The sequence below is a fragment of the Oncorhynchus masou genome, chromosome 13, assembly GCF_036934945.1.
Source record: "Oncorhynchus masou masou isolate Uvic2021 chromosome 13, UVic_Omas_1.1, whole genome shotgun sequence".
In the NCBI taxonomy this organism is placed as follows: Eukaryota; Metazoa; Chordata; class Actinopteri; order Salmoniformes; family Salmonidae; genus Oncorhynchus; species Oncorhynchus masou.
In genome coordinates, this window is record NC_088224.1 from 49,418,290 (window position 1) to 49,706,647 (window position 288,358).

The 288,358-nt window shown below is 43.0% G+C and overlaps 5 protein-coding genes and 1 long non-coding RNA gene across 22 annotated transcripts in view; all 6 read left to right on the plus strand.

Annotated features, from left to right (window-relative positions):
* The first annotated feature begins 10,218 nt into the window (after positions 1-10,218).
* Positions 10,219-85,981, plus strand: LOC135552480 (DISP complex protein LRCH3-like). Of its 6 annotated transcripts, XM_064984143.1 has the most exons (21): positions 25,011-25,091; positions 25,653-25,737; positions 26,041-26,705; positions 35,180-35,306; positions 35,478-35,583; positions 37,550-37,686; positions 37,857-37,966; positions 42,107-42,200; positions 50,124-50,244; positions 56,313-56,455; positions 57,446-57,522; positions 57,870-57,909; positions 58,177-58,317; positions 58,586-58,633; positions 65,694-65,747; positions 68,247-68,283; positions 68,542-68,655; positions 69,348-69,448; positions 69,737-69,874; positions 70,215-70,292; positions 70,854-80,384. In XM_064984143.1, the coding sequence occupies exons 3-21, from the start codon at positions 26,686-26,688 to the stop codon at positions 71,052-71,054; spliced, it is 1,887 nt and encodes a 628-aa protein (XP_064840215.1). In that variant the 5' UTR covers positions 25,011-25,091; positions 25,653-25,737; positions 26,041-26,685; the 3' UTR covers positions 71,055-80,384. The 6 variants fall into 6 exon arrangements, with proteins under 6 accessions (XP_064840213.1, XP_064840211.1, XP_064840212.1 ...); XM_064984141.1 differs by lacking the exons at positions 25,653-25,737; positions 26,041-26,705; positions 70,854-80,384 and adding exons at positions 10,219-10,503; positions 80,852-85,981 and having other exon boundaries at positions 24,947-25,091; XM_064984139.1 differs by lacking the exons at positions 25,653-25,737; positions 26,041-26,705 and adding an exon at positions 10,219-10,503 and having other exon boundaries at positions 24,947-25,091.
* Positions 85,982-105,300: 19,319 nt separating this feature from the next.
* Positions 105,301-116,165, plus strand: rpl35a (ribosomal protein L35a). 2 transcript variants are annotated; one of them, XM_064984145.1, is made up of 5 exons: positions 105,301-105,373; positions 105,826-105,865; positions 111,896-112,048; positions 113,019-113,163; positions 116,098-116,165. In XM_064984145.1, exons 2-5 carry the CDS (start codon positions 105,855-105,857, stop codon positions 116,119-116,121), a joined length of 333 nt encoding a protein of 110 aa, XP_064840217.1. In that variant the 5' UTR covers positions 105,301-105,373; positions 105,826-105,854; the 3' UTR covers positions 116,122-116,165. The 2 variants fall into 2 exon arrangements, with proteins under 2 accessions (XP_064840217.1, XP_064840218.1); XM_064984146.1 differs by lacking the exon at positions 105,301-105,373 and adding an exon at positions 105,417-105,441.
* Positions 116,166-118,277: 2,112 nt separating this feature from the next.
* abcc5 (ATP-binding cassette, sub-family C (CFTR/MRP), member 5) lies at positions 118,278-175,611 on the plus strand. Of its 7 annotated transcripts, XM_064984148.1 has the most exons (30): positions 118,278-118,366; positions 119,183-119,254; positions 119,390-119,574; positions 131,669-131,814; positions 133,750-133,905; positions 134,247-134,391; positions 138,692-138,925; positions 139,300-139,473; positions 139,747-139,894; positions 141,498-141,646; positions 142,091-142,198; positions 144,504-144,806; positions 145,483-145,554; positions 146,295-146,419; positions 146,755-146,827; positions 152,031-152,234; positions 154,171-154,314; positions 155,991-156,087; positions 156,689-156,873; positions 158,929-159,075; positions 160,521-160,650; positions 164,558-164,840; positions 170,361-170,547; positions 171,634-171,723; positions 172,002-172,191; positions 172,421-172,580; positions 172,784-172,862; positions 173,088-173,201; positions 173,348-173,512; positions 173,879-175,611. In XM_064984148.1, the coding sequence occupies exons 3-30, from the start codon at positions 119,446-119,448 to the stop codon at positions 173,978-173,980; spliced, it is 4,239 nt and encodes a 1,412-aa protein (XP_064840220.1). In that variant the 5' UTR covers positions 118,278-118,366; positions 119,183-119,254; positions 119,390-119,445; the 3' UTR covers positions 173,981-175,611. The 7 variants fall into 7 exon arrangements, with proteins under 7 accessions (XP_064840220.1, XP_064840219.1, XP_064840221.1 ...); XM_064984147.1 differs by lacking the exon at positions 119,183-119,254; XM_064984149.1 differs by lacking the exons at positions 119,183-119,254; positions 158,929-159,075.
* Positions 175,612-187,315: 11,704 nt separating this feature from the next.
* Positions 187,316-246,878, plus strand: rnpepl1 (arginyl aminopeptidase like 1). Of its 3 annotated transcripts, XR_010457454.1 has the most exons (12): positions 187,316-188,195; positions 203,703-203,843; positions 207,514-207,665; positions 229,844-229,960; positions 230,731-230,966; positions 231,297-231,410; positions 232,831-232,943; positions 233,043-233,151; positions 233,312-233,536; positions 234,422-234,564; positions 234,703-235,201; positions 243,324-243,423. XR_010457454.1 is itself a non-coding variant. In XM_064984154.1 (11 exons), exons 1-11 carry the CDS (start codon positions 187,734-187,736, stop codon positions 243,615-243,617), a joined length of 2,106 nt encoding a protein of 701 aa, XP_064840226.1. In that variant the 5' UTR covers positions 187,317-187,733; the 3' UTR covers positions 243,618-246,878. The 3 variants fall into 3 exon arrangements, 2 of the variants coding, with proteins under 2 accessions (XP_064840227.1, XP_064840226.1); XM_064984154.1 differs by lacking the exon at positions 234,703-235,201 and having other exon boundaries at positions 187,317-188,195; positions 243,324-246,878; XM_064984155.1 differs by lacking the exons at positions 234,422-234,564; positions 234,703-235,201 and having other exon boundaries at positions 243,324-243,488.
* Positions 246,879-267,282: 20,404 nt separating this feature from the next.
* LOC135552485 (zinc finger protein 883-like) lies at positions 267,283-277,109 on the plus strand. Its single transcript, XM_064984156.1, has 2 exons — positions 267,283-267,836; positions 272,660-277,109. Exons 1-2 carry the CDS (start codon positions 267,515-267,517, stop codon positions 274,066-274,068), a joined length of 1,731 nt encoding a protein of 576 aa, XP_064840228.1. The 5' UTR covers positions 267,283-267,514; the 3' UTR covers positions 274,069-277,109.
* A 6,595-nt stretch (positions 277,110-283,704) lies between these two features.
* LOC135552489 (uncharacterized) overlaps positions 283,705-288,358 on the plus strand; it is a 21,087-nt gene continuing 16,433 nt past the window's right edge. The window contains exons 1-3 of one of the 3 annotated variants that reach the window (XR_010457456.1): positions 283,705-284,289; positions 284,626-284,757; positions 285,630-286,476. This is a non-coding gene — a long non-coding RNA (uncharacterized LOC135552489). The remainder of the gene's footprint in view (positions 284,290-284,625; positions 284,758-285,629; positions 286,477-288,358) is intronic. The other 2 variants (XR_010457457.1, XR_010457455.1) reach the window with 2 other exon arrangements.

Sequence of the window (288,358 nt, forward strand, 5' to 3'; positions counted from 1 at the left end):
TAGAGAGTTGGAAAGAGCAGGTCTGGGACAGGTAGCAAGTCCGGTAAACAGGTCAGTGTTCCATAGCAGCAGGCAGAACAGTTGAAACTGGAGCAGCAGCATGGCAAGGTGGACTGGGGACAGCAAGGAGTCATCAGGCCAAGTAGTCCCGAGGCATGGTCCGAGGGCTCAGGTCCTCCGAGAGAGAGAAAGAAAGTGAGAAAGACAGAAAGAGAGAGAGAGAATTAGAGAGAGCATACTTAAATTCACACGGGACACCGGATATACAGTGGGGCAAAAAAGTATTTAGTCAGCCACCAATTCTGCAAGTTCTCCCACTTAAAAAGATGAGAGAGGCCTGTAATTTTCATTATAGGCACACTTCAACTATGACAGACAAAATTAGAAGAAAAAAAATCCAGAAAATGACATTGTAGGATTTTTTATGAATTTATTTTCAAATTATGGTGGAAAATAAGTATTTGATCAATAACAAAAGTTTATCTCAATACTTTGTTAAATACCCTTTTTTTGGCAATGACAGAGGTCAAACGTTTTCTGTAAGTCTTTACAAGGTTTTCACACACTGTTGCTGGTATTTTGGCCCATTCGTCCATGCAGATCTCCTCTAGAGCAGTGATGTTTTGGGGCTGTTGCTGGGCAACACTGACTTTCAACTCCCTCCAAAGATTTTCTATGGGGTTGAGATCTGGAGACTGGCTTGGCCACTCCAGGACCTTGAAATGCTTCTTACAAAGCCACTCCTTCGTTGCCCGGGCGGTGTCTTTGGGATCATTGTCATGCTGAAAGACCCAACCACGTTTCATCTTCAATGCCCTTGCTGATGGAAAGAGTTTTTCACTCAAAATCTCACGATACATGGCCCCGTTCATTCTTTCCTTTACACGGATCAGTCGTCCTGGTCCCTTTGCAGAAAAACAGCCCCAAAGCATGATGTTTCCACCCCCATGCTTCACAGTAGGTATGGTATTCTTTGGATGCAACTCAGCATTCTTTGTCCTCCAAACACGACGAGTTGAGTTTTTACCAAAAAGTTATATTTTGGTTTCATCTGACCATATAACATTCTCTCAATCTTCTTCTGGATCATCCAAATGCTCTCTAGCAAACTTCAGATGGGCCTGGACATGTACTGGCTTAAGTAGGGGGACACGTCTGGCACTGCAGGATTTGAGTCCCTGGCGGCATGGTGTGCTACTGATGGTAGGCTTTGTTACTTTGGCCCCAGCTCTCTGCAGGTCATTCACTAGGTCCCCCCGTGTGGTTCTGGGATTTTTGCTCACCGTTCTTGTGATCATTTTGACCCCACGGGGTGAGATCTTGCGTGGAGCCCCAGATCGAGGGAGATTATCAGTGGTCTTGTATGTCTTCAATTTACTAATAATTGCTCCCACAGTTGATTTCTTCAAACCAAGCTGCTTACCTATTGCAGATTCAGTCTTCCCAGCCTGGTGCAGGTCTACAATTTTGTTTCTGGTGTCCTTTGACAGCTCTTTGGTCTCTTCCATACAGCCCCCTCATCAGCATACAAGATTACACTCACCCCCTGTCCCACCTTTTTATATATATCATCTATCATCAGGGTGTACAACACCAGACTAACCACACTTCCCTGAGGAGTATCATTGTCCACTTCAAACCTCATTGACAATTCTGACCCCACCCTCACCCGCATGACCCGATCAAAGAGGAAGTCCATGATCCAGTTATACAGACGTCCACCAATGCCCAATGCACTCAGCTTGATCAACTACCTATCCCTCCACATGGTATAGTAATCTTTCTCAATGTCCAAATACACAACACTCATCACCTCTTTTATCGTCAGGGCCTTGGCCATCTCTGTACTGACCTCGCCTTCTGGATGATAGCGGGGTGAACAGGCAGTGGCTCGGGGGGTTGTTGTCCTTGATGATCTTTTTGGCCATCCTGTGACATCGGGTGGTGTAGATGTCCTGGAGGGCAGGTAGTTTGCCCCCGGTGATGCGTTGTGCAGACCTCACTACCCTCTGGAGAGCCTTACGGTTATGGGCAGAGCAGTTGCCATACCAGGCGGTGATACAGCCCTACAGGATGCTCTCGATTGTGCATCTGTAAAAGTTTGTGAGTGTTTTTGTTGAATAGCCAAATTTCTTCAGCCTCCTGAGGTTGAAGAACTTAAAACTTTCCACCCTCTCCACTACTGTCCCGTCGAAGTGGATAGGGGGGTGCTACCTCTGCTGTTTCCTGAAGTCCACGATCATCTCCTTTGTTTTGTTGACATTGAGTGTGAGGTTATTTTCCTGACACCCCACTCCGAGGGCCCTCACCTCCTCCCTGTAGGCCGTGTCGTCGTTGTTGGTAATCAAGCCTACCACTGTAGTGTCATCTGCACACTTGATGATTGAGTTGGAGGCGGGCATGGCCACGCAGTCGTGGGTGAACAGGGAGTACAGGAGAGGGCTGAGGACGCACCCTTGTGGAGCCCCAGTGTTGAGGATCAGCGGGGTGGAGATGTTGTTACCTACCCTCACCACCTGGGGGCGGCCCGTCAGGAAGTCCAGGACCCAGTTGCACAGGGCTGGGTTGAGGCCCAGGGTCTCGAGCTTGATGGCGAGTTTGGAGGGTACTATGGTGTTAAATGCTGAGCTGTAGTCGATGAGCAGCATTCTTACATAGGTATTACTCTTGTCCAGATGGGTTAGGGCAGGATGATTGTGATTGCGTCGTCTGTGGACCTATTGGGGCGGTAAGCAAATTGGAGTGGGTCTAGGGTGCCAGGTAGGGTGGAGTTGATATGGTCCTTGACTAGTCTCTCAAAGCACTTCATGATGACGGAAGTGAGTGAAATGGGGCGGGTCAATTTGCTCATTTACCTTAGCTTTCTTGGGAACAGGAACAATGGTGGCCCTCTTGAAGCATGTGGGAACAGCAGACTGGGATAAGGATTGATTGAATATGTCCATAAACACACCAGCCAGCTGGTCTGCGCATGCTCTGAGGACGCGGCTGGGGATGCCGTCTGGGCCTGCAGCATTTCGAGGGTTAACACGTTTAAATGTTTTACTCACGTTGGCTGCAGTGAAGGACAGCCCGCATGTTTTGGTAGCGGGCCGTGTCAGTGGCACTGTATTGTCCTCAAAGCGAGCAAAGAAGTTGTTTAGCCTGTCTGGGAGCAAGACATCATGGTCCGCGGTGTGGGCTGGTTTTTCTATTGTAGTCCGTGATTGACTGTAGACCCTGCCACATACCTCTCATGTCTGAGGTGTTGAATTGTTCCTCTACTTTGTCTCTATATTGACGCTTAGCTTGTTTGATTACCTTGCGGAGGGAATAGCTACACTGTTTGTATTCGGTCATGTTTCGGTCACTGTCACGAGAATTTCTATCTCAATGTTCTGAATTAACTATTTTATAACTATCTGTATACTGGAGGTTGTAAAGCTCCAGTTGTAAGAAACAGAAATATTCCCAGCATACAAAGGATCAGATCTTTATTCAGAGAGCGCTCTGCCCCCCTAGTGCAGAGCAAGTCTTTTTATACACACACACACACACAATTTCTTATCATAAGCTTCTCCCTGCTTAGAAAGGCAGTATTTTCCCACCACCCCCATACATAGTTATCTCGTCTCACAGTTGCACCCTGCTTGCATAGCTACCAAAGAATACAATGCCCTAATTCTTACCAAGCTACACACATCATCAGACTATATTCTTATGATTCTAACACATTTCACACAGTTATACAGGTTCGGGTTGGAATATCTTAGAATAATTTATATGTTTAAGGTAGTGACTATCAGTCACCTTGCCCTGACTAAAAGCAGTGGTTCGCTCTTTCAGTTTTGCGCGAATGCCACCATCAATCGATGGTTTCTGGTTGGGGAATGTTTTAATAGATGATGTGGGTACAACATCACGATGCACTTGTTAATAAACTTGCTCATCGAATCAGCGTATTCATCAATGTTGTTATTCGACGCTATGCGGAACATATCCCAGTCCACGTGATCGAAGCCAACTTTAAGCGTGGAATCCGATTGGTCGGACCAGCGTTGAACAGACCTGAGTGCGGGTGCTTCCTGTTTTAGTTTCTGTCTATAGGCTGGGAACAACAAAATGGAGTCATGGTCAGCTTTTCCGAAAGGAGGGCGGGGGAGGGTCTTATATGCGTTGCAGAAGTTAGAATAACAATGATTTAGTGTTTTGCCAGCCCGGGTCGCGCAATCGATATGCTGATAGAATTTAGGGAGCCTTGTTTTCAGATTAGCCTTGTTAAAATCCCCAGCTACAATAAATGCAGCCTCAGGGTATGTGGTTTCCAGTTTACAAAGAGTCGAATTAAGTTCTTTCAGGGCCGTCGATGTGTCTGCTTGGGGGGGAATATACACGACTGTGATTATGATCGAAGAGAATAGCTCTCTTTCCTTCCCATATTTCTGGCACTGAAATAGAGCACGTTCCACTGTCCTCCCGAATGGCACAGTGGTCTAAGGCACTGCATCGCAGTGCACGAGGTGTCACTACAGACCCGGGTTCGATCCCGTGCTGTATTACAACTGGCCGTGACTGGGAATCCCATAGGGTGGCACAAAATTGGCCCAGTGTAGAGCGAGTTAGGGAAGGGTTTGGCTGGGGGGCTTTACCTGGCTGATCATGCTCTAGCGACTCCTTTTGGTGGCCGGGCGCCTGCAGGCTGACCTCGGTTGTCAGGTGAACCTTGATTCCTCCGACAAATTGGTGTGGCTGGCTTCCGGGTTAACCGGGCGGATGTTAAGAAGCGTGGTTTGGCGGGTCATGTGTCGGAGGACGCATGACTCAACCTTCGCCTCCCGAGCCCGTTGGGGAGTTTCAGCGATGAGACAAGATCGAAATATATCGAAAAACGTGTTCCATTGTCTCCATCTCCTCCTGACAATGAGCACCCCTCCCATTCGGATGTTTCTTCGCCAATTTCAATGTACTATTGAGCATTCTGGGTCCCAGTCTCAGCCGTGTGATTACACTTCTCTCTCGGCCTGATGACCTCCCTGACCCATCCTTTACCTGAATCTTAAACAGGTATCTTCTCTTTCCCTCCCTTTTCCACAACAACTCTTGCCACTGTTTTTATCAACCCCTTGACTTTTCCTTTACTGATTGACAATTCCATCTTAACAATAGGATGTTTAAGAGCCTGCTTGGTGATACCATTCACCTCCTCCTTCCCTTCTACTCCCACATGAGCTGGTACCCAGAGGAAAATCACAAATACCCCCATCTGTCTCAACCTATATAAGCACTGAAAAACCACATACAATACATCCTGTCAAAAATGTATTTAAGCTCATCACTGCTGTACAGGAGTTGGGGCAGGTGACAACTCTGTCTGGCCTCACCTCCTCCACCCATTCTGCAGCCAAAAGTATGGCCTTCAACTCCATTGTGTAAACAGATAAATGATCCGTTTCTCTTTTTGTCACTGCCACCTTAAACTCAGGATGCATCAGTTTTGTTCCTAAACAACCAACCCGTAAATAGAAATCCGTGTCCATTGAGGTCATTTACAAAATTAGACTGATTGGCCAGATGGTGGCGCTATAAACAGAGATTGAAAATGCTTCATTTGACAGGTCAAGGGCCTAACCCTGTTTGATCATTCAATTTGGTAGATGTGTTCCTTGTGAGGTGAGGGACCTATGTTCCAAAGACCAGGGACCAATAAGGTTCGCCATGATGAATTTTCCGCTATTTTGAATTTTGTGAAAAACACTTAAACCACTACCAAAGATTTTTACAACTGTTCTGTCTGTGACGGTACTCTTCTGGCACCGAATGTCCGATCTGCACGAAAGTATTCACACCCCGTGACTTTTTCCACATTTTGAGGTGTTACAGGCTGAATATAACATTTATTCACCTTTGATTTTTTTTTGTCACTGGCCTACACACAATACCCCATAATGTAAAAGTGGAATTATGTTTTTTGAAATGTTTACAAAAAATAAAAAAATGAAAAGCTGAAGTGCCTTTAGTTTGTAGGTATTCAACCCCTTTTTAATGGCAAGCCTAAATAAATTCAGGAGTAAACATTTGCTTAGCAAGTCACATAATGAGTTGCATGGACTCTGTGGTGTAATAGTGTTTAACATATTTTTGAATGACTACCTCATTTCTGTACCCCACACATACAATTATCTGTAAGGTCCCTCAGCTGAGCAGTGAATTTCAAACTGAAGTGCAACCACAAAAAAATACTTTGATATCCTTTAGAACAGTAGCCTGGGTTTTTCTAATGACTGCCTTGCCTGGTTCACCAACTACTTTGCAGACAGAGTTCAGTGTGTAAAATCGGAGGGCATGTTGTCAGGTCCTCTGGCAGTCTCTATGGGGGTGCCACAGGGTTCAATTCTCGGGCCGACTCTTTTCTCTGTATATATCAATGATGTTGCTCTTGCTGCGGGCGATTCCCTGATCCATCTCTACGCAGACGACACCATTCTGTATACTTCTGGCCCTTCCTTGGACACTGTGCTATCTAACCTCCAAACGAGCCTCAATGCCATACAACACTCCTTCCGTGGCCTCCAACTGCTCTTAAACGCTAGCAAAACCAAATGCATGCTTTTCAACCGTTCGCTGCCTGCACCCGCACGCCTGACTAGCATCACCACCCTGGATGGTGCCGACCTAGAATATGTGGACATCTAAAAGTACCTAGGTGTCTGGCTAGACTGTAAACTCTCCTTCCAGACTCATATCAAACATCTCCAATCTAAAATCAAATCTAGAGTCGGCTTTCTATTCCGCAGCAAAGCTTCATTCACTCACGCCGCCAAACTTACCCTAGTAAAACTGACTATCCTACCGATCCTCAACTTCGGCAATGTCATCTACAAAACAGCTTCCAATACTCTACTCAGCAAACTGGATGCAGTTTATCACAGTGCCATTCGTTTTGTTACTAAAGCACCTTATACCACCCACCACTGTGACCTGTATGCTCTAGTCAGCTGGTCCTCGCTACATATTCGTCGCCAGACCCACTGGCTCCAGGTCATCTACAAGACCATGCAAGGTAAAGCTCCGCCTTATCTCAGTTCACTGGTCACGATGGCAACACCCACCTGTAGCACGCCTTCCAGCAGGTGTATCTCACTGACCATCCCTAAAGCCAACACCTCACTTGGCCGCCTTTCCTTCCAGTTCTCTGCTGCCTGTGACTGGAACGAATTGCAAAAATCGCTGAAGTTGGAGACTTTTGTCTCCCTCACCAACTTTAAACATCTGCTATCTGGGCAGCGAACCAATCGCTGCAGCTGTACATAGTCCATCGGTAAATAGCCCAACCAATTTACCTACCTCATCCCCATACTGTTTTTATTTATTTACTTTTCTGCTCTTTTGCACACCAATATCTCTACCTGCACATCACCATCTGATCATTTCACTCCAGTGTTAATCTGCTAAATTGTAATTATTTGCCTACCTCCTCATGCCTTTTGCACACAATGTATATAGACTCTTTTTTATTTTTCTACTGTGTTATTGACTTGTTTATTGTTTACTCCATGTGTAACTCTGTGTTGTTGTCTGTTCACACTGCTATGCTTTATCTTGGCCAAGTCGCAGTTGTAAATGAGAACTTGTTCTCAACTAGCATACCTGGTTAAATGAAGGTGAAATACAATTTAAAAAATAAAAATAAAAACATGGTCAAGTTATTAATTACACTTTGTATGGTGAAGCCTGGTGGTTAAGAGCATCAGGCCAGTAAAGGAAAGGTCACTGGTTAGAATTCTGCCATTCTGCCCTTGAGCAAGGCAGTTAAGCCACAACAACAACTGTTCCCTGGGTGCCGATGACGTGGACGTTGATTAACGCAGCCCCCCGCACCTCTCTAATTCAGAGGGGTTGGGTTAAATGCAGAAGACACATTTCGGTTGAATGCATTCAGTTGTGCAACTGACTAGGTATGCCTTTTCCCTTTCCCAATAGACCCAGTAACTACAAAGATAAAGGCGTCCTTCCTAACTCAGTTGACCGAGAGGAAGGAAACCGCTCAGGGATTTCACGATGAGGTCAATAGTGACTTTAAAACAGTTACAGAGTTTAATGGCTGTGATGGGAGGAAACTGAGGATGGATAAATAACATTGTAGTTACTCCACAATACTAAGCTAATTGACAGTGAAAAGAAGGAAGCATGTACAGAATAAAAATGTTCCAAAACATGCATCCTTTTTGCAACAAGGCACTAAAGTTATACTGAAAAGAATGTGGCCAAGCAATTAACTTTTTTCCCCCTGAATAGAAACTGTTATTGTTGTGGTAAATTCAATACAACACATTACTCTGTGCCACTCTCCATATTTTAAAGCATAGTAGTGGCTGCATCGTGTTATGGGTATGCTTGTAATCATTAAGGACTGGGGAGTTTTTCAGGATAAAAATTTAACGTAATGGAGCTAAGCACAGGCAAAATCCTAGAGGAAAATCTGGTTCAATCTGCTTTCCACCAGACACTTGGGGAAGAATTCACCTTTCAGCACGAAAATAACCTAAAACACAAGGCCAAATCTAATCGAATAAATAATACACTGGAGTTGCTTACCAAGAAGACAGTGAATGTTCCGGAGTGGCCGAGTTACAGTTTTGACAAATCTACTGGAAAATCTATGGCAACTCCTGAAAACGGTTGTGATCAACAACACATTTGACAGAACTTTAAGAATTTTGAAAAGAACAATGGGCAAATATTGCACAATCCACATGTGGAATGCTCTTAGAGACTTTGCCAGAAAGATTCACAGCTGTAGTTGCTGCCAAAGGTGCTTCTACATAGTATTGACTCGCATGTGACTACTTATGTAAATTAGATATTTCTGTATTTCAATACATTTGCAAAAATGTCAAAAAGCATGTTTTCACTTTCTCATTATGGGGTATTGTATGTAAATGGGTGAGAAACAAAATATTTAATCCATTTTGAATCCAGGTGGTGAAACACAACAAAATGTGGAACAAGTCAAGGGGTATGAATGAAAACTTTCTGAAAGCATCTATGGACAAAGGTCTCTCAAAACACAATATTTTCCAGACTTGTACCTAAAACAACATCATTCGTGGGGGTCAACATGTTTACTGTTGACCAATAATAATTCACATGGTCTGGCACATAAATTCAAATAAATCAGTTAAGGATATTCATATTGTAACAAAATTTGGTGCACATGTTGCAAACACTGTCAAGACTCAACAAGATTCATATCGACCACATGGTGGCGCATGGGCACAAGCAAGGGCACAGAGTGATGAAATTTTGGCAAACAGCCCACCTACGAAATATCTCAGACACCACTGGCCTGATTTTGACTAAACGATGTTGACTAAACGTTTTGTCATAGAGATCCATCATTTACAAAATTACACTGAGTGGCCCAACGGGGGGCACTGCATCATTCGTGGGGGACAACATGTTTACTGTTGCCTTGTTTTTTATTAACTTTGTAAACATGGTCTTATTGTGGTTATTCTCATTGATCATTTGAGCACTGACTGATACCTGTTGAGTAAACTCTGTATTGTTGCAATACAATTAATTAGTACTGTAGTGGGATAGTGGACAGTTCAGTGAAGGATGTTTTTATGTTTTGTTTGTTTGTTTTGCTCTTGAATGTGATTTGACCTTGTTACCTTTTGGATTATAAAAGTTTCAACCAATCTAGCTGTTTTCATTAGTGGTTAGGCAGACCAATGGTTGGTCAGATACACTTGCATTGTTGGGCTATAGTATCATTATAGGTCATGACCTAACTACTATTGCTGGGGTTCTCAAACGTTTCCTTTCTGAGGCCCACTACTTAGTTAGATTTATATTATGGTTCTTCTGTTTCATCTCTGCTTTTTCAGGGACCCCTGTAAACAACTCTTTTGGGCCCCCTATTGAGAACCACTGCTCAATAGACATAATTTTTAGGCTATGAAATGCCTAATGATAGCTTAGTGAACAGTGACAAAGTTCAAAGTAACATTCACACAAGATGATTGTGAGAGTAAAATCCAAATCAGTCAGGAACGTCACACCAAGGGTAGATGATGTCATTCATATATCATTACTTTGAAAGTATGGATGGGATGAGGAGAGCTTACATTTGTATTATCACTGCGCATAGACAATTCCCAAACTAGCCTCTCCCTTCTACGACGCTTCAGTCTGCCCTCACATTCTGCGCTTGCGTATTATCAACCTAGTGGCTGCAGGGTAGGGAGAATCGGTGGGAGTTGGCTTGGTGTGTAATGGCGGCTTCGGTGTTGCTGTCTGTGGAGAACACCGGACCGACTTTTGCGGTCGGCAATTCTGGAGTGGTCGGGTCTCCCGGTAATGGAGTAGGGGCACCTGGTCCTGCGTCTTGGAATCGGTCTCTCGACAGGGCATTAGACGAAGCCTCCGCAACTGGTTGTCTCAACCTCAGCGGCAGGAAACTGAAGGAGTTCCCGAGGAGCGTCGCCAATCACGACCTCACAGACACAACTCGGGCCGGTGAGTGGGGATCGAGACACGCGCAGTAGAATAGATGGAAATGTTTATATAAACCCGAACAGTCACTTCGACGATGGCTGTGGGTATCTAACTAGCCAGCATAGGCTCGAAAATAGACTTGTTTTGACTTGGAGTAGCTACCAAGTTAGCCTGCTAGCTAACGTCACGACACTGTCCGGCCAACATTAGCAAGCTAGCTGACGTTAGCCAGCCAGCTAGCGAGGGTCCAGACGTCTCCAGACAGCGGAGTTAGTCAACACTGGTTTGAATGAGTTACATTTTCTGATGAACGATGTTGCTTGTTTTGGCTGCTAGCAAACTATTTAGCTAATTTAGTTAGCTTACTATTTGCTTTGGGAAGTTGGCAAAGTATCGCTCAACGAGCTAACGTGTTAAGCATGTCGCTATGTAACTGCTCCTGTTCATTTGGAGAGCTACTCAGCTAGCTAACGTTAGCGGTAACCTTAAGTTAGAGAACTGGCTAGCTAGACCATAACGTTAGTTATTTGACGGGTGGCGAGTTGCCTAAGTTATTTACTTGCCAGCCTAACTTTCGTCAGCTCATGTTTTCATATGGATGTAGGTAGTTATAACATGCTGAAAATACATTCCCAGGCGCACTCAAAACGTTATAATACGTGGCGCGAGAATTGACAGATTTGCACCCTCATGGAATGTGGTAGGACTCTTATCAAGAACCAGTTTAGTCACCATTACCTGTTTTTGCAGGTAACTCGTGGCACAGAAAATGAGGGAGGGAATGCGGTGAACTATTTGTTCTTGTTTGTGATACGATGTTCATCTTTGGCATGGTGCATTGCATCGTCCCTCACAGCTCATATGAGGTGGACAGTCATTTGTGGGACTGTGGCAGGCCTGGGGTTGGGCTTTAACACGATATCGCACATTCCTGAACTCGCTCCAGACTGTCACTAACGGCCACTAAACACACGACATGACATGTATAATTTGGATGGCTCATGCCATACCAGTATTTCCCCTTTTACCCATTTCACGTTTTTTTTTATCTCTGTCTCCTATAGGCACAATGAATGCAATAATTAGCATCTTATGAGATTTTTTTTCCTCCCCTGGACCCTTACACAGACCCCTACCCCACACACACTTGCAGGGGTTGACTCATAACCCGAAGTCCCCTTAGTTATATCCATGGGCCAGGTGGCTTTAGGGTAATTAAAGTGGAACTGACATTATTTTATCAACTTAATCTTATTAACATCGGTTCAAATACACACCAAGAATAATATGACACTTAAAAAAATATATATAAATATATATTTTCTGACAAGGGAGCACTTAGATATGGCCATTATCATGTTTTCATAAATTCTTACAATGTTTGGGAATTACCTATACTAACACATTTGTGAAAATTCTGTAGCAATATAGAGTGGGGAAACAGCCTTACTTTTGGATAATGAATAGACACTGCAGTAAATAAAACCTAATAAAACATCTCTCTGGTCCAGCACCGTAGTCTACGCATTACCTGTTCACTATAGTAGGCCTTTATGAAAACAATCCATTTGCCACAGGCCTGGGATAATTCACTTTGATCTGGACTGTGTGTTTACAGGCAGTTGCAACAGCGTGACTTTAGATAATTAGAAATCATTTGCCAAAAGCCACAAAATACACCTGGATGGATTCCTGCAAATACCAGGGGAGTCCCTTACATTTGGCAACTTTACAGTCCTTTTGAACAAACAACCATGAAAAGGCAGGCTCTCTTCCTCAGTTACAGTGGGGCAAAAAAGTATTTAGTCAGCCACCAATTGTGCAAGTTCTCCCACTTAAAAAGATGAGAGGCCTGTAATTCTCATCATAGGTACACTTCAACTATGACAGACAAAATTAGAAAAAAAATCCAGAAAATCACATTGTAGGATTTTTAACGAATTTATTTGCAAATTATGGTGGAAAATAGGTATTTGGTCACCTACAAACAAGCAATATTTCTGGCTCTCACAGACCTGTAACTTCTTCTTTAAGAGGCTCCTCTGTCCTCCACTCGTTACCTGTATTAATGGCACCTGTTTGAACTTGTTATCAGTATAAAAGACACCTGTCCACAATCTCAATCAGTCACACTCCATACTCCACTATGGCCAAGACCAAAGAGCTGTCAAAGGACACCAGAAACAAAATTGTAGACCTGCACCAGGCTGGGAAGACTGAATCTGCAATAGGTAAGCAGCTTGGTTTGAAGAAATCAACTGTGGGAGCAAATATTAGGAAATGGAAGACATACAAGACCACTGATAATCTCCCTCGATCTGGGGTTCCACGCAAGATCTCCCCTGTGGGGTCAAAATTATCACAAGGACGGTGAGCAAAAATCCCAGAACCACATGGGGGGACCTAGTGAATGACATGCAGAGAGCTGGGACCAAAGTAACAAAGCCTACCATAAGTAACACACTACGCCGCCAGGGACTCATCCTGCAGTGCCAGACGTGTCCCCCTGCTTAAGCCAGTACATGTCCAGGCCCGTCTGAGTTGCATCCAAAGAACACCATACCTACTGTGAAGCATGGAGGTGGAAACATCATGCTTTGGGGCTGTTTTTCTGCAAAGGGACCAGGACGACTGATCCGTGTAAAGGAAAGAATGAACGGGGCCATGTATCGTGAGATTTTGAGTGAAAACCTCCTTCCATCAGCAAGGGCATTGAAGTTGAAACGTGGCTGGGTCTTTCAGCATGACAATGATCCCAAACACACCACCGAGCAATGAAGGAGTGGCTTCGTAAGAAGCATTTCAAGGTCCTGGAGTGGCCGAGCCAGTCTCCAGATCGCAACCCCATAGAAAATCTTTGGAGGGAGTTGAAAGTCCGTGTTGCCCAGCAACAGCCCCAAAACATCACTGCTCTAGAGGAGATCTGCTTGGAGGAATGGGCCAAAATACCAGCAACAGTGTGTGAAGACTTACAGAAAACGTTTGACCTCTGTCATTGCCAACAAAGGGTATATATATTGAGATAAACTTTTGTTTTTGACCAAATACATATTTTCCAGCTAACCAAATGACTCTTGCATCTCCAGCTGTGTATAGCCACAGAAAAACAATATCACTTGCCCACTCCTCCAATGACATCTTCCTAGTAGCTCCAGAACCAGTCAAAAGTTTGGATACACCTACTCATTCTTTATTTTTACTATTTCCAACATTATAGAATAATAGTGAAGACATCAAAACTTTGAAATAACACATGGAATCATGTAGTAACCAAAAAAGGGTTAAACATATCAAAATATATTATATTTGAGATTCTTTAAAGTAGCCACCCTTTGTCTTGATGACAGCATTGTACACTCTTGGTATTATCTCAACCATCTTTGTGAATTAGTCACCTGGAATGAATTTCAACTAACAGGTGTGTCTTGTTTATTTGTGGAATTTCTTTCCTTAATGCTTTTGAGCCAATCAGTTGTGTTGTGACAAGGCAGGGGTGGGATACAGAAGATAGCCCAATTTGGTAAAATACCAAGTCCACATTATAGCAAGATCAGTCCAAATAAGCAAAGAGAAACAAAACTACATCATTACTTAAAGACATAAAGGTCAGTCAATATGGAACATTTCAAGAGCTTTGAACGCTTCTTCAAGTGCAGTCGCAAAAACCATTAAGCACTATGATGAAGCTGGCTCTCATGGGGACCGCCACAGGAAAGGAAGACCTTGAGCCAAGTTAATTCGTTACCAGCCTCAGATGGGCTTGGTGTTCTTAGCTTGGTACATAAATAGATACACTAGCCTATTAGACACATTATTACTGACTTGTGATAATTTCCCTTGCTAGTCAGATTTAGTTGATATTCCCAGCCTTAATTACATTCATCTGTTTTTGTCCAAAATATTGAGTCAGTGAAACTGAAACTGTGAATCCCGACTGGAGGCAGTAAGCAATGTACCAGGCCAGCTGTGATTTAGTGTGGAATGTTGAGTCAAATAGAACCTTAAGTACCAGTCAATAGTTTCGACACAGCTACTCATTCAAGGGTTTTTCTTTATTTTTACTATTTCCTACATTGTAGAATACTAGTGAAGACATCAAAACTATGAAAAAACACATATGGAATCATGTAGTAACCAAAAGTGTTAAACATATCAAAATATATTTATTTGAGATTCTTCAAAGTAGCCACCCTTTGCCTTGATGACAGCTTTGCACACTCTTGGCGTTCTCTCAACCAGCTTCACCTGGAATTATTTTCCAACAATCTTGAATGAGTAACACATATGCTGAGCACTTGTTGGATGCTTTTCCATCACTGCTGTCTAACTCATCCCAAACCATCTCAATTGGGTTGAGGTTAGGGGATTGTGGAGGCAAGGTCATCTGATGCAGCACCATCACGCTCCTTCTTGGTTAAATAGACTTTACACAGTCTGAAGGTGTGTTTTGGGTCATTGTCCTGATGAAAAACAAATGATAGTCCCACAGCGCAAAGATGGGATGGTGTATCGCTGCTGAATGCTGTGGTAGCCATGCTGCTTAAGTGTGCCTTGAATTCTAAATAAATCACTGACAGTGTCACCAGCGAAGCACCATTACTCCTCCATGCTTCACGATAGGAACCACACATCCGGAGATCATCCGTTAACCTACTCTGCTCTCACAAAGAAACAAAAATCTCAAATTTGGAACAAAGGACAGATTTCCACCGTTCTAATTGCTTGTGTTTCTTGGCCCAAGCAAGTCTCTTCTTCTTATTGGTGTCCTTTAGTAGTGGTTTCTTTGCAGCAATTCGACCATGAAGCCCTGATTCACCCAGTTTCTGAACAGTTGATGTTGAGATGTCTTACTTAGACTGCTGCGGCAATCGGGAGCCCAAGGCACTGCATCTCAGTGCAAGAGGCGACACAACAGTCCCTTGTTCGAATCCAGGCTGAATCACATACGGTTGTGATTGGGAGTTCCATAGGGCGGTGCACAATTGGCCCGGGTTTGGCCGGGGTAGGCTGTCATTGTAAATAAGAATTTGATCTTAAACGACTTGCCTAGTTAAATAAAGGTTTAAAAAAATATTTTTTTTCAACTCTGAAACATTTATTTGGGCAGTAATCTGAGGTGCAGTTAACTCGAATAAACTTAACCTCTGCAGCACGTGTAACTCTGGGTCTTCCTTTCCTGTGGCGGTCATCATGATAGCCATTTTCACCATAGCGCTTGATGGATTTTGCGACTGTGCTTGAAGAAAATTAAATTTCCCAGATTGATTGACCTTCATGTCTTAAAATAATGCTGGACTTTCGTTTCTCTTTGCTTGTCTGAGCTGATCTTACCATAAAATTGACTTGGTCTTTTACCAAATAGGGTAATCTTCTTTGTACAATTCCATTAGTGAAATATATTTCCTTCTTAATAAATCCTCTTAGAGATCGGGCTACTTTTTTCAACATTCTGTTAAAAATCGCGCAACATTTCAACGTCCTGCTACTCATGCCAGGAATATAGTATATGCATATGATTAGTATGTGTGCATAGAAAACACTGAAGTTTCTAGAACTGGTTCAATGGTGTCTGTGACTATAACAGAACGAGTTCCGTGGTCAAAATCGCCAGAAAACCTGGTCACTAAATCGACGGAGAAAAAATCAATCCGCCAGTCCATGTATTGTCTATTGGAAGGAAAAATACTTAAGGCTGAGAATACAGTTCCTATAGCTTCCACACGATGTCGCCAGTGTTGTGATTTCGATTCAACTAAATTGTTGGTCATCTGAGTAATAGCCACATCCGGTTGTCAAGTCCACAGCTGTAAACAATGGAACCGGAAAAGTTGACGTTTCCCAAACTTGTGCCTATTGAATACAGATCGTTCCGTGATCAATTTGATCGTTTATTAACGTTTAGTAATACCTAAAGTTGGATTACAGAAGTAGTTTGAAGTGTTTTGTCAAAGTTTATGGGCAACTTTTTTAATTTAAAAAAATAACGTTGCGTTTAAAAAAAAGTGTTTTTACTGGATCTGACGGTCTTCATAAATTGACATTTTGGTTACACAAGGACCGATTTAATCGAAAAAAAGACCCAATTGTGATGTTTACGGGACATATAGGAGTGCCAACAAAGAATCTCGTCAAAGGTAATGAATGTTTTATATTTTATTTCTGCGTTTTGTGTAGCGCCGGCTACGCTAATTCCTTTGTTTACGTCCCCTTCTGGTATTTCGGCGTGTTGCCTGCTATCAGATAATAGCTACTCATGCTTTCGCCAAAAAGCATTATACAAATCTGACTCGTTGGCTAGATTTACAACGAGTGTAGCTTGAATTGACTACCCTGCATGTGAATTTTAATGAACGTTTGAGTTTTAACGAGTGCTATTAGCATTTGGCGTAGCGCATTTGCATTTATTGTTGGCAGGGGGTGCGGTTGCGTCCCGCGTGGGCCAGACAGGTTAATGCGTTTGAGCCAATCAGTTGTGTTGTGACATGGTAGAACTTTTAACAAGGCACACCTTTTAATTTAAATTAATTCCAGGTGACTACCTCATGAAGCTGGTTGAGAGAATGCCAAGAGCTGTCATCAAGGCAAAGGGTGGCGACTTTGAAAAATCTAAAATATAATTTGTTTTGTTTCACTTTTTTTAGTTGATGCTTGATTCCATGTGTTATTTCATAGTTTTGATGTCTAAACTAATATTCTACAATGTAGAACATAGTACAAATTAAGAAACGCCCTGGAATGAGTAGGTGTCCATACTTTTGACTGGTACTGTATTTGTAAAACCTCTTTATAAAGTGTGTTTTGTAGCGTAAACTATGAATTTGATATTTTTGACTGATATTATGATTCTATTTCATATATGCAAAGTAGGTAAAATGCTGTCAGTTCCACTTTTATAGCCAAAAGAGAAAATAATACCTTTTAAACGAACCAGAAATGTTTTGTTCTTGTGCAATTTATATCTATAGGCTATATTTAACGTAAAATAATTTAAGAAAAGCCTATCTGTCATTAGTGCATACATCTTTAAGCTTTAGGCCCTATAACCGTGTGCATGTTAAATAACCTACACGCCAAATGCTTTGGGGAACAGCAGATAAAGTGAACATCGTTCACGTCGGAAAATAATCAGTTTAATTGAAAAACAGTAACGCTGCGAAATGGAGAGTTAAAAGTAAAGAGAAGGGAGGGCCAGACATTGTTTGGGAAAGTAGTAAAAGAGGATGATGCCAGTCCCAGCTATCTTATATGTGATGATGATTGTGAGGAGCTATACAAATTTGACAGTCACAAGACAGGGACTTCAAATAGGCCTATCGCAGTAGCCTGCTGTTCAGAGGTTAAATGGAAACTGAAATCTGGACACTGACTGTAGGTCTATAACCTCTAGGAGCCTTAATATTAACTCCTGTAGAATTAACAATTTCTTGCAGTAAAATTATACACCAAATGTAGATACGATTGGGACTTGGAAACAAGAGGTTGACCGAATATTTTTATTTTATTTTTATTTATTTTTTGTAATGATTTTTCAATACCGATACTGATTATTGGAGAAACAAAAAAAAGCCGATACCGATTAATCGGCCGATTTGTAAAATTATATATATATTTCTTTTAATTTAGAGGTTTTAGGTTGTAGTTAATATAGTATTTATAGGACTCTCTCTCTCTACCATTTGTATTTCATATACCTTTGACTATTGGATGTTCTTATAGGCACTTTAGTATTGTCAGTGTAACAGCATAGCTTCCGTCCCTCTCTTCGCCCTTACCTGGGCTCGAACCAGGAACACATCGACAACTGCCACCCTCGAACCAGCTTTACCCATCGCTCCACAAAAGCTGCGGCCCTTGCAGAGCAAGGGGAACAACTACTCCAAGTCTCAGAGCGAGTGATGTTTGAAACGCTATTAGCGCGCACCCCACTAACTAGCTAGCCATTTCACACAGGTTACACCAGCCTAATCTTGGGAGTTGATAGGCTTGAAGTTATAAACAGCGCTGTGCTGGTGAAAAGCTGCTGGCAAAACACACGAAAGTGCTGTTTGAATGAATGCTTACGAGCCTGCTGCTGCCTACCATCTCTGTCAGACTGCTCTAACAAATATCAAATCATAAACTTAATTATAACATAATAACACACAGAAATACGAGCCTTTAGTTATTAATATGGTCGAATCCGGAAACTATAATGAAACTAAAAAATTTTATTTCAGTGAAATATGGAACCGTTCGGTATTTTATATAACGGGTGGCATCCCTAAGTCCTAAATATTCTTGTTTCATTGTACAACCTTCAATGTTATGTCATAATTAAGTAAAATGGGAGCTTGTGAAGTTGAGTCTTCATTTGATCAATGATCAAACACTTGTGTGAAACTCACTGTTTGCCAGCTATATATCTCATAACTATTAAGTTAATTATCTAAGATGTGCCAAATGCATTCTCTCCAGCTGGGTTTTGCTAATGTTTGCTCAGTGGCTAACGTGAGCTTGCAAGATCAAGCTTCCTGGTAACGGCAGCAGAGACAAACCCCTCCTGGATTGAGATCACTGCTGCCTAATATTTGTTTTGTGCATGCTGCAAACTGTGTTGAGATAACTTTGAGTTGGGTTGTCTGTCCTTGTAGTGAATGTTTGCATGCTCTCGTTAGCAATTGCCGAGCATCCGCTGAGAATACCTTAGTACTTCTTAGAATTTTGTTAGCATTCTGGTAAGGGATGTTTTTTGGCTTTTTATTTATTTGAAATGAAATTGCACCCCTTGTGTACACTACCAGTAATACCGTAAATCCCAGGATGGCACAGGCACGGTATGAAGATATGGAAATCTGGTTAACACCCAACCAGTAGCGGTTATTTGCATAACCTTATTTCTATTACAGCATGTTGGATGACTCATTCCATTCACCCAGTTCAATGTAACAGTGACAGGTTTAGGCTACTACATGCTATTCAAATTTTCCCTATACCTATCATGAGGTTGCTACAACCAAGCATATGAGAAGTTTACAATGTAGGTGCACACAGGTCGAGAGAAATTTGAAATGACACATGGACAGACGGTGACATTCAATACCGTCTTGCACACACTTCCCTGCATCTAGCTGATATAGTGTGTAATCATTAGTCCAACAGTTGTAAATGAGTTTCTATTGGACAAATTCAGGTATGTTTATCCCCGTTTTGTTCTGTTTGCTTCTGTTTAAGAAATGTTTTTCAACAGGAACAGTGGAATGAATACACCCCTGATCACAAGCAAACAGTTCACTTTCATAGCAGCCATGTTGCATTCCTTGTTTCATCTATGCACTCTCCTCCTAAACTCTTCGCTTGTGGACTTCAATGCACAACACATCAACTGTATGTGACCAGGCTCAAAACCCTTTCCAAGCCAAACCATATAACTTCAACACACAGCCTACATGGTTGTAACCATATTAGCTAAAGTAACGTCTTCGTCAACCTAGCTAATAGAACTAAAGTGTTAGTCAACCCATACAATCATGCTGTGACGGTGTAGTCAGTAAACCGTTACACCGGCAGGCCCCGGTGGCAATAAATGAGGAAAACCAAAAGCTTACCTTGACTTGGGGCGGCAGGGTAGCCTAGTGGTTAGGGCGTTGGGCTAGTAACCGGAAGGTTGCGAGTTCAAACCCCCGAGCGGACAAGGTACAAATCTGTCGTTCTGCCCCTGAACAGGCAGTTAACCCACTTCCCAGGCCGTCAATAAGAATTTGTTCTTTGTTCTTGGTTAAATAAAGGTAAAATTAAAAACTTGGAAAGAGTTCCAGTGTTGTGTTGGATAGTCATATCCAACTAGCTAACATGGCATCCCTCTGTTTGATCAGGGTGTTACAGTAGGCCGAAGTAGTTAGCTGTTTTTTTTCACTTTCAATCTCTCTCTTTCTCTTGCTTCTTCTTTTTGTAACAGTATTTTTATTGGAATTTCATAATTTTCACCCATATTAAGAGATACAACAACAGAGACAAAGCACACAGAAAAAAAACTAGAAAAACAGTACCCACTTACACATCTATGCGCATATTCTTGCTTCTTCTTAATTTTGGAAGATTATAATTTTGAATTAGTTCAAAACTGTTCAATGATTGTCTTTCTCTCTTTTGAGTCAACTACCCACCACATTTTGTACACTGCAGTGCTAGCTAGCTGTAGCTTATCCTTCAGTACTAGATCAATTCTCTGATCGTTTGATTAGGTGGACAAGATGTTAGTTCATGCTGCAAGAGCTCTGGTAGGTTGGAGGACGTCCTCCGGAAGTTGTCATAATTACTGTGTATGTCTGGAAGGGGGTGGGAACCATTAGCCTCCTAGGTTTCGTATTGAATTCAATGTACCCAGAGGAGGACGGAAGCTACCTGTCCTCTGGCTACACCCTGGTGCTACCCTACAGAGTGCTGTTGAGGCCACTGGTAGATCTTCTTTGCAAAATAGTGTTTTTAATTATTTGGTGGCTTGATTATATTTAGAATAGTTGTATCTTTTTTTAAATGTTTTACAATGCATTAAAAAAATGATGGTCCTCCCCTTCTTCCACTGAGGAGCCACCACTGCACCCAACCCTAGTATGTTCTACATTTTGGGAGATGAGACATAAAAAAGGTATTGTTAGAAAGGTTTAGTTCAAGTCTACGATATGTCTTTGGTGTCAGAATGGCCTACCTGTTGGACCAAACCTAAAATGTAAATCGCTAGTTTAAATGGCTCGTTGTCAGAGAGGAAGAAGTCAGCTTTTGTCTTTGTTTTTGAGTGGTAGGTGGGGCTTGGTGTCTACGAGTCGCAAGGCCAAGGAGACAAGGCCAAAAAGACGTAACGCTTATAAAAATGCAGTAGAGGCATTTGGAACATGCCGCTAAAACATGCGTTCAAATGAATTTGAATTATTGCCGTCCCTAACTGTATAGAGAGAGCGAGACAGAGGGGGTATACATGTCCTTGTCTGACTAAGTCTGTAATGCTCTTGCCTGGGTGCTCCACTGATCAGTGTTGTCTGTGTGCACTGACTGAGGAATTGGAGTGTAGTCAATGCAGTGTGTATGTGCCCTGCCAGTTTGGCGATGCTTGGGGGCTACATCCAGACACAGTTCACACTGCCAGACCCTTACAAAGGAAAAGAGGAAAACGGAGATCGAGACTGAGGCCTGACTTGGTTAACTTGGCAGAGGCCTCACTTGTTGTTCTCTCTCCCTCTGTGTTTTGTTCCGCCAGACCCATGTCTCTGTGGCCAGTCCACACCCGGTTATCTAAGGCAGGAGCTCGCTGGAAGAAATTAAAGGGGAACTGCACCCACTCATTTGGTATAGTTTCTTTTGGCTTTCTCAAGAAATGCTGGCTGCCGTGACAGAAGCCAAACGTGAGTTGGGTTGTGATTTGTCAGTGTTTCTTGGTTGTGTACTTGCCACCACCAAGACACACCCAGTATTCATATAAAGAGTAGGCTACCCTGTAAATTAGTCGTATTTAGAAAGGTTCTGCTCACTTCTGCAGCCATATAAAGAGTAGGCTACCCTGTAATTGGTCATATTTAAAAAAGGTTCTGCTCATTTCTGCAGCCATATAAAGAGTAGGCTACCCTGTAATTAGTCTTATTTAAAAAGGTTCTGCTCATTTCTGCAGCCATATAAAGAGTAGGCTACCCTGTAATTAGTCGTATTTAAAAAGGTTCTGCTCATTTCTGCAGCCATATAAAGAGTAGGCTACCCTGTAATTGGTCATATTTAAAAAGGTTCTGCTCATTTCTGCAGCCATATAAAGAGTAGGCTACCCTGTAATTAGTCGTATTTAAAAAGGTTCTGCTCATTTTTGCAGCCATATAAAGAGTAGCAAAATTGCGTGACATGCTATATGTGCTCGGCAATGTGTTGAAAGTTTTTCTTTTTGTGAACAGTGATTGAGTTAGCTTAAATTATGACCATGCCATCTACTCTTCACATTACGAATAGTTGGCTGTCTTATACAAGTCTGTTGAACATTTTGCTTCCCCCAACTTGAACACACCACCTACGCATAGGCTAATGATTTTGTTTGTTACTGGTCTTGTTTAAAAATTGTTTAAAAGGTAAATGTGGACAGTTATTCTAACATCTTCAAAGTACCCGGTAAGGGCACTCGTCATTGCATCCTCGACTTCTGTCTCCTCTGAAGATGAATTACCATATTCTAAATGTCATTTCTGTCACTCTGAACATGCCCTAGTCAGGTTATACACCCGATGCATTTGGGACCGGTCATTTTCTCAAATGTCCGCCGCCACATTTTCAGAATGGAAACTTCTGATGCCTAGTTACCTTGCCCCTATTCATATCTTACCTCTATAACTCCAGTATCTCTGCACAATGTAAATATGGTATTGGAACTGTCCCTGTAGGTTGCTTACTTTCTCGTGTTTTTGTTTTTACCTCATGTTATTTTTGCTACATTGATATTGGTTACTGATTGTTTGGGTTTAGAACTTGCAAGAAAGGCATTTCACTGTGCATGTGACATTAAAATCAGTGAAGGGAAGTGAGTAAGTGTGCACACTTTGGGATGAAGGAGAGAGAATTTGGACTTAGCCCATATTTCTGTCATTGGGCATCTTTCGGCGTGGTTGTGTCTGTTCGGAGGGAGAGCCTGGCTGGGGTAGGAAGCAGACAGCGTTGCGGAGAGCAGCAGCTTCCTGTATCCTGGATCCTCACACAGCTGCAGGGGATAAATATAGACGACTTGGCTGGGATTGCCATCGGGATACAGCAACACTCACTGCACAGTATTACTGAACAATATGTGACACACATACAGATATAGTTGCTCGCAGATGATCACAAACTCCTGAAAAGCTATCCCTTTTTTCTGTCTGTGGCCCAAAATGTTGGGATATACTGGTCAAGTTAACAGGTAGTTAGTTAGCTAATAAGGTAACATGACGGAGCAAAGTGTAAAAAAATGGTTAACAACGTGCAAGTAGTTTTAGAACTGCCCACGGCATGGTTTATGAATGGAAAATGCGGTCCCGGCGATCCACTATAGGAAGATAAAAATGAGCTCGGAGGCTCGCTCGGCATTACTTATTTAGACAAGCACAAGAAGAGCTGCATAAAGATACTGAGGCCTTTGCTCTGACTGGAGGGAGAAGAACATCCCTTTATCTGTCAGCTTGGTGGCTATTTTCAGACGTCACGGGTGTGTGTGTGATGGAAATGGTCTTTTGTGTTGCTGTCTGTAACATAGGCCTACTCTTATTTAAACACCCAACAAAACACATTTAGTCAGAATGAGTGGTCTATTAAAATACCTGTAGTTGTAAAATGAGTACTACTGTTGATAAGTTTTCCAGCATTCACCCCGAGTTCTTATCACAGTATTACATCACGATAAGCAGTGGAGAAAGTAAAGACCTATGCTTGGGAATAGGATAGCAAAATCACCAAATCATATCTTTAACTTAAATGTATGTCTTCACTGTACCATATTTTTACGCAGCGAGCGTAACACTAAGAAATTACCAGCTTTTAGGCTAGCAAACAGAGTGGACTCAGAAGCCATGTGGATTGAGGGAGGGGATAGGGGTTGAATTTGGCTTTACAGCTGCTGTTCGGGGATGTTTTTTGTCAGATATTTAGTAGTGATGGGCGTTTGAAAGAATGTCTGTGTTGGAGTACTCTCTTGAAAATAATTTTGAGTACTCGTGTTAGCGTGAAACAGGGCTGAAGGTATTTACAGTGTTGTTCCTTTTACTTCTTTCAGCTGTTCTGATACAGCTGAAAGTAAAAATAACAATTTTACTGCATTTCACATACTCCACAGGCAATAAGCACATCTCTTTGACATTCCAACAGTGTTTATAAATGTAACCTGCTAATTGAGTGGACTTGTACATTTAGTATACTTGTATTAGGTTATTGGCAAACCAAAGCATTCGTGATATCTATAAACAATTCTGATTTACACTTTTGAAAGGAACAAACTAAAATTAAATCTGTTTTATTCATTAAGGACATTGACCATTTAGGCCTACAGAACACATGGTAAATGTAACTGCTGTGCAGGGTTTTCCCCAGGACAGTGACTAGGGACACTGCCCTGTAAAGGGTGCTGTCCATCAGTCGAGATGACAACTGATGTCCTTACAGATCCCATGGCACTTGTCACAGGAGTATGGGTTGGGTTGGGCCCAAATGTCCTGAGTTTTATTTATTAGTGCCTACCAAGTTCAAGTAATCACTCCTTGTTTCAGTACAATTTCTTCTATTTGGTACCGAGTGAATTACATCCCTGGCTAGATCCCAACACAGCCTTTCTTGCCGTTGAGAATGTGTTCTTAACCAACTTCAGTCTACCTAACGGCCCAACACTAGAACACCTACAGGTGTGAAAACAACCAGCCAAATCACCTGCTCAAATAAAGGGTTGAATAAATGAAATAAACTGTAGCGTGACGTATGTCTCTCTCCCCTTGTTTAGATCTGTCCCGTAATCGTCTGCCAGAACTGCCCGTGGAGGTGTGTATGTTTGTTTCTCTGGAACACCTTAACCTCTACCAGAACTGCCTGCGCTCACTGCCTGAGAGTCTTCTCAATCTCCAGGCCCTCACCTACCTAAACATAAGGTAACGGACGTGCACACACACAAGTGGTGTAAGCTACTTAGTTGTAATATACAAAAATTGCTATGTCAAACCAGGAACTATTTTGATCCCCCCCCCCCAAAAAAAAGAAAATAAAAATAAAATATTGGACCCGAGATGCAAAAACTCCCAAATGCAATTTCCCAAGAAGGAAGTTAGCCCACCAAAATAATACAAAAGTATCACCTCGAGTGAAATTTGTACAATGAGCTCAATATGAATTCAATACATCAACAGTACAATAGCCTTCGATATCGGCTATGTATCCTGCGTAGGGTTGCAAGGGTCTGAAACGTTCCAGTAAATTTCCCATGGGAAGTTCTGCCTGGGAGTTCTGGGAATTTTGCTAAAATTCATTTCTTTTTAAAGTTAGCTTATAACAGTGATTTTTTTTTTGTGTGTGTGGGATGGGATACACAAGGCAATTCTAGATCTTGTGGCATATTTTGGTTAAACTCCCCAGTTCAAGGGAATTACAACCCTCTGCATGCACAGTGCATTCTTCCATCACATGTGCAGTACACTCTTCTGTCACATGTACAGCTGATTCTCAAGATCTTGCGCACTAATGAGATGCTATTGAGCCCACACTACTACACTGTCTGAGCAAAGGACTACATGCTCTCTGGTAAGTTTTGATTACAATACTGGGCGGGGTGAATATATTTTATGACATACATGATTTTTTGTTAACGAGTAAATAGTAGCCTACAGCAAAGTGTGTTTAAATCATTTTTAACTTGTTAACAAGTTCTGCTCGTTAGTTTTTGCTACCACGTGGGGTTTAGCTTGCTTGAGCCTACTAACTGAGGATTGTTAATTCACCTGTATGGAAACATGTTTAATTTTTAAACAACTCCTTTGTAAGATAATACATTTATCTAATTGTGTATATATATATATATATAATATTAATTAAGTGTTTTTCTAGTCTTTACAGGAAAATGCCACGGGCACTATCTGATGGGTGGAGACATTTCGCTGCAGCTAATGTAGAAGGAAAAGCTGTGTACATTTGCAAATACTGTGCCAAATCATATGTGAAGAATGTAACAAAGGTGCAGAGTCATCTGGCCAAGTGCATTAAAGTTCCCTCAGCGCTCACAACAAGCAACCTCTATTTGAGGTGAAAATAATGAATCAGACACCTTATCGATAGCAACAGCTCATGGTCCTCCTGGAATCAAAGGTTTTTTTGACTCAATGGCGGAACGTAGTAAGAGAACTGCTGACTAATGTCTTGCTCAAGCTGTGTATGCAGGTTCACCTCTGATCCTCACAGGCAATGTGTGTTGGAAGAGATTTCTGAATGTTCTTCGTCCAGCGTGTACACCCCTCCAACCAGACATGCTTTATCTACTAATTTAATCGATGCAGAGTTCAAGTGAAGGTCAAGCAAATCGTAGTGCAAGCAGACTATATTGCAATCATCTCTGATGGGTGGTCGAATGTTCTTGGGCAAGGAATAATTAACTACATCTCCACCCCTCAACCAGTATTCTACAAGAGCACAGACACAAGGGACAACAGACACAATCCGGTCTCTACATTGCAGATGAGCTGAAGTCAGTCATCAATGACCTTGGACAACCGAAGGTATTTGCACTGGTGACAGACATAATCCTGATAGGTATTAGTCTGGTTTCTTCAGTAATGACCTTAGTGATCACTGTTTTTTACCGCCTGTGGTAGTAATGGCTGCTCAGTGAAACAACCTGTCCTGGTTTGTCATAGATACTTGCTAAAAAAACTTTAATGAGCAAGCCTTCCTTCATGAACTGGCCTCTGTAAAATGGTATAGAATCAGCTTGATCCCCTCAATCAAAGATGCTTGGACCTTCTTTTTTTATATTTTCAGTGGTATTGGTAACAAACACGCCCCCATAAAGAAAATGAGAATTAAAAACAGGTTCAGGCCCTGGTTCGACCGTGATCTTCCAGAGCTACTCCACCTCAAATTGCATTTGGCAAAAGGCTCGGCACACGCATACTCAGGCTGACTGGCTCACGGTCAGGCAAATGAGAAATAAGAGAACTCAGGCTATACGGAAGGCCTAAGTTCGTTACTTTAAGGAGCCGTTCTCTCTCTGTACATCTATCCCCAAGAAGTTCTGTAAAACAGTTAAAGACCTGGAGAATAAAACCCTCCTCACAGCTGCACATGTCCCTTAAAGTTGATGATGGGGTTGTTACTGACAAGAATCACATGGCTGAGTTCTTTAATCACTCCTTCATTAACTCAGGATTCCTATTTGACTCAGCCATGCCTCCTTGCCTGTCCAACATTTCCTCATCTGCCACCCCTTTTAATGTGACTATACCCGATGCTTCTCCCTCTTTTCCCCTGCCCAGCTAAAAAGTTTCTCCCTGCAGGCAGTCACTGAGTCTGAGGTGCTAGAGGAGCTCCTTAAACTTGACCCCCCCAAAAAACATCTGGGTCAGATGGTTTAGACCCTTTCTTCTTTAAGGTTGCTTCCCCTATGATCGCCAAGCCTATCTCCAACCTTTTTAATCTGTCTCTCCTCTCTGGGGAGGTTCCCTTTGCTTGGAAAGCAGCCACGGTTTGTCCTTTATTTAACTTGGCGCACCAATCCCGTTAGCGGGATCATTTTCGTCAACATCCGCTCAATTGTAGTGCGCCATATTCAAATTAAATTACCAAAAATATTTAATTTTCATGAAATCACAAGTGCAATATAGCTTAACACAGCTAAGCTTTTGTTAATCCACCTGGCGTGTCAGATTTCAAAAAAGCTTTACAGCTAAAGCAAACCAAGCGTTTATGTAAGGACATCTCTCAGCAGACAAAACATTACGAGCAGCTTGCAGCCAAGTAGATTGGTCAGAAAAGCAATCAAATTAATCGCTTACCTTTGATCTTCGGATGTTTGCACTCACGAGACACCCAGTAACACAATAAATGTTCCTTTTGTTCCATAAAGATTATTTTTATATCCAAAATACCTCCATTTGGTTGGCACATTTTGTTGAGTAATCCACAGGCTCGAGCGGCCACAACAGGGCAGACGAAAATTCCAAATAGTATCCGTAAAGTTCGTAGAAACATGTCATACGGTTTTTATAAATCAATCCTCAGGTTATTTTTACAATAAATATTTAAACCGGACCATAGCTGTTTCAATAGGAGAGAGAGAAAATGTCTGCTCCAAGTTGTTGCTCATGCAAAACTCTGCTGGCGCCCAGCCATCCACTGACACAATGTGTCGTTCTCGCTCATTTTTTCAGGAATAAAAGGCTGAAACTATGTCTAAAAGACTGTTCACACCATGTGGAAGCCATAGGGAAATGAATCTGGTTGCTATCCCTTTAATTGGAGGGAAGGCATGCAATGGAACAGGGAGGGTTCAACATAAGAGGCACTTCCTAGTTGGATTTTCCTCAGGTTTTTGCCTGCAATATCAGTTCTGTTATACTCACAAACAATATTTTGACAGTTTTGGAAACTGTCCAAAACTGTCAATTATAATCTGACAATTATATGCATATTCTAGATTCTGGGCCTGAGAAATAGGGAGTTTCATTTGGGTATGTTTTTCATCCTAACATGAAAATACTGCCCCCAGCACTCAACAGGTTAAAGTGGGATATCAAGCTGATCCTAACTTATAGGCCTATTTCTTGATGTCTATAGTTTTCTGTCTGGTATGCAATCTGGTTTTTGCTCAGGTTATGGATGTGTCACTGCAACCTTGAAGGTCCTCAATGACATCACCATTGCCCTTGATTCTCAGCGATGTTGTGCTGCTGTCTTTATGGACTTGGCCAAAGCTTTTGATACGTTAGGCTAAGGAGTATTGGTGTCTCTGAGTGGTTTTTGGCCTTGTTTGCTAACTACCTTTCTCAAAGAGTGCAGTGTATAATGTCAGAACATCTGCTCTCTCAGCCACTGCCTGTCACCAAGGGAGTCCCCAAGGCTCGATCCTTGGCCCCACGCTCTTCTCAATTTACATCAACAACATAGCTCAGGCAGTAGGTATCGCTCTCATCCATTTATATGCAGATGATACAGTCTTGTACTCAGCTGGCCCCTCCACAGATTTTGTGTCGTATGCTCTACCACAAAGCTTTCTTAGTGTCCAACAAGCTTTCTCTACCCTTAACTTCATACAGATCATTGGGACGCTAGCTTCCCACCTTGACAACATCTGGTGAAATTGCAAAGCGACAAAATTCAAATTACAGAAATCATAATGTTAAACATTCATGAAGATACATCATACATCGTCGTCATACATCATTTAAAAGCTTAACTTCTTGTTAATCCAGTCGCTTTGTCAGATTTCAAAAAGGCTTTACGGCGAAAGCACACCATGCCATTATCTGAGGACAGTGCCCTGCACACAAAAGCATTACATACATTTTCCAACCAAGCAGAGGTGTCACGAAAGTAAGAAATAACAATAAAATAAATCACTTTGCAACCAGATGAAGATCTTCAAAGCTATCACAAGGAGTTTAGTTACATAACAAATGGTCCTTTTGTTCGATAAAGTCCTTCATATCCCAAAAAAGTAAGTTTCATTGGTGCACTTTGCTCAGTAATCCACCGGTTTCCGCAACAAACACTACAGCCAAAATTGGAGCCACTTAGCAGAACTACAAATTCTAGCTAATTAAAAAAACAAAACAAGCCTGGCTCTTTCTAAAGACTGTAGACATCTAGTGGAAGCCCTATGAACTGAAATCTTGGAGGTCTTCCTTTTATATTCCCATTCCCAGCCATTGTAATCAGTGGTGAGCTGGGGGAAAAAAATACTTAATGGATTGTCCTCGGGTTTTCGCCTGCCATATCAGTTCTGTTATACTCAGACATTATTTTAACAGTTTTGGAAACGTTAGAGTTTTCTATTCAATACTACCAATTATATGCATATCCTAGCTTCTGGGCTTGAGTAACAGGCTGTATTCTTTGGGCACCTCATTCATCCAAACTTCCGAGTACTGCTCCCTAGCCCGATGAAGTTAACCTTGTTCTGAACACCTCCAAAACAAAGATCATGTGGTGTGGTGAGAAGAATGCCCATCCACACAGGTGTGATTGCTGCCTCTGAGGGTTTAGAGCTTGAGGTAATCACCTCATACAAATACTTTCGAAGTATGGCTTGACTGTGCACTGTCCTTCTCTCAGCACATATCAAAGCTGTGGGCTAAAGTTACATCTAGACCTGGTTTCCTCTATCGTAATCGCTTGTCATTCACCCCAGCTGCCAAACTAACCCTGATTCAGATGACCATCCTACCCATGCTAGATCTCTTCATTCATAGACTCAATCATGGACACGTACTGACAGTTGTGGCTGCTTTTTTCAAATCTGTGTAAGATTACTGCAATAATCCCATTCTACTTAATGCACTCAAAGCATGGAGGAGGCCCGTTCAAAGTGTTTTGGGAAGGTCCAAACTAACCTCTGCTCTTACCCCAATTCTTAACAACCCATATTTGTATCAGGATTGCTGGATGCTGTCTTTAACGTTTGGCTTAATAAGGGCATAGGCAGACTAAATGATTTTGTCACTGATAGGATTTTATTGTTATTTGAGCAGTTGATTGAGAAATATTAACTCCATAAATAGGACTCTTTTCACTTTCTACAAGTTAGACCTATTTTGAAGAGCACCACCTTCATTGGCAACCCTGATGTCTTGTCATTGAAATAATTATTTTATGATGCTTTAAGGTCCATTTCTACTGTTGACACACAGGTGGTCAAACAGGTGTGGGAGAAATAACTGTCTGTTACTATTGATGAGGAGATGTGGGAGGACATTTGGAGATGTGCAAAAACAATATCTATCTGTTATGGTACTTGAGCAATCCAATTAAGAATAATACACAGATTGCATATATCCCAGAATGCCATACATGCTTTTAGCCCCCCCTCGTCCTCTCCTCAGTGTCTTAAATGTACAACTTATACAAGCACCCCAACACATTTATGGCCATGTTCCAAATTACAAAGGCACTGGTCTAATGTTCTTTAAGAAATGGAAAAATAGTCTAACGGACATATACACACACACACACAACTGTTCTACATCAGTGTTGTCATCAATAGCCAGGGAAAAATGCTCAGCCTGATTGAGCCCCTCCAGAACAATCCTATGCACGTCATCCACCAGTGCATGGACGTGGCGGCCTTTTTTTTTTTTTTACCTTTTATTTAACCAGGGGCAGAACGACAGATTTGTACCTTGTCAGCTCAGGGGTTTGAACTCGCAACCTTCCGGTTACTAGTCCAACGCTCTAACCACTAGGCTACCCTGCCGCTCCAGGCTACCCTGCCGCCCCTGCTGTTGATGCAGACAGGGGCACCTGTTTGACAGTCTCAATTATACTATCCATAGACTTGTCCGAAGTCAATTCCACCAAAGCTGTCACCGTGCACTTTTTAAACACCTCCACGTCTGTGATGGGCATGTTGTGTTGGGTTTGAACCCAGGACGCTTTTAATGGAGGCACTTGTGACCTTCTGTTGTTGAGTCAGGTCACAAACGAGGATTCTGCTTCTGTGTGTTAACTCTTACATTTTTCTACATCATGCCTCTCTGGAGTGGGAAGACCACTGAAAGTACCATGCTTAGATGCATAATGATTTATGAGATTGAATTCTTTGCAAACAACATTTTTGTTGCAAATAACCCACAGGTTTGGCATTGGGGTTATTTTTATTCTCCAACTTTTGATAGTTGAGATTAAAATTTCCTCTTGCTCGTTAGGGATCGGCGTCCCGTCAACAGGACCTTTGTAAATCATGCAGCGCCTTGTCACGATCGCAGATTTTAGAGAAACAATAAATGTTGGTACGTATAAGTGTCTTATATTGGTTGAAAGCGTAAGTTCTTGTTAATGTAACTTCACTGTCCAATTTACAGTAGCTATTCGAGCGAAAAAATGCCATGCTTTTATTGTCTGAGGTGAGCTCCAAACAACAAAACTTTTCACAGCGATATGTTTGATAAATACACCTCTGAAGGTGAAATGTGTGCTTACATTCTGAAATCTTGCACTGATTTATCATCCGAAGGGTCCCAGAGATAACATGGTGTTGTTTTGTTGGATAAAATAATTTTTCATATCCTAAAAAGGTCCATTTTTCATGCACCATAGATTTTGCATTTCCACTCGTTCCATTTGCAAAGAAGGGAATCTGAAAATCTAACCCTTAACGTTGTTTCAACCAGTCAAATTACATTTGTATGTATTCCTCAGAGATCATAGAACGTAACTAGACTTCACTGTATCATTAGTGGTGTAGTATATCCTATAGAACACCATATCTGATCAGAAAGCAATGCCTTCATGGCACGCCGATGACGCAGGCGGTCTTCACCTGAACGACTAAAACTGTGTCAAATAAGCACCAATCGGGGTCAAACAGCGCTAGCTAGATCGCCAATGAGCTGGGCTTTATGGGAGCATCCGGAAACCCTGTATCTGTTGTAAAATGCTAGCTACTAACCTTGTGTGACAGCGTACCTTTTCCTTTTGGGCAAAAGTTATGAAGTTATGAAAACTGGTTTTACAAATATTGAACTTATAATATGGCTACTAATACTGGAAAAGCTAAATCAAAGTCCAAGTATACAGATTGACGATAGTCTTTCAGAAAAATGTAATATGAATGCAAATGACTCCTACACGATTTGCCCAAATGTACCTGGGTGACTTCACACTAAATGTCATGTAGTTCGCTCATCTGTCTGAAACTTCGCACATACACTGCTGTCATCTTTTGGACACCATCGGAATTACAACCAGAGTGATGGCTAGAACTGGGACCTTTCTGTTGCATTTAAATAAATAAAAAGCGTTTTTTTTTTCTTATTTTCTTCTACCAGATCTATTGTTATATTATAATACATTCCTTTCACAATTCTGCATTTCATTGTTTCAAATGGTACCAAGAATATGCATATCCTTGCTTCAGGGCCTGAGCTATAGGCAGTTAGATTTGGTTATGTCATTTTAGGCAAAAATTGAAACGATTCATCCCTTAAACTTAAATTTTTATTCTCCACCTTTTGATGTTTGAGATTAAGGTTTCCTTTTGCTAGTAAGCTAATTGTTTTTAACAAATGTTGACGTTAAAGTATTGTAGACTTGTTTTTCCCCACCAATGTATTCAAAATAATAATTGAATAGAGACATTGGTGATTTTGAGGGAAATCAGATCGAAATTATTGGCATTGAATTTATGTTCAAGTCAGAAGTGTTAAAAATGTAGTGTAGGTCTATTAATTGTGCTAATATTGTATGCTAATTATGTTCTGACGTACCGACTATTAGCTCAGAAAACATTTGGCCCGAGGCCAAACCTAGTTGATGAACGAACCCTGGTGTTGAGCATCATTGTACCATCTGAACCCCTGTGAAATACACTACAAAAGTATGTGGACAGCCCTTCAAATGAGTGGATTCTGCTATTTAATCTCAGTGACTTATAACATGGCACCGTCATTGGATGCCACCTTTACAACAAGTCAGTTTGTCAAATTTCTGCCCGGCGAGAGTTTCCACGGTCAACTGTAAGTGCTTTTATTGTGAGGTGGGTACGTCAAGGAGCAACAATGGCTCGGCCGCAAAGTGGTATGCCACACAAGCTCACAGAACAGGACCACCGAGTGCTGAAGCCTGTCCTATGTTGTAACACACACTACGAGTTCCAAACTGCCTCTGGAAACAACGTCGGCACAAGAACGGTTTGTCGGGAGCGTCAAATGGTTTTCCATGACTGAGCAGCCGCACAAGTGTCGCCTGGAGCGGTGTAAAGCTCGCCTCCATTGGACTCTGGAGTGATGAATCACGCTACCTGCCCCAATGCATAGTGCCAACTGTAACGTTTGGTGGAGGAATAATGGTCTGTGGCTGTTTTTCATGGTTCGGGCAAGGCCCCTTAGTTCCAGTGAAGGGAAATCTTAACGTGACAGCGTACAATGACATTCTAGACGATTCTGTGATTCCAACATGGTGGCAACAGTTTGGGGAAGGCCCTTTCCTGTTTCAGCATGACAATGCCCCCGTGCACAAAATGGGGTCCATACAGAAATGTTTTTTTCAAGATCAGTGTGGAAGACCTTGACTGGCCTGCTCAGAGCCTGACCTCAACCCCATCAAACTGCTCAGGCATTACAGCAATATGGTCCTATATCAATAGAACACGTTGTCATCCCTACTGACACTGATTTGGAAGACTCACTTAACACAAATTCTGTGTTTGTAAATTACGTCTGAGTGTTTGTGGCCCCCTCTGTCCATAAATATATTAAAAGAACATTGTGCTGTCTGGTTTGCTTAATATAAAGAATTTGATGTATGGCTTTTAGTTTTAAATTATGTCAGTAGAGTACTTTCTCCACCACTGTACTTAAGTACATTTACAATCAGATACTTTTAGTCAAGTAATACTTCACTAGGTGACTCGCTTTTAATTGAGTCATTTTCTATTACTTTTACTCAAGTATGACAGTTGAGTACTTTTTCCACCACTGACACTCACATACCTGAACATATGGTGATAAACACAGAGTGAACTCTGATGGACACATCTATTTACAAATTTGACATAACACTTCTACACTTAACCATAGAAAGACGGCCTATGCATGCATATTACACACACCTGTGTGAAAATGTGTGATGCCTTAAACAGATGGTCAGCATCCCAAAGGCACACTATTCACTATAAAAGTAGTGCACTAAATATGGAATAGTGTGTCATTTGGAACAAAGCCCATGTTCATTCATAAACCAATATTAAAGCGATCTGTTTTGGGCATAGAGAAATGTCACAACATATCTGATTAACAGGTTTGAAAGACAGGTTTGGTAGGAAGTGTTCCCAGACAATAGCAAATTAATGTCAAGAACATCGTTGGAACATTGTAACTTTGTTTAATAATAAACAACATTTGCCATCTTGCCAGTACACTTAAAAAAAACATCCATCACAACTATTTGAATGGACAAATCTAAGCTTTAGTCAAAAACCTCTACATTTTCTCTCCGCCCTCTCTCCCGTTGGTCTGTTTTTCTTTCATCCGGATTTCAGTCGAAACCAGTTGTCGACCCTGCCCAGCCCGGTGTGCAGTCTGCCGTTGAAGGTCCTGATTGCCTGTAACAACAAGCTTGTCTCCCTTCCCGAAGAGCTGGGCCAACTACTACAGCTCACAGAACTGGTCAGTACAGACATACACACACACAGTTAGGGCTTAATTGACCGTGGGTTTTAGTGTCAAAACCACAATGTTGATTTGCCTGTTTTTACCCCCTTATTGGTAGTCTTTGTGTTGTGGTTTGATTACTGTTTAACCAGGTCATCCTTTCCTCTTTCTCATCCCTCTCTCCAGGACGTGAGTTGTAATGAGATCCAGACACTCCCTCCTCAGGTTGGTCGACTGGACTCGCTGCGAGACCTTAACATCCGCCGCAACCACCTGGCCCGCTTGCCCCCAGGTCAACACACACACTCAACCACCTGGCCCAAAGCAGTGTCTGCACTGCTCAACACACACACCAGTGGCGAGCAGTGCTGTTTAGGATGGAGATTATTTTATTTTTATGAGCATGGCCTTAATTCTATGACAGCATGTTGGATGACTCCCATTCATATTCCATTCACCCAGTACAACGTAGGTGCACACAGGCTGAGCGAGAATTTGAGGTGACTTTCAATACCGCTTTGCACACTTTTGCCAGCATCGAGCTGAAATAGGGTGTAATCAGTTGCAAACGAGGTTCTATTGGAGAAATTCAGGTATGTTTATCCCCGTTCGGTTGAAGAAACGTTTTTCAACAGTATCGGTGGAATGAATAGAGTTCACTCTCATAACAGCCACGTTGTATTCTTCTTCGCTTCGCTTGAGGACTTCAATGCGCAACAAATCCGCTGTATGTGACCAAGCGAGAGAGAAACTTTCCAAGCCAAACCATATCATAACTTCAACACACAGCCTACATCGTTGTAACCATATTAGCTAAAGTAACGTCTTAGTCAACATAGCTAATAGCACTAAAGTGTTAGTCAACCCATGCAATCATGCTGTGACAGTGTACAGTCAGTAAACAGTTGCACTGACAGGCCCTGGTGGCAATAAATTAGTAAAACCAAAAGCTTACCTTGACTTGGAAGAGTTCCAGTGTTGTGTTGGATAGTCATAGCTAGTTGGATAACATGGCATCCCTCTGTTTGAGCAGGGTGTTTCAGTAGGCCGAACTAGTTAGCTGTTTTTTTTTTCACTTTCAATCTCTATTTCTCTCTTGCTGCTTCTTAATTTTGGAAGAAATTAATTAGTTCAAAACTGTTCAACGATTGTCTTTCTCTCTTTTGAGTGGGGTGGGGCGGCAGGTAGCCTAGTGGTTAGAGCGTTGGACTTGTAACAAGGTAAAAAAGCTCACCAGGTCAAAATCTGTCTTTCTGCCCCTGAAAGAGGCAGTTAACCCACTGTGCTTAGGCCGTCATTGAAAATAAGAATTTGTTCTTTACTGACTTACCTAGTTAAATAAAATTGTGTACACTGCAGTGCTAGCTAGCTGTAGCTTTTGCTTCAGTACTAGATTAATTCTCTGATCCTTTGTTTGGGTGGACAACATGTTAACTGCCCCTCAAAGAGGCAGTTAACCCACTGTTCCTAGGCCGCCATTGAAAATAACGCACACACACACCCACACAACCACCTGGACCACACACAAGTATATTTTGAAATAATAAAAACACCATAATTGCTTGATTAGATAAATCTGGCATGTTAGAGCTTGACAACACATGTTGGGGGGTTAAATAAGAAGGATCAGGATTTAGTTGACCAATATTTAACCCCCCTTTTTTGGGCACTTAACTTCATCCATTAACACTGAGTATACAAACCATTAAGAGCCCCTGCTCTTTATGAAATATGACACCTGGTGAAATTTGATTCCTTATTGATGTCACTTGTTAAACCCACTTAATTTTATTTTAATTTTATTTTTTTTAACCTTTATTTAACTAGGCAAGTCAGTTAAGAACAAATTCTTATTTTCAATGATGGCCTAGGAACAGTGGGTTAACTGCCTGTTCGGGGGCAGAACGACATTTGTACCTTGTCAGTTTAAACTTGCTAGTCCAACGCTCTAACCACAAGGCTACCCTGCCGCCCCTCAGTGTAGATGAAGGGGAGAAGACAAGTTTAAGGATTTTTAAGCCTTGAGACAATTGAGACATGGATTGTGTATATGAACCATTAAGAGGGTGAATGGGCAAGACAAAATATTTAAGTGTCTTTGAACTGGTTATAGTTGAAGGTTCTAGGTTTGAGAGTCAAGAACTGCAGCGCTGCTGGGTTTTTTATGCTCAAGTCTCCCGTGTGTATCAAGAATGGAAGCATTGAAGACATGGACTCTAGGGGATTAAAGTTAACCTGTATGTCCTATGTCCATACAGAGCTGTCTGAGTTGCCCCTGGTGCGTCTGGACTTCTCTTGTAACAAGGTGACATCCATCCCTGTATGTTACCGCAACCTGCGCCACCTACAGAGCATCGTGCTGGACAACAACCCACTACAGAACCCACCTGCACAGGTAACACACGGACACAGTCTGACTATACAAACACACCTTTTGCTCCTAGTCAGTGACTAGGATACACACTCAGCTTGACAAAACAGTTGACCTGCACCTCACGTGTTAATATAACCTAGTGAAACTGTTCCTTCTATTGTCTATCATGTTTCTTTCCCTGTCATTCCCAGATTTGTATAAAGGGGATGATCCATATATTTAAGTATCTGAACAATGAGGCCAGCAAGACTCCACCTGAGCTCCCAGACTACGACAGGAGACCCCTCCCCTTCGGATCCTGGTGAGACACACTTGCACACACTTCCTCTGCTGTGTGCAGAGGAACAGCTGGAGAGAGGCAGAAAGAGGGGGCACTCTTTCCTCTAAATCTCCCTGCCCCTGCCTTTTTCTGTCTATCTCTACTTTTATCTCTCCCCCATCATTTTTATATTTTGTGCTCGACAATCGCTCTTGCTTTCTCAGAGCCCTCTGTAGATGTTAAAAGGTACTTTACTAGAAACTGTTTGGGGAGGAGAGATAGAAATTGAGATCAATGGGAAGTGAGGGAGTGTTAAAAAGAGAAGGTGGACAGGTAGGTAGAGTTTATGAGGGGAGCACAGCTGAAAGAGGGAGTTGAGAATGGGAGGTACCATAACAACAACCTTGCAAACACTCAAATACAAAATGAATCATGCTCACTGGATCCCAGGGGTGTATTTACTAGAAACGAAGCAGGTCAAAACAGGGAGGGACCAACCTGAATTTGTCCAATAAGAAAACTCTACATGTCCTTGCAAATAATTTTCTAATTCAAAAGGTTCTGCGACAGGTGGGTGTTGTGGACTGTCTTACACAGGGACACTCAAGTCAAACTTAAATGAATCATTGCTTATTATCCGCGGGCTGGAGAGGTTCCAACGAACTTGATGCACTATAGTGAACGTCTGTCAGGAGCACAAACAGGCCAGTCCCGTTTAGTTCCCTTATATAGGCATATTTCATAGTTGGTTCTGGCATTTCTGGCACCTATCTTAACTTAAAGAACATGTTCTGGGCTTTCTGCCAAATAGTTTAAAGGAGGAGGTCATGACAGCCCCTCATATCTTTACCAGGCACAGGCAGGAACCAAGGAATGTTTCTGACATCAAAGACAAGATGCACAAAGTAACATTTCCTTTACATAAGCTAACCAAGCAACTCACATGTTTATTTATCCAGACCTGCATTGTCACTCTAGTAGTTTTACACACACACCTTTCCCTTCAGTCACATAATAAACTCAGCAAAAAAAACAAACCTCCCTTTTTCAGCACCCTGTCTTCAAAGATAATAAGTAATAATCCAAATAATTTCACAGATATTCCTTGTAAAGGGTTTAAACATGCTTGTTTAATGAACCATAGACAATTAATGAACATGCACCTGTGGAACGGTCGTTAAGACACCAACAGCTTACAGACGGTTGGCAATTAAGGTCACAGTTATGAAAACGTAGGACACGAAAGAGGCCTTTCTACTGACTCTGAAAAACACTAAGAAAGATGCCCAGGGTCCCTGCTCATCTGCGTGAATGTGCCTTAGGCATGTTGCAAGTAGGCATGAGGACTGCAGATGAGGCCAGGGCAATAAATTGCAATGTCCGTACTGTGAGACGCCTAAGACAGTTCTACAGGGAGACGGGACAGACAGCTGATAGTCCTCGCAGTGGCAGACCACGTGTGACAACACCTGCACAGGATCGGTACATCCGAACATCACACCCGCAGGACATGTACAGGATGGCAACAACAACTGCCCGAGTTACACCAGGAATGCACAATCCTTCCATCAGACTGTCCCCTATAGGCTGAGAGAGGTTGGACTGAGGGCTTGTAGGCCTGTTGTCTGGTGAGGATCTGCCTTACATCACTGGCAACATCATCGCCTAAGTGCACAAACACACCGGCGCTGGACCAGACAGGCAAAAAGTGCTCTTCACTGACGAGTCGCGGTTTTGTCTCACCAGGGGTGATCGTCGGATTTGCGTTTATCGTCGAAGGAATGTGCGTTACACCGAGGCCTGTGCTCTGGAGCGGGATCGATTTGGGGTCCATCTGGGTCGGTGTGTCACAGCATCATCGGACTGAGCTTGTTTTCATTGTAGGCAATCTCTAAGCTGTGTGTTACAGGCAAGACATCCTCCTCCCTCATGTGGTTCCCTTCCTGCAGGCTCATCCTGACATGACCCTCCAGCATGACAACACAACCAGCCATACTGCTCATTATGTGTATGATTTCCTGCAAGACCGGAATGTCAGTGTTCTGCCATGGCCAGCGATGTGCCCTGATCTCAATCCCATTAAGAACATCGGGGACCTGTTGGATCAGATGGTGAGGACTAGGGCCATTCCCCCCAGAAATGTCTGGGAACTTGCAGGTGCCTTGGTAGAAGAGTGGGGTAACATACTTACAGCAAGAACTGGCAAATCTGGTGCAGTCCATGAGGAGATGCACTGCAGTACTTAATGCAGCTGGTGGCCACACCACATACTGACTGTTACTTTTGATTTTGACCCCCCTTTGTTCAGAGACACATTATTCCATTTCTGTTAGTCACATGTTTGTGGAACTTGTTCAGTTTGTCTCAGTTGATGAATCTTATGTTAATACAAATATTTACACATGTTAAGTTTGCTGAGAATAAACATAGTTGACAGTGAGGACGTTTCTTTTTTTGCTGAGTTTCGGAAAGTATTCAGACCCCTTCCCTTTTTCCCCATTTTTGTTACATTACAGCCTAATTCTAAAGCGTATTAAATTTTTGCCTCATCAATCTACACACAATACCTCATAATGACAAAGCGGAAACGGTTTAGAATGTTTTGCAAATGTATTACAAATAAAAATAACAAATACTTTTTACGTAAGTATTAAGACCCTTTGTTATGAGACTCGAAATTGAGCTCAGGTGCTTCCTGTTTCCATAGATCATCCTTGAGATCTTTCAACAACTTGATTGGAGTCCACCTGTTGTAAATTCAATTGATTGGACATGATTTGGAAAGGCGCACACACCTGTCTAAGGGCCCACAGTTGACTCTTCCTAGAGCTGTCTGCCCTGCCAAACTGAGCAATCGGGGGAGAAGGGACTTGGTCGGGAAGGTGACCAAGAACCCGATGATCACTCTGACCGAGCTCCAGGGTTCGTCTGTGGACATGGGAGAACCTTCCAGAAGGTCAACCATCTCTGCAGCACACCGCCAATCAGGCCTTTATGGAAGAGTGGTGAGATGGAATCCACTCATTAGTAAAAAGCACATGACAGCCCACTGAGTTTGCCAAAAGGCACCAAAAGGACTCTCAGACCATGAGAAACAAGATTCTCGTGTCTGATAAAACCAAGATTGAACTCTTTGGCCTGAATGCCAAGCGTCACATCTGGAGGAATCATGTCGATATCCCTGCCATAAAGACCTGATTGGTGGTTTTGCAGAGATGGTTGTCTTTCTGGAAGGTTCTTCCATCTCCACAGAGGAGTTCTGGAACTGTCAGTGACCATTGAGTACTTGGTGACCTCCCTTCTCCCCCGATTGCTCAGTTTGGCCGGGTGGCCATCTCTATGAAGAGTCTTGGTGGTTCCAAACTTCTTCCATTTAAGAATGATGGAGGCCACTGTGTTCTTGGGGACCTTAAATGCGGCAGACATTTTTTTATTACCCTTCCCCAGGTCTGTGCCTCGACACAATCCTGTCTCGTAGCTCTCTGGACAATTCCTTTGACCTTATGGCTTGGTTTTTGCTCTGATATGCAACTACGGGGCCTTAAAAAGACAGGTGTGTGCCTTTCCAAATCATGTCCAATCAATTGAATTTACCACAAGTGGACGCCAATCAAGTTGTAGAAACATCTCAATGATCATCAATGGAAAGAGGATGCACCTTAGTCTCATAGCAAAGGGTCTGAATACTTATAAATACATATTTTTTGCATTGTCATTATGGGGTATTGTGTGTAGATTACCGAGGAATGTTTTTTAAAATTTAGTCCATTTTAGAAAGCGGCTGTAACGTAACAAAATGTGGACAAAGTCAAGTGGCCTGAGAAGTTTCCAAGTGCACTGTCGATACTATCGCTGTCCCCATTCTCTGACAGACAGACATATCCACTCCTCAGTGACACAAACCGTACCTGGGTCAAGGGACTTCCTTGATTTTGCACTTGTACTGCAACTCAATAAATTGCTTTGTTTCAAATTATTGTGTTTTGCTTTTAGTGTTTTGTTTCCTGTTGATATATTGTGTATATAGGTATGTTAAGTGTAATGTTGTTTATTGATGTGTTCATGCAGGGCTCATCTGCAAAAGAAACCGTGATCTCTGCAGCTCAAGTGTCTGAAATCATTTGATGTTGTGTTTTGACCCACGTCCTGTTCTCAAGGTGATCTTATCTTCTGTACTCTTAGTGTGGAGGAGCTATACCCTGGCCGGCCATACGGCGCACTGGACTCTGGCTTCAATAGCGTGGACAGTGGAGACAAGAGATGGTCAGGCAACGAGGTGAGAATGAGCACACACACATGCAAGATGGTCAAGCAACGAGGTAAGGCACAGACACACAAGATGGTCAGGCATCTAGGTAAGGCACACACACACACAAGATGGTCAGGCAACGAGGTAAGGCACACACACACACAAGATGGTCAGGCAACTGGGTAAGACACACACACACACAAGATGGTCAGGCAACTGGGTAAGACACACACACACACACAAGATGGTCAGGCAACTGGGTAAGACACACACACACACAAGATGGTCAGGCAACTGGGTAAGACACACACACACACACACAAGATGGTCAGGCAACTGGGTAAGACACACACACACACACACACACAAGATGGTCAGGCAACTGGGTAAGACACACACACACACACAAGATGGTCAGGCAACTGGGTAAGACACACACACACACACACACACACACAAGATGGTCAGGCAACTGGGTAAGACACACACACACACACACAAGATGGTCAGGCAACTGGGTAAGACACACACACACACACACACACACACACACAAGATGGTCAGGCAAGTGGGTAAGACACACACACACACACACACACACACACACAAGATGGTCAGGCAACTGGGTAAGACACACACACACACACACACACACACACACAAGATGGTCAGGCAACTGGGTAAGACACACACACACACACACACACACAAGATGGTCAGGCAACTGGGTAAGACACACACACACACACACACACAAGATTGTCAGGCAACTGGGTAAGACACACACACACACACACAAGATGGTCAGGCAACTGGGTAAGACACACACACACACAAGATGGTCAGGCAACTGGGTAAGACACACACACACACACACAAGATGGTCAGGCAACTGGGTAAGACACACACACACACACACACAAGATTGTCAGGCAACTGGGTAAGACACACACACACACAAGATGGTCAGGCAACTGGGTAAGACAGACACACACACACACAAGATGGTCAGGCAACTGGGTAAGACACACACACACACACACAAGATGGTCAGGCAACTGGGTAAGACACACACACACACACACAAGATGGTCAGGCAACTGGGTAAGACACACACACACACACACAAGATGGTCAGGCAACTGGGTAAGACACACACACACACAAGATGGTCAGGCAACTGGGTAAGACACACACACACACACACAAGATGGTCAGGCAACTGGGTAAGACACACACACACACACACAAGATGGTCAGGCAACTGGGTAAGACACACACACACACACACACAAGATGGTCAGGCAACTGGGTAAGACACACACACACACACACACAAGATGGTCAGGCAACTGGGTAAGACACACACACACACACACACACACACACACACACACAAGATGGTCAGGCAACTGGGTAAGACACACACACACACACACAAGATGGTCAGGCAACTGGGTAAGACACACACACACACACACACACACACACACACACAAGATGGTCAGGCAACTGGGTAAGACACACACACACACACACACAAGATGGTCAGGCAACTGGGTAAGACACACACACACACACACACAAGATGGTCAGGCAACTGGGTAAGACACACACACACACACACACAAGATGGTCAGGCAACTGGGTAAGACACACACACACACACACAAGATGGTCAGGCAACTGGGTAAGACACACACACACACACACAAGATGGTCAGGCAACTGGGTAAGACACACACACACACACACAAGATGGTCAGGCAACTGGGTAAGACACACACACACACACACACACAAGATGGTCAGGCAACTGGGTAAGACACACACACACACACACAAGATGGTCAGGCAACTGGGTAAGACACACACACACACACACAAGATGGTCAGGCAACTGGGTAAGACACACACACAAGATGGTCAGGCAACTGGGTAAGACACACACAAGATGGTCAGGCAACTGGGTAAGACACACACACACACACACACAAGATGGTCAGGCAACTGGGTAAGACACACACACACACACACACACACACACACACACACAAGATGGTCAGGCAACTGGGTAAGACACACACACACACACACACAAGATGGTCAGGCAACTGGGTAAGACACACACACACACACACACAAGATGGTCAGGCAACTGGGTAAGACACACACACACACACACACAAGATGGTCAGGCAACTGGGTAAGACACACACACACACAAGATGGTCAGGCAACTGGGTAAGACAGACACACACACACACAAGATGGTCAGGCAACTGGGTAAGACACACACACACACACACAAGATGGTCAGGCAACTGGGTAAGACACACACACACACACACAAGATGGTCAGGCAACTGGGTAAGACACACACACACACACACAAGATGGTCAGGCAACTGGGTAAGACACACACACACACAAGATGGTCAGGCAACTGGGTAAGACACACACACACACACACAAGATGGTCAGGCAACTGGGTAAGACACACACACACACACACAAGATGGTCAGGCAACTGGGTAAGACACACACACACACACACACAAGATGGTCAGGCAACTGGGTAAGACACACACACACACACACACAAGATGGTCAGGCAACTGGGTAAGACACACACACACACACACACACACACACACACACACACAAGATGGTCAGGCAACTGGGTAAGACACACACACACACACACAAGATGGTCAGGCAACTGGGTAAGACACACACACACACACACACACACACACACACAAGATGGTCAGGCAACTGGGTAAGACACACACACACACACACACAAGATGGTCAGGCAACTGGGTAAGACACACACACACACACACACAAGATGGTCAGGCAACTGGGTAAGACACACACACACACACACACAAGATGGTCAGGCAACTGGGTAAGACACACACACACACACACACAAGATGGTCAGGCAACTGGGTAAGACACACACACACACACACAAGATGGTCAGGCAACTGGGTAAGACACACACACACACACACAAGATGGTCAGGCAACTGGGTAAGACACACACACACACACACACACAAGATGGTCAGGCAACTGGGTAAGACACACACACACACACACAAGATGGTCAGGCAACTGGGTAAGACACACACACACACACACAAGATGGTCAGGCAACTGGGTAAGACACACACACAAGATGGTCAGGCAACTGGGTAAGACACACACAAGATGGTCAGGCAACTGGGTAAGACACACACACACACACACACAAGATGGTCAGGCAACTGGGTAAGACACACACACACACACACACACACACACACACACACAAGATGGTCAGGCAACTGGGTAAGACACACACACACACACACACAAGATGGTCAGGCAACTGGGTAAGACACACACACACACACACACAAGATGGTCAGGCAACTGGGTAAGACACACACACACACACACACAAGATGGTCAGGCAACTGGGTAAGACACACACACACACACACACAAGATGGTCAGGCAACTGGGTAAGACACACACACACACACACACAAGATGGTCAGGCAACTGGGTAAGACACACACACACACACACACAAGATGGTCAGGCAACTGGGTAAGACACACACACACACACACACACAAGATGGTCAGGCAACTGGGTAAGACACACACACACACACACACAAGATGGTCAGGCAACTGGGTAAGACACACACACACACACACACACAAGATGGTCAGGCAACTGGGTAAGACACACACACACACACACACACAAGATGGTCAGGCAACTGGGTAAGACACACACACACACACACACACAAGATGGTCAGGCAACTGGGTAAGACACACACACACACACACACACACAAGATGGTCAGGCAACTGGGTAAGACACACACACACACACACACACAAGATGGTCAGGCAACTGGGTAAGACACACACACACACACACACACAAGATGGTCAGGCAACTGGGTAAGACACACACACACACACACACACAAGATGGTCAGGCAACTGGGTAAGACACACACACACACACACACACAAGATGGTCAGGCAACTGGGTAAGACACACACACACACACACACACAAGATGGTCAGGCAACTGGGTAAGACACACACACACACACACACACAAGATGGTCAGGCAACTGGGTAAGACACACACACACACACACAAGATGGTCAGGCAACTGGGTAAGACACACACACACACACACACACAAGATGGTCAGGCAACTGGGTAAGACACACACACACACACACACACAAGATGGTCAGGCAACTGGGTAAGACACACACACACACACACACACACACAAGATGGTCAGGCAACTGGGTAAGACACACACACACACACACACACACAAGATGGTCAGGCAACTGGGTAAGACACACACACACACACACAAGATGGTCAGGCAACTGGGTAAGACACACACACACACACACACAAGATGGTCAGGCAACTGGGTAAGACACACACACACACACACAAGATGGTCAGGCAACTGGGTAAGACACACACACACACACACACAAGATGGTCAGGCAACTGGGTAAGACACACACACACACACACACAAGATGGTCAGGCAACTGGGTAAGACACACACACACACACACAAGATGGTCAGGCAACTGGGTAAAGACACACACACACACACACACACACACACAAGATGGTCAGGCAACTGGGTAAGACACACACACACACACACACACACAAGATGGTCAGGCAACTGGGTAAGACACACACACAAGATGGTCAGGCAACTGGGTAAGACACACACACACACACACACACAAGATGGTCAGGCAACTGGGTAAGACACACACACACACACACACACAAGATGGTCAGGCAACTGGGTAAGACACACACACACACACACAAGATGGTCAGGCAACTGGGTAAGACACACACACACACACACACACACAAGATGGTCAGGCAACTGGGTAAGACACACACACACACACACACACACACAAGATGGTCAGGCAACTGGGTAAGACACACACACACACACACACACACACACACACACACAAGATGGTCAGGCAACTGGGTAAGACACACACACACACACACACACACACACAAGATGGTCAGGCAACTGGGTAAGACACACACACACACACACACACAAGATGGTCAGGCAACTGGGTAAGACACACACACACACACACACACAAGATGGTCAGGCAACTGGGTAAGACACACACACACACACACAAGATGGTCAGGCAACTGGGTAAGACACACACACACAAGATGGTCAGGCAACTGGGTAAGACACACACACACAAGATGGTCAGGCAACTGGGTAAGACACACACACACACACACACAAGATGGTCAGGCAACTGGGTAAGACACACACACAAGATGGTCAGGCAACTGGGTAAGACACACACACAAGATGGTCAGGCAACTGGGTAAGACACACACACAAGATGGTCAGGCAACTGGGTAAGACACACACAAGATGGTCAGGCAACTGGGTAAGACACACACATGATGTTCAGGCAACTAGGTAAGACACACATAAGATGGTGTCGTGTCTTTGGCTATGCCGGATAAAGTGATATGACATGCTTTTCTATAAAATAATTTCTCCGTAATTAATATTACCTGATTGAGCTTATCATGTAAACGTAATTAACTAGAGAGTCTGGGCACCGTGAAATAATATTTATAGAGCAGTTATCTTCCGAATAAACTCTTAAAGACCTAGTAATATTTTACCTCAATATAGCAGTCAATATTTATCGTCACCTTAATTCTGTCTCATCTGAAAGTTGTAAATTCTTGGTTATCTGCACGAACCCTGGCTGAATCAGCAATACAAAATTGGGTTTAATTATTTATTTACTAAATACCTAACTAATCACACAGAATTACATATACACATAATTAATCATAACTGATTACAAATTACGTCATAAAGGAAAACGCCATTAGCGGGTGGAACATATGACAGCTGGTTACACAAAAGAAAAGGGGCTGGGTGTGAGTAAAAGAGCGGGAAGACTGAGGGATACCGGGAGAAGCTGTGCTATCGTAAATACACTCTGATGCATTTTAAATTACCTCCCATTTGGTAAAGGAAAATGCAATAAATATTTACTCTGAGCTGCTCTTCGGGAAGGTTGGTGGTAGATGGAAGGCCATGTTGCCCAACCAAGTCCTATGTCCTTTGAAGAATGTCTCTGCTGGTAAATTGGATATGTTGTAGTAACATTGTGTGGTAGACAGGATACTCTGTCTGTTCCTTCCTAACCTGCGTTTGCAGCTGCTGTTGCTAACACAACGGCTAGGAGGTATCACTTCTGTAGTGAATATGAGTTCAAAGTTCATACCATTTGCAACCAAAGCTCACGCTGATGTTGGCTTCATTCTGTAGTTATTATCTGAACCATTCTGACATCGGACCGTCGTCCTCACATCCTCAGAACAGCAGGTTACATTGTCGTCAAGGCTTTATATAGGAAGGGAGAGAGGGGCGTCTTTGAAAAGTTTTATAGCCCATGTCCCTTCACAGGGGTGGGCCACTGATTGAGCAGGGCCCTATCTTACATTTTAGAAGCTAAAATCACATTTCATCCCATCACGAATAATTTAATATTCAAACATTTAAATTGAACAACAATTCCATGTGAATCCGATAACTCTGATGTGTAGACTTTCCACTGTAGAGTTTGTCATCTTATCATTGATGAGAATGTCTCAGATGACAACCGAACTGACATCATATTCATTAAGTACCACAGCATATGTTCAATTGGTCGGATTACCAGTATATAGTTCACTTCCCCCCTCCACCTTCTGATGTTCCCGGAATCTCTGTTAACCAAGGGTTTTGCAAATGTAATATCAGTAGGGTAAAGAGAGAAACGGGGGGGAAGAGGTATTTGACTGTCATAAACTTATCCCCAGGCCAACGTCATGACAGTAGACAACTGCTTGCTGTGAACCTGGGTTCCAAACTGTCATGGGAAAAACATATTGATGCAATGGTAGCTAAGATGGGGAGAAGTCTGTCCGTAATAAAGCACGGCTTTTCTTTCTTGACATTTCTATCAACAAAAGTCCTACAGGCCCTAATTTTGTCACCTGGACCAGTCATATGGTCAAGTGGTGGTCAAGCAAATATGGTCAAGCAAATTACAGTTGGCCCAGAACAGAGCAACATGTCTGACCCTTAAATTGTAAGTCGCTCTGGATAAGAGCGTCTGCCAAATGACTTAAATGTAAATGTACACAGAAAATGAACATCAATGATGTGCATGTCAACCTCTCCTGGCTCAAAGTAGAGAAGATACTGACTGCATCAGTACATGTCTTTGTTAGAGGTATTGACATGTTGACCACACCCAGCTGTCTTTTCGAACGACCAGCACACAGCTCAGACACCCATGCATACTAGACATGCCACAACGGGTCCCTTCACAGTCCCCAATTCCAGAACAGACTCCAGGAAATGTACTCTACTCCACAGAGACATGACTACATGGAACTCTTTTCCATATCAAGTTTTTACATGTAATGACACCGCTGAAGGTTCTTAGTGCGTCCCAAATGACAGATGGACTGAGTTCCAAGCGGTCAAAACCATTACATTTTAAGACAGGGGTGTCTCCAAAGCTGTGTTGTCGATAATTGTCAAAGATGCATTATGTTGCATTACAAGCGCAAAACATTTAACAAAGATGACAATTATGACAACTGTGGTGATAGACATTATCCAAAATTCCATGATCATCACAGCCCGACACCACACACGTGCACACGTCAGTTATCATGAATGGAAACAGAGCAATCACAAAGGTTCTATGATTGCAAGGTAGTGTAATATTTCAGTTATGTTGAAGCTAATCTCTCCATTCATGTGTTTATTCCTCTCCCATCCATTTTCGCTTTCATTCCTTGTGTACCTACAGCCCACAGATGAGTTGCCAGACCTGCCACTGCGTGTGGCAGAGATCACCAGAGAACAGAGACAGCGGAGGGAGAGGGAGGAGCACAGGACAACTGGCTCCCATCCGGTTACCAACGGCACATGTGAGAATCAAGGCCTGTCTGTGTGTGTACTGTACTCTAGTGTATCTCCAGTATTATTCTATGGTTTTCTAGCTTGGGAACCAGTCCGTCGGTTTAGCATGTCTCTCCCTGCCACTCCTTGTCATGTCAGACTTTTTGACATATGACACAGAGTACAAGGAGTGGAATGGTAGCACAATGGGCCTGGATTTCAGGCTAATAATATTATACATCTGTGGAAATATACACTGAACAAAAATATAAATGCCATGTTTCATGAGCAAAAATAAAAGATCCCAGAAATTTTCCACATGCACAAAAAGCTTATTTCACTCCAATTTTGTGCACAAATTTGTTTACATCCCTTTTTGTGGGCATTTCTCCTTTGCCAAGATAATCCTTCCACCTGACAGGTGTGGCATATCAAGCAGCTGATTAACCTTTCTCGCGCAACCCTTTGACAACATTCCGCTGAAAAGGCAGTGCGCAAAATTATTATTATTATTTTTTTTTAAATATGTAACTTTCACACATTAACCTCTTACATCTATGGGGTCGCTATTTCATTTTTGGATGAAAAACGTTCCCGTTTTAAACAAGATATTTTGTCACAAAAAGATGCTCGGCTATGCATATAATTGATAGCATTCGAAAGAAAACACTCTGACGTGTCCAGAAATACCAAGATATTCTCTGTGCGTGCCCTAGAACGTGAGCTTCAGGCAAAACCAAGATGAGATGGCATCCAGGAAATGACAAGGATTTTTGAGGCTCTGTTTTCCATTGTCTCCTTATATGGCTGTGAATGCGAGAGGAATGAGCCTGCCCTTTCTGTCGTTTCCCCAAGGTGTCTGCAGCATTGTGACGTATTTGTAGGCAGATCATTGGAAGATTGACCATAAGAGACCACATTTACCAGGTGTCCGCCCGGTGTCCTGCGCCGAAATTGGTGCGCAAAAGTCACCTGCCAGTATTTTTCCATGGGATACAGAGAGGAAAGCAAGCTTCCACGAACTGCATATCAATGAAGAGATATGTGAAAAAACACCTTGAGGATTGATTCCAAACAACGTTTGCCATGTTTCGGTCGATATTATGTAGTTAATCCGGAAAAAGTTTTACGTTGTAGGTGACTGAATTTTCGGTTCGTTTCGGTAGCCAGACGCAATGTAGAAAACGGAACGATTTCTCCTACACACAGACGCTTTCAGGAAAAACTGCGCATCTGGTATGTAACTGAGAGTCTCCTCATTGAAAACATCAGAAGCTCTTCAAAGGTAAATGATTTTATTTATTTGGTTATCTGGTTTTTGTGAAAATGTTGCGTGCTAAATGCTACTCAAAATGCTATGCTAGCTTTGCATACTCTTACACAAATTAGTCAATTTCTATGGTTCAAAAGCATATTTTGAAAATCTGAGATGACAGTGTTGTTAAGAAAAGGCTAAGCTTGAGAGCAGACGCATTATTTTCATTTTATTTGCGATTTTCAGAAATCGTTAACGTTGCGTTATGCTAATGAGCCTGAGGCTTTAGTCACAAACCCGGATCCGGGATGGGGAGTTTCAAGAAGTTAACAATACAGCAAATGAAAGATAAACATCTTGTTAATCTACCCATCATGTCCGTTTTCAAAAATACTTTACAGCGAAAGCACCACATATGATTGTTAGGTCATAGCCAAGTTGAAAAAACAGCCATTTTCCCAGCCAAAGATAAGAGTCACAAAAAGCAGAAATATGGATAAAATGAATCACTAACCTTTGATGATCTTCATCAGATACCACTCAGAGGACATCATGTTACACAATACATGTATGTTTTGTTAAATAATGTGCATATTTATATCCAAAAAGCTCAGTTTACATTGGCGCCTTACGTGCAGTAATGTTTTGATTCCAAAACATCCAGTGATTTTGCAGAAATACTCATAAATATTGATAAAAGATACCATTGTTATTAAACAGAATTAAAGATAGACTTCTCCTTAATGCAACCGCTTTGTCAGATTTTTTGTTTTTATTGCGGAAGAAGCATAATCTGAGAGTGGAGCTCAGAACCCAAAACAGCCAGAGGAATATCCGCCATTTTGGAGCCAACAAAGTTAGAAACAACACCATAAATATTCACTTTGATCTTCATCAGAAGGCACTCCCAGGAATCCCAGGTCGACAAATGACCGACTTGTTCAATAAAGTCCATAATATATGTCCAAAAAGCCACTTGTTGTTAGCGTGTTTTTTTAAATTTAATTTTATTTCACCTTTTATTTAACCAGGTAGGCTAGTTGAGAACAAGTTCTCATTTGCAACTGCGACCTGGCCAAGATAAAGCGTAGCAATTCGACACATACAACAACACAGAGTTACAAATGGAATAAACAAAACATACAGTCAATAATACAGTAGAACAAAAGAAAACAAAAAGTCTATATACAGTGAGTGCAAATGAGGTAAGTTAAGGAAATAAATAGGCCATGGTGGCGAAGTAGTTGCAATATAGCAATTAAACACTGGAATGGTAGATCGGCAGAAGATGAATGTGCAGGTAGAGATACTGGGGTGCAAAGGAGCAAAATAAATAAATATATATTAGTATGGGGATGAGGTTGGTAGATGGATGGGCTGTTTACAGATAAGTACAGGTACAGTGTTCTGTAAAATGCTCTGGCAGCTGGTGCTTAAAGCTAGTGAGGGAGATGTGAGTCTCCAGCTTCAGAGATTTTTGCAATTCGTTCCAGTCATGGGCAGCAGAGAACTGGAAGGAAAGACGACCAAAGGAGGAATTGGCTTTGGGGGTGACCAGTGAGATATACCTGCTGGAACGCGTGCTACGAGTGGGTGCTGCTATGGTGACCAGTGAGCTGAGATAAGGCGGGGCTTTACCTAGCAGAGACTTGTAGATAACCTGAAGCTAGTCGGGGTCGCAATGGTGGGTAGTGTATGGGGCTTTGGTGACAAAATGGAGTGCACTGTGATAGACTGCATCCAGTTTGTTGAGTAGAGTGTTGGAGGCTATTTTATAGATGACATCACCGAAGTCGAGGATCGGTAGGATGGTCAGTTTTACGAGGGTATGTTTGGCAGCATGAGTGAAGGATGCATTTTTGCGATATAGGAAGCAGATTGTAGATTTAATTTTGGATTGGAGATGCTTAATGTGAGTCTGGAAGGAGAGTTTACAGTCTAACCAGACACCCAGGTATTTGTAGTTGTCCACGTATTCTAAGTCTGAGCCGCCCAGAGTAGTGATGCTGGACGGGCGAGCAGGTGCGGGCAGCGATCAACTGAAAAGCATGCATTTAGTTTTACTTGCGTTTAAGAGCAGTTGGAGGCCACGGAAGGAGAGTTGTATGGCATTGAAGCTCGTCTGAAGGTTAGTTAACACAGTGACCAAGGAGGGGCCGGAAGTACACAGAATGGTGACGTCTGTGTGGAGGTGGATCAGAGAATCACCCACAGCAAGAGCAACATCATTGATGTATACAGAAAAGAGTCTTCCCGAGAATTGAACCCTGTGGCACACCCATAGAGACTGTCAGAGGTTCGGACAACAGGGCCCTCCGATTTGACACACTGAACTCTCTATCAGAGAAGTAGTTGGTGAACCAGGCGAGGCAATCATTTGAGAAACCAAGGCTGTCGAGTCTGCCAATAAGAATGTTGTGATTGACAGGGTCGAAAGCCTTGGCCAGGTCAATGAATATGGCTGCACAGTATTGTTTCTTATCGATGGCGGTTAAGATATTGTTTAGGGCCTTGAGCGTGGCTGAGGTGCACCCATGACCAGCTCTGAAACCAGATTGCATAGTGGAGAATGTATGGTGGGATTCGAAATGGTTGGTGATCCGTTTGTTAACTTGTCTTTCGAAGACCTTAGAAAGACAGGGTAGGATAGATATAGGTCTGTAGCAGTTTGGGTTTAGAGTGTCACCCCCTTTGAAGAGGGGGATAACCGCGGCAGCTGTCCAATCTTTGGGAATCTCAGACGATACGAAAGAGAGGTTGAACAGGCTAGTAATATGGGTTGCAACAATTTCGGCAGATAATTTTAGAAAGAGAGGGTCCAGATTGTCTAGCCCGTCTGATTTGTAGGGGTCCAGATTTTGCAGCTCTTTCAGAACATCGGCTATCTGGATTTGGGTAAAGGAGAAATGGTGGGGGCTTTGGCGGGTTGCTGTGGATGGTGCCGGGCAGTTGACCGGTGTAGGGGTAGCGATGTGGAAAGCATGGCCAGCCGTAGAGAAATGTTTATTGAAATTCTCAATTATAGCGGATTTGTCGGTGGTGACAATGTTTCCTAGCCTCAGAGCAGTTGGCAGCTGGGAGTTCAGCCCAGTAATCCATCTTCATGAGGCGCAGGCACTTCATCCAGACAAAATCTCAAAGTTCCATAAGTCTTTTAGAAATATGTCAAACGATGTATGGAATCAATCTTTAAGATGTTTTTAACATCCATTCCTTCGTCTTCAGAAAAGCACCGGAACGAGAAGTAACTCTGTTGGGAGCGTGCATCATGAGACCGAGGCTCTCTGCCAGACCACTGACTCAGAGGTTCCATGAGCCCCTCCTTTATAGTAGAGTCCTCATTCAAGTTTCTAAAGACGGTGACATCTAGTGGAAGCCGTAGGAAGTGCAACTTTATCGATATCTCAATGTGTATTCGGTTGGCCAAGAGTTGAAACTACAAACCTCAGATGTCCCACTTCCTGGTTGAATTTTTCTCAGGTTTTTGCCTGCCATGTGAGTTCTGTTATACTCACAGACATCATTCAAACAGTTTTAGAAACGTCAGACTGTTTTCTATCCAATACTAATAATAACATGCATATATTAGCATCTGGGACTGAGTAGGAGGCTGGGCACACTATTCATCCAAGAGTGAAAATGTTGCCCCCTATCCCAAAAAGGTTAAACATCATTACACAGGTGCACCTTGTGCTGGGGACATTAAAAGGCCACTCTAAAAGGTGAAGTTTGTCACACAAAACATTGCCACAGATGTCTCAAGTTTTGAGGGAGCGGGCAATGTTCATGATAACTGCAGGGATTTCCACCAGAGCTGTTGCCAGATAATTGAATTAATTTCTCTCCAACGTTGTTTTAGAGAAATTGGCAGTACATCCAACCGGCCTCACAACTGTAGTCCCCGTGTAACCATGCCAGCCCAGGGCCTCCACATCCGGCATCTTCACCTGAGACGAGCCACCCGGACAGCTGATGAAACTGTGGGTTTGCAGAAGCGAAGAATTTGTCATAAACTTTCTGAAACCGTCCCAGGAAAGCTCATCTATGTGCTCGTCATCCTCACCATGGTCTTGACATGACTGCAGTTCAGTGTCGTAACCGACTTCAGTGGGGAAATCACCTTTGATGGCCACTGGCACGCTGGAGAAGTGTGCTCTTCACGGATGAATCCCTGTTTCAACTGTACCGGCAAGACAGCGTATGGTGTCGTGTGGGCGAGCGGTTTGCTGATGTCAATTTTATGAAAAGAGTTCTCCAATGTGGCGGTGGGTGGGTTCCCCAATGTGGCGGCGGTTATGGTATGGGGAGGGAAAAGAGGTCAACGAACACAATTGTATTTTACCATAGGTCATTTTAATGCACAAAGATACTGTGACAAGTTCCTGAGACCCATTGTCATGCCATTCATCCGCCCACATCACCTTATGTTTCAGCATGATAATGCGCGACAGTGTGTTCCATATTCAGCAACTTTGCACATCATTGAAAAGGAGTGGGTCAACATTCCTCAATCAACAATCAACAGCTTGATCAACTCTATGCAAAGATGTCGCGCTGCATGAGGCAAATGGTGGTCACAGCAGATACTGACTGGTTTTCTGATCCACACCCGTGCCTTTTTATTTTGAAGGTATCTGTGACCAACAGATGCATGTCTGTATTCCCAGTCCTGAAATCCATGGAATTGGGCCTAATTTTATTTCAACTGACCAATTTCCTTATGAACTGTAAATCTTTGAAATTGTTGCATGTTGCATTCATATTTTTCTTCAGTGTATATTCGACATCTTTCGTCATCTTTGAACTGGTGGTAATCTGTCTTTCTGTTGTGTCTGTCTGTAGTAGAGGGAGAGCTGGAGCAGATAGACTTTATAGACAGTTTTGCAGGAGAGGAGGAAGAGGAGGGTAGGAGAGGAGAAGTAGCAGAAACCATCAGCCTCAGCTCCCAGTTCATGGCATACATCGAGCGCCGCATCACTGGAGAGGTGAGTGTGTGTGTGTGATATAAAATAGACTCTGATGAATGGCATATATTCTTTCATCCAATTGGACATGTTTGTATGGGTGACCCCAGTGGGAATCACTCACCCGTACAAGCGCCATACTCCGCCAACTGGACCAACTGTGTGTGTGTTCATGAGTGCGCTTGTGCGTGAGACTGGCCAGTGAGTACAGAACTGTATGTAGAAGGCTGCGGGCCTGTTCATCACGACAGAACAGTATGCCATGTTTAATTCAACAGAAACGGCCTCCCGAGTGGCGCACCAGTCAAAGGCACTGCATCGTTGTGTTGTGGCGTCACTACAGCCTGGGGTTCGATGACCGGGAGTCCTATAGGGTGGCGCACAATTGGCCCAGTGTCGTCCGGGTTAGGGGAGGGTTTGTTGGGTGGGCTTTACTTGGCCCATCGCATTCTAGAGTCTCCTTGTGGCGGGTCAGGTGCCAGCAAGCTGACTTCGGTAGTCAGTTGAACAGTGTTTCCTCCAACAGATTGACGCAGCTGGCTTATGGGTTAAGCGAGCGGGTGTTAAGATTCGAGGCTTGGTGGGTCATGTTTCGGAGTACTCATGACTCGACCTTCTCCTTTCCCAAGCCTGTTGGATTTGTAGCAATGAGACAAGATCACAATTATACATCGAGGGAGAATTATTATTTTTTTAATAATTCAACCGAAACTACTGTTCTGAATGACCAGTTGAAGAACCTGATTATGGAGACCAGGAGCGGTAGTGTATGGTGTTTTGCAATTTGTATTGATCAGGCCACACTCTCCAAACAGGAGCAAACGTACCTCCAAAAGGCTGTTGAAGAATGGTGCGCATCGTTTTAGGGAAACGTGTCAATCAGGGCAAGTCTTCACACAACATAGTAAACATTGAACCAAACTGAACACACTCCGTCTGTGTGTGCACGTTGGTGGTGTGTGGCGTTACAGCGAGATCGTGGCTGGTGTATTGATGACTGTCTCTTTGTAGAGCTCTCCAGTCAAGTCCAACTCCTCCAGAGACTCAAGGACAGATGACCCGAGACGACACAATTCTCTGCAGAACAGGTAGGAAGACGTGTGTGTGTGTGTGTGTGTGTGTGTGTGTGCGTGTGTACACACACACACACCCTATCTTTCTTGTAACTTGACCTATAGCAGTGTTGTATGTGACGTATAACACTCTCACGCAAACACATGAGCCAATCTCTATTGCAGATTCTCAGCCTGTGTTACTGTCGTGTCTCTGTTTCTGGTTTTTAACAAAACAAATTGACTTACCAAATGACTGTGCTCAACAGACCATACAGTCTCCAGTCTAAATAAAGATCCCTAATCTAATCTGTATTTAGTTCGATCACACATCTAACCCCCTCCCTTCCTCACTCTGTCTCCCACCCACCTCCCTCCCTCAGGACTGTCCATGATTCAACCTCTTCTACCTCTCATAATCAGGTAACCCGAGTATGTCTAAATGCTGGGTACAGCTTCCAATACTGTTTATTACTACGTAATTACTACCATGTTTTTAATCTTGATGTATTGAGTCTAAATGTTGATACCGCCTCTCTTCAACTCCGCTCTTCTCTTCCTCGTTCCGCCTCCTCTCCCTCTGTTTCCCCCCTATCTTCCATCCTTCATATTTCTCCTCTCTCTTGGTTTCTCTCCTCTCGTTGTGTTTCCTTCCCCTTCCTCGCTCCCCCCCTCCCTCTTTGTGTTCAGAGAGGGTCAGGGGCTGGGGTTAATGCAGGTCCGAGCGTGGAGCGCGTGCGGAGGATGGCCCAGTTGGCCGCCCTGCGGTACGAGGAGGAGAGGCAGAAGCCACGCTCAGTGCAGCGGGACGCCGTCATGACCTACGTCAAGGTTCCTCCGACTACTATTCAGTTTTATTGTTGATTTATGTCTTGCTCTTGTATCTCTGTTAGTGGGGGATTTAGTGGGGGAGTTGGTGGAACGTTATTGGAGTTTACACTGATGCTGTGTATGTCTGCAATAGCCTTATGTTTAAAAATGTTTAAGTAAAAGATAAATATGAATGGCCTCAAATGAATGACATTCTCTAGCGCTTTTTCTAAGTTGACCTGTTGGAGAGCATTGTGTATGACTGAGACTGGTCTCTCCGTCTCCACAGCACAAAGTGTCTCAAAGTCCTACCAAGCTGAGTCCCACAGAGAACGAGGTGAGTCCACACACTGCGCTCTCTAACTCGCTCTCTCACCTCTTTCCTCTGTTTTCTCTCACTCTAAAGGTCTCACCATGCTGAGTTAATGTATGTGTTGGCATGAAAGGTTCTAGAAAAACAACAAAAAGCACAAGTTTGAATAAACTTTCTCAAGGGCTCTCTGTTAACATGACTACGCATTTTCTTCAGCAGTCATGTCCGGTGTTCATTCCCCCATGAATTCTATGTCATCCCCCTTTCAATTGTCCTCCCCCTTTCAATTGTCCTCCATTAATCCTCCACCTCACCCCACACACACACACACACACCCCCACACACACACACCCCTCTCTTTTGCTCCTATTGTGGTCACGTGCCTTCCTTCACACTCCCTCCCCTTCAGTTATACCATCACTGATTCTTGAGGGTAAAGACGAAACATCTACAACCCTAGCAATGTATTGTCGTTTAACAATAGCAGTAAGATGTCTTTTTTTGTGCCTACTTTAAAATAGGCAGAGCTCTAGACTGCAACCATTTAGTCGCTTCTTGCGACCCTTTAACCTCGCCGGGCGAGTTACGTTTTTTATTGGTCGCACATTCTACCTGGACACCTCAATCAAAACGTCCTATTTTATGGGAGGATAAAACCATGAATTTGTTAAACAATAAAGTGCATTACCCTCATGTCTGTCCTGCTGCTGGTACAGCCTGTTTTGTTGGGGCACTCGCTCTACCCCCTTGTGGGCTCGCTCTACCCCCTTGTGGGCCTCTTGTGATTGTATTACATTGCAATATGCAAATACAGGAAGCAACTAGTTGTCCATTTTAAAGAGAGGAGGGTCTGAATGCGGTACAGATGACATTATTGTGGGAGCACCTTTTCTCAGAGTATGAATTGGGTTTGAATCCTAAGCAACCTGCATGCACATTGTTTGAAGTACAGTAGACTAACATAGCTACTGTAGTAGGTCAAAACTGTGTGCTAGAAACCCCTGGTAGAGCATGGGGTGGGTAGTGTGGTGCTCATATTAATCATGTTTTGGCTTCAGACCAATGCCTAAGTCTCACTTCAAACAGTTTTAATTTCCATATTTTTTTTACACTTTAGGTGATTGTCCAGCATGACACCAATACAAATAAAGTAAAATTACAGTGACAAATGGCAACCAAAGTAATGTAGTTATTAGTAATGATTTCATATTAACAGCTTATTTTCCAGATGGAGGTGAAAAAACAGAAACCCATTGAAGCCAATATGGAGTAAACTCTTTTAACAAGCCAATCGAGAGAGCTCCTGGAAAATACAGAAATAATCAACATGTAGCCAACCCATTATTTATTTACTTTCATTATTGACTGTCACATAAGGTGGCTCGGAGAGCAATGCATGAAGTGACACAAACTGCTCAGGGTTCTGCGCCAGCAGAGGGCCTGTGCTACTTCTCCCCCTGACATCCTGATCATCCACCTCGGTGGAAACGACTTGGGGTACGCCAAGGGGACGGCACTGGTGCGGCACATGCAAAGATTTACAGATGGTCATCCGAATGTTTCCCTGGACAACGGTGGTCTGATATCGCACAGCAGAGAAGCTGGATGTCCCAGTGGGACCAGAAGTGCATGGAGGTGGCCTGGCACTCAGTCAATCAGCAGGGAACACAATCCTCCACCCCACCCTGGGATGTAGGAGTGGAGTGCATCTGACGGAAGAGGGCATTGACGTATTCCTTGAGTTGGTCTCAAGTCGACACCATTCCCTCCATAGTAGCAAGATGGAGAAGGGTGCAATTGCAGTCCATAATTCGGGGCGTTCCTGCGTATGGGCATTCCTGCATCTTTAGGGCTCCTGAGTAGTGCAGCGGTCGAAGGCACTGCATCTCAGTAATACAGGCTGTATCACAACCGGCCGTGATTTGGAGTCCCATAGGGCGGCCCACAATTGGCCCAGCGTCGTCCGGGTTTGGCCGGTGAAGGCCGTCATTGTAAATAATAATTAGTTCCGCCTAGTTAAATCAAGGTTTCATTAAATCTGAAGGAATCTCTCATAATTCTATTGGTCCATTTTTAAGCTGGGACTCGGGGACACAGGCGGGAGCGCTCCAGTACAGTAGGTGGCGGGAATGCACCATCACGTTAGAAGCCAACGGCTGATAAACCCCACAGAAGAGGAGGTACGGGCGACATTGCCGGTAGCTAGCTAGGAGACTGTCTTTTGCCCCCGAAAAACTCAGATAATACTTGTATTTCCCTTTTGACGTAGACAATCAGGGGAAATCCCGACTGCAGAAACCAATGGGATGCTCGGGGTGGGCCTCAATCTCACACTATTGGCAAGACGCTCGCAGTAGTAGACACCACTGTCCCTGACTGTTGCCACATTGGACTGCAACAATGCACCGTGCCTGCGGGCCAATATGTGTGTCGGGACTGGAAAGAGAATGGTCAAAATGTCCTGAACCCAAGACCTTCAGATTGGTTACCACAGTCATAAAATTAGCCTATTTCTACCATTTCTCTTCAGTGGAACTGAAACCATTTAAATAAATAACCTAATACGATCACCAAGCATGTCCCAAACCCTAAAATTGCAAGAACTTGAAACTCTCACTGACCGACAGAGCACGGCCATCGTTAACTCTGTGAGGTCATCTTCGTGTTCACGTCTTGCTGACGGCTTCTTTAGATGGCAGCTAGCTCATAATGGCTTCAACAGAACCAGCTCAACAGATGCGTCAATGGGGACTTACTGTATAGCCCCAGGCTTAAGTAATGTACTTTACACAACAGAGGGATCCACTACCATGCCCTACCACTCAAGTGACATCAGTGAAGCGACAGTGGCTGTGAAGCATCAAAGCCCACCTGTTGTCCCTGGAGTCAGATTTAGCGGTAATAACTAAACAAACCCGTGTACACGAGGTTAGTAAAGGTATGAGCATTTACATGTTCTCTATGCATTAACACATCATTTAGTGCCAGGGAATGAACCATGTTACAGATATACAGTGGCGCAAACAAGTATTTAGTCAGCCGCATTTACATTACATTTAAGTCATTTAGCAGACGCTCTTATCCAGAGCAAGTTCTCCAATTGCAAGTTCTCCCACTTAAAAATATGAGGGGCTTTTAATTTTCATCATAGGTACACTCCAACTATGACAGACAAAATGAGGGAAAAAAATCCAGAAAATCACACTTTCTGGAAGGAGTTGCTGCAGCGGCTTGATTCTTTCTTTCTCTGGATCTGTTTGTTGTCCCTCCCTCCCTCTCTGTCTGGATCTGTTTGTTGTCCCTCCCTCCCTCTCTGTCTGGATCTGTTTGTTGTCCCTCCCTCCCTCCCTGTCTGGATCTGTTTGTTGTCCCTCCCTCCCTGTCTGGATCTGTTTGTTGTCCCTCCCTCCCTGTCTGGATCTGTTTGTTGTCCCTCCCTCTCTAGGTATGCTTGCTCTCTCATTTATACAGCTCGCAAGTTGGTCTCTGCCTTACAGAGAATTCTCTCTTTCTGCATGACCCTTTATGTTATCGTGGACATACTTTTGTTAGGTATAAATAAATTAAGACATGCTGTACACATTTAACTGAACGCTTAAACCTTTTTTTCTCACTAACCTTCATTAGACATGCTCCCTCAGCCCTGTCAGCCTCCAGCTTCTTTCCCTCATTCGTGTCTGCTGTGTTTTTTCCATGTATTGTTATTAAACTCATATTTACAACAACTTGAGGCTTAATAGGTGATTAATCTCAGTCTTAATTTGTTTGTCAAATCTTAATTTCTCATCGGATTGGCCTTCGGCAGAGGTGCTGGCACTGCCTCTCTTGAAGAATTTCTGTATATCCATCTGATGTTAGTCGTCAGCTAGCCTACAGCTGAGAAATTGAGGATAATACAATGATATTGTAAGGGACAGCTGGGAGAGACAACTCACCTTTTCAACACATGACCTACTGAATTGTTTTGCAATGGCCTACTGAATGAAAGCAATTGAGAATGAAAAGACGTGCATGATTTTACGTGGACACAGATCCAGTCGAGTTAACCTCTGAAGGATCGGACCCTTTTTCTTCTTCAATTTTCACCTAAAATGACATACCCAAATGTAACTGCCTGACGCTCAGGCGTTTAGCAAGGATATGCATGTTCTTGATATTATTTGAAAGGAGACAATTTGAAGTTTGTGGAAATGTGAAATGACTGTAGGATAATAGTTTTTTTTTTACTGAACCTTTATTTAACTAGGCAAGTCAGTTAAGAACATTGTTATTTACATTGAAGGTCTAGGAACAGTGGGTTAACTGCCTTGTTCAGGGGCAGAACAACAGATTTTTACCTTGTCAGCTCTGGGATTCAATCTTGCAACCTTCCGGTTACTAGTCCAATGCGCTAACCACTAGGCTACCTACGCCACAAATATAACACATTAGATCTGGTAAAAGATGATACAAAGAAACAAACATGCTTTTTGTATTTTTTTTAGTACTATCTTTGAAATGCAAGAGAATGGCCACAATGTTATTCCAGCCCTGGCGCAATTTATATTTTGGCCACTAGATGACATCAGTGTATGTGCAGTTTGTGACTGATCCAATCAACCATTGCATTTCTGTTCAAAATGTTGTATCAAGACTGCCCATTGTGCCTAATTTGTTTATTGATAACTTTTCATGTTCATAACTGTCCACTCTCCTCAAACAATAGCATGGTATTATTTCACTGAAATAGCTACTGTAAATTGGACGGTGGCGTTCGATTAACTTCTTGACGCACACATCCCGTTACCGGGATCATTTTCATCAACATCCACTGAATTGCAGCGGGCCAAATTCAAATTAGATGACTAAAGATATTTAATTTTCATGAAATCACAAGTGCAATATAGCTTAACACAGCTTAGCATGTTGGTAATCCACCTGGCGTGTCAGATTTCAATAAAGCTTTTCGGCGAAAGCATACCAAGCGTTTATGTAAGGACATCTCTCCCAGTAGACAAAATATTACAAACAGCTCGCAGCCAAGTAGATTGGTCACGAAAGTCCGAAAAGCAATAAATTAATCGCTTACCTTTGATGGTCTTCGGATGTTTGCACTCACGAGACACCCAGTAACACAATAAATGTTCCTTTTGTTCCATAACGATTATTTTTATATCCAAAATACCTCCATTTGGTTGGAACATTTTGTTGAGTAATCCACAGGCTTGAGCGACCACAACAGGGCAGACAAATTCCAAAAAGTATCCATAAAGTTTGTAGAAACATGTCATGTTTTTTATAATCAATCCTCAGGTTGTTTTTACAATAAATAATAAATAATATTTCAACCGAACCGTAGCTTTTTCAAATAGGAGAGAGAGAGAAAATGTCTGCTCCAAGCTGTTGCTCATGCAAAACTCTGCTGGCACCCAGCCATCCACTGATGCGATGTGTTGTTCTCGCTCATTTTTCAGAATAAAAGGCTGAAACTATGTCTGAAGACTGTTCACACCTTGAGGAAGCCATAGGAAAAGGAATCTGGTGGCTATCCCTTTAAATAGAGGGAAGGCATGCAATGGAACAGAGAGCTTTCAGGAAAAATAGCACTTCCTTATTGGATTTTCCTCAGGTTTTTGCCTGCAATATCAGTTCTGTTAAACTCACAGACAATATTTTGTTAGTTTTGGAAATTGTCCAAAACTGTCAATTATAATCTGACAATTATATGCATATTCTAGTTTCTGGGCCTGAGAAATAGGCCGTTTCAATTGGGTATGTTTTTCAGCCAATCACAAAAATACTGCCCCCTACACTTAACAAGTTAACAAGAATTGAAGCTTTCTGCCCATATCAGATATGTCTATGTCCTGAAATGTTCTTGTTACTTGCAACCTCATGCTAATCGCAGTACCCTACATTAGCGTAATTTCTGTGGCCAATGACCTTGAGCCTCCTTGGATGGACACTTCTAATATACATTTTCTAGCTCTAACTTTAGACTTGTACTGTCCCATGAGTGGTAGAAAACTGAGTCTAAGCAACGCTCTGTATTTTCTGCTGGCCCGCCCCACCACCACAGAAAGCCCTGAGCTTGGCTGAAACACCTGCATTTTGGAGCTGCCTTACTCAAGAAAACAAAAATGAGACTAAGTTTGTATGGGGCTTTATGAACTCAATTAATGTTTTTATTTTTTATTTTAAATTGTTTGAAAACTGATGTGGCAGGTATTAATGCCAAAAAACAAGCAAACCAGCCCCACATGCCCTGAATGACTGGTCGCCACTGGATACCTTATACGTTTCATTAACGGTTGCACCTACAAACTTATTCTATCCGAAAGGTGGCAAGTCTGATGCTCAATTTATGGACGCTGTGGACTCGTATGAATCCGACGTCTAGAATTTGAGCTATGTTTTTGAAAGAAATTATAGATCCGGTATAGTGGTTCCCGCCAAGGGCCGGACAAATCATGACCAGAGGCGTGGAGTGTGGTGTACCGCCAAACAAGTTAATTTGCTCATTTTCATCGACATTGGTGTCATATTGGTTTAGATATGATGGTATGTAAATTTGAATGTAACATTGAGCTTCAACCAATGCATATACTATAACCCAATAATATTAGAGCACATCAAGACAAAAAAACATCTGAATTCTGGAGCCCTATAGTGACAGTATAATATAACAAAAGTAGCTTAGTTGTCAACCCAAAATTCCTGACCATCACTGGTTTTGGGTTGTATATCACTATTTTTTTATCATGCATTCCTGCTTGGACATGTTAGATGTAGTAACTTATTTATTGAATGTCATCTCGGTTGTCTGACACTAATTAATAAAGCATTGTAAATTACTTTAATGACTTAAGATGCTGACTCAAATGTATTCTGTTGTGGCACGCTGCACAATTCTTTTGGGGGGGTGCCACCACATCATGTGCTGGTGCCACCAACTAAAGATGTTTGTGCCACCAGGGGAAAGTGTTAGTCTTGAGCCCTGGCTATATATCCTAGCTATCTCCCCCTCACCCCCTCTCCATCCTCACCTCCTGTCTTCCCTGTGTGTTCTTGTCCTCATTCCCCCTCTTCCACTCCTCCCTGCCAGAACGCGTACCCCTCCAGGCGTTCCACCCACACGGACGACTCGGCCCTCTTCATGGTAAGGCCCCGTTGCTGTGCTCCCCTTCTCTTCTTCCCTAAGCCAACAAATGTGCACTACTTCACTCTCTCTCCACTAATTTTAGAACAGTGGTCAATTTAGATTTTTACATCAACAAATGACCTTAAATTCATTGCATTTTCATCTCTTATCAAAATTAAAAGAAACCAATAAATACATTTATTTTTCGAGATATCTTTTTCAAAAACGTATCATTCCATACAATAATCTGTCATGTTAATTTAGAAATAATACTTGGCGACCCCATCTGCAGTTTCCGGTCGGCCACACAAGGGGTTTCTCTCGTGCCCTAATGAACACAACCCTGGGTATTATAACCTTTTCACAGTAACGTTCCTCCGACCCAAACTCTACCCCTCTGGCTCACTTTTCTCTGAGCACAGTACGGTGTAATCCAAGTATCAGCCTGCTTTTGTTACACATGGCTTATTTACAGCCTGGTTTGGCGTGACTTGTCGAGCTAACCATGCCCCTCGGCTCACTTAAAATGTTTATTTTACAACAAAAACTTCAAGTAGTTAGAGCACTTTCATTTACAGTCCTTCGTCTTGAAATGTTAAACTGTTGACATGCACAATTTGTGACTGTCAACAGTAGACTAATGAACAAAATACAATTTTTTTTTTGTATAATGTCCCTTTAAAAGGGGGCTGGCATCAGATACCTAATCGGGTGCATGGAAGGAAAATTGAAATATCTTCACCAGTTTGGGCCAGCACGGTCGTGTGAAAACGCTGTTAGTTTAGTTATGAGATGACCTGCTGCTTGGTTCTGGGTTTCAGCTGGCTGTTGGTATCCTTGCCTGTCCCCTTTCTTTCTGACTTTTTCACTAACCTGTTCCAGAGACAGGAGTTGTGTCCCAAATGGCACCTTATTCACTATATAGTGCACTACATTTTACCAACGTCCGTAGGGCACAACAAATAGGTCCCTTTTTCCTGGTGCATTGTAGCTTACACCTGTCCTGGCTTAACCCCTCTTCTCCTCCACTTCTGATTCCCCTCTTTCTGTATGTGTTCATTTTCTGTCTCTCTCTCTTCTCCGGCTGGTTCACTGTTAGAGCGAGTACCAGCCTCGCATGGTGTTTGAGATAGACACTGACACCAACACCATAAAGAGGAAACCTGGCACTCACAAGCAGGTGAAACACATCTTTGGTTACAGTCCTACACACATTTGACTTGTTTCACATGCACATTTAGGGATCAACTATGTGTACACAGCATACACACAGTCGCACATTGTTGGAGCACAGCAATACATACAAACAAACCAACCAAGTCATAGGCACTTAACCCAAATTGCACCTTTAATTTGCTCTAGATAAGAGCATCTGCTAAATTACTGAATTATAAAATGATATACGGGCTGTCTGCAAACATACCATCCCACACGCATACATGCACACAGTTGTTGTTTTGTGGCCTGTATCTGCAGCATGCTGTGTGTGCACTGTGCTTTACTCAATTAACAGAACAGTACTCCATTTTCTATCTCTCTGCTTATAAATCTCTCCATTATTCCACGTCTCTTTATTTTCCTTCACACTTCCTTGTTACTCTTTCTCCTCAATTGTCATTTTATTTTTAAATCCCTCAATCCACCTGTTGCCATTCCTTCCCTCGTCTCTCTCCTTATTTCTCCTTATATTTTTGTCCTCCTGCACTCTTTCTCTCCAACCACCTCCCCCAAGTCTCTTACTGTGTCTGGGATGTCCATAGATGGGTGTCTCTCCTATCCTGCCGATATTGCCCCAACTTGTCTACTGCATGTACTGCAACCTTGCACGTCGTCTTTTCAGAGGAACCTCCCTTTTCTGTCTCTGTCTTTTTATTTCCTTATGCTTTGGATTTTGGAGCATGCTGTTAAACACTGGTCCAGGGCCAGTTTCGTGATGGTTAGAGTTTGGCTCATGCATGTGTGGTGCGCTCCCCTGTGCAAAGTGCCTGCTGTGACACCACCCAGGTTTGAGCTACACTTTGGCTGTGGATGAGGTGAGTTTCCCCTGCATAATGGGAACGCGTTGAGCACCTATTAGGAAAGCACAAGGTGTCTAAATCTAATCCATGAATATATCATTATAAGCTGGCCCTAAGGGGCCACTCTACCTACCTGCAGCCAGAGAGTCCGCTCCATGGCTCTATGCCCACAGTCCACCCTCTTCTCTGTAACAGTTGCCCATCTTTGATGTAGTGGTAAAAGATAGGTTTGTTAACACCAAACGGTAAAAGATGAATGCTAATGCTAACAGCGCTAATGTTGGTGTCAAAAGGTGCTCTCGTGATATTTGCAGGCCTTTACTCTCCCTCATTACATCTCTGGTGTCAACAGAGGCGTGATATAAACCTGTGTATTGTTGAGAGAACCGTATGTGCATGAATGCCAGAGTTTCACTCCTGACTCCAGTTGAAAGTGGGATGAAATTAACCCTCTCTCTTCCTCTGTTTGCTCTCTGTCGGAACTTGAATGGCCACCCAGCAGGGCGAGGATCGCTGCTCCTCCCTGTCTCCCACAGGTAAGACACCAGTCACACTATTCCTGCTGCCCTTCACTGCTAGGTGCAGCTCGTGCCATTGGCTTCCAGGGAAACCAGAGTGTAAATGGGTGTGAACGAGAGCAGCTTCCAACGCACCCTTCCCCTTTCCTGACTCATTTTCTGTATCCCAAATTGACTACAACTCCCTAGACGTTCCTGTGGATCTGAAAGGGTTTTATAACACGCCATATTCACTCTATCACTCTCCCACCTGCTCACTTCCTCTTCTGCTTGCAGCCCTCCAATCACCTTCTTACCCCGGCCCTGTTACTCCGCCCTCCTGCTGTGGACCTGCCCAGCGGCCGGACAGCTTCTTGTTTCGCCTCAGCCAGAAGGAAGAGCAGAGGAGAGGTATGTCACTGGATCACAACCTCTAGATCTTGGCTGCATGGCCTGGGAGTTTTCAGAAGAGAGTGTTGGTACCTCTTGAGTGTGCAATGCGCATGTCGCAATTGGGTGTCAGTGACATTGCTCTTGTAACTAGCTGGGCTGATAGACACGTCTGGATGGGATCCTGCACAGTCACTGAGCGATACTGTGGATAGTCAAACAAAATAGATGCTTCACACCCTTAGAATTAATTTGGGGGTCGGGGAGGGGGGGTAGTAGTATTAGATCATTTTGCGTATATGGAAAGATTTCTATGTTTTAAATAGGGGAGGGGATATTGTCGGCTTTTGTTTTGACTTATGTATGCTGGTCTGCTCTGTTGGTTTTGTGATCCCATCTATGACTTTGATTTCTGTCTGTCTATAGGTCAGAGTTTTGTCTGTTTGGTTCAGTGACTAACATGCATCTGTGGCGTATAGTTTCGTAGCTCAGTTTTCTGTTGGTTTTGTTCCGACTCTCTATTACTTCAAGTTCCTTCTGTTGCTGTAGTTTGCCTTCTGGATTGTTTGCCAGCCGTCTGGTCATGCACTTGTATCCGTAGAGCTGGACTTTCCTCGTCTTCAGGATGAATGATTAGCACCCATTCTGCTTTCACCAGCTTTTGATCTTGTGTGTGTATGTTTGAGCCTGTCTGGTTCTGCCTTCCTCGCCAGGTGATGGTGCCGCCCCCAGGCCAGAGCCTGAAGATGTGACCCCTACCCAGGCTCAAGGCCCCATGGGAGAGGAGGCTGCTCTGGTGGAGCAACTGCGGAAGGTGAACAGATTCTCCCCCCCTTTTGAACAAGCTATTAGGGCCTGGAGTTTCTACTGGGTTCTTTGGCCCGTATTCATAAAGCATTTCAGAGTAGAAGTGCTGAACCAGAATCAGTCTTTCCTTTCAGATTGTAATGTGTACAATTATATGAACACGGGGACCTGATCCTAGATCGGCACTCCTACTCTCAGATGCTTCGTGAGCCCAGGTCAGATCACAAGGTCAGGAAGAACTCCAGTCCCGACATGTGCTGATCCCCCTGTAATTGTGTCCTGCTCTATTTTGTAGAACATAGAGTCACGTCTGAAAGTGTCCTTGCCAAGCGACCTGGGAGCAGCACTGACCGACGGGGTCGTCCTCTGCCATCTGGCAAATCACGTGCGGCCACGATCCGTACCCAGCATCCATGTGCCCTCCCCTGCTGTGGTGAGTGTTTGTGTGTTTGCGCACTTTGTGCGTGTGCTGTGCGTGCAAACCATGTGTGCATTGGTGAGATGTCAGTTTTAGAATACATTTTGTCAGTGTGTCTTTCTGTCAGGAACACTACACTTCAAGCATATCAATACAACAATGCTACTTTTTTGCATTTGGGTTATGATCAGACACTGCTTACATCCCAAATGGAACCCTATTCCCTATATGCTGTGACATAGCCCTTCAGGCCCTGGTCAAAAGTAGTGCACTTGACAGGGAATAGGGTGCCATTTGGGACACAACCGCTGTCATTGTGCTTACCATTGTCCCCGTTCTGTCTCTATCCATCAAGCCCAAACTGACGATGGCCAAATGTCGGCGGAACGTGGAGAACTTTCTGGAGGCGTGTCGCAGGATCGGGGTTCCACAGGTAAGACCTTCACACTAGTTGAATAAAGGACTGGCATACTCAACTCACTAGTCTTCATGCTAAAACGTCTGTGTGTTTGTGATGGGTTAGAAAAAGCATATGATCCAAGAGAACCTTTACTGACTGACTGTTCTTCAGATTTTAATTTGCTAGCAGCAGGCAGTGACCTAAACAAATGAATGAAATACCTGAAGGCTATTTTCAGACAGTGCAGGTTTTTCTCTTCTATCATAAGATGTTTTGTTCATAGTAGGGAGACAGACTCCCTCTACTACTCTGCTTTTTGTATCAACAACAGTTTAGCCTACTTCTCTGTCCCTGCTGTTTATCAGTTGACTCCAGCTAACTCAATTGACAAATGGGCAACCTGCATAGCTTTTGTAAACCGCTTAATAACAGTGACTTTCTCTCTCTCTCTCTCTCCGTTCCTCCGCTTCCCTCTCAAATGCATCTTCCATCCAAACACACAACTCCCCTATCTGTGTGATCTTATCCTTTGCCCACCCCACCTAACCCCTTCCTCCACCATTCTCTTCCCCCACTTCACCTCCCGTGGGACAGGAGAGGCTGTGCACAGTGGAGGAGGTTCTGGATGGCCGGGGAGGCTGTGTTTACGGGACGCTGGGGGTCCTGCTCTCCATGGCTCCTCCCCCCCTCCAAATGCCTTCTCCTCCGGCCCAGCTGGCAGGCTTCGCCCTCTTCTATCTGTCCATCATGTCTGTACTGTGTGCCCTGTACTGCCACCTGGTGCCCCACCTCTGAACTGTCTGTCTGGACAACACAATCCCTTCCTCACATTCCTCGTCCCACAACAAACGGACTCTCTACCACTTGTGCACACACTATCTCAAACACACACCACTCGCACTCCTCTGTGCTTCTCATTTCATATTGCGATGTTTTCCATCACTGCAGCATTATCTATTCAGACACAGCAGTCAGCAGAACTCAACAAGGGAAAAACACAAGAATAAGTGGACCGCTCCCTCTCTGTCCCACTCTGCCTTAACAAAGAGGAGCGCTCGCCACTGCCTGGTTTGCCATCCACTGAAACGGGCACAACTCCATATGCCAAATACCATATAGTAGGTTTTATCTTTTGTTGTTCCAGTTGTTTGTTGGGTAGGTTACTTGCGTCTCCTCAAGGAGTGGCAAGGTGGACCTTCAATGCTCCCTCGTTACCCTTCTGTCATGTACTGGCACTCCCCCCATTTGAGAGGGACAGCGAGACCCTGGAGCTGGCTGTGTTGTCACTGAACTGTCCGCTACTGTACCTACCTACTGAACCTCCGTCTGTGCCTTAAGTTTGTCCGCCTGCCAACGTGTGTTTCCGATGGAACATTCCCACCCGAAGCCACTTCCATTGCACTAATAACATCAATCAAGTCGGAGTGCTTGTCCAATGTAGCCTACGTGCTGCTTCCTCCCTCCTCCTGTCCCTGAGACGAACAAACCACTGACTAATCAATGCCGAGCGCTTCTCTTCTCTCCTGAATCTAGCACAGCTTAGCCTAAGCTGCAAAGTCAGTCTGAAGTTTTAGCCTAATCAAGAGAGCAGGTCGGCGAGGGTCATGTTAGCCTTTGAGTCTTTGCTGACGCACAATCAAGTTTCCGACAGGAACCCTTTTTATTTCCTTGACTGTCTGTGATCCAGCCCCCCTCTGTCATAATGCTCATTTTGTGGCTCCGGGGAGATCTTTCCGCTAGATATAGATCTAGGATCAGCTACACCTCCCCAATCCTAACCTTTAAAGAGGAACTGAAACGCTCAAATCACCCTACATTTTACAAGGTATGTACCCTGTTGAAGGTAATGTTCTGAAAATACTTCTAAAACATAATATGATAAATTCGTAGAGTTCCTAGCACAAGCTTCTTCAAAAAAGTCTTTATTTAACTTGGCAAGTCGGAGAGATATACCTGCTGGAACGCGTGTTTCAGGTGGGTGCTGCTATGGTGACCAGCGAGCTGAGAAAAGGGGGGACTTTACCTAGCAGGGTCTTGTAGATGACCTGGAGCCAGTGGGTTTGGCAACGAGTATGAAGCGAGGACCAGTCAACGGGAGTGAACAAGTCGCAGTGATGGGTAGTATATGGGGCTTTGGTGACAAAACGGATGGCACTGTGACAGACTGCATCCAATTTGTTGAGTAGGGTAATTGGAGGCTATTTTGTAAATGACATTGCCGAATTTGAGGATCGGTAGGATGGTCAGTTTTACAAGGGTATGTTTGGCAGCATGAGTGAAGGATGCTTTGTTGCGAAATAGGAAGCCAATTCTAGATTTAACTTTGGATTGGAGATGTTTGATGTGAGTCTGGAAGGAGAGTACAGTCTAACCAGACACCTAGGTTTTTGTAGTTGTCCACATATTATAAGTCAGAACCGTCCAGAGTAGTGATGTTGGGCGGGCAGGTGCAGGCAGCGATCGGTTGAAGAGCATGCATTTAGTTTTACTTGTATTTAAGAGCAATTGGAGGCCACGGAAGGAGAGTTGTATGGCATTGAAGCTCGCCTGGAGGGTTGTTGTCCAAAGAAGGGTCAGAGGTATACAGAATGGTGTCGTCTGCGTAGAGGTGGACAGAGAATCACCCGCAGCAAGAGCGACATCATTGATGTATACAGAGAAGAGAGTCAGTCCAAGAATTGAACCCCGTGGCACCCCCATAGAGACACACTGAACTCTCTATCAGAGAAGTAGTTGGTGAACCAGGCGACGCAATCATTTGTGATACCAAGGCTATCGAGTCTGCCGATGAGGATGTGGTGATTGAGTCGAAAGCCTTGGCCAGGTCAATGAATATGGTTGCACAGTATTGTTTCTTGTCGATGGCGGTTAAGATATTGTTCAGGGCCTTGAGCGTGGCTGAGGTGCACCCATGACCAGCTCTGAAACCAGATTGCATAGCGGAGAAGATACTGTGGGATTCGAAATGGTCGGTTATCTGTTTGTTGACTTGGCTTTCGAAGACCTTAGAAAGGCAGGGTAGGATAGATATAGGTCTGAAGCAGTTTGGGTCAAGAGTGTCCCCCCCTTTGAAGAGGGGGATGACCGCAGCTGCTTTCCAATCTTTGGGAAAGAGAGGTTGAACAGGCTAGTAATAGGGGTGGCAACAATTTTGGCAGATCATTTTAGAAAGAAAGGGTCCAGATTGTCAAGCCCGGCTGATTTGTAGGGGTCCAGATTTTGCAGCTCTTTCAGAACATCAGCTGACTGGATTTGGGAGAAGGAGAAATGGGGAAGGCTTGAGCGAGTTGCTGTGGGGGGTGCAGTTCTGTTGACTGGGGTAGGGGTAGCCAGGTGGAAAGCATGGTCAGCCGTAGATACAGTGGGGCGAAAAAGTATTTAGTCAGCCACCAATTGTGCAAGTTCTCCCACTTAAAAAGAGAGGCCTGTAATTTTCATCATAGGTACACTTCAACTATGACTGACAAAATGAGAAGAAAAAAACCCGAAAATCACATTGTAGGATTTTTAATGAATTTATTTGCAAATTATGGTGGAAATAAGTATTTGGTCACCTACAAACAAGCAAGATTTCTGGCTCTCACAGACCTGTAACTTCTTCTTTAAGAGGCTCCTCTGTCCTCCACTCGTTACCTGTATTAATGGCACCTGTTTGAACTTGTTATCAGTATAAAAGACACCTGTCCACAACCTCAAACAGTCACACTCCAAACTCCACTATGGCCAAGACCAAAGAGCTGTCAAAGGACACCAGAAACAAAATTGTAGAACAATGACTGTCTGTACCATGGTAGAAATTAATGAACTTATAGCCGGACTGGCAAATAGGGAGAGACGATGTGAGAACCATACAGCCATTGTACTGGAACGGAGATGACACGGGCTAGTACTAAAACTAATGATGTCATTTTCAGTTTATAATCTGTGGTAAAATGTGTAATGGGCAGTACTCTCGTGACTAAACGCTGCTGATTGACTTTAAGACTGGGCTCTGTCCATTTTATACTATCAAGAGTCATACAAATTCTTATGAATTGACAGTGTTTAATTTTAATTGGGTATTAAAGCAGAGGAATTTAATTCCTGCAACACACGGGGGGGGGGGGGGAGACCTAGTGAATGACCTGCAGAAAGCTGGGACCCAAGTAACAAAGCCTACCATCAGTAACACACTATGCTGCCAGGGACTCAAATCCTGCAGTGCCAGACGTGTCCCCCTGCTTAAGCCAATACATGTCCAGGCCTGTCTGAAGCTTGCTAGAGAGCATTTGGATGATCCAGAAGAAGATTGGGAGAATGTCATATGGTCAGATGAAACCAAAGTATAACTTTTTGGTCAAAACTCAACTCGTCGTGTTTGGAGGACAAAGAATGCTGAGTTGCATCCAAAGAACACCATACCTACTGTGAAGCATGGGGGTGGAAACATCATGCTTTGGAGCTATTTTTCTGCAAAGGGACCAGTAAGATTGATCCGTGTAAAGGAAAGAATGAATGGGGCCATGTATCGTGAGATTGAGTGAAAACCTCCTTCCATCAGCAAGGGCATTGAAGATGTAACGTGGCTGGGTCTTTCAGCATGACAATGATCCCAAACACACCGCCCGGGCAACGAAGGAGTGGCTTCGTAAGAAGCATTTCAAGGTCATGGAGTGGCCTTGCCAGTCTCCAGATCTCAACCCCATAGAAAATCTTTGGAGGGAGTTGAAAGTCCGTGTTGCCCAGCAACAGCCCCAAAACATCACTGCTCTAGAGGAGATCTGCATGGAGGAATGGGCCAATTTACAAGCAACAGTGTGTGAAAACCTTGTGAAGACTTACAGAAAACGTTTGACCTCTGTCATTGCCAACAAAGGGTATATAATAAAGTATTGAGAAACTTTTGTTTTCATAATTTGCAAATAAATTCATTAAAAATCCTACAATGTGATTTTCTGGATTTTTTTTCTTCTAATTTTGTCTGTCATAGTTGAAGTGTACCGATGATGAAAATTACAGGCCTCATCTTTTTAAGTGGGAGAACTTGCACAATTGGTGGCTGACTAAATACTTTTTTGCCCCGCTGTAAATGCGTAATGAAATTCTCAATTATAGTGGTTTTATCGGTGGTGACAGTGTTTCCTATCTTCAGTGCAGTGGGCAGCTGGGAGGAGGTGTTCTTATTCTCCATGGACTTTGAGTTTGTGTTGCAGGAAGCAAATTTATGCTTGAAAAAGCTAGCCTTGGCTTTTCTAACTGCCTGTGGATATTGGTTTCTAGCTTCCCTGAAAAGTTGCATATCATGGGGACTGTTCGATGCTAACGCAGAACGCCATAGGATGTTTTTGTGTTGGTTAAGGGCAGTCAGGTCTGGAGAGAACCAAGGGCTATATCTGTTCCTGGTTCTAAATTTCTTGAATGTGGCATGCTTATTTAAGATGGTGAGGTCAAGTTGGTTAGGATGATATCGATGAGGGTGTCCGTGTTTACGGCTTTGGGGTGGTACCTGTTAGGTTCATTGATAATTTGTGTGAGATTGAGGACATCAAGCTTAGATTGTAAGATGGCTGGGGTGTTAAGCATTTTCCAGTTTAGGTCGCCTAGCAGCACGAGCTCTGAAGATAGATGGGGGGCAATCAGTTCACATATGGTGTCCAGAGCATAGCTGGGGCAGAGGGTGGTCTATAGCAGGCGGCAACAGTGAGAGACTTGTTTTTAGAGAGGTGGATTTTTAAAAGTAGAAGTTCAAATTGTTTGGGTACAGACCTGGATAGTAGGACAGAGCTCTGCAGGCTATCTTTGCAGTAGATTGCAACACCTCCCCCTTTGGCCGTTCTATCTTGTCTGAAAATGTTGTAGTTAGGGATAAAGAGTTCAGAATTTTTGGTGGTCTTCCTATTGGCTTCCTAGTGGCTTCTAATGTTAACATGCATAAAACCAAGGCTATTACGGTTACAGAAGTCATCAAAAGATTGCGCCTGGGGAATAGGAGTGGAGCTTGGCACTGCAGGGCCTGGATTCACCTCAACATCAACGGAGTAGGATAAGGGTACGGCTAAAAGCTATGAGAATTGGTCGTCTAGAACGTCTGGAACAGAGAGTAAAAGGAGGTTTCTGGGGGCGATATAATGTACAGACAAAGATATGGTAGGATGTGAATACAGTTGAGGTAAACCTAGATATTTAGTGATATTGTCTCTAGAAACATCATTGAAACCAGGAGATGTCATCGCATGTGTGGGTGGTGGAACTAATAGGTTGGATAAGTTAAAGTGAGCAGGACTAGAGGCTCTACAGTGAAATAATCCAATAAACACAAACCAGAACAGCAATGGACAAGGCTTATTGACATTAAGAAGAGGCATGCTTAGTCGAGTGATCATAAGGGTCCGGTGAGTAGTGAGGTTGGTTGGGGTCGCAGCGATTCAGACAGCTCGCCGGGCCATCGGTAGCAGGCTGGCAGAGAATGGAGGTCTGTTTTTAGCTACCTCGTGCTTTTCCGTCGGTAGAATAGTGGGGTTCCGTGTGGTAGAGGGGATCAATCCAATTGGCAAAATAAATATAGTTATGGTGACCCAAGAAAAATTGTCCGATAGACCTATTCAGATAGCAGCCGATAAGACAGCTAACGATTTGTGGGCCACAGATGGGCGTTCAGGTAACGTCGCGATGGAGGGGCCAGTTGGATAACTCACTCGGGCAGATAACGTCTGTCGTCCAGTCGTGAAGCTCTGGTGGGCCTCCGCATCGGCAGTAAAACGGGTCCGGATAGGTGATTGTAGCCCAGGAGTGACTGATGGAACTCTTCAGCTGGCTAGCTCCGGAATAATTTATGTTTGCTCCGGGATCGACGTAAGCCAATAGTCACATGGATAGCAGCTAGCTAGCTGCAAGATCCAGGTGTAAATGTCCAGAGCTTGCGGTTGAAATCCGGGGGTATGGAGAGAAAAATAGGTCCGGTATGTTCTGGTCTGAGTCGCGTTGTACAAAACTGCCGATAGCTTTTCGAGCTTACAGTGAGGGACTTCAGATGTGCCAAACCTAAGAGAGGCTAGCTATTCAGTTAATGCAAGCTAACGTTAGATGCAGACATGTAGGTTGTTAGATGTCCACTCCTATTAAATCAATTGCAGCTAGTTGTGAGATTTACCAAATGATCCTGCCAGTATCCATAGTGAAATGAATCATCCATAGTAAAATTCTGCACTGAAGCAAGCTGATAACATCACAAGCTACTGTAGCTAACTGACCCATCAATGATAGCTGAGCTTGCCATGATTTTGGACTTGCTAGCGAGCTATGATAGCCCACCTTGCACAGTATATTTGTTTTTTATTTATTTGTTGGACATAAACACTACATAAAGAGAGACCTAAGACAACTGCACAACATGGCAACACATGACAATACAACATATTAGCAACCCATCATGACAACATTCACCACCATGGTAGCAACACCAACATGGTAGACAGCAATACATCACTCAAAGCAACCACAAGTGCCAGTAAGAGTGTCAATGGTGGGAGTCTTTGAATGTAAAGAGAACTGTCCAGTTTGAGTGTTTGTTGCAGCTCGTTCCAGTTGCTAGCTACAGCGAACTGAAAAGAGGAGCGACCCAGGGATGTGTGTGCTTTAGGGACCTTTATCAGAATGTGAGACTGGCAGCACGGGCGTTGTATGTGGAGGATGAGCGCTGCAGTAGATATCTCAGATAGGGGGGAGCAAGGCCTAAGAGGGTTTTATAAATAAGCATCAACCAGAGGGTCTTGCGAAGGGTATACAGAGATGACCAGATTACAGAGGAGTATAGAGTGCAGTTATGTGTCCTATAAGGAGCATTGGTGGCAAATCTGATGGCCAAATGGTGAAGAACATCTAGCCGTTCGAGAGCACCCTTAACTGCCGATCTATAAATGATGTCTCCATAATCTAGCATGGGTGGGTTGGTAATCTGATTCAGCGTTTGGCAGCTGGGGTGAAAGATAGAGAGAACTAATCCTGCAGCTTGGAAATGAAAACATTCTCAATAAAGCTACTAACATGCATTGTAATCTGGGCTGCCTGTCAGATGAACCATTCAAGTGATGTCATTTATGGCGGCCCGCATTAGTCAAAGAGCCAATTTTCTAATGTTTTTTGCAGCTACTTTAAGGGTAGGAACTTGCTTCTTTACCACATTTGACTTAATAAAATGTTTCAGTTCTTCTTTAACCATTAGTAGGGAAAACTGACCCACGATCAGTGTCAGGAGGCAACTTCAATTTACACCCATTTTAGCACTTGCCTGATCCCAGGTCTGTTTGTGTGTGAAAACAAATCTGGGACCAGTCTTGGTAGGCACAAGCTGTGGTAACAATCAGCCCCTGGATATGACTGGACTGCCTTCAGAAAGTATTCCCGCCCTGTGACTTTTTACAAATTTTGTTGTCTTACAAAGTGGGATTAAAATTAATTTAATTGTCATTTTTTTGTCTACGATCTACAGAAAATACTCTGACAAAGTGTGGGGGGGGATTATGAAAAATCAAACCCTAATCTTGACTAGGTATGTATTCAATACATAAGTCCAATGCTTGTTAGAAACCCCCTTGGCAGCGATTACAGATGTGAGATCTGTGAAATTGGATGTTGATCATTCGTAGACATCCATTTTCAGGTTTTGCCATAGATTTTCAAGCAGATTTGGGTCAGAACTACAATTATGCCACTCAGGAACATTCACTTTCTTCCTTGTAAGCAACTAAAGTGTAGATTTGGCCTTGTGTTTTAGGTTATTGTCCTGTTGAAAGTTGAATGTGTCACTCTCACCTGTGCTTAGCTCCATTCCATTTATTTATTTTATCCTGGAAAGTCCCCAGTCCTTAATTATTACAAGCATACCCATAACATGATGCAGCCACCACTATGCTTGAAAATATGTGGAGTGGCACAGAGTAATGAATGCATTACAGAGTAATGTATTCAGGACAAATTGTGTATTGATTTGTATTTTTTTTATGCAGTATTACTTTAGTGCCTTGTTGCAAACAGGATGCATGTTCTGGAATATTTTTCTGTACAGGCATCCTTTTCACTGTCAATTAGCTTAGTATTGTGGAATAACTACAATGTTGATCCATCCTCAGTGTTGTCCTATCACAGCCATTATTAAACTGTTTTAAAGTCACCATAAGGCTCATGGTGAAATCCCAGAGCGGTTTCCTTCCTTCCTGGGGCGTTGTGTGTTAGGAAGGTCACCTGTGTCTTTGTAATGACTGGGTGAATTGATGCACAATCCAAAGTGTAATTAATAACTTCACCATGTTCATGGGGATATGTAATATCTGCTTTGTTTTATTTTACCCTTCTACCAATAGGCGCCCTTCTTTGCGAGGCATTGGAAAATCTCCCTGGTCTTTGTGGTTGAATCTGTGTTTGAAATTCACTGCTCAACTGATGGACAGATAATTCTCTGTGTGTGGGGTACAGAGATGAAGTAGTCATTTAAAAATCATTATCAACACTATTATTATACACAGTGAGTTCATGCAACTTAATATGTGACTTGTTAAGGACATTTTTACTCCTGAACTTATTTTAGACTTGCAATAACAAAGGGGTTAGAAATTTCAGACTTTTATTTTGTAAAAAATCAAATTTTGACATGGGGCGTTGTGTGTAATCAGTTTTAAATTCAGGCTGTAACAAAATGTGGAAAGTCATGGCGTGTGAATAGTTTCTGAAGGCACTGCATATTGCAATGAGTGCTCTTATACTGCTCTATAGACAAAGCACATATTCTGAGAAAGAGCGAGCAAGTGACTCTGGGTTTGTCCCAAATGGAACCCTATTCCTTAGCGTGTACTACTTTTGATCTGAACCCTATGGGCCCCCTGGTTAAAAGTAGTGCGCTCAATAGGGAATAGGGTGCCATTCGGGGCGCAGGCTGCGTGTGTAGTTTGTTGTTGGTCTATGCTGAATGACAAGGAGTAATGTCTCCTTTGGCTCTCAAGAGCGGTGTGTATGTTCTCTGTGTCAGTGGTCTGTTTGGTTAGAGGATGTGTACCCACGTGCCGATCTCTACTGTTGTTGACCGTTCAACTCTTTCCCAGAGCTCCTCCTTTCACAATAAAATCAACCAAATATTTGGTGTTACTTCCTTTCTCTCTGCAGTCTGTCTTCTCTCTGTGCTACTTTAGATTGTGTTACCACATTTTCTCTCACTCACTCACTCACACTTGTATTTGCTCCTGTGGGATATGTTGTTCAGTGGGTATCTCAGTGCACCAGTCCCTACTTATTGTAATCACACCTCTGCTTCTTTTCCATGCTCTCCTCAAGGTCATGCCTTTGGATCCCATTCACATTTTCCATGCTCTCCTCAAGGTCATGCCTTTGGATCCCATTCACCTTTTCCATTATGTTGCGTTTGATGTCTTTACATTTTTGTTGATGATGATTTCTGTTATCTTTTGGTGGTGGTTTTTGATATTATTATTTACCCATCCATTGACATATCCATTTTTGTTCTCCCCTCTCCTGTTTTCCATCCTCCTTTTGCCTTGCGTGTGTGTTTCTGTGTGTGCGTGTTTTTATGTATGTGTGTGCATGTGCTCTTCGTCTGGCCTCAGACCCAGCTGTGCCTGCCCCTCCACATCCTGGAGGAGAGAGGGCTCCCTCAGGTGGCCGGGACGGTGTGTGCGCTCCTGGAGCTGGCCCCGCCCAAACACACAACTTCCCCCGCCACGACCATTACTACCCCTCTGGCCATTTAGTGCAGTGGAGTTCCACATTCACTCTCATGGATGGACAGACACAGGACCCACTCTCTCCCTCTCCGAGGGTATGTTACATGACTTTCCCTCTCGACCACCCCTGGCACAAGGGTGTGAAGAGAAGACACCCTAAAAAATACTATCCCATTTTCCCCCAGCCTCCTCAGCCATACAGGGGCACCCAGCCTTCCCAGAATGGTCTTCCCCAATGGAGAGAGAGAGAGAGGGAGAGAGAGGGGGGGAACACAAGTAGGTAAAAGAAAGGGTTGACTGTCTTTCCCCCAGTGTCCCCACAGACTGCTTATGACTTGCAGCCTCTAAAGAGAGACAGACAACCGAGATTGTTCCAGACAAACGGTCAGTTGGACGGCAAGGAAGAGGGTTCTTTTATTTTCTAATATTAGTCAGTTGTCTTCTCTCACTTCTCTCTCCATCCTCCTTTTACTGATGTTCACCAGGGATTATTTTATTTTATACCATTACTATTATTATTGCATCTCATTTCTCATATTCATTTTACTGTCACATGTCAGATTCTTGCAGGTCAGCGGGGTCAGGTAGGGGGAAGGGTTCGGAGACTAGGAACTTGTCGGTTGTCTAAGTAACACAGTCATGTGAGCAACAGTCACGTTGATGCTGCCAACACTTATAATGGCTGTTATGAAATGAACCCGTCTTCATTTTTTATTATGTTGTCAAATCACAGGCTCGCTGATTCAAAAGCGATGCTGGAGTAGAAAGAGAGAGGGAGCTATGGGAATCTCTGTTTTATCTTTCTCAGTGTTGTGTACAAATATATACTGAGTGAACAAAACATTAGGAACACTATCCTAATATTGAGTTGCACCCCCTTTTACCCTCAGATCAGCCTCAATTTGTTGGGGCGTGGACTCTACAAGGTGTTAAAAGCATTCCACAGGGATGCTGGCCCATGTTGACTCCAATGCTTCCTACAGTTGTCAAGTTAGCTGGATGTCCTTTGGGTGGTGAACCATTATTGATAAACCCAGCAGCGTTGCAGTTCTTGACACTCAAATCGGTGCGCCTGGCATCTACTACCATACTCCGTTCAAAGGCACTTAAATATTTTGTCTTGCCCATTCACCCTCTGAAAGCCACACATACACAATCCATGTCTCAATTGTCTCAAGGTTTAAAAATCCTTATTTAACCTGTCTCCTTCATTTACACTGATTGAAGTGGATTTACAAGTGACATCATAGCTTTCACCTGATCAGTCCGTCATGGAAAGAGGTGTTCCTGATGTTTTGTACACAGTGTAATATGGATCATTATACAGAAGTGGTGCAAATTGGGGGTTGGAAAAAATGCACATTTGTATCCTATTTTCCCCAAACTTTCTGCACACGTCTTCCAACATATGTCAGGGAGATATATATACATACACACACACACACAAACACTACTCACACTTTGTATTGCATATTTTAAATCTTTACCTTAACACTAGATGTAATTTCTGGAACACAGTGTAAAAAGGAGAACCAGCACTAGTGCTAATTTTGATTAACCTTATTACACATTCATTTGAGAAATGATTTGCATACCAAATTAACAAAATAACCTGTTTCAGTGTCAATAGAGGACTCAGGTGGATATAATTTGTTTTAGTATAGACATTGCTATTGAGGGCTTCAACCATTTAAAAGTAGTGAACTGGGTGTGCATTGCTATGGGTTTGGAGTTCAGCCAATGATCAGACAGTATTTTCTTTTTCAAATTGAAAACCAAAGACGAAAGTAATATCAAGGAGCCAAGACCGATATTTATACCAGGACATTGGTCCCAAGATCCAGACCCAGTGAGTTGAGATGATGACAAATAAAGACCAAATTTGTGGTCTTGAGTGTTTTATGGGGGGGGGGGCTCAGTCTGACTTTCAACTTACTCCTTAAAGTCGTAGTAGTGTATTGCACAAGGTGCCATTTTGAAAGTGGATAGTGCAAAAGCAGTTTCTCTTGTCATTGCAGACCTTAGAGAGCTCTATGTCAGAAATGTCCAGATCAACGAGCCCATGTCAGCTAAAATCTTTTAGCAATGTTTTTTAGTGTATTGATTTGCAGGAAATAGGATTTAAAATGGCAAAATGTTCTCTCAGCCAACAAGAGGGGTGTGAACAGTTTGTCAGTAATGTTCTTGTGCCACAGATGTTCCCCAATGCTGGAAGGGGGCCTGAGTAAAAAGTTTGGGAACCCTTGCAGTAGAGCATAGTACATTATAGGTCATCGATGTTTTGGCTAAATCGATGCTAATGTTTGGGGTCTTGGATAGTTGGATCGCCCTGCTGGATATTTTATTTATTTATTTTTATTTCACCCATGATATGCATCTCAATACAATAAAGTGTGGACTTGTCCCCTACCCACATGGTGGTCCTCTTGTAGCTCAGTCGGCAGAGCATGCCGCATGCAACTTTAAAATGGAGATAGCCTCAATAGCACTGCCCATGCTGTCAGATGCCATAATGGCATAGATACAAAAACGAGTCAATGTCCGTACAGTGAGACGCCTAAGACAGCTCTACAGGGAGACAGGATGGACAGTTGATCGTCCTCGCAGTGGCAGACCACGTGTAACAACACCTGCACAGGATCGGTACATCCGAACATCACACCTGCGGGACAGGTACAGGATGGCAACAACAGCTGCCCGAATTACACCAGGAACGCACAATCCTTCCATCAGTACTCAGACTGTCTGCAATAGCCTGAGAGAGGCTGGACTGAGGGCTTGTTGGCCAGTTGTAAGGCAGACCCTCAGTTGACAGTGAGAGAACGTTTCTTTTTTTGCTGAGTTTATATGGTGTCAATTGTTTTGGTTGTGACTGTTTCGGACTTAAAAGAATCCCCAAAGCTCTCTTTCATTTGGACAGATGTACATCCCACCAAACATGTAATTAATGACACTAACTCAAAATAGATGATGATTTACCAACTTGCTCACTCATTTTCTCCAAAATGTCTGCAGATGGACTACTCACCATGTGGCCATGCTGGAGAAGGGTGCAATCCCATCACCTGTTGATACTTGTAGGGGTGTGGCTTAAGGTACATTAATTCTATTGTCTTTTAATGTGTGCGTTTCGGTAGTGACATCAAAAGGTGGGACAGCATTTTTTTATAGAAAGATGTTTAGTAAAAATGAGATCAGTATCTTTCAATGTAATAATAGAACCATTCAAGATGTTCTATTGAAATAATAAAAACTACTTAAATGCTTTATTTAAAAAAATGATGTTTAGGAATCGGTGTAGGACAGCCAACTCAATAGAAATAGGTGTATAAAAAAATGACTTTGTACTATATGAATTGAACTATATTTGTTATTGACTTGGATTGAAATACAACACATCATGAAGTAAATAAAACATTTTTTTATATATATATTTTTTGGGGGGTGGGACTGCAATTTGCACCACTTCTGTAGAATCACTCGTATATATAGCTTCAATTTGTGTTTTGCCACAAGGAGTTGCAGTCTCATGTAGCTACATGGATTGGACACCGCACCCCAGGGTGTAGGTAGACACTGTCCCAAAGTGCTGTGCCAGGGCAAGTCAAATAAAAAGTTCTATAAGAAAACAAGCCTCTTAAAAGGTTTGTGTGGGATTGGTTCAAGCTGATCCTAGACCAGCGTTTACAGGCAAGTTATTCCTTGAGTGCAGCTTGTCAAGGGCCTATGTATGGGCAGGTTGACTGACAGCATGACATCATAGCCTGCACCTTTGCATTCGTCTCCGTGTTTCTATCCTGACGGTTCTTACTTATTATTGTCCACTCTAGTGATGAGCGGTTGGGGCTGGCCAGGGTTGGGCTAAACATGCACTAACTTTGTAGAAAATAAAAGTCTGTTTTATTTTTGTATTTTTTACAAACCACCTCATCACCTTCACCGTTGAGTTCAACATGGAGAGTTGAGACCATAGACAAGTAGTAGTGAACAGGACACTGTCTGCATCATGCACGGAACTCATCTTTTATCACTACATGTTGCTAAATTTGCATGAGATTAAAAGCGGTCTATAGATTTTGCTATTGACACTGTTCAAGACACCCTTCCGATTCTCATGATCAAGTTGTTTTTAGTGTATGGTTCAATCATTTTTTTATGGACACAAATGTGTCTCTTGCTGCACATGTTGCTAAGTTGGTCTGTTCATTAGGTGCCAAACAGAAGATAAAAAAACAGGGACTACCTGTTTTTGTCCAATAAGAAATGTTCATTTTTATTATCCATTGCAAAAGATTTTCAGTTGCAGTGTTACCTACAGAAAGACTGGTTAATGGACTGACTCTTAGTTCTGAGGCAGACACAACCTCTCGTTCCCAGGGAGGGGGATGAGGGAGTGCTAGCCACAGAGCTGACAATAATACTGGTCACGGGTTGACCCGAGGACAACAGATTGAATGGGCTCTTGTTGGCAGATTCCCAGCCTCCCTTTTCAGAACTCGTAGTCTATCGAAAATCAAGTTAAAATGGTAATATCTCTATGTAGGCAGCCTACATAGCTTTTACTATAAGGATGTGCATCGATGTAGGCTGGGATTCTGCCTACATAGCTTCTGAAGGGAAAAAAATATCATTGGTATGTGTTTACCATGAACTTTCTTTTGGATAGACTGAGTTGTGAAAAGGGAAGTTAAAGGTGTATAAATATAAATGTTTTGTATAGATATTTTAGTGTTTTTTTCCCCCCTGCCTGATTTGGACTTTCTCCAGCAGAAATCATGTGCCCCTACTGCTGGGTCTGGACACTGTGACATTTGTACAGTAAAATAGATGCATTCCATTTGTTTACAAGTATGTACTACTTCCCACATACAGAGAGGACCTTGTTAATGACCGTAACATGGTTTTTACATTTTTACAGTTTGCTGAAATTGTCCCCGAAAAACTGAATTATTTTCTGGAATTAATATTTGTCTTTATCGTTCAAGTGCATTAATAAAAGTTTCCCCATTTCAATCTCCTGATTGTGCTTCTTTATTACCATTCTTGACCTTGTTGGACTGTGAGGACCTTGGTGGTAGTTGTATTCAAAATAGCCATGCCAACTTTATACTCTAGATCAAAGAAAAACAGCATTTCTCATTGAATATATATTTAACTACAGGCCAAGTGTCGACTTCGATTGTCTGTAATCAGGAATTCAACACTGAAAAGTAACATGTCTGTATTGGGATCAATACTTTTTTGGAGTTTACTTTCACTGGAGCACCAGAAGCCTGAACCTTACTTTTTCTTTCATTTATTGGACTTGGGCTACTTGCTTTTCTTACAGGGGCCCAGGCTGCGTCGTACTAACATTCCTCTGCAGGCGACAGACAGGGAATAAGACTGTTGGGGTGTAATAAACAAAAGAGGGGACAATTGTGACTTATTTATTTTGCTTTCAGAGAATAGGAGCTGAAAATACTTGGTAGAGGGAACATGCAGTTGAAGTTGGAAGTTTACATACACTTAGGTTGGAGTCATTAACTAGTTTTTAACCACTCCTCACATTTCTTGTTAACAAACTATAGTGTTGGCAAGTCGGTTAGGACTTTGCATGACAAGTCATTTTTTTACAGAGATTATTTCACTTATAATTTACTATCACAATTCCAGTGGGTCAGAAGTTGACATACACTAGGTTGACTGTGCCTTAAAACAGCTTGGAAAATTCCAGATGATGTCATTGCTTTAGAAGCTTCTGATAGGCTAATTGACATTTCAGTCAATTGGAGGTGTACATGTGGCTGTATTTCAATGCCTACCTTCAAATTCAGTGCCTCTTTGCTTGACATCATGGGAAAATCAAAAGAAATCAGCCAAGACCTCATCATTGGGTCTGGTTCATCCTTGGGAGCCATTTCCAAACACCTGAAGGTACCACGTGTTCTATTTGTCCAGATGAATAAGTATAAACACCATGGGACCACACGGCTGTCATACCACGCAGGAAGGAGACTCATTCTGTCTCCTGGAGATTAACGTACTTTGGTGCGAAAAGTGCAAAACAATCCCAGAACAGCAGCAAATGACCTTGTGAAGATGCGGGAGGAAACCGATCCAAAATATCTACAGTTGTCAAAAATGAACATACACATTGGCCAAATACATTTAAACTCAGTTTTTCACTGACATTTGATCCTAGTAAACATTCCCTGTCTTAGGTCGGTTAGGATCACCACTTCATTTTAAGAATGAAATGTCAAAATAATAGTAGAGAGAAGGATTTATTTCAGCTTTTATTTATTTCATCACATTCCCAAGTGGGTCAGAACTTTACATACATTCAATTAGTATTTGGTAGCATTGCCTATGAATTGTTTAACTTGGGTTAAACATTTCTGGTAGCCTTCCACAAGCTTCCCACAATAAGTTGGGTGAATTTTGGCCCATTCCTCCTGACAGAGCTGGTATAACTGAATCAGGTTTTTAGGCCTCCTTGCTCGCACGCTTTTTCAGTTCTGCCCACATTTTATGTGGGATTGAGGTCAGGGCTTTGTGGTGGCCACTCCAATACCTTGACTTTGTTGTCCTTAAGCCATTTGCCACAACTTTGGAAGTACGCTTGGGATCATTGTCCATTTGGAAGACCCATTTGCAACCAAGCTTTAACTTCCTGACTGATGTCTTGGGATGTTGCTTCAATATATCCACATAATTTTCCTTCCTCATGAGTGCCATCTATTTCGTGAAGTGCACCAGTCCCTCGAGCAGCAAAGCACCCCCACAACATGATGCTGCCACCCCTGTGCTTCACGGTTGGGATGTTCTTCGGCTTGCAAGCCTCCCCCTTTTTCCTGCAAACATAATGATGTTCATTATGGCCAAACAGTTCAATTTTTGTTTCATCAGACCAGAGGACATTTCTCCAGAAAGTACGATCTTTGTCCCCATATGCAGGTTTTTGTTATGGTGATTTTGGACCAGTGGCTTCTTCCTTGCTGAGCAGCCTTTTAGGTTATGTCGATATAGGGCTTGTTTTACCATCACAAAATAGATGGCATCATGAGGGGGGAAAGGTATGTGGATATATTGAAGCAACATCCCAAGACAGTCAGGAAGTTAAAGCTTGGTCGCAAATGGGTCTTCCAAATGGACTTTGACCTCAAGCATACTTCCATACTCCGACATCAACTCTAGCAACAATAAGCCGTTCATCTAAACAAACAAACTAACAGGAGGGAATAAAAATGTGGCAATAGTTATCTCCTTTGAATTCAGAATGGGTTTTGTCGTGGAAATTTCCTCTATTTACCAAATCATGGAAGCAAACCACACACACAAGTCAGAGTTAGTTATTAAAGTCCATCTTTAATTATATGAGCTCTATCACAATCCTGTGACTCTCAGGTAATTCAGTGTCTCTCAGTGAATTCTCTGAGAACCCCTTCTGCATTGCAACTGCGATCCTTTAATAGCAAAGAACACACATAGTCAGACAGCATAGACATAATAAATCGTTCAGCTTTGTCTCCTTACTCAAACCCCAGAACCATAAACCAATCCTCCATATCAACAGACATATATCCAATTGTCATTTAGATACAACCAATTCTAAATACAACCAATCCTGGACAAGCTCACGGAGAGGAGAGTGAGGCTATAGGTTAAGATAAAAGGGAGCATGAGAATGATTCCAGACACTGCCATCCTCCTTTTCCCCGATGGGAAAAGTAGGGAGTGACTGGCACACACACAGTGGAGCAAAAGATATGTTTACACATGATGACACTTTGACCTCTCCCCTCTCTGCGGCCCATGCAACTTAGTCTTGACATAGAACAGATAACTGCAACCCCGCCACAGTATTATACAAAAATTCTGATGAGAAGTAACTTACAAACATATGATGAATATAAAACATCTTACCTATGTTACCAACAAATTCTGATTATTTCAACAACAGTTTTTTTGTCAATAGTGTCATAAAATAAAAGATGGATTTCATAAAACACTGCACTGCCACTAGATGTGATAGGCTTTAAACCACATTTGTCTAGCAAGGAAACCTATGTCCCAAATGAAACCATACAGTGCCTTGCGAAAGTGTTCTGCCCCCTTGAACTTTGCGACCTTTTGCCACATTTTAGGCTTCAAACATAAAGATATAAAACTGTATTTGTTTGTGAAGAATCAACAACAAGTGGGACACAATCATGAAGTGGAACGACATTTATTGGATATTTAAAACTTTTTTAACAAATCAAAAACTGAAAAATTGGGCATGCAAAATTATTCAGCCCCTTTACTTTCAGTGCAGCAAACTCTCTCCAGAAGCTCAGTGAGGATCTCTGAATGATCCAATGTGGACCTAAATGACTAATGATGATAAATACAATCCACCTGTGTGTAATCAAGTCTCCGTATAAATGCACCTGCACTGTGATAGTCTCAGAGGTCCGTTAAAAGCGCAGAGAGCATCATGAAGAACAAGGAACACACCAGGCAGGTCCGAGATACTGTTGTGAAGAAGTTTAAAGCCGGATTTGGATACAAAAAGATTTCCCAAGCTTTAAACATCTCAAGGAGCACTGTGCAAGCGATAATATTGAAATGGAAGGAGTATCAGACCACTGCAAATCTACCAAGACCTGGCCGTCCCTCTAAACTTTCAGCTCATACAAGGAGAAGACTGATCAAAGATGCAGCCAAGAGGCCCATGATCACTCTGGATGAACTGCAGAGATCTACAGCTGAGGTGGGAGACTCTGTCCATAGGACAACAATCAGTTGTATATTGCCTTTATGGAAGAGTGGCAAGAAGAAAGCAATTTCTTAAAGATATCCATAAAAAGTGTCGTTTAAAGTTTGCCACAAGCCACCTGGGAGACACACCAAACATGTGGAAGAAGGTGCTCTGGTCAGATGAAACCAAAATTGAACTTTTTGGCAACAATGCAAAACGTTATGTTTGGCGTAAAAGCAACACAGCTCATCACAATGAACACACCATCCCCACTGTCAAACATGGTGGTGGCAGCATCATGGTTTGGGCCTGCTTTTCTTCAGCAGGGACAGGGAAGATGGTTAAAATTGATGGGAAGATGGATGGAGCCAAATACAGGACCATTCTGGAAGAAAACATGATGGAGTCTGCAAAAGACCTGAGACTGGGACGGAGATTTGTCTTCTAACAAGACAATGATCCAAAACATAAAGCAAAATCTACAATGGAATGGTTCAAAAATAAACATATCCAGGTGTTAGAATGGCCAAGTCAAAGTCCAGACCTGAATCCAATCGAGAATCTGTGGAAAGAACTGAAAACTGCTGTTCACAAATGCTCTCCATCCAACCTCACTGAGCTCGAGCTGTTTTGCAAGGAGGAATGGGAAAAAATTTCAGTCTCTCGATGTGCAAAACTGATAGAGACATACCCCAAGCGACTTACAGCTGTAATCGCAGCAAAAGGTGGCGCTACAAAGTATTAACTTAAGGGGGCTGAATAATTTTGCACGCCCAATTTTTCAATTTTTGATTTGTTAAAGAGGCCCTGTGTAGGGCCTCTTTCTCCATCCTGTCCTTGATGACCACCTGCTCACTGTCTCTGTACTGGAACAGTAGAAAGATCAGAGTCAATATCCAGTGTACAATTTCAGTTCCATACAGGTATACTTTCTTAAAGCGGCAGTTTTCATTCAGTTTTAGTAAGAAGCTGAAGGATAGGGCTGGAGAGAAGTAACAAATCTCAAATTCATAGACGGCTATGTATGCAAAGACGGACCATCCATGATATCAAAATTATATAGTTGACCATGTTTTGTACAGTGTTTGTTTACATTTAAAATGTTTACAAACATTGGAGTTAATGAAGTCATGCACATTTATAAGTTATTCTTAGAGAATCAATGGGTATATACACATGACCAAAAGTATGTGACCTCATCGAACATCTCATTCCAAGGTCATGGTCATTAATATGGAGTTGTTCCCCCTTTGCTGCTTTAACAGCCTCCACTCTTCTGGGAAGGCTTTCCACTAGATGTTGAAACATTGCTGCGGGGACTTGCTTCCATTCAGCCACGAGCATTAGTGAGGTTGGGCACGGATGTTGGGCGATTCGGCCTGGTTCGGTCGGCATTCAAATCAAATCAAATTTTATTAGTCACATACACATGGTTAGCAGATGTTATTGCGAGTGTTGCGAAATGCATTCCAATTCATCCCAAATGTATTGGATAGGGTTGAGGTCAGGGCTCTGTGCAGGCCGGTCAAGTTCTTCAACATCAATCTCAACAAACCATTTCTGTATGAACCTCGCTTTGTGCATGGGGGCATTGTTATGCTGAAACAGGAAAGGACCTTCCCCAACTTGTTGCCACAAAGTTGGAAGCACAGGAATGTCTACAATGTCATTGGGTGCGTGCAACTCAACATTAGGAAGGTGTTCATAATGTTTGGTATACTTAGTGTACATTAGGCCTACTATGCTATTTATTCCCTCGTGTCAGTGCCCTGAACCGTATACTCCAGAGAGCAATGGGTTGCAAAACATGCAGAACATGCTGTATTCATTCAGGCACACCATAGAAACACATTATGCAACGGTTCACTCCAGACCTGACTGCCCTCGACCAGCACAAAAACATCCTGTGGCGGACTGCAATAGCATCGAATAGTCCCCGCGATATGCAACTGTTCAGGGAAGTCAGGAACCAATACACGCAGTCAGTCAGGAAAGCTAAGGTCAGCTTCTTCAGGCAGAAATTTGCATCCTGTTGCTCCAACTCCAAAAAGTTCTGGGACACTGTGAAGTCCATGGAGAACAAGAGCACCTCCTCCCAGCTGCCCACTGCACTGAGGCTAGGTAACACGGTCACCACCGATAAATCCATAATTATCGAAAACTTCAACAAGCATTTCTCAACAGCTGGCCATGCCATCCGCCTGGCTACTCCAACCTCGGCCAACAGCTCCACCCCCCCCCGCAGCTACTCGCCCAAGCCTCTCCAGGTTCTCCTTTACCCAAGGATTGGAAAGCTGCCACAGTCATCCCCCTCTTCAAAGGGGGAGACACCCTGGACCCAAACTGTTACAGACCTATATCCATCCTGCCCTGCCTATCTAAGGTCTTTCGAAAGCCAAGTCAACAAACAGGTCACTGACCATCTCGAATCCCACCGTACCTTCTCCGATGTGCAATCTGGTTTCCGAGCCGGTCACGGGTGCACCTCAGCCACGCTCAAGGTACTAAACGATATCATAACCGCCATCGATAAAAGACAGTACTTGTGCAGCCGTTTTCATCGACCTTGCCAAGGCTTTCGACTCTGTCAATCACCATATTCTTATCGGCAGAGTCAGTAGCCTCGGTTTTTCTGATGACTGCCGTGCCTGGTTCACCAACTACTTTGCAGACAGAGTTCAGTGTGTCAAATCGGAGGGCATGCTGTCCGGTCCTCTGGCAGTCTCTATGGGGGTGCCACAGGGTTCAATTCTCGGGCCGACTCTTTTCTCTGTATATATCAATGATGTTGCTCTTGCTGCAGGCGATTCCCTGATCCACCTCTACGCAGACGACACCATTCTATATACTTCCGGCCCGTCCTTGGACACTGTGCTATCTAACCTCCAAACGAGCTTCAATGCCATACAACACTCCTTCCGTGGCCTCCAACTGCTCTTAAACGCTAGTAAAACCAAATGCATGCTTTTTAACCGTCCGCTGCCTGCACCCGCACGCCTGACTAGCATCACCACCCTGGATGGTTCCGACCTTGAATATGTGGACATCTATAAGTACCTAGGTGTCTGGCTAGACTGTAAACTCTCCTTCCAGACTCATATCAAACATCTCCAATCGAAAATCAAATCTAGAGTCGGCTTTCTATTCCGCAACAAAGCCTCCTTCACTCACGCCGCCAAACTTACCCTAGTAAAACTGACTATCCTACCGATCCTCGACTTCGGCGATGTCATCTACAAAATAGCTTCCAACACTCTACTCAGCAGTTTATCACAGTGCCATCCGTTTTGTCACTAAAGCACCTTATACCCCACACCACTGCGACCTGTATGCTCTAGTCGGCTGGCCCTCGCTACATATTCGTCGCCAGACCCACTGGCTCCAGGTCATCTACAAGTCCATGCTTGGTAAAGCTCCGCCTTATCTCAGTTCACTGGTCACGATGGCAACACCCACCTGTAGCACGCGCTCCAGCAGGTGTATCTCACTGATCATCCCTAAAGCCAACACCTCATTTGGACGCCTTTCGTTCCAGTTCTCTGCTGCCTGTGACTGGAACGAATTGCAAAAATTGCTGAAGGTGGAGACTTTTATCTCCCTCACCAACTTCAAACATCTGCTATCTGAGCAGCTGACCGATCGCTGCAGCTGTACATAGTCTATCGGTAAATAGCCCACCCATTTTTACCTACCTCATCCCCATACTGTTTTTATTTATTTACTTCTCTGCTCTTTTGCACACCAATATCTCTACCTGTACATGACCATCTGATCATTTATCACTCCAGTGTTAATCTGCAAAAGTGTAATTATTCGCCCACCTCCTCATGCCATTTGCGCACAATGTATATTGACTCTCTTTTTTTGCTACTGTGTTATTGACTTGTTAATTGTTTACTCCATGTGTAACTCTGTGTTGTTGTCTGTTCACACTGCTATGCTTTATCTTGGCCAGGCCGCAGTTGCAAATGAGAACTTGTTCTCAACTTGCCTACCTGGTTAAATAAAGGTGAAATAAAAAATACAAATAAAAATGTATTGCATAATGCATGACAAGTCGCAGAAATTATTCTTTGATTTAAGGTCACTCTTAGAACTATTTCTGGAACAAAGTCTTGGATACAAAGAGGTCATTTGGAAAGAATTTGTATGTCTTCAAGGTAATTCACCCAGAAAAATACCAAAGTATTTGAAGGAAGTTCCAGGTTTGTCACAAGTTTTTATCAAGCAAGCACTGAATATTGTGGGTGAAGAGTGTGTAAGATTGGCCAGTATTAAGGTGGACTCAATACCACAGCAGTTCCTCAGCACTGAGAGTGTTCATGGGATAAGGTTTTAGATGAGTAAAAAAAAAGTTTTGCAATGTGTAAGCACTTTCTCCATGGCTGTGGCTACAGGAACAAGGAAGAGGACTCCTGACTGCGCAAAGAACTGCACAATGGCTGTGGCAGGTGCCACCCTTTTAAGAGCACGTTTGAAATGTATGTGTGCACTAATGTTTCGTAATGCGCTTGTCATGCAAGATGGAATGCTTTGAACAACTATCCACACTCGCTGTCTGTGTGTTCAGGAAGAGTACAATGACAAAATTTAAACAGATTGGCGAGTCATGGGATGAGAAATGTACGTTCGAAATGTATGTGTGCATTAATGTTACGTAATGCGCTTGTCATGCATCAAGATGGAATGCTTTGAACAACTATCCACGCTCGCTGTCTGTCTGTTCGGGAAGAGTACAATGACAAAATTTAAACCGATTGGCGAGTCATGGGATGAGAAATGTCTCCAGGGGAAGAGAGATATGGAGGGTCCAGGTCCAGACTGCAGGGAGTGTAGCTTGTCCTGACAACACAATGATTGAATGGCACGTAGTGACTTATTCATGTCCCTTGACTTATTTTACATTTACATTTACATTTAAGTCATTTAGCAGACGCTCTTATCCAGAGCGACTTACAAATTGGTGAATTCACCTTCTGACATCCAGTGGAACAGCCACTTTACAATAGTGCATCTAAATCATTTAAGGGGGGGGTGAGAAGGATTGCTTTATCCTATCCTAGGTATTCCTTGAAGAGGTGGGGTTTCAGGTGTCTCCGGAAGGTGGTGATTGACTCCGCTGTCCTGGCGTCGTGAGGGAGTTTGTTCCACCATTGGGGGGCCAGAGCAGCGAACAGTTTTGACTGGGCTGAGCGGGAACTGTACTTCCTCAGTGGTAGGGAGGCGAGCAGGCCAGAGGTGGATGAACGCAGTGCCCTTGTTTGGGTGTAGGGCCTGATCAGAGCCTTGAGGTACTGCGGTGCCGTTCCCCTCACAGCTCCGTAGGCAAGCACCATGGTCTTGTAGCGGATGCGAGCTTCAACTGGAAGCCAGTGGAGAGAGCGGAGGAGCGGGGTGACGTGAGAGAACTTGGGAAGGTTGAACACCAGACGGGCTGCGGCGTTCTGGATGAGTTGTAGGGGTTTAATGGCACAGGCAGGGAGCCCAGCCAACAGCGAGTTGCAGTAATCCAGACGGGAGATGACAAGTGCCTGGATTAGGACCTGCGCCGCTTCCTGTGTGAGGCAGGGTCGTACTCTGCGGATGTTGTAGAGCATGAACCTACAGGAACGGGCCACCGCCTTGATGTTAGTTGAGAACGACAGGGTGTTGTCCAGGATCATGCCAAGGTTCTTAGCGCTCTGGGAGGAGGACACAATGGAGTTGTCAACCGTGATGGCGAGATCATGGAACGGGCAGTCCTTCCCCGGGAGGAAGAGCAGCTCCGTCTTGCCGAGGTTCAGCTTGAGGTGGTGATCCGTCATCCACACTGATATGTCTGCCAGACATGCAGAGATGCGATTCGCCACCTGGTCATCAGAAGGGGGAAAGGAGAAGATTAATTGTGTGTCGTCTGCATAGCAATGATAGGAGAGACCATGTGAGGTTATGACAGAGCCAAGTGACTTGGTGTATAGCGAGAATAGGAGAGGGCCTAGAACAGAGCCCTGGGGGACACCAATGGTGAGAGCGCGTGGCGAGGAGACAGATTCTCGCCACGCCACCTGGTAGGAGCGACCTGTCAGGTAGGACGCAATCCAAGCGTGGGCCGCGCCGGAGATGCCCAACTCGGAGAGGGTGGAGAGGAGGATCTGATGGTTCACAATGTCGAAGGCAGCCGATAGGTCTAGAAGGATGAGAGCAGAGGAGAGAGAGTTAGCTTTAGCAGTGCGGAGCGCCTCCGTGATACAGAGAAGAGCAGTCTCAGTTGAATGACTAGTCTTGAAACCTGACTGATTTGGATCAAGAAGGTCATTCTGAGAGAGATAGCGGGAGAGCTGGCCAAGGACGGCACGTTCAAGAGTTTTGGAGAGAAAAGAAAGAAGGGATACTGGTCTGTAGTTGTTGACATCGGAGGGATCGAGTGTAGGTTTTTTCAGAAGGGGTGCAACTCTCGCTCTCTTGAAGACGGAAGGGACGTAGCCAGCGGTCAGGGATGAGTTGATGAGCGAGGTGAGGTAAGGGAGAAGGTCTCCGGAAATGGTCTGGAGAGGAGGGGATAGGGTCAAGCGGGCAGGTTGTTGGGCGGCCGGCCGTCACAAGAAGCGAGATTTCATCTGGAGAGAGAGGGGAGAAAGAGGTCAGAGCACAGGGTAGGGCAGTGTGATCAGAACCAGCGGTGTCGTTTGACTTAGCAAACGAGGATCGGATGTCGTCGACCTTCTTTTCAAAATGGTTGACGAAGTCATCTGCAGAGAGGGAGGAGGGGGGAGGAGGATTCAGGAGGGAGGAGAAGGTGGCAAAGAGCTTCCTAGGGTTAGAGGCAGATGCTTGGAATTTAGAGTGGAAGAAAGTGGCTTTAGCAGCAGAGACAGAGGAGGAAAATGTAGAGAGGAGGGAGTGAAAGGATGCCAGGTCCGCAGGGAGGCGAGTTTTCCTCTATTTCCGCTCGGCTGCCCGGAGCACTGTTCTGTGAGCTCGCAATGAGTCGTCGAGCCACGGAGCGGGAGGGGAGGACCGAGCCGGCCTGGAGGATAGGGGACATAGAGAGTCAAAGGATGCAGAAAGGGAAGAGAGGAGGGTTGAGGAGGCAGAATCAGGAGATAGGTTGGAGAAGGTATGAGCAGAGGGAAGAGATGATAGGATGGAAGAGGAGAGAGTAGCGGGGGAGAGAGAGCGAAGGTTGGGACGGCGCAATACCATCCGAGTAGGGGCAGTGTGGGAAGTGTTGGATGAGAGCGAGAGGGAAAAGGATACAAGGTAGTGGTCGGAGACTTGGAGGGGAGTTGCAATGAGGTTAGTGGAAGAACAGCATCTAGTAAAGATGAGGTCGAGCGTATTGCCTGCCTTGTGAGTAGGGGGAAGGTGAGAGGGTGAGGTCAAAAGAGGAGAGGAGTGGAAAGAAGGAGGCAGAGAGGAATGAGTCAAAGGTAGACGTGGGGAGGTTAAAGTCGCCCAGGACTGTGAGAGGTGAGCCGTCCTCAGGAAAGGAGCTTATCAAGGCATCAAGCTCATTGATGAACTCTCCGAGGGAACCTGGAGGGCGATAAATGATAAGGATGTTAAGCTTGAAAGGGCTGGTAACTGTGACAGCATGGAATTCAAAGGAGGCGATAGACAGATGGGTAAGGGGAGAAAGAGAGAATGACCACTTGGGAGAGATGAGGATCCCGGTGCCACCACCCCGCTGACCAGAAGCTCTCGGGGTGTGCGAGAACACGTGGGCGGACGAAGAGAGAGCAGTAGGAGTAGCAGTGTTGTCTGTGGTGATCCATGTTTCCGTCAGTGCCAAGAAGTCGAGGGACTGGAGGGAGGCATAGGCTGAGATGAACTCTGCCTTGTTGGCCGCAGATCGGCAGTTCCAGAGGCTACCGGAGACCTGGAACTCCACGTGGGTCGTGCGCGCTGGGACCACCAGATTAGGGTGGCCGCGGCCACGCGGTGTGGAGCGTTTGTATGGTCTGTGCAGAGAGGAGAGAACAGGGATAGATAGACACATAGTTGACAGGCTACAGAAGAGGCTACGCTAATGCAAAGGAGATTGGAATGACAAGTGGACTACACTTATCGAATGTTCAGAACGTTAAGCTTACGTAGCAAGAATCTTATTGACTAAAATGATTGAAATGATACAGTACTGCTGGAGTAGGCTAGCTGGCAGTGGCTACGATGTTGACACTACACTAATCAAGTCGTTCCGTCGAGTGTAATAGTTTCTACAGTGCTGCTATTCGGGGGCTAGCTGGCTAGCTAGCAGTGTTGATTACGTAACGTTACGTTAAAAGAACGACAATAGCTGGCTAGCTAACCTAGAAAATCGCTCCAGACTACACAATTGTCTTAGATACAAAGACGGCTATGTAGCTAGCTAGCTACGATCAAACAAATCAAACCGTTGTACTGTAATGAAGTGAAATGAAAATGTGATACTACCTGTGGAGCGAGGCGGAATGTTGACCGGGTTGTTGAAGTTCAAATCGGAAGACGTTGGCTAGCTGTTGGCTAGCTAGCTAGCAGTAACTCCTACGTTAAGGACGACAAGTAGCTGGCTAGCTAACCTCGGTAAATTAAGATAATCACTCTAAGTCTACACACTCTAAACTACACAATTACCTTGGATACGAAGACAGCAAAGACAACTATGTAGCTAGCTAACACTACACTAATCGAGTCGTTGAGTGTAATAGTTTCTACAGTGCTAGTGGACGTTAGCTAGCTGCTGGGCAGATAGCAGTGTGGACTACGTTAGGACGACGAAATACGATAATTACGCAATTATCTTTGATACAAAGACGGCTATGTAGCTAGCTAAGAAGAAATTGCTAAGATTAGACAAATCAAACCGTTGTACTATAATGAAATGTAATGAAAAGTTATACTACCTGCGGACCGAAGTGTAGATGCGACCGCTCGCTCCAACCCGGAACCGGAAAACTGATTTTTACATTTTGTTGTGTTACAGTCTGAATTCAAAATTCCAATCTACACACAATACCCAATAATTACAAAGTGAAAATGTGTTAATTAAATTCAGAAATATCTAATTTACATAAGCATTCACTCCCCTGAGTCAATACATGTTATAATCTCTGGGTAACATGTTGACCACACCGATCGCATTATGTGTGAGAGTGTTGCAAAATAAAATATACACATCAATCATGTCATCCAAACTCACGATCGTCTGCGTAACCAGGTGCTAAAATAGAACTTGGTTCTTGTTTTTTTTACGCATGATGGGCTGCAAGTCCTGCCTCTCCCATCTCATCATTAGGTTTTAGGAGCATATACCCACGTGTGTGATTGAAAGCTGAACTGGCTTCAGTCCAGTTGGTGGTGGTAATACATCTTAAAGTTGTGTCGTGTCTATGACATGCTATTCTATAAAATCCTTCCGAATAAACTCTTAAAGACCTGGTAATATTTTACATCAATAGCAGTCAATATTAATCGTCACCTTATTTCAGTCTCATCTGAAAGTTGTAAATTCTTGGTTCACGAACCCTGGCTAACAAGTTGAATCAGCAATACAAAATTGGGTTTAATTATTTATTTACTAAATACCCAACTAATCACACAGAATTACATATACACAGAATGAATCATAGTGAATAAGAATTCAAAGTTCTTACCATTCACAACCAAAGCTCACGCTGAGGTTGGCTTAGTTCTGTAGTTATTTCTGAACCCTTCTGACATCGGATCGTCATCCTAATGTACCCGGAACAGGAGGTTACATTTTCTTCAAGAGCTTATATAGTGGAGGGAGAAGGGTGTGTTTCATAGGTTGTAAACTATGTCTCTTCACGTGGGTGGGCCACAGAGTCGGGCCTAATTCACTCATGAAACCCAATTCTCACATTTAAGAAGCTAAAATCACATTTCATCCCATCACGAATAATTTCATTTTCAAACATTTAAATTGCACAACAATTCCATGTTAATCTGATAACTATAATGTGCAGACTTTCCACTGTAGAGTGTATGTCATCCTATCATTGATGAGAATGTCTCAGATTACAACCAAACTGACATCATATTCATTAAGTACCAACGCATATGTTCAACTGGTTGGATTACCAAAATATAGTTCATTTCCCCCACCTTCTGATGTTCCCAGAATCTCTGTTAACCAAGGGATTTTCAATATTCACATCAGTAGGTTAGAGAGAGGAAAAAGGGGGAGAGGTATTTATGACTGTCATAAACCATACATTTTCTCGTCCTCCATCTCACTTTGACGGCGATCCCTTGAGAGTTAAGAACACTAACCTGATCCTCGGTTATTGACATCTGAGAAACTACTATTACCAATTAATTCTCCACTTTCATTTTCAATAAATCGCAGACTGCCAGCCACAGTTGATACACTAAACATTTACCAAAACGTCTCTTTTATTTGGTAAATTAGTGTTAATGCAGAGGAGCTGTAATGCCTTCAGCGACTATTTAAGGGATAATGCCCTCGAAGCCGGTGTTTGGATGATATATTCGTCTCGGCTGGCAAACCGTGCCAATATAACGTAAACTCACCCCATTCACCCCACAAATGTGCACAACTGCGACATTCATACGAGGCTGCAAAGAAAATTAATGGGACTGTAGCAACTGTGTTGACTTCAAAATCTGGGATGTGAACTATGTTTCTATTCAAGCGTTGATCGTCATGGTAATGGCTCTATAGTATTGGAGAAAAGTTCAAAAAACAGACCCTCCGTTACATCGTGACGCGCCGTAACGTACAGCAGGCATAAAGCAACTATCTCTTTCTTACAATCTCTCTCCACCAGGTGTAGCACTTCTCATCGTTTCAAAACAAGAAATGGACAATGACGGGGGTAGGGTGATACCTACCGGTAGTCATTTTTTTCGTCATCATTGCATGCGATCATCATTCTCAAAGCCGCTGTTTACTTCTAAGATCACTTCAGCACTGCCCTAAAAACCCAATTTCAAATTCGACACAAACCTTCAAATAGGTATGTAATGACACATTATATAAACTCTTTATAGTGTTTTATTTACATTTTAGAGGCGATAAGGTGATAAGTTGGACAGATCAAATGAAAAAAAGCAATTTTCCCACACAACTCCTCTCCTTCTCACTATCAGGTATTAGTTTCGCTTCCCCACCCGCCATTTTTAAAAGACCCTTTGGAGCTCATTGCCTTCTTGAATCATGCAAAAACGGGCATCGTGGAGGTCTCGGCATGGAATTTGTTGGAAAGGGGAGAAATTGTGCTTTACAATAGTATTGAAATTACAGTTGATCTGGAAGTATTACGTTTTTTGGGCGCTAAAATAAGGTCAATTGTACGGACCAAGGCGATGTACAAAAGTGCGTGAGTTTACGTTATCCTGCAAACACCGGCTTCCGAGGGCATTATCTGTTTTATACAATATACATTAAAAGCTTTATTTTTAGTAATTAATTCATACTATTTCATACTTTGACGTGACTGTAAGTTAGTCGTAGTTGGCTAGCTAGCAAACAAAATATAGTCCCGACACAAATCTAGGGTTCGGTTGCTAGAGACGCGACCCTGTCACTCAGTATCTATGAACGCGACCCAGTCGTTCGTTCTAAATGTTCCATACTGGTTGGCAACGTCTTATTGCTTGCTAGCTAGCCAACTATGGCTAACTTACAGTCACGTAAAACAGTACAGCCAGAATGTTTAAGCTGTTTTCAAGTTACTTTTATTTGGATGCTCTCGTCCTTCAGGGGAGCTACCCAACAACACTTTAAAAAAAACTTTTATTCCACTAGGTAAGTCAGTTAAGAACAAATTCTAATTCATGCTGGCGGACTACTGGGGAACTGCCTTGTTCGTTGGCAGAACGACAGATTTTTACCTTGTCAGCTCAGGGATTCGATCCAGCATTCTTTCCGGAGACACCTGAAACCCCACCTCTTTAAGGAATACCTGGGATAGGACAAAGTAATCCTTCTCACCCCCCTTAAATGATTTAGATGCACTATTGTAAAGTGGCTGTTCCACTGGATGTCATAAGGTGAATTCACCAATTTGTAAGTCGCTCTGGATAAGAGCGTCTGCCAAATGACTTAAATGTAAATGTAAATGTTATTGGCCCAATGCTCTAACCACTTGGCTACCTACCGCCCCACATCGACCACAATCTTTTCAAACTGAAGCTGGAAAGACTGCAAACTAGCTGTACTTTGTTTCATTTTACCTTTATTCAATTGACATTTCTTTGTATATATCCATAAAAATGATGCCAGCTGATTCATGATTTCGACCAGCTGAGAAACGCAGCATGCCTGTCTGTCTCGTCCCGACACGTTCTTTACTATGGGATAGAAGGAGATCAATTTTTAATATTGAAACCATGTTGCAAATGTCGAGACATACAGCAAGGTTTATACAAATCTTCACTGTTAAACTAAATGTTAGTCTAAAATAAATGTGAGAATGTCTAAATGCTTTTTATAGTGAATATAAAGTGCCTGGCTGGGCTGATGAGACAGTGGATTGCACAGTCAGAACAGAGTAAATATGCATTCTAACGTCAGAGTTCATTTGTGGAATAGATACCTGGAATGTGCTTTTAACCAATCAGCATTCAGGATTAGACCCACCTGCTGTATAATTTGTGTATAGAGCATAATTCAATTTCCCCCCCCATTTTATCTTCAATGTTCAGCAATATTGCAAACTAGCTAGCATATGGAACAACTTTCTACAAAATGTTTCCTACCCGGTCGGTGACAGTGATGAACATGTACCACCAGACAGAAGATTTAATGGCTCTTCATGGTTAATCTGATGTCTGCATTGGCTGTGCAGCATTTACAGTGATATGGCCTCTGCGTTGTGCCAGTAACCGATAGGTAGCTGGATCAAATCCCCCTGCTGACAATGTAAAAATCTGTCATTCTGCCCACGAACAAGGCAGTTAACCCACTGTTCCCCGGGCTCCGAAGACGTGGATGTTGATTAAGGCAACCCCCCGCATCTCTGTGATTCAGAGGGGCTGGGTTACACATTTCAGTTGAAGGCATTCAGTTGTATAATTGAATTGGTATCCCCCTTTCCTTTCACCCAGAGGCGGCGCTCCTAGTGGCCGGGGACTTTAATGCAGAGAAACTTAAATCCGTTTTACCTCATTTCTACCAGCATGTGCAACCAGAGGGAAAATAACTCTGGACCACCTATACTCCACACACAGAGATTCATACAAGATCTTCCTCACCCTCCATTTGGCAAATCTGACCATAATTTTATCCTCCGGATTCCTGCTTACAAGCAAAAACTAAAGCAGGAAGCACCAGTGACTTGGCCAATAAGGAAGTGTTAAGATGTCGCAGATGCTAAGCTACAGGATTGTTTTGCTAACACAGACTGGAATATGTTCCGGGATTCTTCTGATGGCATTGAGGAGTACACCACATCAGTCACTGGGTTCATCAATCAGTGCATCGATGACGTCATCCCGACAGTGACCATACACTCGTACCCCAACCAGAAGCCATGGATTACAGGAAACATCCGCACTGACCTAAAGGGCTGCCGCTTTCAAGGATTGGGACTCAAACCCGGACGCTTATAAGAAGTCCCGCTACGCCCTCAGACGAACCATCAAACAGGCAAAGCATCAATTCAGGACTCAGATTGAATCGTACTACACCGGCTCCGACACAACATTCACAAGGCCGCGGGCCAAACAGATTACCAGGACGTGTACTCGGAGCATGTGCTGACCAACTGGCAAGTGTCTTCACTGGCATTTTCAACATGTCCCTAACTGAGTCTGTATTACCAATATGTTTCAAGCAAACAACCATAGTCCCTGTGCCCAAAAACACTAAGGTAACCTGCCTAAAGGACCACCGACCCATAGCACTCACATCTGTAGCCATGAAGTGCTTTGAAAGGCTGGTCATGGCTCACATCAACACCATTATCCCAGAAACCCTAGACCCACTCATATTGAATTGTTACATTTATATGCACTTTGTTTACATACATTTTTGTTTTATTACCTTAAATGCACATGTGTCTACAGGGAGGAGGTGAGGGCCCTCGGAGTGTGGTGTCAGGACAATAACCTCACACTCAACGTCAACAAAACTAAGGAGATGATTGTGGACTTCAGGAAACAGCAGAGGGAACACCCCCCTATCCACATCGATGGAACAGTAGTGGAGAGGGTAGTAAGTTTTAAGTTCCTCGGCATACACATCACAGACAAACTGAATTGGTCCACTCACACAGACAGCATCGTGAAGAAGGCGCAGCAACGCCTCTTCAACCTCAGGAGGCTGAAGAAATTCGGCTTGTCACCAAAAGCACTCACAAACTTCTACAGATGCACAATCGAGAGCATCCTGGCAGGCTGTATCACCGCCTGGTACGGCAACTGCTCTGCCCACAACCGTAAGGCTCTCCAGAGGGTAGTGAGGTCTGCACAACGTATCACCGGGGGCAAACTACCTGCCCTCCAGGACACCTACACCACCCGATGTTACAGGAAGGCCACAAAGATCATCAAGGACAACACCCACCCGAGCCACTGCCTGTTCACCCCGCTATCATCCAGAAGGCGAGGTCAGTACAGGTGCATCAAAGCTGGGACCGAGAGACTGAAAAACAGCTTCTATCTCAAGGCCATCAGACTGTTAAACAGCAACCACTAACATTGAGTGGCTGCTGCCAACACACTGACTCAACTCCAGCCACTTCAAAAATGGGAATTGATGGGAAAGGATGTAAAATATATCACTAGCCACTTTAAACAATGCTACCTAATATAATGTTTACATACCCTACATTATTCATCTCATATGTATACGTATATACTGTACTCTTATCATCTACTGCATCCTTACGTAATACATGTATCACTAGCCACTTTAACTATGCCACTTTGTTTACATACTCATCTCATATGTATATACTGTACTCGATACCATCTACTGTATCTTGCCTATGCTGCTCTGCACCATCACTCATTCATATCTTTATGTACATATTCTTTATCCCCTTACACTGTGTATAAGAAAATAGTTTTGGAATTGTTAGTTAAATTACTTGTTGGTTATTACTGCATTGTCGGAACTGGAAGCACAAGCATTTCGCTACACTCACATTAACATCTGCTAACCATGTGTATGTGACAAATAAAATTTGATTTGATTTGATTAATAGCATCCTTCTTTTTTACATTTATTTCAATTTGTGGGATGCTGCAATTTTGCAAATTGTTATGTATTTTTCTTTGATATGGTGCAATATTCTATTATGCTGTTCAGATTGTATTCATTTAGAATGGTTAGATTTATACGCACTTTGTTTATATACATTAAAAAGTTATACTTTAAATGCAAATGTTTAATAGCATTCTTTTTCATAACAAACCAATGCATTTTTAAATACATTGTGGTTAAGGTAGAGTATGTTTTCATTTAATAATTTAATTAGAATTGTTTAACACCAATCATAGTCAAACTATCCCAAACTGTTTGACTTCAAAAAATACAAATCATGTTTTTTTTTTTAAAGAGCCGTTTGAGAGCCAAGAGAACGGCTCATTTTGGTGAGCTGAGCCGAACAAGCCGGCTCACTGAAAAGAGCCGGAATACCCGTCACAATCATGCGCTTCTGTCGTCACCGACTACGTACATTTCCCAGCATTCCGTTCCGACTTCCTTTTCCTCCATTTTTCTTACAGTGCAGGTGAGAAATATAAAAAGTCAATTTTCTAAAATCGAAATGTCAACGTTAAGTCTACTTTGGGCATAAATGTACGTCATTTTAACGATAAATATACTTACGCTTGTCATGTAGTCTGGTTTTTGAGTCCGAGAGGGTGTGATGACAAAGATATAACTTGGATAGTTTTACGAAACTAATGGGCAAGCGCCGGACTGCAGGGATGAGGTTAACGAAATGCATCTCTAGTTAGCCTAAGTATTTCAATGTTAATTAGGATACAACAGTATTCCCTTATTTTGTGTGTTGTGATTTAACGGACAATGGCTAGTTAGCGACAGCCATCTAGACCCAATGAGATCTCGTCAATGTCCTAGTCTTTAACGTTTTTGTAGCTAGCTAACGTAAGCTATGTAGTGTTCTAAGTTATCACGTTCACGTCGAGACCATACTACATTACATTTTTTTCTCATTAGGTTTTTCCGTGCCTGGGAATTGACTCAAGATGCCAGGAAGGTGAGTAGCCAATGTTAGCCTAACACTAATGATACTGAGTTGTTTAGGGCTGATCCTATTTGGTTGTTGGTCGAGCATATTTTTCTATGGTGAGCAAGACCCCTGTGATTCTCGCCTGTCTCAGTGGACTAATGCATTGTGGGTGGCACAGGCCATCACCAAGATATGTGGTACTGAAATAGTATAGATTATGTAAAAAAGAATGGTGTAACAATAAATATTATTTTCTAACAAATGCGCTTACCCAAACCGGATGCTTGTGCCAAATTTGATTTTGTCCCCCCACACCAAACGCGATCACAACATGCAGGTTGAAATATCAAAACAATCTCTGAACCAATTATATTAATTTGGGGACAAGTCGAAACCATTCAATTTACGTAAGCTAATTCGTCTTGGGATATAAACGTTATTTTAAAATGAAATGCACCAAATCCTATACACTGACTATTAATCCACACATTAAACAGTCAACCGAATTGTTTCTAGTCAAATCTCCTTCCAGGCATTTTCTTTTGGACATTATATGGCGATTGGCAACTAACTTTCATACGGTGTATGACCACCACTGACCTCCGTTCATCTTTCAGTCACCCACGTGGGTATAACCAATGAGGAGATGGCATGTGCACAAATGCTTCTAAAAGCCAATGAGGAGATGAGAGGCAGGACTTGAAAGCGCGTTCTGCACCACAAATAGAAGCAACCTCTATTTTTGCGTCTGGTAGAGCAAATTTATTTTGCAACACTTACACACGTGCCGCAATCAGTGAGATCAACGTGTAATTGTCTAAGACAATTGAGGACAGTGGAAACTCCAAATTATTTATGTCTATAATCAATAGCCTAATGCTTATTTATTTAACTAGGCAAGTCAGTTAACCTCTTTGGGATATGTGGAGTGTCCCACCTGGCCAAAAGCCAGGGAAAATGCAGAGCGCCAAATTCAAATAAATGACTATAAAAATCTAACTTTCATTAAATCACACATGCAAGATAGCAAATTAAAGCTACACCTGTTGTGAATCCAGCCAACATGTCAGATTTCAAAAAGGCTGGTCCAAATGTCAGTTGTGAAGCTAATAGCAGTGATGCCCAATCCAAGTAGCTCATGGGTGTGCGTTTCAACAGTACTGTGTAACGCCGGTAGGGCAACATCTGAAAAATAGCGCCTACTTGCTAGTGTGTACCCGTGCTCGACCATTCGGCGAAAGCCAACCTCATCCGCGGTAGAGAACGGTTGATTGTCAAAGGCAATGATTTCCATTATCTTGGCGTTAAAGGATTTTGCCTTTGCGTTATCTCGCTGAAATGTTCCTACTTTTTCAAATGACTGCTGCACTTGTTGACTGCTCGATCCACATAGCAGACATTTTTGGCTCGGTTAGGAATGCGATGTTGCGCGTGTCGCGCTATATTTGTCGTGGCGTTATTAGGTCATGGGCCTACGTTTTATAGGTAAGCGCGTCAGCTTTTTGACATTGGTTTTGCCCATCAGCGTGAAACTGGACATCGGACCGATGTTGGCATTTTTTAGCTAATATCGTCCGATTCTGATATGCTTACCAATATATCGTGCATCCCTTAAACAAATCTAAATATATTTGAGATTCTTTAAAGTAGCCACCCTTTGCCTTTGACAGCTTTCCACACTCTTGGCATTCTCTCTACCAGCTTCACCTGGAATGCAATTCCAACAGTCTTGAAGGAGTTCCCACATATGCTGAGCACTTGTTGGTTGCTTTTCCTAACCTCTGCAGTCCAACTCATCCCAAACCAGCTCAGTTGGGCTGAGGTTGGATGATTGAGGCGGCTGGATCCTCTGATGCAGCACTCATCACCCCATGGTCAACAATAAATGCAAATGCGCTACGCCAAATGCTAATAGCACTCGTTAAAACTCAAACGTTCATTAAAATTCACATGCAGGGTAGTCAATTCAAGCTACACTCGTTGTGAATCTAGCCAACGAGTCAGATTTGTAAAATGCTTTTCGGCGAAAGCATGAGTAGCTATTATCTGATAGCAGGCAACACGCCGAAATACCAGAAGGGGACGTAAACAAAGGAATTAGCGTAGCCGGCGCTACACAAAACGCAGAAATAAAATATAAAACATTCATTACCTTTGACGAGATTCTTTGTTGGCACTCCTATATGTCCCATAAACATCACAATTGGGTATTTTTTTTTTTCAATTAAATCGGTCCTTGTGTACCCAAAATGTCAATTTATGAAGACCGTCAGATCCAGTAAAAACACATTTTTTTAAATTAAAAAAGTTGCCTATAAACTTTGACAAAACACTTCAAACTACTTCTGTAATCCAACTTTAGGTATTACTAAACGTTAATAAATGATCAAATTGATCACGGAGCGATCTGTATTCAATAGGCACAAGTTTGGGAAACGTCAACTTTTCCGGTTCCATTGTTTACAGCTGTGGACTTGACAACCGGATGTGGCTATTACTCAGATGACCAACGATTTAGTTGAATCGAAATCACAACACTGGCGACATCGTGTGGAAGCTATAGGAACTGTATTCTCAGCCTTAAGTATTTTTCCTTCCAATAGACAATACATGGACTGGCGGATTGATTTTTTTTCTCCGTCGATTTAGTGACCAGGTTTTCTGGCGATTTTGACCACGGAACTCGTTCTGTTATAGTCACAGACACCATTGAACCAGTTCTAGAAACTTCAGAGTGTTTTCTATGCACACATACTAATCATATGCATATACTATATTCCTGGCATGAGTAGCAGGACGTTGAAATGTTGCACGATTTTTAACAGAATGTTGAAAAAAGTAGTCCGATCTCTAATTAATTAAACAGCCTGGAGGTGTGTCTTGGGTCATTGTCCTGTTGAAAAACAAATGATAGTGCCACTCAGCGTAAGCCAGATTGGATGGTGTATCGCTACAGAATGATGTGGTAGCCATGCTGGTTAATTATACCTCGAATTCTAAATAATTCCATGACAGTTTCACCAGCAAAGCACCCCTATACTGTCATACCACCTCCATGCTTCACGGTGGGAACCACTCATGTGAAGAGAATCTGTTGACCTACTGTCTCAAAAGACACGCCGGTTGGAACCAAAAATCTCAAAATTGGACTCATCAGACAAAAGGACAGATTTCCACCAGTCTAATCAATTACATGTATTTATAAAGTCCTCTACATCAGCAGATGTCACAAAGTGCTATACAGAAACCCTGCCTAAAACCCCTAACAGCAAGCAATGCAGATGTAGAAAAACAGTGGCTAGGGAAGTTCTTCCATAAGAGTACATGGCCACATAAGGCCAGATTGTTCTTCGTCATGTTCATAGCGGGCCAGCAGCATCATATAATAGTGGTAGACAGTCATTGTAAATAAGAATTAGTTCTTAGCGGACTTGCCTAGTTAAACAAGAGAGGGTCTACCTCAGGAGTAAATGTCCATTGCTCGTGTTTCTTGGCCCAAGCAAGTCTCTTCTTGCTGGGTCTTCCTTTCCTGTGGCGGTCCTCATGAGAGCCAGTTTCATCTTAGCGCTTGATGGTTTTTGCGACTGCACTTGAAGAAACGTTCAGAGTTCTTGAAATTTTCCGGATTGACTGACCTTCATGTCTTAAAGTAATGATGGACTGTCATTTGTCTTTGCTTATTTGAGCAATGCTTACCATAATATGGACTTGGTCTTTCACCAGATAGGGTCATCTTCTGTATACCACCCCTACCTTGTCACAACACAACTGATTGGATCAAATGCATTAACCGACTTGACTAGTTTTTTTTTCTCTTTTTTTTCCCACAACTAAGTCAAACTTTTTTTTAAAAACCTTTATTTATTAACTAGGCAAGTCAGTTAAGAGCTAATTCTTATTTTCAATGACGGCCTTGGAACAGTGGGTTAACTGCCTGTTCAGGGGCAGAACGACAGATTTGTCAGCTCGGGGGTTTGAACTTGCAACCTTCCGGTTACTAGTCCAACGCTCTAACCACTAGGCTACCCTGCCGCCCCAAATGTCTAACATAGTTCTGACTTCCCATTTTACCCCCTGAGCAACCAGTAAACATTAGCTTGTTTGTTTCTCATCCTCCGCATCCATTTTGCTGTCGACATTACTGTGTTATAACTAATTTAGTGATATCCCATAATGACAAAGTGAAAACAGGTTTTTAGATATGTTTGCAAATTTATTAATAAAAAAATCTGCCTTGCTTACATAAGTATTCAAACTTGAGACTCTATATTGAGCTCACAGCAAAAAACAGCCATTAAGTCAAAGCAATTGTCCATAGAGTTCCGAGACAGGATTGTGTCGAGGCACAGATCTGGGGAAGAGTACCAAAAAATATTTGCAGCATATAAGGTCCCCAAGAACAGAATGGCCTCCATTATTCTAATTGGAAGAAGTTTAGAACCATCAAAGTACTGAGTAAAAGGCTCTTCCAAGAGCTGGCCGCCCAGCTAAACTGAGCAATCGGGAGAAGGGCCTTGGTCACAGAGGTGACCAAGAACCCGATGGGCACTCTGACTGAGCTCCAGAGTTCGTCTGTGGAGATTGGAGAACCTTCCAGAAGGACAACCATTGTTGCAGCTCTCCACCAATTAGGCCTTTATGGTTGAGTGGCCAGAAGGAAACCGTTTGCCAAACGGCACCTAAAGGACTCTCAGATCACGAGAAACAAGATTCTCTGGTCTGATGAAACCAATACTGGACTCCTTGGCCTGAATGTCAAAAGTTACTTCTGGCGGCACCATCCTTACGGTGAAGCGTGGTGGCAGCAGCTGTGGGGGATGTTTTTCAGGGACTGGGAGATTAGTCGGGATCGAGAGAAAGATGAACAGAGCAAAGTACAGAGATCCTTGATGAAAACCTGCTCATCCCCAGTCAGGGGTCCTAAGGTTCATCTTCCAACAGGACAATGCCCTTAAGAACACAGCCAAGACAACGCTGGAGTGGCTTCAGGACAAGTCTCTGAATGTCCTTGAGTGGCAAAGCTAGAGCCCGGACAGAACATGAACCTGATCGAACATCTCTGGAGAGACCTGAAAATAGCTGTGCAACGACACTCCCCATCCAACCTGACAGAGCTTGAGAGGATCTGCAGAGAAGAATGGGAGAAACTCCCCAAATACAGTTGTGCCAAGCTTGTAGCGTCATACCCAAGAAGACTCAAGGCTGTAATCGCTGCCCAAGGTGCTTTACCAAAGTACTGAGTAAAAGGGTCGGAATACTTATGTAAATGTTATATTTCACATTTCTAAAAAAAAAACTGTTTTTGCTTTGTCATTATGGGGAATTGTGTGTAGATTGAGAGATGGGAAAAATTTATTTAATCCGTTTTAGAATAAGGCTGTAATGTAACAAAGTGGAAAAGGGCAAGGGATCTGAATACTTTCCAAATGCACTGTAGGTCAAGCCCTATTGGTCACGTAAAAGAGCAAGGATTGAGGCAATAAATAATATTTTTTGTAAACCAATTTAAGGATTTCGATAACCAAAGAAACAAACAAAATGGCTTAAATTGTTTTAGCTAAAGCATAGCCAGCGCAATATACACTTGCTGTGGTGCCTTTTAGCTGCAGTAGGGAGGAGAACGAGACAACCTGCGCCAGTCACACAGGCACTCACCTTTTCTTTCTTTTTTAAGTGTGACCATTGGGCTTTTAAGTAATTTGTGTCCATTATCATTAATCAGTGTGCATACACGAAGCTTGTCTGATGCTTTGTTTTTATTTTATTGAAACAGTGTCTGTGTATATATATGTTGAAACATTTAGACCAATCGATTGGTCAATAGCACAGGACAACGACTGTCGACCAAGATTTTTTTGTTGCTACTAGAAATATTTGCGAGTCAGTACTTAGCTTAGTAAGGTAAATGTTTCAAGCAAGTTTATACTTGTTTGATTCTGCTGAGTGTTTAGGGTATATGGTTGACTGACTGCTGACTGGATTACTATGGTTCCAGGATGTGGGACTGATGATACACCGGTTGAGTGCTCTGGTTTATGTATTCTTTTAATATTTCAGACTGTGGAGCAAGGCCATCTTTGCCGGGTACAAGCGCGGCCTAAGGAACCAGCGGGAGCACACCGCCCTGCTGAAGGTGGAGGGAGTGTACACACGGGAGGAGGTTGACTTCTACCTAGGCAAGCGCTGCGCTTACGTCTACAAGGCTAAGAAGTAAGTTTTACATCTTCTGTTTCATTGCGAATTTCAACTAAGGACACGGTAGTTTTTTACCAAAAAGACGGGCTTTTGCGTTTCCACCTCCATGGCCTGCCTCCAGTGCATCACATGGCCTCAGTGGACCTGCTTTGACTTGGGGCTGCTGGTACTTTCAGCTGGCATTTACATAACATTTAAATCGCTATGTACACAGTTTCCCAAAAATAACAGGACCCCAATAGAATTATAGAATGCTGCTGTAGATTACTGAGAATAAGATAAAGCTAATTTTCTCAAATTACAATTACAAGTTAATTTAGTTTTAAAGGGCACAACCTGTTCTTTAATAACAATTTGAGTAAATGTCACTAAATTGCTCACTTAAAATGTACCAAATATATTATACTTGTAATATTTAAATGTAAATAATAATTGTTATAATGTGACCAGAGGACAATATTCATAAACTATTTCAAAACCCACACAAAGTAGGCTATTTGATTAACTGCTATTCTTACTTCTGTAAAAATGCAAACAACTATTCAGAAACTATTTCAAAATGTAGATAACCTCAAATAGATTTAGTATAAACTAGGCCTTACACAATGTTGAAATAGTAGCCTACTTTGGCAACTCAGTGAATATAACTAGTATTAGAGACCGATTTAAAGAGATAAGATACAAAACACAACTGTTCAGAGACTAAAGATTTGTAGGACAAATACATATTTCACACTGTCACTTTGCATTCAGCGTACATGTTATGGAACTTCTGGGAGCATGGCCCCACCCTGCAAAGTGGCACTTAAGACTAGCCAAAGCAAAGGAGGTTTCAACATATCTCGCTCACTCTTTGACATGCGTCCACTCAGGATGCACATCAAACACCCTCTAGCAAGCTTATTTTTAGTTAATTTGTTCTTGTTTTAATTTAGTTCCATGACACAAGACTGATTCTGTTCACTGTCTCCTTCAATCTCATCAGGAACACAGTGACTCCTGGTGGCAAGCCCAACAAGACGCGGGTAATCTGGGGCAAAGTCATGCGTGCTCATGGCAACAGTGGAATGGTGCGGGCCAAGTTCAGCAGTAACCTCCCAGCAAAGGCCATGGGACACAGAGTCAGAGTGGTGAGTTGTACCATCTTCTGCTCTCCGCTGATGATTAGCGCAAGGTTTCTTCCAGACCCAGCAGACAGTCCAGTTTTGTTCTAGCCCTGCACAGCCCTTTTTTTGCACTGTGCTGGGTTTGAGCAAAAACTAATACAGCTCAAAGGAAGTGCTGCGAGCCAACAGTGTAGAATATTTTATCCGACCCTACCCGATTTTAAACTACACAGCTAATCCGTAGACTTTTGATTACTTAATTCAGGTGTGCTTTTTGTAGGGCTTGAACAACAATGTCTAATATCAGAGGTACTTTAGGAATGAATTTAGATATACTTTAACTTTTGTTAGTTCAAGGAACTACCATGTAATTCCAAATCCCCTCTTAAAAAATATTTTTTCAGGGGAAAAGGCCTTCTGTTCATTGGTTTAAACTTTGGATGAAAAGTATGTGACTTTGTTTGCAACATCCATTACAAATAACTTGTAGAATGGCAAAGTGCTTCATTTCCCAAATTTGGTTGGTTTGGCACGTTTTGTTTTTTAACCACCTTTGAGCAGGCAAATCACTTTACTACACTTTACCTGCCCATAGTTGTTTAAAATCACATGATGCAGTCTTGATGTCTTCAGTATCTCTCGATAATGTCATTGTGTAACTTGTTTTCTATCTTTTTGACTATGAAAGATAGAATCCCACTGTTTCCTGCAGCTTATTAACAGTGGCCATGTCCGAATACCCATACCAGCGCAGGGCTCGACATGTTGAAAGAATATAGATTGAAGGCTAAACGCCAGTCATGTTTGAAAAATGTAAGGAGGGTTAATTATCATTAATGTCGAAAAGCTTGATTCATTCAACATACTCGAGGCATGGTTCATTTAGATCAAATGCTCGTGACCAGAGACTGAAGGACAGTGTTTTCCGGCTAATTGCATTTTGGAACATTCTCGCACAGCCAATGTGTGCATTGTTATTCTTATAATATGAAGGATTGTAAACTTGATTAATACTTTAAGATAAACTGTCTAATTTGTTGCATCAGCCTCATTCCTTTTAAAATTTTACATAGTTCTATGAATTTTGTATGTGTCATTCCAGTCTATTTCAAATGTCTTTTTTTTGTTGTCCCAGGGACGACGGAACAACGCTAATTTTGAGCTTGGAGGGAATTTTTTTACGGAATTTTTTTAAGATGGTTTTACTGTGGATCGTTTAGCTATTTGATTTTCAATTTTAGCACCCCTTTAGGTAGCCCAAAATGATTTGATAAAATATTGAATTTGGCTTTTACTACTGTAGTCTATAGAAATGCATTGAATAAAACATTCAGTCAAAAAATAATCTTAGGAACAAGTTTGTTTCTGTCCTATATCTAGGAGATATAAGAAAGCTCAGGATTTTTTAAATGTTATTTCTTTACACTATTTACAACCCTTTTTTGGTTAGGCACAAAACTACCTCAATACTTCCATTTATTATTCTTTTAACTGTAACCTTAAAATGAGTCCCGTGACACTTGTGGGGGTCATAGAGCAAAACTGAGGACACCATTGTGTTTGTGAGTCTCCCATTTTCCATATAGTAGTCATAGTTTTGTAGGCCAAACTGTTCATACAGCATACGTTTTCGTGAAAATGCTTATTTTTAGGACTCCTCAGTCTGACAAACACTGCTTTTGCTCGGCTGCCTTCCACTGCAGATGTGGAAGGCTGCCATAGGCGGATGCGAATTGAGACACAGCCCGCTCAAAGAAACATATCTCTAACTTAAACTGATGGATTTGTTAGTGTTTTTTCGATTGACGCACTGGTCCATCAATCGACTAGGGGTTTTAAAGGGGCAGTTGTATTTTGAGACAGGCTTGAATATGCAAATCCAATAAGCAGAGTGTAGCCTTCATTTTTGTCTGAATTCCTATGTGAAATAGTAGGAAAGTGGTTCCCTGCATTATACAATGATGTAAAAATTGTAATACGGACCATTTTGGGGGGGGTTAGTTAGTGGACAAGTAAAAAAAAAAAACTGTCCTCTGGACAAGTGGCAAAAGTTAATTGTCAAGCCCTGTAAGGGTACTAAATTGTGTGTGTATATATTTTTTATTTATTTTACCTTTATTTAACTAGGCAGATTTTTACCTTGTCAGCTCGAAGATTTGATCTTGCAAACATTCGGTTACTAGTCAAACGCTCTAACCACTAGGCTATCTGCCGCCCCATATGCGCTGCTTATCGGCTGTTGTCAAGGCATGAGAGTCGGTAAAGACTAGTTAATTCTACTACATCAAACGCCAAAACGAGTATGCAGTTGAAGTATATAGTACGCTTGTATGGGTATTCGGACATGTCCAGTGACTGGTTGTGTATGAGGCCAGCTGGGAGGTGCTGGGATAAAAAATAAAGTTTTCAGATGTTGGGGTGGTGCTGTCGATCATACATTTTATGTTGAGAAAGGGTAGGATTTCCCTGAAAGGCACGTCGGTTTCCTTGAAATGTTTCATTGGCAGAGTTACACCATGGGGCACTACTTATTATTGTTGTGGGGAGAAACAACGTACTACTGAAGCTACAAACGCTTTGGGAAACCCACTGCTGAAAAATAAAGGATATGTTTTCCTTTTTTATTTTATTTCACCTTTATTTAACCAGGTAGGCTAGTTCAGAACAAGTTCTCATTTGCAACTGCGACCTTACAAAAGTTAAAGCAAAGAAATCACTAACCTTTTCATTAGGTTTATTTAAATGCTACTTAATGGATTTGTTTTTAGTGATAAGAATGATGTAGGCCCCATTTTAATACTTACCCTCCCCACCTTTCCTACATGACCACTACATATTGGGCAAGTGCTTGGAAAAATATCTGGAAGAGCCAATTTCCTACTCACTGTATTGCTGTGGTTTGTATTGATTTGGTGCCTATGAACTCCACTCACTGCTCTCTCTGCTTTTGTCTTTCAGATGCTGTACCCATCTCGTGTGTAATGTGCTGTTTTTGTGTACATACAATAAACAAGTCAGGTCCACAATTGGTGTTCTGTGTTCTCTTGGCAGTTGGGAGGGTGGGAATCCATCACTGACCTCTACGGTAGCATGGCATGGGGGAGGGGTGAATATATTTTCAAATAATGTTATTTTCAGGGCTTTACAATATTTATTGTTTAGTTAACCTTCATTCTTTCTTGACCAGTCAAGTGTTTTTACACATAAACAAGTTACTGTTGTGCTTCCTGAATAGTGCTGGATTTTGAGGATTAAACTCAAGAAAATTAAGATTGGACAAAGGTATAGGTCAATGTCTTTGTTGGTTTAATCAGGGGAAATCATTTTGCCTTCCTAATACATTTTTCATATGCACAGTTGGGTAACAGGGTCTCAATTCTAAACCTTGGGGATGGCTATTTCATAGTATTAGTTTAAAACCTCATGTTTTAATGCCGGACAGGGTATTCTTTGTCTACAGATCTAAATTCTGTTCCTCAGTGTTTCAAAGCCGGCTATGGTGTCAAAAACATACAAAAATATATTGACAAAACACGGACGTCCAGGATTTGTTATGGGGGTGCCAAGTCTCCATAACTCAAACCTCTACTTTGCGATGACAATTTTACTGAGGTACAGTTAAAATAAGCAAATCTGTAAATTGAAATGAATTTATTAGGCTGTTATCTATGGATTTCACATGACTGGGCAGGGGCGCAGCCATGGATGGGCCTGGGAGGGCATTGGCCCACCCACCTGAGAGACAGGCCCAGCAAATCAGAATGAGTTTTTCCCCACAAGGGTTTTATTACAGACCGAAACACTCCTCCAGTTTCATCAGCTGTCCCGGGTGGCTGGTCTGAAAACCCTGCAGGTGGAGGTCCTGGGCTGGTGTGGTTACATGTGGTCTGTGGATGTGAGGCTGGTTGGAGGTACTGCCAAATGTTCTAAAAGGACATTGGATAAATGGCGTGGGTCGTTTGTAGCGTAGAAATGTGAGATTATGACCTTCCTAATGCTAAATAGACTAGCTAAAGATTTAGTTCATAATGTATTGTGCTGAAAATAAGGTTTCAGTCAAATGGGATATATATTTAACAATTGCAGCCTACCTTTTTTCGATCGCATATAAGACAATGATTTCAAGAGGGAATACTGGGGCTCCCATAGAGCCAACCTGGTTTTAAGAGCGTTTCGTATTCTGTATGTAAATCCGAGACATTTCATTGGATATGGTTGCATAAAACCGGTGGTTACTTAAACCAGAAATGAAAGGAAGATGGGTGGTCAGGGCATGTGTATAAGGTCTGGGTGGATGGGCGTGCGTATAACGCGAACATCTTGCAACCCAAAGGTTGAGAGTTCGAATCTCGTCACAGACAACATTAGCATTTTATGCCATTAGCAACTTTTCAACTACTTTCTACTTTGCAATGACTTAGCATGTTAGCTAACATGTACTCTTTAACCTAACTCCTAAACGTACGCCTAGCTAACTTAAGCCACCAAGCTAGAATTTGTAACATAAACGCTTGGCAAATTTTTTACGTATAATGGGTGATGGACATCCACAAATCAATAAATACCATAACTGAACATATACTAAATGGAGTATCTCGGATTTACATACAGAACAATACGAAATGCTCTGAGGCCAGGTTGGGAGGACATAAGGTGAGTCAAAAGGAACCCAATATAAATGGGCAACATGGTGAATATGACAAATACAACTTTTTAAATAGATTCTAATGACTAAAATTGGCATACTACTCGGTGTTTGTGAATTTACGCTCTTTTGCACTCAAAACGTTGATGCTGTTGAAGGCGTCTTTCCGTGTGCCTTAAATTGTCAAAATAACGGCAAACAGCCTAAGTATGCAGCGCACCAGGACCCAATTTGTACCAAGGAGATCAACCGATGGAAGTTAATTCGCAATCCCGGAATAGAAAAATAAACATTTGTTGAATGAATATTCTACTTCAATGTGCCAATGCAGCATCCAGACCACAGGGGCAGGATGATAGCAGAGCATAAATTACACCTACAATTTCTGTGCTCGCCATCAAGCGCACTTGGGAACTGTAGTCTCCTGGATTGTAGCCACCTCTTCCCGTAAATTATTAGGTATTTTTCTTGAACTACATTTCCGTTACAGTAACACAGCGACTGCATCAAAGAGCAGCTTTATAAATAAATTGTTATTCTGTGGCCACTGATCGGGTTCTGCTGGCTGACAACGAGACGCAGGTATTTGTCAACGAGATTCTCATTTTATTCACTTAAAAAAATATATTTTTAGACGTACAAGATTGTATAATCGGTAGACTTTATATTTTATAGTGACATTTTGCATGCTTACGTTTTATAAAACCTAATCGTTTTGCGCATGGTAGCATAGTCCTGAAAAGGTGGATTGTTAGTTCCGTCAATCGGGTTCTGCCAAAGCGGCCATACATAATTTGATGATTTTAAGATATTTGAGGATGCTTCTTTTGCAACTATGCTCAGGTTGTACAGCTCAGTCCGAAGCGGTGTCGTATGTCACGGGGTTCGTGAAGAACTGGTTGTTTTCCCTTTTATTTTTTTAGGTCGATTTTATAAATAGAAGACAAATTGAAGAATCGTGTGATGACACTATGAAGTTGGTTTACATAATGTCCTCAAATGTATAAATTCAAATGGCCACATCGACATTATAGAATCCTCCGATTATGTCACGTATCCCCCCCACCCTAATACAAATAATAATCCGGAACTTCATGTTCCCTTCTGTTTTTTGTAATATATGGGCAGGGAATCTGACACATGCGTAGCAAGAAAGCTTGGAAATAGACGAGTTTTTCAAAAATACCCCCCTAATCCATGTCGGAAATAGCTGGCCTAAAAACATTTGAGGATAACCCTTCTAGTTTGCAGTTGGCCCCTCTGCAACATCTGTATATATTTGGGACAGTATCAGTGGTAACCGGTACAGCCTCTGCATCACCAGTTATATTGCTTTGCTATCGAAAAAAACATGAGCATTTCTGAGTCATCCATCTCCACTCGCTCACCCCATACCAGGCAGCCTAGAAGGCTCATGGATAGGATGGGATCATCGTTCCTGTCCTTAATTGGAAAATACCCTATTTGATGGTGAGGTGCTGACCATTTCATCAAAAACCTGGCAAATGCAACCAAGCAATCCAACTTAACGTTGTTAATAACAATACTGATTGTCTAATTGTCCATGTTTTCCAAACACAACTCCCCTTGTTCCATATCAATTAGTTGAAAACAAAGCACAGAGTGGAAACACCAGTCAGCTCCTATGTTGGTGAAAGAAGATGAAAGAGCATGATTTGGGAAAGGACTACCTGGTACCTGGGCCTGTGTACCGGGCCGTGCCGAGCAGAGACACTACTTTACCAGGCACAGAGGTCACCCCATACCAGCTGGAGCTCGCCAAGATCCAGGTGAGTCTGTGTGGTGGTAGTTGAATGTTTGTGATGCTCTGTTATCATAATGGCCAGGATGAATTAGATGTTTCTTTCTCTGCACAACTTGTCACTCAGACTGGGAGTGTTTGAGTAATTGCAATAAAATATTGAATACTTTGAAAAGCACATGCTATTTAACTTGTTTGTTTTCTGCATCCAAGTTTAAAGTACCCACTGTCTTGTTTGTGGCATAAGGGTAATGAGCCTGAAGTTGATGTAGTTGAGGTACTGGGAGAGAACTGTAGAATTGTGAAGAGTCAGCTAAACATCTTGCCATTATTCAAATATCCCAAGTGTTGGTGGTTGTCCTAGTCATAACGTAGTCTTTTCTCAAGCTTAGTTCTGTCACAAAAATTCTGTGGCACCTTATTTGACAAAATGATCCATTATTTTATTTCATTATGGCATGTCGTGAACTGTTATTCATATTCATCCTATCTTTCTCTTAAATGTTAATTGTTTAGTGGGGCCAGTGGCTGTTCTCGGCTCTTGGCGGGGTCGTTTTGATGATGATGATGGGGGGGAGAGTGACCCCTTTTGGGGAAAATAAATGTCATCCTGACAAATGCACATGCGGAGTGGACCACTGTGATAAGGACCTGTGTCAGTTCCCCGTTAAAATGGAGGAACAGCTGTTTTGTCGCTCTAAGTGCTCAACCCTTTGTGTTTGGTCATTTTTGTCACCCCCCTCCTCGTTCCCTGTCAGCATTAGTCAGCAGGATAGGAAAGGGGTTTCTCTTACACTTTCATGGTAAATTGTACAAGTTATTTTATATTGTTCCCTGTCCTTTTTTATCTCCATCTCTCTGTCCTCCACCACACTAGATCTCTCGACATACTCACCAGTATATTTTTCGTTGTTCTCTATCTCTAGCAGCCCCTACATCCCCCTGCTGCCTGGCTTAAATTGTTTACATAATTTAGACCCTCCCACTTACAGCCTCACTGGCAGTGGCAGCCAATAGCATGTTTGCTTCCTGTGATGCAGGGGACTACTAGGCACCCTATTGGCTGTGGGTTGGCTGAATGGCTATAATGGCTGTTTGTGCAATGTGTGAGTAGAAACGTGAGCTGTGGGTGATTGGGAAGGGGAGGGCACACGTGCAGAGAAGCGCTTTGATGAAACTGACACGCTATGTGCCACATTCATTCAGGCAGATTTAAATATAGATTTTCACAACAAGGTACAGTTTTTTCATGACAGGGCATTAAATCTGCACATCACTATGAGGTTATTTGAGGTTATTTAAGCTGGGCATGCACCCTCTTTCTATATCCCCTCCTTGGCCTATGTTATCTGATTTAGAGGAGTAGATACTGGGTGGGTATTTCCTTGGCTTCCTCCACCGCTACAACGCAACATTCTTCAACCCTATTCCTGTTTTGTACCATGTGGTTTGAGATGTTTGAATTATTTTCCCAGTCACTATTGTAAAGTGTCTTGGTTTTTTTTCAAAGTGTTATATATACTCACGACTATTCAAAAGTTTGGGGTCATTTAGAAATGTCCTTGTTTTTGAACGAAGAGCAACTTTTTTTGTCCATAAAAATAACATAAAATTGATCAGAAATACAGTGTAGACATTGTTTATGTTGTAAATGACTATTGTAGCTGGAAATGGCTGATATTTAATGGAATATCTACATAGGCGTACAGAGGCCCATTATCAGCAACCATCACTCCTGTGTTCCAACAGCACGTTGTGTAAGCTAATCCAAGTTTATCATTTTAAATTGCTAATTGATCATTAGAAAACCCCTTTGTAATTATGTTAGCACAGCTGAAAACTTCTGATTAAAGAAGCAATAAAACTGGCCTCCTTTAGACAAGTTGAGTATCTGGAGCATCAGCATTTATGGGTACGATTACATGCTCAGAATGGCCAGAAACAAAGACCATTCTTCTGAAACTCAGTCTATTCTTGTTCTGAGAAATTAAAGCTATTCCATGCAAGAAATTGCCAAGAAACTGAAGATCTCATACAATGCTGTGTACTACTCCCTTCACAGAACAGCACAAACTGGCCCTAACCAGAACAGAAAGAGGAGTGGGAGGCCCCGGTGCACAACTGAGCAAGAGGACAATTACATTAGACTATCAAGTTCGAGGAACAGACGCCTCACAAAAGTCCTCAAATGGCAGCTTCATTAAATAGTACCCTCAAAACACCAGTCTCAACGTCAACAGTGAAGATGTGACTCTGGGATGCTGGCCTTAGAGGCAGAGTTCCTCTGTTCAGTGTCTGCTTTTTTGCCCATCTTAATGTTTATTTTTATTGGCCAGTCTGAGAGATGGCTGTTTCTTTGCAACTCTGCCTTGAAGGCCAGCATCTCGGAGTCACCTCTTCACTGTATATGTGTGTGTGTATATATATATATATATATATATATATATATATATATATATATATATATATATATATATATATATATATATATATATATATATATATATATATATTTGTGTGTGTGTGTGTATATGCACACTTTAACTGATTCACATAAAGAAGGGGTGTATTTTTCACACCCACCCATGTTCAATCTGAAAGCCACCACTCACCTATGCTAACTCACTACAAAATGGAGATTGTCTTGTTACAACAGGGTAGGGAGCTGAAGAACACCACGTTCTCTATTAATGAACTATTTCCTCATGAAATAGTGGGGAGACGACGTGCCCTGTGCCCCACTTTCAAAAGGCTCCGAGCAGAGAAGCAGAATTATCGACCACAAGATGAACAATTTTACGTAAACAACCAAAAGTTCAAGGACTCGAAGACTACAACGTGGCTTTGAATGGTAGCTAGCTCCTGCTGAAGGAGTACCCAATACACCTTTTGCACCACATTACAGTTATGGATCCATTTATGTATTAAAATGGTTTTATATACAGTGCCTTGCAAAAGTATTCGGCCCCCTTGAACTTTGCGACCTTTTGCCACATTTCAGGCTTCAAACATAAGATATAAAACTGTATTTTTTTGTGAAGAATCAACAACAAGCGGGACACAATCATGAAGTGGAACGACATTTATTGGATATTTCAAACTTTTTTAACAAATCAAAAACTGAAAAATTGGGCGTGCAAAATTATTCAACCCCTTTACCTTCAGTGCAGCAAACTCTCTCCTGAAGTTCAGTGATCTGATCTCTGAATGATCCAATGTTGACCTAAATGACTAATGATGATAAATGCAATCCACCTGTGTGTAATCAAGTCTCCGTATAAATGCACCTGCACTGTGATAGTCTCAGAGGTCCGTTAAAAGCGCAGAGAGCATCATGAAGAACAAGGAACACACCAGGCAGGTCCGAGATACTGTTGTGAAGAAGTTTAAAGCCGGATTTGGATACAAAAAGATTTCCCAAGCTTTAAACATCCCAAGGAGCACTGTGCAAGCGATAATATTGAAATGGAAGGAGTATCAGACCACTGCAAATCTACCAAGACCTGGCGCCGTCCCTCTAAACCTTCAGCTCATACAAGGAGAAGACTGATCAGAGATGCAGCCAAGAGGCCCATGATCACTCTGGATGAACTGCAGAGATATACAGCTGATGTGGGAGACTCTGTCCATAGGACAACAATCAGTCGTATATTGCACAAATCTGGCCTTTATGGAAGAGTGGCAAGAAGAAAGCCATTTCTTAAAGATATCCATAAAAAGTGTTGTTTAAAGTTTGCAACAAGCCACCTGGGAGATACACCAAATATGTGGAAGAAGGTGCTCTGGTCAGATGAAACCAAAATTGAACTTTTTGGCAACAATGCAAAACGTTATGTTTGGCGTAAAAGCATCACAGCTCATCACCCTGAACACACACCATCCCCACTGTCAAACATGGTGGTGGCAGCATCATGGTTTGGGCCTGCTTTTCTTCAGCAGGGACAGGGAAGATGGTTAAAATTGATGGGAAGTGGATGGAGCCAAATACAGGACCATTCTGGAAGAAAGCCTGATGGAGTCTGCAAAAGACCTGAGACTGGGACGGAGATTTGTCTTCCAACAAGACAATGATGCAAAACATAAAGCAAAATCTACAATGGAATGGTTCAAAAATAAACATATCCAGGTGTTAGAATGGCCAAGTCAAAGTCCAGACCTGAATCCAATCGAGAATCTGTGGAAAGAACTGAAAACTGCTGTTCACAAATGCTCTCCATCCAACCTCACTGAGCTCGAGCTGTTTTGCAAGGAGGAATGGGAAAAAATTTCAGTCTCTCGATGTGCAAAACTGATAGAGACATACCCCAAGCGACTTACAGCTGTAATCGCAGCAAAAGGTGGCTCTACAAAGTATTGACTTAAGGGGGCTGAATAATTTTGCACGCCCAATTTTTCAGTTTTTGATTTGTTAAAAAAGTGCGGGACTCTAACCCGGAAGTTTACAAGAAATCCTGCTATGTCCTGCGACAAACCATCAAACAGGCAAAGCGTCAATACAGGGCTAAGATTGAATTATACTACACCGGCTCCGACGCCAGTCTTATGTGGCAGGGCTTGCAAACTATTACAGACTACAAAGGGAAGCACAGCCGCGAGCTGCCCAGTGACACGAGCCTACCAGACGAGCTAAATCACTGTTACTGTAATTTAGGTATACCAATGTGTTTTCATTAATTTAATTCCCTTAATCTATTTCATGAGAATTTGTAAGATTCTTGTTTGCATAAAATAGACGGAGACCAGTCTTCTCAATAATAGGTAACAGAATTTATTCTCGGAGCGCGCTGCCACGTTCCCACGAGCAACAGTTTTTTAATTTCATTGCTTAACAGAATCCCCTCCTCTCGACCGGGGCAAAGTGAGGTTAATAGTTAATTCTAATTTACTAACACACACACAGGTCACACAACATAACTGAATTAACTTTTGACCCATCAACATTATCGATCACCACTTAGCTGACAGTTCTAATAAACAGAGAACCTAGAAATGCACTCACAGCCTTATCTAAAACACCCCAGAGCTCAGTTTCGTCGGTTCAACCATAGGTTAACTACCTTATCTGTTTACTTAATCCACACACCATTTCTTTCTTCCTAGTTGGAATGGTGTTCATTAACTTTAATTACTCCTTGTCTGTATCACACAATCCCTTCTTATGAACTCATATTGTTAATCAGATATAATACAACAGAGTATAAGTTTACTTAGTTACAGTTCCATTTAAAATTATTTGTTCAGTCATTTAATCATAATTTTCCCAACAATCACTTCTATGCTCACTTTGAAGCAAGCAACACTGAGGCATGCATGAGAGCATCAGCTGTTCCGGACGACTGTGTGATCACTCTCTCCGTAGCCGATGTGAGTAAGACCTTTAAACAGGTCAACATACACAAGGCCGCGGGGCCAGACGGATTACCAGGACGTGTGCTCCGGGCATGTGCTGACCAACTGGCAGGTGTCTTCACTGACATTTTCAACATGTCCCTGATTGAGTCTGTAATAACAACATGTTTCAAGCAGACCACCATAGTTCCTGTGCCCAAGAATACAAAGGCAACCTGCCTAAATGACTACAGACCCGTAGCACTCACGTCCTTAGCCATGAAGTGTTTTGAAAGGCTGGTAATGGCTCACATCAACACCATTATCCCAGAAACCCTAGACCCACTCCAATTTGCATACCGCCCAAACAGATCCACAGATGATGCAATCTCTATTGCACTTCACACTGCCCTTTCCCACCTGGACAAAAGGAATACTTATGTGAGAATTATATTCGTTGACTACAGCTCAGCGTTCAACACAATAGTACCCTCAAAGCTCATCACTAAGCTAAGGATCCTGGGACTAAACACCTCCCTCTGCAACTGGATCCTGGACTGGTGAGGGTAGGTAGCAACATCCTCAACACTGGAGCTCCCCAGGGGTGCGTACTCAGTCCCCTCCGTTACTCCCTGTTCACCCACGACTGCCTCCAACACCATCAAGTTTGCAGACGACACAACAGTGGTAGGCCTGATCACCGACGGCGACGAGACAGCCTATAGGGAGGAGGTCAGAGACCTGACCGGGTGGTGCCAGAATAACAACCTATCCCTCAACGTAACCAAGACTAAGGAGATGATTGTGGATGACAGGAAAAGGAGCACCGAGCATGCCCCCATTCTCATCGACAGGGCTGTAGTGGAGCAGGTTGAGAGCTTCAAGTTCCTTGGTGTCCACATCAACAACAAACTAGAATGGTCCAAACACGCCAAGACAGTCGTGAAGAGGGCACGACAAAGCCTATTCCCCCTCAGGAAACTAAAAAGATTTGGCATGGGTCCTGAGATCCTCAAAAGGTTCAACAGCTGCAACATTGAGAGCATCCTGACTGATTACATCACTGCCTGGTACGGCAATTGTTCAGCCTCTGACCGCAAGGCACGACAGAGGGTAGTGCGTATGGCCCAGTACATCACTGGGGCTAAACTGTCTGCCATCCAGGACCTCTATACCAGGCGGTGTCAGAGGAAGGCCCTAAAAATTGTCAAAGACCCCAGCCACCCCAGTCATAGACTGTTCTCTCTACTACCACATGGCAAGTGGTACCGGAGTGCCAATTCTAGTACAAAAAGCCTTTTTTTTCATTACCCACAAGCCATAAGACTCCTGAACAGGTAATCAAATGCCTACCCGGACTATTTTTGTGTGCCACCCCCAACCCCTCTTTTTACGCTGATGCTACTCTCTGTTTATCATATGCGTAGTCACTAACTATACATTCATGTACATACTACCTCAATTGGCCCAACGAACCAGTGCTCCCACACATTGGCTAACCGAGCTATCTGCATTGTGTCCCACCCACCCACCACCTACCAACCCCTCTTTTACGTTACTGCTAGTCTCTGTTCATCATATATGCGTAGTCACTTTAACCATATCTACATGTCCATACTACCTCAAATCAGCCTGACTAACCGGGGTCTGTATGTCGCCTTGCTACTTTTATAGCCTCTCTATTGTATATAGCCTGTCTTTTTACTGTTGTTTTATTTCTTTACTTACCTATTGTTAACCTAATACCTTTTTTGCACTGTTGGTTAGAGCCTGGAATTAAGCATTTCACTGTAAGGTCTACACCTGTTGTATTCAGCGCACGTGACAATTAAACCATAATTTGCAAATAAATTAATAAAAAATCCTACAATGTGATTTTCTGGATTTATTTTATCATTTTGTCTGTCAAAGTTGAAGTGTACCTATGATAAATTACAGGCCTCATCTTTTTAAGTGGGAGAACTTGCACAATTGGTGGCTGACTAAATACTTTTTTACCCCACTATGTATACATGCAGTGGGGAGAACAAGTATTTGATACACTACTGGTTTTGCAGGTTTTCCTACTTACAAAGCATGTAGAGGTCTGTAATTTGTTTTAATCATAGGTACACTTCAACTGTGAGAGCTGGAATCTAAAACAAATATCCAGAAAATCACATTGTATGATTTTTAAGTAATTAATTAGCATTTTATTGCATGACATAAGTATTTGATCACCTACCAACCAGTAAGAATTCTCACAGACCTGTTAGTTTTTCTTTAAGAAGCCCTCCTGTTCTCCACTCAACACCTGTATTAACTGCACCCGTTGGTGAGAAGGCAAAAACTGTTGGCGCAATTATTAGAAAATGGAAGAAGTTCAAGATGACGGTCAATCACCCTCAGTCTGGGGCTCCATGCAAGATCTCACCTTGTGGGGCATCAATGATCATGGGGTTGGTGAGGGATCAGCCCAGAACTACATGGCAGGACCTGGTCAATGACCTGAAGAGAACTGGAACCACAGTCTCAAAGAAAACCATTAGTAACACACTACGCCGTCATGGATTAAAATCCTGCAGCGCACGCAAGGTCCCCCTGCTCAAGCCATGTCCAGGCCCGTCTGAAGTTTGCCAATGACCATCTGGATGATCCAGAGGAGGAAATGGAGAAGGTCATGTGGTCTGATGAGACAAAAATAGAGCTTTTAGGTCTAAATTCCACTCGCGGTGTTTGGCGGAAGAAGAAGGATGAGTACAACCCCAAGAACACCATCCCAACCGTGAAGCATGGAGGTGGAAACATCATTATTTGGGGATGCTTTTCTGCAAAGGGGACAGGACAACTGCACGGTATTGAGGGAAGGATGGATGGGGCCATGTATCGCGAGATCTTGGCCAACAACCTCCTTTCCTCAGTAAGAGCATTGAAGATGGTTCGTGGCTGGGTCTTCCAGCATGACAACGACCCGAAACACACAGCCAGGGCAACTAAGGAGTGGCTCCATAAGAAGCATCTCAAGGTCCTGGAGTGGCCTAGCCAGTCTCCAGACCTGAACCCAATAGAAAATCTTTGGAGAGAGCTGAAAGTCCGTCTTGCCCAGCGACAGCCCCGAAACCTGAATGATCTGGAGTAGGTCTGTATGGAGGAGTGTGCCAAAATCCCTGCTGCATTGTGTGCAAACCTGGTCAAGAACTACAGGAAACATATGATCTCTGTAATTGCAAACAAAGGTTTCTGTACCAAATATTAAGTTCTGCTTTTCTGATGTATCAAATACTTGTCATGCAATAAAATGCAAATTAATTACTTAAAAATCATACAATGTGATTTTCTGGATTTTTGTTTTAGATTCCATTTCTCACAGTTGAAGTGTACCTATGATAAAATTACAGACCTCTACATGCTTTGTAAGTAGGAAACACTGCCGATTTTGCAGGTTATCAAATACTTGTTCTCCCCACTGTAAATAGAGAGATCTCTGTGGCGATGCACCGCTGCTAAATGCATATAGGGGAAACACTGCCATGTATTAATATAATTTACTAATTAAAGGCATTTTCACACTACAGTAAAGGGAAACTGAAATCTAGCAAACAATCCATATTCTGCAATAATTTATCCTTAAAAATGACCTCTCTCTGATTTCTACCTCCCTCTGTTTCCCTCACTCCTCTGAGCAGTATGAGCTGACATCTTTGCTGTCCCTCAGTCGTTCCCCAGGCCTTCTCTGTGACAGAATTACTCAATCAGGGCTGAGTTATAGCTCAGCTGGCGCAACAAATTACCATTTTTGTCTTTGTGTCTGCTGTTTCAAAAAAAAATTGTGCAAGTGTTACATACTGCCTCGTCACATGACATGTGTTTTAGTGATTTGTGTGTGTGTGTGTGTGTGTTTGAGACGAACGCTCCTCGTACGGCTGACTCCAGCATGGGTGCTCATTGTTCTCGTCCTGCTCTCTGCCTGAACGACCTCTGCATCTTCGCTTGGAGACTTTTCTATCAGCTTAAATCATCACGACTGGTTTATTCCCGCTACCCAACAAATACAGTGAGCTACAAAAGTATTGAGAGGGTGACACATTTTTTAAATAGTTCTTGCTTTGTATTCCAGCACTTTGGATTTGAAATGATACAATGACTGAGGTTAAAGTACAGACTGTCTGGTTTAATTTGAGGGTATTTGCCATCCATATTGTGTGAACCATTTAGAAATTACAGCACTTTAAAAAAACATTTTTTTTACATAGTCCCCCATTTTAGGGGAGCAGACGTTTTGGGACTAATTCACTAATGTGTGTATTAAAGTAGTCAAGTTTAGTATTTGGTCCCATATTCCTAGCATGCAATGTTTACATCAAGCTTGTGACTCTACAAACTTGTTGGATGCTTTAGCTATTTGTTTAAATTGTGTTTCAGATTATTTTGTGCCCAACAGAAGTTAATGGTAAATTATGTATTGTCATTCTGGAAATAAGAACGTGTTTCTAAACACTTCTACATGAATTGTGATAAATGAGTGCAAGTCAGACTCACTAATATCATACCCCAAGACATGCTAACATCTCACCATTACAATAACAGGGGAGGCTAGCTTTTTTTAGGGGGGGGGGTGGGTGGGATATTTGTACATCTAACTTTTTAACTTATCATTATTCAGTCTTCATTCAGGATTATCAATAATCATGGTTACATGCACATCAATGTAGAAGTGTTTAGAAACATTCTATTCTTATTTACAATAAAATGGTGGGACCATATACAAAACGTGCTGTCATTTCTAAACGGTTCACCCAAAATGGATGACAATACCCTCAAATTAAAGCAGACAATCTGCACTTTAACCTCAGTCATTATTTTATTTAAAATCCAAAATTTGAGTATAGAGTCAAAAGAAAAAAATGCTTCACTGCCCCAATAATTAGGAGGGCACTGTATTAGGTGACCATTGTGCCATCACTCATTCAAATGCTAAGCATGCTCAAAAGTAAGTGGACCGGTAGCCTAGATGGTATGGCCGAGCTACATTATTGCTGTGAGATAGGAGCATGACATCATAGCCTCTTTAAACTTGGAGCTGATACTGCATGCTGGCCACGGCATGCAGTTCTTGTTTTGAAAAAGTCACTGCAAAAGATGAACCATTCTGGCCACACCTTTACAGTTATGTGATAAAATTTGCTATTGCAATTTATTTTAGAAACTGACATGGCCCAATTCCAACATTTCCCAATCATAAAACAAATTAGGGTGTTTTTGTTACCATAAAACATTGTCAAATCTCAATCCACGGAGGACTGAGTGTTTGTGGGTTTTTAATCCTCCCTTGTACTTGATTGGATAATTAAGGTCACAAATTATCAGAGATGTAAAGTACTTAAGTACAAATACTTTAAAGTACTACTTAAGTTGTTTTGAGGGGTATCTGTACTTTACTATTTATATTTTAGCTGACTTTTACTTCACTACATTCCTAAAGAAAATAATGTACTTTTTACTCCTTACATTTTACCTGAGACCTCAAATGTACTTGTTACATTTTGAATGCTTATCAGGACAGGAAAATGGTCTAATTCACACAATTATCAAGAGAACATACCTGGTCATTCCTACTGCCCCTGTTCTGGCACTCACTAAACACAAATGCTTTGTTTGTAAATTGTGTGAATGTTGGAGTGTACCCCTGGATATCTGTCAATTAAAAAAAAAAATAGTATGGTTTGGTTTGATTAATATAAGAAATGTTGAAATGGTTTGAGCAATTCCATTTACTTTTGATGCTTAAGTATATATTTATTTTTAGAAGAACGTGAGTGTCAGCCCTAATAACCCATTCTTGCGCCATATTAGACTCTGGAAACGCTAAATTGATGACGTGGTTCTATTCCAGAGCACAGCAGAGGTACTTCATCAATGCTCTTTTGCACACCGGTATTTGTACTTGCACATCCCCTTCTGCACATACCACTCCGTGCATCATATCCGCTATGGTCATGTGCGGTGAATGTTTTTTGGGATGTGAACACTGTGTGTTTGACCTGACGAAGATCCATTTCGGACCGAAACGGTGTCAATAAAGCGGTGAATTGGGAGCTTTAATTAACAGTATATGGCCAATATACCACGGCTTAGGGCTGTACATACCCACGACGCAAAACGGATGCCTTATTTCTAGTATAAACAGGTTACCAACGGAGTTAGAGCAGTAAGAATACATGTTTTATCATACCTGTGTTTGTGGATGCACCGTGGCTCTCGTGTTTAATCTGCCGGGGGGCTTTGTTAAGGGCGGCTCACATCAATACTTGAACCTAGTGCACTATTTTTGACTAGGGCTATGGTCAAAAGTAGGGCACTATGTAGGGTTCAGGGTGCCATTTGGGATGCATACTACAATGTTCTGCTTTCTCTGCTCTCTAATGACCTAATACTTGATGACTGTCAACCAGTATTTTCCTCTCAAGTCATGTCTGAGTGAATTTATCAAATTTACTGTCATCAAACTAGGACTGATGCAACAAAAATAAATGAGTGCAAGTGTAACAGATGGGGATTTGTAAACTCACTACTGAGCCTGATGTATCCACTTGTTGCTAATTTGAATCCCTTTTGGTGGCGCAATTGGCTAAGGAGGTGGTCACGTGTTTGGATAAAAAGGTCCCAGGCTCTAGTCTCAGTGGGAGAAAGTGGTATGGCTAGCACTGTAACATCCGCCACAAGCTAAATGCATCCAACTCTTGATAATTCAACATGTCAATGTTTTAAAATGTATCTGCTCTTATCGACAATACATTTCTCTCAATCAATCCCAGGATGCTTTGGAGACGGCAGCAAGGGCAGAGGGCGGTTTGTCCCTGGAGGGTGGCGCTCCCTACATGAAAGAGCTGGAGGAGGAAGCAGTGCGGAGCAAATACCTACACAGCGTCGGCGTCCTCAAACCTATCCGCTCCACCAGCAAGTAAGCAAGCAGCACCACCACTGTTGGTGAGGCCTATAGTTGTTCCTCGTCAGGCCAAGTGGTCAGGAAAGACTGGGTCCTAGTTACAGTGCCTTGCGAAAGTATTCGGCCCCCTTGAACTTTGCGACCTTTTGCCACATTTCAGGCTTCAAACATAAAGATATAAAACTGTATTTTTTTGTGAAGAATCAACAACAAGTGGGACACAATCATGAAGTGGAACGACATTTCTTGAATATTTCAAACTTTTTTAACAAATCAAAAACTGAAAAATTGGGCGTGCAAAATTATTCAGCCCCCTTAAGTTAATACTTTGTAGCGCCACCTTTTGCTGCGATTACAGCTGTAAGTTGCTTGGGGTATGTCTCTATCAGTTTTGCACATCGAGAGACTGAAATTTTTTCCCATTCCTCCTTGCAAAACAGCTCGAGCTCAGTGAGGTTGGATGGAGAGCATTTGTGAACAGCAGTTTTCAGTTCTTTCCACAGATTCTCGATTGGATTCAGGTCTGGACTTTGACTTGGCCATTCTAACACCTGGATATGTTTATTTTTGAACCATTCCATTGTAGATTTTGCTTTATGTTTTGGATCATTGTCTTGTTAGAAGACAAATCTCCGTCCCAGTCTCAGGTCTTTTGCAGACTCCATCATGTTTTCTTCCAGAATGGTCCTGTATTTGGCTTCATCCATCTTCCCGTCAATGTTAACCATCTTCCCTGTCCCTGCTGAAGAAAAGCAGGCCCAAACCATGATGCTGCCACCACCATGTTTGACAGTGGGGATGGTGTGTTCATTGTGATGAGCTGTGTTGCTTTTACGCCAAACATAACGTTTTGCATTGTTGCCAAAAAGTTCAATTTTGGTTTCATCTGACCAGAGCACCTTCTTCCACATGTTTGGTGTGTCTCCCAGGTGGCTTGTGGCAAACTTTAAACAACACTTTTTATGGATATCTTTAAGAAATGGCTTTCTTCTTGCCACTCTTCCATAAAGGCCAGATTTGTGCAATATACGACTGATTGTTGTCCTATGGACAGAGTCTCCCACCTCAGCTGTAGATCTCTGCAGTTCATCCAGAGTGATCATGGGCCTCTTGGCTGCATCTCTGATCAGTCTTCTCCTTGTATGATTAGAGGGACGGCCAGGTCTTGGTAGATTTGCAGTGGTCTGATTCTCCTTCCATTTCAATATTATCGCTTGCACAGTGCTCCTTGGGATGTTTAAAGCTTGGGAAATCTTTTTGTATCCAAATCCGGCTTTAAACTTCTTCACAACAGTATCTCGGACCTGCCTGGTGTGTTCCTTGTTCTTCATGATGCTCTCTGCGCTTTTAACGGACCTCTGAGACTATCACAGTGCAGGTGCATTTATACGGAGACTTGATTACACACAGGTGGATTGTATTTGTCATCATTAGTCATTTAGGTCAACATTGGATCATTCAGAGATCCTCACTGAACTTCTGGAGAGAGTTTGCTGCACTGAAAGTAAAGGGGCTGAATAATTTTGCACGCCCAATTTTTCAGTTTGTGATTTGTTAAAAAAGTTTGAAATATCCAATAAATGTCGTTCCACTTCATGATTGTGTCCCACTTGTTGTTGATTCTTCACAAACAAATACAGTTTTATATCTTTATGTTTGAAGCCTGAAATGTGGCAAAAGGTCGCAAAGTTCAAGGGGGCCGAATACTTTCGCAAGGCACTGTATAGGTGCTCTCTCACCTCTATTGAAATAGCCCTTTTTAAAATAATATTTGTCACACAGTTCTTTACAGTAACCCAGCCTAAACCACCAAAGAGCAAGCAGCAACATGGTGGCAAGGGATAACTAAGCAGGAAATCTTGAGGGAGACTCCTCTTGCTGTTCCAGTGTAGACGTTCCTCTCTCTAAATGATCTGTCCCCCACAACTCCACCCCCCCTCCACCCCACAGACACGAGCACCCAGTGGACAACGCGGGTCTCTTCTCCTTCATGACCTTCAACTGGCTGACTCCGTTGGCCGTGCACGCCCACCGCAAAGGCCAGCTACTGCTGGAGGACGTGTGGTCCGTGTCCCAGTTTGAGAGCTGCGAGGTTAACCACCGCAGGTCAGTACTGATCGCTGTATATACGGGGTCAAAAAAGTCACCCTTCCAAGGACAGTTTATTGAAAAATACCACGATTGTGCTTGGCCTGGGTCTCTGCCTCGGTCTTATTTCTCAACGTTATAACCGGTCTTGTTCTCGTTACACCTGAGTTTTGGTCTCAAGGTTTTAGGTCAGAGATCTCGACAGTTCCAGTTTATGAACTGTGATAACCAGAATGTAGAGGAAGACCGAGACAAGGCTGAGACGGGATTTGTATCTATTTGAGGTGCCTGACTCCGGCACGACAGTTCCAGCCAGTGACTGTTGGTCGACTGTGGTTTGATCGCCTGTGTGTGCGCAGGTTGGCCGGGCTGTGGGAGGAGGAGCGCAGGGTGAAAGGGGACGAGGCCTCCCTGTGCGGTGTGGTCTGGGCCTTCTGTCGGACGCGCCTGCTTCTCTCCATCCTCTGCCTCATGGTCACCCAGCTAGCCGGCTTCAGTGGCCCAGTAAGTAACGCCATCTCACCCTCCCCTGGGGAGGCTTTTGTCGTTCAATAGCTCGCTCTTGCTCTCTCTCACTCTCGCTCTCTCAAATGTTATTAGCAGGGTGTGTCAATCCCCTGCCTCTGTCCCCTTCCCTCCATCAAGGCTGAGGCCTACAGGTGAGTGTTACATGTGTTAAGATTCTTCTGTCTCAATGTTAACCCTTTACACTCGTCGTGGCAATTGGCCTATATGGATGGGGCTCAATTGAAATGTTTCTTACAGAAATATGAAAAGCATAAGCATGGTAGCTATTGAAAGGGAAGAGTTTGGACCAAAGTTGAGTACACAATCTTTCACCTGACACCAGACTGAATCCAAACATTACACTGTTGATTTTATATGCATTTAATATTTACTGTATTTTTCACCCATATTTGTTGATATCAAAGTCTGAAAAAACTCTGGTTACATTCAATAACATGATAATAATATTCATGGGAAAGTTGGGGAAGATGCAACATGACAAGGGTTTGAGTGAGGGGTCTAACTAGTGTTTCCAAGGGGCCACACACCTCTCCAATGTGGGCAGTTCCTAGATGATTTCAATGCACTTTTATGACTCAAAGAATAGTATTTTTGAGCTTTCCTAAATGTGCCATTGATGAACTAGAGCAAGCACACTTATATTTATTTTGTTTGGAACACAAACCTTGCATCCCTGCCATCACACAATTACTGTTGTTTACACAATCCGGGTCAGGTGGGCATCATTTGATAGCTTGTTCTGCTGGCAACATGACTAGCTAAGTTATAAAATAAGATCTTAGTGTTAGGCTTTCGCTAGGCAATTCAGAGAAACAGATGGTCATTTTAGTGTGCTTAGAAAGGAGTCGGGAGTGCATCCAGGTGTATATTTTGCAGTGAATTTTCTCCACAATAGATAAACTTAGGCTCATTCTGTTCAGAACAACCCATGGTATGATGTCGTGTCACCTTGGAACTGCACGTCAAACATAGTCATCAAAACACTATATATGATATTGAAATGTGAAGTGCACATTTGGACTCATGGGTGTTTGGCTTGACAACAAAACTGTATTTATAATCCTCAGAGTCCTCTTAATTTACAGCATTCCCCTCACTCAGACAACTATTTTATTTGATCAAAAGTTGTGCAATTAGCGGGAGGGGTGGGGGCCAACTTCTTGTCGTGAGCGGTGCTCAAGTTCCGAGAGGCTGTCAGTCAAATCCCACACAGCGTTGGGAAGCTCCAATGTTATAAACTGGGTGGTTCGAGGCCTGAATGTGAATGCTGATTGACTGACAGCCAAGGTTTACGGTCTGATATACTACGGCTGTCAGCCAATCAGCATTCAGGGCTCGAACCACCCAGTTTATAAATGCCGTAAAGGTTATGACAAAACATTTATTTTTACTGCTCTAATTACATTGGTAACCATTTAATAATAGCAAAAAGGAGTTTGTGGTATATGGCCAATATTTCACGGCTAAGGGCTGTGTCCAGTTACTGTATAGCCACTGCGTTCCAATTTAGGTGCTTAACAGTGTCCAACTCTGCCATTTTCAACCCGTATACGGTTATGAGTGTAAAGGGCTACACTGGGCTCTTAAAATTGCCTTACTGACGACTCATTCGAAACAAATGAACTGGATACTGGAGGAGAGTTATTGGGTAGGGTATTGTTTTTGTGTTTTTACCAGTCCCACTCAGTTTCTTTTTGATTCAATGGTGGCATCTTGGATCCATTGTGTGGCTTAAGGAGATGTTAAGGAAATGTTCTGTGTTATGGAAATTGTGAATCTTTGTTCTTTAGTTAACAACACCTAGTCAGAAACTGTACTCCTGTCTGTCACCCTCTGGAGGGTCTCTGTGAATAGATAGATGACACTTGTTGCAATTGTTCATCTACAGCTGTTTTTTAATGTTATTCTGGTGTTTGTAGGACTGTCCTAGATGAGAACAGGTGCTTTAGAGGGAAGGGTTGTGTTCATTAGGTACCAAATGGAAGAAAACAGAGAAACAGGGAGGGGCTACCTGGACTTGCCCAATAAGAAATGCTAATTTTAGTTTTCTGTTGCATAGCGCTTTCTGTTGCGTGTCCTAATGAACACGACCCAGGTGTTAGGGTTAATCAGTTCCATTTTTCCTAGGATAGCCTCTGTCATCCTCCTCTCTTCCACAGGGAACACAGTGAGCCGTCTCTACCTCTGTGCTGTGAAGGGTTGCTAAATTCTGAAATGGAATTTTCATGAAAACCTAGGAACTTTGGGAAAGTTTCAGGAATTATGCAACCCAATTACTGTCTCATCTGCTCTTACTATAGCAGCACAGCAACACACCTGTGTCTCTCACCCAGGTTAAATCAACCCAGCTAGCACAGAACGTTCCTGTTACGTTTCCTCGTGGTTCTCCTTTGATAATTAGAAAAATAATTTGCGTTTTGGTAACGTTATGTTGGCTCAGGAACCTTCCCACAACCTCGTTTTTTTTCCTTCCTAGAACATAAACCAAAATTTGTTAGCTGGGAAGATAATATGGATGGGCAGTTAGGGGTGGGGTGAGGGCATGGCATACAAGTGTTTGTGCTCACTGCTCCCCCCATGCAAGGTGGCGTGTGACAGAGGCTGTTCTTCAGATTCCACAGGGTGTCCGTTTAAACCCCTCGGCGAGAAATAGAGAATGAAGCGGGCAGAGACCCTGGGGGAAGAAAGCCGGAGAGGTAAGGGCATGTTTCTCATGCAGGGATGGATCAAAGTTATCTTTCTCTGAAACGCTTTTGTCTCTCGCTCTCTCTTGCTCGCTCTCTCTTGCTCGCTCTCTCTTGCTCGCTCTCTCTTGCTCACTCTCGCTCTCTCTCGCTCTCTCTCTCGCGCTCTCTTGCTCTCTCTCGCGCTCTTGCTCTCTCTCTCTCTCTCTCTCTCTCTCTCTCATATAAAAATGTATTCATAAAAATATTTGATAGGTTACCACAATGCACTGTAAAATGCTGTTTGATGTTAACATTGTTTTTATTTTGATGTTTATTTCCAATGTCCAACGCTGTTTTGTTTTATTGCTGATAAAATATCTAGTGTTAACCTGAAACTTTCACCCAAATGATCAGTCAGACTTTCATATTAGTGTCTCAGAGAATCGGACCGGTTTTCCCCTTAAATGCGAGGTGTTGTTGGACTGTTTAACCTCTCAGGCTGGTGGGGGGGGGGGTGAAAAAAGTACTTGACTTGTATCAACAGACTCTACCTCTTACTAAAAGCCTTGTTGGCCTGGTCTGCTGTTGGAACACAATTCCTGTAGGATCAGTGCCAGTGAGGCAGGGCAGAGGGGCTTCGGCCTTCCTCCTCTCTGGATCTTTGGACAATGACCTAAGGGGAGACGCAACTAATATGAGATGTCACTTATCTCAACCCAGAGGACTAGAAACGTAAATAAATAGAAAACTGAGGCTGAACCTTACAAAAGACTCTGTTGACCTGAACTTGTGCCTCTAATGTGAATTGCGTTTGATACTCTTTCCTGTTGGATCTGATCAGCTAATTATTATTTTTACATGAGTGCTGTTTGTGCAATTAAAAGAAATTGTTTACACATGGTTTCACGGTTTCTTTTTGCCTGTTTCAATAAAACATGCATTTATCAACAATGTAGGTTTGCTGACACTCCCTGTTTGTGGACTGATTCACTTTACTCTGGAATTGATTGTTGGTCCATCGTATGTGTGTGTGTCAGTATGTGTGTGCGAGATTCAACACTTTTTCCCCCTATTCGTTATGCTTTGTCACTCTCCTTCTGTATAGTCTGCTGCCGTTAACTTCCAGACCTTTTAAGCATAACTGAATGGCCCCATACCCGCTGTGACTGTAGGTATAATGTCTGAAGGTATCATCTCTGAATGTTTGGATCCGCTTACATGATGCAAACAATAGGAAATTATATGTTGGAATGGGATTCTGTGTCCGTGCCAAAAAACAGCCGTGTCAAAATCTTTCACTGTTTCTCTCGTTCTCTTTTAAAGGATCTTATCAAAATCTTAGTAAAAGGACAACAGAGGTAAAGGGTGAGAGCTGAAACTAAAGGAAAATTGTATTCTATCTCAAATCAGTAGAGCCTCTTCAGATGATTATCGGTAGTCATGGCATGACGGCTTTAGCTAGTCTTGATTTAGTAGATGTCCATGATAATGACTGCAGTGGTAGTTATGTAGATGTCTCTTGGACATGGTGCTGCTGTCAGTCATGTGGCCTGTGCTCATCTTTCCCTCTCCTCATCCCCGTCCTCTCCTGCCCTCTCTTCTCCTGCTAGGCCTTTGTGGTGAAGCGGCTGTTGGAGTACACAGAGCAGGCGGAGCCCGACCTGCCCTACGGCCTGCTGCTGGTCGTGGGGCTGCTATGCACCGAGCTGGTCCGCTCCTGGTCACTGGCGCTCACCTGGGCCCTCAACTACCGCACAGGCACCCGCCTGCGGGGAGCCATCCTCACCATGGCCTTCCACAAGATCCTGCGGCTCCGCAGCATCCGAGACAAATCCATGGGACAGGTGAGATCACCAGACAGGGTTCGCACGAATGTTTTTTTCTTTAAGAGAACTGGGCAGGTGAGATGGGGTGGGGGGAAATGGGTGAGATAATGGTCAGCATCACAATAATGCTAGCTCCCATTTAGACAAAGCCGTGTTTCGGGTTTTCAGATGTTGCTTATCGTTAGTGTGACTGAGAAAGTGCCAAGCACTCCTTTTATTGTATTTGAGACACACCTTTAATACAATGCTAGCAAGGGCAAAACAGTCTGCTGTTGTTGCCAAAACACATGATTTGCAACACAGTACATGTGCATGCAGAGTAAGAGATAAAGATGGTGTAGTTCTGTACTGCTGTAATGTGTCTCTCGCTTACTCTGTTGCTCTCTCTGCAGTTGATCAACATGTGTTCTAATGACGGCCAGCGGATGTTTGAGGCGGCGGCTGTGGGTAGTCTGCTGGCAGGCGGGCCTCTTATTGCTGTGCTGGGGATGGGCTTCAACCTGGCTATCCTGGGGCCCACCTCCTTACTGGGCTCTGCAGTCTTTATCCTCTTCTACCCTGCTATGGTAAGGAGCCCACTTGCATGCATACATACAGTACCAGTCAAACGTTTGGACACACATACTCATTCCAGGGTTTTTCTTTATTTTTACTATTTTCTACATTGTAGAATAATAGTGAAGACATCAAGTAGAAAATAGTAAAAAAATAAAGGAAAACCCTTGAATGAGTAGGTGTGTCCAAACATTTGACTGGTACTCTACATGCATGCAGACTTGGATATTAACAAACACACAGAACAGTGAAAAGACAACCTTTCTCTGTGTTGCCTGCTGCAGATGTTCAGTTCGAGGCTGACGGCCTACTTCAGGAGGAAGGGCGTGGCCGTGACGGACCGTCGGGTCCAGAAGATGAACGAGATACTTAACTACATCAAATTCATCAAGATGTATGCCTGGGTCAAGGCCTTCTCCCAGGATGTGCGCAGTAAGTGCTGTGTGTGAGATTTAATTGAACAATTAGCTGGTTGATTAATTACTGACTGAATGGCGAGTGGTATTCCATGTAAACTTTTTCGCAGAATATCAGATGTGATCTAGTGTTTTAATCTCTGGTCAATGTTCTTAGATGAACACTAGTGACTGACGGACTGGCTGGCTGACTCATTGGGCACATTCGAGCTGTTAAGTTTTGTGAAGTCTGTGCCCAACGTTGGTCACCGCTTTGCGAAGTTGTGTTGCATTATGGGGATAAACGATTGGCAAAATGTACCTCTCCTGTCGACTTCCATCTGTAGTCGTATGCATGGGATACGACCGTTATTTTACTGACTGACTGATTTATTGTTTGACTGGCTGGCTGGCTCGTTGATGAGTGACTGACTGAGTCATTGATTGGCTGGCTGGCTGGTTGGATGACTGATGGACCCGTTGTTTGACGGACCCGTTGTTTGACGGACTCGTTGTTTGACGGACTCGTTGTTTGACGGACTCGTTGTTTGACGGACTCGTTGTTTGACGGACTCGTTGTTTGACGGACTCGTTGTTGGACGGACTCGTTGTTGGACGGACTCGTTGTTTGACTGACGGACTGACTGACTCATTGTTTTACTGACGGACTGACTGACGGACTCGTTGTTTGACGGACTCGTTGTTGGACGGACTCGTTGTTTGACTGACGGACTGACTGACTCATTGTTTGACTGACGGACTGACGGACTCGTTGTTGGACGGACTCGTTGTTTGACTGACGGACTGACTGACTCATTGTTTTACTGACGGACTGACTGACGGACTCGTTGTTTGACGGACTCGTTGTTTGACGGACTCGTTGTTTGACTGACGGACTGACTGACTCATTGTTTGACTGACGGACTGACGGACTCGTTGTTTGACGGACTCGTTGTTTGACTGATGGACTGACTGACTCATTGTTTGACTGACGGACTGACTGACGGACTCGTTGTTTGACGGACTCGTTGTTTGACTGACGGACTGACTGACGGACTCGTTGTTGGACGGACTCGTTGTTGGACGGACTCGTTGTTGGACGGACTCGTTGTTGGACGGACTCGTTGTTGGACGGACTCGTTGTTTGACGGACTCGTTGTTTGACTGACGGACTGACTGACTCATTGTTTGACTGACGGACTGACTGACGACTCGTTGTTTGACGGACTCGTTGTTTGACTGACGGACTGACTGACTCATTGTTTGACTGACGGACTGACTGACGGACTCGTTGTTTGACGGACTCGTTGTTTGACTGACGGACTGACTGACTCATTGTTTGACTGACGGACTCGTTGTTTGACGGACTCGTTGTTTGACTGACGGACTGACTGACTCATTGTTTGACTGACGGACTGACTGACGGACTCGTTGTTTGACGGACTCGTTGTTTGACTGACGGACGGACTGACTGACGGACTCGTTGTTTGACGGACTCGTTGTTTGACGGACTCGTTGTTTGACTGACGGACTGACTGATGGACTTGTTGTTTTACTCATTGTTTGACTGACTGACTCGTTGTTCGACTGACTGACGGACTCGTTGTTTGTCTGACTGACTGATATATTTGCCCCTGCAGGGATTCGAGAGGAGGAGCGCATCATCCTAGAGAGGACTGGTTACTTCCAGAGCATCACAGTGGGCGTGGCTCCCATCGTCGTGGTGATCGCCAGCGTTGCCACGTTCTCCACTCACATGTTGCTGGGCTACGACCTCACCGCCGCTCAGGTAGCTTCCAGGTCTCTGGTCCAATCCCAGTCTGCCTCCCAAATGGCATCCTATTCCCTATTTAGTGCACTAGACTTGACCAGGGCTTTACTTTGGTGCACTAAATAGGGAATAAGGTGCCATTTGATTCTCCCTAGACACTCCAGTAGATCTGAGAGTATTGAAAGCAACACTCCAACCCTGCCAGTGAGAAGAAAGGCATGTTGAGGTGATGATCATATTGCTTGATATAGCCAACATTTTCACCTCCCAACTACAGCAACATTATGAACAGGGGGGGTATTTTCTTTGGTAGTTGGGTTGTTGAACCCATTAAGCCAGTAGGGGGGGGGGGGTTCTCCAGGACAGGATTTGATGGATGATTTGAATGACAGGAGCTGGTCACCCAGGTCTGCACTACTGAAACAAATCATGGACGGTATTGGATCTTTCTTCCCCTCGCAGGCATTTACAGTGGTGACTGTTTTCAACGCCATGACCTTTGCCTTGAAGGTCACCCCTTTCTCTGTCAAGTCCCTGTCAGAAGCATCAGTAGCCATGGAGAGGTTCAAGGTAAGATCTCTCCCCTTTTTTTTTCTCTGTCTGTCGCTGTCTTGTTTGTCTGTCGCTGTCTTGTTTGTCTGTCGCTGTCTTGTTTGTCTGTCGCTGTCTTGTTTGTCTGTCGCTGTCTATTCGGCTGTCGCTGTCTATTCGGCTGTCGCTGTCTATTCGGCTGTCGCTGTCTATTCGGCTGTCGCTGTCTATTCGGCTGTCGCTGTCTATTCGGCTGTCGCTGTATTGTTTGTCTGTCTATTCGGCTGTCGCTGTCTATTCGGCTGTCGCTGTCTATTCGGCTGTCGCTGTCTATTCGGCTGTCGCTGTCTATTCGGCTGTCGCTGTCTTGTTTGGCTGTCGCTGTCTTGTTTGGCTGTCGCTGTCTTGTTTGGCTGTCGCTGTCTATTCGGCTGTCACTGTCTATTCGGCTGTCGCTGTCTATTCGGCTGTCGCTGTATTGTTTGTCTATCGCTGTCTATTCGGCTGTCGCTGTCTTGTTTGTCTGTCGCTGTCTTGTTTGTCTGTCGCTGTCTATTCGGCTGTCGCTGTCTATTCGGCTGTCGCTGTCTATTCGGCTGTCGCTGTCTTGTTTGGCTGTCGCTGTCTTGTTTGGCTGTCGCTGTCTTGTTTGGCTGTCGCTGTCTTGTTTGGCTGTCGCTGTCTTGTTTGGCTGTCGCTGTCTTGTTTGGCTGTCGCTGCCGTCTGTTTGGCTGTCGCTGCCGTCTGTTTGGCTGTCGCTGCCGTCTGTTTGGCTGTCGCTGCCGTCTGTTTGGCTGCCGTCTGTTTGGCTGTCGATGCCGTCTGTTTGGCTGTCGATGCCGTCTGTTTGGCTGTCGATGCCGTCTGTTTGGCTGTCGATGCCGTCTGTTTGGCTGTCGATGCTGTCTAGTTTGGCTGTCGCTGTCCTGTTTGGCTTTCGCTGTCCTGTTTGGCTGTCGCTGTCCTGTTTGGCCGTCGATGCTGTCTGTTTGGCCGTCGATGCTGTCTGTTTGGCCGTCGATGCTGTCTGTTTGGCCGTCGATGCTGTCTGTTTGTCCGTCGATGCTGTCTGTTTGTCCGTCGATGCTGTCTGTTTGTCCGTCGATGCTGTCTGTTTGGCTGTCGATGCTGTCTGTTTGGCTGTCGATGCTGTCTGTTTGGCTGTCGATGCTGTCTGTTTGGCTGTCGATGCTTTCTGTTTGGCTGTCGATGCTGTCTGTTTGGCTGTCGATGCTGTCTGTTTGGCTGTCGATGCTGTCTGTTTGGCTGTCGATGCTGTCTGTTTGGCTGTCGATGCTTTCTGTTTGGCTGTCGATACTGTCTGTTTGGCTGTCGATGCTGTCTGTTTGGCTGTCGATGCTGTCTGTTTGTCTGTCGATGCTGTCTGTTTGTCTGTCGATGCTGTCTGTTTGTCTGTCGATGCTGTCTGTTTGGCCGTCGCTGTCCAGTTTGGCCGTCGCTGTCCAGTTTGGCCGTCGCTGTCCAGTTTGGCCGTCGCTGTCCAGTTTGGCCGTCGCTGTCCAGTTTGGCCGTCGCTGTCCAGTTTGGCCGTCGCTGTCCAGTTTGGCCGTCAGCTGTCCAGTTTGGCCGTCAGCTGTCCAGTTTGGCCGTCGCTGTCCAGTTTGGCCGTCGCTGTCCAGTTTGGCCGTCGCTGTCCTGTTTGGCCGTCGCTGTCCAGTTTGGCCGTCGCTGTCCAGTTTGGCCGTCGCTGTCCAGTTTGGCCGTCGCTGTCCTGTTTGGCCGTCGCTGTCTTGTTTGGCCGTCGCTGTCTATTCGGCTGTCACTCTCAGTTTGTCTGCCACTGTCTGTTTGTCTGGCGCTGTCTGTTCATTTGGCTCTGTGTGGTATGTGAGTGGGATGTGTTGGTTCTGCCTGTCTGTTGGTCTGGTTGGCTCTGTGGAATATAATTGGGGTGTGTTTGAGTCTGGGTATGTTGGCAGGACAGTGTTTGTCCTGGACCAGGAAGGGGCTGTGTTTCTCCTAATCCCCCTCTCGATCCTCTGAGAAACACACACACACCCACATTAATTCATAACACACATTCACAGACACACAATAATTCAGCACCTCCCTGAACTATGGGCAGGAAGCGATGCGGTGCCAAGCAGCTCTAGTTGCAGTGGAAATAAAGAGTTTTACATAAACCAAATAGATAGGTTTGAACTGCTTGAACCTTTACATCAATGACCTTGACATTGTCATCATGACTAGACTCCTATATGCATGTGAGCCTGTACTGTGAGTGTTTGTTCTCTGACACCTCTCTCCTCTCTCCCTGGCCTACCAGAGCCTGTACTGTGTGTGCTTGTTCAGACACCTCTCTCCTCTCTCCCTGGCCTACCAGAGCCTGTTCCTGATGGCGGAGGTGGAGATGATCCGGGACAAGCCCCTGAACCCCCAGGTTGCCGTGGAGATGATGGGCGCCAGCTTAGCTTGGGAGACGGCGGGTCACAGTGCCCAGCCCACGCCCCGCGGCACCCCTTCGGTTGGCTCCACCCAGAGGCACGGGTGCCGGAGGCCCGCCCAGGAGGACGAGGCAGGGGAGCAGGCAGGACGTCTGCTGAAGGTGGGGGAGATCCCTCCCATCCCCTCCGTCAGCCAGCGGCTGCAGAGGACCCTGCACTGTGTGGACCTCACCGTTCGGCAGGTAGCTAACTAGCCGCGGGACGGGAGTGTATGGTTGTGAAAGGACAGAGAACATTTCACGTACAGTAGTACACAGTGCACACATTCAGGGGTTTGAAGCAGGTGGTGGAGGTCAAAGAATATGGCATGCGTCCCATTTGCTACCCTATATAGTGCACTTCTTTTGACCAGGGCCCGTACAAGTAGGTGGGGAATAGTGTGCCATTTGGGATGCATCCCATGTTCAGCAAAAAGTCAAATAAGACTGTGGTCTTCGTATCAATGTGTGGTTGAAAGGCCAATGGGCTGTACAGTTCGAAGAGTTATTGTGGTTAACTGACCAGGGAAAATTCGGGTCTCTATTTATGGGCTAAAACTAAGGGTAAGAAAACATCATAAACTTGAGTTAGTTTTATTGTGCACTGCGATTCGTCTTTTCACTGCCAATGTGTACATTTTGTTAAGTTCATGTTTTAAGTATCCCTATATTTCTGTTAATACGGCGCTATCACTCTGTCAAGAGTGCGCCTGCGCAGGAAGTTTGGTTGTCAATGGACCTAGCCTTGAGTGGAATGGCTACCTTGTAGTGTGTTCATACGGTATAGTACACTTTGTTAAACTGGAACCTTGTCGTTGTGTCATTTCGAGATAACACATTGTACAACACAAATATCCACCATACTACCCTGTGTCTCCAGGGGAAGCTGACTGGGATCTGTGGAAGCGTGGGCAGTGGGAAGACCTCTCTGATCTCTGCCATCCTTGGACAGGTAAGATACGTCTAACAGGCCTGCTACACTGGACGTGTCATTTTTGCAGAGCGTTTAGGCGCTCCTATTCATTCAAATGAAACCTGGCTGTAAGCAGGACAGGTCCGTGAGAGGCTCGAGCTGCTCAGCGTAAACTTGCGCTCTGGTTCTATATTTAAGAATCCGACGGTGCAGCTCACGTCTGAGAGAACTTGGTAAAGTGATATGCGCTCTGCTCAAACGGCAAACGATAAACGTACTGTTTTAGCAACGGCCCCCTGTTGTAAGAAATATGGTGTAAACTCTTGTTGGCCCATGAGTACACCAATTTAATAACAGGCACACACTGCAGCCCCTGTGGCCCTCCCTTACTCTATAGACACCCGATGACAAAGCTGGATGATGCCCTGGGGCCTGTTGGAGAGGGTGCAACTTTACTGAACGTTATACGTAACTGTGTTATGTAGAGCACAAGATTGCCTTGTCCGGTAGACTGGGGAGTTGTTGGCTCTATCGTTCACATTTCTATCTGAACGTTTCACTTCACTCAATATAACCCCCGGGTGTGAATGGTTTTAGGGTGAAGTTGCCCCTAGATGCTGATCTGGGGTCAGTTTTGCATTTGCCCCACTAATGATTAAGGTTTAAATTAGTGGAGTGGAAGCTGATCCTAGATCTGTACTTAGGGGCAAACTTCACCGCGGAGCAAGTGAGTGATTGGCGGATGACCTGTAGTGACCTGTGACCTTTATGACCTTTAGATGACCCTGCTGGAGGGCAAGGTGGCGGTGAACGGGGACTTTGCCTATGTGGCCCAGCAGGCCTGGATCCTCAATGCCACGCTCAGGGACAACATCCTCTTTGGGAAAGAGTATGAGGAGGAAAGGTAACGGAGTGAAACTACAGTTTTTTTTTGGGGGGGGGGGGGTTTCAAGTATATCTTTATTTCATTGAAGTAGGACAGTGAAGAGGAGACCAGAAAGCTCGGTGAGTTTGCGGGTCAAAAGGGCAGAGGGTCGCATTCAAACCCATGCCTACACTGGTAGCCTAGGCTGCCTGTACATGGGTACTGGGGTCCACAGCACTAACCACTGGTGCACACAGGCCACAGGAATGATACTACTGTGAGAATCGATTGGATTCATGTACATAGTGATTTCTAAGACGCTCCTCCACTACCCAATGTAGCTCTGAAGTATAATTCCACTGTGTATTTTCCAGGTTCCAGGCTGTTCTGAGTGCATGCTGTCTGAGACCTGACCTGGCTATCCTGCCCAACGCCGATCTGACTGAGGTGAGCGTTATGAATTGTTTATCCACCATGGAAATACTACTTTGGGCTTTATTGTGTCTAGATGAGAAAAAAATGTTATAGTTCGTACTAAGGCTGTTGTGGCGGTCATGACATTTTGGCAGCCGGTAGGTGTCAAGCAAATGACTGTCGGTATCACAGTAACTCATTGTTTAATTAATATCAATACGTTTAGCATCTCCAGGCCTCCACGTATTCAGGCCTCATACAAGCCACAAATGAGGGCCTTTTGGAACATCTATATTTTTAAAAAGTCTAATAAATCCATTTAATATAAACCATCACAATAAATCCATTATTTATTTTAGGCAGATCTAAAGAAACATGATATGAGGACAATGTGTTTTAGAAGAACAGAATATGAGTTGACCTTAATGTATGTTGTCTGGCTCTGTGCCATGCTGTAGGCTAGTTAATTTAGCAGATAGGATATACTTATAAGTCCCGTGCCGTTATTGTATGTTACATGATTTTATAGTAAGAAGAATGAAATAGAAAGGATATTTGTCCCATTCCGGGAGCGAGTATGCATTTGAAGTGGCTGTGTTGAGTGTAAAAGTGATAATTTGAAACAAGTCCTATATGCTAGATTTAGAGTTATTTGGCAACTTTAGTGAATGATACAAACCTTAGAATGACTTAGAAATCAAAACATATATATGGGTCTTTCTATAAACTAGGACACCATTGAGGATTCCCGACACTGGACCACTTGTTACAACTGTTGATAAGTCATTGATAATAATCTGCAAATGTTTTTCATGTCATTACAATAAAATAGGGGGAGGTCATAGCTTTGTATATTCAATACAATTCACAAGTTGATTTAAAACCTATGTTTAAGCTTTTATAATGCTTGGTATCCTGATTTGTCCAAAGAGGCAACTGGCAACTGACCTTCTAGGCAGAGTTACTCTAGCCAGTGTCTGTTCTTTTTCCCATCTTGATCTTTTATTGGCCAGAGATATGGCTTTTTCTTTACAACTCTGCCAAGAAGGCCGGTGTAGTGACTTAGCTCTTATTACTTATTTATATAATAAGAAAGACTCTGAATACAAGAAATTGAACTGGAGCTTCACATTTACTCAAACGAGTTAGTACCAGAATAACATAGAACAACACTGCGCATGATGAGGTGGTTCTTCCTTAAAGGGGACATCAGTAATTAACAGAACATAACAGCCGGCATCCCGGAGTCGCCTCTTCACTATTGACGTTGATACTGGTGTTTTGTGGGTACTATTTAATGAAGCTGCCAGTTGAGGACTTGTGAGGATTCTGTTTCTCAAACTAGACACTAATGTACTTGTCCTCTAGCTCAGTTGTGCACCGGGGCCTCCCACTCCTCTTTCTGTTCTGGTTAGAGCCAGTTTGTGCTGTTCTGTGAAGGGAGTAGTACACAGCTTTGTACGAGAGCTTCAGTTTCTTGGCAATTTCTCGCATGGAATAGCCTTAATTTCTCAGAACAAGAATAGACTACTGAGTTTCAAAAGAAAGGTCTTTGTTTCTGGCCATTCTGAGCATGTAATCGTACCCACAAATGCTGATGCTCCAGATACTCAACTTGTCTAAAGGAGGCCAGTTTTATTGCTTCTTTAATCAGAAGTTTTCAGCTGTGCTAACATAATTGCAAAAGGGTTTTCTAATGATCAATTAGCCTTTTTAAAATGATAAACTTGCATTAGCTAACACAAGGTGCCATTGGAACAGAGGAGTGATGATTGCTGATAATGGGCCTCTGTATGCCTATTTAGATATGGACACGTGGATTTTTACTGCGGTCATGACTCATGTGGCTGGTGTGAAGGTAATACTGTCACCGCAACAGCCCTATTCCGTACTTAAAAATGTTACAAAGTGTTGTTTTTCACTGCATCAGATTAGCATACACATACGTTTTGGCTTAACAGTGTTCAGTGTGTAGGTTCAACATTTAAACAACATTAATATGGAACACAATTGAGCAACAGGTGCTTCAATCAAGGTAGTTGCCAGTCAGGGATGTTGTCAATATTGTTTTTAAAGGATGTAATATTATCTTCAACTGGAGCACCCTCATAAGGGCGGAGTGGGACAAGAATCTGGCCCTGGCATTTTATCCACAACAGCCCACATCACTGCACGTGCTGCCAACTCACCCCCCATACACACACCCATTCCCCACACATATAGCCTACACTCAGACCCAAGACAACCCTACTTACGCAGGCAGCAAACACAAAACACACACACATCTATATTGACTCCACACACATTCACTCTTTCACACTCTTCCCATATGCTGCTGCCACTCTATTCATTATCTATCCTGATTGCCTAGTCACTTTTACCCCTACCTACATGTACATATTACCTCAACTACCTGGTACACCTGCACATTGACTCGGTACCACAACTCCTTGTATATAGCCTCCTTATTGTTCTTTTATTGTGTTACTATTTCCTTTTTTATACTGAACAAAAATATAAATGCAACTTGCAACAATTTCAAAGATTTGACTGAGTTACAGTTCATACAAGAAAATCAACCAATTGAAATGAATGAATTAGGCTCTAAACTATGGATTTCACATGACTGGGAATACAGATATGCATCTCTTGGTCACAGATACCTTTAACAAAAAGGTAGGGCGTGGATCCAGTGGTGGAAAAAGTACCCTATTGTCAAAAGTAAAGATACCTTAATAGAAAAATTACTCCAGTAAAAGTGAAAGTCACCCAGTAAAATACTACCTGAGTAAAAGTCTAAAAGAATTTGGTTTTAAATATTGAAGTATCAAAAGTAAATGGAATTGCTAAAATGTACTTTATAAGTATCAGAAGTACAAATCAAATCAAGTACAAATTAAAATAATAAATCTTTTCAAATTCCTTCTATTAAGCAAAGCAGATGGCCACATTTTCTAGTTATTTATTTATTTATTTACGGATATCCAGGGGCACGCTCCAACTCAGACATCATTTACAAATGAAGAATATGTTTAGTGAGTCTGCTAGAACAGAGGCAGTTGGGATGACCAGGGATGGTTTCTTGATAAGTGTGTGAATTAGACCATTTTCCTGTCCTGATAAGCCATAATTCCTGTCCTGACACTTTTGGGTGTCCGGGGAAAATGTATGGAGTAAAAAGTACATACGTCATCGCATTCCTGAAGAAAATGAAGAGTAAAAGTTGTCAAAAATATTAATAGTTAAATCAAGTACAGATTACCCCAAAAAACTACGTAACTAGTACTTTCAAGTATTTTTACTTAAGTACTTTACACCACTGCATGGATCAGAAAACGAGTTGTCTGGTGTGACCAAGATGTGTCGAGCTCATGCAGCGTGACATCTCCTTCACATAGAGTTGATCAGGCTGTTGTTGATTGTGTAATGGTGTCCCACTCCTCTTCAATGGCTGTACGAAGTTGCTAGATATTGTCGGGAATTGTAACACGCTGTCATACACTTCGATCCAAAGCATCTCTAACATGCCTAATGGATGACATGTCTTGAGTATGCAGGCCATGGAAGAACTTGACCACTTGACCACACGACGGTTCTGAGGTCAGTTATACTTACTGCCAAATTCTCTAAGATGGTGTTGAAGGCGGCTTATGGTAGAGAAATTAACATCCAATTCTCTGCCAACAGCTCTGGTGTAAATTCCTGCAGTCAGCATGTTAATTGCACACTCCCTTAAAACATCTATGGCATTTGCACATTTGAGTGGCCTTTTATTGTCCCCAGCACAAAGTGCACCTGTGTAATGATCATGCTGTTTAATCAGCTTCTTGAAATGCAACACCTGTCAAGTGGCTGGATTGTCTTGACATGGGAGCAATGCTCACTAACAGGGATGTAAACAAATTTGTGCGCAACATTTTAGCAAAATTGGCTTTTTTTGTGCGTATGGAACATTTCTGGGATATTTAATTTCAGCTCATGAAACATGGGACCATTGTTTGGAAAGGCCTCTTAAGTAAGCATTTCATGGTGAAGTGTACACCTGTTGTATTTGGCGCACGTAAGAAATAACATTTTTAATTGAATTGACTACATCTTTATGTGCACTAACTAATATCATAGGCTATGTAGGGGTTCATCAACCAAGGAAGTGAAAACTCAAAACATTAACTAGATAGCTAACTTCTAAATAATACCCACTGCTGGTCGTAGTCATGCGTTCATCCATCATTACATTCGTGGTCCTAAAAAACTTTGCAGTTGTAGGCTACTACCCATGGCACCTGCAGGTCTATGCCCTCACAATGGCCGTTGTTTCTTGTGAACGCCGCTCCGTATCTCAAAGCCATATCAAATATCTTAGTTGTAAAATAGTAGCTGTTGAGAAAAATATATATCTACAGCAGGCACCAGCAAAACAGGCACAAGGGCAGTGCACCATCTTCCATTACAGCAATCATGTGTGACCAAATCATGGTTTTAGCTGCCCAAACAATAGTACATTTTGAGTGAGGTGACAATGTAGAATGTGCTTTTTCTAAGTTCATAGGCACCCTTTCCGTTTTTTTTACGGTCCATGATCTTGGCTGTCTAACCGATTACAGTCGGAGCAGGTCTTTTTGCTGATGCCATGTTTGACTTTGAAAGTAGGCTGAGCTCACACAAAGTCTATCAGAAGAACGGAACGGCCCATCTTGGTAGGTGGGCTGGGTGTTGCCTACTGATCAGCCAAAGGCTCATTATAGATTAGTATAACAGAGAAATTGAGCAACAAATTGGAAAACAGATCTTGATACACTGCTTGCTTAACCTGGAATCCAGCCGCACCAATGTGTCGTAGGAAACACCATACAACTGGCGACTGAGGTCTGTGTGCAAGGAGTCGCTAGAGTGCTATGGGACAAGTACATCTCGGTTGGGAAAATTCTCCCCTAACCCAGACGACGCTGGGCCAATTGTGCGCCGCCTCATGGGTCTCCCGGTCACGGCCGGCTGCGACACAGCCCGGGATCGAACCCGGATCTGTAGTGATGCTTCTAGTACTGCAATGCAGTGCCTTAGACTGCTGCGCCACTCGTCAGGCGGTGTTTGTCCATTTTTAACCAGCCTACCCAACTGAAAAATGCCCCAGCCCATCTGGCATTTGCCTCAAATGCCAGATGGCCAATTCACCCCTGCACCTTCATATGTATTGTTATTATATTAACCGATCAATGAGTCCGTTATGTCCCCTCAGATCGGAGAGCGTGGCGCCAACCTTAGTGGTGGGCAACGCCAGCGGATCAGCCTGGCGCGTGCCCTGTACAGTGACCGAGCCATCTACATCCTGGACGACCCGCTCAGTGCACTGGATGCCCACGTGGGCAACCACATCTTCAACAATGCCATCAAGAAGCAGCTCCGCCACAAGACCATCGTCTTCGTCACTCACCAGCTGCAGGTGAAGACTTAATACATTTCATATTGTTTGCAAAGCACTGCCGATTTTGCAGGTTTTCCTACTTACAAAGCATGTAGAGGTCTGTAATTTTTGTCATAGGTACACTTCATCTGTGAGAGACGGAATCTAAAACAAAAATCCAGAAAATCACATTGTATGATTTTTAAGTAAATAATTTGCATTTTATTGCATGACATAAGTATTAGATCACCTACCAACCAGTAAGAATTCTGGCTCTCACAAACCTGTTAGTTTTTCTTTAAGAATCCCTCCTGTTCTCCACTCATTACCTGTATTAACTGCACCTGTTTGAACTCGTTACCTGTATAAAAGACACCTGTCCACACACTCAATCAAACAGAACTCCAACCTCTCCACAATGGCCAAGACCAGAGCGCTGTGTAAGGACATCAGGGATTGACATCAGGGATAAAACACCTGCACAAGGCTGGGATGGGCTACAGGACAATAGGCAAGTAGCTTGGTGAGAAGGCAACAACTGTTAGCGCAATTATTAGAAAATGGAAGAAGTTCAAGATGACGGTCAATCACCCTCGGTCTGGGGCTCCATGCAAGATCTCAACTTGTGGGGCATCAATGATCATGAGGAAGGTGAGGGATCCGCCCAGAACTACACAGCAGGACCTGGTCAATGACCTGAAGAGAGCTGGGACCACAGTCTCAAAGAAAACCATTAGTAATACACTACGCCGTCATGGATTAAAATCCTGCAGCGCACGCAAGGTCCCCCTGCTCAAGCCATTGACCATCTGGATGATCCAGAGGAGGAAATGGAGAAGGTCATGTGGTCTGATGAAACAAAAATAGAGCTTTTAGGTCTAAATTCCACTTGCCGTGTTTGGAGGAAGAAGAAGGATGAGTACAACCCCAAGAACACCATCCCAACCGTGAAGCATGGAGGTGGAAACATCATTATTTGGGGATGCTTTTCTGCAAAGGGGACAGGACAACTGCACGGTATTGAGGGAAGGATGGATGGGGCCATGTATCGCGAGATCTTGGCCAACAACCTCCTTTCCTCAGTAAGAGCATTGAAGATGGTTCGTGGCTGAGTCTTCCAGCATGACAACGACCCGAAACACACAGCCAGGGCAACTAAGGAGTGGCTCCGTAAGAAGCATCTCAAGGTCCCGGGGTGGCCTAGCCTGTCTCCAGACCTGAACCCAATAGAAAATCTTTAGAGGGAGCTGAAAGTCCTTATTGCCCAGCGACAGCCCCGAAACCTGAAGGATCTGGAGAAGGTCTGTATGGAGGAGTGGGCCAAAATCCCTGCTGCAGTGTGTGCGAACCTGGTCAAGAACTACAGCAAATGTATGATCTCTGTAATTGCAAACAAAGGTTTCTGTCCCAAATATTAAGTTCTGCTTTTCTGATGTATCAAATACTTGTCATGCAATAAAATGCAAATGAATTACTTTTAAATCGTACAATGTTATTTTCTTGATTTTTGTTTTAGATTCACAGGTTCCGGCGCCGACAGAGATGGCCGCCTCGCTTCGCGTTCCTAGGAAACTGCAGTTTTTTGTTTTTTTACGTGTTATTTCTTACATTAGTACCCCAGGTCATCTTAGGTTTCATTACATACAGATCCCCTTACACTGTGTATAAGACAGTAGATTAGGAATTGTTAGTTAGATTACTTGTTGGTTATTACTGCATTGTCGGAACTAGAAGCACAAGCATTTCGCTACACTCACATTAACATCTGCTAACCATGTGTATGTGACAAATAAAATTTGATTTGATTCCGTCTCTCACAGTTGAAGTGTACCTATGATAAAAATTACAGACCTCTACATGCTTTTTAAGTAGGAAAACCGGCAAAATCGGCACTTGTTCTCTCCACTGCATATATATAATTGCTTGTTAGACTTCTCTCATGGATAGGTTGGGTTAAATCTCTGTGTATGTGTAGTACCTGGTGGACTGCGATGATGTCATCTTCATGAGGGAGGGCAGCATCACGGAGCAGGGCAGCCACGAGGACCTGATGCGTCTCAATAGAGACTACGCAGCCATGTTCAACAACCTACAGCTGGGAGAGACGCCCTTCGTGGAGGTGAGAGGGACAGTGTGTGTGTGTGTGCATAGACTGTTATGCTAAAAACAAAGTCCACCACAGATGTCTTGTTTAAATTTAGTTTGCATATGTCATGTACACTGCTTAAAAAAATAAAGGGAACACTTAAACAACACAATGTAACTCCAAGTCTATCACACTTCTGTGAAATCAAACTGTCCACTTATGAAGCAACACTGATTGACAATACATTTCACATGCTGTTGTGCAAATGGAATAGACAACAGGTGGAAATTATAGGCAATTAGCAAGACACCCCCAATAAAGGAGTGGTTCTGCAGTTGGTGACCACAGACCACTTCTCAGTTCCTATGCTTCCTGGCTGATGTTTTGGTCACTTTAGAATGCTGTCAGTGTTTTCACTCTAGCGGTAGCATGAGACGGAGTCTACAACCCACACAAGTGGCTCAGGTATTGCAGCTCATCCAGGATGGCACATCAATGCGAGCTGTGGCAAGAAGGTTTGCTGTCAGCGTAGTGTCCAGAGCATGGAGGCGCTACCAGGAGACAGGCCAGTCCATCAGGAGACGTGGAGGAGGCCGTAGGAGGGCAACAACTCAGCAGCAGGACCGCTACCTCCGCCTTTGTGCAAGGAGGAGCAGGAGGAGACCTGCCAGAGCCCTGCAAAATGACCTCCAGCAGGCTACAAATGTGCATGTGTCTATTCATACAGTCAGAAACAGACTCCATGAGGGTGGTATGAGGGTTCCGACGTCCACAGGTGGGGGTTGTGCTTACAGCCCAACAACGTGCAGGACGTTTGGCATTTGCCAAAGAACACCAAGATCGGCAAATTCACAACTGGCGCCCTGTGCTCTTCACAGATGAAAGCAGGTTCACACTGAGCACATGACAGAGTCTGGAGACGCCGTGGAGAACGTTCTGCTGCCTGCAACATCCTCCAGCATGACCGGTATGGTGTGGGGTGGCATTTCTTTGGGGGGCCGCGCAGCCCTCCATGTGCTCGCCAGAGGAAGCCTGACTGCCATTAGGTACCGAGCTGAGATCCTCAGACCCCTTGTGAGACCATATGCTGGTGCGGTTGGCCCTGGGTTCCTCCTAATGCAAGACAATGCTAGACCTCATGTGGCTGGAGTGTCAGCAGTTCCTGACACACTTCAAGAGTAAGGCATTGATGCTATGGACTGGCCCGCCTGTTCCCCAGACCTGAATCCAATTGAGCACATCTGGGACATCATGTCTCGCTCCATCCACCACAGACTGTCCAGGAGTTGGTGGATGCTTTAGTCCAGGTCTGGGAGGAGACCCCTCAAGAGACCATCTGTCACCTCATCAGGAGCATGCCCAGGCATTGTAGGGAGACCACACACACTACGGAGCCTCATTTTGACTTGTTTTAAGGACATTACATCAAAGTTGGATCAGCCTGTAGTGTGGTTTTCCACTTTAATTTTGAGTGTGACTCCAAATCCAGACCTCCATGGGTTGATAAATTTGATTTCCATTGATAATCTTTCTGTGATTCAACTATGTAAAGAAAGAAGTATTTAGTAATAATATTTCATTCATTCAGATCTAGGATGTGTTATTTTAGTGTTCCCTTTATTTTTTTGAGCAGTGTATATTGAGTGTGGTCTGTATTGTGGTTGAATTGTGGTTCATGTTACTTGTAACATGTCATTGTTCCTCAAAAGGTGCCAACTAACAAGTCTGGGAACTCCTTAAAGATACCCCCAGAGAACACAAAGTCTGGATCTGTAAAGAAGGACAAGCCTGTTAGCAAAGACAACGGTACGGAACCATTGTACTAGCCACAGAGTGTGTGAGTGCATATGTGTGCATGCATGCAGACTACTGATGTGTGTGTGCTTCGGGGATGTGTGGGGCTGTATCTCAAATGTTTTAATTGGCTTCCTGTCCTCAGCTTCTTTCCCTTAGTCATAACCACAAAGTACTTGATGAATGAGAGCCATGTGGTGGAATGCTATCCATCCTTTATACCTTCTAGTGCTTTAGTAGAAAAGGAGACTGTTAAGGAGTATTGAGACAGAGGACAATGCATTATGTCTGCAAAACCATCCTCACAAAGCCACGAGCAAAGTTGACCAAAATAACCATCACACTTGTAATACACAAGACAGCATTTAATACACAACTTGTTTATTATGTAAATAATTGTTGTCCTGTCATGGAGATATGAGTGAAGTTCATAATTCTTTCCACAATTAGTACCGGTATTAACGCTTTTCCCCAGAGTTCAGTGCTATTCTGTCAATTAGAAAATGTCACCCACCTTAAACTCGTCCCCAGCTGCAAGGTGGACTGAAGTGTCTGGGAACGAGATCCCACCCAGCGCAACCTCTCTTACTCAACCTCCCTCCTTGTCCCCCAGGCCAGCTGATGCAGGTGGAGGAGCGTGGGCGGGGTTCAGTTCCCTGGTCTGTGTACGGCGTCTACATCCAGGCCTCGGGTGGAGCGCTGGCTTTCCTCCTAATCCTGGCCCTCTTCGTCCTCAACGTGGGCAGCACGGCCTTCAGCAACTGGTGGCTCAGCTACTGGATCAAGCAGGGCAGCGGGGTGAGTGGCACAGGTGGCATTGGGTGGCAGGGTTGGGGGAGGGTCATTGTAATTTCAGTGTAGTTGTCGATTCTGGAAGAGAATTAGATTTGAGAGTAGAAAATCTGACTGGAAAGTGAATGGCACTTTTGAATTTCAATGAATGCATTTTATATACTCTGGGCGTTGATTTGAGTTGGAACATTTAAAAAACATGAGTGATGATTTGGAAAATCAACTTTATTGTTTACAACGGTGTTGCCTTTGATCCGCCCGTTTTAAATCAATATGCAGATATGATAGTGATGTGAAACCCAATACTGTTGGTTGTGGGTCAATTCCTTTTCTATTCAGTCAATTCAGGAGATTGGAATTCCTTTTTAAGAATTGGAAAGTGCCATTCTCTTTCGAGGTTGATTTGTCAACACGAATTCTATCTTCAAGAGAGAGCCTGATTACTTACAGAGATAAGTTTTTTAGACTTTGTTTAGGCCTAAACTTTTTTGGGGGGTAAGTTGAACATTCTGGAAAACTACCAGAAAAGTACAAACTGAACATGTCTTTGTTAGAAACTGTAACAACAATAACTCAGAAGTAGTAGTCTTTAAACTCCCCAACACAATTAACTGACAGTTCTCACACACTAGTGTTGGTGTGTGAGTGAGATATGGACATAAGCTGCTCAACTAATTAGTGGTGAGAGCAGGTGTAAGGGGAGCGGTATACTTAAATATTGAATGTGTAAATTTGTCCTTGATCATTAACTGTGTGTGTGCGCGGTGTTGCTGGTGGGTTAGGTTTAGTATATTCTTATCTGTGTACACCACCAGTCAAAAGTTTGGACACACCTACTCAGTCCAGGGTATTTTTTCATTTTTACTATTTTCTACATTGTAGAATAATAGTGAAGACATCTAAACTATTAAATAGCACATATGGAATCATGTAGTAACCAAAAAAGTGTGAAACAAATCAAAATATATTTGAGATTCTTCAAAGTAGCCACCCTTTGCCTTGATGACAGCTTTGCACACTCTTGGCATTCTCAACCAGCTTCACCTGGAATGCTTTTCCACATATGAGTTCCCACATATGCTGAGCGGTGGTTGGCTGCTTTTCCTTCACTCTGCGGTCCAACTCAAACCAAACCATCTCATTTGGGTTGACGTCGGGTGATTGTGGAGGCCAGGTCATCTGATGCAGCACTCCATCACTCTCTGAGGAGACAGACTGTTTACCTTGCCCTTTGAACTGAATAACAGCTCGCTGGATGGGCAATTTAAGGGTCAGTAGACAAACTGCTCTTCCAAGGACTTCCCAAGGCCTCTACCAGAGCCGCTCCCCCATGCATTCACCTGCCAGAGAGAGAGGCTGTTAGAACAATTAATTTGTTTCATATAATGCTTTTCCAGATGCTCCTCTAACCATTTGTCATTCAGTGCTTTTAGGGGTTAGGGGCCTTTCAAAGGCACAACAGCAGAAGATACCTGCGGTCAGAAGCCATTAGCCTGGGCCTATCAAGTGGAGCAGCAGTTTAAGGCACTGCATTGCGGTGCTAGAGGCGTCACTACAGACCCGGGTTCGATCCTGGGCTGTGCCAGGAGACCCATTAAGCGCCGCACAATTGGCCCAGTGTCGTCCAAGTTAGGGGAGGGTTTGGTCGGCCGGGATGTCCTTGTCACATTGTGCACAAGCAACCCCTGTGCAACCCCTGGGCGCATGCACACTGACATGGTCGGCAGTTGTACAGTGTTTTCTCCGACACATTGGTGCGGCTGTCTTCCGGATTAAGCTAGCAGTGTGGCTTGGCAGGGTCGTGTTTTGGAGGACGCATGGCTCTTGACCTTCGCCTCTCCCGAGTCCATATGGGAGTTGCAGCGATGGGACAAGACTGCAACTACCAATTGGTTATCATGAAATTGGGGAGAAAAACGGGGTAAAAAGTAACCAAAAAAAGCCTGCTTGTTGCCAGGTCAACTCCCACCTTTATTGATTGACCTGGGATTTGAACCATCAACCACACCCCAGAATACTCCCTTATCTGAGTATTGAATATGCTGTCCTGTGTGTGTGTAGAATACCACAGTGTTGGTGGGGAACAGTTCGGTGGTGAGCGAAAGCATGAGGGACAACCCCCTGATGCAGCACTACGCTGGAGTCTACGCCTCGTCTATGGGTGTCATGCTGCTGCTCAAACTTCTGCGCGGCATCATATTTGTCAAGGTAAAGGATCAGATAAGCATTTCACTGTGAGGTGAATGTGACAAATCAAATTTGATGTGGTTTTGTTGTGCTTGTTATGTCTGGTATTGTATTGTGTGTGGTTGTGTTAACCCCAGTGAGATTACTGATTAGGACTGATGGATGAATCTTAGTAAACTAAACTACTTAACTAAAATAGATAATGCATAAAGTACACTGATCAAAAATATAAATGCAACATGCAACAATTTCAAAGATTTTATTGAGTTACAGTTCATTTAAGGAAATCAGTCAATTTAAATAAATTCATTAGGCCCTTATCACCTATAGATTTCACATGACTGGGCATAATATGCATCTGTTGGGTTTTTTTTAAAGGTAGGGGCATGGATCAGAAAACCAGTCAGTATCTGGTGTGAACACCATTTGCCTCATGCTGCATATCCTTCACATAGAGTTGATCAGGCTGTTGATTATGGTCTGTGGAATGTTGTCCCACTCTTCAATGGCTGTGCAAAGTTGCTGGATTTTAACGGGAACTGGAACACACTACTGTACACTTTGATCCAGAGCATCCCAAATATATTCATTTTGTGACATGTCAGGTCAGTATGCAGGCCAAGAACGGGGATATTTTCAGCTTCCAGGAATTGTGTACAGATTCTTGCGACACAGGACCGTGTATTATCATGCTGAAAGATGATGTGATGGAGGATGAATGGCACAACAATGGGCCTCAGGATCTAGTCACGGTATCTCTGCATTCAAATTGCCATTGATGAAATGCAATTATGTTCATCGTCTGTAGCTTATGCCTGCCCATGCCATAAGCCCACCATGGGCCACTCTGTTCACAACGTTGACATCAGCAAACCGCTTGCCTACACGACACCATACACGTGATCTGCGGTTCTGAGGGCGGTTGGACGTACTGCCAAATTCTCTAAAATGACGAAGGCGTCTTATGGTAGAGAAATTAACATTATCTGGCAACAGCTCTGGTGGAAATTCCTGCAGTCAGCATAAAAATTGCACACTCCCTCAAAACATGAGACATCTGTGACATTGGGTTGTGTGACAAAACTGCACATTTTTTTGAGTGGCCTTTTGTCCAAAGCACAAGGTACACCTGTGTAATCAGCTTCTTGATATGCCACACCTGTAAGGTGGATGGATTGTCTTGGCAAATAATACATTCTCACTAACAGGGATATTTATTTTACCTTTATTTTATGTAATGTAAACAATTTTGTGCACAAAATTTGAGAGAAATAAGCTTTTTGTGCGTATGGAACATTTTTAGAATAATTTATTGAAACATGAGACCAACACTTTACATGCTACGTTTCTATTTCTGTTCAGTGGAGTATGGTCACGTCTGTCTAAAACATTTGAGCTATGTGATATAGAAAAAGTGTCGCTTTAAAAATCCCAAAATGGAATGACTACTATTATTGTACCCTCAGGGCACTTTGCAAGCTTCGTCCAGGCTGCACGAGGAGCTCTTCAGGAAGATTCTCCGCAGCCCCATGAAGTTCTTTGACACTACGCCCACTGGACGGATCCTCAACCGCTTCTCTAAAGACATGGACGAGGGTATGGACCACCTGGAGCAGTCCTCTGACACGTACTTGGGTTGTGTTCATTAGGCATCAAACGTTAGAAACCCGACTGAAACAGGGAGGGACCACCTGGAGCAGTCCTTTGACATGTACCTGGGTTGTGTTCATTCGGCATCAAATGGAAGAAAACAGACAAACAGGGAGGGACTGCCTGGAGGTCACTCATTTTGATTTTCCGTTATAAAATGTTTCAAATTGCTTTCTGGCGCATGCCCTAATGAACACAAACCTATTGTACTGTACGAATCTACAAACCCGCAAATGAAAAAGGATAACAATAAAAGGGACAGTTTGATATTTTGGCAATGAAGCCCTTTATCTACCTCCCCAGAGTCAGATTAACTTGCGGATACCATTTTTGTCAATGTGTCCAGTATGAAGGAAGTTTCTCAAAACAATGCTAACTGGTGTTAGCGCAGTGACTGGAAGACTACAGCAAGGTTTTTTTCAATCGGAGGTACTGCAGGGGGTCCGTAAAAAAAATGTTGACACATGAATATTACATCCCACTTAAAAAATGCATAATATACAGTACTGTTCAAAAGTTTGTGGTCACTTAGAAATGTCCTTGATTTTGAAAGAAAAGCACATTTGTTATGTCCATTAAAATAACATCAAATTGATCAGAAATACAGTGTAGACATTGTTAATGGTGTAATTGACTAGTGTAGCTGGAAACGGCTTATTTTTAAAAATTCAATATCTACGTAGGCGTACAGAGGCCCATTATCAGCAACCATCACTCCTGTGTTCCAATGGCACGTTGTGTTAGCTAATCCAAGTTTATTATTTTAAAAAGGCTAATTAATCATTAGAAAACCCTTTTGCAATTATGTTAGCACAGCTGAAAATATGTGCTGATTTAAAGAAGCAATTAAACTGGCCTTCTTTAGACTTGTTGAGTATCTGGAGCATCAGCATTTGTGGGTTCGATTACAGGCTCAAAATGTCCAGAAACAAAAAAACTTTCTTCTGAAACTCTTCAGTATTCTTGTTCTGAGAAATGAAGGCAATTCAATGTGAAAAATTGCCAAGAAACTGAAGATCTCGTACAATACTGTGTACTACTCCCTCCACAGAATAGCACAAACTGGCCCTAACAGAATAGAAAGAGGAGTGGGAGGCCCCGTTGCACAACTGAGCAAGAGGACAAGTACATTAGTGTCTAGTTTCATAAACAGATGCCTCACAAGTCCTCAACTGGCTGCTTCATTAAATAGTACCCGCAAAACACCAGCCTCAATGTTAACAGTGAAGAGGTGATTCCAGAATGCTGAGACTAGGGTTTTGCACGTACTATTTAATGAAGTTTCCAGTTGAGGACTTGTGAGGCATCTTTCTCAAACTAGACATTCTTGTCCTCTTGCTCAGTTGTGCACCGGGGCTTCCCAACCCTTTTTGTACCCAATTTCGTGATATTGAATTGGTAGTTAGTCTTGTCCCATCGCTGCAACACCCCTATGGACTCGGAAGAGGCGACGGGGAGAGCACTGCTTGCTTAACCCGGAAGCCATCCACACCAATGTGTCGGAAGAAACACCATCTCGTGGGTCTCCCAGTCATGGGATCAAACCCGGGTCTGTAGTGACTCCTCCTTAGAACGCTGCGACACTCCAGAGGCCTGCCTAGCTCTACTTCTATGTGTAAGTAGGTGCATGTCCTTACTCAAGTTTGATTGGAGCGCTCCAAACCAAAGACAATGAATAAATTGACAACTTGTAAATGGAAGGAAATAAACAAACTATTTGCTCACGAGTGTAGCCTAGGTTATGCGCTCTGCAAACAACGTGTCCACTCCAATGATGACAAGAATGTAATAATAATGTATTGAAATTACCGCAACAAACATTGTAGATTAGACATTATGGGATGTAACTGTGAATGGACTACTGGTGTGCAATCCCCTCGGCATCAGCAATGGATTAGTCCACTGAAACAGGCGTGAATCAGACAGGTGTCTCGTGTGCCATATATACAGTGGGGCAAAAAAAGTATTTAGTCAGCCACCAATTGTGCAAGTTCTCCCACTTAAAAAGATGAGAGGCCTGTAATTTTCATCATAGGTACACTTCAACTATGACAGACAAAATGAGAAAAAAAATCCAGAAAATTGTAGGATTTTAATGAATTTATTTGCAAATTATGGTGGAAAATAAGTATTTGGTCAATAACAAAAGTTTATCTCAATACTTTTATGTACCCGTTGTTGGCAATGACAGAGGTCAAACATTTTCTGTAAGTCTTCACAAGGTTTTCACACACTGTTGCTGGTATTTTGGCCCATTCCTCCATGCAGATCTCCTCTAGAGCAGTGATGTTTTGGTGGCTGTTGCTGGGCAACAAGGACTTTCAACTCCCTCCAAAGATTTTCTATGGGGTTGAGATCTGGAGACTGGCTGGGCCACTCCAGGACCTTGAAATGCTTCTTACGAAGCCACTCCTTCGTTGCCCGGGCGGTGTGTTTGGGATCATTGTCATGCTGAAAGACCCAGCCACGTTTCATCTTCAATGCCCTTGCTGATGGAAGGAGGTTTTCACTCAAAATCTCACGATACATGGCCCCGTTCATTCTTTCCTTTACACGGATCAGTCGTCCTGGTCCCTTTGCAGAAAAACAGCCCAAAGCATGATGTTTCCACCCCCATGCTTCACAGTAGGTATGGTGTTCTTTGGATGCAACTCAGCATTCTTTGTCCTCCAAACATGACGAGTTGAGTTTTTACCAAAAAGTTATATTTTGGTTTCATATGACCATTTGACATTCTCCCAATATTCTTCTGGATCATCCAAATGCTCTCTATCAAACTTCAGACGGGCCTGGACCTGTACTGGCTTAAGCAGTGGGACACGTCTGGCACTGCAGGATTTGAGTCCCTAGCGGCGTAGTGTGTTACTGATGGTAGGCTTTGTTACTTTGGTCCCAGCTCCCTGCATGTCATTCTCTAGGTCCCCCCGTGTGGTTCTGGGATTTTTGCTCACCGTTCTTGTGATCATTTTGACCCCACGGGGTGAGATCTTGCGTGGAGCCCCAGATCGAGGGAGATTATCAGTGGTCTTGTATGTCTTCCATTTCCTAATAATTGCTCCCACAGTTGATTTCTTCAAACCACGCTGCTTACCTATTGCAGATTCAGTCTTCCCAGCCTGGTGCAGGTCTACAATTTTGTTTCTGGTGTCCTTTGACAGCTCTTTGGTCTTGGCCATAGTGGAGTATGGAGTGTGACTGTTTGAGGTTGTGGACAGGTATCTTTTATACTGATAACAAGTTCAAACAGGTGCCATTAATACAGGTAATGAGTGGACAGAAGAGCCTCTTAAAGAAGAAGTTACAGGTCTGTGAGAGCCAGACATCTTGCTTGTTTGTAGGTGACCAAATACTTACTTTCCACCATAATTTGCAAATAAATTCATTAAAAGAGGTTATTCATTTATTTTGTCCCTGGGCAAGAAAAAGTTGAAGACCCCTGGTCTACAGGAACAGCTAGCATGCTAGCTGTTCCCATAGAGTTCCAGTGCGTTAACGTTAGTTAGCATTTGCACTAATTCTAATTGGCAACTTCCTTCAAACTGCACGCAGAGACGTAAAAATGTTAACCATAAGTTCATCTGACTGGGGAAGTAGATAAAGGTCTTCATTGCCAAAATCCCAAACTATCACTTTAACATGAAGCTGCTATTGTACTTGTGCAATACACTAAATACACAATGTATATGAACAGATTTTTCCTTACAGAGCAATTTCCTAATGACTTTGTAACAGTAATGATAGTAATGAAGTTGAGTGTTTTTAGTGATTACACAAGTGGAATAAGTAACAGTCACTGACTGAACCATCTGTCTTCTTGTCTTTTCTCTTTCTCCCCCCTCTTCTTCCCTCCCAGTGGACACGCGGCTGCCGTTCCAGGCGGAGATGTTCATTCAGAACGTCATCCTGGTCTTCTTCTGCCTGGGCGTGATCGGCAGCATCTTCCCCTGGTTCCTAGTGGCTGTGGGCCCCCTGGTGCTGCTCTTCACCGTGCTCCACATGGTGTCGCGCGTGTTCATCCGCGAGCTCAAGCGCCTGGATAACGTCACCCAGTCGCCCTTTATCTCGCACATCACTTCCAGCATCCAGGGCCTCTCCACCATCCACGCCTACAACAGGGGCCACGAGTTCCTGGACAGGTGAGCTGTCGAGGTATAGGGTGAAGTTGCCTCTAGACACTTATCTTGGATCAGTTTCACATTTTTTCCACTAATTGTTAAAGGGATAGTTTGGGATTTTGGCAATGAAGCCCTTTGGCAAAGTACTGTAGATAGAGTCAGATGATGTGGATACCATTTTTATTTATCTGCATCCAGTATGAATAAAGTTGGAGGTAGTTTCAAGAGCCAATGCTAACTAGCTTAGCTCAAAGACTGGAAGTCTTTGGGTACAGCTGGCATTGCTAGCGCTAATGCTTGTTCACATTGGGTTGCAAAACTAACTCTATACCAGAGATGTTAAGTCACATGACTTGGACTCTGATACTACTCGAGTCACACATTTTGAGACTTGAAACTTTGACTTTGCGAAAAGATAAAGCACTTGCCACCCGACTTTGACTTGAGCATCTATGACTCGTGACTTAACTTGAGCTGTATGACTCGAGACTCGGGAGACTTGTTTAGATTTCCCCATCCCAAAATGGCATCCTCTTGCATCCTCTTGTTATTAGCCAACCAACCTCCACAGACTTCAACGTGGCTCCTGTGGGCAGGGGGGGCAACAACAACACTCGACTCTCATTGGAGATTTTTAGCTAAAGTGAGGTAATGTTATCGAACTTGCTAGCTTGCAATGGGGTCACCCCTATCATTTATGTCTGAAGTGGATAGCAAGTTCAGATTTTTGTATCAAATCAAGCTTTATTTGTTCAGCACATTTCAGACATGGTAATTTCCAATAAAGTTGTATTCATCAAGGACACGTCAAGTCAATTAGTCTTCAGCACAAGGGAGGAGGTTTGGGTGCAAAAGAGAATGTGTAGCAAGACGGCTCCTGATAAAGTTCTCAGAGGCTATTTCTGGGCATTCACCCAAGAAACTCAATGTTCTATCCTGGGTATTGTCTGCACAGACAGACAGACAGACAGACTTCCTCCTGTTGTGAGCACAAAGGGAACTAGTTATAAAATATGTATTACATTATAGCTACTAATACAGTGGTGATTTTAGCATGTAAATCTTGGTGGGGCAAACAAAACAAAGTGGGATGCCTGCCAGAAAAGCCACTACAAAACACTAAACAATACATTAATTGCACTATAACGATGACAAACGGTCCCGACAAACTGTTAGGGCCTACATATAGCTGTCGCAACAGTAGTCCCAACACCTTACCACTGCTACACCTGGCTATCAGCGGAGACTTGTCTGGCAGTGAAACCGTTCATTCAGCCTTGTTTACTGCCTATTAAAAAAACATAGCTGATATGGCTGACTTGCTTAAACAAATGTGGTTTCTCCTGACAATTGAGATGTTCAAACTATGGCATAAGGGGACGACAAGCAGGATAAGAGGCAATCTGTAATTTCAAAAGGCAGAAATGTTCGATTTCTACTTTTACTAAGGACTTACACTTGGCCTGTGATGTAGTGTCCCCATGAGTGACCGAACACTGAGGCAATCAACGCGCAATGCTCCCATTTCCTGCTGGCTTGCCCCACCACCACAGAAAGCCCTGAGCTAGGCTGAAACACCTGCATTTTGGAGCTGCCTTACTCAACAAAAAAGAGACAATGGTTGTATGCGGCTTTATTAACTTAATGATATATTTTTTTAACATTATTTGCAAACTGATATGTGACACGTATTAATGCCAAAATAACATGCAAAATAGGCCATTGTAAAGTGTGCTCGCCATATGGTCTTGGTCAGTGTCCTGCAGCATTCTGTAGGTTTTGCAGTTGACCAATGGCTTTCTTGGGTAGACCAGACAGGAGATCGTTACAGTAGTCAAGCCTGCTTGTAATAAAAGCATGGATGAGTCTTTCTGTATCAGTCTGAGAGAGAAACAGTCACACCTTGGCAATGTTCCTCAGGTGGTAAAAAGCTATTTTAGTCACATTCCTAATGTGTGATTTGAAATTGACTTCAGAATCTAAAATAACACCTAGGTTTTTTACCTGTAGGCATACTGTTAAAACATTTTTAAATAGAAATGTATCTAAATACATAAAGACAAATTACCTACTGAATAATATTAGGTTTCTTAAATATGATTTCAACAACTAAATATGGTGAGATGATAAAATCTCCATCATATAACAAAATGTTGCAATTTCTTTGTTTGAAAGGTATTTTCTAGCTTTGAATACCAGAAGAGTGATATGATCAGCAGTGAGTCTCAGCAACCTCACATTTCCAACTTCTGTACAACAAAAACCATCCACAGCAAAAAGCTATCACCAATTCCATAATGTCAGACCTGATTGTGGATTGTAACATGCCCCTGTCAATAAGTGAACACGAGCTTTAGTCACTTTTTGATAGTGGTTGAAAGTAAATACACCCAGTCTGTCACAGAGCCGTAACCTCCAAGATTTACAATCTGGTTGCCGACAGGCAGGCACAACTCAAAGACCAGATGACACAAGCTAACCACGTCTTTGTCACGGTAGACATATGATCTGACAGAAAGTTGAGAGGATTCCTTGGGGTCACCGCCCACTGGATTGAAATGGAGAATGAAGTCCAATCTGCTGGAATGGAATCGCTTTAGAGGATCACACACGGGAGCGAACATGCAAGCAGTTTGAAGGCATCTGTGACGAGAATGGGATCAACCACAAGCTAGATTGCATTATGTGACAATGCAGCTAACATGAAAACGGTGTTTACAGTGTGCTTCTCAAGTGAAGTGGAGGCTGTCCATGATGATCACCACCTAGATGATCCAGGCATATGGAATAACCTGGAAGTTGAAGAACAGGGGACCATCGACAATACTTTCAGTAAAAATGGTCATCAACAACATTTAAAGTGATTTGCACATATATTGCAACTAGTGGTGGGGGACGGGTTGAAGGAGACTGAAGTTTTCTGTCCAGCTCATTCTAAAGTGTCTAAGTTTAGCTCATTGCTCCACACTAGCACCACTTTAAGAGAGGCTTTTGGGGGCGTTTGGAGTGAGGGGAACTACTGCTGCAGTGAATATGTTGGAACTCTACACTAGCACCGCTTTAACAGAGGTGTTTGGAGTGAGGGGGACTACTGCTGCAGTGAATATGTTGGAACTCTACACTAGCACCACTTTAACAGAGGTGTTTGGGGGTGTTTGGAGTGAGGGCGAACTCCTGCTGCAGTGAACGTGTTGGAACTCTACACTAGCACCATTTTAACAGAGGCGTTTGGGGGTGTTTGGAGTGAGGGGGAACTCCTGCTGCAGTGAACGTGTTGGAACTCTACACTAGCACCGCTTTAACAGAGGTGTTTGGAGTGAGGGGGACTACTGCTGCAGTGAATATGTTGGAACTCTACACTAGCACCACTTTAACAGAGGTGTTTGGAGTGAGGGGGACTACTGCTGCAGTGAATATGTTGGAACTCTACACTAGCACCACTTTAACAGAGGTATTTGGAGTGAGGGGGACTACTGCTGCAGTGAATATGTTGGAACTCTACACTAGCACCACTTTAACAGAGGTGTTTGGAGTGAGGGAACTCCTGCTGCAGGGAATGTGTTGGAACTCCAGACTGAGGCAGGTGACAGCAGTGCTCCCATTACAACTACCTCAAGTTTTTGGATGCTTGAAGAGGAGGAGCATAAGGAATTCATATTTTCATTGATAGTGTGGAAACTACTGAAAGAGTTGGGCGACTTTCTTCAGCCTTTTGCAGAAACCACAGACATTACCCAGGCACAGAAGTTGTCACAATCAGTGCAATGGTTCCTTGCATTCTTTCCCTACACCATCATCTGGAGATGCAGAAACCACAAGTGAGCTACCTTACTGACCTGGTTCGAAGTCTCCAAGCATCACTGAACAGGAGATTTCTTTTAATCTTCATCCATGTCAAGATAGCACCCTTCTCAGACCATGTCCATCGTCAAGCAGCTGTGCTAGATCCATCCTTTACACTGATGTGGCTGGAACAACACGTTCTGGTGGATGATGGAATTAAGGACAAGGTGACTGAAATGGTGAAAGGTGTGTGTCTTTTTATCATAAAAACAGTCAAAGTTTACCAATATAATTAATACTTAGCTTAATTAATTTAATTTACACAACATTTCAATTTAAATGGTAAACTACTAAAAATAGTAAGACTAACCATTTTTGTGTGTCTTTTAATTTGTTTTAAATGTAATTCTGCAAGAGGCTTCAGAGACTAAGGAACCTGTGGATCCAACCACCACTGAGGAGGAGGGACTGTTGTCTGGGAGAGGAGTCAGGGCTGTTTTCAGCATATCGCTAAAGACAAAGGAGAGAACTGTGTGGCCTCTCCAGCTTCTCAGTGGCCACTCCAGCATCTCACTCACTAACTTGACGTTTGCAAAGGACAGAACAACCTCTGGGCTGTTCAGAAACACAATTCTTCCACTGTTCTGAGTGGCGATGAGGGTCTTGGCAGTTCCTGCATTAGTTGCTCCTGTGGAGCGTGTGTTCAACCATACTGTGGCCCTTTCACTCACAAACGGGTGATTGACTCTTGGGCAATTTCATATTTTTCAAAAGCAATGCATTGTCAGAGAGAGAGAGGAAATTAATGATGATAATCTAGCATAAAAGTCCTTAGAGGACATGCAATGTCTGCTCTGAAGGTTGCAGTCACAATACAACTTTTTGGATCTTTTGTTGTTGAAAACTAAAGTAACTTAAGACTAAAATTATTGCCATTGGTGCCATTTGTATTGCCTTTCTATCAGTAATAGTAATTATTTTAAAAATTATAACAAACAAACATGAAAAATTGTATAGCAAACATGATCTTTGACTCAAGTTTGTTATATAGTGTACTAGTAGTATAAGAAAAACAGGAAATAAAAAAATTGCATTGAAATTAGCATAAAACACTTGAGTTGATTACTCAAAACTCAAAATTAGGGAATTGTGACTTGACTCGACTTGAGCTGTGGAACTTTAATTGAGACTTGCCCATTATTACTTGGGACTTGAATTAAGAATCAAAGGTTGAGACTTGCTTAGGACTTGCAAAATTGTGACTTGGTCCCATCCCTGCTTTATACTGGATGCAGAGACATAAAAATGGTGTCCACGAGATAATCTGACTCAGGGGAGAAGTTAAGGTTAGTGTGGGGTGAGTGGAAGCTGATCCTAGATCTGTACTGGAAAACATGCTCCAACGAACCCCTCAGATCAGTCTCGTTAAAGATGCACTATGGAAGTTTAGTCTATAATTGTTTATGTCATATGTTCGCCTGAATGTTGCCTCTGTTTTTCATATGATGTCATATCAATCCGTTTATTATCTTGTGAAATCACACACCCTTAGTTCGAGGCAAACCAATATGCCTTTGTTCATGAGTATGGGGAGGCTTTACCCTTTCTGTACAGTGGGGTCATTATTGTGTCTTCTGTCCATTTAGGGCATCAGTTTTGGCTCAAGAGCACCCCCAGAGACAAAGTTTCACACAGCACATAGTATCTTAGTGACTTTTTCTCAAGGTTCCCGTCTGTCTGTCTGGTTGTGGCCTCCAGGTATCAGGAGCTCCTGGATCAGAACCAGGCTCCCTTCTACCTGTTCAGCTGTGCCATGCGCTGGCTGGCCGTGCGGCTGGACGTCATCAGTGTGGCTCTGATCAGCATCACCGCGCTCATGATCGTCCTCATGCATGGCCAGATCCCTCCGGCCTACGCTGGCCTGGCCATCTCCTATGCCGTGCAGGTCAGTGCTTCTCCTATTACCAAATCTGTCACTACGGGAGGGGGGAATCTTAACTTTCACTTAAATTAGTTAGATACTAGCTATCTAAAAATAAATGGGGAATGATGGGGGCATCCATACAATTTTCCCAATTTCATGGCCAAATCAACTGAAATAATGTTCGGTTTGACGTTACTTAAAGGTGATTTGGTCTTTTTTTCCCCCTATTCTTTTTTACGTTGCACTGATGCCCTTATCACTAAGCAATGCATAGGTTGTACGTTCAATTCATGCAGTGATCACATTTACATACAGTATGCAGTACATTCAAAGTACTGTAAATGGTTTAGGGTAAAAGTGTCTGCTTAAGTGGCAGATATATTATAAAATACATGCTTTTCTCTTACAACCACAGCTCTCCTCTGCCTTCTTCCCCTTACTTTTCTCTTCATTTAGCAGTATTACTCTCCTAGTCTTTCCCCTTTACTCTCTATTACTTCCTCTGTTTCTGTCACTTTTCTCTTCACTTAGCAGTATTACTCCCCAAGTCTTTCACCTTTACTCTGTTACTTCCTCTATCTTCTCCTCTGTTTCTGTCACTTTTCTCTTCACTTAGCAGTATTACTCTCCTAGTCTTTCCCCTTTACTCTCTATTACTTCCTCTGTTTCTGTCACTTTTCTCTTCACTTAGCAGTATTACTCTCCTAGTCTTTCTCCTTTACTCTCTGTTACTTCCTCTATCTTCTCCTCTGTTTCTGTCACTTTTCTCTTCACTTAGCAGTATTACTCTCCTAGTCTTTCCCCTTTACGCTCTGTTACTTCCTCTGTTTCTGTCACTTTTCTCTTCACTTAGCAGTATTACTCTCCTAGTCTTTCTCCTTTACTCTCTGTTACTTCCTCTATCATCTCCTCTGTTTCTGTCACTCCACTTTCCCTTCCTCACTCATCTTTCCCTTGATTGGCTGTTATATATCTAAACAGAGCTGCGTAGATCCATTATATTATACGTACTTGGTTAAAAGAGGAGTACATGGTTACAGTAGTATAGATGACATTAATGCGTTTAATTTGATAAATGTCTTCTCCCTCTCCCCCTTCTTCTCTCAGCTCACAGGGCTGTTCCAGTTCACAGTCAGACTAGCCTCTGAAACTGAGGCTCGCTTCACTTCTGTGGAGAGGATTCACCACTACATTGAGGTTACTGCACTACTAATACATGGCACTGCACTCTCACTGCATATGTTGTCTCACGACCACTGTGACCTACAGCGTGTTTTCATCATTCTCAAACTAGGAAACTCTAAGACACATCTTATAGCCGAGGCCTAGAGTTTCAGAGTTATTTATTTTAAACTTTGTTTTTAAAGCCTTTTGGGCCGCAATGTATACATTTGAAAGGTGCTAAAGAATTGAAGTGCAGTATTATTATTATTATTATTATGAACCCTAAAGCGGTCTCCTCTGCCTTCCCCCAGTCTCTAGCGCTGGAGGCCCCGGCCCGCATCAAGAACAAGGCGCCCCCGCCAGACTGGCCCCAGGAGGGCGAGGTGGTGTTTGACAGGACGGAGATGAGGTACAGAGACAACTTGCCGCTTGTTCTCAAGAAGGTGTCCTGCACCATCCGTCCCAAGGAGAAGATTGGCATAGTGGGCCGGACGGGCTCAGGTCAGTGGAAACAGTCAGTGAAACATCTCTTGAAGCCGTGCGCTGTTTGAACATGTATCTGAAAATCCTACTTATCCATAATATGATCTTGTGTTATATATCCAGGACCGAGGTACATTTCACTTCATTCCTATTGAAACCTACATTTCAAATTTAGCTCCGTATTTGTTTTATGGCTGGCGAATGTTACATAATTGTACAGCGTATGTCCCTCCTGCTCTGTCCACAGGGAAGTCTTCTCTGGGCGTAGCTCTGTTCCGTCTGGTGGAGCCCTGTGGCGGCTCCATCAAGATGGACGGCATCAACATCTGTGACATCGGCCTGGCCGACCTCCGCAGCAAGCTGTCCATTATCCCTCAGGAGCCTGTGCTGTTTAGCGGCACAGTCAGGTGGGCACGCCACTCAAACGCTCGCTGTACTATTGTGACTGTAAATGAACACGGTCACTCGCCTGATGGTCCCAAATGTGGTTGTGTGGTTTTGCTGAGTTCCCACGAGGGATTTTCCCTTTAGTCCCATCCACTGATCAATGTAATCTGGTGACTGTCGATGCATTGTCTTGAAGTTGTCCTTGTCCTGTATCCACCCCCAGGTCAAACCTGGACCCCTTTAAACAATACGCAGAGGAGCTGATCTGGGACGCTCTGGAGCGGACACACATGAAGGAGTGTGTGAGTATCCGGAACTCTGTTGTCCAGAGTAAGAGACTACACGAGAGAGTATGCTCATACTAGATGACTGGTTTTTAGAAAGATGCTTGTGTGCCAGCAGGTGGGGTGGAGTTATAGGCACAGAGGCTCAGAAGGGAAGAGGTAACACAGGACTGAGAAATTAGATCCATGTTTAATTTCCTGTCTTTGATTCAGTACTCTCTCCCTCTCTGTCCATCCCTCCAGGTGTCTCAGCTGCCCCTGAAGCTGGAGTCAGAGGTGGTGGAGAACGGAGAGAACTTCTCCATGGGAGAGAGACAGCTGCTCTGTGTTGCTAGAGTCCTGCTCAGACAGTGCAAGGTACCCTACAAAATGGGAATTTTCATGTGTGTTGACATCCAATAGTTTTCTGGGTAGTCAACCTTGTGGGTAGAAGGAGAACTTTAAGTCTTCTATGGTCACAGTGCTTTTCTGACTTAGCTCTCGGTGACCCCTCCCCCTCTCAGGTCTTGATCTTGGACGAGGCAACGGCAGCGATGGACTCGGAGACGGATTCTCTGATCCAGGAGACAATCCGCAATGCCTTTCAGGACTGCACCACCCTGACCATAGCCCACCGGCTGCACACCGTACTCAACTGTGACCGCATCATGGTGCTCAACCAGGGACAGGTACACACAGCACAAGCTCATCTACTGTACACTCACTCGCCTAGTACTATTTGTGTAGCAGAACTAGCTAGCTAGTGAGTCCAGAAGCTGTTGCCCTGTAGCTCAACCTTAGCATGGTTTTAGTAGGGCAGGAAGCTGCTTTGTGGTCGCAAAGTTGTTTCAAACAAGGGTTCGAATCTCGGGTCGGTCATACAGAGACGGACAATGAGGTTGCATACATTCACATTTCCTGTCTCTACAACAGGCTAATGGGCTTGGAAGGCTTTTAGGTCTTACTAAATCAACATGTATGTAGTGATACCCCACATGTATGCTCCAAGGAATCCCTAAAGCCTTGTTTTGTTTTGTTTTCTCCATTTCATTTAGGTGGTGGAGTTTGACGAGCCGTCCAACCTGCTGGCCAATGAGAACTCTCGATTCTGTTCCATGCTGGCTGCCGTGGAGAACAAGATCTCTGTGAAAGGCTAAAATGGGTACAGGAGGCACAGATGTGCCCTGGAGACGAGGAGAGGGGAGGACGCTCCCAAAGAGGTCCAGCCATCTGACCTCTTCCTCTGCATACCCACCCTGAGCTTACCGCTCAGCCTGTGGAGGAATGCAGCATCAGACCATGGAATTAGAATTCTACGGTTGCATCAGGTCCTTGGTATAAGGCAAGGGCTGCCCTGAGGAGATGCTTGCTCAGAAGCCATTTCAGCTGGAATGGTCAGGGAACCACTGATACTGTACTGTCTTTAGTAATATATAAGAAATAAAGCTTTACATGTAGCTATATTCATAGCATAACTGGTCTGTTTTATAGGATATATCTATATATACATATATTTACAGTGGTAAAATATGCTTTATTTTCTACTGACTCTATGTACAACGTAGTTGTATAAAATGTATTATTGTATATTCACTCGTGTTTTACCATCATTGCTGTCTAACTTTGCTGTTTATTTTTTTTTGCGGCTTGAAACATCTGTAATCCTTTCTCTTGTGACTTGAACCCACGAGCCCTTAAAACCTGGACCCTGGCACAAGTGGTGGATCTGTGGGGCCTAGTGGGATATAAGACTCTAGGAGAGAAATGGTGCTGCTTGTCCTCAGTGTTTTCACTGGGCAATCAAATGGACGTGCTTAAAGGTAGAGGGTATCACCCCTTCTTAAAGGTAGAAATAACCCTGCATAAAGGTAGAGGGTATCACCCCTTCTTAAAGGTAGAAATAACCCTGCATAAAGGTAGAGGGTATCACCCCTTCTTAAAGGTAGAAATACCCTGCTTAAAGGTAGAGGGTATCACCCCTTCTTAAAGGTAGAAATACCCTGCTTAAAGGTAGAGGGTATCACCCCTTCTTAAAGGTAGAAATACCCTGCTTAAAGGTAGAGGATATCACCCCTTCTTAAAGGTAGAAATACCCTGCTTAAAGGTAGAGGGTATCACCCCTTCTTAAAGGTAGAAATACCCTGCTTAAAGGTAGAGGGTATCACTCCTTCTTAAAGGTGGAGGGTATCACCCCTTCTTAAAGGCCTTGTATGTCTGCAGCCTAGTCCCTCTCTTAACTCTCTTTCTTCTGACTTGTTATTATCATGATTCTTTTGACTGCTGTTAACTTCAGTTTGTTGTTACTGTTTGTCACAGCCCTTTTGCACTGATGGTGAAGCTACAGGGGGTCGCCATCTGCTATTGGGGAGGTCCTGCGACTGTTCTACATTTATTATTATTATTATTATGGTGACATAAAAGATGCCTGTTGAGCACAAGGTCTTTGTGATTTGAACAAGATTTCATTCTCTTTGCCCTGACCCAGTGAATCTTTTATGTGTGTTGTCAATCTGCTCATTGACACTGTTTGGACCAGAACCACACAGATTATAACACTCCTGCACTGGGTGTAGTAGGGAACCTCTATCCTGTCTTTGCAGTATTGAGGTGATGCTCATACTTTAACTACGAATAACCTTGGCAAGCCTTGCAGAATGTGTGTTGTTCTGTCATTTCTATTACTTTTTATAGCCTTAGCATGACTTCATTATTGCCTTGTTAACAGGGTAGGATGAAGTGGAAAGGGATCGCTTTGAAATATTCTGTCAATAAAACTATTTTAGGTTTACCTGTGTGTTCTTTGTCAGTGTTGTTGATGGGTGAGGGAGAAAAGGAGAATATTTTTTTGGGGGGAGGGGTGGGGGGTTACAAGTTGCAGCAACATGCTGAATTGGGAGTACAATTTACATTTGAATATTGACATTTGCAATACTTAAACACAGAATATGTGGGAGAGAGGTGGTAGGCTATGCTTGAAGGGAGAACACAAGATCTACAATAAGAGGTGAAGCCAGGTCCTGCCAGATTGAATACTGGCCTACCCAATCAGGGGGTCTTAAAATATATATATTGACACAGTAAAAGTTAAAAGTTTGGACACACCTCAAGTTCTTTTTCTTTCTTTTTACTAGTGAAAACATCAAAACTATAACATAACACATATGGAATCATGTAGTAACCAAAAATGTGTGAAACAAATCTAAATATATTTGAGATTATTCAAAATAGCAACCCTTTGCCTTGATGACAGCTTTGCACACTCTTGGCATTCTCTCAACCAGCTTCATGAGGTAGTCACCTGTAATGCATTTCAATTAACAGGTGTGCCTTGTTAAAAGTACATTTCTGGAATTTCTTTCCTTAATAAGTTGGAGCCAATCAGTTGTGTTGTGACAAGGTAGGGGTGGTATACAGAAGATGACCCTATTTGGTGAAAGACAAAGTCCATATTATGGCAAGAACAGCTCAAATAAGCAAAGAGAAATTACTTTAAGACGGTCAATCTGGAAAATGTCAAGAACTTTAAACGTTTCTTCAAGTACAGTTGCAAATACCCTCAAGCGCTATGATGAAACTGGCTCTCATGAGGACCGCCACAGGAAAGGAAGACCCAGAGTTACTTCTTCTGCAGAGAATAAGTTCATTAGAGTTAATTGCACCGCAGATTACAGCCCAAATAAATGCTACAGAGTTCGACACATCTCAACATCAACTGTTCAGAGGAGACCGAGTGAATCAGGTGTTCATAGTCGAATTTCTGCAAAGAAACCACTACTGCATCCTTATGTAATACATGTATCACTAGCCACTTTAACTATGCCACTTTGTTTACATACTCATCTCATATCTATATACTGTACTCGATACCATCTACTGTATCTTGCCTATGCTGCTCTGCACCATCACTCATTCATATCTTTATGTACATATTCTTTATCCCCTTACACTGTGTATAAGAAATTAGTTTTGGAATTGTTAGTTAGATTACTTGTTGGTTATTACTGCATTGTCGGAACTGGAAGCACAAGCATTTCGCTACACTCGCATTAACATCTGCTAACCATGTGTATGTGACAAATAAAATTTGATTTGATTTAAAGGACACCAATAAGAAGAGACTTGTTGGGCCAAGAACATGAGCAAGGGACATTAGAGCGGTGAAAATCTGTCCTTTTCTGTGAGTACAAATTTGAGATTTTTGGTTCCAACCACCGTGTCTTTCTGAGACGCAGAGTAGGTTCATGGATGATCTCTGCATGTGTGGATCCCACCGTGAAGCACAGAGGAGAATGTGTGATGGTGTGGGGGTGCTTTGCTGATGACACTGATTTATTTAGAATTCAAGGCACACTTAACCAGCATGGCTCCTGTATCACAGCATTCTGCAGAGATACGCCATCCCATCTGGTTTGTGATTAGAGAGACTATTATTTGTTTTTGGCCACCACAATCACCTGACCTCAACCCAACAAGTGCTCAGCATATATGGGAACTCCTTCAAGACTGTTGGAATAGCATTCCTCATGAAGCTAGTTGAGAGAATGCCAAGAGTCTGCAAGCTGTCATCAAGGCAAAGTGTGGCTACTTTGAGGAATCTCAAATATAAATATCAAGTTACTACATGATTCCATGTGTTATTTCATATTTCAGTTTTGATGTCTTCACTATTCTACAATGTAAAAATAAAGAAAACGCTTGAATGAGTAGGTGTGTCCAAACTTTTGACTAGTACTGTATATATACTTGATTAGTTGGTTTTATTGTCTACTGGCTCATAAGAATGATTAAATACAGAAAAAGATTACGTGGATATAATAGGTTACATCGCAACCATATCGTAAATCACAAGCTCATAGCCTAAAGTCGGGAAGCCTGCAGTTTGCACAGCGTACGCGAAGCAAATATGAAATGGCTGATTGTAGCTGTCAGTGAGTAGCATCTAAAATATCCCTAGGCACAGTGGCGACCCGTCATTCACCTTTGTAGGGGTTGCCTGTTTTGCATGTTACATTGACAATAAGTGTCACACATCAGTTTGTAAACCATGTAAAAAAAAATGTTACAAAGAGTTAATAAAGCCACATAGTAACTTGGTCTCTTTTTTGCTTAAGGCAACTCCAAAATGCAGGTGTTTCAGCCAAGCTCAGTGCTTTCTGTGGTGTTGGGGCAGCCAACGGAAATGACGGACCGTAGGGGTAGGTAATGTTCTCTAGTTTTTTATGTTTTATTTATTTCACCTTTATTTAACCAGGTAGGCAAGTTGAGAACAAGTTCTCATTTACAATTGCGACCTGGCCAAGATAAAGCAAAGCAGTTCGACACATACAACGACACAGAGTTACAAATGGAGTAAAACAAACATACAGTCAATAATACAGTATAAACAAGTCTATATACGATGTGAGCAAATGAGGTGGTGACCCTCATTTGGGAGGTAAGGGAGGTAAAGGCAAAAAAGGCCATGGTGGCAAAGTAAATACAATATAGCAAGTAAAACACTGGAATGGTAGATTTGCAGAGGAAGAATGTGCAAAGTAGAAATAAAAATAATGGGGTGCAAAGGAGCAAAATAAATAAATAAATAAAATAATACAGTAGGGAAAGTGGTAGTTGTTTGGGCTAAATTATAGGTGGGCTATGTGTAACGGATGTGAAACGGCTAGCTTAGTTAGTGGTGCGCGCTAAATAGCGTTTCAATCGGTGACGTCACTTGTTATGATGACCTTGAAGTAGTAGTTCCCCTTGCTCTGCAAAAGCCGTGGCTTTTGTGGAGCGATGGGTAACGATGCTTCGAGGGTGACTGTTGTTGATGTGTGCAGAGGGTCCCTGGTTCGTGCCCGGGAATGGGCGAGGAGACAGTTTAAAATTATACTGTTACATTGATGCTGTTGACTCGGATCACTGGTTGCTGCGGAAAAGGAGGAGGTCAAAAGGGGGGGTGAGTGTAACGGATGTGAAACGGCTAGCTTAGTTAGCGGTGCACGCGAAATAGCGTTTCAATCGGTGACGTCACTTGCTCTGAGACCTTGAAGTAGTAGTTCCCCTTGCTCTGCAAGGGCCGCGGCTTTTGAGGAGCGATGGGTAACGATGCTTCGAGGATGACTGTTGTTGATGTGTGCAGAGGGTCCCTGGTTCGCGCGAGGGGACGGTTTAAAATTATACTGTTACATATGTACAGGTGCAGTATCTGTGAGCTGCTCTGACAGTTGGTGCTTAAAGCTAGTGAGGGAGATAAGTGTTTCCAGTTTCAGAGATTTTTGTAGTTCGTTCCAGTCATTGGCAGCAGAGAACTAGAAGGAGAGGCGGCCAAAGAAAGAATTGGTTTTGGGGGTGACTAGAGAGATATACCTGCTGGAGCGTGTGCTACAGGTGGGAGATGCTATGGTGACCAGCGAGCTGAGATAAGGGGGACTTTACCTAGCAGGGTCTTGTAGATGACATGGAGCCAGTAGGTTTGGCAACGATTATGAAGCGAGGGCCAGCCAACGAGAGCGTACAGGTCGCAATGGTGGGTAGTATATGGGGCTTTGGTGACAAAATGGATTGCACTGTGATAGACTGCATCCAATTAGTTGAGTAGGGTATTGAAGGCTATTTTGTAAATTACATCGCCGAAGTCGAGGATTGGTAGGATGGTCAGTTTTACAAGGGTATGTTTGGCAGCATGAGTGAAGGATGCTTTGTTGCGAAATAGGAAGCCAATTCTAGATTTAACTTTGGATTGGAGATGTTTGATGTGGGTCTGGAAGGAGAGTTTACAGTCTAACCAGACACCTAGATATTTGTAGTTGTCCACATATTCTAAGTCAGAACCGTCCTGAGTAGTGATGTTGGACAGGCGGGCAGGTGCAGGCAGCGATCGTTTGAAGAGCATGCATTTAGTTTTACTTGTATTTAAGAGCAATTGGAGGCCACGGAAGGAGAGTTGTATGGCATTGAAGCTTGCCTGGTTAACACAGTGTCCAAAGAAGGGCCAGAAGTATACAGAATGGTGTCGTCTGCGTAGAGGTGGATCAGAGACTCACCAGCAGCAAGAGCGACATCATTGATGTCTACAGAGAAGAGAGTCGGTCCAAGAATTGAACCCTGTGGCACCCCCATAGAGACTGCCAGAGGTCCGGACAGCAGACCCTCCGATTTGACACACTGAACTCTATCAGAGAAGTAGTTGGTGAACCAGGCGAGGCAATCAGTCAGGGCAGTCATCCGAAAAACCGAGGCTACTGAGTCTGCCGATAAGAATATGGTGATTGACAGAGTCGAAAGCCTTGGCCAGATCAATGAATACGTCTGCACAGCAATGTTTCTTATCGATGGCGGTTAAGATATCGTTTAGGACCTTGAGCGTGGCTGAGGTGCACCCATGACCAGCTCTGAAACCAGATTGATTGCATAGCAGAGAAGGTATGGTGAGGTTTGAAATGGTCAGTAATCTGTTTGTTGACTTGGCTTTCGAAAACCTTAGAAAGGCAGGATAGGATAGATGTAGGTCTGTAGCAGTTTGGGTAAAGAGTGTCCCCCCTTTGAAGAGGGGGATGACCACAGCTGCTTTCCAATCTTTGGGAATCTCAGACGACACGAAAGAGAGTTTGAACAGGCTAGTAATAGGGGTGGCAACAATTTCGGCAGATAATTTTAGAAAGAAAGGGTCCAGATTGTCTAGCCCGGCTGATTTGTAGGGGTCCAGATTTTGCAGCTCTTTCAGAACATCAGCTGACTGGATTTGGGAGAAGGAGAAATGGGGAAGGCTTGGGCGAGTTGCTGTGGGGGGTGCAGTGCTGTTGACCGGGGTAGGAGTAGCCAGGTTGAAAACATGGCTAGCTGTAGAAAAATGCTTATTGAAATTCTCAATTATGGTGGATTTATCAGTGGAGACAGTGTTTCCTGTCTTCAGTGCAGTGGGCAGCTGGGAGGAGATGTTCTTATTCTCCATGGACTTTACAGTGTCCCAGAACTTTTTTGAGTTAGTGTTGCAGGAAGCAAATTTCTGCTTGAAAAAGCTAGCCTTGGCTTTTCTAACTGCCTGTGTATAATGGTTTCTAGCTTCCCTGAACATCTGCATATCACGGGGGCTGTTCGATGCTAATGCAGAATGCCATAGGATGTTTTTGTGTTGGTTAAGGGCAGTCAGGTCTGGGGAGAACCAAGGGCTATATCTGTTCCTGGTTCTAAATTTCTTGAATGGGGCATGCTTATTTAAGATGGTTAGGAAGGCATTTAAAAAAAATACTCAGGTATCCTCTACTGACAGGATGAGATCAATATCCTTCCAGGATACCCCGGCCAGGTCGATTAGAAAGGCCTGCTCGCTGAAGTGTTTCACGGAGCATTTGACAGTGATGAGTGGAGGTCATTTGACCACTGACCCATTACGGATTCAGGCAATGAGGCAGTGATCGCTGAGATTTTGGTTGAAGACAGCAGAGGTGTATTTGGAGGGAAAGTTGGTTAGGATGATATCTATGAGGGTGCCCGTGTTTAAGGCTTTGGGGAGGTACCTGGTAGGTTCATTGATAATTTGTGTGAGATTGAGGGCATCAAGCTTAGATTGTAAAATGGCTGGGGTGTTAAGCATTTTCCAGTTTAGGTCGCCTAGCAGCACGAGCTCTGAAGATAGATGGGGGGCAATCAGTTCACATATGGTGTCCAGAGCACAGCTGGGGGCAGAGGGTGGTCTATAGCAGGCGGCAACGGTGAGAGACTTGTTTTTAGAGAGGTGGATTTTTAAAAGTAGAAGTTCAAATTGTTTGGGTACAGACCTGGATAGTAGGACAGAACTCTGCAGGCTATCTTTGCAGTAGATTGCAACACCGCCCCCTTTGGCAGTTCATTCTTGTCTGAAAATGTAGTTTGGGATGAAATTTTCAGACTTTTTGGTGGTCTTCCTAAGCCAGGATTCAGACACAGCTAGATCATCCGGGTTGGCAGAGTGTGCTAAAGCAGTGAATAGAACAAACTTAGGGAGGAGGCTTATAATGTTATAAAATGCATGAAACCAAGGCTATTACGGTTACAGAAGTCATCAAAAGAGAGCGCCTGGGGAATAGGAGTGGAGCTAAGCACTGCAGGGCCTGGATTCACCTCTACATCGCCAGAGGAACAGAGGAGGAGTAGGATAAGGGTACGGCTAAAAGCAATAAGAATTGGCCGTCTGGAACAGAGAGTAAAAGGAGGTTTCTGGGGGCGACAAAATAGCTTCATGGTATAATGTACAGACAAAGGTATGGTAGGATGTGAATACAGTGGAGGTAAACCTAGGTATTGAGTGATGAAGAGAGAGATATTGTCTCTAGAAACATAATTGAAACCAGGAGATGTCATCACATGTGTGGGTGGTAGAACTAATAGGTTGGATAAGGTATAGTGAGCAGGACTAGAGGCTCTACAGTGAAATAAGCCAATAAACTCTAACCAGAACAGCAATGGACAAGGCATATTGACATTAAGGAGAGGCATGCTTAGTCGAGTGATCAAAAGGGCCCAGTGAGTAGAGAGGTTGGTTGGGGTCACAGCGATTTAGACAGCTAGCCGGGCCATCGGTAGCAAGCTAGCATAGGATGGAGGTCTGTTATTAGCCACCTTGTGCGTTTCCATCGGTAGGATTAGTGGGGTTCCGTGTGGTAGAGGGGATGAATCTAAATCACACAAAAAAACAATAGATATAGTTATAGAGGCCCAAGAAAAAAAAAAAAATTGTCCGATAGGTCTATTCAGATAGCAGCCGATAAGACAGCTAACGGTTAGCGGACCGCAGATGGGCGTTCAGGTAACGTCGCGACGGAGGAGCCAGCCGGATAACTCCTTCGGGTAGATAACGTCGGTAGTCCAGTTGTGAAGGCCCGGTGGGGCTCCGCGTTGGCAGTAAATGGGTCCGGATAGGTGATTGTAGCCCAGGAGTGATTGATGGAACTCTTCAGCTGGCTAGCTCTGGAATAATTGATGTTTGTTCCGGAATCGACGAAAGCCGACAGTCACACGGATAGCAGCTAGCTAGCTGCGAGATCCAGGTATGAATGTCCAGAGTTAGCGGTTGAAATCCAGGGACATGGAGAGAAAATTAGGTCCGGTATGTTCCGATCCGCGTCGTACAAAACTGGTGATAGATTTTCGAGCTAAAGGATAGCTGATGACCACAAACCGTGGTTTGCTGAATACTAACGATTAGCCAGTAAAGAAGCTAACTAGCTTCTGATTAGCTTCTGATTTGCTTCTGGCTAGCCTCTGGATTAGCTTCTGGTTAGCTTCTGGTTAGCTTCTATGGAGGATTACAGATTTGAGGCAAATAATACTTTCTTTTTTTAAATAAATATAAATTGGTGAGGCGGGTTGCAGGAGAGTGTTTTGAAGATGAGTTTATGGAAAATAAAAAAATGTATATAAAAAGGTATGGATAGGTAAAGTGACTATGGATAGGTAAAGTGACTATGCATAGGTAAAGGGACTATGCGCAGAAAGTAGCAGCAGAGTAGAAATGGGGGGTGTGGGACAATGCTTAATAATCCAGGTAGCCATTTGATTAGCTGTTCGGGAGTCTTATGGCTTGGGTGTAGAAGCTGTTAAGAAGCCTTTTGGACCTAGACTTGGCGCTCTGGTACTGCTTGCCGTGCTGTAGCAGAGATAACAGTCTATAACTAGGGTGGCTGGAGTCTTTGGCAATTTTTTGGGCCTTCCTCTGACACCGCCTGGTATAGAGGTCCTGAATGGTAGGAAGCTTGGCCCCACTCACCTTACCGTGATGCTTAAAAGATAAAATGATACTGTCATTTATGTGGTTCTTCAAGAACGATGCATAATACTTGCACATTTGGTGTCCAGCTGATTAGTTACGCCATATTTTCACACATCATCATCTGTTCCATTGAGGAATTTTCCTAAATCAAGTAATGAACAGCTGTTGTGATAGTGCACGCAATGCAACAAAAGCCCAAGTTCTGGAAGAAATATTTTGCGAGGAATGTCCAGAATATTTGGTGCCTCATTCATTATGCCGGTGAAAACAGTTGTGCCTGTATCCAGGTTTGATATATACTGAACAAAAATATAAACGCAACATGCAACAATTGAACTGAGTTCATATGAGGACATCAGTCAATTGAAATAAATTCATTAGGCCCTAATCTATGGATTTCACATGACCGTGCAGGGGTGCATCCATGGATGGGTATAGGTAGGCCCACCCACTTGGGAAGTCCTGGGCTGGCGTGGTTACACAAGATCTTTGGTGTTGAGGCCAGTTGGATGTACTGCCAACTGTGTTGGCATTGTGTTGTGTGACAAAACTGCTTAAGTGGCCTTTTATTGTCCCAAGCACAAGATACACCTGTGTAATGATCATGCTGTTTAATCAGCTTCTTGAGATTTAATTGTATTTATTTCACCTTTATTTAACCAGGTAGGCAAGTTGAGAACAAGTTCTCATTTACAATTGCGACCTGGCCAAGATAAAGGAAAGCAGTTCGACACGAACAACAACACAGAGTTACACATGAGTCTGGAAGGAGAGTTTACAGTCTAACCAGACACCTAGGTATTTGTAGTTGTCCACATATTCTAAGACAGCACCTTCCAGAGTAGTGATGTTGGACGGGCGGGCAGGTGCAGGCAGCGATCGGTTGAAGATCATGCATTTAGTTTTACTTGTATTTAAGAGCAATTGGAGGCCACGGAAGGAGAGTTGATTGCCACACCTGTCAGGTGGCTAGATCTTGGGAAATGAGAAATGCTCACAAACAGGGATGCAAAAGAATTTGTGCACAAAACTTGAGATAAATATCAAGCAAATGTATTTATATAGCCCTTCTTACATCAGCGAATGTCACTAAGTGCTGTGTAGAAACCAAGCCTAAAATCCCAAACAGCAAGCAATGCAGGTGTAGAAGCATGGTGGCTTGGAAAATCTCCCTAGAAAGGCCAGAACCTAGGAAGAAACTTAGAGAGGAACCAGGCTATGAGGGGTGGCCAGTCCTTTTCTGGCTGTGCCAGGTGGAGATTATAACAGAACATGGCCAAGATGTTCAAATGTTCATAGATGACCAGCAGGGGCAAATAATAATAATCACAGTGGTTGTAGAGGGTGCAACAGGTCAGTGCCTCAGGATTAAATGTCAGTTGGCTTTTCATAGCTGATCATTCAGAGTATTTCAACCGCTTCTGCTGTCTGTCTGTTGAAAACAGCAGGTCTGGGACAGGTAGCACGTCCAGTGAACAGGTCAGGGTTCCATAGCCGCAGGCAGAACAGTTGAAACTGGAGCAGCAGCACGGCCAGGTGGACTGGGGACAGCAAGGAGTCATCACGCCAGGTAGTCCTGAGGCATGGTCCTAGGGCTCAGGTCCTCCGAGAGAGAGAAAGGAAGTGAGAAAGAGAGAGAATTAGAGCGAGGATACTTAAATTCACACAGGACACCGGATAAGACAGGAGAAATTCTCCAGATATAACAGACTGACCCTAGCCCCCCGACACAAACTATTGCAGCATAAATACTGGAGGCTGAGACAGGAGGGGTCAGGAGACACTGTGGCCCCATCTGATGATACCCCCGGACAGGGCCAAACAGGCAGGATATAACCCCACCCACTTTGCCAAAGCACAGCCCCCACACCACTAGAGGGATATCTTCAACCACCAACTTACCATCCTGAGACAAGGCCGAGTATAGCCCACAAAGATCTCCCCCACGACACAAACCCAAGGGGTGGCGCCAACCCAGACAGGAAGATCACGTCACTGACTCAACCCACTCAAGTGACGCACCCCTCCTAGGGACGGTGTGGAAGAGCACCAGTTAGCCAGTGAGCACCAGTTAGCCGCTGTAATAGGGTCAGAGGCAGAGAATGCCAGTGGAGAGAGGGGAACCAGCCAGGCAGAGACAGCAAGGGTGGTTCGTTGCTCCAGTGCCTTTCCGTTCACCTTCACACTCCTGGGCCAGACTACACTCAATCATAGGACCTACTGAAGAGATCTGAGTCTTCAGTAAAGACTGGTACCGGTTGAGACAGAGTCTGCGTCTCTCACATGGATAGGCAGACCTTTCCATAAAACTTTAGCTCTATAGGAGAAAGCCCTGCCTCCAGCTGTTTGCTTAGAAATTCTATGGACAATAAGGAGGCCTGCATCTTGTGACCGTAGCGTACGTGTAAGTATGTACGGCAGGACCAAATCGGAAAGATGGGTAAGAGCAAGCCCATGTAATGCTTTGTAGGTTTGCAGTAAAACCTTGAAATCAGCCCTTGCCTTAACAGGAAGCCAGTGTAGGGAGGCTAGCACTGGAATAATATGATCAAATTATTTGGCTCTAGTCAAGATTCTAGCAGCCATGTTTAGCACTAAATGAAGTTTATTTAGTGCTTTATCAGGGTAGCCGGAAAGTAGAGCATTGCAGTAGTCTAACATAGAAGTGACAAAAGCATGGATGAATTTTTCTGCATAAGTTTTGTCCAAAAAAGTTTGTGATTTTTGCAATGTTATGTAGATGGAAAAAAAGCTGTCCTTGAAATAGTCTTGATATGTTCGTCAAAAGAGAGATCAGGGTCCAGAGTAACGCCGAGGTCCTTCACAGTTGTATTTGAGACGACTGTTCAACCATCAAGATTGATTGTCAGATTCAACAGGAGAACTCTTTGTTTTTTGGGACCAAGAACTAGCATCTCCGTTTAGTCTGAGTTTAAAAGTAGAATACGCTTTTTGTGCGTATGGAAAATGTCTGGGATCTTTTTTTCAGCTCATGAAAAACGGGACCAACACTTTACATGTTGCGTTTATATTTTTGTTCAGTGTAATTTATCAATAGGGTCCATGTGACATTTTAGCTATTGTAATTAGCTGGGACGCCCAAACGGGGTCTCACATTTCATCACAGCTACAGTTGCAATGTCGATACAACCTCCATATGTTGTTTGCTCTGAAAATGTTGAAAGATGGGCTTGAATGTGGATCGTGGAGAAACTGGGGCATCATCTGGTTGACGTTTCGTCGTCATGCGCACCGCGGCATCCCCTCCATCGTCCTCCTGTAGAATTCCGGTCGGGAACACCCCTCCCCCCGCGTGCCCCCTGCAAACCGCTGAGCGCAAGCCAAGGACACCAACAACATATCCAGGGCAACGAGGAAACAATTACGAATAAAGGTTATCCATTGTAACTACTCTCATGGGATGGTGGTTTCCGGCTTGGCAAACGGATACCCATTGATACAAAGTATCACATTTACACTATGGCCGTCTACCTTTCTCTGCCATGAGTGTGAAATATGTATCAGTTTCCTGCATAATGCATGTCACTCACTGGTGCAACGCCAATTTGTTTCCCATTCAATGACTATTCGCTCCGTGGAATATGCGTTTTGTTAACGTCGAGTTAGAGCTGATGCTAAGGCTAATTAGGCTATAGGCTATGTTTAGGCTACCTTGCTGAGTCCACTCGTCTCTGTAGCGCCCCCCTACATTCTACAGCTCTAAAACTTTCCTGTCTCAAATATTTCCTCCCTCTTTTTTTTTTACTTCCTGTTTTCTACGGGAGTCACATAGCCCAAGCTCCTTTCATTTCAACTGTATGTTCACCCTTTTCTTGTTCTTTATTCGCGCTACATTGTTTTTCACAAGTCTGTCTAACCGGCTCCCAGATTCTTCTCTCTTTGCGTAAGTCGAGGACTTGGAAATGCACAACTCGTTCAACTTCGGTCCCGATGGATTTGACATATTTTTGATGTCCTTTTTCTCTACTGGTTTTTGTTGGTAATGTCACTCTGGAAGTAGTTGCCCAACCAAAGCCCCTTTTCTACAAAGTAACATGTCGGCAGCTAGCTCATTAGCTATGTGGCAGCTACTCTGGAGCTGACATATCTAGCTAATTTGCACATTTTATACGGTTGTTGTTCCTTTTTGCGCGTTCATTTATTCCCCACGGGAAGTTATAATGGCCCAATTCCAGCGTCCGACACTGTGTTGCTGCCGCAAAGTGCTCACAGTGCCTAGCAAGTCGTGTGAGGGTGGCCAAGGTCTGGGTCAGTGTCGCCTCGTCGACATCGCCTCTGCGTCCAACTTCCACTGCTTCAAGCTTCGCCACTTCCATCTCGACCTCCGCCTCAACTTTGCCGTAAAGGAGATCACTGGGTGGCAAGTCCTGGAACTTGTGGCTATCCAACCAGGAGTGCAGACTTTGGTTCTGGACACTCACCCATCCTTGCTAATTCAGTCCATAGACTGCAAGGTGCCTGGCACCACCGGTGCCCAGGACATTTCCCCGTCGCTCATCTACCGGGTAGACCCATTCACAGACTATGGATCTTCGCTGAATATCAGCCTCCCAGCCTACGCGATACGGCCGCACCGGGCTTTCCAGATCACCGTTCGCTACACAACAACAGACGGTCCTGCGGTAAGGTCACTATAAAGGTTCAGGCTACTGCACACTCTAGAGCGCACAGTTCAAATGAACTTAGGATCATTTTTAAACTCTCCATTGTTAACGTAGAAAGGCGTACTAAGTAAGCAATAGATGTAATTGTATTTTCTAAAACAATTTAATGAGTATGCTTCATTGTCATATGTTAAAGGCGCCCACCAGAGGGCAATGCCGCCCCTATTTCAACGTCATGTTTGCCCTAGAACGGAAATGCTTGTTTTGGTTCGACTTCCAAAGAATGACGTAGGCTACTTATACATATTCACGAATTGGGGTGGGGGAAGAACATCATGGTGATTTCCACGTGGAGTGGAGAAACGTCAACAAATAGGGAACTGACAGCATTAGCTAGCTATCTTCCTAAACGTATCTAGCTAGCCAATATTGTCTATTGTTTTTATTTTTTATTTTTTTACTACACCGTATTAAAAAGATTAGCCATCTGGCTAGGCTGGTTCTGGAGCTGGATTTGTCATAAGCATTTAGGGAAAACTTTGCCATAGATGGAAACCAAACCAGTATATTTAGCTTTGCCATTTATTGTTATTTTCAAAGTATCGACATTGTAATGGACAAGGCGCAACCTTTGGTAGGTAGTCTGCTGGCAGGTTATTCTGCAGTACAGCAAAGTCAGCCCGTGTCCAGGGTTCTCAAATGGGAAGTGAAATGATAGGCAAACAATAACTTTTCTCATGATACACTTTGCAAAGGACGTGAAAACACCCTGAGCTCATCGTTCACCAAACCCAAATGTAACAGCAAAACAAAATAAATAAAGAGGTTCCTTTTAATATTTTTTTTGCGGGTACCTGTTCATTATAGAAGAGAGGCCTATCATTTCACACTTTGGTTTAGTTGCACCAATCAGAGATATGAGGCATGACTTTAGTGGTCAAAACCATTCCCTAGATGAAGGCAGAACAGTTGAAACTGGAGCAGCAGCACACACAGGTGGACTGGGGACAGCCAGGAGTAATCAGGCCAGGTAGTCCTGAGGCATGATCCTAGGGCTCAGGTCCTCCGGTAGGAGACAGAGAGAATTAGAGGGAGCATACTTAAATTCACACAGGACACCTGATAAGACAGGAGAATTACACCAGATATAACAGACTGACACTAGCCCTCCGGCAAATAGACTATTGCAGCATAGATACTGGAGACTGGGACCAGGGGTGGGTCGGGGGACACTGGCCCCGTCCGACGATACCCCCGGACAGGGCCAACCAGGCAGGATATAACCCCACCCACTTTGCCAAAGAACAAGCCCCCACACCACTAGCACTAGAGGGATATCAACAGACCACAAACTTACTACCCTGAGACAAGGTTGAGTAAAGCCCACCCTGATCTCCTCCACTGCACGAGCCCAAGGGGGGGGGGGGGGGGTGCAAAACCGGACAGGAAGATCATGTCTGTGACTCAGCCCACTCAAGTGACGCACCCCTCCGGCATGGAAGAGCACTAGTAAGCCAGTGAGTGACTCAGCAGGCCAGGCTTAGACAGCAAGGGTAGTTCATTGCTCCAATGCCTTGCTGTTCACCTTGCACCCCTGGGCCAGACTACACTCAATCATAGGACCTACTAAAGAGATGAGTCTTCAGTAAAGACTTAATGGTTGAGACCGAGTCTGCATCTTTCACATGGATAGGCAGACCATTCCAAAAATTTGGAGCTCTATAGGAGAAAGCCCTGCCTCCAGCTGTTTGCTTAGAAATGTTTTGCTTCTGGTCAGGATTCTAGCAGCCGTGTTTAGCACTAACTGAATTTTTTTTGTGCTTTATCTGGGTAGCCGAAGAGTAGAGCATTGCAGTAGTCTTATCTAGAAGTGACAAAAGCATGGATTTGCTTTTCTGCATCATTTTTGGACAAAAAGTTTCAAATTTTTTGCAATGTTACGAAATTTGAAAAAAGCTGTCAATGAAATATTGATATGTTCGTCAATAGAGAAATCATTGTCCAGAGTAACACCGAGGGCCTTCACAGTTTTTTTGAGATGACTGTACAACCATCAAGATGAATTGTCCTATCCAACAGCAGATCTCTCTTGTTTCTTGGGACCTAGAACTAGCATCTCTGTTTAAACTCGGACAAAACAGATACTATTTCCAGGTCCCACGAAACAAAGAGATCTGCTGTTGGATCTGACAATTAATCTTGATTAGGGATGCACCGATATGACATTTTTGGCTTAAACCGATATATACAATATTTTCCTTGCCAAAAAAACACATACCGATGTTTACAGTTTTAGCGGCCTTTTAAGCATTCGAGTACAGTTAAATAGTTGAAACATATACACACACACACACTGACCAAACAATTATTTTGTTGCCATTTACATATGTCCCCATTACCAGTAAAACATAATCTAAACCTGTACTTACTTGTTGTTTCGCTGTTCATTTGTTCATTCTCAACCAGGATTTCATCATACATATCAAGCAGTGAAGTTTCAGCTCTGTCTGTCTGTGGTCTCTCTTCCTCAGTGCACACTGTCACTGTGTCTGTTTCCATCTTGTCCAGCTGTGTAGGTAACATTTACCATAAACCCTGTTTCTTGTCTGCATCAAAGTAGCGGTCCTTGTACCTAGCATCAAACATGATGGCGACACAGTAGAAGCTCAGAAAGAATGCTACTGAATTGCTTGTTCACGGCCTCTAGTAGAGTACTTTTCCAAGTTAACTTCCGACATGGACAGTGGGGTTTTGTTGAGCAGGTGTTTCAATGCCATGACAGAGGGTATCACGTCTGCTGCAGATGCAGTTGATGAGCTTATTTCTCGAGCCAGTTGTCAGACCCATGAGCATGCTGACATCACTGGTCCAAATGTCAGTCGTGAAGCTAATAGCAGTGTAGCTCACGGATGTGTGTTTCAAGAATACTATTGTAACTCCGGTAGGGCAACATCTGAAAAATAACGCATACTTGGTAGTGTGTACCGGGGCTCGAGGTGCTCGACCAGTCAGCGAAAGCCAACATCATCCACGTCAGAGAATGGCTGATTGTGAAGGGCAATGAATTCTATTGTCTTGGCAATAATGGATTTCAACTTTGAGTTGTCTCGCTGAAATTTTCTTACTCTTTCAAATGACTGTTCGACTTGTTGACTGCTCTATCCACACAGCAGAAATTGTGGGCTATGTTAGGAATGCTGTGTTGCATGTGTAGAGCTATATTTTTTTGTGGTGTCATTATGTCATCTACCTAGGTATGCACATCACCTTTGACATCGGCGTTAAACTAGACATTGGGCCCATACTGATGTTGGCATTTTCAGCTAATATCGGCCGATTCTGATATGCTTATCGATATATTGTGCATCCCTAATCTTGATGGTTGTTCAGTTCTCTCAAACAATTAATTATTGAATTCAATTGTTATGCAACATTGTGGGTAATCACTGGGGATCGTCTTTCAGTGAAAAAAGTGAATGTCTGCTTGTGGTACATTCATTATTTTATATTACACCAATTTGCCCAATGTGGACAGTTACTACATTACACAAGCTCACATTTTTACCACATAAAATGTTGTGGAATTACACAATAATTTGCTACTTTATAAAAGTTTATAGTCTTCACAAGTATATTGAATTGATTGCTTTAAACAGATTCATACAGTTGAAGTCGGGTAGTTTACATACATCTTAGCCAAATACATTTAAACTCAGTTTTTTACAATTCCTGACATTTAATCCTAGTAAAAATTCCCTTTCTTAGGTCAGATAGGATCACCACTTTATTTTAATAATGTGAAATGTCTGAATAATAGTAGGGAGAATTATTTATTTCAGTTTATTTTCTTTCATCACATTCCCAGTGGGTCAGAAGTTTACATCCACTCAATTAGTATTTTGTAGGATTGCCTTTAAATTGTTTAACTTGGGTCAAACGTTTAGGGTAGCCTTCCAGAAGCTTCCCACAATAAGTTGGGTGAATTTTGGCCCATTCCTCCTGACAGAGCTGGTGTAACTGAATCAGGTTTGTTGGCCTTCTAGCTCACACACGCTTTGTCAGTTCTGCCCACAAATGTTATATGGGATTGAGGTCAAGGCTTTGTGATGGCCACTCCAATAACTTGACTTTGTTGTCATTAAGCAATTTTGCCACAACTTTGGAAGTATGCTTGGGGTCATTGTCCATTTGGAAGACCCATTTGCGACCAAGCTTCAACTTTAACTCGACCGATAATGATTTTCAATACCGATACCGATTATTGGAGGACCAAAAAAGCAGATACCGGTTAATTGGGCAATTTTTTTAAAATTTATTGTCATTATTATTATTATTTTTTACATGTGTAATAATGACAATTACAACAATACTAAATGAGCACTTATTTGAACTTAATATAATACATCAATAAAATCAATTTAGCCTCAAGTAAATAATGAAACATGTTCAATTTGGTTTAAATAATGCAAAAAAGTGTTGGAGAAGAAAGTAAAAGTGCAATATGTGCTATGTAAGAAAGCTAACGTTTCAGTTCATTGCTCAGAACATGAGAACATATGAAAGCTGGTGGTTCCTTTTAACATGAGTCTTCAATATTCCCAGGTAAGAAGTTTTAAGTTGTAGTTATTATTGGAATTCTAAGACTATTTCCCTCTATACCATTTGTATTTCATTAACCTTTGACTATTTGATGTTCTTATAGGCACGTTAGTATTGCCGGTGTAACAGTATAGCTTCCGTCCCTCTCCTGGCTCGAACCAGCAACACAACGACAACAGCCACCCTCGAAGCAGCGTTACCCATGCAGAGCAAGGGGAACAACGACTAGAAGGCTCAGAGCGAGCGATCTTTGAAACGCTATTAGCGCGCGCTAACTAGCTAGCCATTTCACTTCGGTTACACCAGCCTCATCTCGGGAGTTGATAGGCTTGAAGTCATAAACAGCGCAATGCTTGACGCACAATAAAGAGCTGCTGGCAAAACGCACGAAAGTGCTGTTTCAATGAATGTTTACATGCCTGCTTCTGCCTACCACCGCTCAGTCAGATACTTAGATACTTGTATGCTCAGTCAGATTATATGCAATGCAGGACACGCTAGATAATATCTAGTAATATCATCAACCATGTGTAGTTAACTAGTGATTATGATTGATTGTTTTTTATAAGATAAGTTTAATGCTAGCTAGCAACTTACCTTGGCTTACTGCATTCGCATAACAGGCAGTCTCCTTGTGGAGTGCAATGAGAGAGAGGCAGGTCGTTATTGCATTGGACTAGTTAACTGTAAGGTTGCAAGATTTCTCCAAAAAGTATTATCGTTGTCCCCATGTGCAGTTGCAAACCAGAGTCTGGCTTTTTTATGGTGGTTTTGGAGCAGTGGCTACTTCCTTGCTGAGCGACCTTTCAGGTTATGTTGATATAGGGCTCGTTTTACTGTGGATATAGATACTTTTGTACCTGTTTCCTCCAGAATCTTCACAAGGTCCTTTGCTGTTGTTCTGGGATTGATTTGCACTTTTCGCACCAAAGTACGCTCATCTCTAGGAGACAGAACATTTCTCCATGCGTAGTCCCATGGTGTTTATACTAGCGTACTATTGTTTGTACAGATGAACGTGGTACCTTCAGGCGTTTGGAAATTGCTCCCAAGGATGAACCAGACTTGTGGAGGTCGAAAAGCACAGTTAACTTAGTGTATGTAAACTTCTGACCCACTGGAATTGTGATACAGTGAATTATAAGTTAAATAATATGTCTAAACAATTGTTGGAAAAATGACTTGTCATGCACGAAGTAGATGTCCTAACCGACTTGCAAAAAACTATTGTTTGTTAACAAGAAATGTGTGGAGTGGTTGAAAAAATGTGTTTTAATGACTCCAACCTAAGTGTATGTAAACTTCCAACTTCAACTGTATATTTGGCTTGGTACTGTTGATTTTGTATGCATCTGTCCGCCGCAGGACTATGAACGGCATTATAATTTGAATGCTTGAAATGGCACAGACAACTTGGGGCACTCTCTGTATAAAAGCCGATAGCCGCACGCCAATACACCGATTTGAGGGTCAAACCTGAATAACAGCCAGCCCTACTCAGTGTTGATATCCTGTGCCGGGTCGTAATTCGTTGAAGTTTTGTAACAAAGCAACTGACTTGTTTATGTCCCGTTTCTGCAGCCTCCCAGAATGTCCATCTAGATGACTGTTCAACAAATTCTCTTCTAACCAGTGATGTAAAAATGAGTGTTAATGAGTGGTAATCTCTTCCATGGATATCATATTGAAATCAATGTAACAGGAGGCAAAGGTTTTGGGTGTATGCTCCACCGGCGGGCCACCCATTAGGGGCGGTGCCCCACTTGTGATTGGTCACCAAATATTTGTAATAAAAAATTAGCAGTCTAATCCATTTGCTTTTGTCTTGTTTGTTAGTTTTTGTTGTAAATGTCGATCTTTTCTCGCACATCCCTCTCCTTTTTCCTGCCTGACTCCCTCCTTCCCTTTTATTGCTCTGTTGTCTGTACAAACACAACACTGGTTTAGTCATGCCATGGCTACATTAATTGGCCCAATGCCAGACAAGAACGCTAACCACCATCCCCAAAAAGTTGAAGAGCAACTGCCCCTAAAAAGCAACTAATCCCTTTTGAAACGGCCTATGTGGCATCGATATGAGCCAGACATTTATTCTAGCGCCCGGGAGGCAGCCCGGTTCTGAAATGAATGCAATCACTTTTCACCCGGGTCAAACTCCTCCCACCGGGGAAACCTGGGCCAGATAAATGAATCTCCTCATCCGATGGGTCGCTGTTATTTCATCGCCACCAGACAGTTCAAATCAAAGGATCACAGCCGTTTGAGACTGAAAAATGAGTATACCGGTAGCTAGACCATAGACTTTTGGTCATGTATCTGGTTATGCATATTTTGAGAATCAATTATCACTATCATCGCTAGCACCGTCACCGGTCTCAATCTAATCCAATCTGGAGCCAGCCTGTCTCCATCTGTGAAGCATAGAATTAGCTTCCAAACGCAGCTCAAGAAAACAAATGATTTCATCCACTGTTCTCTTGCTATTTTCACAGCTTGTCAGGCAAGACCTCAGAATAAAAGTGTGTCATGTGACACAAGTACCCTTGTGACACCTCTGTTGTTGCCAGTCTCCCTTGACTCTTAAGAAAAGGACATGCCATCATGAGGCCTCTAAAAGTGACAGGAGATACTGCCCTGATGTCACAGGCGGCTTCATAAACAACAACAGGTAATGTGTGTTATGTGATCATTCCAAGCTTGATAAACTAGTAAGCTAGTTCCCCAGCCAAGAAGAAACAACCAGTCAAGTCATTTTGGTTGTGGAGTGCATTAGCAAAAGGTGCTATCCTTTCTTTAGAACAAAATACAATTCATCACTTGGCTGTCTATTACATCACCCCGTTACAGGCCCTTGCAGTAAACACCACCTCATGAGATTGCCTGCTGCAGTGGTTCGAGAGATTTCCAGTTACAGCTGAAGACAAGCAAGTGGGCCCTCATCAGCATCATGCTGCCATGCCCTCGCTGGGAGCTTTCTTATGAATGGAACAGTCAGCCACATGTTTGCAACAGCTTTTATAGGCTCATTATTTGTACAAATATACAAAGTAACCCACTAAATTACTTGGATACATTTGATAAAGCAATTGTGAAATGTAATTTATGTAAACTGACTTAGATGCATATAATGTCCAGGGCATAACTTAGCCTGGTGGAACCAGCCTGATCACCATATAATGTCCAGGGTATAACCTAGCCTGATGGAACCAGCCTAATCACTGTGTTCACCATATAATGTCCAGGGTATAACCTAGCCTGGTGGAACCAGCCTGATCACCATATAATGTCCAGGGTATAAACTAGCCTGATGGAACCAGCCTGATCACTGTGTTCACCATATAATGTCCAGGGTATAACCTAGCCTGGTATAACCAGCCTGATCACCATATAATGTCCAGGGTATAACCAAGCCTGGTGGAACCAGCCTGATCACCATATAATGTCCAGGGTATAACCTAGCCTGATGGAACCAGCCTGATTACTGTGTTCACCATATAATGTCCAGGGTATAACCTAGCCTGTTGGGAACCAGCCTGATCACTGTGTTCACCATATAATGTCCAGGGTATAACCTAGCCTGGTGGAACCAGCCTGATCACCATGTAATGTCCAGGGTATGACCCAGCCTGGTGGAACCAGCCTGATCACCATATAATGTCCAGGGTATAACCTAGCCTGATGGAACCAGCCTGATTACTGTGTTCACCATATAATGTCCAGGGTATAACCTAGCCTGTTGGGAACCAGCCTGATTACTGTGTTCACCATATAATGTCCAGGGTATAACCTAGCCTGTTGGGAACCAGCCTGATCACTGTGTTCACCATATAATGTCCAGGCTATAACCTAGCCTGGTATAACCAGCCTGATCGCTGTGTTCACCATATAATGTCCAGGGTATAACCTAGCCGAGTGGAACCAGCGGATCACTGTGTTCACCATATAATGTCCAAGGTATAACCTAGCCTGATGGAACCAGCCTGATCACTGTGTTCACCATATAATCTCCAGGCTATAACCTAGCCTGGTATAACCAGCCTGATCGCTGTGTTCGCCATATAATGTCCAGGGCATAACTTAGCCTGGTGGAACCAGCCTGATCACCATGTAATGTCCAGGGTATAACCTTGCCTGGTGGAACCAGCCTGATCACCATATAATGTCCAGGGTATAACCTAGCCTGTTGGGAACCAGCCTGATCACTGTGTTCACCATATAATCTCCAGGCTATAACCTAGCCTGGTATAACCAGCCTGATTGCTGTGTTCGCCATATAATGTCCAGGGCATAACTTAGCCTGGTGGAACCAGCCTGATCACCATATAATGTCCAGGGTATAACCTAGCCTGTTGGGAACCAGCCTGATTACTGTGTTCACCATATTAGTCCAGGGTATAACCTAGCCTGATGGAACCAGGCTGATCACCATATAATGTCCAGGGTATAACCGAGCCTGATGGAACTAGCCTGATCACTGTGTTCACCATATAATGTCCAGGGTATAACCTAGCCTGTTGGTAACCAGCCTGATCACTGTGTTCACCATATAATGTCCAGGGTATAACCTAGCCTAGTGGAACCTGCCTGATCACCATATATTGTCCAGGGTATAACCTCGCCTGATGGAACCAGCCCGATCACCATATAATGTCCAGGGTATAACCTAGCCTAGTGTAACCAGCCTGATCACCATATAATGTCCAGGGTATAACCTAGCCTGGTGGAACCAGCCTGATCACCATATAATGTCCAGGGTATAACCTAGCCTGGTGGGAACCAGCCTGATCGCTGTATTCGCCATATAATGTCCAGGGTATAACCTATTCGAGTGAAACCAGCCGGATCACTGTGTTCACCATATAATGTCCAAGGTATAACCTAGCCTGATGGAACCAGCCTGATCACCATATATTGTCCAGGGTATAACCTAGTCTGTTGGGAACCAGCCGGATCACTGTGTTCATCATATAATGTCCAGGGTATAACCAAGACTGATGGAACCAGCCTGATCACCATAAAATGTCAAGGGTATAACCTAGCCTGTTGGGAACCAGCCTGATCACTGTGTTCATCATATAATGTCCAGGGTATAACCTAGCCTAGTGTAACCAGCCTGATCACCATATAATGTACAGTGAATAACCTAGCCTGGTGGAACCAGCTTGATCACTGTGTTCACCATATAATATCCAGGGTATAACCTAGCCTGGTATAACCAGCCTGATCGCTGTGTTCGCCATATAATGTCCAGGGTATAACCTAGCCTAGTGGAACCAGCCTGATCACTGTGTTCACCATATAATGTCCAGGGTATAACCTAGCCTGTTGGGAACCAGCCTGATCACTGTGTTCACCATATAATGTCCAGGGTATAACCTAGCCTGGTGGAACCAGCCTGATCACTGTGTTCACCATATAATCTCCAGGCTATAACCTAGCCTGGTATAACCAGCCTGATTGCTGTGTTCGCCATATAATGTCCAGGGTATAACCTAGCCTAGTGGAACCAGCCTGATCACTGTGTTCACCATATAATGTCCAGGATATAACCTAGCCTAGTGGAACCAGCCTGATCACTGTGTTCACCATATAATGTCCAAGGTATAACCTAGCCTGATGGAACCAGCCTGATCACCATATATTGTCCAGGGTATAACCTCGCCTGATGGAACCAGCCCGATCACCATATAATGTCCAGGGTATAACCTAGCCTGATGGAACCAGCCTGATCACCATATAATGTCAAGGTCATAACCTAGCCTGATGGAACCAGCCTGATCACTGTGTTCACCATATAATATTCAGGGTATAACCTAGCCAAGTGGAACCAGCCTGATCACTGTGTTCACCATAAAATGTCCAGGGTATAACATTGCCTGATGGAACCAGCCTGATCACCATATAATGTCAGGGGTATAACCAAGCCTGGTGGAACCAGCCTGATCTCCATATAATGTCCAGGGTATAACCTAGCCTGATGGAACCAGGCTGATCACTGTGTTCACCATATAATGTCCAGGGTATAACCTAGCCTGTTGGGAAACAGCCTGATTACTGTGTTCACCATAAAATGTCCAGGCTATAACATTGCCTGATGGAACCAGCCTGATCACCATATAATGTCAGGGGTATAACCTAGCCTGGTGGAACCAGCCTGATCTCCATATAATGTCCAGGGTATAACCTAGCCTGGTGGAACCGAGCCTAATCACTGTGTTCACCATATAATGTCCAGGGTATAACCTAGCCTAGTGGAACAAGCCTGATCACTGTGTTCACCATATAATGTCCAGGGTATAATCTAGCCTGATGGAACCAGCCTTATCACTGTGTTCACCATATATTGTCCAGGGTATAACCTAGCCTGGTGGAACCAGCCTGATCACCATATAATGTCCAGGGTATAACCGAGCCTGATGGAACCAGCCTGATCACTGTGTTCACCATATAATGTCCAGGGTATAACCTAGCCTAGTGTAACCAGCCTGATCACCATATAATGTCCAGTGCATAACCTAGCCTGGTGGAACCAGCTTGATCACTGTGTTCACCATATAATGTCCAGGCTATAACCTAGCCTGGTATAACCAGCCTGATCTCCATATAATGTCCAGGGTATAACCTATCCTAGTGGAACCAGCAAATCACTGTGTTCACCATATAATGTCCAGGGTGTAACCTAGCCTGTTGGGAACCAGCCTGATCAATGTGTTCACCATATAATGTCCAGGCTATAACCTAGCCTGGTATAACTAGCCTGATCACTGTGTTCACCATATAATGTCCAGGGTATAACCTAGCCCGGTGGAACCAGCCTGATCACCATATAATGTCCAGGGTATAACCTAGCCTGTTGGGAACCAGCCTGATCACTGTGTTCACCATATAATCTCCAGGCTATAACCCAGCCTGGTATAACCAGCCTGATCGCTGTGTTCGCCATATAATGTCCAGGGTATAACCGAGCCTGATGGAACCAGCCTGATCACTGTGTTCACCATATAATGTCCAGGGTATAACCTAGCCTGTTGGGAACCAGCCTAATCACTGTGTTCACCATATAATGTCCAGGGTATAACCTAGCCTAGTGGAACCTGCCTGATCACTGTGTTCACCATATAATGTCCAAGGTATAATCTAGCCTGATGGAACCAGCCTGATCACCATATATTGTCCAGGGTATAACCTCGCCTGATGGAACCAGCCCGATCACCATATAATGTCCAGGGTATAACCTAGCCTGTTGGGAACCAGCCTGATCACTGTGTTCACCATATAATGTCCAGGGTATAACCTAGCCTAGTGTAACCAGCATGATCACCATATAATGTCCAGTGCATAACCTAGCCTGGTGGAACCAGCCTGATCACTGTGTTCACCATATAATGTCCAGGGTATAACCTAGCCTAGTGTAACCAGCCTGATCACCATATAATGTCCAGTGCATAACCTAGCCTGGTGGAACCAGCTTGATCACTGTGTTCACCATATAATGTCCAGGCTATAACCTAGCCTGGTATAACCAGCCTGATCTCCATATAATGTCCAGGGTATAACCTATCCTAGTGGAACCAGCAAATCACTGTGTTCACCATATAATGTCCAGGGTGTAACCTAGCCTGTTGGGAACCAGCCTGATCAATGTGTTCACCATATAATGTCCAGGCTATAACCTAGCCTGGTATAACTAGCCTGATCACTGTGTTCACCATATAATGTCCAGGGTATAACCTAGCCCGGTGGAACCAGCCTGATCACCATATAATGTCCAGGGTATAACCTAGCCTGTTGGGAACCAGCCTGATCACTGTGTTCACCATATAATCTCCAGGCTATAACCCAGCCTGGTATAACCAGCCTGATCGCTGTGTTCGCCATATAATGTCCAGGGTATAACCGAGCCTGATGGAACCAGCCTGATCACTGTGTTCACCATATAATGTCCAGGGTATAACCTAGCCTGTTGGGAACCAGCCTAATCACTGTGTTCACCATATAATGTCCAGGGTATAACCTAGCCTAGTGGAACCTGCCTGATCACTGTGTTCACCATATAATGTCCAAGGTATAATCTAGCCTGATGGAACCAGCCTGATCACCATATATTGTCCAGGGTATAACCTCGCCTGATGGAACCAGCCCGATCACCATATAATGTCCAGGGTATAACCTAGCCTGTTGGGAACCAGCCTGATCACTGTGTTCACCATATAATGTCCAGGGTATAACCTAGCCTAGTGTAACCAGCATGATCACCATATAATGTCCAGTGCATAACCTAGCCTGGTGGAACCAGCCTGATCACTGTGTTCACCATATAATGTCCAGGGTATAACCTAGCCTGGTGGGAACCAGCCTGATCACTTTGTTCACCATATGATGTCCAGGGTATAACCTAGCCTGATGGAACCAGCCTGATCACCATATAATGTCCAGGGTATAACCTAGCCTGATGGAACCAGCCTGATCACTGTGTACACCATATAATATTCAGGGTATAACCTAGCCTCATGGAACCAGCCTGATCACTGTGTTCACCATCTAATGTCCAGGGTATAACCTAGCCTAGTGGAACCTGCCTGATCACTGTGTTCACCATATAATGTCCAAGTATAACCTAGCCTGATGGAACCAGCCTGATCACCATATAATGTCCAGGGAATAACCTAGCCTGATGGAACCAGCCTGATCACCATATAATGTCCATGGTATAACCTAGCCTGATGGGAACCAGCCCGATCGCTGTGTTCACCATGTAATGTCCAGGGTATAACCTAGCTTGATGGAACCAGCCCGATCGCTGTGTTCACCATATAATGTCCAGGGTATAACCGAGCCTGATGGAACCAGCCTGATCACTGTGTTGACCATATAATGTCCAGGGTATAACCTAGCCTGTTGGGAACCAGCCTAATCACTGTGTTCACCATATAATGTCCAGGGTATAACCTAGCCTAGTGGAACCTGCCTGATCACTGTGTTCACCATATAATGTCCAATTATAACCTAGCCTGATGGAACCAGCCTGATCACCATATAATGTCCAGGGAATAACCTAGCCTGATGGAACCAGCCTGATCACCATATAATGTCCATGGTATAACCTAGCATGATGGGAACCAGCGTGATCTCTGTGTTCACCATGTAATGTCCAGGGTATAACCTAGCCTGATGGGAACCAGCCCGATCGCTGTGTTCACCATGTAATATCCAGGGTATAACCTAGCCTGATGGAACCAGCCCGATCGCTGTGTTCACCATATAATGTCCAAGTATAACCTAGCCTGATGGAACCAGCTTGATCACCATATAATGTCCAGGGAATAACCTAGCCTGATGGAACCAGCCTGATCACCATATAATGTTCATGGTATAACCTAGCCTGATGGGAACCAGCGTGATCTCTGTGTTCACCATGTAATGTCCAGGGTATAACCTAGCCTGATGGGAACCAGCCCGATCGCTGTGTTCACCGTGTAATTTCCAGGGTATAACCTAGCCTGATGGAACCAGCCCGATTGCTGTGTTCACCATTCTATCTCACCTCACATTTTTTAATATCTGAAGTGAAATAGAAAGGTGAACGCAGCCATCAGGTTGGTTCCCCCAGGCTACTCATAACCACCATTTATAATGTAATCGGTGCTCTTTGTGTGTTTGTGTGTGACAGACCAGTATCTTTGGGGGACTAGGAGCTGATCTTTGCTGCTATGCCCATCAGTAGGGCTCTGTCAAATACCTCACCTCCAGCCTCACCTCAATGGGGAGAACAGAATTAGTAAGGTTTAGGACCTGTTCAAACTCCAACATAGTACCTGTTTGTGTGTCAGATATCACCTACCCCTTACTGCCATTGGTAATAGAACAGTGTGTGTATGTGTTCACAGAAACATGTATGGAGCCAGCACATGGAGACTTGCAAGATGATGCGATGAAGTCCAGATGGGCTTGATCCTGATGTGTATGAACAGAGAGAACTGGCACTCGGCATAAACATTTTACTAGACAACTTTAACTTGCATTGTCTTTTTTTTAAATGATTGAATTGGTTGATATCAGTCAATATGGGGAGGGAGAAACCTTGTGTATTGTGCACTAGGATCAGGGAACTCCGGTTGTATATGGGACACCATACAGGAAGGTATGACCACTCTGACGTGTTTGCCAAGGTAGCCCCATTACCACCTGATAAAATGCAGATAGGCACAGTATCTGTATCCGCTGGGAATGACATTGAAATATGAAAGGTGCACATTGTTATAGTAGTAGAACACTGATTCTATGGTATTATGTAAAGGGTTGTTAATTCTACAGGGACCTGTTACGACATTTGAAAGTTATCAAAACACTTAGTTTCGAATCACTACATAAATTCAGCAATCACATTCTCATATTACTCTGTTGGCTACTCGTATTCAATGGTTCCTCCAGCATCACACCATACATCAGTCTGTAGTTGTTGAACTCAACATGCAGGAGGTTTGTTTGTTGTGAATGAGTGTGGGGAAACTGGCCACCCTTGCCTTCGCCGCCAGAATGGTTGTGCGCCATGTCTATCATGTTAAACACCTATCAACGATTGTGAGATCTTGCATGCTTCTGCAGTGTAGTCAGCCTAGAACCCATCATTTACCATTTTCTTAATGTCGTGTGCAATGCCTCTTTTTAAAGGGACAGTTCACTCTAAAATCAGAAGTGGTCAAATGTTGATACATGTCAGTGTTGCATGGCATCTGTTACATTGAGCTATATGCCAAATTAAATGGAAAGATAGGCTTTGTAGTCTAATTTCCTGATTTAATTCGGAGAATACGCAAAGCTTGTAATTTGGACATCTCAAAGTTCGACCAAACATTGACTTCGAGAGTGTACTATCACTTTAAGTTTAACAAATGTATGTTTCTGATTGGTTCCTGGGCCCTCTAGATCTGGTGGCTGGACGCAGAGCTGACGTGTGGTCAGACTCGCCCGCTAGTCTTCACTCAGGGCCACTCTGTCTGCAACCGATCCTTCTTTCCCTGCTTCGACACACCCGCCGTCAAGAGCACCTACACCGCTACTGTCAGGGTGAGTGTCAACTGTCACACCTCTAGTGTTGGTTTCCAGAGAAACCTGACCCTATTGTTTTGATATTGACATAACATAAACCTTTGTGTTGAAAATGTGAATGTAATACACCTCGGCCGTCAAGAGCACCTACACTGCTACTGTCAGGGCAAGTCACCTCTCAAACCTGGGTTGTGTTGATGTAGATATTGTTTATTTAACCTTTATTAGGAGCTGAACCAAGGTCTCTTTTACAGATGAGCCCTGAATTACAGAAATGACTGAAAATACACACATCAAAATATAAATACAAAATGCAAGCAGAAAGAAAACAACAGTCATAAAACACATTCATCATAAGGTCATCATCATAATTAGCTTTCTGAATTGCCCGAGAGGCACTGGAATATCACATTTAAAAACATTTTGAGGATTGTTCCAAAAGTAAGGTGCACGAAAACTAAAAGCTGATTTACCACTTCCGTAGAGACCAAAAGGTCTCACCCCTGAGACCAGGTGTGGTAACTCCTTATGTCTAAAGTTTAGTCATGATGCTAGGAACAGTGGAACTATTTGTAAAAGGGCTTTATACATGAAAACATAGCAATGTATTCATCTATGTGACATCAAAGAGGGCCAACCAACTTTCTGGTACAGAATGCAGTGATGAGTACTTAAACTGTCACCTGTAATAAAGCACAGTGCTCTATGATAAACTGCATCTAACGGCTTTAATGAAGTGGCAGTTGAGTTCATGTAGATGACGTCGCAATACTCTAGGACCGATGGGAACGTCAACTGAATAATCTGCTTTCTATTATTTAGCGAGAGGCAGGGCCTGTTTCTATAGAAGAGGCACATTTGTATTCTCAGCTTCTTAACTAACTCATCAATATGCTTTTAAAAGACAGCTTTTCATCTATCCAGATGCCCAGATATTTGTAAGCAGAGAGATGGTCAATATGGACACCATCCAAAGTACATATGCTACAATCATCAGAATTATTTGTATGCGCTGTAGAGAACAACATATACTTAGTTTTACCTGTGTTCAGTACTAATTTACGGTCATTTCTGTAATACAATGAAGGCAGACTATAGTTCAGATAGAGCCTGGTAAACCGTGGGGGCAATAGCATACACAACAGTATCAATGGCATCAAATTGTGTTGGTCACATACACGTGTTTAGCAGATGTTATTGCGGGTGAAGCAATGTACTTGTGTTTCTAGCTCCAACAGTGCAGTAATATCTAACAAGTAATATCTAACCTTTCCACAACAATACACACAAAGCTAAAGTAAAGGAATGGAATCGGCATACAAGTGCAGGTACATTGTTTTTTACAGACAAGTTGATATTGTTCATGTAAAAAGTACAGGACCCAGAATTGACCCCTGCGGGACAGCTTTTGTGATATCCAGGAAACCTGATTTAATGTCGTTAGTAGATATACATTGAGTTCTATCTGTCAAGTAATTTTTAAACCAGTTACATGCAGTCTGTTCTAGGCCATTTAAGGAAAGCCTCAATTAGCGGTGAGGGATCAACCGTATCGAGGGCAGCACAATGTTTTATCCATTCAGTTAAAACTAAAACCACATTTAAAACTAGGGATGCAACAGAGATAGTGCTACCATCTGGTCTAAAACTCAACTGATGTACATTTAGAATACATTTCAAAGATAAGAAAGATCTTAGCTGAGAATTAATCAAAGATTCTAATATTTTAGTGGGGCAAGAAAGTTTAGAAATAGGTCGATAATTATTAGGTCACAGGGGTCAGCACCTTTTGTGAAGGGGGAGTACATAGGCTGCCTTCCAAACCTTAGGGATAGTACCAGATATTATCGTCAGGTAAAAAACATTGGTTAATGATTCATCAATTGGGGGCAGAGTTGCAGCAAAAATGGATCAAGCATATCAGCTTCAGTGGATTTTTTTTTACATTAATCTTACGCAAGGCATCTAGCACATCACATATAGTAAATTGTTTAAATAAAAAACAAAGATTTACTGGAAGTTGACAGGTTAACCGTTGAACCATCTAGTTAGTAGAGGTTGGCAGAGGGTAGAGCAGTCGATTAACTGACCTAGAGTCAACTACACCACCGTTTCTCTCAAATAGAAAGCCTGCAGAGATAAAATGATGATTTAAAAGCATAACTTATCTCTTCTCAGTTATGATGCCAGAGTCAGACAGAATTTAGGCAGGTACGAAGAGGAGTCAGAGAGACAGAGCTTAAAAAGTAGCTTGATTTAGCATTGTTAATTCAGATGGTACATATTTCTCTCAATTGTCTGAAAGATTAGTCAGTTTTCTTTGATTTGGCCCAGGCCTGATTTCTCCTCTGAATGAGCACAGGTAATTCCAAAGAAAACCAAAGGTTCAATCTATCTATTGTTTAAAAGGGGCGTGTTTATCTTCCAGAGGAATAAATATGGAGGATATATTTTCTAGACCCAACTCAGTGTCAGGAATACAGGAGACTGTGACTAAATCAGAGTAGAACATGTAACATCTTTAAAAAATGTCTTTTCTTAATTAAATGAGGATTAGTATGTTGCTGTTTCGTATCTAATACCATACTATGGGACAATGATCACATGAAAATACTCCACTAGACAAATATTTATGGGGGTTACATAAATATTGATTGTGATTGCCAACAAGGGTTTTGCCACCAAGTACTAAAGTCATGTTTTGCAGTAGGGGTCAAATACTTATTTCCCTCGTTAAAATGTAAATCAATTTATAAAATTTTTGACATGTGTTTTTCTGGATTTTGTTGTTGTTATTCTGTCTCTCACTGTTCAAATAAACCTACCATTAAAATGTATATAATTTCTTTGTCAGTGGGCAAATGTACAAAATCAGCAGGGGATCAAATACTTTTTTTCCTCACTGTATATTCAGAGACGACCTATCAGATATAAGAATTTGTTGGTGGGCCACTGGGGTGGTCAATCACCTTTTTCTTTTACCACAACATCACTGGTAAGAAAACCCTGGCTCTGTGATATCAGCTTTGCATTGCTCTGTTGATCTGTCTCTGTCTACCTGTCTTTCTCTACGTTTTTCATTCTCATTCACCCCACTGTTTTTGATTGAATGTAAATAATTGTATTTGTGGTGTTTCAAACTGAAGTGTTAATTCTGTCATTTGTAGTTTATTACATTTTTGCTGATAATTTTGTATTTGTTGTATTGTTGTCCTCATGAGAATTGAGACACTGGTCTCAATGGGTTTCCCGAAATAAGTAAAAGTTAAATAAAGAAAATAAACATACTGTAAATCTCACTTGGCGTTTTAATATAATTCCCAATGCTAATCTCTTGTTATAATCTCCCTTTCACCCCGTTAATCTCACTTTGTTGTAATCTTAATCTGGTATATTTGCTCCCACCCTCTGTCTTGGTTTCTCTCCATTTTAATCTGTTTTGTCTAAATAAAATGGCTTTTATAGAATTGCACCACTGTTTCTTTATTAATCTCACCCTGCTTTTCACAATCTACATCTCACTTTCCCTTCTGTTGTCTCGTTAGCACCCATTTTCCTGTGAAACTCCCCCTTTAACATAATCTCCCTTTGTCAAAATAAGTTTCATAATATGTTTCTGTGCGAGCGTGTGTACGTTCATGTCTGTGTGTGTACGTACATGTCTGTGAGCCTGTTTGTGTGTGTGCAGGTGCCGGAAGGTGTGACGGTGTTGATGAGTGCCTCCCGTAGTGCCTACTCCAAGCAGGACAGGGTGTTCCAGTTCTCCATGGAGTACCCCGTCCCAGCCTACCTGGTGGCACTAGTGGCAGGAGACCTGCAGCACGTCGACATCGGCCCCAGGTCAGTGCGAGTGACCTGACCGAGGTCCAGTACATTAATATTAAGCAGTATTTCCCATCCCTTCACTGATTTGAAAGGAAATGACTGGCATATATTGTGGACACTCCAACAAGCCAATGCCTCCACCAATCCAAAGCTTTAAGATTTGTGAGAAGTAGTGAATGAGGAGTGTTGACTTCAGGAGAAAGATACTGTATTAAAGATATTATTGTGATGCAAACTTTTGTCATGAATGTGTCAAACTCCAGACCTTGAGGCCTGCAGTTACTGTTGGTTGTCATTCCTCCCTTACCTTGTCATTGACAAATGAAGTCATTGATAAGCAAGTCCACACACCATTGTTTCCTAGGTGTAAATCAGACACCAATATAAAGGAAAGAACAACATCCAGCTGACACTGTGGCACTCTAGGACTTGAGTTTGATGCCCCTATACTGGTGCTATGCTTCTGCATATTATCATGTGTCAATGTCCAGACCTTCACATATTTGCAATAGTGACCAAATCAGCAGCATCACGAGATTTTCACATGCAAAGGGCCGATTCCACGCCAGCGTGGACAGTAAATATTTTTGGTGTCTCAGATTGTTCTGGCAATTCACATAAAAACTTAACTGGGAGGAAGGATGTTCAATGTGCTTTTTACATCTGTATCACAAACTATTTTTCAAAAATCACGATGTAAGTGGCATTTTAGACCTATACATGCCCTCCTGTAAGACCCTATGATCTGTGAACCGTACATGATACAGACAACATCTAGTCATTATCCTGTAAGACCCGATGATGTGTGAACCGTACATGATACGGACAACATCTTGGTGTCATTATACTGTAAGATGCTATGATGTGTGAACCGTACATGATACAGACAACATCTAGTCATTATACTGTAAGACCCTAAGACCCTATGATGTGTGAACCGTACATGATACAGACAACATCTTGGAGTCATTATACTGTAAGACCTTATGATGTGTGAACCGTACAGACAACATCTAGTCATATTATTATTATATTATTATACTGTAAGACCCTATGATGTGTGAACCGTACATGATACAGACACCATCTAGTCATTATACTGTAAGACTCTATGATCTGTGAACCATACATGATACAGACAACATCTAGTCATTATACTGTAAGACCCTATGATGTGTGAACCGTACATGATACAGACAACATCTTGGAGTCATTATACTGTAAGACCCTATAATGTGTGAACCGTACATAATACAGACATCTTGGAGTCATTATACTGTAAGACCCTATGATGTGTGAACCGTACATGATACAGACAACATCTTGGAGTCATTATACTGTAAGACCCTATGACGTGTGAACCGTACCTGATACAAACAACATCTAGTCATTATACTGTAAGACCCTATGATGTGTGAACCGTACATGATACAGACAACATGTTGTCATTATACTTTAAGACCCTATGATGTGTGAACCGTACATGATACAGACAACATCTTGGATTGATTTTACTGTAAGACCCTATGATGTGTGAACCGTACAGACAACATCTAGTCATTATACTGTGAGACCCTATGATGTGTGAACCGTACATGATACAGACAACATCTTCGATTCATTTTACTGTAAGACCCTATGATGTGTGAACCAAACAGACAACATCTAGTCATTATACTGTGAGACCCTATGATGTGTGAACCGTACATGATACAGACAACATGTTGTCATTATACTGTAAGACTCTATGATCTGTGAACCATACATGATACAGACAACATCTTGGTGTCATTATACTGTAAGACCCTATGATGTGTGAACCGTACATGATACAGACAACATCTTGGAGTCATTATACTGTAAGACCCTATGATGTGTGAACCGTACCTGATACAAACAACATCTAGTCATTATACTGTAAGACCCTATGATGTGTGAACCGTACATGATACAGACAACATCTAGTCATTATACTGTAAGACCCTATGATGTGTGAACCGTACATGATACAGACAACATCTTGGAGTCATTATACTGTAAGACTCTATGATGTGTGAACCGTACATGATACAGACAACATCTTGGAGTCATTATACTGTAAGTCCCTATGATGTGTGAACCGTACATGATACAGACAACATCTTGGAGTCATTATACTGTAAGTCCCTATGATGTGTGAACCGTACATGATACAGACAACATCTTGGAGTCATTATACTGTGAGACCCTATGATGTGTGAACCGTACATGATACAAACAACATCTAGTCATTATACTGTAAGACCCTATGATGTGTGAACCGTACATGATACAGACAACATGTTGTCATTATACTGTAAGACCCTATGATGTGTGAATCGTACATGATACAGACAACATCTAGTCATTATACTGTAAGACCCTATGATGTGTGAATCGTACATGATACAGACAACATCTAGTCATTATACTGTAAGACTCTATGATGTGTGAACCGTACATGATACAGACACCATCTTGGAGTCATTATACTGTAATACCCTATGATGTCTGAACCTTACAGACAACATCTAGTCATTATACTGTAAGACCCTATGATGTGTGAACCGTACATGATACAGACATCTTGGAGTCATTATACTGTAAGACCCTATGATGTGTGAACCGTACATGATACAGACACCATCTTGGAGTCATTATACTGTAAGACCCTATAATGTGTGAACCGTACATAATACAGACATCTTGGAGTCATTATACTGTAAGACCCTATGATGTGTGAACCGTACATGATACAGACAACATCTTGGAGTCATTATACTGTAAGACCCTATGACGTGTGAACCGTACCTGATACAAACAACATCTAGTCATTATACTGTAAGACCCTATGATGTGTGAACCGTACATGATACAGACAACATGTTGTCATTATACTGTAAGACTCTATGATCTGTGAACCATACATGATACAGACAACATCTTGGTGTCATTATACTGTAAGACCCTATGATGTGTGAACCGTACATGATACAGACAACATCTTGGATTCATTTTACTGTAAGACCCTATGATGTGTGAACCGTACAGACAACATCTAGTCATTATACTGTGAGACCCTATGATGTGTGAACCGTACATGATACAGACAACATCTTCGATTCATTTTACTGTAAGACCCTATGATGTGTGAACCGTACAGACAACATCTAGTCATTATACTGTGAGACCCTATGATGTGTGAACCGTACATGATACAGACAACATGTTGTCATTATACTGTAAGACTCTATGATCTGTGAACCATACATGATACAGACAACATCTTGGTGTCATTATACTGTAAGACCCTATGATGTGTGAACCGTACATGATACAGACAACATCTTGGAGTCATTATACTGTAAGACCCTATGATGTGTGAACCTTACATGATACAGACAACATCTAGTCATGATACTGTAAGACCCTATGATGTGTCAACCTTACATGATACAGACATCTTGTATTCATTATACTGTAAGACCCTATGATGTGTGAACCGTACCTGATACAAACAACATCTAGTCATTATACTGTAAGACCCTATGATGTGTGAACCGTACATGATACAGACAACATCTAGTCATTATACTGTAAGACCCTATGATGTGTGAACCGTACATGATACAGACAACATCTTGTATTCATTATACTGTAAGACTCTATGATGTGTGAACCGTACATGATACAGACAACATCTTGGAGTCATTATACTGTGAGACCCTATGATGTGTGAACCGTACATGATACAAACAACATCTAGTCATTATACTGTAAGACCCTATGATGTGTGAATCGTACATGATACAGACAACATCTAGTCATTATACTGTAAGACTCTATGATGTGTGAACCGTACATGATACAGACACCATCTTGGAGTCATTATACTGTAATACCCTATGATGTCTGAACCTTACAGACAACATCTAGTCATTATACTGTAAGACCCTATGATGTGTGAACCGTACATGATACAGACATCTTGGAGTCATTATACTGTAAGACCCTATGATGTGTGAACCGTACATGATACAGACACCATCTTGGAGTCATTATACTGTAAGACCCTATATTGTGTGAACCGTACATAATACAGACATCTTGGAGTCATTATACTGTAAGACCCTATGATGTGTGAACCGTACATGATACAGACAACATCTTGGAGTCATTATACTGTAAGACCCTATGACGTGTGAACCGTACCTGATACAAACAACATCTAGTCATTATACTGTAAGACTCTATGATGTGTGAACCGTACATGATACAGACACCATCTTGGAGTCATTATACTGTAATACCCTATGATGTCTGAACCTTACAGACAACATCTAGTCATTATACTGTAAGACCCTATGATGTGTGAACCGTACATGATACAGACATCTTGGAGTCATTATACTGTAAGACCCTATGATGTGTGAACCGTACATGATACAGACACCATCTTGGAGTCATTATACTGTAAGACCCTATAATGTGTGAACCGTACATAATACAGACATCTTGGAGTCATTATACTGTAAGACCCTATGATGTGTGAACCGTACATGATACAGACAACATCTTGGAGTCATTATACTGTAAGACCCTATGACGTGTGAACCGTACCTGATACAAACAACATCTAGTCATTATACTGTAAGACCCTATGATGTGTGAACCGTACATGATACAGACAACATGTTGTCATTATACTGTAAGACTCTATGATCTGTGAACCATACATGATACAGACAACATCTTGGTGTCATTATACTGTAAGACCCTATGATGTGTGAACCGTACATGATACAGACAACATCTTGGAGTCATTATACTGTAAGACCCTATGATGTGTGAACCGTACATGATACAGACAACATCTTGGAGTCATTATACTGTAAGACCCTATGATGTGTGAACCGTACAGACAACATCTAGTCATTATACTGTGAGACCCTATGATGTGTGAACCGTACATGATACAGACAACATCTTCGATTCATTTTACTGTAAGACCCTATGATGTGTGAACCGTACAGACAACATCTAGTCATTATACTGTGAGACCCTATGATGTTTGAACCGTACATGATACAGACAACATGTTGTCATTATACTGTAAGACTCTATGATCTGTGAACCATACATGATACAGACAACATCTTGGTGTCATTATACTGTAAGACCCTATGATGTGTGAACCGTACATGATACAGACAACATCTTGGAGTCATTATACTGTAAGACCCTATGATGTGTGAACCGTACATGATACAGACAACATCTTGGAGTCATTATACTGTAAGACCCTATGATGTGTGAACCGTACATGATACAGACAACATCTTGGAGTCATTATACTGTAAGACCCTATGATGTGTGAACCGTACATGATACAGACAACATGTTGTCATTATACTGTAAGACCCTATGATGTGCGAATCGTACATGATACAGACAACATCTAGTCATTATACTGTAAGACTCTATGATGTGTGAACCGTACATGATACAGACACCATCTTGGAGTCATTATACTGTAATACCCTATGATGTCTGAACCGTACATGATACAGACATCTTGGAGTCATTATACTGTAAGACCCTATGATGTGTGAACCGTACATGATACAGACCCTATGATGTGTGAACCTTACATGATACAGACAACATCTAGTCATTATACTGTAAGACCCTATGATGTGTCAACCTTACATGATACAGACATCTTGTATTCATTATACTGTAAGACCCTATGATGTGTGAACCGTACATGATACAGACAACATCTAGTCATTTTACTGTAAGACCCTATGATGTGTGAACCATACATGATACAGACAACATGTTGTCATTATACTGTAAGACTCTATGATCTGTGAACCATACATGATACAGACAACATCTTGGTGTCATTGTACTGTAAGACCCTATGATGTGTGAACCGTACATGATACAGACACCATCTTGGAGTCATTATACTGTAAGACCCTATGATGTGTGAACCGTACATGATACAGACAACATCTTGGATTCATTTTACTGTCAGACCCTATGATGTGTGAACCGTACAGACAACATCTAGTCATTATACTGTGAGACCCTATGACGTGTGAACCGTACATGATACAGACAACATCTTCGATTCATTTTACTGTAAGACCCTATGATGTGTGAACCGTACAGACAACATCTAGTCATTATACTGTGAGACCCTATGATGTGTGAACCGTACATGATACAGACATCTTGGAGTCATTATACTTTAAGACCCTATGATGTGTGAACCGTACATGATACAGACAACATCTTGGAGTCATTATACTGTAAGACCCTATGATGTGTGAACCGTACATGATACAGACAACATGTTGTCATTATACTGTAAGACCCTATGATGTGCGAATCGTACATGATACAGACAACATCTAGTCATTATACTGTAAGACTCTATGATGTGTGAACCGTACATGATACAGACAACATCTAGTCATTATACTGTGAGACCCTATGATGTGTGAACCGTACTTGATACAGACAACATCTTGGAGTCATTATACTGTAAGACCCTATGATGTGTGAACCGTACATGATACAGACAACATGTTGTCATTATACTGTAAGACCCTATGATGTGCGAATCGTACATGATACAGACAACATGTTGTCATTATACTGTAAGACCCTATGATGTGTGAATCGTACATGATACAGACAACATCTAGTCATTATACTGTAAGACCCTATGATGTGTGAACCGTACATGATACAGACAACATGTTGTCATTATACTGTAAGACCCTATGATGTGCGAATCGTACATGATACAGACAACATGTTGTCATTATACTGTAAGACCCTATGATGTGTGAATCGTACATGATACAGACAACATCTAGTCAATATACTGTAAGACCCTATGATGTGTGAACCATACATGATACAGACAACATCTAGTCATTATACTGTAAGACCCTATGATGTGTGAATCCTTTCATGATACAGACATCTTGGAGTCATTATACTGTAAGACACTATGATGTGTGAACCGTACATGATACAGACATCTTGGAGTCATTATACTGTAAGACCCTATGATGTGTGAACCTTACATGATACAGACAACATCTAGTCATGATACTGTAAGACCCTATGATGTGTCAACCTTACATGATACAGACATCTTGTATTCATTATACTGTAAGACCCTATGATGTGTGAACCGTACATTATACAGACAACATCTTGGAGTCATTATACTGTAAGACCCTATGATGTGTGAACCGTACATGATACAAACAACATCTAGTCATTATACTGTAAGACCCTATGATGTGTGAACCGTACATGATACAGACAACATGTTGTCATTATACTGTATGTCCCTATGATGTGTGAATCGTACATGATACAGACAACATCTAGTCATTATACTGTGAGACCCTATGATGTGTGAACCGTACATGATACAGACAACATCTTCGATTCATTTTACTGTAAGACCCTATGATGTGTGAACCGTACAGACAACATCTAGTCATTATACTGTGAGACCCTATGATGTTTGAACCGTACATGATACAGACAACATGTTGTCATTATACTGTAAGACTCTATGATCTGTGAACCATACATGATACAGACAACATCTTGGTGTCATTATACTGTAAGACCCTATGATGTGTGAACCGTACATGATACAGACAACATCTTGGAGTCATTATACTGTAAGACCCTATGATGTGTGAACCGTACATGATACAGACAACATCTTGGAGTCATTATACTGTAAGACCCTATGATGTGTGAACCGTACATGATACAGACAACATCTTGGAGTCATTATACTGTAAGACCCTATGATGTGTGAACCGTACATGATACAGACAACATGTTGTCATTATACTGTAAGACCCTATGATGTGCGAATCGTACATGATACAGACAACATCTAGTCATTATACTGTAAGACTCTATGATGTGTGAACCGTACATGATACAGACACCATCTTGGAGTCATTATACTGTAATACCCTATGATGTCTGAACCGTACAGACAACATCTAGTCATTATACTGTAAGACCCTATGATGTGTGAACCGTACATGATACAGACAACATCTTGGAGTCATTATACTGTAAGACCCTATGATGTGTGAACCGTACATGATAGAGACACCATCTTGGAGTCATTATACTGTAAGACCCTATGATGTGTGAACCGTACATGATACAGACATCTTGGAGTCATTATACTGTAAGACCCTATGATGTGTGAACCGTACATGATACAGACAACATCTTGGAGTCATTATACTGTAAGACTCTATGATGTGTGAACCGTACATGATACAGACAACATCTTGGAGTCATTATACTGTAAGACCCTATGATGTGTGAACCTTACATGATACAGACAACATCTAGTCATTATACTGTAAGACCCTATGATGTGTCAACCTTACATGATACAGACATCTTGTATTCATTATACTGTAAGACCCTATGATGTGTGAACCGTACATGATACAGACAACATCTAGTCATTTTACTGTAAGACCCTATGATGTGTGAACCATACATGATACAGACAACATGTTGTCATTATACTGTAAGACTCTATGATCTGTGAACCATACATGATACAGACAACATCTTGGTGTCATTGTACTGTAAGACCCTATGATGTGTGAACCGTACATGATACAGACACCATCTTGGAGTCATTATACTGTAAGACCCTATGATGTGTGAACCGTACATGATACAGACAACATCTTGGATTCATTTTACTGTCAGACCCTATGATGTGTGAACCGTACAGACAACATCTAGTCATTATACTGTGAGACCCTATGACGTGTGAACCGTACATGATACAGACAACATCTTCGATTCATTTTACTGTAAGACCCTATGATGTGTGAACCGTACAGACAACATCTAGTCATTATACTGTAAGACTCTATGATGTGTGAACCGTACATGATACAGACAACATCTAGTCATTATACTGTGAGACCCTATGATGTGTGAACCGTACTTGATACAGACAACATCTTGGAGTCATTATACTGTTAAGACCCTATGATGTGTGAACCGTACATGATACAGACAACATGTTGTCATTATACTGTAAGACCCTATGATGTGCGAATCGTACATGATACAGACAACATGTTGTCATTATACTGTAAGACCCTATGATGTGTGAATCGTACATGATACAGACAACATCTAGTCATTATACTGTAAGACCCTATGATGTGTGAACCGTACATGATACAGACAACATGTTGTCATTATACTGTAAGACCCTATGATGTGCGAATCGTACATGATACAGACAACATGTTGTCATTATACTGTAAGACCCTATGATGTGTGAATCGTACATGATACAGACAACATCTAGTCAATATACTGTAAGACCCTATGATGTGTGAACCATACATGATACAGACAACATCTAGTCATTATACTGTAAGACCCTATGATGTGTGAATCCTTTCATGATACAGACATCTTGGAGTCATTATACTGTAAGACACTATGATGTGTGAACCGTACATGATACAGACATCTTGGAGTCATTATACTGTAAGACCCTATGATGTGTGAACCTTACATGATACAGACAACATCTAGTCATGATACTGTAAGACCCTATGATGTGTCAACCTTACATGATACAGACATCTTGTATTCATTATACTGTAAGACCCTATGATGTGTGAACCGTACATTATACAGACAACATCTTGGAGTCATTATACTGTAAGACCCTATGATGTGTGAACCGTACATGATACAAACAACATCTAGTCATTATACTGTAAGACCCTATGATGTGTGAACCGTACATGATACAGACAACATGTTGTCATTATACTGTATGTCCCTATGATGTGTGAATCGTACATGATACAGACAACATCTAGTCATTATACTGTGAGACCCTATGATGTGTGAACCGTACATGATACAGACAACATCTTCGATTCATTTTACTGTAAGACCCTATGATGTGTGAACCGTACAGACAACATCTAGTCATTATACTGTGAGACCCTATGATGTTTGAACCGTACATGATACAGACAACATGTTGTCATTATACTGTAAGACTCTATGATCTGTGAACCATACATGATACAGACAACATCTTGGTGTCATTATACTGTAAGACCCTATGATGTGTGAACCGTACATGATACAGACAACATCTTGGAGTCATTATACTGTAAGACCCTATGATGTGTGAACCGTACATGATACAGACAACATCTTGGAGTCATTATACTGTAAGACCCTATGATGTGTGAACCGTACATGATACAGACAACATCTTGGAGTCATTATACTGTAAGACCCTATGATGTGTGAACCGTACATGATACAGACAACATGTTGTCATTATACTGTAAGACCCTATGATGTGCGAATCGTACATGATACAGACAACATCTAGTCATTATACTGTAAGACTCTATGATGTGTGAACCGTACATGATACAGACACCATCTTGGAGTCATTATACTGTAATACCCTATGATGTCTGAACCGTACAGACAACATCTAGTCATTATACTGTAAGACCCTATGATGTGTGAACCGTACATGATACAGACAACATCTTGGAGTCATTATACTGTAAGACCCTATGATGTGTGAACCGTACATGATAGAGACACCATCTTGGAGTCATTATACTGTAAGACCCTATGATGTGTGAACCGTACATGATACAGACATCTTGGAGTCATTATACTGTAAGACCCTATGATGTGTGAACCGTACATGATACAGACAACATCTTGGAGTCATTATACTGTAAGACTCTATGATGTGTGAACCGTACATGATACAGACAACATCTTGGAGTCATTATACTGTAAGACCCTATGATGTGTGAACCTTACATGATACAGACAACATCTAGTCATTATACTGTAAGACCCTATGATGTGTCAACCTTACATGATACAGACATCTTGTATTCATTATACTGTAAGACCCTATGATGTGTGAACCGTACATGATACAGACAACATCTAGTCATTTTACTGTAAGACCCTATGATGTGTGAACCATACATGATACAGACAACATGTTGTCATTATACTGTAAGACTCTATGATCTGTGAACCATACATGATACAGACAACATCTTGGTGTCATTGTACTGTAAGACCCTATGATGTGTGAACCGTACATGATACAGACACCATCTTGGAGTCATTATACTGTAAGACCCTATGATGTGTGAACCGTACATGATACAGACAACATCTTGGATTCATTTTACTGTCAGACCCTATGATGTGTGAACCGTACAGACAACATCTAGTCATTATACTGTGAGACCCTATGACGTGTGAACCGTACATGATACAGACAACATCTTCGATTCATTTTACTGTAAGACCCTATGATGTGTGAACCGTACAGACAACATCTAGTCATTATACTGTGAGACCCTATGATGTGTGAACCGTACATGATACAGACATCTTGGAGTCATTATACTGTAAGACCCTATGATGTGTGAACCGTACATGATACAGACAACATCTTGGAGTCATTATACTGTAAGACCCTATGATGTGTGAACCGTACATGATACAGACAACATGTTGTCATTATACTGTAAGACCCTATGATGTGCGAATCGTACATGATACAGACAACATCTAGTCATTATACTGTAAGACTCTATGATGTGTGAACCGTACATGATACAGACAACATCTAGTCATTATACTGTGAGACCCTATGATGTGTGAACCGTACTTGATACAGACAACATCTTGGAGTCATTATACTGTAAGACCCTATGATGTGTGAACCGTACATGATACAGACAACATGTTGTCATTATACTGTAAGACCCTATGATGTGCGAATCGTACATGATACAGACAACATGTTGTCATTATACTGTAAGACCCTATGATGTGTGAATCGTACATGATACAGACAACATCTAGTCATTATACTGTAAGACCCTATGATGTGTGAACCGTACATGATACAGACAACATGTTGTCATTATACTGTAAGACCCTATGATGTGCGAATCGTACATGATACAGACAACATGTTGTCATTATACTGTAAGACCCTATGATGTGTGAATCGTACATGATACAGACAACATCTAGTCAATATACTGTAAGACCCTATGATGTGTGAACCATACATGATACAGACAACATCTAGTCATTATACTGTAAGACCCTATGATGTGTGAATCCTTTCATGATACAGACATCTTGGAGTCATTATACTGTAAGACCCTATGATGTGTGAACCGTACATGATACAGACAACATCTAGTCATGATACTGTAAGACCCTATGATGTGTCAACCTTACATGATACAGACATCTTGTATTCATTATACTGTAAGACCCTATGATGTGTGAACCGTACATTATACAGACAACATCTTGGAGTCATTATACTGTAAGACCCTATGATGTGTGAACCGTACATGATACAAACAACATCTAGTCATTATACTGTAAGACCCTATGATGTGTGAACCGTACATGATACAGACAACATGTTGTCATTATACTGTATGTCCCTATGATGTGTGAATCGTACATGATACAGACAACATCTAGTCATTATACTGTAAGACCCTATGATGTGTGAACCGTACATGATACAGACAACATCTAGTCATTATACTGTAAGACCCTATGATGTGTGAACCGTACAGACAACATCTAGTCATTATACTGTAAGACCCTATGATGTGTGAACCGTACATGATACAGACATGTTGTCATTATACTGTAAGACCCTATGATGTGTGAATCGTACATGATACAGACAACATCTAGTCATTATACTGTAAGACCCTATGATGTGTGAACCGTACATGATACAGACAACATCTAGTCATTATACTGTAAGACCCTATGATGTGTGAATCGTACATGATACAGACAACATCTAGTCATTATACTGTAAGACCCTATGATGTGTGAACCGTACATGATACAGACAACATCTAGTCATTATACTGTAAGACCCTATGATGTGTGAACCGTACATGATACAGACAACATCTAGTCATTATACTGTAAGACCCTATGATCTGTGAACCATACATGATACAGACAACATCTTGGTGTCATTATACTGTAAGACCCTATGATTTGTGAACCGTACATGATACAGACACCATCTTGGAGTCATTATACTGTAAGACCCTATGATGTGTGAACCGTACATGATACAGACAACATCTTGGATTCATTTTACTGTAAGACCCTATGATGTGTGAACCGTACATGATACAGACACCATCTTGGAGTCAGTATACTGTAAGACCCTATGATGTGTGAACCGTACATGATACAGACACCATCTTGGAGTCATTATACTGTAAGACCCTATGATGTGTGAACCGTACATGATACAGACAACATCTTTGATTCATTTTACTGTAAGACCCTATGATGTGTGAACCGTACATGATACAGACATCTTGGAGTCATTATACTGTACGACCCTATGATGTGTGAACCTTACATGATACAGACAACATCTTGGAGTCATTATACTGTAAGACCCTGTGATGTGTGCACCGTACATGATACAGACAACATCCTGGTGTCATTATACTGTAAGACCCTATGATGTGTGAACCGTACATGATACAGACACCTTGGAGTCATTATACTGTAAGACCCTATGATGTGTGAATCGTACATGATACAGACATCTTGGAGTCATTATACTGTAAGACCCTATGATGTGTGAACCTTACATGATACAGACAGCATCTATTCATTATACTGTGAGACCCTATGCTGTGTGAAACGTACATGATACAGACAACATCTTGGAGTCATTATACTGTAAGACCCTATGATGTGTGAACCGTACATGATACAGACACCTCGGAGTCATTATACTGTAAGACCCTGTGATGTGTGAACCGTACATGATACAGACACCTTGGAGTCATTATACCGTAAGACCCTGTGATGTGTGAACCGTACATGATACAGACATCTTGGAGTCATTATACTGTACGACCCTATGATGTGTGAACCTTACATGATACAGACAACATCTAGGAGTCATTATACTGTAAGACCCTATGATGTGTGAACCTTACATGATACAGACAACATCTTGGAGTCATTATACTGTAAGACCCTGTGATGTGTGCACCGTACATGATACAGACAACATCCTGGTGTCATTATACTGTAAGACCCTATGATGTGTGAACCGTACATGATACAGACACCTTGGAGTCATTATACTGTAAGACCCTATGATGTGTGAATCGTACATGATACAGACATCTTGGAGTCATTATACTGTAAGACCCTATGATGTGTGAACCTTACATGATACAGACAGTATCTATTCATTATACTGTGAGACCCTATGCTGTGTGAAACGTACATGATACAGACAACATCTTGGTGTCATTGTACTGTAAGACCCTATGATGTGTGAACCGTACATGATACAGACACCATCTTGGAGTCATTATACTGTAAGACCCTATGATGTGTGAATCGTACATGATACAGACAACATCTAGTCAATATACTGTAAGACCCTATGATGTGTGAACCATACATGATACAGACAACATCTAGTCATTATACTGTAAGACCCTATGATGTGTGAATCCTTTCATGATACAGACATCTTGGAGTCATTATACTGTAAGACCCTATGATGTGTGAACCGTACATGATACAGACAACATCTAGTCATGATACTGTAAGACCCTATGATGTGTCAACCTTACATGATACAGACATCTTGTATTCATTATACTGTAAGACCCTATGATGTGTGAACCGTACATTATACAGACAACATCTTGGAGTCATTATACTGTAAGACCCTATGATGTGTGAACCGTACATGATACAAACAACATCTAGTCATTATACTGTAAGACCCTATGATGTGTGAACCGTACATGATACAGACAACATGTTGTCATTATACTGTATGTCCCTATGATGTGTGAATCGTACATGATACAGACAACATCTAGTCATTATACTGTAAGACCCTATGATGTGTGAACCGTACATGATACAGACAACATCTAGTCATTATACTGTAAGACCCTATGATGTGTGAACCGTACAGACAACATCTAGTCATTATACTGTAAGACCCTATGATGTGTGAACCGTACATGATACAGACATGTTGTCATTATACTGTAAGACCCTATGATGTGTGAATCGTACATGATACAGACAACATCTAGTCATTATACTGTAAGACCCTATGATGTGTGAACCGTACATGATACAGACAACATCTAGTCATTATACTGTAAGACCCTATGATGTGTGAATCGTACATGATACAGACAACATCTAGTCATTATACTGTAAGACCCTATGATGTGTGAACCGTACATGATACAGACAACATCTAGTCATTATACTGTAAGACCCTATGATGTGTGAACCGTACATGATACAGACAACATCTAGTCATTATACTGTAAGACCCTATGATCTGTGAACCATACATGATACAGACAACATCTTGGTGTCATTATACTGTAAGACCCTATGATTTGTGAACCGTACATGATACAGACACCATCTTGGAGTCATTATACTGTAAGACCCTATGATGTGTGAACCGTACATGATACAGACAACATCTTGGATTCATTTTACTGTAAGACCCTATGATGTGTGAACCGTACATGATACAGACACCATCTTGGAGTCAGTATACTGTAAGACCCTATGATGTGTGAACCGTACATGATACAGACACCATCTTGGAGTCATTATACTGTAAGACCCTATGATGTGTGAACCGTACATGATACAGACAACATCTTTGATTCATTTTACTGTAAGACCCTATGATGTGTGAACCGTACATGATACAGACATCTTGGAGTCATTATACTGTACGACCCTATGATGTGTGAACCTTACATGATACAGACAACATCTTGGAGTCATTATACTGTAAGACCCTGTGATGTGTGCACCGTACATGATACAGACAACATCCTGGTGTCATTATACTGTAAGACCCTATGATGTGTGAACCGTACATGATACAGACACCTTGGAGTCATTATACTGTAAGACCCTATGATGTGTGAATCGTACATGATACAGACATCTTGGAGTCATTATACTGTAAGACCCTATGATGTGTGAACCTTACATGATACAGACAGCATCTATTCATTATACTGTGAGACCCTATGCTGTGTGAAACGTACATGATACAGACAACATCTTGGAGTCATTATACTGTAAGACCCTATGATGTGTGAACCGTACATGATACAGACACCTCGGAGTCATTATACTGTAAGACCCTGTGATGTGTGAACCGTACATGATACAGACACCTTGGAGTCATTATACCGTAAGACCCTGTGATGTGTGAACCGTACATGATACAGACATCTTGGAGTCATTATACTGTACGACCCTATGATGTGTGAACCTTACATGATACAGACAACATCTAGGAGTCATTATACTGTAAGACCCTATGATGTGTGAACCTTACATGATACAGACAACATCTTGGAGTCATTATACTGTAAGACCCTGTGATGTGTGCACCGTACATGATACAGACAACATCCTGGTGTCATTATACTGTAAGACCCTATGATGTGTGAACCGTACATGATACAGACACCTTGGAGTCATTATACTGTAAGACCCTATGATGTGTGAATCGTACATGATACAGACATCTTGGAGTCATTATACTGTAAGACCCTATGATGTGTGAACCTTACATGATACAGACAGCATCTATTCATTATACTGTGAGACCCTATGCTGTGTGAAACGTACATGATACAGACAACATCTTGGTGTCATTGTACTGTAAGACCCTATGATGTGTGAACCGTACATGATACAGACACCATCTTGGAGTCATTATACTGTAAGACCCTATGATGTGTGAACCGTACATGATACAGACAACATCTTGGATTCATTTTACTGTCAGACCCTATGATGTGTGAACCGTACAGACAACATCTAGTCATTATACTGTGAGACCCTATGACGTGTGAACCGTACATGATACAGACAACATCTTCGATTCATTTTACTGTGAGACCCTATGATGTGTGAACCGTACATGATACAGACATCTTGGAGTCATTATACTGTAAGACCCTATGATGTGTGAACCGTACATGATACAGACAACATCTTGGAGTCATTATACTGTAAGACCCTATGATGTGTGAACCGTACATGATACAGACAACATGTTGTCATTATACTGTAAGACCCTATGATGTGCGAATCGTACATGATACAGACAACATCTAGTCATTATACTGTAAGACTCTATGATGTGTGAACCGTACATGATACAGACAACATCTAGTCATTATACTGTGAGACCCTATGATGTGTGAACCGTACTTGATACAGACAACATCTTGGAGTCATTATACTGTAAGACCCTATGATGTGTGAACCATACATGATACAGACAACATGTTGTCATTATACTGTAAGACCCTATGATGTGCGAATCGTACATGATACAGACAACATGTTGTCATTATACTGTAAGACCCTATGATGTGCGAATCGTACATGATACAGACAACATGTTGTCATTATACTGTAAGACCCTATGATGTGTGAATCGTACATGATACAGACAACATCTAGTCAATATACTGTAAGACCCTATGATGTGTGAACCATACATGATACAGACAACATCTAGTCATTATACTGTAAGACCCTATGATGTGTGAATCCTTTCATGATACAGACATCTTGGAGTCATTATACTGTAAGACACTATGATGTGTGAACCGTACATGATACAGACATCTTGGAGTCATTATACTGTAAGACCCTATGATGTGTGAACCTTACATGATACAGACAACATCTAGTCATTATACTGTAAGACCCTATGATGTGTCAACCTTACATGATACAGACATCTTGTATTCATTATACTGTAAGACCCTATGATGTGTGAACCGTACATGATACAGACAACATCTAGTCATTTTACTGTAAGACCCTATGATGTGTGAACCATACATGATACAGACAACATGTTGTCATTATACTGTAAGACTCTATGATCTGTGAACCATACATGATACAGACAACATCTTGGTGTCATTGTACTGTAAGACCCTATGATGTGTGAACCGTACATGATACAGACACCATCTTGGAGTCATTATACTGTAAGACCCTATGATGTGTGAACCGTACATGATACAGACAACATCTTGGATTCATTTTACTGTCAGACCCTATGATGTGTGAACCGTACAGACAACATCTAGTCATTATACTGTGAGACCCTATGACGTGTGAACCGTACATGATACAGACAACATCTTCGATTCATTTTACTGTAAGACCCTATGATGTGTGAACCGTACAGACAACATCTAGTCATTATACTGTGAGACCCTATGATGTGTGAACCGTACATGATACAGACATCTTGGAGTCATTATACTGTAAGACCCTATGATGTGTGAACCGTACATGATACAGACAACATCTTGGAGTCATTATACTGTAAGACCCTATGATGTGTGAACCGTACATGATACAGACAACATGTTGTCATTATACTGTAAGACCCTATGATGTGCGAATCGTACATGATACAGACAACATCTAGTCATTATACTGTAAGACTCTATGATGTGTGAACCGTACATGATACAGACAACATCTAGTCATTATACTGTGAGACCCTATGATGTGTGAACCGTACTTGATACAGACAACATCTTGGAGTCATTATACTGTAAGACCCTGTGATGTGTGAACCGTACATGATACAGACAACATGTTGTCATTATACTGTAAGACCCTATGATGTGCGAATCGTACATGATACAGACAACATGTTGTCATTATACTGTAAGACCCTATGATGTGTGAATCGTACATGATACAGACAACATCTAGTCATTATACTGTAAGACCCTATGATGTGTGAACCGTACATGATACAGACAACATGTTGTCATTATACTGTAAGACCCTATGATGTGCGAATCGTACATGATACAGACAACATGTTGTCATTATACTGTAAGACCCTATGATGTGTGAATCGTACATGATACAGACAACATCTAGTCAATATACTGTAAGACCCTATGATGTGTGAACCATACATGATACAGACAACATCTAGTCATTATACTGTAAGACCCTATGATGTGTGAATCCTTTCATGATACAGACATCTTGGAGTCATTATACTGTAAGACACTATGATGTGTGAACCGTACATGATACAGACATCTTGGAGTCATTATACTGTAAGACCCTATGATGTGTGAACCTTACATGATACAGACAACATCTAGTCATGATACTGTAAGACCCTATGATGTGTCAACCTTACATGATACAGACATCTTGTATTCATTATACTGTAAGACCCTATGATGTGTGAACCGTACATTATACAGACAACATCTTGGAGTCATTATACTGTAAGACCCTATGATGTGTGAACCGTACATGATACAAACAACATCTAGTCATTATACTGTAAGACCCTATGATGTGTGAACCGTACATGATACAGACAACATGTTGTCATTATACTGTATGTCCCTATGATGTGTGAATCGTACATGATACAGACAACATCTAGTCATTATACTGTAAGACCCTATGATGTGTGAACCGTACATGATACAGACAACATCTAGTCATTATACTGTAAGACCCTATGATGTGTGAACCGTACAGACAACATCTAGTCATTATACTGTAAGACCCTATGATGTGTGAACCGTACATGATACAGACATGTTGTCATTATACTGTAAGACCCTATGATGTGTGAATCGTACATGATACAGACAACATCTAGTCATTATACTGTAAGACCCTATGATGTGTGAACCGTACATGATACAGACAACATCTAGTCATTATACTGTAAGACCCTATGATGTGTGAATCGTACATGATACAGACAACATCTAGTCATTATACTGTAAGACCCTATGATGTGTGAACCGTACATGATACAGACAACATCTAGTCATTATACTGTAAGACCCTATGATGTGTGAACCGTACATGATACAGACAACATCTAGTCATTATACTGTAAGACCCTATGATCTGTGAACCATACATGATACAGACAACATCTTGGTGTCATTATACTGTAAGACCCTATGATTTGTGAACCGTACATGATACAGACACCATCTTGGAGTCATTATACTGTAAGACCCTATGATGTGTGAACCGTACATGATACAGACAACATCTTGGATTCATTTTACTGTAAGACCCTATGATGTGTGAACCGTACATGATACAGACACCATCTTGGAGTCAGTATACTGTAAGACCCTATGATGTGTGAACCGTACATGATACAGACACCATCTTGGAGTCATTATACTGTAAGACCCTATGATGTGTGAACCGTACATGATACAGACAACATCTTTGATTCATTTTACTGTAAGACCCTATGATGTGTGAACCGTACATGATACAGACATCTTGGAGTCATTATACTGTACGACCCTATGATGTGTGAACCTTACATGATACAGACAACATCTTGGAGTCATTATACTGTAAGACCCTGTGATGTGTGCACCGTACATGATACAGACAACATCCTGGTGTCATTATACTGTAAGACCCTATGATGTGTGAACCGTACATGATACAGACACCTTGGAGTCATTATACTGTAAGACCCTATGATGTGTGAATCGTACATGATACAGACATCTTGGAGTCATTATACTGTAAGACCCTATGATGTGTGAACCTTACATGATACAGACAGCATCTATTCATTATACTGTGAGACCCTATGCTGTGTGAAACGTACATGATACAGACAACATCTTGGAGTCATTATACTGTAAGACCCTATGATGTGTGAACCGTACATGATACAGACACCTCGGAGTCATTATACTGTAAGACCCTGTGATGTGTGAACCGTACATGATACAGACACCTTGGAGTCATTATACTGTAAGACCCTGTGATGTGTGAACCGTACATGATACAGACATCTTGGAGTCATTATACTGTACGACCCTATGATGTGTGAACCTTACATGATACAGACAACATCTAGGAGTCATTATACTGTAAGACCCTATGATGTGTGAACCTTACATGATACAGACAACATCTTGGAGTCATTATACTGTAAGACCCTGTGATGTGTGCACCGTACATGATACAGACAACATCCTGGTGTCATTATACTGTAAGACCCTATGATGTGTGAACCTTACATGATACAGACAACATCTTGGAGTCATTATACTGTAAGACCCTGTGATGTGTGCACCGTACATGATACAGACAACATCCTGGTGTCATTATACTGTAAGACCCTATGATGTGTGAACCGTACATGATACAGACACCTTGGAGTCATTATACTGTAAGACCCTATGATGTGTGAATCGTACATGATACAGACATCTTGGAGTCATTATACTGTAAGACCCTATGATGTGTGAACCTTACATGATACAGACAGCATCTATTCATTATACTGTGAGACCCTATGCTGTGTGAAACGTACATGATACAGACAACATCTTGGAGTCATTATACTGTAAGACCCTATGATGTGTGAACCGTACATGATACAGACACCTTGGAGTCATTATACTGTAAGACCCTGTGATGTGTGAACCGTACATGATACAGACACCTTGGAGTCATTATACTGTAAGACCCTGTGATGTGTGAACCGTACATGATCCAGACAACATCTTGGAGTCATTATCCTGCTTATAGTGTGCTCTAAAATATGGAGTGTGTCTAGATCCTGAAATGTCACAAATGTATTCAACATTCAAAAAAATAGGAATATCTCAATTACCCGTTTTGATTTTGTTCATTTTTAGACATATTGTTTTAAAACCATGAACTCTACAAGTAGTACATCACATTTCCAGAGTGGGCTGGTGTGGAATCACCCAAATAGCATGTCATTTTTAATATCTATCTATAGGGGAAATGTTTCACCTCACGAGGAACCAAATGGAAGCAAACGACCTGAAACTGGGAGGGACCTACCCATAAGAAACATTTTTGTTGTAAATGTTTTTGCTATGGTTTGCACTAACGAATAAATCCCGGCTATCATCCTCTGGCAGGAGCCGGGTGTGGGCAGAGCCGTGTGTACTGACCTGTGCTGTGAGCAAGCTCGGGGGTAGCGTGGAGCGTTGGCTGAATGTGGCCGAGGACCTCTTCGGACCCTATGTGTGGGGAAGGTTAGAGCAATACATTTATTTTTGCCTCACACAAAGAATCTCAACATCAAATACAGAACAATGCATGAAGGGTACAGGTCAAGTTTTTTGTGACATATTTATGCATAACACACACTTCAGCTACTCTATCCCTTAGGTCTGGGTAAGTTGGAGTGTCTATGTTTGTCCATGGCCTCTGTAGTATTTTGGTCGATTTGGTTTAGCTAGCCATACCAATTAATAATATAGAGTACAGACAGAACACACACAATCCCCAAAATACACTTACAGTAAGTGCCAAATTCACATGGCTAGACAGTCTTCAGATTTAAATTGTACAGTGTTCGCAGTTACAGATACAAATTCTCCATATCTACAAGTTTACATGAATTGTTAACTTTACAGGGCTTTTAAGTCATGCTATGGAGATGGAAGATGGAGCTCAAACCATACAAAACATGCTATAAAAGAGAACAAACCAGAAAACTGTCCCACTCAGTCAATTGAGGAGGTACACTTCATGTCTACTCATACATTGAAAAAGTTCTGTTATGTCCTAGTGAGAGTTGTATAATACATGAATTGAATTTCAATGCACTTCCTGGTCTGTGTCCCAAATGGCACCGTGTTCCCTATCTGGTGCACTACTTTCACCCTATTCCTTATATAGTGCACTTCATTTGACATCAATAGTATTGCACTATATAAGGAATAGTGTGTAATATTGGAAGCAGTCCTGAATTAACCACACGACAACCCTCGTATCATTCCGCCACCCTGGTCACACACAGGTACGACATAGTGTTCCTGCCTCCGTCGTTCCCGATCGTGGCCATGGAGAACCCCTGCCTCACCTTCATCATCTCCTCCATCCTGGAGAGCCGGGAGTTCCTGCTGATCGACGTCATCCACGAGATTGCCCATGGCTGGTTCGGCAACGCGGTCACCAACGCCACCTGGGAAGAGATGTGGCTGAGCGAGGGACTGGCCACCTACGCACAGAGACGCATCACTACCGAGGCCTACGGTGTGTATACATACGCACGCTCACACACACACCTAGGCACAAAGGCATATATATATTTAAAAAAATGTTACCTTTTATTTAAGTTAAGAACAAATTCTTATTTAAAATGATGGCCTACTGGGGAACAGTGGGTTTAACTGCCTTGGTCAGGCGCAGAACGACAGATGTTTCCCTTGTCATCTCGATCCAGCAACCTTTCAGTTACTGGCCCAATGTTCTAACCACTAGGCTACCTGCCGCCCCACATGGTGCATATGATGTGTATATACAGCATACACACACACAAACAAACATGCCAACAGCTAATCCCTCATCCCTGTGTTTCCCAAGGTGAGGCCTTCACCTGTCTGGAGACGGTGTTCCGTCTAGACGCCCTGCATAGACAGATGCGTCTCCTAGGAGACAACAACCCTGTCAGCAAGCTGCAGGTCAAATTTGAGCCAGGTAGGGGTGATACAGTGGGGAGAACAAGTATTTGATACACTGCTGATTTTGCAGGTTTTCCCTACTTACAAAGCATGTAGAGGTCTGTAATTTCTATCATAGGTACACTACAACTGTGAGAGACGGAATCTAAAACACAAATCCAGAAAAACACATTGTATGATTTTTAAGTAAATAATTTGCATTTTATTGCATGACATAAGTATTTGATCACCGACCAACCAGTAAGAATTCCGGCTCTCACAGACCTGTTAGTTTTTCTTTAAGAAGCCCTCCTGTTCTCCACTCATTACCTGTATTAACTGCACCTGTTTGAACTCGTTACCTGTATAAAAGACACCTGTCCACACACTCAATCAAACAGACTCCAACCTCTCTATAATGGCCAAGACCAGAGAGCTGTGTAAGGACATCAGGGATAAATTTGCAGACCTGCACAAGACTGGGATGGGCTACAGGACAATAGGTAAGCAGCTTGGTGAGAATGCAACAACTGTTGGCGCAATTATTAGAAAATGGTCGAAGTTCAAGATGATGTTCAATCACCCTCGGTCTGGGGCTCCATGCAGGATCTCACCCCGTGGGGCATCAATGATCATGAGAACGGTGAGGGATCCACCCAGAACTACACAGCAGGATCTGGTCAATGACCTGAAGAGAGCTGGGACCACAGTCTCAAAGAAAACCATTAGTAACACACTACGCCGTCATGGATTAAAATCCTGCAGCCCACGCAAGGTCCCCCTGCTCAAGCCAGTGCATGTCCAGGCCCGTCTGAAGTTTGCCAATGACCATCTGGATGATCCAGAGGAGGAGTGGGAGAAGGTCATGTGTTCTGATGAGACAAAAATAGAGCTTTTTGGTCTAAACTCCACTCGCTGTGTTTGGAGGAAGAAGGATGAGTACAACCCCAAGAACACCATCCAGACCTGAACCTAATAGAAAATCTTTGGAGGGAGCTGAAAGTCCATATTGCCCAGCGACAGCCCTGAAACCTGAAGGATCTGGAGAAGGTCTGTATGGAGGAGTGGGCCAAAATCCCTGCTGCAGTGTGTGCAAACCTGGTCAAGAACTACAGGAAACGTATGATCTCTGTAATTGCAAACAAAGGTTTCTGTACCAAATATTAAGTTCTGCTTTTCTGATGTATCAAATACTTATGTCATGCAATAAAATGCAAATTAATTACTTAAAAATCGTATTACAGACCTCTACATGCTTTGTAAGTAGGAAACACTGCTGATTTTGCAGGTTATCAAATACTTGTTCTCCCCTCTGTTGGTGGATAAACGCACGCACACACACAAATAGTCTGTGTAATTGTGCTTCACAAATAAAATGTTATTTTTTTTAAATGAGGACAACTCTGTTTCCTTGTCTTTCATTTTCTCTCCCTCATCTGTTTCTTGTCTTCCCTTAGGTATTAATCCCAGTAGTCTGATGAACTTGTTCACTTATGAGAAAGGCTTTTGCTTCGTCTCGTACCTCTCTCAACTCTGTGGCAATGTCAAGCGCTTCGACAGCTTCCTGAGGGTAAGCGCATGAACACACAGATACACACACACACACACACACACACACACACACACAGAGACACACCACATCACTTGAAAGTGTGTCATGTTCTCTCAGGCCTACATAGAGCAGTTTAAGTTCAGCAGTGTTGTGGCCCAGGACCTGCTCGATTTCTTCTTGTGCTTCTTCCCGGAGCTGAAGGAGAGCTGTGTGGCACAGAGAGAGGGTGAGTCTGTCACTCACATTACCAGTTCATGGGAAAAGGACATGTTCTTCTACCAAACTTGTTCAAGTGCTGGATAGCATTGTCAAATTATTCTCTGTTTTTGTGTGAACCCACAGAACTGAAAATGTATATACTTGTTCCTCTCTCTTCTCCCTCTCAGGGTTGGAGTTTGAGCGGTGGCTGAACGCTTGTGGCCCCCCTCTGTGCGAACCGGACCTCTCGGCCGGGGGGGTTCTGACCGGTCCCGTCCAGAGTCTGTGTGACCTGTGGGCCAGCGAACCCCCGGACCCTGAGGCCATCGCAAACTTTAACCTCTCCTCTTGGAGCACCTTCCAGACCGTTCTCTTCCTGGACAGACTGTTGGACCGCTCGCCCCTCTCACACGGTAGGTACCAGACCATCGTGTTACTGTAGGACCGCTCGCCCCTCTCACACGGTAGGTACCAGACCATCGTGTTACTGTATGACCGCTCGCCCCTCTCACACGGTAGGTACCAGACCATCGTGTTACTGTAGGACCGCTCGCCCCTCTCACACGGTAGGTACCAGACCATCGTGTTACTGTAGGACCGCTCGCCCTCTCACACGGTAGGTACCAGACCATCGTGTTACTGTAGGACCGCTCGCCCTCTCACACGGTAGGTACCAGACCATCGTGTTACTGTAGGACCGCTCGCCCCTCTCACACGGTAGGTACCAGACCATCGTGTTACTGTAGGACCGCTCGCCCCTCTCACACGGTAGGTACCAGACCATCGTGTTACTGTAGGACCGCTCGCCCCTCTCACACGGTAGGTACCAGGCCACCGTGTTACTGTAGGACCGCTCGCCCCTCTCACACGGTAGGTACCAGACCACCGTGTTACTGTAGGACCGCTCACCCCTCTCACACGGTAGGTACCAGACCATCGTGTTACTGTAGGACCGCTCGCCCCTCTCACACGGTAGGTACCAGACCATCGTGTTACTGTATGACCGCTCGCCCCTCTCACACGGTAGGTACCAGACCATCGTGTTGCTGTAGGAGTGATTTAGGATATGCTTTTCCTTTCAGATAATAATAAGTAAGACATGGACGGGGGGACCTGATCCTAGATCAACACTCCTACTCTGAGACGCTTTATTTATACGGGCCCTGGCTTCAAACACATGAGCGATGTGTGTTTCTGCATCTTTTGGGACTATTCCATTGGTTCCGTTGTACCAAGTGAAATGTTGCGTAAATCAAGCTACCCCAGAGAGTGATGGGATGCTTGTTTGTGTGTGTCAGAGGTTATGGGTCAGTTGTCACGCTGCTACTCGGCCCAGCTGGATGAGATGAACGCTGAGGTGCGGATCCGCTGGCTGCAGATCGTGGTGCGGAACAGCTTCTACCCGGACCTGCCCCGCATCCGCGGCTTCCTGCACAAACACGTGAGTGGTGACTGAACCAGGCGGAGGGGGCACGCCCCAAATGGCACCCTATTTCAATTTTTACAAATTGACCGACGTCGGTTCAATTATTTGAATTCTATTTTATTCTGTTTTTTTTCCTGTGAGCTCAATGTGCAGTTTCTGTAGAGAGTAATCTGAACAAATTCCAAACTGAGCGATGTGGCTGGCAGCGGAATCCAATACAGCAGGGGGTTCTTACTACAATGCAACTCAAACGCAAACGCTATGGATATCCCAATGGCCCATCTAATCCCTGATTGTCTGCGAATGGATTACAAACCCAAATGCAAATGTGGAAAACGCGGGGGAATCAGACAAAGACTTGAAAAAATTGAAGAACAAACTTCCCGTACCCACCACCTTGCTGATTAATGCCCAGTCACTGAGGGGGAAAGCGGATGAGCTGTTAGCGAATTTGCACTTCCAACACGAATATCGGGAGGCCTGTTTGCTGGCGTTTACTGAGACTTGGCTGGATGACAGAGTCCCGTACAGAGAAGAGGAGCCGGCTGGGTTCACTCTGGCCAGAGCGGACCATGATCTGACAGTCACAGGGAAACTTCACGGCGGGGGCGTCTGCCTGCTTGTCAGGGACCAGTGGTGTAAATGGATCCTGGTAAGAGAGACACTCTGTACCTCTGTCACTGCGACCTTACTCTCTGCCCCCGTGAGTTCCCCCAATTGTTTGTTACGGTTGTGTACATTCAATCTAAAGCTAATATAACAAAGGCATCAGAGATTATTTATAATCTGTCACAGAAACTGGAATCCTTCTCCCCTGACGAACCTAAATTTATTTTAGGGGATTTTAACAACTGTACCTTGCACAAAGTCCTGCGCACATACCACCAGTATATGAAATGTCACACTGGGAAAAATATAACTCTTGATTTGTGCTATGGGACAATACCAAATGCGTTCTCTGCCACCACCAGACCTCCCCTGGAGACATCAGACCACAATGTGGTCTACCTCAGGCCAACCTACTGTCGGCTCCTGGAGAGGGAGAAACCCACAGTTAAAACTGTCCAGATCTGGAATAACAACAGTATCTCCAGGGGTGTTTTGACTGTACTCTGTGGGAGGTATCTGGTCTCCAGGGGTGTTTTGACTGCATTGTGTGGGAGGTATTTGGTCTCCAGGGGTGTTTGGACTGTACTATGTGAGAGGTATTTGAGGACAGCAGCTCTGATCTTGATGAACTCACAGATGTTGTTTCAGACTATGCGAACTTCTGTGTTGAGTCAGTTGTGCCTCCTAAAACCTGTAAAATCTTCTCTAACAATAAGCCTTGGGTATCACTACTTAATAGGAAGAAGGCAGTTTATGCTGAGGGTGATAGACATGCTTTAAGAGATGTACAACGTGAGATCAAAAGACAGGTACTGGCGGACAAGGAGGCATACAAGCAAAGGGTGGAGAGGACCTTCTCCTCAGGAAACGCAAGGGTGGCCTGGCAAGGGATTAAATCCATGGCTATAGTGCCCCCCCCCCCCATATAGGTAGGGGAAAAACCAGTGCTGACCTCGGGGGATATGAGGGCCAGAACATGGCTAATCAACTGGATGTTTTCTTCTCAAGATTTGAATCAGACAACTTTGTGTCGGAGATAAAAACAAGTGGAAGCATCATTACAAATGTTTGAGAGAGTTGTTGTTAAACAGTCTGATGATGTTTTAAAGTTGTTCAGGGGATGTAACACATACAAAATCCCAGGCCCAGATAAAATAAGTGGACATGTGTTATAGCATTGTGCTGGTGTTTTTACAGACATTTTCCAATCCTCACTTGACCAGCAACACGTGCCAGTATTGTGGAAAAACTCAATTATAGCCATTCCTAAAGCACCTAATCCCTCTGTGCTGAATGACTACCGCCTTGGCATCCTTAGTAATGAAATGCCTTGAGAAACTTATGAAAAGTCATATTCTCAGCATCACCCAGAAGCATCTCGATCCATTTCAGTTTGCCTATCAGCCTAGCAGAGGAGTTGATGATGCCATTCTTACACTCCTTAACATGGTCTATAGACATCTAGAGCCAAATCCCACGTCTGGGTTCTGTTTGTTGACTTTTCTTCTGCCTTCAACACAATCCAGCCTTACATTCTGGCACAGAGACCCATTCGGGACTTCTCCAAGGATGGGGGGCTGGTTTTGTGGCTGTTGGACTCAAAAAGCTGGGATCTTTTAATGTAGACTGTACTATACTGGCTCTGTTTTACAAATCTTTCATTTGAGAGTATTTTCACTTTTTGTATTGTTTGTTGGTTTGGCAATACCACTGTCAGCTAGATAAATATGAAGGATTATTACCACAGCAAGCAAAGTACTTTGAGTCAAACGGACAGGCCTGGATGAGATCTTTAAGGTCAGGGCCCTCCGTAAGGCTCATAAAATAATTTTAGACCCTAGCCACCCCCTGTAGCTGGACTTTAAACTACTCCCCTCTGGGCACAGGTATAGGGCACCCCTCAGCAGGAAAAACAGAACTAGACAACCATTGGTGCCAGGTGTGATATCCCTCATAAATAGCTTGGGCGAATGTTCATATCGACTCCGTAAGACCAGGAGGCTAGTCCCTTTAAAAAAAAAAAGTTATTTCTTTATTATAATTATTATAAAAAAAACATTTTGGTATGTAACTGTTATGAAAGTTGTATTGTCAATTTTGTTTTGTATTTAAATGCCACTTTAAAATGTGTACATGACACTGCAACAAAATTTCCCCATAGGGACAATAAAGTCAGTAAAGTAGTAGGGAGTTGTAGTTTCCAACAGCCAATATTCTACATACACTTTACGCGAATAGTGCCTGGTTCGCATTCTGCATTCCAATTCACCCCAAAGGTGTTCAATGGAGTTGAGGTCAGGGCTCTTTGTAGGCCAGTCAAGTTCTTCTACACCAATCTCGACAGACCATTTCTGTATAGACCTCGCTTTGTGCACAGGGGCATTGTCATGCTGAAACAGGTAAGGGACTTCCCCAAACTGTTGCCACAAAGTTGGAAGGAAATAATCTTCTAGAATGTCATTGTATGCTGTAGTGTTAAGATTTCCCTTCACTGGAACTAAGGGTGTTTTGCCAGAACCATAAAAACATTATTTCTCCTGCACCAAACTTTACAGTTGGCACTATGCATTTTGGCAGGTAGCGTTCATCCGCCAAACACAGATTCGTCTGTCGGACTGTCAGATTTTGAAGCATGATTTATCACTCCAGAATGCGTTTCCAGAGTCTATTGGCAGAGTACATTGTAGAATAATAGTGAAGACATCAAAACTATGAAATTATGTAGTAACCAAAAAAGTGTTAAACAAATCTAAATAATATTTTAGATTATTCAAAGTAGCCACCCTTTGCCTTGATGACAGCTTTGTACACTCTTGGCTTTTTCTCAACCAGCTTCATGAGGTTGTCACCTGGAATGCATTTCAATTAACAGGAGTTTATTTCCTTAATCCGTTTTGAGCCAATCAGTTGTGTACAAGGTAGGGGTGGTATACAGAAGATAGCCCTATTTGGTAAAAGACCAAGTCCATATTATGGCAAGAACAGCTCAAATAAGCAAAGAGAAACCATCATTACTATAAGACATGAAGGTCAGTCGATGCAGAAAATTTCAAGAACTTTGAAAGTTTCTTCAAGTACAGTTGCAAAAACCATCAAGCGCTATGAAAAAACTGGCTCTCATGAGGACCGCCTCTGGAAAGGAAGACCCAGAGTTACCTCTGCTGCAGACGATAAGTTCATTAGAGTTGATTGCAGCCCAAATAAATGCTCAAGTAACAGACACATGTCAATATCAACTGTTCAGAGGAGACTACATGAATTAGGCCTTCATGGTTGAATTGCTGCAAATAAACCACTTCAAAAGGACACCAATAATAAGAAGAGACTTGCTTGGGCTAAGAAACATGAGTAATGGACATTAGACCGGTGGAAATATGTCCTTTAGTCTGATGAGTCCAAATTTGATTTTTTTTTTTGTTTCAACTGCCGCGTCTTTGTGAGACCCAGAGTAGGTGAATGGATGATCTCCACGTGTGGTTCCTACCGTGAAGCATGGAGGTGTGATTGTGTGGGGTGCTTTGCTGGTGACACTGTCAGTGATTTATTTAGAATTCAAGGTACATTAAACCAGCTTGACTACCACAGCATTCTGCAGCAATACGCCATCACATCTGGTTTGCGCTTAGTGCCACTATCATTTGTTTTTCAACAGGAGAATGACTCAACACACCTCCAGGTTGTGTAAGAGCTATTTGACCAAGAAGGCGAGTGATGCATCAGATGACCTGGCCTCCAATCCCCCAACCTCAACCCAATTGAGATGGTTTGGGATGAGTTGGACTGCAGAGTGAAGGAAAAGCAGCCAAAATAGTGCTCAGCATATATTAAATATATTTAGATTTGTTTAACACTTTTTTTGGTTACTATATGATTCCATATGTGTTATGTCATTAGTTTTGATGTCTTCACTATTATTCTACAATGTAGAAAATAGTAAAAATAAGGAAAACCCTTGAATAAGTAGGTGTGTCCAGTCGGATCAACACTCCAAACATCCTTCCCGACCAATCGAAGCCATCCGCATGGTCCTAAAGCACACCGTTGCCTAGTTTTGTATCACATTCCGATGATAAAACTGGGGGGGACAAAAATGCAATTTCAGAATGTTTAAGCAGTGCCAGTGACAGTTGCGCCCCTGCCGATCAGCAACGGGTGTGGCTGAAATAGCCAAATCCACTCATTTGAAGGGGTGTCCACAGTTTAGCGCAGTAAAGGTAATTAACTACAATGACCATAATCCATTCAAGATCTGTAATTAATTAAATAAGGTTTCTGTCAGTCAACTAATAGGGCTCCCGAGTGGTGCAGCAGTCTAAGGCACTGCATCTCAGTGCTAGAGATGTCACTACAGACCCTGGTTCGATCCCGGGCGCTATCACAACCGGCCATGATCGGGAGTCCCATAGGGCAGCGCACAATTGGCCCAATGTCGTCTGGGTTAGGGGAGGGTTTGGCCGGGGTAGGCCATCACTGTAAAATAAGAATTTGTTCTTAACTGACTTGCCTAGTTAAATAAAAAAAACAGGGTAAATAAATGCATGTAAGACAGGCCCAAGCTCGGTCCTGGGGCCTCCTAGGGGTGCACGTTATAGTTTATGCACTTGCACAGCTGATTCAAATAATCAAAGCTTGACGATATGTTGATTATTTGAATCAGCTGTGTAGTGCTAAGGCAAAAACCAAAACATGCACCCCTGGGAGGCCCCAGGACCGAGTTTGGTCCTGCCTTAGATGCATTTTTTCCACTCACTCTATTATTGTGCAATTACTGATTTACTATGTAACAACATGTTAATACAATAGTGACTACACAGATTTTTCACCTAGTCATCTCGGATATTTGAACCAACGACCCTTCGGTTACTGGTCCTTGTCCAACCCTCTTCACCCCTAGGCTACCTGCCGCCCCAACTTAAATAAATGTAATGAGAGTATTAAAGGGGAGGGATGGGGATTGAGGGAACATGTAAACTAATGTTTTCTAGAAGATTGATTTAGATTCCACCAGTCTCCATTCAGAAATACCTTTTTGGATTAAATGTAGCATTTATTTATTAAAATGTAACTTAAATGTATTACAGCAACACACATAGAAGGCCCTTCATTTTCATTTGAGCCTTTTCTTTAAAAAATGCAAGCTGAGTAACCCAGGCCATTCACTCTAGTTCTAGGAAGTCAAAGCAGTGAAATTACCAATTAATTTTTCACAATTCCTGACATTTAATTCTAGTGAAAATTCCCTGTCTTAGGTCAGTTAGAATCACCTCTTTATTTTAAGAATGTGAAATGTCAGAATAATAGTAGAGGAGAATGCTTTATTTCAGCCTTTATTTCTTTCATCACATTCCCAGTGGGTCAGAAGTTTACATCCACTCAATTAGTATTTGGTAGCGTTGCCTTTAAATTGTTAAACTTGGGTCAAACGTAGGGTAGCCTTCCACAAGCTTCCCACAATAAGTTAGGTGAATTTTGTCCTATTTCTCCTGACAGAGCTGGTGTAACTGAGTCAGGTTTGTAGGCCTCCTTGCTCACACACCCTTTTACAGTTCTTTCTGCCCCCATTTTCTACGGGATTAAGGTCAGGGCTTTGTGATGGCCACTCCAATACCTTGACTTTGTTGTCCTTAAGCCATTTTGCCACAACTTTGGAAGTATGCTCGAGGTCATTGTCCATTTGGAAGAACCATTTGTGACCAAGCTTGAACTGATGTCTTGAGATGTTGCTTCAATATATCCACATAATTTTCCTCCTCATGATGCCATCTATTTTGTGAAGTGCACCAGTCCCTCCTGCAGAAAAGCACCCCCACAACATGATACTGCCACCTCCGTGCTTCACGGTTGGGGTGATGTTCTTCGGCTTGCAAGCCCTCCCCCTTTTTCCTCCAAACATAACGATAGTCACTATTTGTTTCATCAGACCAGAGGACATTTCTCCAAAAAGTACAATCTTTTTCCCCATGTGCAGTTGCAAACCATAGTCTGGCTTTTTTATGGCGGTTTTGGAGTAGTGGCTCCTTCCTGGCTGAGTGGCCTTTCAGGTTATGTCGATTATAGGACTCATTTTACTGTGGATATAGATACTTTTGTACTTGTTTCCTCCAGCATCTTCACAAGGTCCTTTGCTGTTGTTCTGGGATTGATTTGCACTTTTCGCACCAAAGTACGTTCATCTCTAGGAGACAGAACGCGTCTCCTTCCTGAGTGGTATGACGGCTGAGTGGTCCCATGGTGTTTATACTTGCGTATTGTTTGTACAGATGAATGTGGCACCTTCAGTTGTTTCAGAAGCTTCTAAAGCCATGACATCATTGTCTGGAATTTTCCAAGCTGTTTAAAGGCACAGTCACCTTAGTGTATGTAAACTTCTGACCCACTGGAATTGTGATACATTCAATTTTAAGTGAAATAATCTGTCCTAACCGACTTGCCAAAACTATAGTTTGTTAACAAGAAATTTGTGGAGTGGTTGAAAAACAAGTTTTAATTACTCCAACCTAAGTGTATGTAAACCTCCGACTTCAACTGTAGGTAGTTGGGCGATTTACAGTTGGACTATGTACAGCTGCAGTGATCGGTAAGCTGCTCTGACAGCTGACGCTTAAAGTTAGTGAGGGAGGTATAAGTCTTCAACTTCAGTGACTTTTTTGCAATTCGTTCCAGTCACTGGCAACTGGAAGGAAAGGCCGCGTTGACTTTAGGGATGACCTGTGAAATATACCTGCTGGAGCGCGTGCTATGTATGGGTGTTGCTCTGGAGACCAGTGAGCTGAGATAAGGCGGAGCTTTACCTAGCAAAGACTTATAGATGACCTGGAGCCAGTGGGTTTGGCGACGAATATGTGGTGAGGATCAGCCAACGGGAGCATACAGGTCACAGTAGTGGGTAGTGTATGGGACTTTGGTGTCAAAATGGATGGCACTGTGATAGACTGCATCTCAGTCAGTTTTACGAGGGTATATTTGGCAGCATGAGTGAAGGAGGCTTTGTTTTGAAATAGGAGTCCGATTCTAGATTTAACTTTGGATTGGAGATGCTTAATGTGAGTCTGGAAGGAGAGTTTACAGTCTAACCAGACACCGAGGTATTTATAGTTGTCCACATATTCTTAGTCAGAACCGTCCAGAGAGTGATGCTTTTTGGGTGGGCGGGTGCGGGCAGCAAACGGTTGAAGAGCATGCATTTAGTTTGACTAGCATTTAAGAGCAGTTGGAGGCCACTAAAGGAGTGTTGTATGGAATTGAAGCTCATCTGGAGGTTAGTTAACAGTGTCCAAAGAAGGGCTAGAGGTATACAGAATGGAGTCGTCTGCGTAGAGGTGGATCAAAGAATCACCCGCAGCAAGAGCGACATCATTGATGTATACTGAGAAAAGAGTCGGCCCGAGACTTGAACCCTGTGGCACCCCCATAGAGACTGCCGGGGGTTCGGACAACAGGCCCTCTGATTTGACACCCTGAACTCTGTCTGAGAAGTAGTTGGTGAACCAGGCGAGGCAGTCATTAGAGACACCAAGGCTGTTGAGACTGCCGATAAGAATGTGGTGATTGACAGAGTCGAAAGCCTTGGCCAGGTCGATGAATACGGCTGCACAGTACTGTCTTTTATCGATGGCGTGACTGAGGTGCACCCATGACCAGCTCGGAAACCAGGTTGCATAGTGGAGAATGTATGGTGGGATTCGAAATGGTCAGTGATCTGTTTGTTCACTTGGCTTTCGAAGACTTTAGAAAGGCAGGGCAGGAATTAATGAAATTAATAGGGGCGTCTCACACACTGTAAAAGTTCGGAGTCTCGTGGAGCAGGCCAGATTCTTGTGTCATGGCCAAATGGCGTCTTCCCTCAGCTGTTAACGATTTCTATGAGTTTGCTGGAATGTGTATAATGACACTGTGTATTGCTATTATTTATGTTGTATGTCTAATATTTATTTCTTTAAGCACATCTGTGTCAGCTTTTTGCAGGTGCATGGGAATAATTTGATAATATCTTGCCAATATATTATAAAAATATGTCTTCAAGCTTACGTGTCGACCTCTAGGCAGCAGAGCTTTTGTCACTTTTTACCTACCTGTAAGTGCCAAAGACAAATTACATTTTGTTTTAAATGTAACGCACAGCAATACAATTTAAACCTTATCTGGTATTTTTTTTATCTCATCAGACGTCGAGGATGTACACAGTCCCGTTGTACGAGGACCTTTGTTCCGGGGTGATGAAGTGCTTTGCAGCTGAGGTGTTCTACCAGACACAGGCCCGCCTCCACCCCAACCTGCGACGGACACTCCAGCAGATCCTGTTCCAGACCAGCGCCTTATCCACTCCCACAGGCTCTGTCCCCTCCCTACTACACCCCACCCCCTCGTCACCCAGTCCCACCCCCAGGGACCAACTGGGGCCCGCCGACCCCCCCACAACTGGTACTATCGCACTACGTGACGTCAACGTGTCCGCCTGAGTGGCCGGTAGAAGAGAAGAGAGACATACATACACTGTGAGAGAGGGGGGTGGCATGTTGAAAAAGGTGAAGAACTGTAAGACTTGAAATGACTGCAGTTTCAGCCAGACATCATCTGTGCTTGACTGAGACTGACAGTGAGTGATGAAGGACCACCGGGTTCATACACATGCACACACATTTACACACTGTGTATGTACAGTGCATTCGGAAAGTATTCAGACACCTTGACTTTTTCCACCTTTTGTTACGTTACAGCCTTATTCCAAAATTCATTCAATAGTTTTTTTTAATGACAAAGCAAAAACAGTTTAGACATTTTTGCAAATGTAAAAACAAATATAAAAACATAAGCATTCAGACCCTTTTACTCAGTACTTCGTTGAAGCACCGTTGGCAGTGATTACAGCATCGAGTCTTCTTGGGTATGGCGCTACAAGCTTGACGCCTGTATTTTTGCTAGTTTCTCCCGTTCTTCTCTGGAGATCCTGCTCTGTGATGTTGGATGGGGAGTGTTGCTGAACAGTTATTTTCAGATCTCTCCAGAGATGTTAGATCCGGGGTCTGGATGGGCCACTCAAGGACATTCAGATACTTGTCCCAAAGCCACTCCTGTGTTGTTTTGGCTGTGTGCTTAGTGTCGTTGTCCTGTTGGAAGGTGAACCGTCGCCCCAGTCTGAGGTCCTGAGCTCTCTGGAGAAGGTTTTCATTAAGAATCTCTTTATACTTGGCTCCGTTCATCTTTCCCTTGATCCTGACTAGTCTCCCAGTCCCTGCCACTGAAAAACATCACACACAGCATGATGCTGCCACCACCGTGCTTCAGCGTAGGGATGATGCCAGGTTTCCTCCAGATGTGTCGCTTGGCATTCAGGCAAATAGTTACATTTTGGTTTCATCAGACCAAAGAATCCAAGTTGGCTGTCATGTGCCTTTTAATGAGTGGCTTTTGTCTGGCCACTCTACCATAAAGGCCTGATTGGTGGAGTGCTGCAGATATGGTTGTCCTTCTGGAAGATTCTCCCATCTCCACAGAGGAACTCTGGAGCTCTATCAGAGTAGCCATTGGGTTCTTGGTCACCTCCCTGACCAAGGCCCTTTTCTCCCGATTGCTCAGTTTGGCCGGGCAGCCAGCTCTAGAAAGACTCTTAGTGGTTCCCAAATTCTTCCATTTAAGAATGATGGAGTCCACTGTGTTCTTGGAGACCTTTCAATGCTGCAGACATTTGTTGGAACCCATCCCCAGATCTGTGCATGGACATAATCCTGTCTCTGAGCTCTACGGACAATTCCTTCAACTTCATGGCTTGGTTTTTGCTCTGACATGCACTGTCACCTGTGGGACCTTATATAGACAGGTGTGCCTTTCCAATCAAATGAATTTACAACAGGTGGACTCCAAGTTGTAGAAACATCTCAAGGATGATCAATGTAAACAAGATGCACCTGAGCTCAATTTTGAGTCTCGTAGCAAAGGGTCTGAATAATGTATTTCTGTTTTTTGGGGGGTGTTTTGCAAAAAAATCCCCAAAATCTGTTTTCGCTTTATCATTATTGTGTGTACATTTTAGATTTAAGTCTGTAACGTAACAAAATGTGGAAAAATCAAGGGGTCTGAATACTTTCTGAATGCACTATATATGCGTATTTATATGTTGAGTCTGATTTTTGTAAGCTAACCTTTTGAAACCTCTCTGGGAAGGACAATGTTGTGTGTGTGTGTGTGTGCGTGCGCGCATGCACTTCATGAATGGAGGTAACCATCTATTGACTGTCTGCACACATGTGTGTCCTGCTTAGCGCTGGGATTATGGCTTCATGAGCCTGCAGCTTGTGCCCTAGACTAATTTACAGGGAGAGTGAGCCACCAAATGTCCCTCTGCCCAGTCTGTAGTCAGAGAGGAGAGCCCTGCTGTCCCCAAATGGCACTCTATTCCCTACATATTGCACTCCTTTTGATCAGACTGCATAGGGCAGTGGTTCTCAAACCTCTTCTGGGACCCCCAGACATCTCACCAATTAGTTGTGGCCCTGAACTAGCTCACCTGATTGACATAGTCAAGGGCTTGATGGTTAATTGACAAGCTAAGAGTCAGGTGAGCTAGGTGTGGAATAGATCAAATGCATAGAATGGCTGGGGGTCCCTGCGGAGAGGCTTGAGAACTGCTACCATAGATGGGGCTATGGTCAAAAGCAGTACACTATGGAACCCAGGGCCCATAGCATTTGGGACGCAAGCCTCTGTTTGCTACGTTAAACACTACACACTTTAACCCTGCCTTTAATAATTACAATTGATTATTTCCACATTTGGAATATCCAACAGGAAGGCTTATCCAGCAATAGATGTGGAATTCCCCCTGCTCGTTCTCTTCCCTTTACACGTGGGCTGTGTCTCAGTAGTCTAAACAGCCTTCCTCGTCTCCTTGCCCTCATCTGCACTTATCTGAAAGAATTGAAAATTCACTGAAATGAAAGTCCAGTCGGCTAAATGGAGTGTGCTTCTTTGACAACTTTGCTTTTACTAATCAACTCCCTTAAGTAGGGAAGGTTGGTAGGCCTACTACTTTACACTATTGAGACGCAGCCCTCACAGTGCAAAACCCTCTCCCATAGGGCTGTCGTGAGAAGGGAGAGGGTAAGGCCACACGTGCCTTCAAACTGGAGCTCTGCTATTCATCTGGGTCACGTTCAGTCCTGTAACGTGCATCCACCTATCCAGGTGGCGTGCAACTTTACAGGACCTTCAGATAGGAATTTATTGAACAGACATGTTTCTTTGTCCTGAAGAATAGGGAATCGTTGTCAGCTATATAGAACGTGGCACTCTCCTGAATGCGACCCTTGTCAACAGTGTCTGGACTTCTCTCGTTCAGGCTTGACTGCCATTTCCAAAGCTACAGATCATTTTGATTCTGTGATTGACTAAAGAGAGGGGTGGGGTGTGTATGTCAGTGACGTTATTAATGAATAGCTGGGCTGAAATGTTAACCATGATTTTGTACAAGTTTTGTTTTAATGTTTCCTCCCAACATTATTATTTATGAATTGTGAACGGGCTGTACCTCTCAGCATAGAAATGTGAGGGGCAGAATGTTTGTTTTGATGATAACATGAGATTACATTGTTAAACAGTGACAGTCTTCAGCTATCCTCCGATGCCTTACTTAATGTACAGTATTGTTACTGTACAACAGAGGGGATAGACTAGCAGGTTTGTCTCCAATGTTTTACAAGTAATAAAAAAGCCTTGAGACTCAACATTGATGTTTACCTCTAGACTGGTGGATTTTAAAACCAACTGCGTTGATATTGTGAGTGAAAAGGAAAAGGTGTCGACTCAGGTTATTTAGGCCTGTTAGTCCACAAGAGGGCGCACTGATGGGTTTTATCCTATAGGCCTCGTGTTGGCACCTGTATGGCACTTGGGCCCAGTTTCCCAAAAGCATCTTAGCCTTAAATTCATTGTTAGAACCTTCGTAAGAGCATCGTTAAATCTTCGAGCTGTTTCCTAAAACCGTTGTTAGTAAAGTTGCACTTAAATAAAGGGTGCATATAAGCAGACAATGAAAGCTCTTACAATATTTGATGATTACATTTCTCTAAAACAGGCTATAGGCTACATATATACCACCAAGTCAGAACAGTAGGCTAAATTAAGAGGGGTAAATAGACCAAATTATTAAGGTGAGGCACATGGGCTACCAAACAACATACTCTTAGAATTACTTTCTTAGCTACAGTATACATCTCTCCCTGGGATATTACATAATTTATGCAGCAGCATACAATACATTTTGGACTTGTTGTACTGTGCTCACTTGAACAGGAAGTTGGGGCAGCGGTCCTTGTGGGCAAATTTTGTCATCAAAGTCTGGCATTCTCTAGAGAAACATGCAACACCATGGGTCAGAAAATGCTGTCAATCCAGCATGACTTTAGTGAGATCAAGACAACTTGCAACTTGAAAAAAAACAAGGTCGAATCATGACGTCAGTGTTCTTCAGGTCGGAGCTCTAGAAAAACAATAACGAATTAAATCCAGGCAAACAGTGGTTATAACATATCATAGACTGGCTAGTCAGTTGGTTTGCTAAGACGTCATAGGTTGATCAGGTGGCAGTGTGACCTTTCCTCGAGTTCTGCGAGCAAAACCGGAGGAAGCAGTGGTCTAAAATGTCCAACTTAACATTGGAGGGGGCCTGTTTTTATAACCGTGTCTCCAGAAGATGGAGCATTGCTTACCAGCATGAGAGAGCAATTAAAACAACTCTATCTATTGCCTGGCCTACTGGGTGAGGTTGAGGCCTTAGTTCGTCTCGTGCTCCATAAATTACATGTAAACAACCAAATGTTCAAGGACTCGAAGATTACAACGTGGTTGATAGCTACCTCCTGTTGAAGTAGTCCCCCGATACATATTTGCACCGCATTACACAGTACAAATACATTTTTTTTTACCCCAATATTTTTTTGCATGAACTAGGTTAATATTATTTCAATATAAATGTTTGTACATTCATGCAGTATGGAACCGTGGACTTAAAATAAGTTTTGGTTTATGGTAATGTAGAATGGGTATGATGAATTTAGCCTTTTCCTATTCAGGCAATATGGAACTATGGACGTAATATCAGGTTTTGATTTAGGGGAAGGCGAAGATGGGTTAGGCTGACCTTTTTACTTTGATTTTTTTATCATTTGATTTGAAGAATTGTTATGAATCCCTTTTGGCCCGACAGTCTAGGGGGGATGGTAATGAGACCCGTAACATAACTCATAAAATTATAATGGTGACAAAGTAAAAAAGTGTGAACGAAATAACCACAACAACTGAAATCTACCGTCAAACTCAAGGTTTATTAATAAACACACGGTAATGGGGGAGCAGGAAAAGGGGCTGAGCTGGACCCAAGGAAAGAAACAATAAGTATTCAAAAACACCCCTAAGCTAGACTAGCCTACTTTAACAACAACTAACTAACCAAAAATACAGTGGGTGGTCCACCCAGTTCTATCTAGTGTATTTAACAAAGTCTACCTACGGGTAATGTATGCCCATGGGCGACTTGTCTTGGTTTCCCCTTTTCCCACCAGCAAACAAACAAACACCATAACCAAAAACAATACTCACAGGTAGGTGAGGACAAAGTGCTATGGAGGTGCTCAAACAAAAGAGAGGTCAATACACAAAGCGAGAGTGAACCAGAGAAACATACAGACACGGCATTTACAGAGAGATTGAGCTCTAGAGCAAACAACTGACAGGGTTTTTAAACCAAGGGAAAGGAACTGTGATAGGGTAGGAAACAGGAGGAGGTGTGTCTTCTGATTGATGATTGGATTGGTGACTGATTGGGGAGTGATGATTTTCACCTGTGAGGGAAGAAGGAGAAAAAAACACACCCACAGGATACTTGTATCCGTAACAAGAATGTACATTAGAAATACCAAGTTTTTTTTTGTTGTTGTTGAATATGATATGGCCTAATTGTAGAGGTCAGGTATATTTTTATTTTTATTTATTTTTTACCTTTATTTAACTAGGCAAGTCAGTTAAGAACAAATTCTTATTTTCAATGGCGGCCTAGGAACAGTGGGTTAACTGCCTGTTCAGGGGCAGAACGACAGAATTGTACCTTGTCAGCTCGGGGGTTTGAACTTGCAACCTTCCGGTTACTAGTCCAATGCTCTAACCACTAGGCTACCCTGCCGACACATATTACGACCTAAAAGCTGTTTGTAAGTCGCTCTGGATAAGAGCGTCTGCTAAATGACTTAAATGTAAATGTAAATATAGTGCAGCCCTTGTTCGCCGATGTGAATCGTTGTTTAAAGATAAAACTTAATAAATATGAATAGATGTATTATAGGTTTAAATGATTATATCATTAAAAACCTGCATAGGTTCTCTATTGGAATAGGCCTATATGATCCTAAAATAATTGGTGTTATTACCTTTTACATTAAAAAAATTATTCTCAGTCTTAAAAAATGTATATGATTATCCTTCCGATACACACAGGCAAATGGATGGATTAGTTATTCTCAAAAGGGTTGTTGTCTCTAGTGTGTTAGTTAATGGTAGAACTGATACAATAACTTCTCTTAGCGAGAGAAAGGTATATTATATATTTCTACATAAGCTAGTTATGCTACCTTTTATATTCTTTATCCAAATGATATAGGCCTAGGTGTAAAACAACCGAGCTGATAGAGCAACGACCCTGGAATAAAAAAAACTAAATGTGTATGGGTGAAGGGTTGGTTTTTACAGGGGGTTGGTTTTACAGGTTTAATCGCTCTGGATTGTCAGTACTGCAGGTGTTCTTGGTTGTCGTGCCATGACTGTGTTGGAGTCGATTGTGAGTTGAACTTGTTTTGCTTGCAGTCGGCTCTGGCACAGCCATGGCACAATACAACAGGAATACAATAGGATATAATGTGATGCCTGAGACACATTTTTACTTGCAGTCATTAGCGGCCGTTAGAATATTTTTTCCTTCTTCCTTTTTTTGGTCAAAATTATAACAGGATATAATGAGGACTACATGACATATATCTTGCATGTAATGGACATTTAAAAAAAAGGACTGGTCTTGCGATATATTTAGGTTGTTTTTTCTTCATTTTATCCAAAAATGTTAAAACAATTGAATCCAATGAAGTGTGCAGGCAGGGCTGACATGCTTACAGCCAATCAGATCCAATGAACTGAGCAGGCTGGGCTGACATGCTTATAGCCTTGCTAGGACTTTATAAATATGCGCATGCATTTATAATATTCTACTGTTGTTATTTATATTAATAGGATCAATCAGTGGAACCATTAATTTTTTTCTGAATGTTTTCCATGTTTTTTGGTTAGTTGTCTTAAGCAGCCTCAGATATTTATGTTATCATGGGACTGCTCATATTTCCCTCTGGCCAACGCCAATTGTCGGCCAAGGGTTTGCCTTAGGACGCAAATGTGCGTCAATAGTCAGGGAGATGGTCTGATGGTCTTAGTGACAATAGACCTAGATATGGGGGATGTTTTAGTGGGTGGAATATTAGGACAATTGGAGGTTTACACAGTTGCAGCTACAGTATCTTTAACAGTGCAAATGATTATGGTACAGCTATATGGACACTTAATCATCATGGTGCTTTTTAATGGTAAGTTTACAAACATTGGTTGTGGTAAGTATAATTGACACTTGGCTAGTGTTATGGTAAGTGGGGAAATAAAGTATAGCAAGTTATAATTGTAATGGCTTAGCAGATCATAAAAAAAGAAGATATACATTTTTACCTGGCTAAAAGAGAAAGAATATAATGTCTATTGTTTACAGGAAACTCATTCTACAAATATAGATGAGGTTGGGTGGAAAAAGGACTCGGAGGGAGAAATATATTTTTGTCATGTGCAAAGAAACTCAAAAGGGGTGATTATACTAATTAATACAAATTTTGATCCGATTGTGCAAACTGTGGAAACAGATTCAAAAGGAAGATGGATTATTTTAAATATGCTATTGGACCAAAACAGATCTGGCTAATTCATCTATATGGGTCAAATAATGATGATCCACACTTCTAAAATATATATAATAATCTATTGAGCTCACAAGCAATGCATGAATCTATTATTATGGTGGGAGATGATAATGGGTTTTTAAGCACCTCAATGGATCGTAAAGGAAATCACTCTACACACTATCACCCTCAAGCACTGAAGGGGATCATAAAGATCATGGATACATTAGAACTAGTGGATATATTTAGGTTGAAAAACCCTGCCCTAGTGAGATATACATGGAGAAGGCTTAATCAAGCTAGCCGTCTTGAATACTTCCTGGTCTTGTTCTTGCTGGCATCAAGTCAAAGTATTAGTAGGAAACCGAATGCGATCTGACCACAATCTAATTGGCCTCCATATAATGCTTCAGAATTCCCACGTGGATGGGGATATTGGAAATTTAAAAGCCTATTGGATGACAATTTGTTCTTAACTAAGACAAAATCATTTATAATTGACTTTTTTTTGTACAACATAGGTACAGCAGATCCCCTTATTGTATGGGACACTTTCAAATGTACTTTTAGAGGCCATTCAATGCAATACTCATCATTAAAACAAAATCAGTTTAGGTCAAAAGAGGTTAGACTAATAGAGGAAAGAGGAAGAAACAGCACAGGTAGATGTAATGGAAACTGAGACACAAAATAGGTTAGAGGAAAACTAAAACAATTGGAGGTACTTATTCAAGAATGATCAAGTGTAATGTATTACAAAAATAAAGCGAATTGGATGTAAAATGGTGAAAAATGCACAAAACGTTTCTTGATTCTTCAACATCGAAATTCTACCAAAAATAATTTACAGAAACTCGTTACAAATAGAGTTATCCATGATTCACCAAATTATATTTTGAAAGAGGAAGCAAAATATTTTAAGCGTATGTTTTCTTTTCAGTCTCCATTTCAACTGAATGATGTTAACTGTGTGGATTTCTTTCCTAATAATAATGACACATTTACAGAAAGACCTGTGTGAAGGCCAACTTACAGAAGAGGAACTTTGAGGCAATAAAATCTATTCTGCCTGGAAAAACACACGGGCTTGACGGTATACCAGTAGAGGTATATCAGACTTTTTTTATGTACTCAAAGATCCATTATTAGCATATTTCAATTACTCTTATACAAATGGTAGACATTCAGGTACGCAACAAGAAGGTCTGATTTCATTACTACTAAAACAGGGTCCACGGGGTAAATATAAAGATCCAGTCCATTTAAAAAAAACTGGAGGCCTCTAACACATCAATGTTGTGATGCGAAAATCCTGGCGAGGTTTTACCAGATATTGTTCATCCTGATCAGACAGGTTTTTTACATGGACGATATATTGGAGATAATGTACGACAATTACTTGAAACAATTGAACATTATGAAACATTGAAGACACCAGGCCTGGTCTTCTTAGCAGATTTTGAAAAGGTGTTTGATGACGTATGACTAGAATGTATATATAAATGACTGGTTTATTTTAATTTTGGTGAAATGCTTATACAATGGGTTAAAGTTATGTACAGAAACCACAGATGTAAAATAGTAAATAATGGTTACTTAAAAGCTCAATACTTTCTAAGAGGAGTGAAACAAGGCTATCCGTTGTCTCTATCTATTTACTATGGTATATCTCTATCTATTTACTATGGCCATTTGAAATGCTAACTATTAGAATTAGATCTTTGATGATTGAGAGAATGTCAAGAGTGTGCAAAGCTGTCATCAAGGGGAAGGGTGGCTATTTGAAGAATCTCAAATATAAAATATATTTTGATTTGTTATCACTTCTTTTGATTACTACATTATTCTATATGTGTTATTTCACAGTTTTGATGTCTTAACTATTATTTTTGTAAAGAAAGAAAAACCCTTGAAAAGAAAAATCCTTGAATGAGTAGGTGTTCTAAAACTTTTGACCGGTGTATTTCTACTTCACCATCCACCCATTTTATAGGTAAACTACAAGGTAGTGTAAACATTTTTTTTTACGATCCAATACGTAACATGGTACACTTGTCATAATTAGGTTTTAATCCAGAGAGGCTAGAAAAGTGATCAAGATCTTCAATGAGACTGTGCAGGGATCCAGATTGCGGACTGAAGAAAAAACTAGAATCATCAGCATACATGGACACTTTTTTTAATCCCCAGGATTTCTAACCCCTTGATGTTCTTGTTGGATCTAATTTTAATAGCGAGCATTTAAATGGCCATAATAAACACATTTGAAGTCGTAAGTTTACATACACTTAGGTTGGAGTCATTAAAACTTATTTTTCTACCACTCCACACATTTCTTGTTAACAAATTATAGTTTGTGCATGACACAAGTAATTTTTCCAACAATTGTTTACGGATAGATTATTTCACTTATAATTCACTGTATCACAATTCCAGTGGGTCAGAAGTTTACATACACTAAGTTGACTGTGCCTTTTAAACAGCTTGGAAAATACCAGAAAATGATGTCATGGCTTTAGAAGCTTCTGATAGACTAATTGACATCATTTTAGTCAATTGGAGGTGTACCTGTGGATGTATTTCAAGGCCTACCTTCAAACTCAGTGCCTCTTTGCTTGACATCATGGGAAAATCTAAAGAAATCAGCCAAGTCTGGATCATCCTTAGGAGCAATTTTCAAATGCCTGAAGGTACCACATTCATCTGTACTAACAATAGTATGTAAGTATAAACACCATGGGACCACTCAGCCGTCATACCACTCAGGAAGGAGACGCATTCTGTCTCCTAGAGATGAACGTACTTGGGTGCGAAAAGTGCAAATCAATCCCAGAACAACAGCAAAGGACCTTGTGAAGATGCTGGAGGAAATAGGTACAAAAGTATCTATATCCACAGTAAAATGAGTCCTATATCGACATAAATTGAAAGGCCGACATGTTGAATGCACTGAGCTGTCTGTCTGAACTACTGGCATACAGCTCAGGCACCCATACATAACACACAAGACATGCCACCAGAGGTCTCTTCACAGTCAGAACAGACTATGGGAGGCGCACAGTACTACATAGTGCCATGACTACATTGAACTTTATTCCACATCAAGTAACTCATGCAAGCAGTAAAATTAGATATACAAAACAGAAACACCTTTTTGGAACAGCAGGGACTGTGAAGCAACACAAACAAACACACGTTAACATACACACACGTACACATGGATTTTGTATTGTTGATATGCTGTAGTAAGAGTAGAGGCCTGAGGGCATACACCTAATGTGTTATGAATGAATTGTAATGTTTTAAAATTGTATAACTGCCTTAATTTTGCTGGACCCCAGGAAGAGTAGCTGCCAAGGCAGCAGCTAATGGGGATACATCATAAATACAAATATTATTGAGAGTTCAGGCAATGTCAGACCAATCCAATAGAGCCTGTTGATGGCCATATTGGAAAATGTGTACCTTATGGATAAACCAGCAACAGCTAGGCATCATTGTTTAGACATTTCCCAGCTTTATGTAAAGTTTGCACTCATTATGAAGGCATTTTGCGAAAATGGGTTACCTGTACTAGTAATATATTGCTAAATAAATATAACTGACATACTTGGGCCACAATTTAGTTATCATTGTAACACACATTTTAAGTAATTGTTGGTCTTATTACACCAATTATTTATTCAGTTATGGTCATGCAAAATCAATGCAGTTTATCCCCATTTAATAAGTTAATGGCGGCCATCCTGAAAATAGGCTGCGGGGACTGGTTATAGGCAAAATCTATGATCACTGTATGGCAAAAAGAAAACTTTCCCAGTGGGTCCCTTGTTCTGTGTGAAATTTGGTGTAGTTATCATGTAGGGTACCATGTGATAATAGAGTCCATCCCAATACTGCCCATTCTGTCTCGATGTACCCCAAAATGCATAAATGTATTACCTTTGAACCCCTCAAGGTGAGCCCATAGATATCATTACGAATTAATTTGATTCATACCTTAATTGGTGTTGTATTATGAAGTTAACAATACTGTATATAAATTACCTTAGTATGAGAAGATGTCATCTCAATCCTGTTGGCCCAACTAATTGTATAGGCGTCATAATATATAATACAGTGATAACCACATTTTAACTACCTTCGATAAGTGGTAATCATACCAAAATATAATTCACAGAAATGGACCTTAATAAAAATCAACATTATACTTTTTAAAATTTTACCTTTATTTAACTAGGAAAGTCAGTTAATAACACATTTTCATTTTCAATGACCCTAGTGGGTTAACTGCCTTGTTCAGGTGTGGAATGACAGAGATTTACCTTGTCAGCTCGGGGATTCGATCTTGCAACTTTTCGGTTACTAGTCCAATGCTCTAACCACTGGGCTACCTTCTGCCACAAAGTGGACAAATGTGTGCCTCTGGCCCATGGACTATTATGCCCACCAAAAAATATAATTCCTTTCTCACTACTATATTTTATGTCATATCCAGTATCCCTGCATATGTTGACACAGAGCACTTTTGATACTGCCATTTATTATTGGAGGAATAGGAGGAGGTTGCTCATGGATGCTGATCTAGTAAATTTCTTGCATTCCCCTTAACGATCAACTTTTTTTCAATTTTTGTCTAAAATGACATACCCAAAACTAACTGCCTGTAGCTCATTCTCTGAAGCAAGAATATGCATTTTCTTGGTATCATGTAATTGTGAAAGGAATGTAGGAGAATATAACACATTAGATCTGATAAAAGATAATACAAAGAAAAAAAACAACGTTTTTTGTATTTTTTTGGTACCATCTTTGAAATGCAAGAGAAAGGCCATCATGTATTATTCCAGCGCAGTTGCAATTTAGATATTGGCCACTAGATCGAAGCAGTGTATGTGCAAAGTTTTAATCTGATCCAATGAATCATTGCATTTCTGTTCAAAACGTTGTATGAAGACTGCCCAAATGTGCCTAATTTGTTTATTAGTAACTTCATGTTCAAAACTGTGCACTCTTCTCGAACAATATCATGGTATTATTTCACTGTAATAGCTACTGGAAATTGGACAGTGCAGTTAGATTAATAAGAATTTAAGCTTTCTGCCAATATCAGATATGTCTGCTCTGGGAAATGTTCTTGTTACTTATACCCGCATGCTAATCGCATTACCTTACATTAGCTCAACCGTCCCGCAGGCGACCCACCAATCCTGAAGAAGTTTTAAAGGATGTTGGGAGAGTAAGCTCATCCTAGATCTGTGCCTAAGGGCAGGATTTGAATAATGGGTGGCCATACGTGTTATTTTGATGTTGAAGTTCCAGTCCACTATTTTTAGGGCACCTGTCCCCAAAGAGTCAATGGGTGAACCTCAAAGGCTTTTCCTTGATTCCTTGGATCCTCTCTCCTTGCCTCCTTATCACAATGTCAAAGGGGGGCGAGGTCTTCTATTCCAATGCTCTGAAGACGTCACTCTGACACTATGAAGTAGGCGAAGGTTGTGAGAAATCAAAGAGAAGAGATTCTGAACCTTGAGCAGAGCCATACTGAGGTGGCCTGGTTACACAACCACTATAGTTGAACCGTGCTGGGAAGAAAATATCGGACCCAGCACAGTTTGGTTCAGGTTGGCACATTGTGTGAAAAGGTAATTATGTACTGTATGACACCATTGATTATATTCATTGATTAGTATTGATATTGTTATTAGGACACACCATAGCAAAACATTTTGCTTACAAAAAACTGGTGTTTTGAAAAATAATTTGTCTTTCTAATTGGACAGGTCCAGGTACTCCCTTCCTATTTCAGTCCGTTTTCTTCCATTTGGTGCCTACTGAATACTACCCGGTTGACCTCTCCTCTCTTCTGCTTGTCTGGCGTCCTCCTCGGGTGGTAGGTTGAGTGGTCACATGTGTCCAGAGCGGGAGCCGTGGCGACCGGAGCTGGCGAGCTACGAGAGCTCGTCAACGCTGATGAGTTCTGAGCTGGAGACGACAAGCTTCTTCGACTCTGAAGACGGTGATGCATCCAGTCGGTAAGCACCACACACAAACACTGATGAATCGATAAAATGTGGCTTTTAATTATCTCAGTAAGGGGACTAAATTTCCCCAAACTTGGCAAATCAACTACATCCACGATAAATGAAAAAAATCATGTTGGGTTGTATTTGGAGTGGAACATCCCTTTAACACGTAGAGATCACCTCGAGGTTGTTCATTGCTGCCAATGTTGGTTGCAATAGACCCTGAAGGGTTAGAGCCAAGAGGAAGTGGAAGGGAGGTGATTGACTACTCATTCATTCATACTCACACTCACATACATGTACCCAAGACACAAAAAAATGTGTCCTCTCACCTGAAAAAATGGACCACCTTGCGCATCCACTTGATGCATACACTCTACGTGATTGCTACCAATTCTTATTAAAGCTCCCACAAATCATATGCTCTAGAAAATTCACACTAAATACTGTTGCTTTTCTCTCAGCTCAATGGCCACATTTATGTTTGGCTCAAATGTATAGAGTCACATATGGCCATTTAACCACTGGCAGATGAGTGTGTGTTGTGTGTCATGTCACCTTTGTGATGTCATCACCCACAGGTTCAGTGGTTCCAAGGAGCAGAGCACGTTGTCGAGGCTCGTGAGACGATATTGGCGGTGACGGCATAAACCCAAAGCGCCACGGATGGAGAGGGTAAGACACACACACATACAGACCACACAGATGCCAGTTTGCTTTGTGTTCAGTGGTCCTTGTGCATGTCCTCACCTCTATCTCTTTCAGTCATTCCTCTACTCCTCCCTCTCCTCCTGTCCAGTCGTCCTCTTTCAGCAGCGTCACAGATTCCACCATGTCACTGAACATCACCACTGTCACTTTAAATATGGGTGAGTAGTACAGTTAGCCTATATCTGGCAGCAGAGAACTGGAAGGAAAGGCGGCCAAAGGAGGTGTTGGCTTTGGGGATGAAAAGTGAGATATACCTGCTGGAGCCCGTGCTACGGGTGGGTGTTGTTATTGTGACCAGTGACCTGAGATAAGACGGAGCTTTACCTAGCAAAGACTTATAGAGCCAGTAGGTCTGCCGACGAATATGTCTGAATACTTTCCGACTGCCCTGTATATATAGAGGCAGTACTTTGTGACATCACTTCATGAAATGGAAACGCCAGCCCAGCCACAATCCTAGAGGTTCACTGATGATCAACCTCCTCCTTCACATCTGACTCATGATGATCAACCTCCTCCTTCACATCTGACACCTGATGATCACCTCCTCCTTCACATCTGACTCCAGATGATCAACCTCCTCCTTCACATCTGACTCCAGTGATCAATCCAGAGCGTCTTCTTTTCGGGGGGAATCCCGATGGACGACGTCATCCAATTGGCCGTCATCACCACCACCGCCAACAAGTTAATTGTCATTCAGGTTATCAATGGGAGAGCATTAGCAATGGATTTACATTGGCAGGTGCACAGGGAGAAACCCCTTCTTTTTTTTTTACTCAGTCGATCCAAAACTGCGGAAAAACTTTTGGAAGTCTTTATCAAAGTCTGTGGCCTGTGATGTTGGGACAAATGATAGTCCCTTATTATACAAGAGACAAAATTCACGTATTTTACAGCACAACCACAGAGTCATGTCTTAAGTGTAAAACTAACAATGACTCAATAATCCTTCTGGGAATGTTATGATGTCATAAAGTTATGGGCGGCGTTAGAAAGTTGGCTGTCAGAAGTACAATTATACAATGTAACATTACTTTTAATCTGTCTGTCTGTATAATTCAAAACATGGCATATGAGGGTGCAGTGAGATTCCCCAGAGCTGGACGATACTTTTCTCATCAATCATCTTATATATTATACTTAATTAAAACCTGGAAATCAACCAATCCTCTGTTGTTAATTCAATAGAAAGGTCAAATGCTTTATTATCTACGTAGAGAAATACAATGGTGCTGATGCAGGTCTGGGCAGGTGTGATGTAGTTACTGGAGATGGAGGTGTGTTCTAGTGGGTCTGTGCAGGTGTGATGTAGTTAATGGAGATGGAGGTGTGTTCTAGTGGGTCTGGGCAGGTGTGATGTAGTTAATGGAGATGGAGGTGTGTTCCAGTGGGTCTGGGTAGGTGTGATGTAGTTAATGGCGATGGGGGTGTGTTCTAGTGGGTCTGGGTAGGTGTGATGTAGTTAATGGAGATGGGGGTGTGATCTAGTGGGTCTGGGCAGGTGTGATGTAGTCAAATGGAGATGGAGGTGTGTTCTAGTGGGTCTGGGCAGGTGTGATGTAGTTAATGGAGATGGAGGTGTGTTCTAGTGGGTCTGGGCAGGTGTGATGTAGTTCATGGAGATGGAGGTGTGTTCCAGTGGGTCTGGGTAGGTGTGATGTAGTTCATGGAGATGGAGGTGTGTTCTAATGGGTCTGGGCAGGTGTGATGTAGTTCATGGAGATGGAGGTGTGTTCCAGTGGGTCTGGGTAGGTGTGATGTAGTTAATGGAGATGGAGGTGTGTTCTAGTGGGTCTGGGCAGGTGTGATGTAGTTAATGGAGATGGAGGTGTGTTCTAGTTGGTCTGGGCAGGTGTGATGTAGTTAATGGAGATGGAGGTGTGTTCTAGTGGGTCTGGGTAGGTGTGATGTAGTTAATGGCGATGGGGGTGTGTTCTAGTGGGTCTGGGCAGGTGTGATGTAGTTAATGGAGATGGAGGTGTGTTCTAGTGGGTCTGGGCAGGTGTGATGTAGTTCATGGAGATGGAGGTGTGTTCTAGTGGGTCTGGGTAGGTGTGATGTAGTTAATGGAGATGGAGGTGTGTTCTAGAGGGTCTGGGCAGGTGTGATGTAGTTAATGGAGATGGAGGTGTGTTCTAGTGGGTCTGGGCAGGTGTGATGTAGTTAATGGAGATGGAGGTGTGTTCTAGTGGGTCTGGGCAGGTGTGATGTAGTCAAATGGAGATGGAGGTGTGTTCTAGTGGGTCTGGGCAGGTGTGATGTAGTTAATGGAGATGTGTTCTAGTGGGTCTGGGCAGGTGTGATGTAGTTAATGGAGATGGAGGTGTGTTCTTGTGGGTCTGGGTAGGTGTGATGTAGTTAATGGCGATGGGGGTGTGTTCTAGTGGGTCTGGGAAGGTGTGATGTAGTTAATGGAGATGGAGGTGTGTTCTAGTGGGTCTGGGCAGGTGTGATGTAGTTAATGGAGATGGAGAGGTGTTCTTGTGGGTCTGGGTCGGTGTGATGTAGTTAATGGCGATGGGGGTGTGTTCTAGTGGGTCTTGGAAGGTGTGATGTAGTTAATGGAGATGAGGTTGTAATTTGTATGTGTATGTTTATAAAATATCAAATGAAATATATGTTTGAAGTCCCAATGCAAACCAATCAGAATTCAAAAGAATGCCAAGGTCAGGTGTGAAGTAATATGGAGGACCAGCCTATTCCCCATGATGTAAACTACAACAGAAATAACTTCAAATGTATAACTTCATATTAATCATGATTTGAGTTATTAAAGTAAACCAACGTTTTGGAAATACATAACGCATCTGACCAAATATCAAAGAAAGTTAGCTATATGCAGTTATCTTAGCCAGCCAGCTAACGTTAGCTATTTAGTCAACTAGCTATGGTCAGCGAGCTGGAGCCCAACTACCGGAGACCAGAACCCAACGAACAAAACCCAACTAAAACATAACTGCAGATCAAAAGAGGCAAACAGAATGATGTCTGGGAAAATCCCCAAAATCCAAAATATAAAGATTGCAGGTGTCAGTCAAGGTTGTAAAAGTTACAAAACACCCATAGTCTACTTCACAGAGGACATGCTGAAAAGTAGTGATGGGGAAACAACGCTTCCTGAAGCATTGGCTCTTTCCATCCAATTGTGTCAAAAATAAATTCATTACTCAAGGCTTTGAGCGACACAGAATTTAGAACAGCCAAATTATTATAGATGACGTCCCACACCGTAGCAGCGTAGCCTTCATGTCTTCTACTAAACCACTGGCCTTGATCGATTGCATCAAGTCCATGCTGCATTGTGGGTAAATTGACTGGCTGACTGATTTATAAATAATAATGAGTAGTTATTTATGATGTATAGTGATTTGTCGATCAGTCAGTTGGCAGTCGCCTGCAGTGTCGAACAAGCCCAATACCAAACCAATCAGGTGGTTGTTCGACGAAATGAAGCCCCAGACATCATTGATGACGTGCTGCTGATAAAGTGATACAGGCATCAGCACACTGCGTTTGAATGATTGTTTCGTGATTTGGACTCATGTCTCGTCGCTCCGGTATCAAATGTAACATATCGAAAAGTTTGCGCAACAAAAAGGAGCAAGCAGGTTGATTTTCTCTTTTGATTTGAGCCCACAGCAAGAAGGCACCAGAGCCTACCATGCTAACGGGTTCCCACTAGATAACACAATCACACAGTTCATGAAAAGCATGAGGTGAAGCTTGAGCGAGATATCAATCTTGCATGATCTTCCTAGATATCGAGCAAGTACTTAGTCCCTTCCCTCAAGTCAGCGAGTCAACACAGGAAGGAGCAATGGATGGATAGTTAATTTATTTCCAAAGCTGCAATGATGGGACACACACAGTATGGCTGAATGATCAGTAGTGATGGGATATAAATAGCACTCCCACGGCAATTCTACATAAATCTGCCCTATAATATACTAACAAAAAAACTATTGAAATGTCTATCAAAGTCATTGTGATCGTATAGTGGATTTAAAAATTCCTACTAATTCATAATTTACTATCATAAATTAATCAATTGTTTCCATGTGTCTCATATTCACGACATCAGAATAAACTGTGATCCATTTAAGTATCAAAATATATCAAATTAACATGGAAAATGACTCAATGTCCCTCTGGTGGCGAAAAGGAATAATACACCTAAACTAACAAAACCGGGCTGATAAACTGGCTGGTGTTCATGAGTTTATAAAACATACTTTATACATTTGTCATAAATGACCTGCATTGATGAGACACACAGTGTGGATGAACGATCAGTAGTGAACAGGGTAAAGAAGATGCATTCTTCGCGTTCCTAGGAAACTATGCAGTTTTTTGTTTTTTTTACGTGTTATTTCTTACATTAGTACCCCAGGTCATCTTAGGTTTCATTACATACAGTCGAGAAGAACTACTGAATATAAGATCAGCGTCAACTCACCATCAGTACGACCAAGAATATGATTTTCGCGAAGCGGATCCTGTGTTCTGCCTTTCAACCAGGACAACGGAATGGATCCCAGCCGGCGACCGAAAAAAACGACTTCGTAAAAGAGGGAAACGAGGCGGTCTTCTGGTCAGACTACGGAGACGGGCACATCGTGCCCCACTTCCTAGCATTCTTCTCGCCAATGTCCAGTCTCTTGACAACAAGGTTGATGAAATCCGAGCAAGGGTAGCATTCCAGAGGGACATCAGAGACTGTAACGTTCTTTGCTTCACGGAAACATGGCTCACTGGAGAGACGCTTTCGGATGCGGTGCAGCCAGCGGGTTTCTCCACACATCGCGCCGACAGAAACAAACACCTTTCTGGTAAGAAGACTGGTGGGGGCGTATGCCTTATGGCTAACGAGACGTGGTGTGATCACAGAAACATACAGGAACTCAAATCCTTCTGTTCACCTGATTTAGAATTCCTCACAATCAAATGTAGACCGCATTATCTACCAAGAGAATTCTCTTCGATTATAATCACAGCCGTATATATTCCCCCCCAAGCAGACACATCGATGGCTCTGAACGAACTTTATTTGACTCTTTGCAAACTGAAATCCACACATCCTGAGGCTGCATTCATTGTTGCTGGGGATTTTAACAAGGCTAATCTGAAAACAAGACTCCCTAAAATGTATCAGCATATCAATTGTGCCACCAGGGCTGGCAAAACCTTGGATCACTGTTATTCTAACTTCCGCGACGCATATAAGGCCCTGCCCCGCCCCCCTTTCGGAAAAGCTGACCATGACTCCATTTTGCTGATCCCTGCCTACAGACAAAAACTAAAACAAGAAGCTCCCACGCTGAGGTCTGTCCAACGCTGGTCTGACCAAGCTGATTCCACACTCCAAGACTGCTTCCATCACGTGGACTGGGACATGTTTCATATTGCGTCAGGCAACAACATTGACGAATATGCTGATTCGGTGTGCCAGTTCATTAGAACGTGCGTTGAAGATGTCGTTCCCATAGCAACGATTAAAACATTCCCTAACCAGAAACCGTGGATTGATGGCAGCATTCGCGTGAAACGGAAAGCACGAACCACTGCTTTTAATCAGAGCAAGGTGACTGGTAACATGACCGAATATAAACAGTGCAGCTATTCCCTCCGTAAGGCTATCAAACAAGCTAAGCGTCAGTATAGAGACAAAGTAGAATCTCAATTCAACGGCTCAGACACAAGAGGTATGTGGCAGGGTCTACAGTCAATCACGGACTACAAGAAGAAATCCAGCCCAGTCATGGACCAGGATGTCTTGCTCCCAGGCAGACTAAATAACTTTTGCCCGCTTTGAGGACAATACAGTGCCACTGACACGGCCTGCAACGGAAACATGTGGTCTCTCCTTCACTGCAGCCGAGGTGAGTAAAACATTTAAACGTGTTAACCCTCGCAAGGCTGCAGGCCCAGACGGCATCCCCAGCCGCGCTCTCAGAGCATGCGCAGACCAGCTGGCTGGTGTGTTTACGGACATATTCAATCAATCCCTATACCAGTCTGCTGTTCCTAGATGCTTCAAGAGGGCCACCATTGTTCCTGTTCCCAAGAAAGCTAAGGTAACTGAGCTAAACGACTACCTCCCCGTAGCACTCACTTCCGTCATCATGAAGTGCTTTGAGAGACTAGTCAAGGACCATATCACCTCCACCCTACCTGACACCCTAGACCCACTCCAATTTGCTTACCGCCCAAATAGGTCCACAGACGACGCAATCTCAACCACACTGCACACTGCCCTAACCCATCTGGACAAGAGGAATACCTATGTGAGAATGCTGTTCATCGACTACAGCTCGGCATTTAACACCATAGTACCCTCCAAGCTCGTCATCAAGCTCGAGACCCTGGGTCTCGACCCCGCCCTGTGCAACTGGGTACTGGACTTCCTGACGGGCCGCTCCCAGGTGGTGAGGGTAGGCAACAACATCTCCACCCCGCTGATCCTCAACACTGGGGCCCCACAAGGGTGCGTTCTGAGCCCTCTCCTGTACTCCCTGTTCACCCACGACTGCACGGCAACGCACGCCTCCAACTCAATCATCAAGTTTGCGGACGACACAACAGTGGTAAGCTTGATTACCAACAACGACGAGACGGCCTACAGGGAGGAGGTGAGGGCCCTCGGAGTGTGGTGTCAGGACAATAACCTCACACTCAACGTCAACAAAACTAAGGAGATGATTGTGGACTTCAGGAAACAGCAGAGGGAACACCCCCCTATCCACATCGATGGAACAGTAGTGGAGAGGGTAGTAAGTTTTAAGTTCCTCGGCATACACATCACAGACAAACTAAATTGGTCCACTCACGCAGACAGCATCGTGAAGAAGGCGCAGCAGCGCCTCTTCAACCTCAGGAGGCTGAAGAAATTCGGCTTGTCACCAAAAACACTCACAAACTTCTACAGATGCACAATTGAGAGCATCCTGGCGGACTGTATCACCGCCTGGTACGGCAACTGCTCCGCCCACAACCGTAAGGCTCTCCAGAGGGTAGTGAGGTCTGCACAACGTATCACCGGGGGCAAACTACCTGCCCTCCAGGACACCTACACCACCCGATGTTACAGGAAGGCCATAAAGATCATTAAGGACAACACCCACCCGAGCCACTGCCTGTTCACCCCGCTATCACCCAGAAGGCGAGGTCAGTACAGGTGCATCAAAGCTGGGACCGAGAGACTGAAAAACAGCTTCTATCTCAAGGCCATCAGACTGTTAAACAAATCAAATCAAATTTTATTTGTCACATACACATGGTTAGCAGATGTTAATGCGAGTGTAGCGAAATGCTTGTGCTTCTAGTTCCGACAATGCAGTAATAACCAACAAGTAATCTAACTAACAATTCCTAAACTACTGTCTTATACACAGTGTAAGGGGATAAAGAATATGTACATAAAGATATATGAATGAGTGATGGTACAGAGCAGCATAGGCAAGATACAGTAACTGGTATCGAGTACAGTATATACATATGAGATGAGTATGTAAACAAAGTGGCATAGTTAAAGTGGCTAGTGATACATGTATTACATAAGGATGCAGTCGATGATATAGAGTACAGTATATACGTATGCATATGAGATTAATAATGTAGGGTAAGTAACATTATATAAGGTAGCATTGTTTAACGTGGCTAGTGATATATTTACATAATTTCCCATCAATTCCCATTATTAAAGTGGCTGGAGTTGAGTCAGTGTCAGTGTGTTGGCAGCAGCCACTCAATGTTAGTGGTGGCTGTTTAACAGTCTGATGGCCTTGAGATAGAAGCTGTTTTTCAGTCTCTCGGTCCCAGCTTTGATGCACCTGTACTGACCTCGCCTTCTGGATGATAGCGGGGTGAACAGGCAGTGGCTCGGGTGGTTGATGTCCTTGATGATCTTTATGGCCTTCCTGTAACATCGGGTGGTGTAGGTGTCCTGGAGGGCAGGTAGTTTGCCCCCGGTGATGCATTGTGCAGACCTCACTACCCTCTGGAGAGCCTTACGGTTGAGGGCGGAGCAGTTGCCGTACCAGCAACCACTAACATTGAGTGGCTGCTGCCAACACACTGACTCAACTCCAGCCACTTCAATAATGGGAATTGATAGGAAAGGATGTAAAATATATCACTAGCCACTTTAAACAATGCTACCTAATATAATGTTTACATACCCTACATTATTCATCTCATATGTATACGTATATACTGTACTCTATCATCTACTGCATCCTTATGTAATACATGTATCACTAGCCACTTTAACTATGCTACTTTGTTTACATACTCATCTCATATGTATATACTGTACTCGATATCATCTACTGTATCTTGCCTATGCTGCTCTGCACCATCACTCATTCATATCTTTATGTACATATTCTTTATCCCCTTACACTGTGTATACGATATTAGTTTTGGAATTGTTAGTTAGATTACTTGTTGGTTATTACTGCATTGTCGGAACTGGAAGCACAAGCATTTCGCTACACTCGCATTAACATCTGCTAACCATGTGTATGTGACAAATAAAATTTGATTTGAATTTGAAAGAGGGATCTTTAGCATGAAACCCACATGGAAAACTGAGATTTGGCAAATAACAGAGGCTTACTTGACACCAAACCAACAACAGTAGTTCCTAAAACATAAATTGCTAATGTATGATTTAAAACGTGGATTTTATCATGTAATGTCAACTTTATACATTTATATCCCAGGACCACTCAATTTTCAAATTCTCCAAAAATCTGCTGTGGATTACCCAGAATCACCAAGTGTAATGTAAACACACGAGCAGCGCAGCGGTCTAAGGTATGGCATCTCGGTGCTAGAAGCGTCACTACAGACCCTGGTTCAAATCCAGGCTGTATCATAACAGGCCGTGATTGGGAGTCCCATAGGGCACGGCACAATTGGCCCAGCATCGTCTGGGTTAGGGTTTGGCCGGGGTCGGCCGTCAATGTAAATAAGAATTTGTTCTTAACTGACTTGCCTAGTTAAATAAAGGTTAAATATATTTAAAACATGTAGCTTCATTACACCGTTACACTGGCATTCAAACTCAGTAGCACAGAGTAGATCATCCATAGGACCTTGGGAAATAGTGCATTGTGGGTAGTTTATAAGATTTCCCGAAATCAGTTAAAAAATATGTAATAACGCAAAAACATAACTGTTTGTACTCATAGGTAACCATATCGTGACTACAACTAGCTTACCAAGTCTTTAACCAGACTGTATTGTTACACTGGTGAGTAAAAACTAATGCTCCCTACACTTTAACTTGTTGTCTGAAGATAAAATATACATCTTACTCAACTGCGTTACCCTTTCCAGTCAGCAGATGGCGGTCTGGGAATTTAAGGTTATGCTGGTAGTGTGACGTATAATCTAGTGGACGGAACGCTTCTTTCAACAGCAGCAACAACAGATAGTCAGACTCCTCGGTAGCTTGCTAGACAAAATAGCCGAACCAATATAGCTCTTTAGACGCTTTAGTGTATATTAGCCACTGTGTTTTAAACCCACTTCTATCGTCTAGTTAGTTAACCGATTTAATTTCATATTTACGGTGTTGTTATTTGTCAGCTAGCGGGCTGGTTGTTAGCATTAGCCTAGCTAACATCCCCGACCATGCGGTCACTAAGCCACTCCCCTGCTAAAGGAGAGGAGGATATCACAGTAAAACAAGAAGTAGAGGGTGAGGTCGTTACTGTGAAAGAAGAGGACGCGTTCAGAGTGAAAGAGGAGGAGGATGTTACAGTAAAAGGAGAGGAGGATGCAGTTCATGGAGTGAAAGAAGAGGGAGAGATAACTGTTACATCGAAAAAGGAGGAGGAGGAGGAACCTGGATACCTGGTCCCGGTTTCCCAAACGCATCCTAAGGCATCCAATGGTTCTAACGATGCATTTAGCTATAAAATGGTTTTGAGAAACCGTTCCCTGATTAACACTCGTAAGTACTGTCTTACAAACAGGCACAACCTCTGCAGTTGTTGAACTGATGTTTGGTGTTAAAGGGGAAATCTGCAATTGATACATCCATATAGTGACTTTTAAATTATTTATTTATAGCCATTGATTCTTGGAAGAATATAACACATGCCTCATGAGCTTATTTCAACTGTTGTACCCAATTAGAACCCCAAATAAGCTTTTAACCACTCTCAAATTCATAGAGAAAGCTATTGTAGCAACCGTGTCAAGAAGTTCAGAAGTCTTGGCGTAACAGTTATAAGGTGTTGACTTGACAGTCGCTGGACCCAGGTTTGAGCAGCTCAGGGCTACCCCCTGAATTCACTACACTATGAATACAAGGACTGGCCATCCATGAGGTAAAAATTATCGTTTTAAACCGATTTTGAGGCTATATAGTATATTCTATAATTGCCAGTGAAGATTTCCTGTGGGGGCAAATTATTAGAGCTGTTGATAAGTTATTGTATAATATTCAGCCAAATTTTTTTCATGCCATTACATTAAAGGCAAGACATACTTAGATTCAATTACAGTCATGAATTGGTTTGAAATCTTTGCTTTAAACCCTTCTCAAAGTTGGTGCCCTGACGGGTTTGTAAAAAATGGTTTGTCATGAAACACAATTTTTTAATTTAATTTAAATGTAACCTTTATTTAACTAGGCAAGTCAGTTAAGAACAAATTCTAATTTACAGTGACTGCCTACCCCGGACGATGCTGGGCCAATTGTGCGCCACCCTATGGGACTCCCAATCACGACCGGTTGTGAAACAGCCTGGATTTGATGCCTCAAGTACTGAGATGCAGTGTCCGCTGCGCCACCTGGGGACCCCAAAATCATGTTCTAGTGCTGTCCCCAACTAAAATACATCTTGGTCAACCAAAAGTCATCTGTTCTTTCTACTAATAGCCCCAAGTGTTTTTATAAAATCAAATATCCGTACTGAACTTGTCTGATGCTTTAACCTGTCTGGCACCAGTGGGACGGTAGCGTCCCATCTCGACAACAGCAAGTGAAATTACACGGCGCCAAATTCAAAACAACAGAAATCCCATAATTAAAATTCCTCAAACATATAGTGGGGCAAAAATAAGTATTTAGTCAGCCACCAATTGTGCAAGTTCTCCCACTTAAAAAGATGAGAGAGGTCTGTAATTTTCATCATAGGTACACTTCAACTATGACAGACAAAATGGAAAAACAAACAAACAGAAAATCAAATTGTAGGATTTTTTATGAATTTATTTGCAAATTATGGTGGAAAATAAGTATTTGGTTAATAACAAAAGTTTATCTCAATACTTTGTTATGTACCCTTTGTTGGCAATGACAAAGGTCTCCTTCACCCAAATCCAGATAGCTGGTGTTCTGAAAGAGTTGCAAAACATGGACCTTTACAAATCTGGTGGGCTAGACAATCTGGACCCTCTCTTTCTAAAATGATCCGCCGCCATTTTGGCAACCCTCATCATTAGTCTGTTCAACTTCTCTTTCGTATCGTCCGAGATTCCTAAAGATTGGAACGCTTCCGCGGTCATCCCCCTCTTCAAAGAGGGTGACACTCTAGACCCAAACTGTTACAGACCTATATCCATCTTGCCCTGTCTTTCAAAAGTCTTCGGAAGCCAAGTTAACCTGTTGAAACTCTAGGGGCGCAATTTCATTTTTGGATGAAAAACGTTCCCGTTTTAAACAAGATATTTTGTCACAAAAAGATGCTCAACTATGCATATAATTGATAGCTTTCGAAAGAAAACACTCTGACGTGTCCAGAACTGCAAAGATATTTTCTGTGCGTGCCCTAGAACGTGAGCTTCAGGCAAAACCAAGATGAGACGGCATCCAGGAAATTAGCAGGATTTTTGAGGCTCTGTTTTCCATTGTCTCCTTATATGGCTGTGAATGCGAGAGGAGTAAGTCTGCCCTTTCTGTCGTTTCCCCAAGGTGTCTGCAGCATTGTGACGTATTTGTAGGCATATCATTGGAAGATTGACCATAAGAGACCACATTTACCAGGTGTCCGCCCGGTGTCCTGCGCCGAAATTGGTGCGCAAAAGTCAGCTGCAAGTATTTTTCCATGGAATTTAGAGAAGAATGCAAGCTTCCACGAACGATATATCAATGAAGAGATATGTGAAAAAACACCTTGAGGATTGATTCCAAACAACGTTTGTCATGTTTCGGTCGATATTATTGAGTTATTTCGGAAAAAGTTTGACGTTGTAGGTGACTTAATTTTCGTTTAGTTTCGGTCGTCAAATGTGATGTACAAAACGGAGCGATTTCTCCTACACACAGACACTTTCAGAAAAAACTGCGCATTTGGTATGTAACTGAGAGTCTCCTCATTGAAAACATCCGAAGCTCTTCAAAGGTAAATGATTTTATTTATTTGGTTATCTGGTTTTTGTGAAAATGTTGCGTGCTAAATGCTACTCAAAATGCTAAGCTAGCTTAGCATACTCTTACACAAATTAGTCAATTGCTATGGTTCAAAAGCATATTTTGAAAATCTGAGATGACAGTGTTGTTAAGAAAAGGCTAAGCTTGAGAGCAGGCGCATTATTTTCATTTTATTTGCGATTTTCAGAAATCGTTAACGTTGCGTTATGCTAATGAGCCTGAGGCTTTAGTCACGATCCCAGATCCGGGATGGGGAGATTCAAGAGGTTATTAACAAACCTCCAAACGAACTTCAATGCCATACAACACTCCTTCCGTGACCTCCAACTGCTCTTAAACGCTAGTAAAACTACGTGTGCTCTTCAACCTATTGCTGCCCGCACCAGCCCATCCAGCACCACTACTCTGGACGGTTCTGACTTAAAATATGCGGACAACTATAAATACCTAGGTGTCTGGCTAGACTGTAAATTTTCAATCCAATCTTCCTATTTCGCAGCAAAGCCTCCTTCACTCACGCTGCCAAACATATCCTCGTAAAACTGACTATCCTACCGATCCTTGACTTCGGTAATGTCATTTTCAAAATAGCCTCCAACACTCAACTCAGCAAACTGGATGCAGTCTATCACAGTGTCATCTGTTTTGTCACCAAAGCCCCATATACCACCCACCACTGCGACCTGTATGCTCTCGTCAGCCGGCCCTCGCTACATATTTGTCGCCAAACCCACTGTCTCCAGGTCATCTATAAGTCTTTGCTATGCCGCCTTAACTCAGCTCACTGGTCACCATAGCAACACTCACCCATAGCATGCGCTCCAGGAGGTATATCTCACTGGTCATCCCCAAAGCCAACACCTACTTTGGCTGCCTTTCCTTCCAGTTCTCTGCTGCCAATGCCTGGAACGAATTGCAAAAATAGCTGAAGTTGGAGACTTATATCTCCCTCACTAACTTTAAGCATTAGCTATCTTAGTAGCTTACCGATCGCTGCAGCTGTACACAGCCCATCTGTAAATAGCCTATCCAACTGCCTACCTCATCCCATGTTTTTTACTTTTTTAAACTCTTTTGCACACCAGTATTTCTACTTGCACATCATCATCAGCACATCCATTGATGGATACGCTATTATACAACACACAGCTATTTTCCTATATTTGTTGTTCGGTGAAATTATTGGTCCTACAGTAGGTCTATGTTAGGTGATGTTATGGGTCCTACAGTAGGTCTATGTTGTTGTTAGGTGAAGTTAGGGGTCCTACACTAGGTCTATGTTATTGTTAGGTGAAGTTATGGGTCCTACAGTAGGTCTATGTTGTTGTTAGGTGAAGTTAGGGGTCCTACACTAGGTCTATGTTATTGTTAGGTGAAGTTATGGGTCCTACAGTAGGTCTATGTTGTTGTTAGATAAAGTTGTGGGTCCAACAGTAGGTCTATGTTGTTGTTAGGTGACGTTATGGGTCCTACAGTAGGTCTATGTTGTTGTTATGTGTCCTAGAGTACGCTATGTATGTCATGCAACAACAACCAAAGTGCTTCTTCGTTCATTACATAGGTATACTTGTTGTTAGGGGAAGTTATTGGCCAATTTGGCTAACAGTGTACAAACCCTCATTGTCAGGTTGATGGAAAAGCTAGACAAAGAGCACTTTACTGGTTGAAGTGTTTTTTTAAATACAAAGCTGTTGATTTGCGATGATGACACAAACATTATATTAAGCAGGACATTCAAACGAGCCTTACAATTATAATCCAAAGTCTTGTGAAATGCACTCATAAGCAACCTGGACATGGAGGTTACTCTCCTGAGTTTTCCCATATTCACATTCAGAATACACTGTGAAAAACTGAAATCTTTGCTCACCATTTTTGCTCCAAGCAGATATACTATGTCCGTAACTAGTGGTTTCTTCATTAGCAGGGAGGAGTTTCTGCAACCAGATATACTACATCCATAACTAGTGGTTTCCTCATTAGCAGGGAGGAGTTTCTGCAACCAGATATACTACATCCATAACTAACGGTTTCCTCATTAGCAGGGAGGAGTTTCTGCAATCAAATTGTATGTGCATTGCCCTCATGCCGCAATTTTATTAAACACAGAAAGGGACCTATATTGGAGACCAAAAGTCGTCTGGTACACCGCTTAGAGTTTCAACAACATAAATAACTTATTTCTAGCCTACAATCATCGATGTTACTACTAATGTGAAAACAAGACAAAATTTGACTTGTTGCTCATTTTAAGACAAATGTCAAATAATTTTAACGTTCATTACAGACGTCAATTATTGTACAACATCATGGCTACGCTGTTGGCATCACCTTTTACAGTGGATTTCTGCTGTTGTGGTCCTTTAATCATCTGTCTGACTTTGTTGTTCACACAGGAGAGATATGGGACTATCGTGGATCCTCTGGGGAGCCTCAACAACCTCATGATGCTGAAAAGGCAGAGAAGAGTCTCTCCAGATCAGAACACCTCAAGAAACACCTGCAGAGATCCACAGGGAAGGGAACTCACTGCTGCTCTGACTATGGGAAGAAATTCACCTCATCGAGCATTAAAATTCACCAGAGAACACACACAGGAGAGAAATCTTATAGCTGTGGTCAATGTGGGAAGAGATATGCTTCATCTGGCTCACTGACTATACACCATAGAACACACACAGGAGAGAAATCTTATAGCTGTGATCAATGTGGGAAGAGTTTTAGTCAATCTGGAGATCTGACAGTGCACCAGAGAATACACACAGGGGAGAAACCTTATAGCTGTGGTCAATGTGGGAAGAGTTATGTTCAATCTAGCCATCTGACTCTACACCAGAGAATTCACACAGGAGAGAAACCTTATATCTGTGATCAATGTGGGAAGAGATTTGCTGCATCTGGCTCTCTGACTATACACCAGAGAACACACACAGGAGAGAAACCTTATAGCTGTGGTCAATGTGGGAAGAGCTTTGCTACATCTGGCTCGCTGACTATACACAATAGAACACACACAGGAGAGAAACCTTATAGCTGTGATCAATGTGGGAAGAGTTTTAGTCAATCTGGAGATCTGACAGTGCACCAGAGAATACACACAGGAAAGAAATCGTGTAGCTGTGATCAATGTGGGAAGAGATTTGCTGCATCTGGCTCTCTGACTCTCCACCGGAGAATTCACACAGGCGAGAAACCTTATAGCTGTGTTCAATGTGGGAAGAGATTTGCTGCATCTGGCTATCTGACTTTACACCAGAGAACACACACAGGAGAGAAACCTTATAGCTGCGATCAATGTGGGAAGAGTTATGTTCAATCTTGCCATCTGACTCAACACCAGAGAACACACACTGGAGAGAAACCTTATAGCTGTGATCAATGTGGGAAGAGTTTTGTTAGATCTAACCAGCTGACTTTACACCAGAGAACACACACAGGAGAGAAATCCTATATCTGTGGTCAATGTGGGAAGAGTTTTGTTCGATCTGACCAGCTGACATTACACCAGAGAACACACACAGGAGAGAAACCTTATAGCTGTGCTCAATGTGGGAGGTGTTTTACTACATCTAGCTCTCTGACAGTACACCAGAGAAAACACACAGGAGAAAAACCTTATAGCTGTGTTCAATGTGGGAAGAGTTTTGTTACATCTAACCAGCTGACTTTACACCAGAGAACACACACAGGAGTGAAACCTTATCGCTGTGCTCAATGTGGGAGGAGTTTTACTACATCTAGCTCTCTGACAGTACACCAGAGAACACACACAGGAGAGAAATCTTATAGCTGTGACCAGAGATAGTCTTATAAAAGATCTCTGATCAAATATTAGAAAATACACACATGAAGGAGTTGTTTCATGATTTCAATGAATTAATGTCACAATGTAGAATGTTTTAACATTGTAGTTGGAGTATTATAATGATGTCACAATATAGAACCCTAAATGTTGGCACCCCCTTATGAATTGATTACAACATGGTATGGATATTAGCCTCAGGGGAAAAATCCAGGCTCTGGAATGGAAGAGTACTATTTATGTGATTTAACAAAAATTGACAAACAAAAAAAATAGTTCAAATTTATTTATATAGCCCTTCTTACATCAGCTGATATCTGAAAGTGCTGTACAGAAAACCCCAAGCAGCAAGCAATGCAGGTGTCGAAGCACGGTGGCTAGGAAAAACTCCCTGGAAAGGCCAAAACCTAGGAAGAAACCTAGAGAGGGACCAGGCTTTGAGATGTGGCCAGTCCTCTTCTGGCTGTGCCGGGTGGAGATTATAACAGAACATGGCCAAGATGTTCATAAATGACCAGCATTGTCAAATAATAATAATCACAGTAGTTGTCGAGGGTGCAACAGGTCAGCACATCAGGAGTAAATGTCAGTTGGCTTTTCATAGACAATCGTTAAGAGTATCTCTATCGCTCCTGCTGTCTCTAGAGAGTTGAAAACAGCAGGTCTGAGACAGGTAGCACGTCCGGTGAACAGGTCAGGGTTCCATAGCCACAGGCATAACAGTTGAAACTGGAGCAGCAGCACGGCCAGGTGGACTGGGGACAGTCATCATGCCAGGTAGTCCTGAGGCATGGTCCTAGGGCTCAGGTCCTCCGAGAGAGAGAAAGAAAGAGAGATTTGGAGAGAGCATACTTAAATTCACACAGGACACCGGATAAGACAGGAGAAGTACTCCAGATATATCAAACTGACCCTAGCCCCCCGACACAAACTACTGCAGCATAAATACTGGAGGCTGAAACAGGAGGGGTCAGGAGACACTGTGGCCCCATCCGATGATACCCCCGGACAGGGCCAAACAGGAAGGATATAACCCCACCCACTTTGCCAAAGCACAGCCCCCACACCACTCGAGGGATACCTTCAACCACCAACTTATCATCCTGAGACAAGGCAGAGTATAGCCCACAAAGATCTCCGCCACGGCACAACCCGGGGGGGGGGGCAACCCAGACAGGAAGATCACGTCAGTGACTCAACCCACTCAAGTGACGCACCCACCCCCCCCTAGGGACGGCATGAATGAGCACCAGTGAGCCAGTGACTCAGCCCCTGTAATAGGGTTAGAGGCAGAGAATCCCCGTGGAGAGAGGGGAACCGGCCAGGCAGAGACAGCAAGGGAGGTTCGTTGCTCCAGAGCCTTTCCGTTCACCTTCACACTCCTGGGTCAGACTACACTCAATCAGATGACCTACTGAAGAGATGAGTCTTCAGTAAAGACTTAAAGGTTGGGACCAAGTCTGCGTCTCTCACATGGATAGGCAGACCATTCCATTAAAATGGAGATCTATAGGAGAAAGCCCTGCCTCCAGCTGTTTGCTTAGAAATTCTAGGGACAATTAGGAGTTGTGTTACACTTACCACGTTGGTGACCCACTTGAATCAAAATGCAATACTTCAAAATGTGGCGAGCTGTTTTCTACAAATTGTCCTCTAACCAGGGATGTACACATTACTCCCAGATTCTGTGTGGTTTTTGAGCTGTTAGTTTTAACAGGACGTGCAACCTCATCTCTCTCGTACAATTGATTTTAGCATGATATCAATGAGTGATGACAAATACTTATTGCATTCACTTGTTTAGCGACCCCTAAATTTAAATGCACCACTCCCAAATGTAGCTGACTCTTCTGCAGGTTGTCCTTTAACCAGTGAGGTAAAATATATCTCCCATTTCCATGTGTTTGTTTTTGTTGTGTCAGTTTCAACAGCACGTACAACCAAATTTACCCCCTAATCGATATTAGTGATTTATTGCTACTTGTCAAAACAACAGTGTTTTTGGTGCTTGAGCAGTTTATAAGGAGCTTGTTTAAAAAAATTGGTGTCACCTCGTTAGTCAGTTTGTGTTACAGCTGTGCTGGCTTGTCCATCTCATTAGTGGGAAGGTGTTTCACCTGAGCTGGTCCAGGTTCTATTTAAGATTGTCTGGTCCAGTGCTCTAGTTGTCTTGATAGATGTGGAGAGTCAACACCTTTAGTTGCGCCACCTTTTTCAGTTTGCTTCCTGTTTTTAACTTTTTCTTGTTTTTTTGGAAGAGGTTGGAGAGCCAGGTGTGCTATTCTCCTTGCGGAGATGGCGCAGGAAAAAGCGTCACGGTCGGTTCCAGTAGTTGGGCTGGCCAATACGGTGCGTTTTTCTTGGAGGGAAAGAGAGATGGAGCCTTGGGGGAGAGAAACCTTTGCGAGGACCATTCTGATGGGGCATCTGAAGTTGAAGGTGAAAGATGTCCTCTGCCTTCAGGGGAATCCGGTGGAAAAAGGGTTTGATGTGACTGTACATTTGGAAGAACAGCACGACGAGATTATGAAGATTGTGAGGGAAGGGAAAGAAGAAGGACCCCTGTGCCATTACACGGTGACCAGCCTGGCAAGGAACAACTTCAGGGTGGTCACCGTAACCATGTACAATCCGCATGTGAAGGATGAAGAGGTGAGGGCCTTTCTGGGGAGATATATGGACAATGTCTCCTCAGCGAGGTACCTCAGGGACTCCCTGTGTTTCTGGAACGGAAAGAGAGGTTTCCAGGCGTTACTCAGGGAGTCCCCGAAGAGTGTGGATGGCTACCTCCATCCTCCGGCGATGTTCTCCCTGGGGGCTGACAGGGGAACACTCTACTATGCACGTCAGCCCCCGTTCTGCAGGCGTTGTATGGCCTACGGCCATACCCTGACCTCGTGCAGTAACAAGAAATGTCGGTTTTGTGGGTCGGAAGAGCACGAGGTCAGCGAGTGTGACGAGCCCAAGGCTTGCCACGGGTGTGGCTCCAGAGAACACCTGTGGCGTGATTGCCTGGCTCGTCACAGGTCATATGCGTCTGCAGCTGGGGGGAGCGGGGGATGGGGGGAGAAAAGAAAGGACGCGTGCGGATTGTACGGATGGCACAGGGGAAAGGATGGAGAAGGACGAAGAATGGAAGAAGGAAGAGGCGAAAAGAGAGGAGAGAAGATGGAAAGAAGGAAAAAGAAGGAGAGATTAAAAAGAAGGTGGAAGAACGTGGAGGAGCAGAGAAGAGGGAGAAGGGGACAGTGGTACGAGAAGGAGTGGAAGAGGGAACGGGGACAGTGACGGAGAAGGAGGGAGGAGTGGAGGTGGGAGGGGGGGGATGGGGGAAGGAGTGGGGGGACAGCCTGCCAGGCTTCCTCGGGGTCGAAATGAGGGATTTGGTGGAGGAGTTAGCGGGGATGGGACGTTGTGTCTCCCCGCTACCTCCTTCACCAAAGAAGAAAGGGATGAAGAGGGGGAGCTTGGCAGGAAGTGAGAGGGAGGGGGGTGTGGAGGGGGAGGGGGAGGGGGGGCTAAGAGAGTGGCGGGGGGAGGGTAATTTGTCCTCACGGTTTGCCTCAGGCACCTTGCATTTTAGTGGATGACTCCAGTGAGGGGTCGGTGAGCTGTTTGTTAGAGGGATCCTGTTTGAGGAGATGGGGTCCCCTACATGCAGCCCCGAGGCAAACAGGGAGGGGGGGATGGTGGGTGGGGAGGGAGGACCCAACACACTGCCTGGGTCATGGATTGGGATGGAGGAAGGGGGGGCGTCAGGAGAGGAGAGGACGTCCCCGCCGGTGGAGATGAACCAGGGGAGCATCGGGTGAGTCTCCTGTTTTTTCTTTGTTTTTTTTTATTTTTATTTGTTGTTAATAATTAAATGAATAGTTCTGTTTCTTTTTTTAGTCTAAATGTTAGGGGGTTAAGGAATAATGTTAAAAGGAGGGCGGTTTTTCTGTTATTTAGAGGGTGTGGGGTTTGATTTCTGTTTTTTACAGGAGGTTCACCTGAGGGATGGTGGGATGTGTGTAGATTTAAGAGGGAGTGGGATAAGGGGGAATCTTTTTGGGGCATAGGAGGGGTGCACTCAACAGGAGTAGGGATTTTGTGTGGGCATAGAGAGGTTAAAATAGAGAACACTTGTAATAATGCAGGGTAGAGTTTTGGGGATAGATGTTAAGTTTAGAGAAGCTAGATATAGGTTAATTGGGGTGTATGGGCCACAGGTGGCGGCAGACAGGAGGGAGATGGTGGACTGTCTGGCGCCCCTGTGTGTTACAAACAGGCACTTGGTGATAGGAGGAGACTTTAATATAGATTTAGGGGTAGGCGGTGATAGCAGTGCAGGTGCCATCTCTGGGCTAATGGCTTGCCATGGTCTGGTTGATGGTGGCCTGCACACTACTCCGGTAATGGTCGGTCCTACATGGCGCAACTACAGGGGGGTTGCGCGGAGGCTCGACTACATTTTTGTATCCAGGTTTTTGGGTCAGTTGTTTGGACGGCTGGTGCCTGTTTTCTTCACGGATCACGACGGGGTGTTCCTGCAGGTGGGGTCGCCAGTCTGCCTCTTCGGTAGGGGGTACTGGAAGTTAGATCGGGATATACTGGAGGAGCAGGCTTTCGTTGACGCATTTTTTTGTTTCTTTCGGAGGCTTGACGGCCTCCGGTCCATGTGCGAGGGGGTGTTAGAGTGGTGGGATTTAGTTAAGGTGAGGATTAGGGCTTTTATAATAGGATATTGTAGAAGGAAAAGGAGGGAGGTGGATCGTCTCCAAAGGTTTATTGAACTCGAGTATGAGGCAGGCAACCTCGGCGGGTCGATTGACTGGGAGAGATCCTCTGCCCTAAAGGCGCAGCTCAGGAAGCTGCAGGAGCAGAAGGCTAGAGCTTTCCTGGAGCGTGCGCATAGTGGCTTTCTAGAACATAATGAGACTTGTTCCGCTATGTTCTTTAAGTCGGTTAGGGCCAGGCAGAGTAGGAAGGTAATGCATGGCGTTAGAAAAGAAGATGGTAGTATAGTTAGAAAACCAGAGGAAATGGTCAGGGTGACAACTGATCATTTCCGAGGGTTTTTTAAAGAAAGGGAGATAGATGTAGAGCAGGGAAACGTGTTTTTAGAACACTTGTCCCGGCGGCTGCCGGAGGACATTAGAGACGTGATGGAGGCCCAGATCTCACTAGAAGAGGTTGAGAGCGCTCTTAGGAGGATGGGAAAAGGGAAGGTGCCTGGGATGGATGGGCTGCTGGCTGAGTTTACCTCAAGTTTTGGGGTATACTTGGTCCAGTGGTCCTCGAAGTCTTGAAGGCCATCCTTGGCTGTTGGTGTGCTGTCACTTCTTTATAAGAAGGGGGAAGCAACTGACCTTGGCAACTGGCGGCCGTTGACCATGCTGTGTGTAGACTACAAGATTTTTGCAAAGGTTTTAGCAGACCGGTTGCGCACAGCCCTTCCCTACGTCGTCCATGAGGATCAGACGTGCGGGGTAGAGGGCCGCTCAATAAGATGGAACCTACAGTTGATCAGGGACTCCATCGCCTGGGTTGAAGATAGAGGGCTGCCTTTAATGGTAGCAGCGCTAGATCAGGCGAAAGCCTATGATCGCGTGAATAGATCTTTTCTATTCAGGGTGTTAGGTAGATTAGGATTTGGGGAGAAGTTTATAGGATGGATCCGTACATTATATGTCGGAGCGGGGTGTCGAGTTAGTGTAAATAGTCACTTAGGTGACGTTTTTGACCTCTTGTCTGGGGTCAGGCAGGGATGCCCACTCTCGGCCCTCCTCTTCGTACTATACATGGAGCCTCTGGGGGCTGCCATTAGGGCAGACACAGGGGTGGAGGGCTTGTTGATCCCTGGGAGCAGTGGGCTGCGTGTTAAGATGACGCAGTACGCCGACGACACTTCCTTGCTGTTATGTAAGGACTCGTGCCTGACAAGGTCCCTTGCCATCATTGGGGATTTCACCCAAGTGTCGGGGGCAGTTCTGAATCATGCAAAATCTTCCGTTAAGTATTTCAGAAGATGGCGCGGTAGGACGGATGTGCCCGGGGGGTTATCTCTCTGTGAAGGGGCCCTGAGGATTCTCGGGGTCCATTTTGAGACCTCTGGCTCAGCGACGCTAAACTGGAACATGCGTATCGCAGTGGTACAGAGGAAGCTAGCAATGTGGAAGGCTAGGTATTTGTCTTTTATGGGCAAAGTCCCGGTCCTAAAGGTGGATGTGTTGCCGTCTCTTTTGTATTTGGCATACATCTACCCATTGCCGGCTTGTCTGAGGAGGCCTCTAGTGAGGCTTGTGTTTCAGTTTATGTGGAGTGGCAGGTGCGAGTGGGTCGCCAGGGCACGCATGATCTGTCCCATCGGGGAGGGAGGTAGGGGGGTACCACCTGGACTCAATTTTTGTTTCTTTCTTGTTAGCGGAGCTTGCTCAGCCAGTGATACACCCGTCCGGTTACCTCCTGCGGGTGTTCTTCTCGTACCAGGCGAGAAGCGTAATGGTGTGGTCTAACGCGGGTCCTCGGGCGGAACAGCTGCCGTGGCACTTTGGCCATGCGGCAAAGTGGCTGCGTGCGCACCCCGAGGTTGAAGTTTCCCGAGTAGGTTTAGATCACAGGCACCTGTACGAAGAGATCAGGCAGGCAGGGAGTCCTGCGCCTGTAGCGGGCATCTCGTCAGTGGTCTGGGAGGGAGTGCAGGCGCGGGGCCTGGACAACAGGCTCAAGGACCTGAATTGGTTGGGCCTCCATAAGTGCTTGCCGGTACTTTCCATCTTGTACCGGTATAGTGTGGTGCGATCCCCCACCTGTCCAAGATCTGCTTGTGGCAGGGAGGAGACTGTGCGCCATGCCTTCTGGGACTGTGCCTGTGCCGGACTAGTATGGGCTAGGGCACGGGTGATGCTAGGTGTGGTTAGGAGGGATTTTGTTTTGACATGGGCTAGGCTAGAGAGAGGCTTAGGGAGAGCAAAGGGAACGGATAGGGACAGGTTTCTGCTCTGGCTTCTCATGAGTCTCTTTAAAAAGGGATTGTGGGAAGCCAGGCAGAATTTAGTCAAGACAGGGAGAGATTGGGGGTGGAAGGTGATTTGAGGGGGAGGATGAAGAGGGATGAGAGGAAGTGGGGGAAGCATGCGGCACGGGAGAGGTGGAAAGGGGGTTTAGGGCTGGGAGTGTTAGAGTGAGTTTGGTAAGGGGATAGATTAGGGAAGGGGAGATAGGGAAAGGGTTAGGTATTGGTTAGGTATGACGGGGAGGGACGATGCTCCCCTGAGGTTTGTTTTTGTTTGATGTTTTTGTAAATATAATTAATTAAGAATGAATGAGATTTATGATTTTGTAATAGTATGAATGGTATTGATGGTAATAAATTATTTTAACCACCTTTTTTGGTTTACTTCCTGTCTTTAAGTTTGGTGTGGGTTTTTCTTTTGTTTCCCTCTTCTTGGGCAGATTTTGTGGGTCTCATTGGTGGGTGTCTTTTAGGTCCCAGTTGTTGTTACTAGTCAACTCCCAGTGGATACCCCTCCTAAAAAACAAGCTAATATTTTGGGTTGGATATTGCATCCAATTAATATTTTAATCAATGGAATTTCCTTAATGTTCATTAGTCTTGCAGTTGTTACTCTTCTGTTTGTTGTGTACTAAATATGTTTGTTCATTTTCATTTAGTTTTTTTCCTGTGAAGCCATTGTGTTGCATCCATGTCTGAAATGTGCTGTATAAATAAAGCTTGATTTGATTTCAACAAATTAACCCAACGACTGACCAATCAACAGACTCTTGGTCCCTCTTAGTATGAAGAACAGTATCAATCCCACCTTTCCAGCCTGCTGAAAAAAACACCAAACACCACTACCTGGCTCTACCAGCACAGCTCTGCTTTTCTTGACTGCCCGGCAACACAGAAACACATTATATTAGACACTCAAACTAATGGATATGGAGCATCTATGACCTCAGTTACACCTGGCACCTAAATGTGACATCTGTCATCCGATCACTCCAAGTTGCATTAGGTTCAGATCTACCAGGATGGGGTTTTGACATCGTCTGGATGAAGTCAGGCCACTGAATATGCATCAGCAATGTAAAGAGATGGGGTGAATGAGTAGGGAAAAGTACATTTTACACAAATTACCTTCATAATATCAAATGTGTGTGCCTGAGAGGAAATTAACTTTCATGCAGCCAAAAGGGGTGAGAAATTACACCAATATCAGTGGACAATTTGCACTAATGTAAATTAACATGGATGATGGATCATATTACCTTTTGCTTACGTGATGAACCGCTAAGGGGACATAAATATTTACCATCTCAACCATGTGTGACCTCTCACCTCTGGCTGTAGAAGTGTTCTTCCGAACCAGTCCCTCAACAGCTCTCTGACTGAGCTCCACCCTCACTGGGTCTTCAGAGGAGAGGAAGGCTGATGAGGGATGGAAGGATGAATGGATCAGTCAGTCAATAAAGTGTAGAGCTGCTATCTAACAAAATCACTATTTTAGTAGTTCGTTAAAGTAAATTGGGCTTTATGACTGCAGAATACCAACTATAAATCACTTAGATCATGTATTTTCAGGTAGAGATACATCCTTGATATGTCCCTAGCCCGTTGAAGTTGACATTTAAAATGGTTACGGTATGGATGTCTCAAGGATCCCAGATTGCATTGACCATCATGCATTCTTCTTCCACTTTTACATAGCAGGTGTAAAATAAACAGACAAGACAAGTAGGCATGCAATGCATTATGGTCATTGTAGTTCAATTATACCAATGGCTGATGGAACATATTCCCTTTTTTTCTTCCTTTATTTAAATTGACAAGTCAGTTAAGAACAAACTCTCATTTACAATGACGGCCTAGGAACAGTACCTTTCTAGACAATGTGCTGGACGGTAATTATTTATGTGGCCCATGTACCCAGTGTAACTTTATGATAAAAAAAATAAACTTTTGTTCACGGACTGCAGGCGACAGGCTCAGGATACGGTTGATTGGCTATCAGACAAGGTTCATAACGCTGCAGGTGGTAGGACTATAGCTGAGATCCCAATACCCATCTAGACATAGCTTACTGACAGAACAATGAGGTTAGATCCCAATACCCATGTGGATACAGCTTACTGACAGATCAATGAGGTTAGATCCCAATACCCATGTATTGCGAACAGGTCGATTGTAGCGGTAGTCGTTTTGATGGCGACATACTTTACAGTTATTTTGACCGCGGTTGTTATTGGAGTCGTGGTTTTCTGGAAGAAACCGTTGTTGTGCATCATCTTTCAACGCTCCAATACCTGATAATGACCAAACCTGTATCGGCTATTTGGGAATTAAACTTTAATTAACCTGAAAGCGTTCTATTGGGTCGGTAGAATGTGGAAAGACCCACCTCATTGTTTAATATGCACTGTAGTAGAAACATCTGTTGGGTTGGTAGAATGTAGAAGTAGGTTATAAATTCATACTTATTACAAATCTGCAGTTGTCTGACTATTATATTATTATTTAATTAAAAAAATGCACTTTTTGTCTGGAAATATAATAAAGATTTATCTGCGTTGCCCACTCCAGTCAACAGATGGCGATGTGCATCTTTTAGGTTCTGGCGACGCTGCCAGTGTGACGTATAATCTAGTGGACGGGACGCTACTTCAACAACAACAGCTAGTCAGACACCTCCGTAGCTTCCAAGCCGGAACATTCAAGCTGTTCAGTCTGCTTCGGTGTATATTTGCCTCTGTATTTGAAACATAATTATCTTTTAACTAGTTTCCCCGTTTAATGTCATATTTCCGTTTAGTCAGGTAACGGTAGCTGGCTTGATAAATTAGCCTATCACTAGGCTAGTCACTAACTAGCTAGGTTAGCAGGCTAACATCACTGACCATGAGTTCACCAAGCTACCCTCCTCCTGCTGAAGAAGAGGAGATCTGCTGGACGGAGTAAGAAGGTATTTGGCTGAACATTGTCGTGAAAGAGGAGAATGAAGGGGAGGATGTTACAGTAAACGAAGAAGTAGAGGGTGATGCTGTTACATAGAGAAAGAAGAAGACTCGTTCAGAGTGAAAGAGGAGGAGGATGTTACAGTAAAAGAAGAGAGGGAGGAGGATGTAAATGTAATGTAAATGAGGATGCAGTTTTTGGAGTGAAGGAGATAACTGTCACATTGAAGGAGGAGAAGGAAGAACAAGAACAGGAGGAGGAGACATGCGATCTGATTAAGACCAGTAAGTACTGTCTTAAAAACAGGAGCACATACTATTGTTGAACTGGTGCATGGTTTTAAAGCAGCACTCTACTGAATGTGTATGCTTGAATATGTTATTATTTAATGTAGGAATTGATAACTACACTGTAAGATGTGTATACCACCAAAGAGTGTGTCACCAACAAAACCTTAACAATGGATTTGCAAATTCACAACTTTAATGTCACTCAGAATTGACAAACAAGATAGAAATGACAGTGGATGTGTGTTACTATAGTAACCCGTGGGGGGGGGGGGGGGGGGGGTGATGTGTGTTGCTATAGTAACCCGTGGTGGGTGATGTGTGTTGCTATAGTAACCTGTGGGGGGAGTGAACACCCAGACAGCGGACATCTTTGAAGACAAAACCAGGAAGAAACTTAATCATTAACCAGAAAGGATTTGATGTTGAGATTAAAAACAGCTGCTGTTGGCCCTTTAATGTAAGGTACATACGGCTTCCAACATAACTACCTTACGGTGGATGATTTCAATTAAAATAGACAACAAGAAACAAAAAAACTATTAACTACGACTACATACACCCTTATAGCTAGCTGACCACTGATTTTTATTGCAATTCATGTAAGTTAAGTTTTATATAAGTTAGGTTATGAGAGTTTTCAAAAAAGTAATATGTACACATTTTGTGGGACATTCTGTTTATTGTAGAATTTGACTGTGTAACACATTTAATAGAATTTTTAACCTCTGAAATATAGCTAACAAGTTTGCTAATGTTGCTGGTTTAACTTAAGTTTAACTTAAGTTAAGTTGATATAAATGGTTAGTAACCAAAAAGGAAAGAATTTGTAAGTGTTAGATAATACATTTCAAGAAAACAGCTGAATGTTGTCAAGCTATAGACGGATAGAGCTCAGCCTATAAATATGACAGTATCTATTATTATAGAGCTCTGTTCAGCCTATGAACATGACATTATCTATTATTATAGAGCTCTGCTCAGCCTATAAACATGACATTATCTATTATAATAGAGCTTTGCTCTGCCTGTAAACATGACATTATATATTATTATAGAGCTCTGCTCAGCCTGTAAAGATGACATTATCTAGTATTATAGAGCTCTTATTATGACATCAAGATATTCCCTGAGAATTTAGATTTGGAGCTCTACGTCATTTGTTTTTAAATCTCACTGTCACCAAGAGTATTTTTAATGATGTAATGTTGTGAAAACTGACCTCCGGGTATTGAGGGATCTAGTTTAGATTAAACCTCATAGGAAGACAATTTTATTTAATGTTGGTTTCATTCAGGTCTCTCTGTTTAACTAAATAATATGTTTGTCTTTGGCAGGAGAGAGATCAGACTCTGACAGCGGGAGTTCCTCAGAGGAAACAGACCCGGAGACGCCTAACCAACACCACTGGTCACACTGTGGAAAGAGTTTTAGGTGGTTAGGGAGCCTGAAAATTCACGAGAGAATACATACAGGAGAAAAGCCCTACCACTGTTCCCACTGTGGAAAGAATTTCACTCAGTTTGGGGCCCTGGTTGGGCATGAGAGAACACACACAGGAGAGAAGCCTTATCACTGCTCCCACTGTGGAAAGAGTTTTAGGTGTTTAGAGGACAACTTGTAGAAAACAGCTAGCTACATTTAGAAGTGTTGCATTTTGATTCAAGTGGGTCACCAATATGGTAAGTGTAACAACTCTATTTGTGTTAGTCACATTTTTGCTAAATCTCATAAATAGTACTCTTTCAATTCAGAGCCTGGATTTCCCCCCTGAGGCTCATATCACGCTGAAATCAATTGAGTGGGGCAAACGTTTAGGGTTCTACATTGTGAAATTACTTAAAATACTCCTACTTCAATGTTAAAATATTCTACATTGTGACATTAATTCATCACTAAATAACTCCTTCATGTACTGACCACAGCTATAAGGTTTCTCTCCTGTGTGTGTTCTCTGGTGTGATGTCAGCTGGCCAGATCGACCAAAACTCTTCCCACATTGACCACATCTATAAGGTTTCTCTCCTGTGTGTGTTCTCTTGTGTAGAGTCAGATGGCCAGATGTAGTAAACCTCTTCCCACATTGATCACAGCTATAAGTTTTCTCTCCAGTGTTTGTTCTCTGGTGAATTGTAATGCCTGATGAGGAAAATCTAGGACGGCCGGGGTGTTAACCTCATTAAGGTAGGGGGCGCTATTTTCACCTCCGGATGAAAGTAAACTTGGTAGATTTGGATAGAAAACACTCTAAAATTTCCAAAACTGTTAAAATAATGTCTGAGTATAACAGAACTGATATGACTGGCGATGGTCTATGTTCTGATGGCTAGCATCTGATGAAGGTTCTCGATGTAAGGTCTAAAAAAAATAGCAGATCCATATCACATTAGGTGAGGCGGGTTGCCGGAAGGTATATTTAATTTAAATGAAAAATATTTTAATATTGCAATATATTAAAAAGACAAAAAAACCATACCATTTACAACAAGTACGTCTTCATGCTACGCCATCTTGGATTACAAGATTGGATCAAGCAAACTCTGAAATTATTTAGTATTTCTGTGCCCATTAAAACTGTTGTCCCAGCATAACATAAGGAGCCACTAAATGATACATAGTTCGAGTTCATTTCAGAATACAAAAGAACTGTCAGACAGCCAGATCCCCTATTTAAGTTGAAGTTCATCATATGACAAGAGTAACGTTATGACTATAACCACTGTTCCCTGAAGGAGGGATACTAAATGAAACGGCCCCTGGCAGACCACCCAGACCTGACCCTACAAGACGCACACCCAATTACGCATATAGAAGTAGGACTAGTCTACCTGGCATACACACAAATGTAGGCCTATAAATGCGCCCATTTGGGGATGTCTGATAGCATTTCTGATTGTCTTAACGCACCACCACTAATGAGTTGTGGAGCATCTCAAAGTAATGCTGTATTCACCTCAAACAGCAAATAAACAAAGTCTAATCCAGATCAATTGCAAATGAGAATAGTTCATCAAAGTAATTTTGTAAAATATTTCCAGCTCTCACCCTTTCGATAACCACTCGGCATAAAAGGGAAACATGTAATGCTATGATCCAGTGGAAATGTCATAAAATACCTGATTACTTCTTATCCTTCTCACAAATAGCCTACAGCTGTGTCTGTCCAGAACTCACTGGAGCAGCAAACTGAGGGCCTAGAATATTTTATGCAATGTTTCAAGCTTTGTATCTGAGTTTCCTGACCCAGTTGATACAATGTTTCAAGTTTGTTGTAGACAGGCCATTTGCAGCCAATGCAATTTCTAGGATATTTATTTTTATGAGGATATTTTCTACTTGCAGAATTTAATGTTTTTATTGTTGGTTTTATGTAGGCTATTCATTTTACATAGCTGGCAATGGCAATAAAAGTTACTTTTAGATATCTATAATTTTCATTTAGATGTATATTGATCACAGACAATTTTGAGATACTATTATAAATTTAAATGAAACTGTTCAGATTTGCAGAAATGGTGAGATAAATTGGCACTCCAACTGGAAAAGGTTGCAGACTGCTGGTGTAGTCTATTACTAGTCTATCTATCTGTAGTCTATTAGTCTATTACTGCAAACTTCAGGAGCAGAACGGCAGAATTTACACAGTCCAGCAGCGGAGGGGGGACTCCCTCTGGTCAGGTTGTGTTGACGAGCGGCTCCCTCTGGTCAGGTTGTGTTGACGAGCGGCTCCCTCTGGTCAGGTTGTGTTGATGAGCGGCTCCCTCTGGTCAGGTTGTGTTGGCGAGCGGCTCCCTCTGGTCAGGTTGTGTTGGCGAGCGGCTCCCTCTGGTCAGGTTGCGTTGACGAGCGGCTCCCTCTGGTCAGGTTATGTTGACGAGCGGCTCCCTCTAGTTATGACTTCGAGTCATTTGTGTGTCTTAATTATTTAATTAAACAGAATGCTTAACTTCACTAGGGCAGGCGGCAGCATTCGGAATTTTGGATGAAAAGCATGCCTGCTACTCAGGCCGAGAAGCTAGGATATGCATATAATTAGTAGATTTGGATAGAAAATATAAAGTTTCCA

What these genes read in the sequence shown, in the direction of transcription:
- LOC135552480 (XM_064984139.1), top strand. Translation starts at nt 10,260, where the DNA reads ATGGCGGCTTCGGTGTTGCTGTCTGTGGAGAACACCGGACCGACTTTT. An exon ending in CCCCTCCCCTTCGGATCCTG is followed by an intron (nt 37,967 to 42,106) that starts GTGAGACACACT and finishes CTGTACTCTTAG; the next exon opens with TGTGGAGGAGCTATACCCTG. An exon ending in CACAATTCTCTGCAGAACAG is followed by an intron (nt 57,523 to 57,869) that starts GTAGGAAGACGT and finishes TCCCTCCCTCAG; the next exon opens with GACTGTCCATGATTCAACCT.
- rpl35a (XM_064984145.1), top strand. An exon ending in TACGTCTACAAGGCTAAGAA is followed by an intron (nt 112,049 to 113,018) that starts GTAAGTTTTACA and finishes CAATCTCATCAG; the next exon opens with GAACACAGTGACTCCTGGTG. An exon ending in TGGGACACAGAGTCAGAGTG is followed by an intron (nt 113,164 to 116,097) that starts GTGAGTTGTACC and finishes TTTGTCTTTCAG; the next exon opens with ATGCTGTACCCATCTCGTGT.
- abcc5 (XM_064984148.1), top strand. Translation starts at nt 119,446, where the DNA reads ATGAAAGAGCATGATTTGGGAAAGGACTACCTGGTACCTGGGCCTGTG. An exon ending in CCTATCCGCTCCACCAGCAA is followed by an intron (nt 131,815 to 133,749) that starts GTAAGCAAGCAG and finishes TCCACCCCACAG; the next exon opens with ACACGAGCACCCAGTGGACA. An exon ending in CTCTAAAGACATGGACGAGG is followed by an intron (nt 160,651 to 164,557) that starts GTATGGACCACC and finishes CTTCCCTCCCAG; the next exon opens with TGGACACGCGGCTGCCGTTC.
- rnpepl1 (XM_064984154.1), top strand. Translation starts at nt 187,734, where the DNA reads ATGGCCCAATTCCAGCGTCCGACACTGTGTTGCTGCCGCAAAGTGCTC. An exon ending in CAACAACAGACGGTCCTGCG is followed by an intron (nt 188,196 to 203,702) that starts GTAAGGTCACTA and finishes TGGGCCCTCTAG; the next exon opens with ATCTGGTGGCTGGACGCAGA. An exon ending in CCGCTCGCCCCTCTCACACG is followed by an intron (nt 233,537 to 234,421) that starts GTAGGTACCAGA and finishes TGTGTGTGTCAG; the next exon opens with AGGTTATGGGTCAGTTGTCA.
- LOC135552485 (XM_064984156.1), top strand. Translation starts at nt 267,515, where the DNA reads ATGCGGTCACTAAGCCACTCCCCTGCTAAAGGAGAGGAGGATATCACA. An exon ending in CCGTTCCCTGATTAACACTC is followed by an intron (nt 267,837 to 272,659) that starts GTAAGTACTGTC and finishes TTGTTCACACAG; the next exon opens with GAGAGATATGGGACTATCGT.